At 41.5% G+C, this 288,358-nt stretch overlaps 1 protein-coding gene across 2 annotated transcripts; it reads left to right on the top strand.

The window, feature by feature from the left end:
- The first annotated feature begins 49,463 nt into the window (after positions 1-49,463).
- On the top strand, positions 49,464-198,409 carry OLFM3 (olfactomedin 3). Of its 2 annotated transcripts, none has more exons than XM_075936622.2 (6): positions 49,464-49,884; positions 161,373-161,519; positions 166,109-166,264; positions 171,674-171,893; positions 189,118-189,224; positions 193,582-198,409. In XM_075936622.2, exons 1-6 carry the CDS (start codon positions 49,816-49,818, stop codon positions 194,257-194,259), a joined length of 1,377 nt encoding a protein of 458 aa, XP_075792737.1. In that variant the 5' UTR covers positions 49,464-49,815; the 3' UTR covers positions 194,260-198,409. The 2 variants fall into 2 exon arrangements, with proteins under 2 accessions (XP_075792737.1, XP_006119861.2); XM_006119799.5 differs by lacking the exon at positions 49,464-49,884 and adding an exon at positions 154,287-154,489.
- Positions 198,410-288,358: the final 89,949 nt, after the last annotated feature.

Below are 288,358 nucleotides of genomic sequence, written 5' to 3'. Positions count from 1 at the left end.
CGGCAGCGCCCCCCCGCCCCGAGTGCCTCGGTTACCGGGGCTGGAGCTCCGGGCTCACGCGGCTAGACCCGGCCGGCGGCAGAGACGCGCTGAGCCCGCCCGCGAGCAGGAGGCACAAAGCCGTTTCTGGAAAGGCCCCGCCGCGCAGTCCATAACAATAACACCTCCTGACAGATACGACAACCTGGATGCCTTAGAACCTGACCAGCGTACTCACTTTCCTCAGTTCTCGAGACGCTGACTCGAGTATAAGCCGAGGGGGCATTTTTCAGCACAAAAAATGTGCTGAAAAAGTCGGTGTATACTCGAGTATATACGGTAGCCGGTCTAGTTAAGACAGCTAATTTGAACAGAGGGGCACTCTGGTCAATGCTGGTAGTCCTACTTCCACAAAGAATAAGGGGAATTCAAAAGCAAAGTGTTCTCCCCTAGACTTCCTGCAGTGCAGACAGTGCCAAAAGTCGAGTTAAACTACTTTGAGTTCAGCTACGCAATTAATGTAGTTGCAGTTGCATATCTTAATTTGACCTCGTCCCATAGTGTAGATGTACCCTTACAGATTAATTTTCCATGGCATGTCCCTGAAATGCATAACTTTATTAAATACTAGAAGGTTTACCTGGTGTTGCTTGGGTCCTTAACACAAATCATTTGTTTTTCTTTATTTAAATCATTGTTCTGGGTTGAGGCTGGGTATGAGGGGTTCCCATATGCAGTCTGCCCCAGGGAAGAGAGGACAACCCCAGCTCTCTGTCACCACAGCAGTTTGGAGACAGGTGAGAAGCACCTGTCCATGGCTGCTGCAGTGGTCAAAGCCTGGAGAGCGGTGAATGTCTCCTGTCCAGGGGACAGATACACAAACATATCATAAATAGCGGTCAGATTTTTGCATTGTCTGCTTCATATTTGAGAGAATGTATCTACCATATACAGTGTATACCATGGGAGCTTAATGCTTTTAAATGCCCTTTGTGCCTTTTCGAAATCTCCTCAAATATATAATGTGTTTACTCTTTCAGGGTATGTCTACACTACCCTCCTAGTTCGAACTAGGAGGGTAATGTAGGCATACCGCACTTTGCAAATGAAGCCCGGGAAATTCAAATCCCGGGCTTCATTTGCAAGTGCGGTATGCCTACTTTAACCCGCTAATTCGAACTAGGAGGGTAGTGTAGACATACCCTCATAGTTAACCAGTGGCATCAATTCTCATAGCCAAATAGCAATCATCACACAACATAATCCTTTGTTAGAAGAAATTAAATCAGGTCCTTTTTTGTATTTTTAATATTAATCTATATAGGGTTTGATCCAAAGCCTAGTGAAATCAATAGGAGCCTTCCCCTTGATTTCAAAGACTTTAGATCAGTTCAGTGATCTTGCTCTAGGATTTGTTCAAGATGAGGCTTGAATTGTTTCCTAAGTGTATATACAAGAAATCACATTATAAAAGTGTCTAAAGTGCCCCAAATAGGATTGCTACAATATTTGTATATTGATTGAAGATATTTACACTTAAATTGCAGGCCAAACGGTATGGAAAAATCCAGTAAATGTATCTCCTCCATGGGCTTCTTTAATATTGTATGAAATATGGTTGCTGCAATTCTTTCCTCCCCCTGACAAAATACATTTAAATTGGTATTTTAAAGATGGTATCAAAATCTGAATAAGTGTTTCAGTTTCTTGGTCTACATAATGGAGATGATACCGCTATAAAGGGCTTTGGGTAGACAGGAAAACGAGGGAGCTTTAAAATTAGGTATTTTAACATGCAATTATACACACTATTTGTTAGCAGTTGTTGGCGGTGTGCATGTTCTCTGTGTGCTGTACAGGCTCTGTGCAGATAGCTGGCTCAGCAGACCACATCGAAGTGCCCAAGAAAACCACAAACTCAGTTCATTGACAAAAGGTGCCTGACCAGGTTTATTGCCAATGAAGCATGGTAATATCACCCCCACAGACTCTACAGAGATACTAAGACTGTTACATTAGACTAGCTCAGTGACATTTCCTATTTTATAGACTTTAGTTCAGGCCTTAGGCCTTACAACAGGCTACTTATACTAGGCCTCATGTCTCTGGCTCTCTTTTTCCATTACATTATTCAACCCGATTTTATTTCTGATCAGGTTTCTTAGTTAACTGTAACCAGCTCCCTTACAGTTCCACTAGAATCAAAGTCTTTGTCTTAAGCCTCTATAGCTAAAAATAGCTCCATTTCACAAAGTAAAGTTTTTCAGGCACTTTATGATAATGGAAATTACATTCTCCCCTCCCCCCATCAAGAGCAAAACAGCCTCTTTATTACTTGGAATAAAACAGTGACTTTTGCTATGAATTTTAAATATGTCAAGTCATTTCCTTTTGAAAAGTGGCTCCTGCAGAGTGCCTATATTACAGGATCATTTTTAATGTGCTGCAAAAGGTGCAACTGACATGTTTAACTGAAATGACACCCAGCCTCAGGTGGCTCTTGATATGCCTATAGTAATAAAAAGAAACTACTCACTACTAATTCATTAGGCATGCCATAAATGTTGCCTTACTGAACACACCTCATGCAGTCCACAACTATGGGCAAAGTCACTACCAGGAAAAAAATGTTTCATAGTGACTTAATATGCAGAAAGGTGTAGTGCTGACTTTGCTAGTGGATGTTGATGTTGATTTTTATTAATGCTTTGCTACCTTTGCCTTAATCTGAGCAAAAGTAACTCTGAATCAGTATTAATTTCATTCTGGTGAACACTGAAAGTAATTCCAACTAGGTGAAAAATCAACGAAAAGTACAAATAATGTAAGTAAATTCAAAGTAGCTCTGAGAGATGCACTGAATATTCAACACTCAGCATTTATACATCCTAACAGCACACTTTTCAACCAGATTATTTTCAAATACCTGAAGTAATCTTGTGTTATGGGTTCTCCAATAAAATCTTTACCGCTTGCCTTTTCCAATAAATGTTTGCTGCATTGCTTAATATAAAGAATCCTGAGGTAAGTCAATAGGATAAACAAAGTACATATTTTAATGATCACACTACATGTAAGCTATAAAATATCCCTCTTGAGTACGAGTTTTAGATTCTGAGGAGTTTTGCATTCGTTTAACAAATGTACTCCCAACAAATTCGCTGAGGGCATAACACGCACCCATGTGAAGAATCTTGGCAAATGAGTAGAGTTGAAGGAAGTATCTTTGAATGGATTCTCTGGATGTGTGTAAGGAAACTAGGAAGAGCCCTCTATGTTGACTTCCTTATTCTCTATACCATCCTCAAACCATAGCAATGTTGTGCCTACCTTTTCTCACTTCATGCCTGAAATGAGGTTTGCGTTTGGAATTCTATAAAAGAAAAGGGGACCTCATACCCATTACGGATGAAATATCCTGGCCCTACTGAAGCTAATAGTATTTGCCATTAAACTTCAGTTAGGCCAAGATTACAGATGTAGATTATGAAACCTGTAAACAAATAAAGTGGCTACCTCCTTCTCTGATGTGCTGTCAATGACAAGATTAAATATAAAGAAGAATTCACTGTTCAGATTAGTCTCAATATTTTAAACATTTAAAACTATTTCAGTTAGTTAGCAATACAGAAGACCTCCTCCCATTTCCAAATCTAGTATCTCAAGTCGGAAAATTTAAATGAAGATACTTGTTGAAGGTGTCACTTCACTCAGAGAACCTCATTAATACTTTCTAGGATTATCCCAAGCTACAGAAGTTGGGGGGGTGAAGTTTCAGTTGCCTTCAGTAAAATTATGTGTGAGGGCAACATTTTGAGCCCTTCTTTGAGACTTCCAAAGCTCGTTTCCAGAGCTATTAGATTAGATTACACTTGGAGTTGATAAATATTGTCTGTGTATTCCAACAGAAGAAGAAACGTTCAATATGGGTTTAATCAGGCCACAACTTTATTATGCCAGGGACTATCTAGCAGATAACAGGAACGGTGGAGGTTATGCTCCGTTGTTTTCTCCCGTAATTAACCAGGATATTACAATCCCCAGAGGTGGGGGACTTCAACCAATTCCTCCCCTTTCCATCTATATCTTGAGCAACTCCATTGCTGGGATCTTACCAGCCAAGCTTTACATATGAGGAGCAAGGTAAATTATAATGATGGAGGGTGGCTCCATGAAGTACCAATCGTAGGAATCCCCAACTACCCCCAGCTTGCTCAGTTACCAAGCACCTCTCAATTAAGTCCTTTCCCCAAGACATTTACAAGTCACTGCATGGCTTCTTTTAGAGCGTCCCTGCACCGAACAGTTGCAACATTAGCTTGGCTGTCTTCTCCCCACACCTACCTGGGTTCTCAGACATCTCATGAGTCAGCCGCCACACTGGCCTCCTTTCCAGCAGTTTTAGGTCTCCCTTCCTCCTCCTAAACCAAGAAGGATTGCTCTTTCTGGCCAACCAGCCAAATAACCTCTCCCTCCCCCCCCCCCCCCCCCCCCCGCCCGCCTAAAATGCAAAGTGGTGATTCTATTAGAATGTGCACATAAATGAATACACAAAAAGGCTTCCTTTGGAGGAGTAGAGATTGAAATTGGGTTTTAGTGGCTGAGGACCCATTTCCCACTGAAGTAAGTGGAAGCTGCTCAATATTTAGTAACTCAAAAAATCAGGGCAAAAGTATATTTTAGAAGCTTGTCGTCATAATAGGCAGGCCTGTTGAACTAAAAGTGTCTCTGTACCAACAGAGTTTTGATTTCAAGTATAACACAGGCCAGACACAGTAGTATACATCTAAATGACATAATTCACATAAATGTTATTTGGGGAAAATCATGGAATAAGGAGATTTTTTCTAACCCTACCCCGTTTATATCATCTACTGTTCAGAGCAAATGTTGGTCTAATTTTGACTGCACATTATAAAAGGCTGAGTAAAGAACTAACTTGCTTATGCCAACCTACAGAGTTTGAAGTGTTATGTTTATAAGGGGAAAAGGAAGCTAAATTTGGAAATAAACTAAGATATAAATAATTGACTTCATTGAGACGATCCATGAATGATTCAAAGCCTAGTTCGCTGTTTGTAGACATCAATTAAAACATATTAAATGTGAGCATGTGCAGTTCTGACACTAGAAAGAGAATGGATTTAAAAATTAAAGGCTGATGATAGTTCTGTTATTAATTATAGAACTGGATGAATATTGCACACAAAAAATAAAGCCCATGAGAGGTCATGTGAGGCACAACAGCAGCTAAGCAATATCCCTGAGCACCTGGTTAAGTATTTTTAAAATCCACATTTTGGAGCCAAAGTTTTGTTCCTCAAATCAATTAAGTAAGAGAAATAAACTTTCTAAGACTCTAAGGAATATTTTCTGATGATTCAGACAGACAAGCCTGCTAGTTGGGTTATTGAAACTCTCAGCCCTGAAAGTGGAAGGTCAGGAAGACATTAATAAAAAAAAAAGATAGTGGAACCATGCACTTTGAGAAACAGTTCTCTGGCCACTAAGATCACACCAGAAGTTACAATTTACTAGAGAAATAAATATTAAGGGAAAGTTTTCAGAAGTGGTGTAGTTATAGCCCATCTAGTTGAAAGGGTAAATAGATTTTGAAAATACCCCAACAGCAGTGGATAAAGAATATAATCTGCAGTTCCTGGAAAATAAATTTAAACATGAACACACAAATATTCACGTGGAATTGAACATAAGAACATAAGAACGGCCATACTGGGTCAGACCAAAGGTCCATCTAGCCCAGTATCCTGTCTACCGACAGAGGCCAGCACCAGGTGCCCCAGAGAGGGTGGACCGAAGACAATGATCAAGCGATTTGTCTCCTGCCATCCCTCTCCAGCCTCTGACAAACAGAGGCCAAGGACACCATTTTATCCCCTGGCTAATAGCCTTTTATGGACCTAACCTCAATGAATTATCTAGCTTCTCTTTAAACTCTATTATAGTCCTAGCCTTCACAGCCTCCTGTGGCAAGGAGTTCCACAGGTTGACTACACGCTGTGTGAAGAAGAACTTTCTTTTATTAGTTTTAAACCTGCTCCCCATTAATTTCATTTGGTGTCCTCTAGTTCTTCTATTGTTTTCATATTCATCCAAATAGGGTATTAAAACACAAGGTATTGTTTAATCTCACTCAATACAACTAAGCAATACACCTCAAATTTTGAATATTAGACAAAAATATTTGAAAATATATTTAGGATTAATATTCTGTATGGAAAATTGAAAGGAATTTTAATCTTCCTGTGGATATTCCATGAGCAGTAGAATAAACTAAATTCATCACAAGTCATTTATTATGACTTTAGAGTCAGCTAGTTAATTATCCATCACAGATGCTGTCATCAGTCAGCGTTTTGGGGTTGTCCTGGTGAGTTCCTGACAGGTCCTCTACTCAGTCAGCAATGATAAACTTGTGTGTGTGTGTGTGTGTGTGTGTGTGTGTGTGTGCGCGCGCGCTCCCTCTATCTAAAGCGTTAAACTCCGTGCACTTGGGTCAACAAAGTAGACCTCTGAGAGCCCCCAGAAACAACAGATTCAGGCAAGGATGAAACCAGTCGAGCAGGTTTATTGCCAAATGTTATGCTTTAACAGTTGTTAGCAGAAAGTCTCAATGCTAAGCCACTGTGCATTCTGTAAGCCTTGGTAATGCCGCCACATAAAAAAGTGCATGAAGCACACCCTCCGCCCCCATGCAGTGTCAGTCAGCACTCACTTTTGTGGTGCCCTTTTATAGGCATATACAAACAAGTTACATCACTTCTTACATACCAGGTTGCCACCCTCTATTTCCTATGACCTTATAGAAGGGGGGCTTACTTACTATCCATCATGCTGTCAGCTTCGACCCGGTCCTGAACCTAGGTCAGTATGTCCATTAATTTTTTTTGAGGGGGGGGTCAGTTGGTACCAAGATATTTCTTACTGAGATGTTCTGCTACTCCTCTCTGGCTTACAATCCGTACCTAGTGCCTCCCTATGTTCTTCCATGCTCAACCTAATTTACACAATCATACAATTATCATTAGGGCCTCTTCCTTGGCTGTCGTGTTACTGAACCAAAATCTTGCTTACTAGATTCCAGGCCTGTTGCTCTTTTTATGTTACAGGACTTTATTCAGTCCTACTGACTCCATGTTACTGACCCTCAACTTACTACAGATGCTATTGTATTGCAGAAGACTTACGCTCCTTGCCATATATGGACCTTTTCTTAACCCACTCACCAGACCAGAACCTACCACAATGGATGACAATTGACTTCAGCATTGAACTCCACCCTGCCAGGCAGCTAGAAAAGATTCTACCCATTACTTGAGGTCCTCCAAGAAAATCTGTGACAACCAATTTTATATGGTAGACGGTCCTCTCTAGATGGCTCTGGTGAAGTAGGTGTAATTGATTCTCAGGAGTGAAATCACTGCACTCCTTTCATGACAATAAACTCAAGTTCTTGCTTCACTTTCTTCTGCATCCATTTGATATTCCTCACCAGAGGTAGCATGAAAGTATCTTCAAACAGACCAACCTAATACCAGGGACAGGTCTGAAAACTTTTCAACATACTTCTTTATCTTAATGAAGGAGCTAACCCTATTTAGTATGTATAAATGATCTTCTGTGGAGTGAGCAATGGAATGGAGTGGAGAATGGAAACAATCTTCCACATAGTAGATGGGGAGGTGGGGGAGGAAGGCAACCTAGTCCCATAGTATGCATTTCCTTCTATGCCTTCTCAGGCAATCACTGAATTAGGGATGACTGCCCCAGGTCCCCCATGCTTGCTAGATGTTTTTTCTTTACTCCAATGGGTAATATGCCAGACTACATGGAAGACTACATTTTAATATGCATGTCTTATGAGCCCTGTCCATCTCTCCGGTGTGAATGAGAATGACCTAGAATTCTGATTCACTTCAGGTTCTGCCGACATTGCTCTGTAGTCAATATTCTAATTCTAGAACATGGGGTCATAGGTGCACCCAGTTAAATTCTACATTGGACTGGTCTGATTGAGAAATTCAGGGAGTGGTTCCTCATTGTTTAATAGTTTAATGAAGATGTGACCTCCACATTTTACCATTCTCTAGAATGTGTTTCACTGCTTGTGTGCTGCATCTGTACGGAAATGGTATTCCATTCAGCATGTGAAAAGAAAGTCATCTATAATGGGGCCTGAGGCATTACCAGAATATTGGAGGAAGAGGTGTATGTTTGTTTTGGATACCTGCCCAAATCTCAAATTCCAGAGTAATCTAATTTAGTATTCAGCTGAGATAATCAGAACACACAATTCGAAACATCTTATTTTCAGCCCAAAGATCACTTACATTTTAGGTACATTTATTTTTAGCTACAACCATGCAGAGTAAAGTGCACTCTTATGTTGGCAGTTAAATTAAACAAGAGCTATATTGCATATACAAACTAATTAAATGATCAACACAGAATCAGATTTGCAAGGAAATAATGAGAAACACTCAAGAAAAAAGGGGCAAAGAACAGTCATTGCAAGACATCTTTCCTATCAGAAATGCTAATGATTTAGCAAGCACAGAAATAAGTACCCTATTATCCATCCTCCAGTACAGGAGTTAGGTATTTTGGCAGTGTTGGAGCAAGAAAAGGTGGGTGGCTGGACAAGGGAATAGACTGGTACAAAAGAGACTTCTGAGGGAGAATGGGACTGCCTGGGCCAGAAAATTGGGTTCAGTGGAAAGAAGAAAGACTGAGTAAAGATGAGGAGTGACTGGAACTGCTTGTACATGGAGACTCTGGAAACAAACTGTCACAAAGAAGTTTGAGAGGACACTGGGACTGACTGAATGGCGATCTTAAGCGGGATAGGGGATAGGGGTTTGACGAGCCTAAGGAAAGAGGCTATAGTCAGATTACTCTGATGGAAAAGTTTACACTTGTGTGATGCAGTTATACCCACCTAACCCTGGATACAAACAGTGATATATCGATAGAAGAGTTTCTCCTGTTGACATAGCTACCACCTCTCACAGGCTATGGCTACACTGCCTTTTTTTTGAAGAAGAGGATATGCAAATCATGCTCACATTTGCATATCTTCTGATTCTTTTTGCGGAAGAGGTTTTGCCAATAAAAAGCCCCATGTAGACGGGGCCATTTGTCAGGGAAAAAACCCTGTTTCGCAAGATCCTGTAAACCTTGATTTTTGAGGAATAAGGCATCTTGTGAAAGAGGGAGGGGGTTCCAACAAATGTCCTGGTCCACACGGGGGTTTTTATCATCAAAACTTCTTCCACAAAAAGAATTGGAAGATATGCAAATGAAAGCGATTTGCATTTTTTCTTCTGCAAAAAAAAACAAAAAAAACAGCAGTGTAGTCATAGTCACAGAGATGGATTAACTATGCCAACAGAAGGTGCTCTCCCTTCAGTATAGTAGCATCTTAACTGAAGTGCTGCAGCTGCACCACTGAAGCAATTTAAGTATAGACGTGCTCAGTCCACCCCATCCACCGCATGTACTGAATCCCATTGCGGGGGGGGGGGGGGTGAGTATGTGATTATGAAGTTAAAGAATATCGAATGCACAAGAGGACTAAATTAAATTTTCATAGGCCAATTTACTTCTAGTGTTTCCACTGGCATGCAAGACATTTACTTTCTTTCAACAGGTTTTTTTTTTCAATGTATATATACATACCTACTGCTAGCATTCTATTGTGAAAAGTTAAAACAAACAATAGGAAGAGCCCCAGAGAAAAGCAATAGTCTCATCAGCCTCTCATATAAAACTACATCTCTCCACAACACTTCTAACCACCAGCATTCCTGCAGGTGAAAGACTATATTCTGATGTAAAGAACTCACAGAGGAACTGCTAACACAAAGGATAACTCGGATCCGTGAGTGATGAGAATCATAGATTGATGGAGCTTTATACTCTGTAAGGTCCAGGAATCTTTTTTAAAATCTGTAAACTGTAGGATTGAAAATCTATTTAGTTCTGGGTTTGACCTATCACAATGGATCAGTGTTCCTGATGCTTTCCATCTTCTTACTCATTGTAAATTAGTGGGTTTGGCAATAATCTTTCTTACTCAATATCCAACTGCTATTGAGGCCTAGATATCCACTACAGAGTATGACCTGGAAGAAAACAACACCATGTTGATCATAGGGAAATAAGGTTGCAGAGAAGAGATTAGTAATGCTGCAGTTACCTCGCCTCACCACATTCTACCCTCACACACAAACTCTGCACAGACATCTCACATGGTGAAGCTGGTATGGCCAGAACAAAGGAGGGGAGAAGTCAGGATAGCTAGGGTAAGGGGCATGTTCCCAATCCAACATGGGGATCAGCTCTGGAGAGAGGGGGAAGGAAAGCTTGAATTAATGATATTTGAAGAAACTATCCCTATGCACTCAGCCTCAGCGCAGCACAAGTGTGAGAGGAGGGGAAGATAATGGTGCCAAGGCACCTGAACTAGTTTTGCAATCAGGTTAAAGCTTTTAATTAATTTTACCAAAATGTTGTCCTGTTTACCTAGCAGTTATTTCCAACCTGAACTATAAACTGAGCCACACTGCAACTAGGTTCCACTGTTTATCTGACAGTTTTCTGGTGAACTGATATGCTTAAATGTAATCAGTGTATTAACAAAAGCTTGAAAAGAGGCATCTAATGTTTTAAAATAGACTAGTCTATAATTATTGTGGAGAAGGCAAGTACAGTGTACAATGCTTTGCCTCTGAGCACAAAGATGATGAATCATTTTAAATGAAAAATTGAACAAAACTCAGTGAGAAAAAAAATAACACAGATTGATTCATTGTTCAAACATTTTACCTAATTCGATTCACTGTGGCACTTTTGCAATAGGAATTGCATTTTTCCTGAAATATAAACATAACACAGCTGACTGAAAAAAATAAGTCTCCAATTCAAGTGCAGAGTAGAGTGGAAGAATGACTTCTCGTCTCTTGCTCACAGCACTCCTTTTTAATGCATCTCAGAAGCATGTTTGCCTTTTTAGCTATTTAGTTTATGGTCCATTATGACGCCTGGATCCCTTTTAGCAGTACTCCTTCCTAGACAATCACTTCCCATTCGGTATGTGCTAAACTGATTTTTCCTTCCTAGGTGGAGTGCTTTGCATTTGTCCGTACTAAACTTTATCCTATTTACCTCACACCATTTCTCCAGTTTGTCCAGATCATTTTGGATTATGACCCTATCCTCCAAGGCACTTGATACCAAGCTGGGAGGAGTTGCATCTGCAAACTTAATAAGCATATTCTCTGTGCTATCATCTAAGTCATTGACAAAAGTATTGACCAGAACCAGCCCCAAAACAGATCCCTGAAGAACCCCAATTGTTATGCCCTTACAGCATGACTGTGAACCATTAATAACTACTCTCTGAGAATGGTTATCCAACCAGTTATGCACCCACCTTGTAGTAGCCCCATATACATTTTATTTCCCTAGTTTATTGATAACAAGATCATGTGAGACCATATCAAATGCTCTACTGAAGTCTATGTATATCACATCCACTGCTTTTCTCTTAACCACAAGACTTATTATCAAATAAAGCTATCAGATTGGTTTGACGTGATTTGTTCTTTACAAATCCATGTTGGCTGTTACCTATCACCTTAGTTACCACTTTGTCCACAACAGAGCTACAGGTCAGCTCTCATGTGCTCAGACACTGTCTGTTTGTGCCATCATGCAAGCCATAAAGTAGATGGCTTAAATAGTATACATAGCCATGTCTTCTTTTCCCTCTTCTCTACATACTCTGTGGTGAAGAGTCAGGCCCTAAAAGGAGATCCTAATATAAAAGGGCCTGTATACGCTACAGGAAGCTACTATTCATGGATCTTTATCTCCCTCCATGTTTTATATTCTCAGTAGTAAGTAACCCATCTTTTAACACTCAGGAGAACCACAAGACACAATCTTAGGTCATGTGAGCATCCATTCCAGAGAGATATTGGATAGAATGGATGTTGAATACCTCTTCAGCTGTCTTTGGTTTGGCCTGTTAAAATTTGAGGACTCTCACTGCAACAATGTTAAATGGCAAAGTAGCCATCCTAACACAATGGGAGAAGTGTATGCACGTGCATGCATGTAGCACAAATGTTTGTTGTTAACTAGAAATAATAATTTTAAAAACATTGGTGGCCATCAAAACGTCTGGATGTTTCATTTGTCAGTAATCTGTAACCAGAGCAGGCGTGGTTCCTCCTAAAGCAGAGAGTAAAAGGGAGGTGAAGTGTAGGAACTCTGGCTTTCACTTTGGAATGAAAAGCTTTCATGGGAAGCTGCTCATCTGGATAAAACAGTTCTCCCACAATGAAACTATTCTGATTTACATCAGTTGAGAATCTATCCCTAAGCATCCACATAATTTGGAGCCCACATGCTAGGTGGATTTCAGTCTTACAGAATTGTAAGCTGTAAAAAAGATTTCCAAGCATAGGAAACTGAATTACGCTAGGTAGGAAGTACATTAACATTCAGACCAATAAAATTTGGACATGAAAAGGATGCCAAACCATTGTATTGGTTCCCTCTCCAATACTCCCTTGACTTCACCTGATAAACACACTTATTGTAGTCACTGTTTACAATAATTAAGGAATCATTTGTACCTCTTATGGTAACTCTGATTACAGTGCCATTCAAGAGAGCCAGTTTAAGAATATCTAACTTATTTCTTCTCCTACACAACTGTAATTTCTCTCTCCTGAAGTGTCACACTAGGTTCAGTGCTCATCTAGAACATTCTTATACTTCAATACCCCCTATTTATTATAATGTAAGCATTATTATACCTTTATAGCAGTGAGTTATCTTGTTAGCTGAAATCTTTCAGATGGCATAGTCCTCCTGCCCAGTAATAATGGCTAATATAACTGCTCCAGAGTGCTTCTTTTCTATTTCTACCTGAAGAAATTCAAGTGGGGGTTGGGTGAGTCTGGAAGACGTCGGGGAGGAGTACAGAATGTGATTATATTAAAATCATTGCTTGTATAAAATATCTGGCAATGTTTTCATAAGTAGCACAAGAGGGATTTTCTGAATAATGAAGTTACTCAATTAAAAATAAATTAACGTACAGGATTAGCAGGGTGCTAGAAAAGACTGAAACAGTCACCTGGCAATCGATCAAGGACCTCGTCTTATAAAACAATACTAGCATAAAAATAGCACATAAATCTGAGAGGTTGATTACTAAAGCTGTTGTGGGAGCTTTAGTTTATAAAAGAATATTGAATTAATGAGAAATAAGGCTAGGGAGGTGAGTTTAATTATTCTGAATAGTAGGATTTTCATACTTAGCCTCTTAGGACAAGTATGATTATGTGGGTCACGTATCCAAAATGCTATTTGTGCATATTTCACTAAAAGCCCCAACTTTCCCTAAAGAATATTCAACAATAAATCTTATTCATAAAGCATCAACTCAATAGTGTATTAAAATGAAAATATTTCCTTTGTGAATATGCAACCATTAAGACAAACAGACAATAAACACAAAAAACAGATGATTTTTAAGTAATGTACTTCCCATACTAATAATATGGTGGTGTTTTGTTTCCTCTCCAATCTTCTTTTGAATTTATATTAACTATATTTTGGACAAGATTCAAAAAACCGTTTTTACCTTTGGCAGTTCACTGTCAATCTGCTGAGCTGTTAGGTAAGCCTTTTTAGACACATCCAATCAATGAGATTTACATACTGTGCTTATGTATAACATATTCAATAGGATCAAAGAGCAAATAAGCATGTAAGAAAAATATCTGTACTGGCATTGAACAGAGAGACCCTCTTTCCTTTGCACCTACTTTTTTGCTGTTTTAGATGGTAAACATTTATATAACTTCCTTTAGCATGTCTCTACTTCTTTACTTTTTAGTTAGGTTTCGGGTATGTTTTTCTCCATAATAATGAAACACTCCAATATAAATATGTATGTTTTCATTTTCCCCATAAAAATGCTATTTGATGGGTTAATTTTTACTGTAAGACTGAGTTAAATAAATTACTATACATTTTCTAACTGTTCTCTAGAAATGTTTAGGAGAAGATACTGGAGAATGATAGATTATAAATAGATTATAAATTTCAATAATATCTTATGGTGTACACTCACCACCAGAGAATCATCTGATCTCAGCATATTAAATTGCAGAAATGTTGGAGCATAAGCTTTTTGTCATGCATCTGATGAAGTGGGTCTTTGCCCACAAAAGCTTATGCTACAACACTTCAGTTAGTCTATAGGTGCCACAGGACTCCTTGCCACTTTTGCAGATTCAGACTAACACAGCTACCCCTCTGATAAATTGCAGGAGTTATTCATTTCTGACAGCTTCTCTTGATTCAACAACAGTAAGCCTCTTATGTGTCCTAACCCTCCAGCAAAGTTGCTCACAGTCCAGGACCCCTTCTCAGGTTAAGGAAAGAGTACCCCAGAAAAGGAAGAACTAGACTGCTGTGTCTAGACTGGCAAGTTTTTCCGCAAAATCATCTGCTTTTGCAGAAAAACTTGCCAGCTGTCTACACTGAACGCTTGAATTTCCGCAAAAGCGCTGACGATCTCATGTAAGATTGTCAGTGCTTTTGCGGAAATATTATGCTGCTCCCGTTTGGGCAAAAGTCTTTTTCCAAAAAACTTTTGCGCAAAAGTGCCAGTGTAGACAGCAGAGATTTCTTTTCCGCAAAAAAGCCCCAATCGCGAAAATGGCGATCGTGGCTTTTTTGTGGAAAAGCGCATCTAGATTGGCCACGGATGCTTTTCCGCAAAAAGTGCTTTTGCGGAAAAGCGTCCTGCCAATCTAGACGCGCTTTTCCGAAAATGCTTTTAACGGAAAACTTTTCCTTTAAAAGCATTTCCGGAAAATCATGCCAGTGTAGATGTAGCCGACATGTTTTGGTTTCCTGGGCTACTTCTATCTTTCCCTGCTTGTCAGCATTGTCCACAGATCTTTAAGCACTGCTTCTCTTGCCTTGGAGTTATGGCTGCTCATGGCTTTTCCCCCAGCTAGCTTCTGATGAGCTACCTCTAAGCTGGACTGTATTTCAGATAATCCCTCTGTCTCTGTCCTCCTAGAGCTGGGACTGTGATTCAGGTAGTTAGTAATACCCTCTTTTAAACAGAAGTTCCTTCAGCCCTTCTCCTCCAGGAAACAAGGCTGTGATTCAGGCAGGCTGTTTTCCCCTCCTTCAAAGAGTTGTTTACCTGGTTCTCCTCTGTGGAGCTCAGGGTATGGTGGGTTAAGTAGTTCACTCACACACCAGGACAGGAGCTGTGGTTCAATATTACAGTGACTCATGCCTCAGGATAAGTGTTCCCACAGCTTTTCTCCATCAAGGTGGTGCTTTGATTTAAGGTGGTGAAGGGCCTTAACTAACTCCACCTTTAGCTGGCCCCTTTTTCCCAGTCAGCCTTCCAGCTCAGAAGATCCTGTACACAATCCTCTTCTGCCTTTTGATGTGGGAAGAGGCTAAATATATGGTAGTCCCCTTATTGAATTCATTATAATTGGCTGGGAGATAGATCCTTGCCTTACCCACTCTGCAAGGCTTTTGATATCAGGCCCTTAAAGACATAGTAACCGAATTCCTGAAAAACACTTAGTAACCATTTCTTCTCTTCCAACATCTCACTTGATATATCACGTATCAGAGGGGTAGCCGTGTTAGTCTGAATCTGCAAAAGTGACGAGGAGTCCTGTGGCACCTTATAGACTAACCTTATGCTCCTACACTTCAGTTAGTCTATAAGGTGCCACAGGACTCCTCGTCACTTTTGATATATCACATCACTCAAAATCTTAAAAGGCCATGCAATAGGACAGGGATATTTTGACTTCTACCGATGACTACTCTTAAGGGGATGGATCACCCATCATTACCTAATGATTTTGTCCACGATCCTGTGAAGACTCTATATGCATGCTTAATTTTACACATGGTGAATAGTCCCATTCCAATCAAATCTGGGACCTCTGGATCTTTATGCATGTGTTTCTATTGCATCAGCTAAAAGACACATATCTCTTAATCATGGTTATAGCATGCTCATAAACCTCTAAGGCTACGTCTAGACTGCAAGCCTCTTTTGAAAGAGACTTTTTCAAAAGATACTTTCGAAAAAGCAAGCCGCTTTTTTGAAAGAAAGCACCCAGGCAGTCTGGATGCTCTCTTTCGAAAAAGCCCTGTTTGCATTCAAGAACGCCTTTTTTCGAAAGAGCACGTTCTTCCTCGTGAAATGAGGTTTTCCGCCACTGAAAGAAAAGCCGCGTTCTTTCGATTTAATTTCGAAAGAACGCGGCTGTAGTCTAGACACAGGAGAAGTTTTTTCGAAAAAAGGCTACTTTTTTCAAAATAAACCTTGAGTCTGGACACAGCCTAAGGGTGTGTCTAAACTGCAGGGTTTTTTCGGAAAAAAGTGGCCTTTAAAAAAAACAAAAACAAACAAACAAAAAAAACCATTTCCCCTGCATCTAGACTGCTGCCAGATTCTTTCAAAAGTAAATCAAAAGAACATGGCAGTTTTTTTGACCACAGAAAATCTCGTTTTACGAGGAATAACACCTTTTTTCAAAAGTGCTCTTTCAAAAAAAGGCGCTATGTAATGAAAACAGTGCTTCTTCAAAAAAGAGCATCCAGACTGCCTGAGTGCTCTCTTTCAAAAAAGCAGATTGCTTTTTCGAAAGTACTGGTTGAAGTCTAGACACTCTTTTTCAAAAGGGGCTTTTTTGAAAGTATCTTTCGAAAAAGCCTCTTTCGAAAGAGGCTTGCAGTCTAGACATAGACTAAGTGGCCTAACCACTGCAAGCAGGGGACAGACCAGTGTGCTACTCTGAGTAAGCAGAGGGTTACACATTTTGGCAGAATCAGAGCCTTTCTTGACTGGAGCTATACAAAATACAAACAGATATTATAAAACTTAATCCTCAGACTTGATCTCTCTTAACCCCCCAATGGAATGTATACACATTTTTCCTAAGGACTAGTTTAATAAAATTTTCATGCTAATTTTGCTTGTGAACTAAAACATCATCAACCTCAGATCTCCCTAGCTGAAAGCTTGTGTATTAGATTGCTCCACGACCTTGTCCACCTATGGTACTGATTAGTCTGTTACAACACAATACATTCATGTGATACCTTCTCTGAGATTTTTGTATTCCTTGTGCTTTTGTATAAATATAGAACCATAATATAAACTTAGATGTATTGCTAACAAACAAGCAAAAGTCTTATAATACGTGGAAAGAGACCTTAATACTGAGACAAAAGTGATATTCATAATATTATTGTAACTTCTTTTTAATATTAGTTGTTACAAACTATTTTGTGCCTTAATGTTGCAGACCAAGTGCATTGTATATTTTAGTTACTTATGTTATAAAATGTTTGAGAAGGTTAAAGAAATTTCAGGAGACTTTTACCTTGCCTCCCAAGGGCAAATAATCCTTCCTTAGCCATAAATTACTTAAACTTTGCCTTGCTTTAACCTTACGCTCTGTGTGTGTGTGTGTGTGTGTGTGTGTGTGTGTGTGTGTGTGTGTGTGTGTGTTATATATATATATATATATATATATATATATATATATATATATATATATATATATATATATATATAAGGTTTTCCTGATGCATGACAGATTGATGTCATCAGGTCTCTGGCCATGAAAGTGGTGGGGGAGGAGGGAAGAGATTGGTAAGTACAGGCAGTCCTCGGGTTACATGGATCCGACTTACATCGGATCCCTACTTACAAACGGGGTGAGGCAACTCCGCACTAGCTGCTTCCCCCCAGCAAACCAGGGAGATGCGAAGCTAGCACTCCCCCCAACAGACCAGGGAGATGCAGAGCGGCTTCTCTCAGCATACATCTCAGTTTGAGAATAAAGGACTGAGGGAAGTGAGGTGTGGGAGAATAAAACTGAGCTCTGGAGAAATGTTTGGCTAGAGTTTCCCCTACAATATGTACCAGTTCCGACTTACATACAAATTCAACTTAAGAACAAACCTACAGTCCCTATCTTGTACATAACCCAGGGACTGCCTGTATAGCAAGCAGAGAGCAGCCTCCTAGTGTGTTCTGTTCAAAGATAGATTGGCTATTGAAATTTGTGCTTTGTAAAAAAAATATAATAGAAGTTTAATTACTATAATAAACAGACTGTAATTCTAAGGATTTGGGATAAATAGACATATACTAAGAGGCTGTGTCTAAACTGGGCCACTTATTCCGGAAAATCAGCCGCTTTTCCGGAATAAGCTGTGAGCTGTCTACACTGGCCCTTGAATTTCCGGAAAAGCAATGATGCTCTACTGTACAAAATCAGCCGCTATTCCGGAAAAACTATTCTGCTCCTGCTCGGGCATAAGTCCTTTTTCCGGAACACTGTTCCAGAAAAGGGCCAGTGTAGACAGCCCAGTAGTCTTTTCCGGAAAAAAGCCCAGATCGCGAAAATGACGATCGGGGGCCCTTTCCCTGAAAAGCGCGTCTAAATTGGCCACAGATGCTTTTCCAGAAAAGGGGCTTTTCCGGAAAAGCAGCCTGCCAATGTAGACGCTCTTTTTCCGGAAATACTTATAACGAAAACTATTCTGTTTTAAGCATTTCCGGAAATTCATGCCAGTGTAGACACAGCCAGAGTGTCTTATCGAGACCAGGAAACCTCCCTTTAGTATAACTACCAGTTGGTATCAGCTCATATTTATACTGAATACAAATGAACTTAGGGTTCAATCTAGAAGTAAAATGGGCTACCCAGAAAAAATTTATGCAAATAATTCTACAGTTATTGTTGTTTAAATAAATTTTATTATTACTCCAAAAACTGCAGAGACGTTAAGGATGCCTCAGAAGGTAGTGGGTTCTCTTCAGATGGTAAGTAAGTAGTGTATTTGTTTTTCTAAACTAATTAGTTCAAACCTATAATAGACTTGACAGAATTTGATTCCATTTTTTTTGTAAATTTGACAGATAATGCCAATATTTATTTTTAAGCTTTTTCATTTATATCTATTTTAATTTTCACAGATGTGAGAAATGAGGGACATCAGACAATAATTATTTAAAAGCAGTAAAAGTTGAGAATCAAAAAGTTAAAAATGTGTAGCTTTTAGACTCTCATATTTGAAAGCCAGAAGGGACTATGATGATGATTTAGTCTGCTCTTCTTCACATTGCAGGCCACAGAGCCTCATCCACTCTATAATAAACGCACAGCCTGTAAGGCTACATTTACACTGCAGTGCTATTTCAGGATACTGGAGTATCCCAAAATAGCTATCCCACATCTTAACAGCAAACCCATTATTTTGCCTCACTATTCCAATGTCCTGTAAACCTCCTTCCACAATGAATAAGGGATGTTTCAGAATAGTGGGTTATTTTGAAATTTGGTGCTGTGTAGACAGCTCAAATTGCGTATCTTATTTCAAACTACAGTGCAGTGTAGACATTACCTAATTGAGTTACTGAAGTCCTCAAGTCACAATTTAAAGATTTACATGATTTACAGAAAGTGTAAACAGTGTATATCAAAATATATGAAGTATCTTTAAATCAAACTCTAATAAGTTCTCCAGAAGTACTTTGTTTCCCTATCCATAAATTTTGATTATTATTGGTATATATATTTTCCTCCAGTTTCTGTGAGTACAATGAAATTGACATTTACAGAGTTTTCAAATAAAAATCTAATCCTGTCAAACCTACCTATAAAGTTATAGCTTTAGGAGTATTTGAATGAATGAAATAAGACCTCATTGTGTCAGTGCCGCCAACAATCATGATTTTATTCCAACTTTTGCAATATTTGGTGTTTTTCTTATAGCTCTGTCTCTTCAAGTCCTGTTATTTGTGTGAGAATGTCAGCTTTCATTTTTAGAGGAAGTTTCTAGCCCTCAAGGTTGCAGAGAACACTTTGAAAACATGATCCCTAAAAACTCAAAAAATAGAACTCAAAATTCACTGATTTAAAATATCTCATGAAATGGGACTGGGGCAGGCTAACTCATTTTTGAAGGGTGGAGGTTTATAATACTGTTTTCTTAATAGTTTGCAAGACAGTTGTCTTAAAAGTCAATAGTTCTTTAATGCAGCCAACACCTCCTATGGTAATCCCATCTTGGCTTGAGATGCCAAGAGTCAAACACACCTTCTTTCACTTTCTATTTCCCACACCACCCTTTCTCAAATCATGTCCTGTGTTCCAGCTAGCCTGTAAGACCCATTACATTTTCCTCTCCATAAAGGATGCAATGTGTTTTAGTGTGGTTAACAAGAAAGAAAGAAAGAAAGAAAGAAAGAAAGAAAGAAAGAAAGAAAGAAAGAAAGAAAGAAAGAAAGAAAGAAAGAAAGAAAGAAAGAAAGAAAGAAAGAAAGAAAGAAAATCTCATGAGAGGGAGAATACAATGACTCATTCTGCTACATTCTCATAAATTGAAACATAAATTGCTAAATGACACTTGCTTACATAACAGGGATGCTTCTCCCATAAAAGTGCAATATGCAAAAAATAAATAAATAGAATCATCTTTCAGGAACACTGCTACATACACTATGGGTACGTTTACACTGGCGGCTTCTTGCGCAAGAACAGCTGTTCTTGTGCAAAAACTTGCCGGGTGTCTACACTGCACGCACGTTCTTGCACAACTAAATTTACAGTCTAGCATCGGAAAACAGGGCTTCTTCCATAAGAGTTATTCTTCTCCCCAAGAGGAATAAGCCCTTGCAAGAGCTCTTGCGCAAGAGGGCAGTATAGACAGGCAACATGAATTTCTTGTGCAAGAAACCCCTACGGCTAAAATGGCCATCAGAGCTTTCTTGCACAAGAGTGTGTCCATACTGCCATAGACACTCTTGCACAAAAGAACATCTCTTGCGCAAAAGCACATGCCAGTGTAGATGCGCTCTTGTGGAAGACTTTTTGCTCAAGAACTCTTCCTCAAAACAGTTCTTGCACAAGAAGCTGCCAGTGTAAACAGATGTAGCCCATCAGTTTCAATGACTGGAATGCCAACAGCTTCTTACCTGCAACCCCAAAATTCTAGACTCTGAATTAGAGTAGGCCAGAATTATTGATGTGCTATATTTTTCTTATAAAAAACAAAACAAAACATTTTTTCAGTTTTAAATTGCCAAAAACTGAAACATTTCTGCCAAAAAATTGTTAAAACCCAATTTTTTAAAAATAATTTTCATTTAGTTGCAAACCAAATTTTGTCAAAAAAAATTGCAAACATTTTCAACCAGGAATTAGGAGCAGGCGCAGAACCAGGACATCATCCATTCTTCTGTGTCTTCCATTCAGTTTTGCAACGAGTAACAGTGAGGGGCGATGTGATCAGGAACTACCACTGAAAAATGTGTTAAGGCAGAGGATGGTACTAACAGCACACAAGCAAAGCTGTTCCTAGAGCATTTCCCTGTGATGCACAGAGCCCTAGGCTGCCAACCTTCAAATGGTAGCACCAGTGTCACATAGTAGCAGCAGTGAGGAAAGGGTATATGTGTGTACATAGTGTTATACCTGGTGCTAGAATGGCATATGTGAACACAGTATGGCTATGGAAAGCGTACACAAAAATGTATGCAATCCAGTATTTGTGTGTGCAAGACTTAGAGTCATTAATACACATCTGGAAAACACTAGAAAGAGTTGTGAGGCCAGGGTGCTGAGGAGAGTGTACTTAATGGGAGGAAGGAAAGAACTTTATTCCTCACAAGTGATATTGTTCTGTAAGGTGTGTCTATGCCAGCAGTTATTTTAGGAGTCTCCATATGGTTCATGAAACTATACTTTGACACCAATGATACTGTGAGAAGTGAACTCATTTAAAAGCTCTGTAGCTATAGAGTGGCCATGGGATGTGAATTTGGTAGGCTGAAATCACATTTGTGCTTCCTGTGCACTCATCTGGATGTAATGTGGCTAAAGCACAGCATATAACTGTTGCCAGATACACATTGGCTACGTCTAGATTGCATCCCTTTTTCAGAAAAGGGATGCAAATTAGACGTATCGCAATTGCTAATGAAGCGGGGATTTAAATCTCCCCTGCTTCATTAGCATAAAAATGGCTGCCACTTTTTTTTGGCACGGAGCTTTGCCGGAAAAAAGCGCCAGTCTAGACGCAGATCTTTCAGAAAATAAAGCCTTTTCCTAAAGATCCCTTATCCCTCTTAAAATAAGGGATAAGGGATCTTTCGGAACTACCTACTCCATGCCGCGTGTAGCCGCGGGCACGGAGTCTGAACTACCAGGGATTTAAAAATGGCGCCGCCCAGCAAGGTGCAAATGAAGCCCGGGATATTTAAATCCCGGGCTTCATTTGCAACTTCGATTGACTACATTAACCACTCTAGTTCGAACTAGGGTGGTAGTATAGACATACCTTTAGATACTTGAAAGCTGCTCTCATGTCCCTTTTCGGTCTTCACTTTTCCAAGGTAAACAAGGTGGAGTTCTTCAGCCTTGCCTCATATCTCATGTTCTCTAGACCTTTCATCATTTGTGTTGATCTTCTCTGGACTTTCTCCAGTTTCTACACATTTCCTGAAATGTGGCACCCAGAACTGGACATGATACTTTATCTGGGGCCTAATGTAGATGGCTTATTCTCTGCCTAGGGGCTGTGAGACTGGGCGGGTTAATTTCCAATCCTTCTATTTATTCTTTTCCTAAGCCAGGAGGGCACAGTAGTTCTGATGGGGGCTCTGCAGGAAGGCAGCCTGCACTGCCCCCTTCCTGAAACCTTGTGCAGGTGTTAAACAGCTGTCCAGCCCAGGGTAGAGGTGACTGCATTTCAGCATGCCTGAAGCAACACTGCACCAACAATGTACAGGAGAATGGCTCCTGAGCATGGCTTGCTCATGACTGCTTCAGTCCCACTGATGGGCCTAAGCCTCCTTCCTTCCACTCCCCTGCTTTGCAATGGGGCTGTAGACTCTAGGGGAGGGGGGTGGAGGCAGGCAGAGGTGTCTCCCTGCAGCAGATATAGACACGTCTCTGTATTAATCATTCTCTCATTGAAGTTTTTAGCTTTGTAGTGAGTCCTTTTACATGGAAACTTTGTATTACATCTTGGTAGAACAGTCTCTAGGACAAGCGAGGCAAAGACTGTCCCTGTGGGGTGAATGAGGTGGGAATGTATAATGCAAAAGGTGAGCACCTCTGGGCAGTTGCAAAGGTTGGAGAGAGGATGGAAGCCAGATCCAAGATCAATGAGCCCTGGGAAGTGGGCCCATTGAAACGAAACTGGATATGTGGATGCCTTGGGAGTCTGCAGCAAGGGCCTGCTTTGGAAAGCCCCCTCTTTGGAAGTGAATGTGGCAGCTCTGAGACACCACCCAGAAGCAGGCACCACAGACACTAACTGCAGAGTCATGGGACGGCTCTCACAGATCTTGCACATGCATAAGATGATAGATCTGCAGGAGGGGGGGCATTGGCGTAGTGAGGGGGCCGGAGGGGTCAATTGTCCCTGGGAGAAAAATAATATACAATTTAGTTAAACATAGATGTCACACGTTTTTAAAAGGAATACCATATCTCCTGCCTTTTGTCTATTTTTGTCTCTTAGGCCCCCAGTTAAAATTTTCAAAAGCACTTGAGTGATTAAAGTCATTTTTGAAAATTGGATTTGGAAATCTAAGCTCAGATTTTCAAAGGTAATTAAGCTACTAAAGAGAAAGTTGCCAACTCGGATCTTCAAAGATATCTATCTGATCTTTACACACCTTTGAAAATCTGGTCATAAGTGTCCTAGTCAGTTCTGAACATGAGATGTAGGAGCCCAGTCCTAATTTCTTCAGGCTTTTTTTTTTTTTAAATTTGAACATTTATCTACACTAATTCCCCTCCTTTCTCTTTCACTATCCAATAAATCCATGGATCAAAATTATAGGTACTTTGTGAATATGCTGATTTGAGAGTGGAAAGATTTCCTATTGTCATGTATGATTCCTGGTAACCCATCTCAAATATGAAAAACTAGGTTGATATCTGTTTATATCAGGAGCAGTTGAATTCAGTGCACCATTTGCAGTATCTTATTAGGATGTTTAGTGGAGAAGATATTGTGGGGTTTTTTTATTATTTATACTGTGGGCAAAGCATGGGCTCACAAGAATTCCTCCATTGTTTTACCATGAGTCTCAAAATATTTGGTGTTTTTCTAAAGGCCAGAGTCAATTGATTATGTAGGAATCTCAGCTTTCTTTTAAAAAAAAGTTCTCTATACTTCTGGGCCTTACAGCTAAGGAGGAAAGCTTTAAAACATGAACCCTAAATACTCAAGAAACAAAAGGCCAATAAAAATCCAACATGTTTTATTTTTAAAAAAATCTTATGATTTGTAGACCAGTCTCATAACCTTGTGATGTTTGGGTTGACAATACTGCTCTTTGATTGGTGAATTTAGAGAGGTTTCTCCCTTCATTTTCCCTTTTCACCCTCCTATTTTGTCACAGGTCATCAGAGAATCAGAGACAATGGAGAGTAGGGTGAGCCCATGACTATGGTTAATGACTGGTCAGGGTGACTAACTATTATCAGCCAGTGGTCTGAATGAGCTATCTACAGCCATCTGTTAATCAACTGTAGGAAAAGGCTTCACGAGCAAACCTTATTTATATAGACAACCTACTTTGCCACAGTGATCAGTAGACACACTTACCGTGTCAAAGTGATCAATTTTGGCTCTTTTGGGTTGAAATTCACTTAAGACTTGGAGCTGAGAGAATGAAATGTTGTAATCCATATTGTATGATTAAAAGGTAAAAGACCTGAACTTAATATGACCTGTCTTATGGTCTACCATAACTTGAACACCAAGCAGAGGATAGTGAGTCACATCTAACTGAAAGTCACAGAAGATGGAAACAGGGGTTGCAGAGTCTATTTGGGAGTCCTCAATTATATCTGACACTTTACATCCAGTGTTTAAAGGCAGAGCTGACTAGAATCAATTGAGAGTCCTTGTCTTGTCTCAGTGATCGTTTGAGCAAAAATCATTGATAAAATCTTGTGTAGACTGACCTTGGACTCAACATGCAGGCAATATGTGTTGAAGGGCAGTACAAAGGAGGCAATGGTGGTGAGGTACCATGTTACCTAGTGAAATAAGTGGTGCTGAAATCACTAAAGACTGGAATTTGACCACAGAACTGACACTTTCTTAACAAAGACTCCATTTTTGCTATTTAAAAAGTAAATCAATGTAACAGAAAACTGCAACGCTCTCTGGTAACTTTTTAAAAATCAAACGTTAAACTTTATTGAAAAAATTGGATAGTTTGCAATTGAAAATATTTGACCTACACTTAAGGCAACTGATTTAATTTTGTGTAAAATTTTGCATAATAAAGGACAGCATTTTTTTTTGAAAATGTTCAACTATATTGATATACGTTTTGATCAGATCTACTTCTGATGTGATATTTGTGTGTGGTTGTGGTTTGTTGTGTGGGTGGTTTTGGGGTTTTTTTTTTTTTTTTTTTTTTTTTGACTCGACAACAAAAAATCCTGGTGGAGGGGGGGAGGGGAGAGGGCTCCGCCAAAACGGTTCGAATTGGGCCCCACACTTCCTAAAGCCGGCCCTGGTCATAGTCAATGTTAGCCTATTTCTCCTGAACAGCTCCACACCCTCTTTCTAGAGCAATGGTGGCAGCATAAGACTCACAGGCCTTTTGTGGTCCAACAGGGTTCTATGTGATGCATGTGAGACATTTTGTTTGCCTTTTCCCACACCCAGAGTTGCCAGATTCTGCTGGTTTCCTTCTGCATAGTTTTTTTCCTACTGGTGGTGACACCACATAAAGCAAGTGCCCATGAAGAGAAGTGCATTCAGATTGCACGCAACAGTGACTGTGAGAGCCATGCGCTCCTCTGCAACCAATCAAAGTGGTGCATGGATCAACTGGCACACACCACAAACTCTAGGTGCTCAAATGCAGTTAGCAAAACTGCTCTATCCCGGGAGACTGTTTTGCTTTTGACTGTCTTGTGGCTCACTAAAATAAAGGTAGACCTCTTATGAGGCCCACTCGCTAGCCCAGGTTGCCCATTGCTGCTCTAGAGTGTCTTTTTAACTATTTAATGTCCTTTGGATCTTTTGTCTCCCAGTATTGGCAAAACCATTTGGCTAGCTACCTAGAAGTAGCTAATAGCTCAAGCACCATTTCTTTATAATACCCTCACATGTTCACTGGAAAGTTGCTTATTATTAGCCACTGTATTGCCTTCTGCTTCCTTCCTAGCAGCCCTAACTTCTGAACTAAATTAACATATACATAAATATTCCAATAATCCAGTATAGCCAGACAACTGTAATCTCATCACTTACCGTACTGCTAAATGATTGCTGATCAGCCCCGTCTCTTTCACAAGCATGTCTTGGAATACTACCTAACTATAGATTATCCTTCTGTCTTTTTTATATTACATGTGTGTGAATACCATAACAATTTGGACCATCTTGACCATTCCTATACAGTATACAAGCTTCCATCTTAACTGTCTTACACCCAAACATTTCCTGCAATTATCAAAGCCAGTGTAAACAAAGGATACATTTGATTTCCTGTAACTCAGCATTAAGGGCAACTTTAATAGGATCAAACTGAAGGTTTACAGGGACTACAGAGATAGAGTTTCTGAATGCTTAGCTGTCGGCAAAACCTACATGCACACAGTAAGGATGTTGTTGTATGAAGGTAATTGTTCTTCTTTCAATTCTTCAGAAAGCTCATGCTGTATTAACATTCTGAGTTGTTGTTTTACATGTACCCTTTATTTTGTGAACAGCTCAAACACAGGAAAGTAAACATTTGCCTTGTCATTTTTGATGTACGTAGAAATATTTGTTCTGGCTCAGTAGAAGAAAACCAGAAGTGATTATGACAAGGGCTTTTTTCCCCTCTCCCCCGAGTATAGATTTTGTTAATAAAGTACACATGTATAAAAAGACAAGATCACTGATATGTGCATGGCACTCTCCCAATCCTGCTTAAAAAACAATTATTATATTAATTTGTTCTTAATTTTCCAAGGGGATTCTGCAGAGCTCACATTCTGCATTAATTGTACCAATCATAACAACATTCAATTAACTGAGATAATCATGAAGATTCTGGTTGTTAAGCCCTCAGTGGGCTGAGTAGAGAGGGGCTCTGTACCAGTTGTTGTCCCCAGGTGCTGGCAGAGTGGAGGCAGTGATACCTTAAACAGGGTGCAGCATGCATTCGTTCCCAGACTGGCATCATGCTACAAAAATGCAAGCTGTGGGGTCTTGGTCTTGCTCCTTTCCCCACTCATCCTTTCAGAACTGTAATGGTATTGTTAGACCCTGCTTGGACCTAGGGCAAAGATGAGTACTTTGGCAATCCCTTACACAGAGATGCAAAAGGAAAAGGTCAACTGTAATTTAGGCCTAAAAGTTGTAATTTTAGAATAACATATCTCACTTAAAACTAATCTATTTAATGTAAAACTCTGTCACTCTTGATTTGTAGCCCATCCCACATTACCTTTCTGAGAGAGGAATAGCATGTGAACTCAGCATTTATATTTTCATAGTACTTTACAAACATTAAATAATCCGAATACTTCATTTAACGGATTGGGAAAAATGAAGACCTCATAAGTTAAGTGACCTGCCCAAGGCTACTTAGTAAGTTGGTGGCAAAGTCAGAGTGAGTACTCAGGAGTTCCTGGCTGCCTGGTTTATAGAAATGTCTATAAAATATATCTGAAGAGACTCCTGCTATGTGGCTACTCAAATATAGCTGGTACATTAGACTAAATCAGCTGAATCCAAACATCCAAAAGAGATGTGATCAATAGGAAGATGACTCGGATAATTGCACTTATGAGGAGAAGGGACTGAACTAATTAGCATCTAGATGGCAATCAGAGATTATTTCAGAGAATAGAAATGGATACAGAGTGCACAGACAATCATTATGGCATAGTGGCTATAGTCAGAGGCATGCAGCGCATGAACCAAGCATGGAATGCATTTGTGTCAACCACCAAAGAGAAATTATCCATGAATAGCAGTAACAGCTCCAGTGTGGCCATATAGGGTTCAAGCTGTGTTGACAGGACTTTTCAAGGTGAAATGTAGCAACTAATACCGGAATGGAAATTAATCTTTCGATTCGAAGCCAAGAAATACTGATTGCCTAAGTTTCTACAACCCTGCTATGAAGCCAAGAAAACAGTATATGTACTACTTACAGAGGGCCAGATTTTCATTGTGGCCTCTAAAATTGCACCCAAAATCAAACAAAGATGCACATGCTAGATCCCCAACTTTGTCTGAGAAGTCTGTGGTTACAAACATCATTTGCTCCCATCAGTAAGTATGTTAGATGTTTGAACTCTGCCTTTTGACTGTATGTATATAATACCACAAATGCTCTAGAAGAATGTGTCTCTTGGTGAAGATAAAGATACTATTTTCATCGACAGTTAATGGCCAATATTACTGAGAATTTAAAGAATGTATGTGGAAATTCCTGTATAGCATTATTATTCTTTAATATTTGTATATGTCTACACTTGCAGCCTATTTCGGAATAGGGCTGCAAACGTAGGCATTCGGAATTGCAAATCAAGCCCGGGATTTAAATATCCCATCCTTGATTTGCATCTTTCCAGCCGGGCGCCATTTTTTGAAATTTACAAGCCCGGAATAACTGTCTGCGTCTACACACAGCAGTGAAACGGGCGTTTGAAATAAAGCCCTATTTTGAACTGCCTGTTATTCCTCCTGCAATGAGGTTTAACAGGTAATTCAAAATAGGGATTTATTTTGAATGCCCGTTTCACTGCTGTGTGTAGACGCGGGCAGTTATTTCAGGCTTGTAAATTTCAAAAAATGGCTCCCGGCCAGTAAGATGCAAATCAAGCGTAGGATATTTAAATCCCGGGCTTGATTTGCAATTCTGAATGCCTACATTTGCAGCCCTATTCCAAAATAGGCTGCAAGTATAGACATACCCTTTCAGTAGCACTGAAGATACCAGTCATGGACCAGCACCCCAATGTGATTGGTGCTATGGGCTACTATTACATTATCCCATTTTAGAAGTCAGTGTTTTCACTGGAATGTTAGTGAAGCCACCTAGTGGTTCAATGTATTTCTTTGGTGAATATTTGAATCTCTGTAGTGTTACTTTTAGAGCTGATCAAAGTGTAGGAAAGAAAAATTATAATTTCAGGAAATCCCAAAGCATTTTTCATCTCTTTCCTTTTTGTTACAGTGATTTTTCATTTTCAAGAGTTTCTTATAAACTCTTTTAAGATTAAAGTGTCATTTTCAAACAAAGACATTTTAGAATAAAATTGAGAAAAGAATCCCATCATGTATCTGAAATAACAATCAAAATTAGAAATATTATTAAAACATTTTGCTCAACGAACCACAGGATAATTTTAAACAGTTAACGAATTTTAAAATGTTTTCATGAATAAAATTCCATTTCAAAAAAAGGCCAAATTTAGATGAAAATATTTTCTTTCACTCTGCAGTGGGTATTTTAATCAAATGTAAGTAATATATCTCTAAAAAAACTTTAAAAAGAAAAAGTAGAATTTATAGCTCCTTATTATTTACTCTATCAGTCTGGCATTCATTGAGTTAGACTAAATTATTGGAGTAATCTTTCCACTATATTTAAAAGCTCTCCATGTCATCAAACTGGCCTCCTGCTGAAAATTATCATTAAAATGCCAGCCTCCACTAAGAAATGCAACAGTTCAATGCCGTGCAGGGGATATTAAAATACTAACAGGTATTTGTAATATGTATTTTGAACATTCCTTTAGAAAGTGGCTACCATTAAAATGTCAACATTTGCCATGTAATAGCAGCAACCTACAATATTTGTGAAAGGCTAGATTTTCCCAGCTCTCTGAGTCACCGTTCCTTCCTAGAGCTGCTCCTGGGTCAGCCCAGCTCCATGTCACCCCTTAATAAGAACTGATTGAAAAATTACAGTCTAGCCTTACTACTTTACTGAAATTACTGCATCATTACATCTGACAAGGCATTGCTCTCCTACCTGATCTTGTGGCTAAATCTTTGAATACTGATGGAAAACATTAAAAATGGGCACACATTACAATTTACAAGAGAGAACATGTCAAGATTACACACACAGTGGCTACATCTACACTAGCAGCTTCTTGCACAAGAACTCTTTTGTGGAAACTCTTCCACAAGAGAGCATCTACACTGGCATGTGCTTTTGCACAAGAACATCTCTTGCGCAAGAAAGCTCTGATGCCATTTTAACCATAGGGCTTTCTTCCGCAAGAAATTCATGTTACCTGTCTACACTGGCCTCTTGCACAAGAACAGTTGCGCAAAAGGGCTTATTCGTGAGCAGGAGCATCAGAGTTCTGGCGCAAGAAGCCCTGATTTTATACATTAGAACATCAGTTTACTTGCGCAAGAACACGTGGCCAGCATAGACAGGCAGCAAGTTTTTGCGCAAGAGCAGCTGCTTTTACGCAAGATCGCACCAGTGTAGACACAGCCACACAGTTTACAAATTAGGTTTATATCCTGCTCGCATTGACCACAGTATCATATCCACATGTTGTGTCATACATTTTGTAAACCAGTAACAATAAACCTTCAGTCAATTTTTCTGTGAAGCATGAATTTTTATTTTCAGTATTAAGAAAACTGAAACCTTTACTAGTATTTATTTCAAATGGGGGCTACTTCAATGTAACATAAGATTAATACTATACCAGGAGATCTAAAGAAATAGAAGCTGTTTGGGAAATGCTGTTTTTTCCACCCTTCACATTTATTAATGTTAAGATAGAGAATGAGATGTAAGTTTTAATTGCCCAGACAATATACGTTAATTCTGTAGTTGTAAGCTTCTGTTTTTATTGATAAATTCAGCTCACAAAAAAGCTCAGACTGAATTTGAAGCGTGGTCCTCTCATTAGCTTGACTGCATTTTTCATCTGTGAAATTCAATGCTTAAACTTCTGGAGAGAGCTGGTTGCCAATGCAAAAACAAAGCAAGTTGATATTTGTAAGTAAGAACATGATATGAGAGAGGCTTGTCCTTTTATGTCTGTGGAAAGAAGTTGGGATTCTGACGCTGGCAGAGTAGGTGCATTAGGCCTCAGCAGAGCTCTGACAAATTCACTCTTGGAAACCAGTCTGCTTCACCTATGTATTAGGTTAGGATGAGTACTGAACTTATAACAATGTGTTTAGACTTTATGAAATGGTTGTAAAATGCTGTGTGCATTAATTTCATATATGTAAGCTTTTGCTTTAAAGATGTAAAAAATGTTTACTCTAAATTGTAAACTCAGGAGGGATCATCTTCTAATCATCAAGAAAGCCTATTGAAACTAAATGGACCATTGTGAAACAGCACAATACAAAGATTTTGTCAATCACCCTTTCACACTCATGAAAAGGCTGCATACAAAACGGTTTATCCCATTAGCATGAAGTCTAGAAGAAGGAAATAAAAACAGCTGACTAAAACAGTTTTTTACCTCTCTTCTGCTCTTCGAACTCTCACAGGGTGATAGCTACAAAACAAAGCAGAGATCCCTAGGGTCAAACTGGCTTAGCCCCAAAAGATATTCAGAGCTGACCGATTAATATACTTCTGTTGCATTATGAAATAGGGATGCTAACTCAAGTGGTTACATATTTACACTAAACCACAAGATTTTTTAGTGGTTACACGTGGAGGGGCAGATGGAAGCCAGTGCTCTCAGAGAGCTAGCTCCCGCCTGCTCCTCCTCCCCCACTGCCTCTAATAAAGAAGCAGCAACGTGGGTGGAAGGCAGTTCCATGGGAGCTGACATGCATGGGAAGCCAGCTTGAAAGCCAGCTCCCCATATGTACCAGCTCCCACCTGCCTCCTGCTTCCTCCTTCTTCCAGACGCCTATATAAAAGCAGCAGGGGATTGTGCATGTAGTTGGGTAGGATTAACCGATAAAATCAAGCTTATCAGTTAATTGTTTAAATGACTATACGTTAACATCCCTATTATAAAACCACATACTGTAACTCATTTGTTTATATATGTTGACTTGCATTAACCCTATCATTTTTTCTATAATGAATCTTAGTTTATTACTGGATTAACTTCAAGCATTGTCTTTAATGAGAAACCTCAGGTATAAAGTGACCTAAGGTAAGTGACTGGTCTGGGACTGAAAGCATCTTGAATCTTTTGTGATTCTGATGTATAGCAACCAAGTATCAGTGAATCTATTATGCCTGGGTGGCAAGACAGACTGGAATGTCCACAGGGACTTTCTGTGACTCTGTGTTAAGACAGTTAGGCTACGTCTAGACTGGCATGATTTTCCGCAAATGCTTTTAACGGAAAAGTTTTTCCATTAAAAGTATTTGTGGAAAAGAGCGTCTAGATTGGCACGGACGCTTTTCTGCAAAAGCACTTTGGCACGGATGCTTTTCCACAAAATCTAGATGCGGTTTTGCGCAAGAAAGCCCCGATTGCCATTTTCGCGATCGGGGCTTTTTTGCGCAAAACAATACCGCATTGTCTACACTGGCCCTCTTGTGCAAAAGCATTTGCGCAAGAGGGCTTTTGCCCGAACGGGAGCAGCATAGCATTTCCGCAAGAACACTGACAATCTTACATAAGATCATCAGTGTTCTTGCAGAAATTCAAGCGGCCAGTGTAGACAGCTGGCAAGTTTTTCTGCAAAAGCAGCTGCCTTTGCAGAAAATCTTGCCAGTCTAGACTCAGCCTTAGAGTACTTCAAGAGTTCATCTCTGTTACTAGGTTGGTTTTGAAATCCAATTATAAATTAGACAGCTAGTTTGGGGTCTTTGCCCTCCTTCTCAACTGTCTCCCCAGAGGTTGGTACTCATGGTAATTCACCACTCCAGAGAGCATAACAAGGTGTAATATAAATGTAGAAGTGAATAAACGTCTAGTAGTCTGGGATTTGAAAATTATTGAAAAGTGTCCAGAAATTGCTTTTATGTTTTAAAACTATAAAACAATGGTTCTCAAAGTTGTTCACAAAACTGCTTTGAGAAACCTGATAACTGGTTATTCCAGTGTGTTTATTTACCATCTCCATGGCCACAGAGCCTCACGGTTCCCATTGGCACTGGTTTGCCATGTGCAGCTAAGGGGAGTCGCGGGAAGCAGCATGGTCTCCATGGCCATGGAGCAAGTAAATAAACACACTGGAGCAGCCCATTAGTAGGTTTTGCAAAGTGGTTTCATGTACCACTTTAAGAAGCACTGCTGTAAAGTGAAAGAGAAACTGAAATTATGTCATGTTGGGCTATTGACTATTGGGCTATGAGATCTCTCAATTAACAAAAATCAAGCCTTGAACCTTGGGAGAGTCCCACCAAAAAAAAAAAAAGGAAGCTCAGATCTTACAATTGCTTACAAACATTCTTAATGTTCTATGCAGAAGGTAGAGTCATGTAAGTTAATGAAAATACTCACAGACAAAACATCTATGGATTCAACAGGGCCAGGATTTTCCCCACCATGTGCACAATAAATGGAATGCATAAATCTTTGTAGGACCAGGACTGTAGGCTACTGCCATGAATAATTTATTCACAAATTACTCAGGTGATTTAGCACTTTCTTATATCACCAATTATCTGTAAACAGGTTGTGTCTACTATGAATTCAGGTTTGTTAGATAGTTTTTGCAGATAAAAAAAGGCCTATAGATTTCTTTTGAGGTATTCAAGTTTTGTATTCCTTACTGCATGCACTTACAATTTAATAGTTAAACTGCGTGATTGATTACCTAGGTCACATAGTAATGTTCCTCTTACCTGATTAGATTACCTAACCTTAATAGACTCCTTTCCAAAATATATTTCCTTTAATCAGGAAACCAATTTCATTTCATGTTTACACATATCTTGACTATGGGCCTAAAATTTGCCTTCTGCAAACATCCATACAAACAGAACTTTTTTGTATGAATATTCACAAAAACTAATTAAAAGGGAGTGGGTGAAAATTAAGAAGGTGCTGAACTGATTTTAAATTCCTGATTATCTACAATTATTAAAAATGCTTTGTTCTTCTTACACAAACAGGAGTATTCATTATCAAGTCCCAGGCAATATTCAGCATAAGTGAAAAAATATTTTCTCAGATGGAATTCTAAATTTTGTCTTTTATATCATGATTCTCTGTATCTGCAGGTCCTTTATGGATGTCAGGAAGAGAGTAGGGCAGCCAGTCATAAAACTTTTCCAAAGAAATTCATGAAATGAGTCCTTTATATGCTATATGAGAGTATTCCTCAGAAGCAGCATCTTCTGAGTGCTACTGTCAAGGCTACCCTAAGCTGGATGTGGTCAAAGAAAAGAGTCCAGAACATAATATTGATATCTCAGGATGCAGGGACATTAACAGGGAAACGGGCAGTGTTAGGGGTTTGCCCCTGTCTGCGGTTAGCCCCCTCTTTGGGGTTGATCCCTTCCCAGTCTTTGCAAACCCCCTGGTCACCTCAGTGTCCGTTTGTCCTGTGCTAACCCCTGGGTTGCTCAATGAGTCCTTGTGTCAGCCAGGAGGGAAGGGGGACTGTCCCTCTCTCCAGGTCCCAGCCCAGGACCCTAAGAACAGGTGTAACCTACAACCTGCTCAGCAAGGGGGGCAATGCCGCAACTCACCGACCCCTGGGTCCTCCTTGACCCCATCCTGGGATTCTTCCTTCCCTCAGGCCATCCTCCATCCTGGCCACTCTGATCAGCTTTCTCCCCTGGCTGCCTGGTGCCTCGCTGGTCTTGGCATCTCGGGGTCCCACAGCTTCTCAGTCCTCTGATCCCGGCTTTGCCGCCTCGCGGGTTCCTGCCGCCGACTCGACTCCTGCCCTCCTCCTCCTTGAGGACGGGTGTCCTCCTTTTTAAAACCGGCGCCCTCTTCCTGGGATGCCGGTGCATGCACTCCCCGGCCCCCCGGTGCATCGTCCAGATGAATCCCCCTGTGCCTGCACAGGCAGCGGTAGCCCAACAGGCTCGGCAGAGCCGCTTGCACCGCTCAGGTGCGGGGCTTACCCCTTCAGCCCCGGCCACCCCGTCACAGGCAGATATTGATGAAAAAGAAACTACCTATTGCCTGCATTCAAGAGACCAAATGGAAGGCAGCAAAGCCAAGAGATATTTGGGCAGGCTATTAGTGACTACAGGTTGAACCTCCAAAAACTGGCACTCTCTGGTCTGGCAACATCCATGGTCTGGCGCTACCACTGATATTCCTGGATCAGAGAGCCAGGTAGCCTAGTGTTAGGCAGGAGGGCTATCCAAAAGCGGGGCCAGGCTGAAGCAGCAGGACGGGACAGGGGTTTGGGCTAGTGGCAACCCTGAGCACCCTGCAGCAGTGAGGCTGGAGCCAACAGCAGCCCCCAGCCACCTGTGGCACTAAGACCAGGCCCAGAGCAGCACCCGCAGTTCAGGACTGGGCAGTCGACAGTCGGTGGCAGTGTGGGGCTGGAGCCAGAGCTATGGGCAGCCAGTGGGAACAGGGCCAGAGTGTGCGGGCTGCTGCAGGACAAGAGTTCAAGCCCTTGACAACGCATGGTAGCAGGGCCAGGGATGAGGCTGGCAGCAGCCCCAGCAATCTGTGGCAGTGTGGGCAAGGTCAGAGCCTCAGGCAGCCAGCAGAAGCATGGGGCCAGAGCCTGGGGGCTGCCACCGAGCCGGAGCCCAAGCCCTCAACAGCCCCTGGGAGCTCATGGCAGCAGGGCCAGGACAAGAGTCATCCCCAACCAGCTCAGCAGCAGAACCAGGGCTGGAGCCAGCAGCAGCCCCTGGCAACCCATGGCAATTATGCCAAGGTTGGACCCATAGCAGCACAGTGTGGGGCTGGAGCCAGAGCCTGTGACAGCTCATGACAATGTGGGTTGTTGGAACCCTCAGGCAGCAGCAGCAGGGCCAGCAGGGCTGAGAGTAGTGATGAGGCCCTCAGAGCTGTCAGTGCTAAGAGTCGAGAGCTGAGGGACTGTGGCAGAGACCCTTCCCTGGTCCAGCAAATTCCCTAATTCGGGGTCAATCAGGTCCTAAGAGTGCCAGATCAGGGAGGCCCAACCTTTATATTATGGCATTCTGGTTATAAGTAATGTCCTTGTTTCAGTTTTAGATAAAGAGATGTGAGAATGTGTAGTGGTTGTGGAAAAGAGACTAGATAATTTTTTTGTGAAGTTAGCACTGGAAAAGTGCTCCTGAATTGGGGTGGACTATAAGCAGCCTGGGGAGTAGATGCATTTTGCCAGAATTAGCCCCTTGCAAGCCACCAGATGCTTTATTTACCTGTGCATCTGCAGGTACGACCGCTCACCATTCCCATTGGCCGCAGATTGCTATTTCCAGTTGTCAGCCGATGGTCAGGGCAGTGTGAGTGTGTGTGTTACACCCAAGTCTTCAATTGCTGGGACGCAAGGTCCCATTGCAGTGGGCAGCCTAGGGAGGCTGATGAGTTTAACATCCATGTCTTTAACCACTAGGATCGGGATCCCTTCGCGGCGGGCAGCCAACAGGCTGACAGACACCCCAGAGTTTACAGGGAGAGCTTATTACACCTCAGACTTTGACTGCTAGGATACATGATCCCTTTGCAGCGGGCAGCCTAGGGAAGGCTGAGAGATGCCCCTACGGATCTGTCCTCTGGAAGCGACACAATCCAAATGCCCAGCTCTGCCTGTATCTGTCCCTTATGACCAGCTGGAGTTCTTTTAAATTGTGCTTGGTTCTGTTACAGCAACTGAAGGAGTCAGGTTAAAGCTTAAACAGTTACAGGTTTATTAAAGAAGCTTATAAATCATATGGTTACAATGGCTATTGCTCTATTTCTTAACTGCTAGCAAATATAGATCTTAAAAATGGTTACAAAGAAAATAAAGATAGAAAATAGAAATAATGGCACCAAGTGACAGCTTAATCTTTAAAGAGCTCTAAATCTATGTGTACACTTAAGACAAAGGACACATCCAGGTACAATTTTTACCCCCTTCTGTGCCTCTCGACTCCAGCGTATCAGGCGAGGGCCGGTCCCTCAATTCCTAAGAAAGACGAATTTGAGGTGGGTGTCCCCGTGGAACCTCGGGAGGCCAATCACCTAACTCGACCAGCAGATAGATGGTAGATTGACGCTCAGAGTAAGTGTCCTGCTGGACCCATCTTTATAGCCATAGGGGCCCGTATCCTCTTTCTTATCTAAGATGCCAAATTGTTTTGGTCCGTCTTTGTGATGCCAGTTCTTACAAGGGAGTTTCAACTTAATTTACACTTACAAGAGAGATAACTAAATTGTGAGTACTGGACATTTTTTTTACTGGGCGGGAGATTCCTCCACCCGGACAGTGTGTGTTCATATCAATATGGGTGCCATCCAAGGCAGTTCTCACAGCCTCGAGGTCAACAATTGGCATATCTCTGTTTACGGCCATCTAGGGTCACAGCAGCCAGCATATCTGGGCCTTCTGTTAAGGCTTCAAAGACTATGTTGATCTTACTGCTCTCTCTATGCCCTGTGTGCGCCAGGCAAGCAAAGATGGATGTTACAGGTGGGAGAGGGAAGGGGGTTCCTGTCTGGCTACACCAGTCAACAGCAGCTGCAAGAAACAATGTCCGCTTTCCACAGCCCACTATAGCTAGGAACGGTGACCTGTGTTTAATGGGAGCCACAAGTGGTCATATCTATGGATGCACAGGTAAATAAACTAGGCATCCAACTAGGGACTAACCTTGACAAACTACATCCAGCCTGTGTGCTGCTTATTACCCACCCCTACCTTAAACGTTATGGCTGTGTCTACACTGGCATCCCTTCCGGAAAAGGGATGCTAATGTAGCACATCGCAATTGCAAATTCCACGGGGGATTTAAATATCCCCCGTGGGATTTGCATTTACATGGCTGCCGCTTTTTTCCGGCTTGGGGAAAAGCTGGAGAAAAGCGCCAGTCTAGACGTTATTCTCTGGAAAATAAAGCCTTTTCCGGAGGATTTCTTATTCCTACTTTCAAGTAGGAATAAGAAAGTAGGAATAAGAAATCCTCCGGAAAAGGCTTTATTTTCCAGAGAATAACGTCTAGACTGGCACTTTTCTCCGGCTTTTCCCCAAGCCAGAAAAAAGCGGCAGCCATGTAAATGCAAATCCCGCGGGGGATATTTAAATCCCCCGCAGAATTTGCAATTGCGATGTGCTACATTAGCATCCCTTTTCCGGAAGAGATGCCAGTGTAGACACAGCCTGTATGTGTTGGTGGTATGTGGCAAGTAAGAAAAAGAAAATTTCTGAGGAAAATGCACATTGTGACCTTGAAGGTCATTTGGGGAGAGATGGTAAATGTTTCAAAAGAAACATAGCATCCTTGATTATGGACATAGAAACACGGAATAAGGAACGATCTTATAGTACTTTAAGACAAATGATTTGGTAGTTAATTTTTCGCTATGAAAGAAGAGCATCTGATTACCAAAAAAAAGTGGTAATAAGAAAGCACAGATAGATTCTTGTTACACCGTGCTGAGTAAAGAACATAAAAAAATTGTAAGATCTTCCCAAGAGAAAACTTTGCAACTCAGCCTAAAATGCTGCTTCTTGACAATGAATTTGTGTCACATATAAGAAGAAATAGTCCAAAGCCAAACAGGAAATCAAGTGGTGGATGCTTAATGAAGTTGGCAAGGAGTTTAAAATGGAAATGCTGGGAAAGATCTCTTCAGAGGGAGTAAGGGAAAATACAAATCAATGGTGGAATCATATTGCAGGCAAAAATCAAGAATGGGCAAAGAGCCTGTTTGATGCAACAAAAACAAAAGCCTTTTCCCCCCATGAGATCTGTTAATGGAATGAAAAAATTCAAGAGCCTGTCAAGGAAAAGGAAAAGTATTTTAAACTTTGGCAAGAGATGCTCCAACAGCAGGATTTTTCAGGAGTATAAAAACACCAAAGAGCTAGCAAAAAAGAAGAGGTGGTAGCTACTTCAGCTAAAGCCATTGAAGGTTTGATTGTACATCTTGAAATAACAGAGAGTGTGAAAGAAATATAAATAGTAGAGTAAATAGACCCCAGTGTTCCCTCTAAGATTTTCCATATAAAATAAGGGATGATTAACAGGGTGCATGACCCTGCACCCGCTCACCATGAAAACCATCCAGCTTGGCACTCAGTCTCACTCCCACCCAGGCTGGCTCCCACTGTTCCTGCACCTGTGGGTTCCCCATCACCTACACCTCCATCCTGTGCACCCTTTACCACTAGCCCTGCATTGTGCCCCCATTGCTACTAATTTCTGCACAGTGCCCCCTTCATCCCAGCCCCTAGACTTTCCTCCCAGTTGTAACTGCAACTCCTACCCTGCACTTCCAGCATGTCCTGTCACACTGCCCCAACCCCTGCCCAGTACCCTCAATCCCCTTTGCCCAGCAACATCCATGCCAAGTTGCCCCTCACCCTCTGGTTATGGCACCCTGGGCATGGGCCCAGTTTGCCTTGTGACAGGGCAGCCACCCACTATGTGGCTCTGGCTTTGTACAGCAGAGCTGCCACCACTGCCTGCCACATAGCTGCTCCAGCCCTGGTCACTGAAGGTGCTGCCACCACTCACCATGCCGGAAACCACCCTAAACTGTGGATAACAGATCTATCCAGCAGGGAAGGGCTCTTTCTTTTGTATGGCTGTTCAGTAGCACTAGCAAGAACATTGGACAGTGCATACAGCCCCAATTCTTATGTCTGACCTAGTTCAGACAAGCCATCCTACTTCACATATTCAACAGTCCTAGCTGTTTCACTTGGGTACCTGCTGCGTTGCTTCCCTTGACTCATGATTAGTGAGGCACTAGGCTTCTTCAGAAATGACAAAAGGAAAAAGCAAAGAGAAGTTACAGAACTGTTGTAAGTGTGTGTTTGTTGGATGCTGCAGGTGGTTAGAAAATCCTTCTCTCCCCTTTGTGCTAATATGCAAAGCCAGAATGCTGCCAAGCCATCTTAAAGTCTGCAAAAGCAATGGCTGAAGTGTGAGACGCTCGAATGGCAAAGTTGCTCTGCTGGAATGAGGTGCCCATGCTGCAGCAAGGAAACTGGGAACCTTCATCTTTGATAAATGAATTAGTTAAAGACAAGTGGGCAACTGCACATCTTGTAAGTCCTGTAGCAGCTGGAACCTGCATCTCTCACTCCCAACCCCAACCTCCAGATTAAAGAGCAAGCTGCGATTTTCCCTACCTTCGTACAAGAGATTTCTCTTCTCAGTGCTGCCCACCCCTAAGGGACCAGCTCCTCTTGTGACCCACTACTTGCTGCCAGGCAGGATGGGAAAGAGAGCTAACAACTACCTCCACAATCCCATTGCTTAATGCACTCAAGGGAAGCACTTTTACCTCTACCCAGCAGGGCAGCATTTGAACCCCATGCCAGAGGGAAAACTGAGGAAGGTTGAGAAGTACTAGGCAAGTTGGTAGCTTGAAGGTGAAAAACTGCAGCAAGTTGCTCCTGAAAGGTGAGTTTCTGGTGCATTTCAAGAACTTGATACATGAAAAGGGCTTAAGAAGGCAGGCTGAAGGATCCACTTGGCCAAATTTTCAAAGGTGACACAGGAGTGTCCTGATTTTCAGTGGTTCTGCTGCACCCCCCCAGACAGGGAGTGAGGGCTGGCCTGTGGGGGGAAAGTTGCGGGCTTGTATTTGGAGTGCTCCCCCTACAGAAACTTCCCAGTGTCACCACCACTGCCTCACCACCCATAGCGGCTTTTTCGCCACCTTACTCTGAGCAGCCACACCCACACGGCATCCTCTCGCTGCTCGATGCTGCAGCCGCAGCTGGCAGAGAGGCCACTTCTAGGGGACTGGAGAATCCAGGAGAGCTCCTCCTTGGGCACTGTGCTGCAGAGCGGTCCAGCCGGGACCTGTGGAGCCTATGCCGAGCTCAGCCTGTCCTGTGCGGGAAGCGTGGCTCAGTATTTCCCTAGCAGGGGCACGTCTGGGGCTCTGCCCAGCCACTGCCATTGGAACTGGGCTGGTCACATCCCTCATGGTGTTCTCCAAGCCTGTGACTAATGGGCATGATAGGAGCTGTCCTGGCCCCAGCTGGCTCTGCAGGAGGCTGGTTCAAGCCCCAGCTGCCCTGCCTGGCTCAGGTTGAGCCCAACACTGCCTTTCCACTAATGCAGCCTGGGTCAGGGCCACGCTCTGGCCCAACCATCCCAGTTCTGTCCCTACATGGGGACTCAAGCTGCACCAGGCAGAATTGAGCCCTGCCGCCAAAGCAACCACAGCTCCAGCCCTGGCAAAGGGATGAAGATAGAGCCAGGCCACATCTTGGCTGTCCAGATGCACCTAGGGGGCCAGCCACCCACCACATGGCCCTGCCCCAGATTAGATGAGCAGCCACTGCGCAGACTCTGATGAGGAGGTGGGCAGGACTCAAATTCTTGATGCACGCCTGTGCAGATGCACACCTTAGGGGGAACTATGGACAAAAGAACTAAAGATACTGATGAGATCCAAGTTATTAAAGTGGAAATATTTTAACCAATGAGACCGAGATAAGGATCAGTGAGAAATTAATTATGAGTGAAGACAATCCAAAATAACCATGCTATAGGATAAAACCAAACCAGGATCTGGTGGCATCAGAAGTAGCAGAATCATTGAGCAAGATGTAAAATAAGAATGCTCACAATGGCAGATTTGCAGAGGTATGAAAGTGGCTGGGCCAAACAGGCTGACCATAGTGACTAAACTGTGTAATTTCATCATGGGAATGGATATGATGCCTGATGGCTAGAGAAGGAACATATTTATGAGACTAGGAAATATATGACCAATAACTACCATAGCGTTAAACTTATCAGCCACATGACTATATATTATCATTCCTGCAACACCAATTTGAAACAGTAACATTCATCATTTATGTATCTCACTCTCAAACCAAATATCCAGTGCCAGATTGGCTTATGGACATTTACGGTGCCATGTCTTCGATGACCGTGACATCAAGATGCGGACCAAGATTGTTGTCTACAATGCCGTAGTCATCCCAACATTGTCATTGCTTTACCTAGATACTGAAGGCACAAGGATCTGTTTCCACACTTGTGTTTCTTCTGGCTTTCAACATACCACATGCTCATCTTTACCTTTACTTAACATTAGATACCTTGGTCCCAATTCACGTCTCATTTACACCAGTATAAATTAAGAGTCATTTCAAATGCATTAATGGAGTTACTTGGGTGTATAACTCATGTGACAAAAGAATCAGACCTTCTATGCCAAAATGAAATACTTCTATGTTGCCATTTTAAACCCAGCAATTTATACTAAATTTTATAAACAAGTATTTATTACAGATGGTCAGCTATGCCATTAAAAATGCAAGGGTTATTGTCTCAACTACTGAGTATTTTTGGTATGCTTCTTTTTCCTTTTTCCAAAGAAGGGATGTTTTGGAAATATTGTTCACTTACATAACAAAAATGTGCTAAACAATTTCTTTGATCATCTGAACCCACTCTATTAAATATTTTATCTGATAGATTTTAATTACACTGTCACTGAGAAATGAAACAAACAGTGTGTGCAGCAAACCGTTCTGGTGTCATGACGCAAAACACTACAACAAAGTTTCTTCACTTCCCCTGTAGCAGCAGTTAATTCATAATTATTGTGGTCATAGCAGTGCCAGTTCATCCAAACGAGGGAATGTCTACACTAGGAAATTATTTTGAAATAACTAAATTTGAAATAATAACTCCCAAAATAACAAAATCAAAAGAGTGTGTCCCCACTATGGGGGAGCCTTGAAATTAGTCCAAGACAGGCTCCGATATTGTGGACACACTACCTCGACTTAGAGTTCCAGGAAGCACTGGGAGTAATTACTTCAAATTACTCTGGGGAGTAGTTATTTCAAAATAGCAGTAGCGAAGTGTCAACACTAATGATATTTTGAAATAACTATTTTGAAATAAGTGTTGTTCCCTGAGGAGAGCAGGAGTACAGATTTCAAAATAACCAGCCTGTTATTTCAAAATAATGGGCTTGGTTGTGTGGACGTGCCTCTTATTATTTTGAAATAAGTGAGGTTATTTTGAAATAATTCCCTAATGTAAACCAGGGCCTAATCAGTTATGCTTCTGATGTGCTAGAAAAAGGCAATCATTAGGAATTAATCTTTTGTCTTAAACATCTTAAAAGGATATTACAACACAAGAAAGAAATAATTATATAACAAATAAATGATAATATGACCAAATTCTCAGGTGGTGTAAATAAGCTAGCACCATTGAAGTCTATGTACTGTACCAGTTTTCACCATCTGAAGAGCTGCCTCTGTCTTTAATTATCTTTATTTAGAAGAGAGAAAAATAAATTGTTTGTCTAAAAGCCATTGCAGGAGTTCTTGGAGTTATTTTTAATGGGCGCTACAATTTGAACAGCAGTTCCTTTCAGGATAAAGCTTGGCAGAACTGATTGCAAAGGGATTAAAAGGATTATTTGGTCATACACTATTTGATAATGGCAATTAGATACACCAGATTCACTTAGAAAAGACTTCCTTTTTAGAAACCAATAAACTGAAAACCCTGTTTAATGTGGCTTATCCTTTTGTTCTTAAAAATCTGCTTCTTGGCTTCCATTGATTTCAGAGAAAATATCAGTGTTATCTCTTGATCTTTCATCATTATTTAAAATTTAATAGACTTCAAGTTTAGGGACCAACCAGTATGGATCAACTTAAATTTTTCAGACCAATTATTCACTGGCAGCCAGGTGAAGATAAAGTTATATAACCTTAACAATTAACATGTTATTGTCATAACAGTACCTTAGTTATTATCTAAGGTTATATAAGTGTATCTCCAAGTTATATATTAAACTATACTTATTATGATTAATACAAAAGGGCTTTTAAGCCCAAAAATAATTAAAATTAAAATAATAAAAAAAATATTATAGAAAATATACCCTCCTTACAGGAACTCATTTCTCATTATAAGAAAACCTACGCAATCTCAGACTGAAGAAAGAACGACAGTCACATTACACTGAAGAGGAATGCTGGATACATTTCTTGGTGCATTTCTAGGAGGTACTCAGATATGATGATAAAGGGCAGAGTTAAAAAAATAGGCTATCAAGATGACTATCATTACACTAGAGGTGTCAAACTCAGTGTGTAGTGCATGGAACTATGTTTGTATACAATTAAATATATGTATCTTGTATATCAACACAAGTTTCTAACATACAGAATTGAATAACAGTCTATCTTCCTCCAACTGCTAGCAATATGCATTGCAATATGGTTTCCAAAACAAGTTACTCTAACTTTAGTATCACACAGAAAATCCCTCATTACCATTATTAAGCATATGGTTGAATATTTTGCTCAAGTCCTACTGAAGATCCTGGGAATTAAGCATGTGCTTAAAGGTAATGATTTAATGATTTACTTTAGCATTTTACTGAATCATAGCCCTCTTGTTGGTTACATGGCTAAGTTAGTCTGAATTTAATTTATTTTTCAGGCATATTTTGCACATCCAGAAGGGAAAAAAGCACCTCAAATAATAGTTTCTGTCCATTTTCACCAAATTATACACTTCAGCAGATTGCTTTTGGCTCATATGAATGTCTGATTGAGAAAAGTCCATTCTAAATATTATCTTTCTCCCCTACAGTGTGTGTCAATATCATTGGGAATGGGACTGAGACCTTTCTGTTATTCCAGATAATATTCAGAGTCATTATGCAGCTTCCTTTTGGCCAGATCCTTGCAAAATCCAGTTAGCTACCATTGCCTCAAACAAATGATTAGTTCCTGAGTCCAATTAAAATATCTGAGGAGTTCTGAAAATCTGAAGGTTTGTCTTTGTTAGGGGCAAAACAATTGGTCTTTTTATCTTACCTTGTTCTATTCAATATTTGATTAGTTTCAAAGACAGACATTCCAGCCAGCATGATGAAATTGTCAGAAAAATTTACAACTTTGATAAAGGTCTTTTGAAAAAAGTGTTATATGATTTACTTTAAAGTTCTTAAACTTTGCCAATTTTGCACATGATGGGTATGAAAAAGAGAGAAGAAGTGAGGATAAACTACAAAGGAAAGGAAAAGTATTAGCCAAGGATGTACTCTAGAAAGGGACTCTAAATGCTCTCATACTTGTCTTTGTAGTTTTGTAATCTGTATGGATTTTTTTCTATAAGAGGCAATTTCTATTGAAGACATTGTCCATTCTCTTTCCATTGCAGACTCTAAGATTTCCAGTGCTATAGTATTATTGCCTTGGTTATTATTAAACCTGTATTAATATATATGACTGTCCCTTTTGATCTTCTTATTCCTTTCCTATGCCTAATATACATTTTCCATAAGAAACTTTTAGATTCATTTCTTTCTGTTACACTTTGTAGAAGAAGATTCAACATGGACTCAATACTGGGCCAGATCCTGTTTCAACTGTAATCAGTGGAATGTCAGTGGGAGCCTCCTTTTGTATGCTTCATGAGATTGTATGACTTTTTTTATGTGAAAGGGCATCCTTTGGACATATGCTTTATATGGAAATTAAAGAGTTTACAGCCTAGTGAAAATAAATTGCTGACTGAAATGTATTTGTTTTAATAATGCTTCAGATTAACTTAAAGTATTCTTCATTCTAATTTTACCATTCAAAGAATTAGCAGTTCTTCAGACAACTACGAAAATTTCAAAGAGAATTTGAGATTTGGAAAATACAGTAAACTGCTACCCCAGAAATGGCATTCTTCATTCTATGGCATTCTTTCAGTGACCTGCAACTATCTTCCCTACACTGATGGTTTATCAGATTTCTCATATGATGCCTGTGGTATGTGTGGGGAGGGTCTGTTTTGTAATAGTTTTTATTAATCTTTCAGTGATACTGAGCAGAGCTCCTGATTGGTCAAGCACAAAGGTTATGGACTGGTGGGAAATAGTGGTTCGTAACCCCATACCACCACTCACCCCATCTTGTGGCAGCACCCAACTTACTTCCCAAAGAGGAGAATCAAAAAGACCACTTCCCAGTATCCATAACTGTATCCTTCCTCAGGCATAAAACAAAATAGTCTAACTGTGCTGCTTACCTACCCCTGTATCATGCAGCTTTTATAGCTATTGTGGTGTTATGTGCTTCTCCTGGTAGTGGGTGTGAGTGGTTTGAGTGAGAGGCTGGGAAATGGAAAATGAAAAAGTGTTTTTGTGAAATGTGACACCAGATCTTGTGAAAACAGATTGTGGTGCGAGAAGGCTCTGTCTCAATTAAAGTTTGTTAGACTTTTTGACTGCATGTCTTGCTTCAGCATCTACTAGTTCCTTACAAGGGAGGATCAGGTAGTTTGCAAGGCCAAACTCTGCTTCGTTTAGTGTACCAGCTGCTTTTGCTTTTTCTCTCTCCATACTCTCCCTCCAACCTCTCCTTTCAGGTGGAGATGGGGTAGCTCCAATTGAAATACCACTCACAGGCAGGACTTTAAGCATCAAGCCAGGCTTCTCCTTCAGGGGAGCCTTCTAGATACTACAAGCTACTCTCACAGCTTCCAAACAGACAGCCAAGATTTCCTGTCCCTTTCCTTCTCACTGCTCCCTCTCTGCAACTGAGTCACAGTGGAACAGGAAGAGAGGAGGTGGCCAGCTTAGTGGCCTCTTGACCCTGAACAACAGAACATTTTACTACCAGGTGGCAACCAACATGAGGAGAAAGGTTTACAAAGGGATATGCAAGATTTCTGGGCCTCATTAAATTAGATATATATTAAAGTATCTCATCAAGTCTAGCATGTAACTCATTCAAAGTGGCTACTATTTCTTGTTAAACTTAAAGGCTGTGTCTAGACTGCATCCCTTTTCCGTAAAAGGGAAGCAAATTAGACACATCGCAATTGCAAATGAAGCGGGAATTTAAATCCCCCCGCTTCATTTGCATAAACATGGCTGCCTCTTTTTTCTAGCTCAGACCTTTGACGGAAAAAAGGGCCAGTCTGGATGGGGATCTTTTGGAAAATAAAGCCTTTTCCGAAAGATCCCTTATTCCTCTTAAAAAAAGGAATAAGGGATCTTTTGGAAAAGGCTTTTTTTCCCCGAAAGATCTCAGTCTAGACTGGCGCTTTTTTTCCAGCAAAGATCCGAGCCGGAAAAAGGCAGCAGCCATGTTTATGCAAATGAAACGGGGGGGATTTAAATCCCCGCTTCATTTGCAATTGCGATGTGTCTAATTTGCATCCCTTTTATGGAAAAGGGATGCAGTCTAGACACAGCCAAAGACATTGAAGCCGTAAGCTGCCATTATCAAAGATGGCTGCCATTTCTTTGTAGCTTTCACATGTGAAATGAAGCTACCTCTAGGAAAGTCGACCACCATCTTTCATTGTATCCACTGGCACTGAAGCCATAATCTCCTTAAGCAGATGGCTTCTCTTCTATGCTCTAATGGTTTCAAAGTAGACAGACAACTGTAATGATAGAAAAGAATGTGGGGAGCAGAAGATAAGTTAGTGTATGTGGGGTCCAGCAAAGAGATTGAGCAATGTATTCAGAATTGTGGGATATAGGAAGTATTTTGAACATGCCTGGGTAGAGAGTGAAGATGGTGCAGAGGGAAAGAAGATGGCAAAAGGGAAAATGCAAAATGTGGAATATTGTTATAAACAGACAGCAAAAATATGGGGAAGGGAAGTGAAAACGGGGAACAAGTGCAGGAAAAGAGTTTGGATGGAACATGAAGGGTCTTTCTATGGGCTCAAAAACAGAATGCAAATTTCCCTGCCCCATCATAATATTTATTAATTATTATTATGATTGTTTATTTTATTTTCCTCTACATCATGGGGATTTTGCTAGATTTTGTTTTAAACCAATAGCCTTCAAAACATACAATCTTTAAGCTTATAAAGGGGAAGCTACTGTTTATAATGTATCCCCATGATTCACCAAAAAGACCTGATGACAAACTGATTCTATAGCTGTAGGTAGTCAGGCATTTTGTAAAATCTTCCACAGAATTCCAGCATTTTTAGATTTTCAAATGCATTTATTCTCCTTTGACTTTCTTTAAAATACTCATAGTGCTTAAGAACACTGTCTTCTAGAGGTCAGTGATTGTGATGTCTTGTACTCCTACCATGTTCTTGAGCTGCTCATTCATACCCCTAGGGATTGCTTCAAGTGCTCAAGCAATCACTCAGATTTTCTTTGTTCTAGTTTTCTGTAATGGTTCCGCTTCACAGAGCTCTTCATACTTTGCTCCCTCTACCCCTCTTTTTTAATGTTTCTGTCTATTGGCCATATCAATTAATCTGGACTTGTTTGTCTACAGTCTGCAACAATTATTATCCAACCTGTTTGCCGGAACCATTCAAATCCCATAAAATCTTAGCCTCTTCATTCTTTAGAGAGTTCTGAGTATAGTAGTCATACTATTGCATGCTGTGTTTAAATCCCAGGTTGTGTAATATTGGGATTATATGCCCTCTCCCCACAATCATTAGTCTCAATATTTGTGACATAACTTTGGGGGGTTGGCTAGAAGTGAGAAGTGGGAAACTGGATCATTGGAGGGAAGAAAAGCAGTGAAAAATGTGGAGAAAAGGGACCTGGCTGTGGGTAAAGAGAGAGACCCCTGTAAAGAGATAAAGAAATAGGGGAGAGTTTTGGATGAAGAGAGGGGAAAGGATCAATGAAAATTGCAGGTACTTTGCAACCCTGCTCCTTAATATATTCATCTTCACAATGGGGACCTAGGACTGACTTATGATCTACCTCCCAGGTAAGTGAAAGCCCCTTGAGATCCTCGGTGAAAGGATTAGAATTTGTGTATTATGCTTACATAGAAGGGAACAGGAGACACCCTCTCACTTCATGCTCTCACATCCACAAAATGTCCCTCAAGTTGCTTCTTAGAACTTAGAAGCTATGCAACTCCCTAACAATCCCCGCCCTTCCTAGAGTCCCCGTCGCCGGCCCTTGAACTCTTGGGTCTCAGCCGCTTAACTCCCTAGCTGGGAGAGGCTCCTGGCTGATGGGTAAGAGAAGGGAGTAAGTAGCACACAGGGCCAGTCCCTGATCCTCCTAATGTCCTGGCTGGTCACCACCTCTGTTGCTTTTCTACCGCCCTCATCATCCGTCTCCTGGCGCAAGGTTTCAAGCAGTCTCGGGTTAGGACTCGGATATCTAGCCGCCTCTAGAGCCGGTGCTCTCGGGGCGTGTGGGCTCCGGTGCCCTGCAGGCTCTCTCTACTGTCGCCTCTGCGCAGCTCAGCCTGCCCGCAAACCCGCCAAGTGCAGCGAGCCAGAGCCAGCCAGCCGGTCCTCGTTTGGTTAACCAATTCCCAGCGCCACAGCCCCGAGCCCCCCAGAGCTGTGCTGATGTCACATCCGTTGCCCGCGTCTCAGCCCCTCTGCCAGCAGCGAGGGCTCCCCTCTTTTCTTGGGTCAAAACTTTTGCGGTGGGTTGGTTGCGGGCGGAGGGAAGTTGTGGGGGGGGGGAGGTCCTGGAGGCGCTTCAGCACCACGGCCAGCGCCTTCCTCGCTTGCCTTCCCTGGGCTGGCGCTCCCCTCCCTCTCCGCGTTAAGGATGCCTGCGGAATGATTGTCCCTCGGGCGGCTGCTGCTGCTGCTGCTGCTTCCATTCGGCTCGGGCGGGCGGGCAGAAAGTGCAACTGACTAGCGTGGGCTCTGCAGCGGGAGTGGAGCGAATGCATGAGGAGTGAAAGCAGAGGAGCAACCCCTGGCTCAGAATGCAGGCGCTCTCCAGCATCCTCAACCTGCTGCTGCTGGCTTTGCTCGCCGGGCTCGATCCTTCAAAGGTAGGAAACGGTGGATGGTGGTTTGCATGAGACCCGCTGAAAGCTGCCCTCCTCCTATGCCCTATGCCCAAGTCTTCCCCCCACCCTCCAGCTTCCTCCTGCTCCTGGCGGATGACAAGTTCACCTACCGCAAGGTACATAAATAAATAAAAATACATGTTTTAGGAAGCAGACAATGCGCATCTCTCGCGGTTTGGCTTTGGGAGCGGAAAGGCTTTGGTGTGTCCTTTTGTTGTCCGATCAGCCACACTGGAGAGGAGGGGGTAGGATATGTTGTTGTCAAAGCTCATTGCGATGTCTGGTTCCATTGTTTAAAAAAGAGATGCCTCTTTTCACCCTCTCCCCCCCTTTCTTTGTGTGTGTGCTGGAAATTGGTCAATAATTCTAACAACGCAGACGTGCTGCAGTTTGTGTCCAAAACATTTAGGATGCCCGTACTACCGAAACCCCGAATAGAAAGGATTAACTCTTTCTGATCGCTGTTACTCGGAGCCCCCCTCCGGAGTTTACTTTGTCAGCCAAAAATAAAAGAAGCTGGTGATAGAAGCATTACCACGCTCAGACTAGGATGAAAACAATTATCTGTTGAACTCTGGAAGCTGTCCAGCTCTGGTTGAAATTAACAGTAGCCTACCTGAAGTATAAGTGAAGGAGATATTTATAGTGATCAATGACTATACATGGGCTATTATGAAACGTCTGGCCCTAGCATCAGTGTAGTAAGAAATGAAAATAAATGTACTTAGACTGAAAAGCTGAAGTGTCACAGGAAAGAAAGGGCTGGGTATTTTTTCACCTTGAGTACAATAGCCATGCTCTAGACTGCATTAGAGTTGTATTATTTTCAGGTGCATTCAGGTATCAAAAATATCAACTGTGAAATTGAATTATGAGTACTTAAAAGTAAGCAACATTTTATCGTATACAACCTGCCTTGTTTAGGGCATTAAAAATCCTATAATAATTTATTCAAAGTCAGCCTTGTCTGATACCATTTAGTAACACTGGTGACTGAAAACCTCTAGGCCTATAGATGTGTGCAGTAGAAACTTAGAATTTGTCTCATCTGTCTCAGTATTTGTTATGCACTCTTTGGATTCCTTGTAGGCTATATAAAAAGATAATGAGACACAGAACTTCTGTAGAGTATTACCAGGAGAAGACACGTTGTGTTGTTACTACTTATACAGTATGTATGTGAATGTCGTTTTAATTATGATGGTTAAGTACTAAACAAATTAATGAAACATTTTCAGCACTATTAAACAGCTTTTTTCTCTTGATAGATGTCAAAATTGCTCACATAAAAAGCAATATATATGTTTTCTACAAATACAGTAAACAATGTGCAGCTTGAAAATACACTGACAATTTTAAAGCTATATAAATGTAAATAGAATTTACATCTGTAGAAACAAGTTTGGCAGATTTTTAAAAATAATAAATCTAAGTGAAATTTACCTTACAAAAGCCATACAGAAGCTCAAATAGCTCTTAACATGTGTTATAAGCTTTGCTAATAAGTTGTATCAACAATTCTATTAAAGAATGTTTAGTAGCTATTGTATTCTATAAAGAGATATTCAATCAGATAGATGAGACTTTTACACATATATGAGCAGCAGCATGTGCTTGTTTTATATTAATGAAAGTCCATACATACATTTTATATTCTATACATACATTTTGTTCTACCTGCTTTTCTGTCCATGTGAGGGGCAATGTTATAGCCTAATCAGTTCTGTTAATGTCAAAGAGAGTAACTGCCTAGAAGCAACTATGGGCAGAATTTATTCCAATTTGTCTAAGTACAAAAGCGTAAAAAACCCTACTACAGCAACTGACATGAAGCTGACATACTTCCTCTAGCCCTGCCCGTCAGGTGTCAGCTAAGTCCCCCATCTTCATGATGGCAGAAACTCTCCATCATACATGTCTATATTCATTTAGAACTGAATAGCCACCTGGTATGGCATAAATTAACTTTTCAAACTTTGCTTCTAACCCTTTTGGTACTTATGCAGAGGGCATAAAAATGGCCTTTTATTCTACACTCTGTGTGACATTTTAGGGGGCATTAAAATGTTCATTGCAGCCTATTTTAATTTTGCAAAGGGGTCATGGACTGAAAAGCAAAAATGTCCTTAGGATAATGTAAAAAGAAGAGCCTCTAGTCAAACTTTGCTATTTAACAGTACTGAGTTGGGTTTTCATAGATCTAAACACTCAAGGCATACAGTTCTATCAGTGATATTTTTAACAGGTTAAGCATATTGAATATAGCAAATTATACATCTAATTATTCACATTTTCAGACTTTGAATAATGGCTTCAAATGTCTATGACAAACTGTATATATGCAAAACTCATCTAGTTTTATGATGGCTTGTTTTTTATTGCCTTTTAATATCTTTATTTCAGTTATTAATCATCTTCAGTAAATTAGCACACATAATGGATGAAAGGACTTCGCAAATAGCAATGGTACCAATGTATTCACTTATCTATTTAAAAAGAAATGAAGTAATAATTCTCTCCTTTTCATGTGTACCATTTGAAATTAGTTGGAGAGAGCAGGGAGTGTAAATATGACTTTTTTTCAAACAAGAATTATCTGTGATAACTTCTAGCAGCTTTTATGCTTATCCATTTTGGTGAGGGATAATTCAATTGGGGACATATGTGTGTACACACACACACACACACACACTTATGATTTTTTACACACATGCTGCATGTGCGCATTATCATAACAAATCACATTAGAAGTTTTTTAATAGATGATACAATATAGTTTTACTAATTTATTAGATAGTGTTATACATATACTTTGTAGACTGTAATATATATATCTGATAAGTTATTTTAATATAACAAATACATACATACATACATACCTTATACCTAGACTTATATAGCAGTTTTTGTCACTAGGTCTCAAGCCCTTTACAAAAGTGGTCAGTATCATTTTTCTCATTTTGCAGATTTCACAAAAATCAAAAGGTTCTCCAACAGAGAAGCCACTGTTAATTCTAGGAGGATCATATGATAGTCACACTCTTAGCAACTGCGACAAGCTTTCTGGGTTAGAACTTACTAGGTTATCTCCCAGTTTCAAAGTGTTTAAGTATCGCCACCTCATGGTAAGATATGTAACTAGAAAAAATGTATAGTTTAGTCTTTAATTTCTGAAATTCTAAAGAGTTGATATAAACTGAGTTTATTTAGTTTCTACACTGACATGTTTTCAGTGTTTCTTTAAAATATGACAGAATATTGATTGTGCATGGAAATTCTTTTTTCACTAAACAGAAAGCAGTTCACTCCAACTTATTGTACGTGTGTTTAATGCAGCTAACAAACTATCAATTGTAGTTCAAGAAAATGATTACAATGTTTTGTCTGTTAATTAAACTATATTCATAATATCTATGTACATGAAAAATTTAAAAAGTGCATAATGACATACTTCAGTAAAGTTTTATTTCCGTCTGAGTGGGTGCATAGTCAGCAAGAATCTTAGTTATAGTCAAAAGGTTTCAATTAAAATACAAAAGCTTCCCTCAGAATTATACATGGATCCAAGATTTTGAGAGAAGGAACTATTAAATATTTGGACATTCCTAAGAATTACTGCTAGATGGCATCTCTGTGCTGCTTTTCGAAAATGGTGGTGTTTTACAATGATCTTGACAGTATATAAAGCGGTCTTCCTTTCTAAGGACCACCTTAGGAAGACCATCATTACACAATAAACAAATAATCAGTGTAACAGAAGTAAGCATTTCAAAGCTGTTCAGCTCTGATCTATGAAGAAAATAACAGAGATGGTGGAAAGGACTATGTTCATTGTTGTTGGAAATATTTAGATTTAATTTTGAAATCCTATTACTTAAATAGGCCTGAAAAGCGGGTATGCATCATTCAAACACATTCAAAAATATCAACTCTGAAATTGAATTATGAGTACTTAAAAATAAGTACTTAAAAGTAACATTTTATCTTACACAACCTGCCTTGATTAGGGCATTTAAAAATCCTATAATAATTTATTCAAAATCAGCCTTGTCTGATACCATTTAATAACACTGGTGACTGAAAACTCTAGGCCTATAGATGTGTGCAGTAGAAACCTAGAATTTGTCTCATCTGTCTCCGTATTCGTTGTGTACTCTTTGGATTCCTTGTACATGTACATTATTTCTCTTAATTCCATAATTATTTTATGTTTCACATATGATTGGTTTTGATTTCTTGAAATTTATTAAAACTGAATGTTTCAGAAGAAGGCTGACTAATGTCATCAGAACAGGATCAAAAGTATAATATAGATGGGAAAATAGAGTAAGTTACATGTCTGCCTTTTATTAACATGATTTTGGAAAAATTCAAGAAACAAAAACATAGTTAAAATTCATCATTTGTTACTACAAAGTACATTCTGTATCTTCACTTTAGATCAGATTGTACCTGTAAATTTTCAAAATCCATAAATTATTCAGAAATTGTAACACTCTTCAAACTGTTTGCACAATTAGCAATTTTTTTCTTTAGTAGCAAGTAAAGGAAAAAAAGAGTTAAAGTTTTCTTCATGGGTATAACAAGTTAAGAAATCTCATAAAGGGAATGAATTAACAGTAATATTATATATGTATCACAACACATTTTTATTGAAAATGACTCAGTTTGATAATCCATTTGCAAGGTACATGTAAAATCTCATTCGCCACCATGAAATTAATTTAGCCTCTTTCTTCTAGTGTCAGTGGTTAGTTCATATGAAAATCTTCCATTAATCATCAAGCCTACATAGGACATTGTAGACTAACTACGTCTACACTGGCATGATTTTGTGCAAGAACTCTTCCAGAAGAGAGCGTCTACACTGGCATGTGCCTTTGCGCAAGAGATGTGCTTTTGGGCAAGAGCATCCTTGCCAGTGTAGACCTCTCTTGTGCAAGAAAGCTCTGATGGCCATTGTAACCATAGGGCTTTCTTGCACAAGAAATTTATGTTGCCTGTCTACACTGGCCTCTTGCGCAAGAACAGTTGCACAAAAGGGCTTATTCCTGAGCGGGAGCATCATAGATCTTGTGCAAGAAGCACTGATTTCATACATTAGAACGTCAGTGTTCTTGGGCAAGAACTCGTGGCCAGTGTAGACAGGCAGCAAGTTTTGGCACAAAAGCAGCTGCTTTTGCGCAAGATCGCACCAATGTAAACACAGCCTAAATTTACTTCTGGAAGAATGCTTGTGCGTTGTAGACAGCCAGCAAGTTTTTGCGGAAGAACGGCTGTTCTTCCGGAAGAAGCTGCCAGTGTAGACGTGAGTCTTGTCAACTACCCTGGTATCTGATATCCCATTTCTGAGCAAGGTAGGTTAGAATTCAGGAAAGAACTGTCTTCAGCTACATGTAACTTTGTCTCATCAATGAGTTAGCCATTAGTGGCTGTTCTAGTCCTATTTGTGAACAGGTCCAAATTCTGATATTCATACCACTAGTTCTTTCAGCAAAATTTAACACAGTTGATCATCAGACAGTATTTTATTTTTTTAACCTGAGAGACCTGGAAAGAGTAACTGGAAATTAATGAAGTTGGGTTATGTATTCCCTCCCCATTTCAACCCCAAAGAGCACCCCTTCCTTAGTGGGTGTGATGTCACACAAGGATCTCCCTTTTCTTCCATTTCATTTAAAAATAATACTATTGGGAAGGACTGTGGGAAAACAAGTGACACCTTACATAGCTGCCGTCTCTTGTTATTTTATCAAAAAGGTCATAATTTTAGAGATGGGGGAGAGATGTTAAGTTGTGAATTATATCAGGAGAAAAATAAGACTTTATCATGTGTTTTTAAGCGCTAACTAAAACTGACCATTGTTTCACATTTTCAATAAGACTGAAGCCACAAGTAGTTTTAGACAAGATGGCTACTGTTTCCCCATATGTACTGCAGGTGGAAGTTGAATGGCTATTGACTTCCAATATTTTCAGTGCAAAGACAGCTTCACAAATGTAGATTTAACTACAGTTATCGATGCATTGAAACCGCCAGGCCCGACTACTATCATTAGCTACATTAAGAAACTAGCTTGGAGACACTGAAGAAGCTACAGCTGACTCAGAACACAGCAGCCCCACTCAATAATGCAGTGAGGTATAAGTACATCAGTACAGAGCTCTGGATTCTATCTGTCTCCCCTCAAAATTATTATTAATTAGTGAATGCACAAGTGGGACAATGAAGATGAAAAATCAGAAATATAAAGAAGGAGCGTAACACAGATGTGCAAGTCAAACAGAAAAAAATGTCAGAAGTATCATAAAGGCTTAGGTAGGCATCATATATTTTAGCCATTCAGTTGCCTCAGGGCCAGCTGTGTGGAGACCAGAAAGTTCTCCTTATAGTCCAACATGAGATGAACAGCCATTCAGTAGATTCTCCACTGTATCACAACTACCCAGTTCTAGTCATTTGTCATACGCCTCAATACCCTGCATTTGAAAGAATTGAGCTTTCCTCAGAAATAGCCTGGCAGTTCAAAACTATGCAGACTTTCATTAGACTGAGGAATGAGGAGGGAGTTTCTTATAGAAGGTTCATCTCACTCCCATTCTGCTCACCACAGCATGACAGCATCTGCTATATAGATGTCCAGAAACATAGTCCAGCTTGGTCTTCTGCTGATGAGTCGGTGGAAAGCACTTCCCATATATCTTTGAAAATTGGCTGTTATAGAATCTACTGGATTTTGTCAAAAACATTATCAGGGCCATCGTGAATTCTGGTGCCCTATGGAGCCCAAGCACCTGCACTGCCACTGAGGGGGCAGCACTGTGGGTCGAGGGGGCTGTACTCATGGCTGTAGGGGGCAGGAACAAGACAGGAAGGCTGGAGCAGAGGCAGGAAGAATGGGACATGGTACAGCCTGACAGAGCTGCAAGCCAGGAGGAGGAGCAGGGGTCAGGGACTGGCAGAGCAGGCTAGTGGTAGACATATCAACATAGGCACTGATAAATGTGGGGCACAATGGTGCCTCAAATTTAGTGGTGCCCAACCCAATTGCACATTCTGCAGGGCTCTGGAAGTTCTTTGCTGCAATATAACACCTGATTTTAAGGATGCAGGATATTAGCAAGGTTTCTGATAGTCTCTAGGTTTCTATTGATCTCATAGTCCCTGTTATTATTCTCATCATTTGATTCAGGTGTCCATCAACAAGCTTTGTATGGGAAGTTTAACCGTACAGGCATAGTAGAGAGCTAGCACCAACCTGCACAATATTGTATGTTAGAGTGCCAAGTTGAGCCCTCAAGCTCACTTTTGGGGCCATTTCTGCTCCTACTCTTCTGAGCTACCTAAATGTAGGTAGATGTGTGAGCTAAAGTATACTGATTTGGGATCATGTAGTTACTATGACAACAAATATGGAATGTGCACCTTGAGACAGAGATAATATTTTATTTGCATATGTCAGTTAAATATGCTTCTAAAATCATGATGTATCAGGGATAAGTGTAAAAAGTTCAATGTGATATCTAATTAGAGCTATTAGTCCTGTACCTAATACAAATACTGAGATAATATACAGCAAGGAATATTCTAATTTAAAGAACTGTAGTGTTGTTAATGTTGTTGAGGTATAAAAATAAATAGTGACCCTACAAAATATTTAAGAGATTTCAAGAACTTGGAAATGAGGACCAATGAACTTAAAAGTCACAAGTTAAGGCAATAATATCCTATGTCTCACAAACAGAGTTGGCTGATATTTGTGCATCTCAGTGCTGCTGCAGAACAGAGCAGACTATTCTATAATAGCTTTCCAAACTGCAAAGAATAGCTTTCCCTCCTGCCCTAGCTCACAATCCAACCCCCTGCATCTCAGTCCAGTGCCCCAGGTCACAACAGCCTCCTTCACCCAAACTCCCTCCCTTACTCCAAGCTATCTTCTGCGCCTAACTTCTATCCCAGACCCCGCACCTCCTCCATTAATATCATGGAAGAGTATGGCCCTTGTCTGCTTTCCAAATTCTTGGAGTGACCCTCCCCCATCAAAAATTATTACCCTCCTCTGGTCTAGTCCTTTGGGACAGTCCAAAATTGATTCTCAGACCAGCCAATAGAAGCTTATTCACTGAGTCAATCTTATGAGGAGAAAGGTGCAGCTTCACTCATTTTGCAAGAATGTTTGCTCTAGTTTGTTTTCCTCCATCAGTTATTTTTGTTTTGTTCACATTCAGTAACAGTTACAGCCTTTGGGCTTTTATTTCCAATCAGATTGTGAGCATCCTTGACAATGCTGCAGAGTGAAGTCTTATTCACTGAACAGGTACAGCATAGGAAATGGTATTGCATGCTGCTCCACATAGCCTCGCTCACCTCAGGGATCACTTGCAGAAGTGAAAAACTAGTTCTGTTTCATGCCCACTCTGTGTGCATCTTTGCACAGCCAGCCAGCAAAGGTGCCTAATTAGTGTCAATGGAGGTGACAGGTTTTTGTGATATGGAAGTTTTTTCACTGGGAACTAGACTGAGACACCTAAACTCATTTTATATCGGTCAATAAGCAGCCGTACGATGGGAACTTCCAATTATTATCAAGCTAGGGTGAATTTGAACTGCTGGCCTAGGAGTAAATGGTATTATATCTCATTGACTCATTCCCTCTCTGCTTTTTATTTAGAGAACAGATGTTTCAGAACATGTCAATTCCATAAAAATAAAATTTTTACAAAATGTCTACTGGCGCTTTATAAAAGGATTTTATTGAGAGTGAGTCTACAGTATGGCAGGCCTAAAGTCTTTAGAGAGTGTGTCTTTAGACAGCAGGGCTAAAGTTGAATTAAGCTACAACAATTGCGTAGCTTAAGTCGAAATAGCTTACCTCAGCTTTTGGAGAACACTCTTCCTTTAACTTCCCTTACTCCTTGTAAAATGAGGGTTACCAGAAGTCAGAGTAACAAGTCCTCTAGCTCAACATTATTTGGAAATAATGGCTTGTAATGTAGACACGCTCTTTGTTATTTTGGAATAATATCAGTTATTCTGAAATAACGCTGCTGTGTAGACATAGCCTATGAAAAAATCATTTAATATTTTAGCCCTTTATGAGTCTCTTGGGGAGTATCTAATGGTTCATAACAGCTTTAGATGGCCCAAAATACAGTACTTTTTGTTTCTTCATTCCCCTTAGAAATGTTGATAATCAAGAAGAAAGCCATCAGACTCATTCCCTGATATTTATTCAAATTAATCCCAGTAAATCTGATTATAGCTGTAATCTCCAATTTACTATTACTTCACTTGAGAACATATTTCAGTTGGGGCAACCAGGATTTAGGTACATTCATCCCTCTGATTCCAGGGAGTAATACTATTTGCACCTTTCTGCAGCTGTGGGGGAAGTTGTGTTAGAGTAGTGGGGTGAAGGACGATCCCCTACAAAGGCAAGGAGCGGAATTCCTTTATAAATTTCCAATAGTTTAGGGAATTTGTTTGTGTTTATATAGCTGATGTGCCCTGATAGCTTTTGTATTTATTAATATATTTTGCCATATGTATGTATGGTTACAGGTTTCTTTAAGTACCCAAATTAAGGTCCTGATTCAGGACAGCACTTATACATACTTTAATCCATCCCCAGTCGGATGGTGCATAAGCACATGATTAATTTTTAAGCCTGAACTTCATAGGACTTGAGCACGTGTTTAAATCCTGTACTGAATAGGGTTTCTTTCCAGAATGAAGGCTGAAGGTAAATATGATGCAGCAATATTTGATCACATAGTTGTTATTTATTTACATGAACAGTCCCATTGCATATATTATAGGGTTTAGTTTCAATTGTTGTTTGTATTTATTTATTGCCTTTGGGAGTAATGTTTTTTAAATATGCCTTTACATGAGTCAGAAAAGTAATTTATTTAGTGTCCAAATAATCATTTACTCCTATATCATTTAAATAGTGGTTATTTATGTTTCAATTTAAAGGTAGTCTTTTGCGGCAGATTCCTTATTTTTCTTCTCTTTATTACAGTTATACTGATGCTGTGGTGTACAGGCGAACTTACATTCTTAACACAGTGTATTTCTGTATTTTTTTAAATAGATTTTCTGTTAAAGTCAGTGGAGAATAGAGCAGCTGAAATCTTGCATTGCTATAACAATGTCATATATCGTACATGGAACATTCAGTGACTGAGATTTACTATGCAGAAGTAGTTCAAAAGAATTGTATTGTTAAAAATAATCCATGCAGATCTTCATGAAATGTTAGTAATCCTAATGTATCATTTTCAAAGTAAAACTTCTTTCTTTTTAACACAATGTGAGCAGTTAGTGGTTTTTTAAAATGGTGAATCACTCTGGACCCAACAGAACTGATCCTCATCCTACTACATTCCATAGGAGCTTTGCTGCTTTCTGTAGTAGGAGCAGAAGCAAGCCCATTATCTGTAGTTTATAGCTCATTGGCTCCCCATTATTTTCCAATTAGATAGTGCTAGCTGAACATGTGGCTGTTCACTGGGACCCTCAGTCCAGCACATGTTGTGAAAGGACTGTGATGTATTCATTCCTTCTAAGGATTCTATTTCTGTACCACAGACACCTCATAAGTCATTTTCTTTCTTAGCTGTTTAAAACGGGGGGGGGGGGGGGGTTTCTAAAAGTTATTTTTAAAGGGAGAGCTAGAGAGAGAAAAACTGTTAATAGTGCATATATATATATATATATATATATATATATATATATATATATATATATATATATATATATCAATTATCATGCTCATAAATTATATTCATGGAGAGAAAGCACTTGAAATTAATACTGGCTGGGAAATAATTTTTGTTTCCATGAAGACATTTTTTGGCTTTCATTCAGATTTCTGGTAGAAACTTAATTTCAGTCATCTCTACTCAGAGACCCATTTAACATGTAGTGTTTTATTGCAGATTTTTGTCTTATTGTTCCTCCATGTGTTTCAGACTCAGTTGTTCTGTTTGGGTCCCTCTTTAATATCTAGCAAATTTTAAAGAGAAGTGAAATAGACTTACAGATAGAATTGATTAAATCATTCACATGAGTGGAACACATAGACAATGGCTTCGCCTGTAAGTTTATGAGCATCTTCTGAGAAGTATTGTGTGCACTCCTCTCCCAGCAGCTCTCCAGGAATTTGGGGCTTGGGCCTAATGAGATCTCAAACAAACCATACATACTATCAGTGTGTGTGTGTGTGTGTGTGTGTGTGTGTGTGTGTGTGTGTGTATTTTCACAAAGTGTTAAAAGGACTTGTATATGACAACCTACCAAATGTTAGAATATCCCTGTTCATTAAGAAATGAAGGGTATGGCTACACTTTGGGGGTTCATTTGCATATCTTCTTCTGATTCTTTTTCCCAAAGAGGCTTTTCTGATATTTGGCCTGTCTACACGGGGACAAATGTCAGAAAAACTGTGGACAGAAAAATGTATTTCCTGATTATAGAAACTGTCTTACTAAATTAACTTTTCCATGAGAATTTGTCCCTTAAATTATTTGTTGCAGTATGTCCTGCATTAATTGTATTAATGTTCACAATACATCAACATTTTTTATTTTTGTGATTTATGCCGAGCGGATTTCTACCTAATAGATTTAATCTAGCATTAGAATGCTTATGTCATGACAAGTTAAGCCAAACAATTACTTAAATGTGTATTTCAAACTGTTAGCATTACATTCAAGATAGTTGTTTTAAATTGCTTTTCCTACTGTGTCTGCGTCATTCAGGGTAAAGTATTTTCATTTTCTTTTGTGTTGTGCCCTGATACACCCTGATTATTTCCCAATCAGAAGCTGTTTTCTCCCTCCCTCTTTTTCTTTCTGTATATATGCCTTTACATGAGTCAGAAAAGTAATTTAAAAAAACATTTACAGAGAGAGAGAAATGAAAGACAGAGAAAGCAAATAAATTTTTTGGTGCAATGGCTTTTTTCTTTTTTAGTAACAAATGGTTTTCATCTGTTATTCCACATACTTCTAATTGCAATCAATTGAACAGTGTGAGTATGTGACAAAGACTTTCAGAATGAAATCTGAAGACAAGTGCCCCATAAATATATGGATGACAATGTGGGGAAATGACTGACTGATCTTCCACTAACTCACCTTATTTTTGGTGATTATTTATACATACATAAAAGAGGAGGGAACCAAGAGGAAGGATGGTTTTGTGGTTCAGGCACTGGACTGAGAGGCTATGTCTATAAAGCAACGTTATATCGGAATAACTAATGTTATTCTGAAATAACAAAATGCGCATCTACACTACAAGCCTTTATTGTGAAATAATGTCAAGCTGGAAGACTTCTTACTCTGATTTTACAAGGAGTAAGAGAAGTTGAAGGAAGAGTGTTTCTCTTCCTTTGACTTCCTGCTGTGTAGACACCACCTAAAGCCGAGGATAATATCCCCTCCCCATATGTCTATATTGGGTATTTGGACTGTAAACTCTTCAGGACTTGAGGACTGGATCTTGGCTGCATCTCCTCCAGGTGCATCCCTCATACCAATACAGACAGTCCCCGGGTTACATGGATCTGACTTACATCGGATCCCTACTTACAAATGGGGTGAGGCAACTCCGCACTAGCTGCTTCCCCCCAGCAGACCAGGGAGACGCGGAGCGGCTTTTCTCAGCAGACACCTCAGCTTGAGAATAAAGGACTGAGGGAAGTGAGGTGTGGGAGAACAAAACTGAGCTCTGGAGAAATGTTTGGCTAGAGTTTCCCCTACAATATGTACCAGTTCCGACTTGCATACAAATTCAACTTAAGAACAAACCTACAGTCCCTATCTTGTACGTAACCCGGGGACTGCCTGTACTAACGATTGTATTATTTCTAATGTAACCAAATGCATCTTTCACTCTAGTTATCTTATAAATGTAAAGCAATTGCTTATTAACAAACTCACCAATTTACACAAAAATAGCTCCTAGCTGTTGCTTAGTCCTGCAGCTTCCAGTTCTTGATCTGTCGTCTCTCATGTAGCTATCGAAAGCTGCTACTGACCTAAGACTATGGTTATCCACATTGTGAATGGTAGTGTGAGGGGGACAGAGAAGGAAGAGACCATCTACTAGTTTGGTCTTTCTTCCTTAATTTAAAACAAGTTCTATCAGGATAAGTTGGTTGAGATACTTTTTCTTTCTGATTCCATAAATTGTGAAAGGGAGCAAAATCAGAATATACTCCCTTTCACATCTAGAACTGGGGAGGGACATATTTGAAAAATCTATAGCCAGATTCATGGTTTTAGTTCTGGATTGGACCATCAACTGGAAAATATCTATTTTTGTTTGTTTTTGTTTTCAGTGATTTTACAGAAAGCAAATATAAAAGAACAACTCAGTGCACACACATCTAGGGAGCTGATATTCACAAACCACTGAAAATGCAAATACATCAAGCCAAAATGTATAGAGAAGGGAATTATATTAAATTACAATCATTCAATTCCAAAGTAATAAAAATTCTCTGGGAGCATTCACATATCACAAAGGCCTAGAGGTAAATAGTTGTAGTCAACAGTTCACAAACTACCTATGATCTGGAAGGTGTTCATCCTATTAATTATCTATAATTAATTCAGAAAGATGTATATATTATTCATGAGCTAGAATGAAAACCTACATTCACTGAATTTTTGTTTAATGCTGTTTTACTAGTTCTACTCTGTAGCTGATACATGTAGCGTCACACAAAAGCTAACAAGTTCATATAGATACGGCCATTTTTATTAAACCGAAAAAATAGTTATTTGTTATCATTTTCCTTCAGACTTATGTTCTCTATTCATTACATCTTTTTCCAAATCATTAAAAGAAGCTAGGCATCTGCGAAGACAGATACGTTTATGAACTTCATTCATAACAACTTCTGGAAAAAAAGATAAAATTACATTTTTGATAACGTGGTTTGTATGATATCTGGGCTATACTCTAACCATTTAAAAGACAATGTGAATAATAATGAGATGTCTGAAATATCCAGTCACGGTATTTCACTTATCTGTGACCATGAGCATAGGACCGAGGAACAGAAACAGAAGAAAAGTCTATTCCTGAAGCAGAGACCGATGCATTCAATTATACAAATAATGGATGAGTCCAAGTACAAACTATTTTTGCTGTGGTTTGTGTGCACTGTCATCTGTTCTAAAAATTTTCTTTCAAATATTTATTACATATAATAAAAAAAATGTCCAGTTCAATTGTACCAAAAAGAAATATTGGGTAGTTTACAAAATGATGGTTTAAGTACTTTGAGTCTTTTTCTTGATTTTCTACATGCCTACACCTTTGTCATAAATAATAGCAGACAACTGAGACTGTGAAGTTGTAATCTTATTTTTTCATTATCTTTCCTAAAGAACAGTTATTGATTTTTCCATATTGGAAGCTCCTCTTCTACAGACATGAAAAGATGACTGTATCTTTCCTAAAATAATTTCCCCCTTCTCAAGAGCGATAATCAGAGACTCTAATTTTGGTCAGTTGAGCAGTATCAAAGTTGAGAATTTCATGCATGTTAGGTACTTTTTCATAATAGCATATAAAATTCTATACCAATGCCATAAAAAGGTCCAACTAACTGAGTAACCCACCCTGATGGTGGCCCATTACCCATATGGTTGTTTTTTAAAAACTTACTAAACGATATCTAGTGATCATGAGTTTCACGGCTTATGTTAGGTAAGAAATATTTACTATAATCAGTTTTAAATTTTGGCCTTAGAATCTACTATAACATCCCTACATTCTTGTATTATAAGGGGCAAAAAGAAGTACCAATTTACCTTTACTAAATGATTTGTTATTTTTTATACTTTGCTTATGGCCTCTCTCATCTGTTTTCTCTCCATACTAAACAGTGCAATTTTTTTTTCAATTTCTCTGCATAAAGAAGTCTTCCCAGGCCTCTAATCATTTTATTGGCCATCTCTCAGTGAGTAGTTCTGCTCAATTCTTTGTGAGCCAGATTGACCAGAACTGAATATAATGATACAACTGAGGAAAACTAATTTGTCAAGTTTTATGTTTCTGGTTCTGAGAAGAACGCAGAATAATAATCAGAAGTGACTTTCAAGGAGTGTGTGTGTCAGCAGCAGGGTTCAACAAGAGAAATACAGAGCCTGATTCTCATCTGACTTCAGTTTTACACAGGTGTGGAACCTCATTGATTTCAGTGGAAATACTCTTGATTGATGCTGGTGTCCAGGAGAGCAGAATTTGGCCTGGTGTTCAAGTATTAAACAGAATCAATCTAATATGGATTAGATTATGCCTCTGAAACACAGCTCTCTTTGGGGACAGTGCAAAGCCACATTGCATGGGTAAAGCATCAGGGGCATTCTGACGGGAGCTAGATGGAGTATCAGAATAGCACAAAGCTTTTTTAAGGGGAGCATTGTGAGCCTTATATATGGTTGACCAGCTGTACTAGGAAGGAGCTAGGAGAGGAGAAAAGTCCTGGATCTGTCTATTCCTTCATTTGTGTACCAGACTCCCCCCTCAGGAAGCTACTCCAAGGGCAGAAAATACCATTCATATATTCCTGCTTTACTCATGCCCCCCCACCGTGTACACAAGCATAAGGGCTGGTCAGGATATAGCCCCGTGTAAATATGTCAACAATTAGGCTGAATCTACACTACCAGGTTATTTTGAAATAAAAACTCCCAAAATAACTATTTTCAAATAAGCTTATTCCTTTTCACAGCTGGGAGTTTTTATTTTGAAATAACAGGCGTGGTAGTGTGGACGCTCGCCTTGTTTTTTTGACATGAGGAGAGTTATTGTGAAATAACTCCCCAGGGTACACATGCCCATAGTGTAAACCACCAGGAAAGTACTATGTCAAGAATGTGCTCTATTAATCAAGACTGGCCTCAGCCATAAACAAATAAACTGATCTCTGAGGCTATGCTCTGTGAAGGCCCCACCTTCCATGCCAGCTCTTTGACCCTCAGCCTGACCCTATCTGCATGTCCACCCATCAGCTGGGGCCCCACAAATCTTGCTGGCCAAGCTTTTCATTTAAAGTAGTACTACCTGACACAGTTTGATTAGCTCAGCAAGCAGTGATTTACATACCTCTGTCAGTGACATACACTATTAAGCTGAGGGTTGGCAAATTCATCCTAGGGTGGTATCTGTGTGTATGCTAGAAGCTATCTTTTCCCACCAGTTTGCATACAATTGTCATGCAGTGCAACTATTCTTCTCCCTCAGACAAGTGTATCCAAACTGTAAAAGGTAGGAGGGATAAATGGTCCCATAATAAGAATTTGTATAATTAGCATGGTCAAAGCAAATTGTACATTTCACTCCACCACGTTGCAACATGTGGCTATCAGAGCAGCAGATTTAGGCCCCGTGGTTATATACCACCTGTCTCCATATTCTGTGGTAGCAACATCTAATTCATGAACCCCCTAGGCAGTTGTGACTTTCAGCGGGTTAAATAGCTGATTTGCATTCTAATCAGAGGGTTATAAAGACAATCCTTACAGATCTGTTGCTGTTCTAGTACTCTAGACACTGCTAAAATAAATATAGCTTTATTAGCTGATGGCTACAGAAATACTTCTCAACCCTGCTTTCCTTTAACACTTCCTGCAGTGTTCTGCGATCTACATAATACTATCCAAAGAACTCAAACTTCTGTGCTTTTGTCTTCATCTTCTGTTGATCTCTTTGCCCTCCGGAGTTATTTTCTCATTAGACCATGTATATATTACATCTAGTACATGTTCAGTCAGTGAATTTGAAGATCTGTATTTCAGCAATAGATGAAAATCACTGAATCTGAAGTAGTAGAGAAATTCCAATTATTGGACTTACATTTTCCTCAGTGGCCTTTAAACTATTCCCATCGTCTTCCTCTGCAGTGGCTATTGCTACAACTCTCAAAGCTATTTACAGCTATCCACAATTTAAACAGCCTTTAAACATTCATCAACCTCACAGCTGGAACACTAATTCAAGTCACTCTTACCAACTAAGTTTCTATTTAAGGCATTTCTATTTGCACTGTTCTGTTTCTCACAACACTAAGAAGAAATGTATAAAGCATAAAAATGGAGCTGGCTTAGTTCCACTATTGTCAACCCCGCTCCCCCCCCCCCCATTATGTATATTTCTCTTCTCTCTGTGTTTAGTATGAATAATGTCTTTCACACAGAAATATCCTCTTTTTTATGTGCCATTTTATTATTTATCTTTAACACTGAATGGAAAAAGAGTGTGTGTAATCTGCTAGATAAACATTGTGATAAAGAACAAAGTCCCCATCTGCAGAACAGGCATAGTAATGGGCAGTGATTTTTCCCAAACTACCCCATAAGGGCTGGTCAACATTTTCCACTTGAAATTATTCTTCAGAGAAAAGAGACATCTTTTGAAAATGAAAATATTGCTGATTTTTTTTCCAAAATTTCTGACCCTTTAATGGAAAAAAGCATTGTTTTGCTTTATTGCTCTCTCTCTCTTCTATTTGTCCTTTCCACCTTTTCTTTCTTTTTTACCTCTTTTTCATTTTCTACTATACCACTGTAAAATGAGGGAGGGAGAAAACAAGAGGGAAAATGAGGGAGAAAAACTATCGTCAGTCAGGCAGGGTTGTCCCGATGAGTTCCTGACAGGTCCTCTACTCCATCAAAGATGATAATCTTTAGGCTGCGTGCGTGTGTGCATGTGCTCCCCGTCTAACACGTTAACCATGGCAATTAGTCAACACAACAGACTCCCAAGAGAGTCCCCAGAGACCATAAATCAGATAAGGATTGAAAGCACCTCAGTAGGATTATTACCAAGCGACGTACAGTAATAGTTGTCAGCGAACATACTCGCTGCAGCGCCACTACACCTATGTAAGCCTAACACCCAACTAAACACTCTGGATTATAGCTTCCCCTTCTCGGTCTGCCACCCTCTGTTAGCTAGTTACCATCCTTTACCTAACAGAAGTGGGGGGGAGGGTTCCATTACTATCCATCATTCTGTCAATTTAGACCCTGTCCTGAAACTAGATTGGTACGATTGTTATTTGTGGGGTGCATGCTGGTATAAAGATGTTTCTTAATGAGGTGTTCTATTACAACCCCTCTGGAATGTGCTTACAGCCTATGCCTAGTACCTCTTATGTCTGAGTGTTTTTGTAACATCAGCCCTATTCCTGCAAATTTATGTGAGCAGGGCCTGCCTCTTGCTCACAGATTAACTTTTCTTTATATTAGCAAAGTCTTGTCCATTGTTGTCTAGACTTCACGCCTCACACCCAGCCTGGGATACATGAGCTTATGTTGCAGACCCTCATCTTGCTACAAAAACTAAGGGGAGACCCCCAAAAAAAGCTGAAAAAATAGGGTTTGAGGTTTTTACTTCAAACTTTTAATGAATGTCAATTTTTCTATTTGCATATCACTAGTCAACAATGAGCTCGAGCATCGACACCAATGTGGAGGAATTAAATCTAGGGATGAGGAAGCAATTAAATTTTTACTTTCTGCTGAGACTGGTTTCTAGAGTGTCAATTTTACTTGTTTTTATAGTGACGCTTGCACACGGTTTACTGACTGTCACTTAGGATGCTTATTGAGCCCTAGTCTACACTAGGGAATGATTTCAAAATAACCCCCCCTTATTTTGAAATAATAAGCAGCGCATCCACACTTCCAAGCCAGTTATTTTGAAATCTGTACTCTTGCTTTCCTTTGGGGAATAAGCTTATATAGAAATTATTTCAAGAGTTATTATTTCAAATTTAGTTATTTTGAAATAATTTCCTAGTGTAGACATGCCCTAAATGTCTATCAGCTCACTTTACCAAAGCCAATGATCAACCATTGGATAGTAATGACTTTTACTAAGTGTCTGATTCTGCTGCTGTGCAATTCAAAACTACCATTGACTTCTGCAATGCAGGGAAGAGCCCAAAATGTTAATATAATGATTTAAAGGAAATAAATGCTGTATCTGATTACAAATCCACTGAGCTATGCATGTCTCCAGTCTAATTTCTCAATAATCATTCTTCAAGAATAGTTAAACAAATTTCTTAGTTTAATGTTTAATTTTCTGTGCAAATATGAAGCATGTTTCAATTGAGTATTTCTTGCAAAAATTTAACTTCCATTTCAGCTATTGTCATCTCAAAAGCCTATGCCTGTTTTTTAGTCGGTGAGGGATTGCTGATATTTTTTATCCTTCTCAGTAAATCAAGCCCTTCACATTATAAAGCTGTTTTACCCAACAATGCATTATGGGAATTTCCTTGTACAGAAATTCAGTGACTGTATTTTTGTTGCGTATAGTATAAAATATTTGGCGATACTAAATCATATCAGTAATAAAGATAACATTATTGCCCTCTGCTGTGATATGGCAGCATCCAACAATAAAATTCAACAATAACACCAGAGCATTGTGGTATCTGTGCTCTCTTTCAGAATTTTCTTCAGATTCTTAATCCAGGGGAGAATGTAAGTGTTTATTTAAGAAACCAGTGCTCTCAGAATGTTCAATTTGTTCAGAACAAGGCTCTTTAAAATATTAAGCACTACACCCTCAACGGTGCTGTTACTCACTTCAGAGACTGAGAAGTGAGAAGCTGCTTTGAGAATGAAACATGTGGTCATGATTAAAAAGTAAACATTCGCTGACAGTTAACATGTCACTGAATCGAAGACACTCTCTATAGTAAGGGCTACAGGATGGTGTTTTGCTCTAGCTCTTAGCAGCAAGCACTGGCAAACCACACAGACTTGGGAGGCACAATCCTCCTTCCCCCAGCTGTCCAATTTTCAGAGCACTCTCTGTTGGGATTGTACAGCCTGATCCCTCTGAGACCCCAATATGGATGGGGTACAGGGCTAACTATCCATCAAATCCTATGTATTGTAGGTGAAGGGACAAAAAGAGGAGCATTCTCTAGGGCATAGGGACCATGATTCTCTCTCACAGATGGGGTGCAAAAGGAGAGAGGAATGCTCTTGTGGCCTCTGATCTCCGAGCATTGCACAAAAGCAGTGGATACTCTGGTTCTTGGAATAGTCTCTGCACTTGGCTACATTTTGCATATTTTTTTGAATATAAAAGTCATTTAAAGCTGTATTGGTGTGGCTGCTTCTGTCATCTCAGACCAATGACTCAAGTCAAAAGGACAAATACCCAATTTTAGCTGGTTTTAACCAGCGTCTCTTACAAGCTTTTGAAAATATTGGAGTTCTTCAGTTTCAGAATTGTGGGTGAGATCTAGGCATGTCCTACCTTGAAAAGAGCAAGTGGGCAGTGGTAGATTTAGAGCTAGTGGATCCCTGTGCACAGCTTCATTTTTGGGACTCTCCTTGGGACTTGGACACAGAGCAGCAGAGATGATCCCGGGCAATGGACAGCAAATGGGATTCCAGGCCTGGTGCAAAAGTAGAATCCACAGAGCCCTGGGCACAGGGAAGAAGCTGGAACCTGGACAGAGGGCAGCAGCAGAGTCAGGCGCAGGGCAGTATTGGAACCCTGGGTGCAAGGCAGCAGCAGAGCCCCACATAAAATGTGGGGATGCTGCAGCACACTCTGGCACCATTAGTTCCCATGCCTATATTTTGGGAGAGGGGGCCTGTTGCTGGGGGTCCTGTTCCACTGCAGGGTTTGTTTAATAGTAAATCTGCTCCTGTGAGTGAGGAGACACACTGAGTCTCTGTTTCATAGAGAATCTCAAGACCCTTTCTGAGGATAGTTAAAAGAGGAAGCTCTGGTTTGGCTCCTATGCCAGAAACCATCACTTGACAATCTTGTCAATTATCGGCCGGTTTCAAAGCTGGCATTTTTGGGAGGAGCTACAGTGACTCAGGGGGTGATGATGATGATGCACTTTTTTGCAGTCCTCAAGTAAGCCCTGTTTAAGACTTTGACACTGTAGCCTTGGCTCATAATCCCTAGCCATGGACAAGGAAAAATTATCCATGCCAATATTTTTAGTCTGCCAGATGCTTGTGTTTCAGGACCTAGCAGGAGGGGGATGGATTCAACTTGAAGTGGCCATGATGCTTTTAGGAATTGTATTATCTATGTATTTAGATGCAGGCTAGTGAAAGAGCTCCTCTCCATTTGTTCTAGACACCTTTGACATTACTCATCATGCAAATCTACCAAATTCCTTTTGCCATGAATCTCTCACTAACACTCCACCCCAATCAAAAAGTGAGTTAAATTAATGATATAAACAACTGAAATGTCATTCTTCCTGGACTCATTGGTTGCATTTCGGATGAAGTAATTTTGACATGCTCCAGTCCATGTGGCAAGCCAGGTCATTGAGCATTTAGAGAACAGAGTGAAGTCTCTTTTCTGCTTAGTTTCTCTCTGGGATTAGGATCTCAGACATAGCCCCTGTGTTCTTCTTAGTGCACATAGGTGAGATCCGTGCCCCTCCTTCACACTTGCTTTGTTCGAGACAAAATCTGGCCCATGATGAAACAGTTCTTTTTTTTCCCTAAAGTTGGCTATCATAGAAACTAGAGATGGATAAGATTTATTAGGTCATCTAATGCATCTTCCTGCAAAGGAGCATAATAGGTTAGTGTTTCTTCATATGATCCCACATAAATGTGGCTGCTATTGAGCAGTTTTCTGATGAACGTGAAGTGACCAGTTTTTCTGTTAGAAGCATTGGACACCTTTTTCTCCTCTAGGAACCTTCCTGAACCAAACATACTCAGGAAGATATTGGCTAACATTTCCTTTAGCATACTTTGGTATATGTTATTTGGATCTGGTGATTTGTATGTTTTAATAGAAGCTAACACTTTAACAGCTAAAGAGGTCATCCTTTCACGTCTTCATTAGTCAGACTCTTTCCCCAGAGAGTATTGGTTAAAGATAAAAAGAATAATTTTTGAATAAAAACAGACATGGAAAATATTACTGTTTTCTCATTTGCTGTCTTTAATTCTACCTAAGATTCTGGGAACAAAGTGTTTCTATTACATCATTTGTTTATTAGGTATTTACCATTTTGAAATAAGTAGATATAATATATGTTGAGAGCAAAAACAATGATAAGAGATTTAGAAAAAATTACCAATTAAAGAAAAGATTTCTTTGGGGGAAGTTTAATCAAGAGAAGAAAAGGCTGAGGTAGAACATGATGATAACCTTCAACTATGTACAAGGTTGTTCTAAAGAGGATGGTAATCAATTGTTGTCCATGTCCACTGAGGATAGGAGAAGAAGTAAACAGCTTTGCCGGTAGCAAGTAAAATTTAGGTTAGATATCAGGGAAAACTTTCTAACAATATAGTTAAACAGTGGACTAGGTTACCTACAGAGTTTGTGGAATCCTTGTAACTGAAGGCGTGTGACGTGACACAAAAATATGTGTGGCAGGGTGTAGGCACTGACTTAGGGGGATGTACTATCCACTTTATGGGTCTATAATGCTAGACTTTTATATACATATCCTCTTTTTTCTTCTATTTTGTCACTCTATATTGATTCTGCCCCATTCAGACATTTACTACTAAGGACCACTAGGTTTTCTTTCTCCCCAGTGGGATGCTAATTTTCTTTGTGCCACAAAGTACCTATCACTTTCCTACCTAGGAAATGCCTTCTGTCTATCCTTTACTTGATTAGCTAGTATTTGCCATTATCCCTTATCTTAAGAAGGTGACATCATTACTCAGAAGCCTTTTCAATCTCTCCATCCTGTCCTTGCCCCCTCCCCCACACATCTATCCACCCATTTTCAGCCTCATGCTTTGATCTATCAACTGTTGCTCATCAGCACTGATGAATTTTTGCTACTATCTCCAAAATATTTCAAATCTGCTATTAACTCCCAAGATCTTATGTGTTCTGTTTTAAGCACCACAGCTGTCTGATGTTCGTAGGAATAAGTCTAAAACAAACAGATCTGATAAGCTGCTCCTCAGGCTGAAAAGACTCTGGCAATCCCTGCAAGGGCTCGCATCCATACTCTGAAGTTGTTACTATACCAACGGTCAGTGTACCTAAAATAACCCATGACAGACACAACAGAAACATTGCCCCAAACTACCCTTCTTTATACATAGGTTGCTGTGGGGAGGTTGTCTTTTTTACAGTCTATGTCTGCTACTGTAATATACAGAACGTTAACCATAGTTGAAATACTTTATTATTAGCATATCTATCACAGCCAATTTAAACATGAGAATTACACTGGATTATTTTCAGATCAAAAAGTTCATGTCTTCAGATCAGACAGAGTTCATATTTTCAGACCAGCCAATATTACTTCAGAATAGATGCCCTCTGTGGCCTCACGATTTTTTAATGCAACCTCATGTTGAAAATCAATGGGTAAAATTCTACTAGAGAACTTTTGTGAATAGTGCAAACCCTGCCAACTGGGCTTTGGAATTCTGTTTCCATTGGAATCCCTTTCCACTGACCCTGACATTTGAGTGTGGATTAACTACATTCTATATCTATCCCAGTGTGAATTTATGGACAGATCTCACAGTTGTGCACTGCCTCTCAATTCATTCAATTTTTCAAATGCAAGCATATATTAGACTACTGAGAGCAACACACACAGAGAGACACACACACACACACACACACACACACACACACACACACTTAGGACTCACTTGTGAAGTATTTGTTTCGGTGAAGCTCCTTAACACACAACAGGAAAAGGGATTCTTGCCACAAAAACAGCTTAATATCTCCATGTCATTTGACTCGGCTGGCGTTTATTTGGGCATGAAACTAGAGTTACGACATAAGGCTGGATGAGGGCTAGCTGCCTGCAGTTTAACCCAAAGTAATATTGAAATCAATAATAGCTCAAGGTGATATTGACTGTGAAAAGGACATTTGTAGTTAGCTGCTCATGTAGGTATTTTACCTTAGGCACCTACATTTAATACTTGTTTTTGTTGAAGATTACCACATAAGGCAAATAAAGTCATATTTACTAGGTCACCCTCTTTCTCCTCCTTCTTAATTTGTATAATTGTCAGTTATATGTGCAGTTACTTGGAAACTGCAAGGCTGGTGACTAAATAAATCTAATCTGTAATTATATGTATGATTGAGGTTCCTTTGGAACACGTTTGGCAAAGATTTTTCACTGACTCCACACATATCCAGGTACCCTGGCCCTGGCTAGCCATAGGGCTACACCACTGGCATTAAACAAGAGCTGAAATTGAACAGTTGAAATTGCTCTCTATTGTTGATTCCTTCCAGAAGCCTGTTTTTTATTTATGGAAATCTCTTGGGATCAGTGTTTGGGGCATAAATGCCTCCAAGTACATTTTGGTATTATACTTCTAATATGCCACCCGCAAAATTAGCATTTGTTTCAATGTTTGGCATGTGGTACAATTTCTGCTATTTTAACCATTATGTGTTTCATAATTATATATTTGTTGTAGATGGAGATGTAAAACAGACTACAAATTAATACATCCTAATTTAGTTCGGGTTTTGGGTAGGAGGAGAGAGGACTGCTATTAGAAGTCTGCAGAATGTGATGTATCACGACAGCACTATTAAAAACCATGCTAACCATAATAAGCAGGAATAAAATGTATACATCAGATAAGAAAAAACAGAAGGAAGACCAAATGCTAAACAATTGCAGAAAGAAAAAAAATTACTGAGCACACAAGATAAACAGAAGCACTGGGAAAGGCATTACCAAATTCTGAGGACTATGTATGGTATTTAAGAAAGCTATTCAGCTATTATTGATAAAGCAAGCTATAGATCCTATAAGGTGCTCACTGTTAGGTGAATTGGGGCTGAATTTATTTCACTGATCCATCTGTCTCAGACTCCCAACTAAGTGAAAAAGGGAAAGTCTCCCAAGAAAAACGTAATGGTCACAGCAATTACAACAGTTTCTCTCTCACTGGTTCTGCAGTATCAATCAAATGTGAGTTAGGGGTATATTACCACCTCTGCTACTAAAATACAATAAGAGTCACCAGAACACCATCCATCAAAGACAATCTCTTAAAGGACAAGCACATCAGTGCTGACTGCTTGTGTGAGAAAAGTGATGATTGGAAAGACCTAGTAGGTGATTGAGTGCATTTGCTGTCCAAAGATACTGTTCTTAGTAGACATGAGTAAACAATGAAAAAAAGTCTTCCGCCAATGTACATTCGTATGTTTAAACAATTTACTTTGACCATTTGCATGTCCTTCCTCCATTTTCATTGCTTAATACTGAAGCAAGCAAGATTGCTGGCAAGCACATTTTCTGAAATAGTGAATTGTGAGTATTCATGGAAAGTTGATTTTCTTATTTGTAACTGAAATTGATTCTTTAAGTTTTGCTCATTTACCTAAGGAATAAAAGTATTTAATGTGACCTATTTATCAGATCAAAATAGTAACTTTCAAACGTGTGCAATGAAATGGCCAGGAATATTTTGGCAAAATGGTGAGACAATGACAATCTATTTGTGGACCACTGTCCAATAGAATAGAAGGCAGATATTATTAAATTGATTATGTAGCAGAAATTATTTGCTCAATGACACATGGGATGGTGCTTTAACCTTGCCCCTTTGTCAGGGACCTAACAAATTTCACTTTCTTCTGATATTATATCCAATCCAGCTTTCATTGAAGTACATGAAATAGTCTCCAAACACCTGGGCTTCTGCAGCCTCACTTAAATTGCCCTTATCTTAATTTTATATCTCCTTGCTATTATAACCCTCATCCTTCTCTTGTGTCTGTACTCTTCAAAAATTATAATGCTCATATCAGCCTTACTCACTTTTTGGAATCAGCCAAGGAGCCCTGAATTCACTATATAGAGTAAAGAGATGGAATGTGAAATAATGTAGTCAGTCAATGAGGCTTTGCAGAAAATTATCACACTATATTTCAGTGGCAGTGAATACAATGAGGAGTAAGACAGCCTGAAAAAATCAATTTTTTTCAGAATGGATGGCTGAGGAGTATGTCAGGAAGCAAACAATATAAGGAATAAGCTACAGTTTCCCTCAAGTATTGCCCTACAAAAAGTGAGTCACAGTTATCTTCAAGCTGCATCACTCTTCATAACCATCCAAATGGTTTCAATGAAGAGGTAACAAAAAGGGTGTTTTTTTTAAATCTGCATATGAAAAGCCTATTCCTAATATTATATTTTCGAGCATAGTATTTATTTATACACAACAAAATAAATACTGAAGTTACCAAAATTAGAGCAGAACAAAAATGTCTTTCTAGGGGTGGGATTGTTATCTATATACATATATCTTATCCATTTGTGAATCTGTCTGTCTGTCTTCAAGTCCATTTATTCAAGAACTCCTCCTAAACTGTAAAAGCTAGAACCGCCAGATCTGATTTGCATTTTCCTTTTATCCCAACCTAAAGCAAAGTCAGGGTTTGTTTGTGCCAAGAAAATGGGAAGTGCCAGGAATGGGACTGTTTTCTATAACATGGAAAGGGAGAGGCACAGAGGGGAGGCACATAATGCTGAGAGTGGTCACTGGGGACAGTGAGCCTGCAAGGGAGAGTCATACTGCAGAGAGTCTACTGTGGGCAGCTACATCAGCAAGAGAGTGTCCGGCAGGGCTGGGTCCCCACCACACCATCTTGCCTGCCACCAGACTAGGTAAGTAGCCTCCCTGCCCCAAACCTTTCCCCCGCAACTCTTGGAGTGGGGAGAGAAAAGGCCCCGGTAGCTGGAGGCAGCTAGAAGGCCCTCTCCAGCCAGGGCCGGCCCGAGCCATTTTGGCACCCTGTGCCCCAGGCGCACGACGCCACCCCCGGGGCGCGTGGCCCTGCCTCTGGGTGCACGGCGCATGCGCAGACCCACCCCTGGGGCGTGTGGGCAGACACACGGCGCATGCGCTGCCCAGTCGGCCCAGCCACCGCCGATGGCGCATGGCCCGGGGCCGTCCAGTGCGGGCTGCACCTGGCCATGCAGAGTCCTGTGGCTGCAGGGAGAAGCGCGCTGCTGGCCGGTGCTGTGGGGGTTAACATGGCTCCCACTCCAGGCGGCCGCTGCAGCCCGCCAGGACCGGGCGCCCCCCATAGGTTAGCACCCTGGGCAGCTGCCCGGCTAGCCAACCCTTATTCCAGCCCTGTCCCCAGCTGGGGGCCTGGGAGGAGACAGACGACCCTTGCCAGAAGGTAGGGCTGGGAGGAGAGAAAAGGCCCTAGAGGCTGGAGAGGCACGGGGGGAAACAGAAGGCCCCTGCTGGCCAGGGGTGCTGGGAGAAGGCAGAAAGCCTCTGGTAGGCAGGGAAGATGGGGGAAACAGAAGGCCCGCATTGGCTGGAGGACTGGGGGGAGAGGGAAAGAAGGCCCCTACTGGCTTTACGGGTTGGGGGGAGAAAAGATCCTACTGCCTGGGATGGGGAGAGAAAAGCCTGATGGATGGAAGCCGTCCCCCACCCCGAACCTCTCCTCATCCTCAATCCTCACTCACACACACCCCATGTCTCCAGCCTCCTGCCTTGCCCCTCCTCACATCCCCAAGGCCCTGCCCTGACTAATGTACACCCCCCACACCCACCAGCAGTACCCTGCCCTGAAGGACCCAAGCAATGTCAGGTAAATCTAATTAAAATATGACCATAGCCATTGTTGCTACCATTGTTGCTACCACTTTTATGTAATTTCAACAAATCTTATGCAGGCTAACTCAGTGGTTCCCAACCACCGGGCCACAGCAACTGCTGTACAGCCGCTCAGAGGGCTAATGCGTACCCAAGCCTTGGTCTCCAGAGCCATCGCGAACAGACGACTTCAGCTCCAGCAGCCATCCGCCACGTGCCAGCTGTCAGAGTTGCAGCCAGCTGCTGTGTGGCGGCTCTGGGGGCTGGAGCACATATTTTGGCGGACAGGTAATAATTTATTTGCATATTCGATATTTGCATAATGAATATGCGACTATGCAAATAAAATGATGCCAGTCCGCCAAAAGTTTGTGAATCAGTTTGCCAGTCCATGGTATAAAAAAGGTGGGGAACCTCTGGGCTAAATGACCCTGAGTCAATCTGTAGAGACATATTAGAAAAGTATGTAAATGGTAATTAAGGCCATTCAGTGCTAGCTAAGCTAGAACTTTGAAATGCAAACACGTTCCTCCTGTGATTCATAATGCTTTTAGAAAGTTAATTTCAAAGTCAGACCCTCACATTTTTGCAGAAAAATCATTTTAAATTCACAAGGATGAGTATTTTTACTGGAACAGAATGAATATGTGCGATTTATCTGACCAATCAAAATGAACCTGAATATTGGACCATGAATATTGAGTACTTGCAGCAAACTGCTCATGACTCTGGAGGATTTACACCTTCCCCCTGCAGCCTCTCCCCTGGGTCACTTGCAGGTTTAAACTAGTTTAAATGGTGGATTCTCTATAAATTGAAGTCTTTAAATCATCAGATTTACCACTCAGTGAGCAGCTAAGGGTCTATTATAGGAGCGGTCGGGTTAGATTCTGGGGCCAGCAACATGCAGCAAATCAGACTAGATGGTCCCTACAGACATTAAATTCTATGACAAAGACATGGGGATTGTTTTAAAAAAATGAAAATATCAAATACCAAAACTTACATACAGCAAATAAATTTGAAGAAATCAATCTAGTCACAGATATTCTGCGTCTGGAAAATGAAACTACATATATCAAATAAATCACGCGTTGCTAAAAATTCATCCCACTCCATACATCACCTTTCTGGCAAGTGACACGATCAGCAAAACAGTTCAGGAGTCTGTGTCCATGACAATCAAATAAACTGAGCTTCATAAGCTGTAAATACGAATATTACTGAGATGCTCAAGACGGCGTCCAGGAGTTCTCTGCTCTCCAGGAGCCACTTAGCAAATTGTAAGCCTTACCATAAATAAATAAGAAATAAAGAGCTGATAGAATGTATGGATTAGCTTTGCAGTGTGATGTTCAATAAATCTTTCATCATATTTATGGAAGTACCTGAGCTATCCTGCTCTGTTCCTGCCCAGTCATTTTTCTTTAGTGAAAACGATACAGTAGACAGGAGACTGATAGCTTCGCTGTAGCAGAGAAAGTGTACAAGATACATAATGAGATAGTTTTTACAAAGTGTTTATGTAGTTTTTACAAAGTGTTTATGTAACAGTTTTGAGGCCAAAAGTTTTCTTCTTCTTCTTCTTCTTCACCTGGAAAAGAGGCCTTTGTGGGCTTAGTTAGTTTGAGGTCTAATTAAAAGTCATTACACCTCCTACCCTTTCAATTCTACTTAAAGTTCAGTATAATTCGAGTCTTGAGATTGATTCATGACCAAAAAGCATCATGGATGGACTCCATCCACAAAAGAGAAGCAGGAGTCTGAGCTCTTCGGCAGTTTTTACTTCTTATTGCTACAAAGTTACAAAATCATCTTTTCAGTAAGAAAAATAGCATTCTATTGCATGCCACAGAAACTCCCAGGAGGAATCAATGGTTTTTAAAAATATATAAAACTTTGTACTTCCCTAAAAAATGAGAAGCTCTTGTAAGTTTTTAAACTCGGGGTTGGTTTTTTTTAGTTATTCTTTCCCCCTTATAAAGTTCCTGAAAGGACAGGTTCAATGCTAGCACTGAGCATTATAATCTCAAGTTGGCAGCTGCAATGAAGGGAGAATGAATACAAGATATTTTTTCTTTTTTAAAACACAAAGGCTGCATCTAGGCTGGCATGATTTTCCTCAAATGCTTTTAACGGAAAAGTTTTTCCGTTAAAAGCATTTGCAGAAAAGAGCATCTAGATTGGTACGGATGCTTTTGTGCAAAAGCACTTTTTGCAGAAAAGCATCCATGCCAATATAGACGCGGTTTTGCACAAGAAAGCCCCAATCGCCATTTTTGCCATCGGGGCTTTTTTGCACAAAACAGTCCTCCCCTGTCTACACTGGCCCTCTTGCGCAAATGTATTTGCGCAAGAGGGCTTATCCCTGAGCAGGAGCATCATAGTATTTGTGCAAGAATACTGACAATCTTACATTAAATTCAAGCGGCCAGTGTAGACAGCTGGCAAGTTTTTCCGCAAAGGTAAATGCTTTTGCGGAAAAACTTGCCAGTCTAGACGCAGCCAAAATCTTTGTCTCTTAAAAGGAGGAGTCAGCTAAAAGCAGATCAGGGCAGCTCATTTATTTCTTGGCTGATTCTGTGACCCTAGGAAGCCTGAGGGTTTTACCGCAGAGAAGAAGGGTAAAACTTAGTCAAGACTGCCAAAAACTATGTCTTTCCTGATTAGATATTTATTTTGTGATTTCCTTTCTGCTATTCAGGATGTGCGTGAATACAAATGACACAGTATTCCCTCATGTTCCTGCTTCATGTTAGAAATAGATGGGACAGATCCTCAGCTAGTTAAAACACCAATTTACACCAGCTAAGGATCTGGCTGTGACAATGTTCAATTCAGACCAGTGAGAGGTTACATCACCACCTGTCCTGCAGCTCTAATTGCCTCAGGTACTATACTACTGAGGCTCACAACCCTATCATCAACAGCTAGTCAATATGCTAAGGTTCCCAGAATGGCGAGTTACCGTGCTCACCCTGCCTCAACAAGTGAGAGATTTGAAGCTGCTAAGCTGTGTGACAATTCCCTGACACACAAACTTGTCTGCCTTGCTAGCAGGCTCCTCAGGACTCTGCCCATCCAAGCCTTGCTTTCAGGAAACAAAGCAAGAACACCGATTGCCGAGTTCCCCAGAAACATCTCCCTGACATGTCCAGCCTTCTGGAACACTCACACAGAAGTTAAGTTTGCTGCTCCTTTAAAGAGACAGTAAAAGCAAATTATTAATTTAATTTGTGTTAGAAATCACTCTGCTTTCAATCACAGCTCTGAACTGGTTTAATAGGACAAATGGATAAGAATAAAAGGACAAAGGATTGAGTGAAACCTAGTATAAGGAATAAAGATAGAAAGTGTTACAAGCAAACAAATGCCAAAAATAAATGTCTAAAACTAAAACTTACTGTCAGGAAGATACAATATTTGCCTAAGTAAGTTTCTCATCTAAACTTAATTCCCAAAAACTTCAACTCCAAAAGTGTTGCTGTATGATTTCAAGAGCTCTGGCCCTTTTAGGCTCTCTCTCACCCCCAAGTGCTGGATACCTATGAGATTCTCTTCCCTTCTTTAATAAATCCAGTAAATCTTTGCAATGTATTCTTTAAAAAGTAAGCACAGACCACGCTTCTCTCTTGCTGAGGTGTGTAGGTGCCAGGCTGTCTTCCCAAAGCTCCCTGTCTCTCTTCCAAGAGGAAGAAAGGCTTCCTTCTGTTCTTCCCTTGCTGTTGATTTCCCAACTCCCCTGCTGATTCATATGTAAATCGGGATTCTACTGTTTTCATTTCATACTATTTGGTATATCCTAGAGACATGTAGATAGTTACCTTTTCCCCGCGTTTGGTCGAAGGCTTGAAAGCATTATATTAGTGAGTACCCATAAATCTGTGCTGTTGATGCACATTTCATGTTATTAATCACCAGGGTATCACTAGCTTACTAGATAGACCGTTATAATACAGTAATTTTATATACAACCAGCTGATTCAATTTTGTATAATTTGTGGTTCAGACACCTCCCCCGTCCCCTGAATTTGATGGCTGTCTTTACCATCTATGTAAATGTCCTTCCATTGACTCTGCCTGATGACTAGGGCCCTCTAAAATTCACAGTCCCTTTTGGTCAATTTCAGAATCATAAGATTTTAAAAATAGTAAATTTCATTATTTCAATTAGTTAAATCTTGAATGCCATGGTATTGTAACTGTAGGGATCCTGAAACCCCCCCCCTCCCAAATTGGGTGTGTGTGTGTTATGAGGCACTTTCCAGCTGCCCAGCTCTGAAGGCAGTGCAGAAGTGAGGGTGGCAATACCATGACCCCCCTAAAATAATCTTGTGATTCCCCACCCCCACACACCACACACTTTTGGGTCCCTGATCTGAGAAACACTATCCCCAGTGTTCCCTGTAAGTTGTGCGCTTGTGTGGCTTCTCAGGAGAAATTCAAATGTCACCCAGCTGATTAGCACAATGCCCATAGCTAGGTTTTGTGCTTCTATTGTCGGTACACATTTACACATTCCTTGGTGCATATATAACATTTATTCTGCACTTGGATGGAAGAAATTAGAGGGAATATTGTTGGTCTCCCCCCATGAAACTTGTATAGTATAGGGTAAAAACATAAAAAGTCAAGAGTTCACGGGGAGACACCAGGTTTCTGTGATGCATTTTTATGGCCGTGAATTTGATAGGACCCTACTGACAACCAAGTTGGTCAAACAAACAAGACACATTCCTTTCTGTAAGGTAGGCTATGCTTATGTATTGTTTGCCAAACACATTTTAAGAATATAATTCTAGCACATATTTTAAATCTTTGTACACTACACATGCATATATCATTCAAGAATACTAATGATTAGTAAGATTATCCAGGGATATATTACATGCCACCTATTGGGTATATACAATAAAAACAGTGTGATAGGGAGTAGTCAGTGTCAGGCTTGCAAGAGTTGCTGATACACAATAGTGAACTGCTAATGTATCACACTGGACCAGCTGTTTTTTAAACATGCTGTATGTAAACAATACTTTATGCTGGTTACTGTTAACTGACAACCTCTGAACTCCATGGATTAGTTGTTTTCTGGGTGAACAGAAAGGAGGGGAAGTCATGGGGCTGTCCAGTTCTGGGGCTGATTTTATAGCATCTAACAGTGGCTCCCAAAAAGTTTTCCACCAGCTTGTGTTCACTGATGCATATGATCATCCCCTGGCACATCATGTACAGATATTGAACAATGTCCCCTCCCTCAAGTTCTTAGCCTGCTAGAGAGCCACCAAATACTGGAGGAATCCCAATCGGAGAATATCCACCAAGTTTTTGGTCCTGTTCTGTCACCAGAACAGCAGAAAAGACCCAGGTAGGGTCAGATAATCTGATCCAATTTACATACTGAAGACATCTCTGCATCCTCTACATGTGGTGAAACCCAGGATTACCATTTCATTTCTACTCGAGAGACTTTTAACAAAGGAAGTCATATTGCTGTTTACTCTCAATTCATCACTAAATAAATAAAACTGACACGCAAATATTGCCTTGATATTTGAATAAATCAAGACATTCTGACACACACTTTGTCTATTATTATGGGTTGCTCTGAGCTGACCAGGCATGTATAAAGATTTTTTTCCTTGACTATAAACAGTACTGTTACGCTTTGGCAAGGATAAATTGCCCCTAGTGTTTTCATTCTTTTTATCTGGTGACCCACTGAGCTATAGATAAAGCGAGAGACTAAAATTGGGCTGTCAGTTACACTGGTGTAAATACCAAGTGACTCTACTGACATCAGTCAAATTACTCCAGATTTTCACCAGAGCATCAGAGGACAGAAATTGTTCCTTTGTGTACAGAAGAGAAACACAACCTCGCAGAACTTCAGAGTAAATATTAAAAGATGCCACTTATGATCATCCTAAGGCAATCCAAGAACTACAATTAGAACATAGTGAAGTAATGGAGCTATGCTGAATAACCCCAATAGAGGACTAGCTCAAAATTTTGCTATTAGCTATCTGTAGATTCTTACTAATGATGGTTCAGAATCTATTAACATCAATGACTAAGAATCTGCGAAACATAAAGATGTTAATTTTTACTTCTTCTGAGCTATAGTGTCCTGATCTTTGATGTATATTCTGAGCATTGTACATGTGCAATACCATTGCATGAAAACTAGGATAGTTAGAGCTCTGCATGGATACAACATTTGTATTTGTATCTGCATCTGTATCTTCAATCCAGTTACAGACATCCCCATTGACATCTGCGGATGTGGATACCTGTGGATAAAAAGTAGATAGTGCAGATATCCACAAATTTGCAGGGTTCTAGATACACAATTTATATCTGCAGCCAAATCAATATCCACAAAAAATGAGCTGTCTGTATTCATACCCACAGATGTAAAGGGGTATCCACAAATTTGCAGGGCTCTGGGAACAAGCCTTATTTTTTCTCATTCACAATTTATTCATTCACATTCTCGTCTCATGAATGTTTGCAACCAGATACATCTGTTACTAAACAGACAATGTGAACTAAAGCCTGCAGTTCTTATTCACTCTAAAACCCTGAAGGACATTTTTGTCTGAATAAGAACATCAAGATTTGTCCCTATGAGGTAGAGCTTCATTGAAAAAATGATGATGTGTGTATCAACATCCTTGCCAGGCCCCTGGGCAAGTTTTGGCGGGGAGGGTGTTCCCATGTTTCCAAAAGTGGTGGGGCCTCAGGTGGAAGGTTTGGATCCCAGGACCACAAAGCACCCCTCCCCGCCCTCAGTGCTGTCTGGAGTGCACGCTGCCATGCCCCTGCAACCTAGGCAGCCCATAGAGCTGCCTGGAGCTTACCGTGTGGTATTCCAGAGGCGATTTAAAGGACCCAAAGCTCTAGGCACTGCCACTGCTGGGCCCTTTTAGAATATCAGGCCCCAGGGCAACTGACCCCTTTTCCCTTCCTTTTCTTACCCCCATCAGCAGGACTGGTATATATTCCTACATATAATAGCATTTCCTGTAAGCTGTGGTCTTGTGCGGCCCTGCAGGAGAGATTCCAATACCATCGAGCTGATTAGCAGAATGCTTACAACTAGATTTGTGTTTCTCCTGGTGGTGCACATTCATGCATGCCTTGGTGCCCATAACAGAATTATTCTGCACATGGATGGAAAAGGTTAGAGGGGAACACTGACACATAAGTTCACCTTTATTTGTCTATATATTGTGTGTACATATATCTACATTCCTCCATAATTATATATTTCCAATAAATCAAATAACTACTATAACGTCTCTATGCAATGTATATAAGTTGTAACAAAGATTTAATTTACTGGAAACTTACAGCTAAGGAGCCAAGGTGGTATACAAGGCATAAATCCATTCACGTTGCATCAACTTCTGCCAGTAGCGCATCTCCCTGGCGTTTAGGGACCACTGTGACAATCTAGTCTGACCATCTACATAAATCAGGGCATACAATATGATGTAGCTTTTGCTTAATGTGGTTGAGATGCTTAGATGACAGGCACGATACACATTTGAATCATTATTAGTAGAGAAAAATTATGGGATAATTTAAGGAGTGTAAGTATCTGATGTGGCTTTGTGGACTAAAGGAAAGCAGAGCCAATAGACTGTCAAAGCTGCTCAGGATTTAGACCTAAAGATTTAGACCACTTAAGCAAGGAAACCAGGAGTGGAGTAATAACTCACTATTGGGTATGGAGTTGCTCTGTGGAGCCCAGAAATATAGGGCATGGTCCGAGCATACAGGAGCACCCTCCATTACTGGGAGTTCTATGGAACTCATTTAGTAAAATGAATTTAGTCTGTCCTGGAAGAATCTCTAGGGGGTAAGGATGAAGATCCTCTCACTGCCTTTCTTCTTCCTAGGGCAAAGGTACCTTTTGGCACTGATGTCCCAACAAGCGAATTGGGAGATGAATCAAAACACTGACTTTAATGAAACAGTGTGGCAAAGTCTTAACGCTTTGAAGATTTAGGGTTCAGTACATCACCAGTTGATGTTAAATGTCTTTCCCTTGAGTGTAACTGGATCATGCCCTTGGAGGTTCTATAAACAGTCCATGCCTAGATTGTTTCTCTAGGATATAGCCCTCGGTAATGGACATTGCATTGCTGTGCTGTCTCACAAGCAGCACAAAGAAGAATTATGTTCCCTGTTGCTCTCGGGGGTATTAATTTGCTGCTAGTCTGTGCCTTGCTATCCCTGGTAAGCTGGCTCATTAGTACTAGAAGATATGTTAGGGGAATGGAAGCTAGGATCCATCAATTCCCTACCCTTCCTCACCTACAAAATTTGGATATCCCTTGAAGGGGAAAAAAGGAGTGATTCTTACTCTTCCTTACTCCCCTGTGCAGGCACAAAACATCTCATAATCTAACCCTTACTTCTGAGTGTGTTTATAGTATGGAAAGAGAAATTCCATTCAGACAGAGGTGGAAATACTTATAAATGTGTTTGTTGGGAAGAAAGGGAAAGGTGGTAGTTTGAGGAGTTTTATATAAAAAGAGAGTTTATAAAAAAAATAACTATCTCCTCTTTTTCCTGATGATATTTCCTTCATGTTATCTTACTTCAGTTTGGTAAAATATGCCTCAGTGGTTTCAAAGTCTGATTTAGTCTGTTATGAGCTCTGCATGATGTATTTTAGATTTGATTTTGTTGAACCCGCTATGCATTAGTAAATTGTTTTTAATTCATATGAGTTACCTGAATCTCGGAGCTCCATTAACTTTCATTATGCTGTCTTTACAGTTTACTGTGTGGCAAGATGCCAAATTTCTGAAATTTCTTGTGAGAGAATAAACTAGTAAAAATGGGAAAAAAATTAGTCTTACAGAGAAAGTGAAATGTGTTCAGGATTCTGCATTTTAAAAAGACAGGCAGCAGCTTAATTAACATATTTGGCAGATACGGTCATTTGTAGGACCTAGGGAGACATAGTTTAACGAAAGGTTTGAAGTTCAAAGACACCTATGCATCAAATTTGCAGCAGTGTGAGAGAGAGAGAGAGAGAGAGAGAGAGAGAGAGAGAGAGAGAGAGAGAGAGAGAAGGTATCCTGAAATTTTTTTCAACTATTTATAGACAAATAGCAGAGAAGACAGGGACATGATTCCTTGAGCATTATAAATATTAAGTCCAGCAATTATACTAATGCTGTCTTGGTTAGATTTTTTGGTTAAAAGGCAGTAAGTTCTGTATTGTCAAAGACATGCCATAAGTGAGGACAGATACAATAGGATTAAAGGAAAAGCAGGTCCTAACTTCATTAGCTCCTGCAACCCAATGAATAGTAGAACTTCTTCCAGAAGCAAAAGGCATTACCATGATCCTTAGCCACTTTTCAACAGGCCCAAAGAGCACAAGGCATGGCAGATGCCACCCATTGCTTTTTACCAAGCCCCTTCTGGAGGTTTTTCATTGAGCCATCAGTTCTGTCTTGTAAACATTACTTGATTCTTCAGTTTTTGTAAACTGTTCACTCTGTCCCACAGTTTCAGAAGTTGAAGCCCATTCCTTTAACACAGTGGTTTTCAAAGTATGGGTTGTGACCCAGTACTGGGTTGTGGACTGCCAGGCACTGAGTTGCTTTGCTGTAGGGCAGGGGTTCCCAACTTTTTGACACGGGGATCAGTAAATCCATTCACGAGCTTTTGGAGGACTGGTAATATTCATTTGCATATTCATTAAGCAAATTATGAATATTCAAATAAGTTGTTTCTGGTCCTCCCAAAGCCCCCAGTGACAGTGTTAGCAAAGCTTTTGATACAGTCACCCACAATATTCTTGCCAGCAAGTTAAGGGAACGTGGATTGGATAAATGTACTGTAGGATGGATAGAAAGCTGGATAGATCAGGGTTTCCCAAACTTTTTACTTTAGTTGGAACCCGTTTTTTTCCAGTACTGTTTTTTGCAGCCCAAAAATATAAACACACACATAAAAAAAGAATGAAAAATGAATACATTTTCAGTATTTCACCCAGCTGCATCCTCCACCCAGCCTGGGCCAGGGCTTGGGGGACCCAGCGCCACATGGGCATTCCAGGAGGCAGGAGCAGATTGGGGCTAGGGTATCTGGCTAGGAGGGAGGGTGCAAGGAGGGGTAGGGTTGCCAGGTGTCTAGTTTTGTACTGGACAGTCCAGTATTTGAGGGTTTTGTCTGGGAAACAAATTGAGAAATTACCAGACATATAAAATGTCTGATATTTTCTAATTAGGTAAGTTTTATTATAATTAGGTGTATCAGTCCATAGCTGGGAACTGCCTGGCTGGTAGATGTATTCACGCTGCCTGAGTGTGTCTACCTGCCAAGCAGTTCGCAACTACTCGAGGGAGGGTATGGGGGAGGGGGGACAAAATGGACTACCCGGCCAGACTCACTCGTCTGCAGGGTCTGTAGGGTCTGCATGTGCCCAGTCAGTCCCGCTCCCCCCCCCCCTCCCGATTTTCCCAATCCAACCCTGCTGCCCTGGTCCAACCTTGCTTCCAGCAGCTGGTTCCCCCCACCCATCTCCCCCGGCCAGCCCCGCCCCCTCCCCACCCGAAAACCTCCCAAACCAGCCCCGCTGCCCCCGTCCAGCCCTGCTTCCACTGCTACCCACCTGCCCGGATCTCCCCGGGACAGCCCTGCTACCCCTAGCCCTGCTTCGGCTGGCTGCCTGCCCGGATCTCCGCTGGACAGGCCCACTAACCCCAACTCTGCTTCCGCTGCCTGCCTGCCCAGATCACCGCCAGACAGCCCCGCTACCCCTAACCCTGCTTCCCGGCAGCTGGTTCCCCCTCACCACCTCCTCCCAGCCTGCTCCGCTCTGCCCCGCTCCCGGCAGCCACCAGGCATGCTGAGGCCCGGTATTTTTTTCCCCACGTCCCAGTATCGGGCCGCAGCCCATAGTTTGGGAAACGCTGCTGTAGGGTGACCAGGTGACTAGTGAGGGTTGCTACGGAAGGCTTCCTGCCTCTTCTGGCACCACGGATCACTCTGCACCCCAGAAGTGGTCAGCAGTGGGTCCAATTCCTAAGTGGGGGGCCACAGGGCTCCATGCACTTCTCTGCCCTGAGCACCACCTTCATGCTTCCACTGGGGAGGACAGTGCCTGTGTGTGAGAGCGATCTCCGCCTAGGACTCAGTCCTCCTACTGGCTGATTCCAGGGCACAGTAAGATGTGAGGTGCCAGACAGGTAGGAAGCCAGCTTTAGAATCCCCACTGCTCTGTGACCAAGTCACTGGAGGTAAATCCACACTCAACCCAGCATCCCAATCCCCTGCCTGCACCCCAAGCCCCTCATTCCCAGCCCCACCCCCAGAGCCCACACTCTAGTCAAAAGATATAATTATGTTGGGTCACAGGTATCAACAATTTTCTTCAACTGGTTCTTGAGAAAAAAAAAAGTTTGAAAACTACTGCCTTAATACACAACTATTTATTCAGGTTCACAATTAGACATCCATATTAATCTTAGCAAGGTATATTAGTCCTCACTAGCAGATTTTTCAAAGGCTATGTCTATACTACCAGGTTATTTCAAAATAAGTTATTTTAAAATAATAACTCCCAAAATAACTATTTCAAAATAAGTGTATTCCTCTTCACAAGCAGGAGTTATTATTTTAAAATAACCTGCCCTTATTTTGAAATAATGGGTTTGGCAGTGTTGACAGTCACCTTGTTATTTCAAAATATGGGGAGTTATTTCGAAATAACTCCTCAGTGTAGACATGCCAGAACAGGTCCGGATCCAAAGCCCACCAGGGTGAACAGGAATCTCACTGACTTCCGTAGCCTTTGATTTAATTTTTGATCCTACTCTTCACAAACGTTGTCTGGGTTTGCAGACAGATTTATATGACATTAGGGTTCATTTAATCACTATTGTAAAGGCCTTCAAGAGTGAAAGAAAAGTAGTAGTCATAATAAGAGATCATTAAGTACATGCAATTTTGGCTCAGAATTGAATAAGGCAATCTAAGAGGCAAAAAGTTCACCTTCACATACCCCTTATCTTCATGCAGCTTTTGGCTATGACTGGTCTCCCTGTACTGAGTAGCAGTTTTTATAGATACAAAATGTCACCAGTTTAACTAATTATGTGATTTTAAAGTGATTTAGGTAAACTGGTACAAAAGCAGTGTGGTGCTCCTAATAACTAATGTAACTCTTGTACTTAGACAAGATGATCTCAGATTATCACTGATGTTACTGTTATGTCAACTGAAAGCAGCTGCAATGAACTGAAACTAGAGTGAAATATCTGTGTGGAGACAGTGGTATCCCAGTCATGTCCATTTTCCTCTAGCACAGTAGAGAAAGTTGTCATGGCCAATGGAGGGGATGGCATAAAAGCTCCTACACCAGGCTTTACACCATATGGCTGTGTCTAGACTGGCAAGTTTTTCCGCAAAATCATCTGCTTTTGTGGAAAAACTTGCCAGCTGTCTACACTGGCCGCTTGAATTTCCGGAAAAGCACTGACGATCTCATGTAAGATCATCAGTGCTTTTCCGGAAATACTATGCTGCTCCCGTTCAGGCAAAAGTCTTTTTCCGAAAGACTTTTGCGAAAAAAGGGCCAGTGTAGACAGCACAGTACTGTTTTCCGCAAAAAAGCCCCGATCGCGAAAATGGTGATCGGGGCTTTTTTGCGGAAAACCGCGTCTAGATTGGCCACGGATGCTTTTCCGCAAAAAGTGCTTTTGCGGAAAAGCATCTTGCCAATCTAGATGTGCTTTTCCGAAAATGCTTTTAATGGAAAACTTTTCTGTTAAAAGCATTTTCGGAAAATCATGCCAGTGTAGATGTAGCCATAGGGTAACCCACTCTCAACCAATAAGTTTATCTGAATATAACCACAAAGCTATGTGGTGCAAAAATGTTGTACCACTCAGGAGGTTCTAGGCTTTTTCATACCTGAACAACATTTCTCTTTGTATATTTTTCTAACATATTTGTATTTAACATCAGTTCATATCATGATATCTGGTTTGCACAAACATAACTGAGTTCACAGACATAAAGATGGATACAGGACTATAAAGGACAATACAAAGATACAATTTTATCAAAGGAACTATCAAGAAGCATAGCTGGTACATATACACTTTAGATACACTTAGCCCTTAATAAAAGGCCACCATAGTTCTAATGAACCGATGACTAGATCTTGGATTGTGCCTTTCTAACTTTCAAAGCCCTGCCTCTGCCAGCTTCATCAGAGGAGCTCTATTCCTGTCACTCTTGTGCTTTTAAACCTAGTTTGGATAAATCTTATTTTACAATATAATTGTGGGGAGGACGTGTTTAGACCTCTTGCTAACAGAAGCCAAGGAACTTTCAAACAGTTGAGTTTCCTTCCCAAATCCTACCCTGCTCAGAATGACTCCTGCAACTTCAACCATCACTATGTCAAAGGCTGGAGGAACTAAAAGGAGACCCATCCAGGCAGCAGGGTAGAGGCCATTCAGTAGAGCTGGTAGAAAAGAGGTTTATTTTTCACCAGAAAAAAGCAAAGGCTGAAAAATGTTAGGTGACAGAAAATGGAAATCTGGAGTCTGGGGAGAATTAGATTTTTAGATTTTCATTTTCAAAAAAAAATTGAAAATTTTCTAAGAAAGCAGATACTTTCTGAACAAAAAAATTCTGTTAAAAATGTTGATGGAAAATTTACAACCATTCCTATTATTGAGCCTTTGGATCTTTAGAAACTTCAAGATCAAGCTCATAGAACCTCTATATTTCAATAAAACAGCTTTCATTAACAAAAAAATAAAATAGATACCATCTAAGAAAAATTATGCCTAAATTCTAAGGAGCACATTTTATAATAACCCATAAAGCCTATACTGTACTTGAAATGAATTATGTGAAAGCCCCTCCTAGTGAAATCCCCTCCTGGTTTTCACTGATGTCATGGGACCCGTTCTTTTAGATGAGAATGAACAAAAACTGCCTCAAGCTAATAACGATTTCAGCCTTTCCAGCTCTTGCCTGAGTCTCAGAAATCACCTTCCTGAATTTATCATCTCAGAATTACAAAGTTCTCATACAGTTGTCACCATGGCAAAAGACACTTCATGAAGGAGGCAACTGTGATTTAAACAGATTTACAATAGTGACACATGGAAATGGAATAAAGGCAGCAAAGCCAGATCTCTGAGAGCAGTAAACCTTATGTGGCCTGATGTTCAGTAGTGATTTCTTATGATCACTTTAAGCTGAACGAAAATCTAAACTTTGCTCCATTGGTTTATTTGTTTGTGCAACAAAATTGCTCAATTGCTACAAAAATAAAACTTGTAATGTGCTTTAGAAAAAAAAAAGCACATGAAGTAGCAGTGAATTATTTCCAGCTTCCTGTAATAGCCTTTTAGCTCTCATGTACTGATGCTGATGGAAGCCTATTTATTTTAAAATGTTTGACCATGGCCCCTTCTCACTGATAGATCCTCCATTCTGAGTCTCTCTGAAGGGCATGGAGCAGGGAGAAGAGAAAAGATTCTGCTCCATACAGATGTCTGACCCTATCGATGCCAGAAGAGGCAAACTTTCATACAGAGGATCCCCTCCATGCACTGATTTCAAAAAGACAATCAGGCACAGACATTTGAGTTTAGAGTTCATGAAGCTTATAGGTACGTTATTCCAAGTGCGAATGCACTCATTAATGAAAATAATGCATCACATCTTTAAATATTCAAATTCTATTCTTAATTGGTTGCCCTCCATAAAAGATGACAGTTATAAGTACAACTAGAAATGGAAAATATGGTAAGGATGGGAGACCCCAGGCAATAACACACCTTCCACCCTGTTTTGCAATTTATTTTTATCATCATGGCGACGCTGCTCCACAAATGCTGAATAATTGTTATTTTTTGTGCTGTATTATCAGGGAACCTAGTGTAGACAACAAGAGAGATTGCTCCCTGTCTTAGTTTCTCTAGTTGGAACAAGTTATTGAGCTAGAAGTGCTCCCAGGGGAGTGGGCATTGATGATGAATAAGTCTGATTTTTTCCAGTACACATTTTCCTAGAATTTTGTGTCATTCCAGGCAGACCAAAGGCACCCACTGGCTGGCAAGCATGGGTTTCTTGATTTCCTCACCCAGTGTATAAACAAATCCAAACAGTCCAGTAATGCTAAAGAACAGATCTCATTTAATAACAGTAAAACGAAGCACATAACAGAAACAAAACTTTCACCCCAACATCTCAGTTGGCTAACTGGGTCATTCTTAGTCCAAGGTCCCCTTCTTTCCCCCCGCTCTGAGTCCAGTACTCAACACTCCCCAGGCTCATTCCCAGCAGTTCTCTCTATCCCAGTCTCTACCCAGGGTGTTAGGCTTTTTTGCCCCTACTATCCTAAGTTTCTTTTCTGGAGTTAAGGGTCCAGGATGGTCCATCCACTGTGACTCTTCTCCAGGAACAGTGAATGAGCTTTATTAGGACAGGCTTCTAGCCAGTATCTGGGAGAACACAGCTAAGCCCAGGCCTTTTCAAATGTCTTCAGCTGCAAACTTTGATCTAGGCATCTCCTGTGACAGAGGAGGGGGAATACAAAGGGGGCAATTGCCCCAGGGCCTGGTGATTCTAAAGGCCCAAGGCTTCCAGCCACTACAGCTATCCCAGGCCCTTTAGAATTGTTGTGGGAGCACCATGCATGCACTATGCACTCCAGTCAGATCTAAGGGCCGTCGGCGGGCAGGGGAGAGGGTGCTGTGCCATCCAGACAGCACTGGGGGCTGGCTGCCCCCGCCTCACTCCTTCCACCCAATGCCCTACCCCTTCTGGGCATGCAGAGCCACACATCCCCACATTGCCCAGAGGCCCAGAAATCCTGTCAGCTCCCCTGAGTATCTCTTCTAGGTTCCTCAATTTGGAGGGGATCTTTCTAGGCTCCTTGTTCAGCCTTCCAGCTCAGGTGTCTGCTGGGGGCCCTCTTTGAAAAACTGCAAACTGTCTTCAGTTATTTTTCCTCTTAGTCTTGCTCACTATGGGATTTTACTTATCACTCCCCGAGTTTATTAAAATAGGCCTTCTTGGAATCTATTATCTTTATTTTGCTGTTCTCCCTCATACCATTCGTTAGGACCATGAACTCTACCATTTCATGATTGCTTTTACCCAAGCTGCCTTCCACTTTCAAATTCTCAACCAGTTCCTCCCTATTGGTTAAAATCAAATCTAGAACAGCCTCCCCTTAGCAGATTTCTCCACCTTCTAAAATAAAAAAATCATCTCCTACACATTCCAGAACTAATTTGTATCTTAGACTTTCTTCAAGTTCGTCACATGCCAACTGTGTGAATTCAATTACAAGATAATCAAGTCACCCTTCCTAGTCCATTCCTTCATGCCACTTTGAGAACTTGATTGGTATTTTCTGCCTTTTTCCTCACCAGCAACCTATTCATGATCTTTGATCTGAGGAAGTGGGTCTGGCCCACGAAAGCTCATCACCTAATAAACCATATTGTTAGTCTTGAAAGTGCTGCATAGTCCTGTCTTTTGTTTCAGCAAGACCAGACTAATATGGCTACATCTCTATTACTATTTTAGTGAAAATAGGATTTTGTACATTTTCTTTTAGAGGGATTATGACCTTTTGAGCAGAGCAGGTGTCTGGGAGTCAGGATTATTATGTGGTATTTCTGGCTCTTCCACTGACTTGCTATGTGGACTTGGGCAAGTCAGTTACCCTGTATGAGCTTCATTATTCTCATCTGTAAAATGGATGGGATTAAAATTGCCCACCTTACAGGCTTGTTGTAGAACTGAATGTGATATGTTAGATCTTTCAAATTCTCACATCAAAGGGTATGTACTGATGCAATGCATTCATATAGTAAATAACCCAAAATTAAGGTGAAACAATAAAGGTCTCATCAGTAGAATTCAGTGCAACATCTTTTAATTGCTCTCATTTTGCAGGCATTGCCCCCAGATCTCAGGAAGAGAGGGAGCATCATAGTAATCTCACCTTCAAAGAAACATCCTTTCTTATTTCTTGCCTCTGATAAGAACTTCTCATTTTCTAATACCAATGAAAGAGGCAATGAATTTTCAACCTGAATTCCTCCTTTCTTCCTGATCATCTCACTGGGTGTCTTCTCCACACAAAGCAGATCCTTTTTTATATAGATATTTAAGCCAAGTAATTAGAAATAATCTCTTTCCATAAATAGGATAACGATTGAGGAAACTTTCCAGCCAATCCATGCAAAAGCACTTGATTTAACCTGAATGTATCCAGTTTTTTCAAAAATCATTCCCCCGACTATATTTCATTTCCAGACATTTTATTTTTCAAGGTACATTAAAATGTTAGCTCAGTATCACAGTTCTAGTTAGTAGTGGGTTCTATTTTCTTCCACCAATGTTTTTTTTCTTTGCTATTTAGTGATGAAGATATTGCCCCAATAATTCTTTCTGGAAATGTTTCTGTTGATTGTAGCATATCCTGTCTAACCTTCTTTCTGGCAGGTAATTTAACACTGGAATTGCAGAACACAGAATTTGTGGCTCAATTCTGCCTCCCCCCCATAGTCACCTTTTGAAATCCCTTTAGGGAACTTGCATAAAGCTTTTGTCTTTCTAGCAAACTCCTGATTTTTATGCTTATTAAATGTATAGGCTTAGTTTCAGATATCAGCCTTCCATATTTCCACTCTGCCTCTCAGACCATATCCACATTTCTAAGCTTTCTGTAGCATATTTCACAGGAACTGGCTTTTAGTTTGTGGATAGTGTTTGTCAAAAAAGGTCTACTACTGAGAAAAAATACACATGTTTTGGAATTTAATAAATACCTGTTTATCCAAATGGGCTGTGTAGCTAACACAAGGACAGGCAATAATTTTTCATGGGGGTGGCACGCTCCACAAAGTTTGGTAAGTCAGCTCAGGTTGACCAACTAGAAATAACAATTTCTATTGTTTTAATGAAATTCTCTCACCATTTATTGTAAGAAGCCATGTTCCCTCTGAGGTGCCTGGCAGCCCCACTTCACAGGTGATTAATCAGCCCCACCCAGTCAGGGCTCAATGCACAAAGCTGACTGACTGGGCAGGGCTGATTAATCACCTGTGAAACTGTGCTGCAGGGCAGTTTAATGGGACCCCTGGTGAGAAGACCTTAATATGTTCTTTAAACAAAGTAATTACACTTACTAACAATTAGCTGAATGCAGAATTATCCAAAGTTTATCTTAGATTGCAATTTATACTGCAAACTGTTTCATGCACACTTATAAAATTTGTAATAACACTAATGCTGAACTTTTACTTACAACTTATGATAATTATTAAAGTTAAGTGTCAACGAAGCAATGAAAGTCACTCAATGTGAAGAAGAAAGTCTCTGATGGGTATTAAAAAGTGAGACAGACTTACTGGACTCCTAAGCACAGTGGGAGGTGCCTGGCTCCAGACCCTGGAAGGGGCAAAGCCTGGCCTTCCCAAGCCTTCCCTTCAGCACTGTCCAGCTTGCACTGCTCTGGGCTCTGGCAGTGATTTAAAGGGTCCAAATCTCTGATGGCTGCTGCCGCTGCTGCTGCCATGGTAGCAGTAGCCAGAGTAGCTTCTGCAATTGCTGGTGGTCATAAATTGAGATCAGGCCTACAGGCTTTATTTAACCTATCAGTAAACTAATGTAAGGCTGCATTACATCCTGCACTGAGTCCTGGTCACAAAGATTTTCAGGGTATTGAGATATCTGGAATTATAGGCTACGTCTACACTGGCCCCTTCTTCGGAAGAGGCATGCTAATTTCTAACTTTGGAATAGGGAAATCCACGGGGGATTTAAATATCCCCCGCGGGATTTAAATAAACATGCCCGCCGCTTTTTTTCCGGCTTGGGGAAAAGCCGGAAAAGAGCGTCCAGAAAGTAGGAATAAGAGATCCTCCGGAAAAGGGCTTTATTCCAGAGGATCGCGCCAGTCTGGACGCTCTTTTCCAGCTTTTCCCCAAGCCGGAAAAAAGCGGCGGCCATGTTTATTTAAATCCCACGGGGGAATATTTAAATCCCCCGCGGATTTCCCTATTCCAAAGTTAGAAATTAGCATGCCTCTTCCGAAGAAGGGGCCAGTGTAGACGTAGCCATACTGTATTTTAAATGTTCCTTTAAGACAAAATTTCTGGTGACATCTTCAGTAGTTGGTTGGCTCATCTTAAAACAAAGATTGACTGAACTAGACAAAAAACAGTCCCTTGAATGGCAGAAGAACAATAGGAACCATTTAGTGAAATAAAAAAGATCAGACATTTAGGAAAGAAATTGTTTATTGTGACCATCATAGTTTTGAGCAACAGCAATAAACACATTTCAGAGGAGCTGTTTTGTGGCTTCTTGGAGACTAACAAATAAATAACGGCACAAGCTTTCAAGGGATGAGTCAACTTTGTCATATGCATGAAGTGGAAACTTTATTTTGGCAGAGATCTAGACACATGCAAAGATGAGAGTGTGACATTACTGTGGGGAGGACCAGTGCTAATGAGGCCAATTCAGTCAGGGTGGATGTGGCTCACTCCCAACAGTTGATGAGGTGAGAAAATGAGGAAAAATACTTTTTGTAGTGAGCTAGCCACTCCCAGTTTTATTCAGACCTAGTCTGATAGTGCCAGGTTTGCATATCAATTCCAGCGCTACAGTTTCACATTTCAGTCTGTTTTGGTCAAAGATTGCAACGTTCAAGTCTGTTACTAAAGTGTCTATGGATACTGAAGTGCTACCATTGGAAATTAAATCTACCCTTGGGTAGGGATATTGAATTTTACCATTCCTTTGACGTCTGATTTCTGTCCATTTATTCTTTTATGTAGAGACTGTCCAGTTTTGGCCTCAGTGCTGGCTCATGATGGTCTATATCACATTAGTAAATGTGCAGGAGAATGAGCCCCTGATGGTAGGGCTGATGTGGTTAGGGCCTATGATGGTATTACTTGGGTAGGTGTATGGATGGAGGTGGGCTTGTTGCAGGAATTGGTTCCAGAGTTAGTGTTCCTGTTGTGTGGAGTGTAGTTGGAGGTGAGTATTTGATGCAGAATGAGGGGCTGCCTGTAAGATAGGATGGACCTGCCTTCCAATGTAGGTAAGACATTGTCATCTACAATAGGTTGTAGATCTTTGATGATGTGCTAGAGAGGTTTTAGCTAGATAATGATTCTGTAGATTTCTCTGTTGGTCTCTCCTATAATTAGTGACTTCTGGGTACCTACCTGGCTCTGTCAATCTATTTCTTCACTTTCCCAGGTGGGTATTGTAGTTTAAGGAATAATTGATAAAGATCTTGTAGGTTTTTGTCTCTGTGGGCTTTTCTATACTACAGAAAAGATCGAAGCAACTGCAGTCCATCTTCTGGGTTCAAATTAGTGGGTCTAGTGAAGACAAGCTAATTCAAACTCATAGGGTGCTCCTGTCGGTACCAATACTCCTGCTCTAATGAGGAGTAAAGGAAGTCAAAGGGAGAGTGTGCTTCCATAGACCTCCTGCTGAGTGGATAGCCTCAATACACGATTTAAGATACTTCAGCTTCAGCTATGTAATTAACATGGCTGGGGTTGCAGATCTTAATTCGAATTTATCCCCTAGTGTAGAACTAGCCTCAGGGATTAGAGCAAATGCAGTTTCTATCTTAGGGCTTGTATCTTAGGGCTTGGCACTTGGCACTGTAGTAGCACTGGTCCTCTGCATAGTAATATAGCACTCCCATCTTTGCATGTGTTTATATACCTGCCAAACTGAAGTTTCCACTTCATACATCTGATGACATGGGCTCCAGCCCATGAAGCTTATACTCAAATAGGTGCCACAGGGCTCCTCATTGTTTAAGCAATAAATACACTGCTTTAGTCCTTATTTGATTTCCAGCACATGGCACAGAAAATCAATATTTGCCATTTCAGTGCACTCTTGGATATCTTTGCCTCTCTTAAAAAAATCTCCATAAAATCTATGAAGACTAGATACATTGCTATTCATAATTGCAGTTACCGTTAGAGTACCTGAGGTTTGCGTTTTCTTAATTTATTAGGCTGTGTCTACACTGGCACGATCTTGCGCCAAAGCGGCCGCTCTTGCTCAAAAACTTGCTGCCTGTCTACACTGGCCGTGTGTTCTTGTGCAAGTAAACTGATGTTCTACTGTATGAAATCAGGGCTTCTTGTGCAAGAACTATGATGCTCCTGCTCAGGAATAAGCCCTTTTGTACAACTGTTCTTGCGCAAGAGGCCGGTGTAGACAGGCAACATGAATTTCTTGCGCAAGAAAGCCCTATCGTTTAAAAAGGCCATCAGAGCTTTCTTGCACAAGAGAGCATCTACACTGGCATGGATGCTCTTGCACAAAAGCACATCTCTGTGTGGACACACTCTTGCACAACTACTTTAACCCAAGAACTCTTGCACTAAAGAGTTTTTACGCAAGAGCATGCCAGTGTAGATGTAGCCTTAATGTTTGACAAATCTCCAGTGACTTTTTATAGCTCTGCTGATAAAACAAAGAGCTATTCAAAGAGAAAAGATGGAAAGTTATTTGGGGTGTCATATAAAGGCAAAAGTATTGTGACAATTTTGAAAGTCAAGAACAGGGGAGAAGCAGCTTATCTTCCATATTCTATTTATGCTACGTGCAAAAAAAGTAGAAAAACTCTTACAGATGCATAACAATGATTTTAAGATAGTATATTCTCTCTCACCAAAACATTTTCCAGGGGGTCATTTTGCATCCGTCTCATCTTGAAGTAAAAACACCTTCAGTCTATTCAATATATTAAAAATCCATCAACGGAATTATTAAAAAACCGAGTTTAGCTGAAATAGTAGAATTAGTAATATGCCCTCTTAGATGTTTTTAACCAAATTACCATAGGATTCTTAGAGCCTATTGATCTTCTCTCTGTCTTTCCAGAAAATATGAAGCACTTTTATTACACACTTTCTGTATGCCACGCAATTTCTCGCTTACAATAAAAAGGGTAAATGGAAAGCAATACCTGCTCCAAATTTGTAGATTCCTGTTCTCATAATTACAGTAGGTCAGATTAAGCCCTACAGTGGAAAAAGCTGCATAGAGTATGGAAAGATTCTAATTTTATCCTCACAGAATCCCTATGGCATCATTCCCTTGGAACTCCCAGTACATAAGATATACAAGGATGCCCAGATCAGCTGGTTTCAAGATCTGCAGGTGCGTGAGTCATTTCCATGGGACTCTAATGCCTTTTCATTGAATTCAAGATCATCCAGCCCTTTCAGGAGTCATGCTACTTCCAGATTTATGTTACCTCTGACCCAGGTGTGGGTTCCCTCACCAGGAAATCCCATAGGTACCACTATGACTGCAATCTCCCTCAAGTGGAGCTCCACATCGTTTGTATTAACACTTCAGTCACCTTTAACTTAGGGAGGGAAATCCCAATGGGGATGGGACAATACCACAGGGAATGGCTGCTGTCTTCTGCGCTGCTCCCTCCTACCTGCAAGTCTGCTCTAATGTTCTCCCTCTGCCACAGAATCTGACTTCCTCCATGTGTGGGTGAGGGGAAAGAGGGATAATACACAAAGTTCTTCTGTGCCTCTGCTCAATTCATTCATTCTTTTCATCTCCAGCCAAAGCAGAAAGGATCGTCTGATCTAAATTGAGTGTGTGGGTGAAGGGGGTGGAAGGTAAGATTACACAAATATGTTTCTGCACAGGGACATGGATTGAAAGGAGTAAGGGGAGGGCGGCACTGGGAAGTCGGAAAGGCCTTTAGAGTTAATATCTTCCTAAGCAATGCTTTTTCTACGCTATTGTCAATCTACTTTAATTTCTCTTCTCATCAGTCTTGACATCTGATGCAGCAACGCTCCTAAAATGCTCTGCTCCTTTCAAACACGAAATGGAGTGGTGCATCTCATCCTCTCTCTTCAATACAATTTCAGGCCAGAATATAGAACTGCCAAGATAAGTTTTAATGAATGTATTCTGTATGGTAACTTAAAAAAAAAAACTGTGCTAGGCAACAAAATGTTAGTTTATTAAAATCCATAAATACAAATCTGCAGCTTTAAACAGCCGCCAAACCATTTTGAACAGGTTGAATAAAAAGATACTTTTCTATTACCTGTAAGTAACTGGAGATGTTTAGAGCATTTCATGAGCAGATGCAGAACAGGTATTACACATTCTTGAAAGCATTCCCTTAATTCTCAGATTTTCACAAATTCGTATCACAGGCAGACAAAAGAATATTAGAAGAGAGCAATATTATGTTAAATAAATAATAAGAGGCTCTGTATGGTAGGAGAAATGTTTTTCTATAATAATTCATCTAATGAAATACAGTCAACTCATAGTAGGAATTTCTGCACTATTATTGATTGAAATTTAGTAGTTTTCACTGGGGACCAACTGTACGAACTTTCATTCATATTTAAATTCTATTGTGCCTCAATAAAAATGAAACCTCTATCAAGAAAGTATTTAATTTAATTCACATCTAGAACAGAAAACATCAGCATACACAAGGCCTTTTACTGCCATTTGTAATACTTACTGATAAGGAAAAAACACAGAAGAAACAGTAATATGACAATCTTCCTACTAGTGCATAAACCAGGAGTGGGCAATAATTTTTGATGGGGGGCACTCCAAGATTTCAGAAAGTGGTCAAGGGCCGCACTCTTCCATGATATTAATGGAGATGAGGGGTCTGGAATGGAGGTTGGGTGCAGAAGGGAGTTTGGGGTAAGGGACTGGGGTGCAGGAGGGAGACTAGAGTCTGGGAGGGAGTTGGGATGAAGCAGGCAGTTGTGACCTAGGGGCAAGGGAACAGGAGTGCAGAGGTTTGGGGTGTGACCTAGGTTAGGAGGGGACTGTGATCTGGGGCAGGAGATTGGGGTGCCAAATCTAGGAGAGGGAATGGTAGTAAGAGGGGGACAGAGGGTTTGGGTATGTTGAGTGGGGAAGGGGGCAGAGAGTTGGGACAGGAAGGGGCTGCGATGCCAGAAGCAGGCTGTGGCCAAGAGACTTACTTCTCAGCTGCCAAACTAGCCTTCCCACTTGTAGAGCTTAAAATGTTTCCCAGACAGCTAGCCTGCTTGCCTGACCATGTGCTTCATGAATAACTGAGCCCAGGAGAGGGGCTCTAACAAGCAGGGGTTGGGGGTGGGGCAGCTGCTAAAACTTCTCTCCTCCCTTCCAGTTTCAAAACAGAAATGAAGCCCTGCAGCCACGTTTCTGCATGGTGCACAGGGCAAGCAGAGGTGCCTGCCTTTGGCTTCCCGCTGCCTCTGTGGGCCACATCTGTTGGCTTGGCAGGCTGGATCTGACCCATGGGTTTTGCCCAAGCCTGGTGTAAACACTGCAAAGTGGCAAATGTTTTATGAATGCAAAAGATTCAAGCCATAGAAAATGTGATCTGAGCTCTGTAAAGGAGTGGAGAGGTAGGTCTAAAGTGATCATAAATAACCTTTTTCATGCCCAAACCCTGGGGCTGCTGGGGGCTTGCTCACAAAATAAATTAGGGCATTTTAATGCCTTTATGCCTGGCAAGGATTGCCAGAGAGCTCCAGGGACTAGAACAAGGTGGGAGGAGTGGCTCTATGGGTACGTCTACATTGCAGAGTTTTTCTGGAAAAATTGCCATTTTTCTGGAAAAACGACAACTGTGTTCTTTTCACAAAAAGTCAAAAGAACGCAGGGGTTTTTCTAACAGCGGTAAACCTCTTTCCACGAGGAAGAAGCCTTTTTCTGAAAGAGCTCATTTAAAAAAAAGGTGTGGACAGGGAAGACGGTTTTTTTTGAAAGAAGAGGCCCCCAGGAAAAAGCACAAGTGCTCTGGTGGCCACTCCATCCATAGTAATCACAACATAAATGCAAGATAGTATACATATTGACTGGACACTATCTTTCAAAAGATCGCTTTTTTGATACACTTTTGCTGTGTGGACACTCTCTTTTGAAATAATTTTTCTGGAAGATCTCTTCCAGAAAAGCTTCTTCTGAAAGAAGCCTGCAGTCTAGACATAGCCTTTACCATCCTATTTGGAAATACCTCCAGCCTTGGTATTCCAGACATATTTTTCTAGATTGTTATGTTAGTGGTAGGACTCACTTTTCAGTTATGCTACTGCTCTGTTTCTTTAATCTACTCCCACCTTGCAAGAGAACGTTATGCTGCATTTCTGACTGATTTTACCCTTCCGCTGCAACTCAGTTCCATCTGGTTTCATCTTTTTACTTGTTTTTATTTTTATAGCTGTAATTTCCCTGTCTTACATTGAACTTTATGATAATTCCCGAAAGTCTTATCTGCTGTATTTATGTTTCTATGATTTGGTTTGTTTGTTTCATTTTTGTATGAAACCAATGTAATCTATTGTGTCTTAATCCCTGGGGATTCCAATTACAATAAGAATATAGTGGTGAGTTTTCTGATATGCTTCACACTAGCTGAAAACTGATTGGCATGACATATTAGCATAGTGGAGCCCATTTAACTTTGAAAGTATCTTATCAGATCTCTTGCAGGTATAAATGTTTCTCTTATTTGATTTCTCATGTCTTATGTATCTTTGGCATTAGTAATGGGTAAGGTAGTTTGGAATTTGTTCCCTGCTCATCAGTACTTGATAGGTAACATAGCACTTGATAGGTTCTCCCATAGGGATATTTTTATTTGCCAAGATAGAGATCATTGCACAACCATCCTAGCTGTCAGTATCTTTAGCTCTCATTTCCCCTTAAAGAGTCTGCAATGTCTTTGACGCCAAACCATTTTCTCTGAGGCTTTTAACTGATCAGTCATCTGTCTCAATTTCTACTCTTTTATTGCAAAAAGCTGGACTTCTTCACTTACAAACTGTGATCTGTTCTCTATGTGTCTCTTTAGATCTCCCCTGCATTACTGGAGACTGCCTTTGTGTAACCAGGCAGGGACACTTTTGGTGCACTGGGGCCGTGCTATTTCAAATCTGTTCTATAAACACAAACAAAAACCTTATTTAATAAAACCTGAGACTCTACAATCATCTGTGGGCCAGACTGGACTGGACTTTTTGCTCAGGAAAGATTAATATGCAGATTAGAGAAACTTAACCCCATCTTCGGCAGGGAGAAAACAGACTGCCCTGCTGCAGTTTCTACCACTATCCCTCTGTGTGTTAGCTTATCTGCCAGCCTTTTTTTCAGAGCACCCTGCACAGTCTCTTCTAGTTCTCCCAAACATCTTCCTTTCCTAGTGTGTTTGAGGTTTAGAATCCTCTTTAATCCAGGCTTTAGCCTTGGAAAGTGTAATCCATTCGAACTTCCAAGGATAGGAAGCGTCTTCTCTATAAATGGTCCACAGATGTCTTATCTCTACCATCTTTTTCTTTCCTGTGGGTTCCCAACTTACAGTTTCCTTTGAGTTAACTCTATGCAGTCAGGCAAGATAATATTACCTAGATAAACTGATGTGAAGAGGATTATAAAAAAAACTAGAAGATTTACCCGGCATTGCCTGAGTTCTTCAGTGCAGGGGGCTGGCTGGCTGGGAGGCAGGGGACGATGCAAGAGTCAGGGGAGGGCCTTGGGGATGGAGGGCAGTGCAGGAGGGTGGAGGCTGTGGGCATGCAAGAGTGAAGGTTGAGGGGTGAGGAGGGCATTTGGCATAGGCCTTTTTTCTCCCCTAGCTACCGGTGTCATTCTCTCTCCCCTTGGCCACCAGGGGAAATTTTCTCCCCACAGAGTTCCCCCAGTTGCCAGGGGCCATTTTTCTTCCCCCTCTCCAGTGCTGCAAGGGCTGGGAGGGGGAAAAGGATTTGGGGCTGGGGTGCTCCTTACACAGGGTTCTGGCAAGCAAGATGGTGGAGCCTTAGCCCTTCTGGCTACTTCCTTGGTGGTATGGCTGCTCCTAGTGGAACTCTTCAGGATAGCTCTCCCCTGAAGGCTCGTTGCCCTCAGTGGCCACTCTGATGTTTTGTTAGTCTTTAAAGTGCTACCATGCTATTTGTTGTTTAAGTTTTTCACTCTGATAGTGTCCCTCTGAACAGCAGCCCCCCTCTTTGCATGTTTTGGAAAACAGTCCTTTTCAGAGGGCTTCCAGTTGTCTTGGTTACAAACCCTGACCTTGCTTTAAGTTAGAAGAGGAAGCTGTATGCCAAATTTAGTGGCTAATGCATTACAGATGAAGAGCCAAAATAGTGGTGGATACAGCACAAAGAGCTGAAGGGAAAAAGTTGTTGAGCCAAAAAAAAGTCCTGTCCACCGTTTAGTCAAGCAAAAAGAAAAAAAAATGTCTGCATCAGTGTCCCATGCAGACAAAAACATGTTGTCCCTTTCAGAGTCATGGATGCAGGTGCGGGAGCTGCAATTTTTTCTTTGAAGAGCCACATGTGGCTTGCAAGCCACAGGTTGGCCACCCCTGCCCTAGCTTTTACTATTTAGGAGGCACGCTTGACAGACAGACAGACAGTCAGAGAGAGAGAGAGAGAGAGAAAAAATGAACACACACTGCCTCATTTTCCACACAGGCTTTCTGTCCGAGCATGCATAGGGGCTATTCAGTCCATGTGTCTGTGGAACTGCACATCACCTCAAAGGAGAGGATATGGGGCAGTGGCAACCTCTCTGCACACATGGGATCTCAGGAAAGACCTGCCCCTTGGTGAGTTACAGCCCTTCCCTAAAGATTAATTTGGGACTGCGAGCCTCTGCATCCTGATTTTACTTGAGGCTGTGGCTGGCTTCCACAAATAATCTTTTATTTGCAAACAAGTAACTACATTTGGCCAAACTTCCTAACTGATTATCAAACTTTAAAGAAGTGGAGCTCAACAATTTGATTGTTACTCATGTATTTCTTAGGACAGATACGTCAAGCCACACAAGTTGGCAGAGACCCATATCTGAGATTTTGGACCAGTCTACAACAACGATACAGACTAGTCAGCAATGTTCAATTCTAGTTCTGGAGCCAAATCTGAATTTTTCAGAGTTCAGATGAAAGCAAAGTCAGGTCAAGGTGTTTGATTCATTAACTATTTTAAAAATAGAAAGTAATTATAATACCCTAAATATATGTTAGGGGAGGTATAACTATATAAAGGTAGTAAATAAGGTGCCAGTCCATGACATTCAAAACACATGTTCATGGATCCAATAAAACTCATTGTTATTCACTGAAAATTGCTTCCATCATTCTTCTCTTTACACAGAACTCGCAGAAATACACAAACATAAGAAACTGGTAGCATAAAAATCTGTGGTTAGATTTCAGGATCAAACAAAATAATATAATAATAATATATGGAGATATACCATCTCATAGAGCTGGAAGGGACCTTGAGAGGTCATCGAATTGAGTCCAGTCCTTTGCCCTCAAAGCAACACTAAGTACCATCCCTGACAGATTTGCCCCATTTCCCTAAATAGCCCCCTCAAGGATTGCACTCACAACACTGGGTTTAGCAGGCTAATGCTCAAACCACTGAGCTATCTCTCCCCTGTCTCCCGTTTCAGTCTGTGATTTACAGACAATTTTCAGAGGCCCTGAATCAGTTCAGTATTGACTCACATTTGATTTCAAAGTATGGCAATTTCCAAGGACTCAGCCCATTGGTCAACAGTTAGCTAAGCTTGTTCCATGTCATTAACATTACTCCAAAAATAATGAAGATGACTGAGCTGATATTATTCTAAACCTCTTAAATCAAGAATCTGTTTTTGTAGCCTGAAATATGCACTCTGATTACCAGTAAATATTTGCATGTATAAACACTATTCTGATTTGAAAGCCTTCTGAAGATCAAGAACTCATTTGCAACCTTAGGGCCTGTTATTTTTAAAATATATATAAAGTGTATTTTTCAAAATGTCTCCTTTTCTATGAAACCTGCATACAATATTTTCAGTAATAGTCTACTGGGAGTAAATATTCATCCCCATTCTTTGGTATGAAATCTGTTCTCAGAAGTCGCCAATGGCAATCTAGTTTTACCTTTGTCCATTTCTGACTTAATCTAGTTTTTGTTCCCACACTGGAAGATTCTTTTTAATTAGCCAGTGTAATTCTTCATCCATTTTCACACCAATATCTGTGACAATTTCATTAATGCTCATCACAAGAGCCAGACTTCTACAATGCTTTATTTCAAGGTTTTGAATTTATTTGTGCTACATAAAATCCAGGCATAACTGTTGCTACAGTGTCACCATGGTAACAGGCATTATCCTTTCCTTGGTTCTTTGAAATCCTTAATAGTTAAGAAGGATTTTGTTTTAAATTATTTAAATATTCTTGTATGTTATATTAAATATCCCCCTAAAATTTCATTTCACTTGTTTATTTTGAATGTAATCCTAATTTAATTAGTATCAGAGCCCATAGAAATTATACAGACACTGTCCCAGTAAACTATTCTTAATTTTCAATTTGTCTCTAACGGTGGTTGCCTTTTGTGCTTTGATGTTATTACATACATTGCAAAGTGGTTCCTAAAATTATTTAAAATGTTTTTTTCTCAATCCACAGAGGATATTGTTCAACCATATTGCAATTTTATGAAAGTTGTCATTTTCATTTTTTGTGGTGCACTTTTTAAGATAGAATTAAATAGCGACCATGCAATAATCAAGTGGTTTCATCAATTCACTGTAATAAGTGATATAAGTGATTTAGTAAGTGGCATTTTTTCCTCTCTTTCTAGATCAGTCCAGCATGAGTGATTTTCTACTATGGCTGCATTTTTTGTTACATTTGCTCAGATTAGACAAAAATCAAGTTACAGACTGCTGATCATTAAAAGCTATTGTACTTTTCGGAAGAGTAAATTCCCTTCTAGATAATTATGATCTTTTTACTCTGTTCCTTGTGCAATTTAAATGATCACAATTAACTTTTCCATTTCTTGTCCAAAATGTGTTGTATTAGTTATGTTTCACTGCATGGAATCGGGGTGGAATTGTTGGTAAGTGAGGTAATCTCCCTCTTGCACCCCACAGAAAAAACACTGACTGTAGTATCTAGCAGGTGATCCAAGGGCATTGCTGTTGAATTCAACACAAAGTTTGGGCATATATTTAGCTGTGCAGTAAGTATCAAATATTTTGAGTTTCTGCTTCTGTATTTAAAGTGAATTTTGAGTATTTGTGCAAATTGGTAGCTCTACAAGAATGTAAACAGAAGCCCAAAACAGCCACAATCCAGGTAATACTGGTCACTAACACAGGAAGATTGCCTCTCATTTTTAAAGGGATAGTCCCACATTTAAGCTCTCCTGCTCATGTCCTGACTTTCTTTAAAAACAAGCAAATTGTCCCATATTTTCTGTCTCTCCCTCACCCCATCAGTACTGGTGGGTCCTGCTGCTGGCTAGATCTTTGATTGCCAGCTGCCTTCCACCAGCAGCAAAGAGGGGTACAGTGGTTGATGATGGGGGTGAGTGTGCAAGTGTAAGGCACATACCTACTGGGTGTGGTACACTGTCCCATCTAGTAGCACCTAGATCAGTGTTTCTAAAAGTGTGTCACTAAATCACTTTGAGACACATTAACTGGTCACCCCTGTTTATCTACCGGCGCCATCATCACGGAGCTTCACAGCTCCCATTGGCTCCGTTTCATCCTTTGCAGCCAAAGGTAGTCACGGGAAGCGGCGTGGGCCACTAGGCCAGAAACACTAACCTAGACCACTCAGAGAGAGCTAATAAGGAGTCTGCTCTTCAGCCTTAGCTGAGTGCCAGCTGGCTTCTAGCTCATGCAGTAAAGGCTCATACATGAAACTCCTGAGATCCCAGGTTCTGTTCCACCTGTTGACGCTACATACGGGTATGTCTACACTACCCCGCTAGTTCAAACTAGCGGGGTAATGTAGGCATACCGCACTTGCAAATGAAGCCTGGGATTTGAATTTCCCGGGCTTCATTTGCATAAGCGGGGCGCCGCCATTTTTAAAAACCCGCTGGTTCGAACCCCGTGCAGCGCGGCTACACGGGGCTCGAACTAGGTAGTTCGGACTAGGATTCCTATTCTGAACTACCAGTACACCTCGTGGAACCATTGTTCGAGCCCCGTGTAGCCGCGCTGCACGGGGTTCGAACCAGCGGGTTTTTAAAAATGGCGGCGCCCCGCTTATGCAAATGAAGCCCGGGAAATTCAAATCCCGGGCTTCATTTGCAAGTGCGGTATGCCTACATTACCCTCCTAGTTCGAACTAGGAGGGTAGTGTAGACATACCCTACGGCTGGAAGCAGGACAAAGCTGCAGCATGCAGGGGCAACTGCTCCCCCTGCTGGTGTGTCAATGCAGTCTGTGCTGCATGCTGCCTCCAAGCTACCAGGGCCTCTATCCCATTTCCAGCCACCACTGGATGTTCACTGCAGTGGCTGGCAAGCGCAGGCAGGTTATGTGTCACCTCAGCTGTCCATCCATCAGCCTTTTATATGCTCCCCCTCCTCCTGATTTGTCCAATCATCATTCATTGCCCAGCCCTGCTGCTCCTCCATATCCCCCTGGTGAGGTGCATCCTGCTCCCAGTGCAGTGCAGAGAACCAGCCCGTGGTCTGAGTGCTCAGCTCACCAACAGCTTGGCAGGCAGGCTCCTTCCTTCTCCCATCAGGGTCATTGGCCAAGACCAGCCAAGCTGTGCATGGGACAAAGCCCCAAACAACACTGGCATGGGGAAGCTTCTCTGTCCCTCAGAGAGCAATGGATTGGTGGGGAGAGCAATTTCCAGCAAGTTCATGCCCTGACCAGGCAGGATCCACAGTAGTTCCCTGGTTAGGTGCATTTAGCACCTTCTTTGTATGCCCCCCACTCTAGGTCCGGCCCCCTGGGAGCACAGAGCTGCTCTGTCCCCTGCTCAGCAACCTCTCTGGCCAGGTTCACTGAAGCTCCTGCAATCAGGTTCACTGGGCCAGTGCATCCTTGGGGCTTACCCCCTTGCTGGGAGCAAAGAGTTATGCTGGGGGCCAGCAGCAATCCTGGAAGTATTTGCTGCCTTTTCATACTGTGCAGGCAGGCAGAGACAACTTGCTTCCAGCCACAAGAGTGTGGGGCTAGAAGGACAGATGAGCTCTGCAAAGATATAGATAGGCCAGGATATAGCTTCCCACTGCTCACCCTCACCCCACTTCCTTCTCTTCTGTGGCTAGAAGTAAGTCCTGTCCCTTCACTCCTGTACAGTGTTGAAACGCTGCAGCAGACCACATTGTGGTATGAACCCTGGCAGAAATCTGGGGCGGGAGGACTGTGACCCTGCATGCCTCGCACTAGACTTTAGAAAGGCATTTGTGATCGTCCTGCCTAACCTTCTCTTTAACAAAATAGATGGGTACGTAACGGATTGGATAATCATTCCCAGAGAGTAGTTATTAATTGCTCACAGTTCTGCTGGAAAGTCATGAGCAGGGCTCTGTTGGGATTAGTTCCAGGTATGGTCTGTTCAATATTTTTAATATTATTCTTTAGATAATGATAGAGACAGCACACTGTGGCAGACACTGTCCATGCCCCAATGGTGCTGTGCTTTTAAGCAGATATCATATGCCTCCGATTCTCGCTGCGACTTCCCAGCCCTTTACTAGAGGAAGAATCGCAGCTTACTGAGCCGTCCTCACCATGGGCATGTCCCAGGACTGGGGTGAAGTCCCTCCATAGTCCTGGTGTGTCCCCTCTGAAGTGGCGTGGGGGAGAACCCAGAACCACCCACTACTCCAGGTTCTGGCCCAGGAACCCTAAGGAAGTGGCAACAGGCAGTGTTTCAGTCTTGCAGCCTTTCCCTGGGCCACTTCCCTAAACACTTCTCCCCAGTACCTGAATGAATGTTTCCTGCTCCTGCACATCACATCCCTCTCCTTACCATCCTTAGCTCTCCAGCAGCACACCCCTTACTTTCAACTCCTGGTTTTTCTCCTCTCCCTTGCCTTTCCTGAGGGAAAGCCTTTTAAATTAGCCCCAGAAGGCCTTAATGGGTTGCAGGTACCCCGATTAACTTTCTGCTTCAGGCAAGCTCTTAATTGGCCCCAGGTGGCTGGCTGAATTGATTATGTGGCCAACTCACTCAGGCTATGTCTAGACTGCAAGCCTCTTTCGAAAGAGAGTGTCTAGACTGCACGCAGAACTTTCGAAAAAGCAAGCCGCTTTTTCGAAAGATAGCAGCAAGTGAGTCTGGATGCTCTCTTTCTAAAAAGCCCTGTTTGCTTTCAAGAACGCCTTTTTTCGAAAGAGCACTTTCGAAAAAAGGCATTCTTCCTCGTGGAATTAGGTTTACCACTGTCGAAAGAAAAGCTGCGTTCTTTCGATTTAATTTCGAAAGAATGCGGCTGCAGTCTAGACGCAGGTGACATTTTTTCAAAAAAACCCCTGAGTCTAGGCACAGCCTCAGGGAACAGAAAACTGTTTTCCCAGTTCCCTGTATATTTGCCAAACTTTTGTAGCCAGCTGCCCTGAGTCTGTCACAACACATATAAAGTTTGCCCAGGACCGCAAGAGGCGGGCACCCGCCTGGGCTAGCGTGGACATCGTGGACCTCGTCCACGATCTCCGCACTAGGCACAGGAAGTGGCCATCTAGGGCAGGAGATCTGCCAGCCTGGCCACCCAGGAGCAGGTGTGCAAGAGAATCAAGGGGGTCCACTGAGACCTCCGACCCTGAGCCCTGAATTTACAATGACTGTCCTGGGTCAGACCAAAGGTCCATCTAGCCCAGTAGCCTGTCTGCCGACAGAGGCCAACCCTAGGGACAATGGAGGGGATGGACCGAAGACAGTGACCAAGCCATTTGCCATCCCTCTCCAGCCTTCCACAAACCTTGGGCAGGGACACCACTCCTAGCCCCGGCTAATACCACTCCATGGACCCAACCTCCATGACTTGATCTCACTTCCCTTTAAACTCTGTTCCAGTTCTAGCCTTCACAGCCTCCTGCAGCAAGGAGTTCCACAGGTTGACTCTTTGCTTTGTGAAGAACAACTTTCTGGGTATGTCTATACTACCCTCCTAGTTCGAACTAGGAGGGTAATGTAGGCATACCGCACTTGCAAATGAATCCCGGGATTTGAATTTCCCGGGATTCATTTGCATAATCGGAGAGCTGCCATTTTTAAAACCCCGCTGGTTCGAACCCCGTGCAGCGCGGCTACACGGGGCTCGAACTAGGTAGTTCGGATTAGGATTCCTATTCCGGTAGTGTACCGGTAGTTTGGAATAGGAATCCTAGTCCGAACTACCTAGTTCGAGCCCTGTGTAGCCGCGCTGCACGGGGTTCGAACCAGCGGGGTTTTAAAAATGGCGGCTCCCCGCTTATGCAAATGAAGCCCAGGAAATTCAAATCCCGGGCTTCATTTGCAAGTGCGGTATGCCTACATTACCCCGCTAGTTCGAACTAGCAGGGTAGTGTAGACATACCCTCTGTTACTAGTTTGAAGCCTGCTACCCATTCCTTTTCTTTGGTGTCCTCTAGTCCTTCTTTATGGGAACTAATGAAGAACTTTTCTGTATGCACCCTCTCCACCCAACTGCTGCTTTTAGAGACCTCTATCCTGTCCCCCCTCCGTCTCCTCTTTTCTAAGCTGAAAAGTCCCAGTCTCTTTAGCCTCTCTTCATATAGGACCTGTTCCCAACCCCTGATCATTTTAGTTGCCCTCCCCTCTCCCAGCCTCTCTCTTCCCATCTCCCACCTCCTTTTCCCAGTGTCCCCCAGTTTTGTTCAATAAAGACAGATTCCATTTTGGAAGACACGTTATCTTTATTTTGTACATCAAGAAGAGGGGCTAGGGAGGGGTAAGTGGAAGGAGGTGAGGGAGGAATGGGGCACGAGCCCCCGATGGGGAGGACTGGGCTGGCTCTGCGGGCTTCTGGGGGTGGAAGCTCTCCTGCAGCCCCCCAATTGCTCCCTCTCCCCAGATGGCAGCCTGTGGCAAGTGCAGCCGGGCTGATGGCTGAGTGCTGTGATGTGCCCAGTGTGGGTACTCCGGGCACTCCAAGCCAGGACTGCTTTGCAAGCGGGGCACCCCTGAGAACTGTCTGTCCGGGGTGGGGGTCGGGACCCTTTAAGCACAGCCCTCGGCTAGCCTGAGACAGCATCTCCACACTCTAAGTCCTCCTCTGATGCCCTGCCGGCACTGATTCCGGCCATCCTTAAGCCCGGTTCAGGGTCCACTTAATGTGGACATGCTAGTTCGAATTAGCAAAACGCTAATTCAAACTAGTTTTTTAGTCTGGATCCGTTAGTTCGAATTAGCTTAGTTCGAATTAACTAATTTGAACTAAGTTAGTTCGAATTAACGTTGTAGTGTAGACATACCCTGAGACTGTTGCAAAAAAAAGCAAACATCATTCTGAGATGTATTAACAGGAAGGTTGTAAGCAAGACACAAGAAGTAAGTCTCCCATTCTACTTGGTGTTAATTAGCCTCAACTGGCATATTGTGTCCAATTCTGTGCGCCACATTTCAGGAAAGATGTGGACAATTTTTTAAAAAATTCAGAGAAGAGCAACAAAAAATTATTACAGGTCTAGAAAACATGACCTAAAAGGGACGATTGAAAGAAATGGACTTATTTAGTCTGGAAAAGAGAAGATTGAGAGGGGACATGATGACACCTGTCAAAGATGATTTAGATGGTGCTTGATCCTGCCATGAGTGTAGGGAACTTGACTTGGGGACATCTTGAGGTTCTTTCCAGTTCTATTATTATTCTATGATTCTGTGTTGCCTCAAGAAGACACACATGCAGCACCAGGGGGGTGAAAATTTAGAAAAATACAATCAACTGCCTTCCCAGAAATTGGAATAAACATCTTCCAAATCCCATAGTATTATATATAAAGTTCCAACTTGCTTGTTCAAATGTACAGTAGTTTAAGTCTGCTATGCTTACTGTTTATGACACAATCACTGAGCAAAGCTGACTTTTTTTTCCAAAGGATTTTCACAACTCCATACATATTTAAGAATTTGCCACAAATATTTTATCCATTTTAACCTCCTTTTCTGCTTATCTGTGAACAGACACCAGTGACCTAGAACAGTGGTCACCAACCAGTAGATTGGGATCTACTGGTAGATCTTGGAGCCTCGGACAGGTGATCCTGACTGGTTTAGCCAGGAAGATATCAAGCACTGGCACTTTAGTTGCCCCTCCACCCACTGTCATGCTACTTCTGTTCTCTGCCTTGAAGCTGCCCCCCAGGGAGCCTCCTGCTTGCTGTGTAGCGTGTGCAAGTGAGAAGGGGGTGAGGAGCTGATGTGTCGCTTCTCCCCCCACTCTTGTACCCTATCTCAACACAGAGAGAAGGGGATGGAGGGAGCTTGGCAATGCAACACATTGGGCTCGTCTACACTGGCCCCTTTTCCGGAAGGGGCATGTAAATTTCACCAGTCGTCGTAGGGAAATCCGCGGGGGATTTAAATATCCCCCGCGGCATTTAAATAAAAATGTCCGCCGCTTTTTTCCAGCTTTTAAAAAAGCCGGAAAAGAGCGTCTACACTGGCCCCGATCCTCCGGAAAAAGTGCCCTTTTCCGGAGGCTCTTATTCCTACTTCAAAGTGCCCTTTTCCGGAGGGTCTTATTCCTACTTTGAAGTAGGAATAAGACCCTCCGGAAAAGGGCACTTTTTCTGGAGGATCGGGGCCAGTGTAGACGCTCTTTTCCGGCTTTTTTAAAAGCTGGAAAAAAGCGGCAGACATTTTTATTTAAATGCCGCGGGGGATATTTAAATCCCCCGTGGATTTCCCTACGACGACTGGTGAAATTTACATGCCCCTTCCGGAAAAGGGGCCAGTGTAGACGTAGCCATTGTGTGTGTGTGTCTGTCATTCTCACAAACACATGCTGTCCATCACTCTCATCTCCCGATTCAACACATATGTGGGGAATTGTTACTTTTTTTACTACAGTACTTGCAAAATGTGTTAGTTTTGGTTTGTGACTGGTCTGTGCATTTCATAATTTTCATTTCTCTCTTACACTTAAATTTAATTCTTTGAGTGGTGAGTTCTAAAATGCCTAACCAGTCCCAACTGAAGTAATTATCCTGATGGTAACTGCTACTCCTGCACATGGCTGGGATGTCTCTGCAGCCCCTGAGAGAGGCAGAGCAGGGGGTCTCCACGTGCTGTCCTTGCTTGCAGACACCACTCCTGCAGCTCCCATTGATCAGTAATGGAGAACCGCAGCTAGTAGAAGCTGTGGGCTCAGTGCCTGTAGATGAGGGGCAGCACATAGAGCTATTGCTGTATATGTCAGCTGCTTTCAGGAGTGGTGCAGGGCCTTAACTCCACTGCTGCACCACTTGGAAGCTGTCTCAGTTAAGTAGTGCCAGCCAAAGCCTGCATCTTGAATCCCTGTTCCAATCCTGAAACGCCCCCCCTCCCCACACCCAACTTCCTGCCTCAGACATGAGTTCCCCTGCACCCAAACTCCTTCCTAGAGCTTGAACCCTGAACCCTCTCCTGGATCCCAGTCCCCCATCCTGGGCTAAGCCTTGAGCCCCTCCCACACTGTGAACCCTTTAGCCCAAGACCAGAGACTGCACTTCAACCCCCTACCCCAGCCCGGTGAAAATGAGTGAGGATGAGGGATGGAGCGAACAAGGTGAGGTCTCAGAGGAGGGGTGGAGCAAGGGCAGGGCCTCAAAGAAGGGGCAGGAAGGAAGTGGGGCAAAGGTATTTGGGTTTGAGGTAGATCTTACATTGCACTTAAATTGAAAAAGTGATCTTGTGGTTAAAAAGGTTGGAGACCACTGCCCTAGAATTATCCAGTTGAAAGTATTTGATGAATTTTTTGGACTCTCTTTTTAAATCTGTGCATTGATTACCAACATTTCCTTGTGATGCCTCTCTGTTTGCTTCTAGTAGTCATGGGTACATAAGTCACATGGTATTGTTTTTGTCTCCTGATTGAATAAATGCAATTAAGACTTGATTTAATGAATGTCTGTGGAAATAATCATATATGGGGCAGGAGAATAGTTAAAGCCAAGGTATTTAGAAGATGGGGTGAATGTTTTCACATTTTCCTTGCTCTGTATATCTAAAAAGCTTTTTTGTTGCATCTAGTACTGGGACATCCCATCTGGTTGGAGTTGACTACCATCCCAAAACATATGGCTGGGACAGGTACCATCCATAATTACCCTTCTATTCCCCGGTGAGAATCACACTGTTGGTACTGTGTACAAAAGGAAACAATGCAGTGCAGTGCAATTTGATGGTCTATGAATGTCTCACATGAAAGTTAACAGCAAGAAAATACATATCATTGAAATATGATCTCCCCATCGTCTCGGTTTTGACCTCTAAATTATTTCCTTCAGCTTCGTGGCATTTCAATACTTCTGTCAAATCATCTCTTCTTATGCAGGTTTTACATAATTTTAGAATGAGTATAAATCTGAAACTGACCTCCAGGGCTAATGATGATGGGAGTTATTTCTTTATATTGCTATTTAATGGCCTTAACAACATCAGTACTTTGACAAGCTGGCTAAGGTGTATTGATTTTTCCAGTTCACATTGATAGTCTTTGTTCTTAAGTCTTAAGTTCTCGGTGCCAGCAGACAGACACACTATAGTTATTGTTAATGATGTGTTCATGCCAGGATAGCTTAAATCTTGGATGTGATGGGGTTAATGAAAAATAGTAACTTAGAGTAGTATTCTTTGTATGGTCAGAACGGATTGCTGCAAAAAGGGGAAAAAACATACTGTGCCTGATTAGCATTATTCCTATCTTATAGCAGTGTAATTCCACTGATTTTTCCATTATACCAATTTAAAAATGAAGTGGTGAATAAGACCAAGTAATTACAGAAACACCTCCTTTACTAGTTGTAGTTTGTATGATTTTGATTAGGTTTAAAATTTATATTCTCTTGGATGGAAATATTCCCCCATTGTCATTAAACAACTGAAGTCACTTAGATTTCATGCCCCTTCTTTTTTTCCTGCTGTGTCCAATGGTTTGAATTCTGATCACATTGTTTCATGCATGATTTGTAATGGGAAAGTGACTCCTTGAATTCACTTATCCCTCTCATGATGTTGTGCTCAGAGCTGACTGACTTTAGGATGTCATATGAATTTAAAACTTAGCAAAACTAGTCAACTTTTGAAAATGTGTGTCCATTACATCAAACAGCAGTGGCTACAGATGTTAGTGATAGATGAGAATAATGGCACCTATAAAATTAATTACAGTAATAGGAATCTTCTTAACTACAGCCACAAAGAAAAACCTTCACAACTCAGTGGATCTCATCATGGATTATAATTTCTGTCTCCTGAAGACAAATTCAAGAAGCTCTTTGCTGAAAAAAACATGTAGGGATTGAGTATGCAAAGTGATGAGAATCCTGCTTCTAGCTCAGAAACATATTTAATGTGATGCCCCTCAGTCACTACTCTTGTGTTAATACTCGAAGACTTATTTCAGTGTTTCACTTGTTTGCAGCCAGTATATGATACTGTGTTCTTCAGCTATATTTTTTTGGTCCTGTTCTCCAATGCTTAATCCTATACCTAGCAACATATTTTAAATTAGTATTTCCTTTGTCTTCACCAAGAGTGCTTCCTGAGAAACCATTAGCAGTTGAGAGTTGCCTACATCATAATAATTCCTTGTAGGATGCAGGATTTATACTGCATATTCTTCACTCATTCTTTGAATCAAGTTTCCATTGTTGCCTATGGTGAATGTTTCTTTAAAAAATAAACCTTGCCCTGGAGTAGTTTGCAAATGTTGGGTGATAAATAAAGTATCCGTTTGGCCACTGTGATTCAGTTCTAAGACAGAAAATGTGGAAGATAAAATTACAGCTATGAAGCTAATAAAATTTCCAGGGAGGTACAGAATTTTAGATGGAGAGAAGCTTCTTAGAAATTCTTAGTACGGGTCTTATCAGAAATATTACATTCTTTAAAATCCTCTTTTCCACCAACTCTAAATTGAAACATTTTTACTGCTGTCCTGCCAGCAAGCCCAAGACTACCAAAACAATACAGTTTCACCCCATTAAGTAGCATGTCACACACAGTGTACATTATGCTTCTGTTGTGTTTGGCTATGTCTAGACTGCAGGCTTCTTTCGAAAGAGGCTCTTTCGAAAGCATCTTTCGAAAGAGCCTCTTTCGAAAGATCGCGTCTAGACTGCAGGCGGATCTTTCGAAAGAGCAATCCGCTTTTTCAAAAGAGAGCACCCAGCGAGTCTGGATGCTCTCTTTCGAGGAAGCCCTATTTACATTGAAGAACGCCTTCTTTCGAAAGAGGAACTTTCGAAATAAGGCGTTCATCCTCGTGAAACGAGGTTTACCGCCATCGAAAGAAAAGCCGCATTCTTTCGAAATAATTTCGAAAGAAAAGCCGCATTCTTTCGAAATAATTTCGAAAGAACGCGGCTTGAGTCTGGACGCAGGGGAAGTTTTTTCGGGAAAAGGCTACTTTTCCCGAAAAAACCCCTGAGTCTGGACACAGCCTTTATGTGCTCACTTCTAGTGGGTTTCCAGCTGAAAATTAAGATGTTTGTTTTCCTATGAAGACCAAAATGATGATAACTTGTCTAGTTTATAGATGATCTCTCCCTCTCTCTCTGATTAGCTGAGACAGGCAGTCTAACATCTGGTTTACATACTGGCAAGGGTGCCAGGTTGTTATAATTTTTGGTGGTGCCCAGAATGGGTCCAAGAAGAGCTGTCCCAGCCACAGGGAAGACAAGGACAAGCGCTTAGACCCCGAGCTTTGTGGGGAGGGAGCTGTGCTTCAGGGAGATGCAGGATTCAGAGCAGCCTTGGGGGTTAGCAAAGGGCCTGGCACTGGCAGCAGCGAGCAAAGTGGCCCCAGCCTGCCCCAACCGGCTCTGCCTCGCCAACTCAGGGCATCACTCAGGGGATGAGGCAGAAGCCAGAAAGAAGTGGGACAGTAGTGGGTGCTGTGACTGTACAGCCCAGTACGGCGTACCATCACCTATTTTCCCAGCACACAATAAATGGAATTTCCCCCCACGTGTACTGGCTCCTGTTTTTGTGACGCCGCTCATCTCCTGAGGAAGCCTGCTCGGGATGCGAGGCATTTTTTTTCCGGCTTCCAGTGCAGTGTTTTGGCCACAACCACATTTCTTACAAAAAAAAGCACTGCCCCTCCCCCCCAAAAGTGTGGGGCCTGTGTTGATTGCCTATGAATGGGATGTCTCTGAAAATATAAGCCCAAACACTTGTTGAGTCAGACACACGTTCCTGAATATTGGTGGAACCTGGGCACCACGGGCGCACATATCTTGCCACCTGTGCATAGTGGGTTGGGTGGTGGCACGGTGTTCTCTCTGAAAGGATTCAGCTCTGGAATTTATTCCCCAACTTGGTCAGACAGAGTCCAGATGTTTTGTCCTCCTGAACTTGTGATTTATAATATACTGGGGGGATGAATATTACTCATATTTATAACACTTAGGGTGTGTCTAGACTACATGCCTCCTTCGACGGAGGCATGTAGATTAGCCAGATCGGAAGAGGGAAATGAAGCCGCGATTAAAATAATCGCGGCTTCATTTAAATTTAAATGGCTGCCCCGATCTGCCGATCAGCTGTTTGTCGGCAGATCGGGGGAGTCTGGACGCGATGCCCCGACAAAGAAGCCTTTCTTCATCGACACAGGTAAACCTCGTGAAACCAGGTTTACCTGTGTTGATGAAGAAAGGCTTCTTTGTCGGGGCATCGCGTCCAGACTCCCCCGATCTGCCGACAAACAGCTGATCGGCAGATCGGGGCAGCCATTTAAATTTAAATGAAGCCGCGATTATTTTAATCGCGGCTTCATTTCCCTCTTCCGATCTGGCTAATCTACATGCCTCCGTCGAAGGAGGCATGTAGTCTAGACACACCCTTAGTGATAGGCTTTAGTGTGTTATATGTGCATGGTTACAGGAGTTTTCCTTTTGTTTAAGTGCTACAGCCTGTGCTTTTGGTGATGAAGTTCCCTGGGGTCAGTCCCTGTTGATAACCATGATATCAGTTGTCACAGCCCCCGCCCACCCCCACTCCCACCCCCACCGCCATCCCCCATTTTATGAAAATGGGCTTATTAATACAAATATGCATCCCTTGATGATGCTTTATGCAAAAACTGTCATGTAACAAATCAATTTTAATGTTACAATCTCTTGAATGTGTCTATCCTATTTTTGTACATGTATCATTCTTGTATGTAAAATTATAAATATGAAGTGTGGATCTGTTTATAATTCTAATGTGCTAATGAGGGCTAGTAAGGATGATCCAGAAACTTCACAACTTGGTACTCAAACCAACAACCTGTGAATAATCTTGTTTGTCCTGTAAGCCCAAACTGTAATTGGCCCTTGAAAGATATATGGCTGATGCTGTTACCCATATTGGATCTGGTACTTTTCCACTCACGGTGAGAAAAGTGTGACTAAGCACAAAGAATTCCCACCTTGGGCAAAGTCAATATCAAAAGGGGAAAAACAAACAATAGGGGCAATTGCCAGATGCCAAGAGGTTCCTCCCACTGCTTTTACTACCACAGGGTATGTCTACACAGCCGTTATTTTGAAATAACTTTACTAGCGTCTACACAGCCGAACCGCTATTTCAAAATTAATTTGAAATAGTGGAGCGCTTATTTCGAATTTGGTAAACCTCATTCCATGAGGAATAATGCCAAATTCAAAATAGCTATTTTGAAATAAGTGCTGTGTAGACATTTATTTCAAAATAGGGGGCATCCAGCCTTTCCAGGGTGCCCTGGTGGCCGCTCCAGCCTCAACCAAGAACACTCCTCTCCCTCCCTTCTCCCCGGAGCCCTTAAAGGGGTTGACTCTGGCCACAGAGCCTGTGCCAGCTCCAAGGCTACCAGCCAAGGGCCAGCAGTCACTGCCCCTGACCCAGAGGCCCCAAAACATGAGCCAGCAAGCCACTGGCAGCCAGCCCTCCACTGCTCCCCAGAACAAGTCTGCCAATTCTCGGGAGCCTGCCAGGGCCCGGAGAAGGCGGGCGCCTTCCTGGTCGAGGGTGGAGATCATGGACCTTATACAGGTTTGGGGGGGATGCCCCCAACGGCCATGGTCTCCACACTAGATGGAGAAACATGGCTGTGTATGGCAGGGTAGCTGCCACCCTGGCCACCAAAGGCCACATGCGAACCCAGGAGCAGGTTTGCCTGAAAATCAAGTTGGTCCAGCAAGACCCCTAACCCTGAGCCCTGAGCTTCCCCTCCTCCTTCTTCCCCTTGCTTCCCCCTTCCAGCTCCCTCCTCCCATGTTTCCCCCTCCCACCCTCTCTTCTCCCCTCTCCTGCCTCCTTTCCCCAGTCTCACCAAAGTTTCATTCCTCCCCTCCTCCCCCAGTTTTGTTAAACAAAGACAGTTTGTGTTCATGAAAATACATGTATTTTATTTGACATAAGGAAAGGGGGTTAAGGAGGAGTAAGTGGAAGCACATGAGGGAGGAATGAGGCACAAGACCCTAGTGGGGCAGAGTCGGGAGGCTCTGAGTGCTCCTCAAGGTGGAAGCTCTCCCGCAGGGCCTCCTGGATACTGACAGCCCCCTGATGGATATCCTGGATGGCAGCCTGCAGAAAGTGCAGCCAAGCTCGCAGCAACGTGTCCAAGAGAAGCACCAGAGTGCCCAGGGGCAGCTCTGACTACATTCTGCAGAGTACTGTGGTGTTCCAAGTGAGGGCAATTAGAGCACTCAGAGCCCTCATCGAGGTAGGCAAGCAAGCAGGGAAAGCTGAGAACCAGCTGTCCGGGGGCAGGGACGGGGCATCCCTTTAAGCACAGGCCTCAGATAGCCTCAGGCAGCAGCCACAGAAAGTAACTCCTGACCTGATGCCCTTCTGGACCTGGTTCCAGCCAGCCTTAAATGCGATTCAGTGTCCACTCAGCGTGGACATGCTATTTCAAAATAGCGAAGCGCTATTTCAAAATGCATTTTGTGTGTAGATGCGTTATTTCAAAATAACTTAATTCGAATTAACTATTTCGAAATAAGATATTTTGAAATAACGCTGTAGTGTAGACATACCCGCAGATGGCTGCTGGAACCATCTACAACTGAAGAGGGAGAAGGATTGGGCCTAAGCTAGGAGGCTGCTTAGTTTGTGAAAGACATGTTTGGAACAACTGTTAAGAGTAAGAATTTGCATGTAACATGCTTTTTAGTGATAGAGATGTAGCCACTTGCAGCCACTTAAATCCTGCTTTTGTACTTAATAAAAACACTTTTCTTTATTATCAGTTCTGTTGTAAATAATTGATAATGGGAGAAAGAGAGGAAACAACCACCGTGCATATCTTCCTTTCATTGATCAAGGGGGAGGACATTATGAGCTTTCTTAGTGTAAAACTTTTACACAGAGTAAGGAGGATTTATTTGGGGGTTTGGTCCCTTTTGGGGATTGGTTTCCGCGTGCTGAGCCCTGATAGCTGAGCCCTCCTGGAGATGAACTGGTTCAACATCTGTGTTGCTCTGTTGGGGGGCTTGCTAACCCCAATTCTGTATCTTTGCTGGGGAAGTTCAGGAGTTCTGGCCCAGCAGGGCAAGGTGGTGGGGAAATCAGAGAACAGGAAGGCAGATGTTAGCGGCCTGACCAGAACATTGAAGGGCGACTTCAAGAGGATTTCTGTGATCTAAACCATTATATCTGTATGTGCATCCAGCTACTGGAATGTTATAACTGGTTATATTCTCAAATATTTTTGATGAGATGAACTGATTGTGGGATGAGTGGATTGTGAACATGAAATTTTATTTCTTTGATGCATTGTGATCCTATTGATGACTGACCAGAATTTTGTATGCCTATTTTTCTTTTCTAATTATAAAGAAAGTATAATCCAAACAGCTGAACCAGTTAAAAAAGTATATTCTGTTCTCATATTTATGAAAAAAAATATGCTATGGTATATAAACATCATTTACCTGCAGTTTCAAAACAGGATTCAAGACAGGGTTGTCCCATTGAATTGAACTGAACTGAACTGAACAAAATTTTCTTTCCTTCTTCACACACACAGCTTTCCACTGAGATGAAGTAAACAACTTTCTTTACCTCCTCTTTCCAACTGCTGTGTATTATTTGATACCAAGAACTCTAAAATGACCCAGATGATATCACCCAGCACTTCAATATTCATAATCAACAGTTTTCATTGTAAATTTACAGAAGCTGTCAAACTTCTATAAAACTTCAACCATGCCATAAGGGGGATTGACTATTTTTCTTTACATGGTCATAAAAGTTATTAGGAATGAATGCCTTTAATATGACATGACATGTTTTGCATTTGAAAGCTGTGAGCCTTTTGTATGGAAAAAGTTATCCATCAGCTTCATGTCAGAACTGTTTACTATGACATAAAGGTTTTCTCTCCTCCACTACAATAGTATGTGGTATCACAGAATCAGACACTGGACTACAAAATAAGACAAAGCCTACTCACAATATTTCCAGAGCCTCTACAACTTGTGTAACAGCCTAGATTTGTAATAATAGAAGAGTTATTTATTATCAATTAGAGGGCCCAAGTCTCTGGCTCAAAAATTATTGTCTCATTCTAGCCTGGAACACACATAAAAGAATGATAATGCATTCTGTGGTGGGGAATCATAAGCATTCAGAAGATTAACTTCTCCCAAGGGCATTAGATATTCATGATGAAGAACTAATACACTCTGCTTTTGATGGTACAAGTCTCAAGAGTCATGGCCACTTCTGAACGTCAGGATGGAAATTATGTGAGAGACTGAACAAGACGTGCAAAATTACACATTTCATTGACAACTTAATAAGCAAAGTGCTTGCCAGCCCTCAACTTTAAATGTTTGCAGCCAGTAATTAACGCAGACAATTGTACATATGAGTATTTGAAATTTGGCATCATTTACATAACTCATATTAGCTGTAGTAGTTGAACATAATCTCTTTCAATCCATGGACATTCAAGATAATTCATCTTCCCAAACAAAGATATAAACAAGAGGGTATATCACATGTTATCATCTAGAAAAATATTATGTAAAGCAGCTGTAGCTGATCCTGTCATATGATTCCCCTTATGAAAAAGTAAATTCTTACTGTAGTACTTTTAATAAGTGTTGTCATGTAAACCAATAAGTTTGTATCTGTATTAAAACACAGAACATTTTCCATGAACACATGGTTTAGAAAATGCCACCAAACCTTCACGTTAATGTTCTTATATATTGCAGATCTACAAATTTTTTAGACTTTGTTCAAGTGTTTTCCCAGCTGCCTATATTTTCTGTGCTGTTTAAAGGTTATTCTCTTTTCCTTGTAGTGAATTTGTGTTTCTCTTTTCCATTCAAAAATATTGCTTTTCTTTTGTAGACATCGCTGATTTTTTCTGAGTATTGCATTATAAGTTGAAACTAGTAAAACAAATTGAAATCATGGTGTTTTATATGTTTTCCATGTCTTTTCACACTACCAATTTAAAAATACCTAAGCAAAGGAAAGGAAGTGATATTAGATATCTGAGGCTTAGAAGAACATTTGTTATTTTTCATAGTACAATGTGGTTATTTGTAATTGTTTTGACACCTTTTGAGTGTCAGTTAAAATGGTCTTGCCACAATTAAAAATGTTCCCAGCAATAAAAACAGTTTTGAATACTCAGGATTTTAACTAGCTTACTGGATTGCTGACTTTGTTTATGCAGGCAGTTCTTGGACTTACAACACAATTGGGTCTTGAAAACTGTATTGAAAGTCGAAATGTCATAACTCAGAACCACAATCCACTCCATTGTGTCATAAAATCAAAACCAGATGAATCAGAGTATAAATTCAGAAACATCATAAATATCATTCATCATAAGTCAAACATCATGAAGTCAAATTAGTGAAAATGACCCAAGTGCATGCACATTGCACGAATAAAAGCCATCAATTATGAATCAGTGGAATACAACAGTGATTTCTGTTGTCAGACTACAGAGTATTTCCCCAAATATTCACTCAAGTATTTACATAAATTTGCTTTGGCTGTGTTCATGCCTCTTCTGTGTTCCCTTTCTGCAAATTTACAGGCATGAATATTCATGGACTGAGAATTTCAAAGTGCAATGAGAGAGTAGCCATAGATCCAAATGTTAAATGTCTACATGCAAGTAGCTGGACTTGAAAAGCTTGTACATTCACCTAAGCTGATTCAAAGCTGATTGAAATCAATAGAAGGATATCCCCAAACTTCGATGGGTTTTGAAAGAAGCCCATCAGGAACAGACACCTGTGAATTTTGTTATCACTCCCAGAAAAACAACAGTGCTTGAATAGTGACCATCCAATATTTCCAGATAACTATTTGCCATGATTATGTTATTCCTGATTTCTTTTCAAGAGGGTCTGCCAAATCTCTTGGAAGCCTCATTAATAAATTCTTTGAGACAGATAGACACAGCATTTAGCAGATTTAATATGGGCAGCCCCACAATTGGGTGTTGAGTGTGAAGACAGTGGCTATGGAAGGAGTAGTGTTTTGCTTTGTATTTATATTAAGTCTATGAACAATGAATTGGATTTTCCTTTTCTCAGCACTCTTGCTCTTGCCACATTCTTAGGATATGTTCAGAGACAAGGCAATTCTTAAAGAGGAGCCCATTAGCATCAATATGTATTACTCCATTTTTTTCTTTTTTCTCGTTCCCTCTGTGTTATCTTCCCTTCCTCAGACACTCTCTACAAATGTCACTCATGAGGGTATGTCTATACTGCAGGCTTATTTCAAAATACAGCATCTAGGCTACAGGGAAGCCTCCAAATTAGTCCGAGGCAGGCTCCCCTAATGTGGATGTGCTACCTCAACTTAGAGTCCCAGGAGGCACTGGAAAGGAATAACTTAGAAAGGCCCTGGTGAGAAGATATTTTTGACATAGCAGCAGTGGCGCGTCCACACACACCCTCTTCTGAAAGAGCTTTTTCGGAAGACACATTATTCCTCAGAGAATGAGGTTTACCAATGTCAGAAAACTCCCTCTGTTATTTTGAATTTCTTTCAAAATAACTAGTATTGTTTTTCTGGAATAATGGCCATTATTCCAGAATAACAGTGAAGTGTAGATGTACTCTCAGATTCCTACTGATGGTCAAACTAATTCTTTCAATCTAACACTTCAGCTCTATGCAGAAATCATGATAATCCATATAAAACAATAATTCTGGCCCTTTGATTCCCATGAATATTGGTGAGCCTATGAAAATCAAACCATTTATTCACTTATTTAAGCAATATGATGAAATGGCACACATGGCGAAAATAGTTGGTCTTGACAGAATCTGCCACAGATTGGTATTTTTTTAGGCTTGTGTGTAGATTTTGTTCACTCTTGTGGGTTGCTGAAGTTCACTGGCAACAGACTAGTATCATCAGACAACAGACAAAGTTTAATAAATAATATGTTTACACAGACACACACACACACACATGCATGATCAGCGGGGAGCTGGGATTAGAAACTTGGTCCTTAATGCCTTGCTACCACATCCTTTTTCCTTTTGATCTTAAAGGAAAGAACTTTCACTAGCTGCTAATATGAAATCATTTAGCTTCTCTGAAGGCCACAAGAGGGCAATACCAATTATTCACTTCACCCAAACTAATACAATGCATTATGTCTAGTAGATGCTTTTCCTTTGTAGACCATACTAAGGCCAATAATACGCTATACAGCAAAATTCAACAAAAACACAAGCAATCAAATAATTTAAAATATAATATTTAAAATGGCATTTTATTTCTAATCAGTAAAAGAGAAATAGGAAATAAAAAATAATTCTGAAGTTAGCATACTGTGAGAGGTAACTGGAGTCTAGCAAGATTCATGGGTGAAATTATTTATTTTTCTGCTATTAAGAAACATTATGTTTTTATTCTCAAATAAACTTGCCTGGTTCTGTTTAGTGTTACTCTTAAAGCAAAATCCTAAACTAATATATAGAATCCTTAAAAAAATCAGAGATGTGCTTTGTATATGCTCACTAAATAAACATTATTTTCCATATGTAATGTTTTTCATTACAAACCAAAATACACAATTATATGGTACATAGGGATCATTTTGCCCACCACTGAATGGCAGCCATCTCAGAGGTGAAACTAACAGCACTATGCAGCAGTTTGGGACAGACTATAATATCCAACTGAAAGGACAGGGATCATTTGCTAGGCAGAATGTAATTAGCTAAATTATAATTTGGGACTCTCTACTGCAACAATTAATGCCATTGAGATTTCCCAGATAGCCACATACACTTATATCTTGTACTCTTTCACCATTGTTTAAAAGTAAAACAATTGCATCTGGAACAAGGCATGCATTTAAAAATAAATTGTCACCTACATGCAGACACCCCCTCAGAAAGTGATTTTGCAGAAAACACATATTGCATTTTCTGAAAAGTAACATCATTTGCCAGTTTTTGCCTTTATATCTGCTGAATGGTAACTCAAAATCCCAGAGGGAAAATGCTGTTGATGCTATTAGGGCTAGCAATTCATAATGGCAGATGTGCTCCAGCCTTTAACGCTGGAATTGCTGTCATACTAATTCAAGCCATGCACCAATTTGTGCTAGTAGATCTGGATATGTCAGGCAAAGGGACCTGATCAAACCTGCCAGACCATCTTGCTTACCCAGCCACCACTGAGACGAGCAGAGAGGATGATACCTAGAGAGCAGGAACAGGAAGTTCATGTTGAAAAGACAGAGGGATGCAAAGAAAAATCACAAGGCATGGGGGCAGAGAGATAAGCCATTCACATAATCACCATATTTCTACATAGCATTAGATCAGGGCTACTCAAAATGTGGCCCACGGGTAGGATCCTTTGAACATGGCCTCCACTGGGAACAGGCTCCACAATGGCGAGACGTCTCCCAGGTGGGGTGAGCACTGAAAGACACAAGCGGACGGCTGGAACAGACAGGTATAGGGTGTCGGTTTCCAGCCTCCAGGGAGGAGGTGCTAGGAGCACAGTGGCATTGTGGGAAGTGCTTTGTATTCATGCCCATCAGTATGAAAGAAGCTGTTTGCATATATATTTGCATGCACATGCAACTACACTTAAGCTTGGCATGTCTTGAGAGTATCATTGTGGCCCCTGGGGCTTCCGAAGTTGAGTAGCCCTGGGCTAGATCATTAAACTTACAGCAAGAACTGAACCACTACCAGTACTCCAGGAAGGATTGTTCCAGAGGACCAAAATCTTTAACCCCAATTGCCTGGCAAACCAGAAGACGCTCAAGTTATACTGGCCTTTGGGATGCATAGCAGGTCCATGACTCTAGCACATTCCAGTCTCATGCCCTTTAGGGCAGTTTGTGACAATGGGAACCATGCCTGCATTTTCTTGAGGGTAGAGGCTACGATTGTGCTTGAAGCCTACACACTCTGGAGGGCTCACTGACAGCCTGTGCACAAGGGCCAGGAACCATCTTTCCCTGATGCTTCTGGCCACGTAATAGATGGCTCCTCACATGATTCAGTGCAGTCTATTTTTGAATACCTGCAAGCTATTTGTAAATGTGGATCACCCCTGGGAGTAAAGACATTGGTTTGAAAAGGATGATACTACGAAGCTCATTCTAAAGTTATATTAGTCATTTAGTGCATTTGATTTAACAGACCTGCTGGCATAGGAAATAAAATGAGCAGTTTTATTGGAAATCTGTTGAAATCTTTAACAAAAATAGGAAACCGCAGGGATTAATTGAAAACAAAAGCTTGGTTTCACTTTGAGCAGTGAGTGCTCTGCCCTCCCCTCCTTTTTAAGTTATGTTTCCATTAGCTACAAGCTGTTCTAAACTACTCTGTCCTTCTTTTTGCAAGTCCTTGCCGGCGTATTTAATAAACTAATCCTATTACAGAGGCAGCACTCAATAGCAGCTCTGTACGTGCAGGAATCACAACTGGCCAGGCAGGAGAGGAGAGAGGGAAAAAAGATGCTGATATTCCCAACGAGGATTGACTTCTCCAGGGTGGAGGTTCTGCAAAAGTCCTTATGGACCATTTAAGTCGTAAAGTGAAGCTAAAGCAGTGCACAAGACCTTGTGCAACCCTTCTCCATTGGAAAGAATTCTGCTCTAATCTCATTATTAAGAACTAGGAGTGAATCTAATACAAAAATTGAAAATGCTCCCATGAAAGCATGAAAGCTTATGCCCTAATAACTCTGTTAGTCTCTAAAGCACCACCGGTCTCCTTATTTTTTTCTCCTGTGTAGTGCCACTGCGGTTGTGCTCAACAGAGGTGCTTGAGCTAAGAGTTCCCTATTTTAAACAGTGTGGTGGAAGGGGGGGGGGGGCTGATTGTGAAGTATACTTCAGTGCAGCTCCTTGATTATGTAACTCATTCTCCTCATTTTGGGGCCAAACACTGTCTGGCTTTTATTAGCACCATGTCACACTGTAAGGCTTAGGCGGCTGTCGAGCAGGGTGCTGGTCAGTGGATCCTCGGGTGTGGGAGGTTATTGGTTTCCTGAGTGTTATTTTTCTGATTTGGAATTGAACTGACTAGGCAAAGGGCTCCTTGCTTAGAAGTACACCCTTAGCTTTGTATATTCAAATGATTTTGCATATTTCTTGCATAGGTGTTCATTAAACCTGTTCGGAGAAATAAATAATAGCGTGCTAAGAAATGCTGATGTAATATGTTGACTCATGCATTATTTGAAACCCCTTTCTTGCGCTGTGTCTGGAACATATTCTAGAGATGGTGCCAGGCTTGTCATTTGGCTATGGTTTCAGGTAAAGAACCCTTCCTCATCAAGGGTGTTAATATTGAAAGTACCACTCTGGGGCTTTTCTCTAAAAGATATTAAGCAAATGAAACCTCTTTTGTCACAGGATTACAATAGATTCCATAAGAGATTGGAAATCCAACCATTCATAGTTCAGTTGATAAATGGACTTCCAAACCGAACAAACTTGTTTTGCTAGTCTAATAAAATCAGTTTTGCAGTATTTATCTAAATTTTGGCCATAAAAACTTTCATTTTGGTCACACCAGTCTGATTCTGAAATCTGGAAAAGTATGAGACTTGTCTCCCAGTCCTTTTACAGCTTCAGAGGGGTAGCCGAGTTAGTCTGTAACAGGAAAAACTTAAATAACAACAAATATTCTGGTAGTACTTTAAAGACTAACAAAAGAAGTCATCTCGTGACAACATCTACATGTTTTGTTAGTCTTTAATGTGCTTCCAGACTATTTGTTGTTTTTTAAGTTAGTCCTTTTATATACATTCTGTATGCTAATAGCTTGGTTACAAAATATCCCTTCCAGTCTCTAGTTACTGTTGTTTTGGCCTGGTTTCTCTTGGTTCCTCCTTGTCTAGTTATGGAGGATTGCATATATTAGTGAATGTATGTGTGTGTGTGTGTGTGTGTGTGTGTGTGTGTGTGTGTGCGTGTGTGTGTGTGTGTGTGTGTGTGTGTGTGTCACTCAACCGGATATTTTCTTTTTGATACTCTTACTATTATATTCAATTATTTTATAGTATAGTTTATTGTGGCTATATATCATTCATGATGGCCTACTTATTGAACAAGATTCTCATTTACATTATACTACCTGGCAGTGTAACAATGCCTTAAAGTAAATTACAAAGATTCTTAACAACAACAAAAATCACATGTGTTTTTATTTGATTAAAGTATTTCACAGCATCTTATACTTTCACGATGATGATTTGGGTTATATAGCTTTGAAACATCAATAGTCTGAGATCAGACTTTCCACTTGGAACATTTATAGAAGATATAAAAGAGGGATAACGTGAAAGAGGAACAGGTGACATCATCGGAGTGACCATCTCCCCCGCCTCTTTTAAAGCCCTCTCCGACACCATATTTTGCTATAATGCCAATTAATACATCACATGTTAAGGCAGAGTCCATACATAATTATTCTTTTTATTATATTCCTTTCATTTATAAGACAACAGTGGCTCTGTCTTCTTTATGTGTACAATACCTAACACATTGTAAGCACTAGCAGAATACAAATAATAAACAGGAATAAAAGCAGAAGCCTCATGCATTAACAAAGCTTTTTGTCAAGCTCAGGTTCATTAATATGAAATTGCCCTCTCATATCATGCAGGAAATCTTAATTCCTATATTTTACTATCCCATAGTGCTCAAAATCCAATATTGTAATGTCTGTTTTCTACATACCGCACTTTTGCATTTCTTAAGAACCCTGCCTCTCTTCAGAAGAAGTGGTCACTTTGTGCTTAGAATTGCTGCACTGTGTGCCCTCTCAGCAGAGCCAGACATTAACGTCAAGGGGGATTGAATCAGGATCACTTTGTTCTTTCTTATTGTTCTCCTTAACTTAAAATTAAGCAATTTTAACTGAAAGCGTATGTTTTGCTCTTAGCATGTGAAATCATGACAGACAGCAGTCTCATGTGTTATATGCAAAACAGAGAGAATTATATGATATTTAGGTATCAGATTGAGTTTGCAGTCATACTGCTGAAAAATATTTTTAATTTTAAAACTGAGCAAATTTAATGTGGTTGTTGGTGAGGGAAAACATGGAGCTCCCAGATCTCATTTTATAGCCATACTTTATAAAAGAACTAGATTTAACCCCAACCTGAAAGAGGCCTTTGAAGGCTATTTTCTATGGATGCTTGGATAGTAAAAAGAGAAAATCAAATTGTAATGTTTGGTTCTTAAATTTCATTTAAAAGTATACACAGTTGTGTTAATAAATCTAATTTTCTTTGAAAAAAACATATGCTTGGTGTGGCAAAGAAAAAGGCAATAATAGGAGCCAATTTTACCACATGGAGTACCAACAAGTTTTACTCTGTAGTTTGCTTCACATAATACGCAAAAAGTACCCTTGCATATCTCTATGAGGGGATTGGGTGTTTATTTTTATGTTAAGATAGAGCTTTTATATTTTTAATTGCATTTCATAGAAACAAACTACTAGAACTGGAAGGGACCTTGAAATCATAAATATCTTTCCCCTGCACCAATGACAGGACCAAGCATCATCTATATCATCCCTGGTAGATGTCTATCTAACCTGTTCTTAAATATTTCCAACTACAGCAAGTCCATAACCTCCCTAGGCAATTTATTCCAGTGATTAACCAGCATTAACCATTTTTGCTAATGTCCAACCTAAACCTCCTATGTCGCAATTTCAGTCTGTTGCTTCTTGTGCTATCACCAGAGGCGAAAGAGAACAATTTTTCTTCTTCCACCTTGTAATACCCTTTTAAGTGCTTGAAAGCTGTTATCATGTTCCCTGTCAGGCTTCTCTTTTTCATACTAAAAAAACCCAGTTCTTTCAATCTTCCTTCATAGGTCATGTTTTCTAGATCTTTAATCATTCTTGTTACTCTTCTCTGGATCTTCTCCAATTTTTCCACACCTTTCCTGAAATGTGGTGCCCAGAAGTCAACATAATACTACAGTTGATGCCCAATCAGCAGAGAGTAGAATGGAAGATTACTTCTCCACGTGGTCTATGCTACAGCAGAAGGTTAAAATTAGATACATTAACTATGTAGCTAGAGTTGATGTATCTTACATCGCTTCTCCACACCATCCAGACAGCAGGAGGCTGATGGATGCAAAAGCTCCCGTCGTCTTCCCTTATTCCTCACAAAAGAAGAAGTACAGAACGCTGGCCAGAGCATTCAATGTTCATATTTGATTCATTAAATTGGATGCCAGATGATTGACCTATGAGGTGTCAATCTTATGCATAGTGTAGACATGCCCCTCATGTTTTGCTTACACTGGAATAGTTAACAGAACACTTCAATGTGAATAATAATCAATACATGTTAATTATGATATTTTACAGCCCCTTCCCCATGTGCTTGAATTTATCAACTTTCCTGTTAATTCTCCCATGCAGTTTTTCTCTATCAGCAGATGCTGGGGGGGACACTGGCAAATGACCTGAGAATCCAGAGAATTAATGGAACTTTTTCCTTTCATACATGGTGACTGATTCTCCAGACTGATGCTGTAATTTTATATTCCAGTGATTGAATATGAATTACATCAGCATAAATCTGATGGAGCATAGTGTAGGATTAGGCCCAAGATATTTATACAATCAGAAATGTTAATATGAATGAAATCATAGTTGTTATTTATATGCTTTGACGTTTAATTAAACATATTGGCTATGTCTAGACTGCCATGATTTTGCGGAAATACTTTTAACGGAAAAGTTTTTCCGTTACAAGTATTTCTGCAAAAGAGCGTCTAGATTGGCAAGGATGCTTTTGCGCAAAAAGTGCTTTTGCACAAAAGCATCTGTGCCAATCTAGATGAGCTTTTGCGCAAGAAAGCTCTGATGGCCGTTTTAGACATCGGGCTTTCTTGCGCAAAAAATTAAGGTGCCTGTCTACACTGGCCCTCTTGCGCAAGTATTCTTGCACAAGAGGGCTTATCCCTGAGCAGGAGCGGGAAAGTATTTGCGCAAGAAGCACTGATTTTGTACATTACAAAGTCAGTGCTCTTGCGCAAATTCAAGCAGCCAGTCTAGACGCACCCAATTGTAATTCAACTTTAATCCAATTTACTCTTATTTTTCATATCCTTTACTTAATGTAAACCAGCTTTTAAAAAAGTAAATTATATTCTTAATACCATGCATACTTAATAAACAATATACAGTATGGCTTCATTAAGCAAGTCATTTCCTAAGACACTCCTGACTTATAACTGAGAAAAATGTCATTACACATTTTCCCAAGTAATAGACTATGTATGTATTAATTCTATTCATAAATATAAAACAGTAAGGGTACGTCTACACTACAGCGCTAATTCGAACTAGCTTAGTTCGAATTAGTTAATTCGAACTAAGCTAATTCGAACTAACGCGTCAAACTAAAAACTAGTTCGAATTAGCATTTTGCTAATTCGAACTAGCGCGTCCACACTGATTGGATGCAGGGGGGCATATAAGAGCAGCTGAAACCGGTTCTGGCAGGGCATCAGGTCAGTAGTTGCTTTGTGTGGCTGCTTTCTGAGGCTATCTGAGGCTGGAGCTTAAAGGGACCCCCCTGGACAGCCGGTTCTCAGCTTTTCCTGCTTGCTTGCCAACCTCGCCGAGGGACATCAAAGCGTTGGTCTCTGTGCCCGTCTGTGTCGGTGCTTCCCTTCGGGGGGGCCGCCGCAGGTGGCAACATGGAGCCACAGCTCGCCCTGCACCTTCTGGCGCACTTTCTGGACTTGCTGCTGCAAGCCTGCCAGCAATGGCTCGAGGCTGCCTGGCACCACCTGGTGCACGTCAGCCCCCTGCCTCTCCGCCTGGCCGCCCTGGGGGCCGTGGAGGAGCTGCGGCGGCGCCCCGGCACCGGCGTGCCCCGCTGCGTCTGGCGTCTGGACACCAGCACCGACTGGTGGGACCGCATCGTCCTGGAGCACTGGGAGGACCGACAGTGGACCCAGAACTTCAGGATGAGGAGGGACACCTTCCTGGAGCTCTGCGAGTGGCTCGCCCCTGCCCTGCACAGAAGGGACACTCTCATGAGGCCCGCCATCCCCCTCCAGAAGCGGGTGGCCATCGCCCTATGGAAGCTCTCCACGCCGGACAGCTACCGATCCGTCGGGAACCAGTTCGGCGTGGGGAGATCCACCGTCGGAGCGGTGCTCATGCAGGTATGGAACTCGTCGGCCACCGCGCCAGGGGGGGGGGGGGAGGGAGCTTCAAGGAGGGGATGGGCCGCCCCAGGGACAAAGGGGGGGCGGGAGGAGGCGAAAGCGCCCCGCACCGGAGGGGTTGGTCTGTCCTGGCCGTACTACACGCCGCCAGGGGGGTTGCTTCCGGGAGTGGGGCGCGGGGCACTGCCAGGGCACGAACGCTCCCAGCCACCCGGGCGCCCCACTGATTGGCACTTTGCTGTGTCTCTCTCCGCAGGTGGTCAAGGCCATCAACTGGGTGCTGCTCCGCAGGGTGGTCCGCCTCGCCGACCCGGACACCGTCATCCGGGGATTCGGCGCCCTCGGCTTCCGCAACTGAGGGGGGGCCATCGACGGGACGCACATCCCCATCCATGCCCCGGAACATCAGGCGTCCCGTTACGTGAACCACAAGGGGTACTTCTCCGTGATCCTGCAGGCTGTGTGTGACTACCGGGGACAGTTCACGGACATTAATGTGGGCTGGTCCGGCAAAGCACACGACGCCCAGGTGTACCGCAACTCCTCCATGTGCCAGTGGCTGCAGGACGGGACCTTCTTCCCCGACCGCCACATCAGGGTCGGGGACGTGGACATGCCCGTGTTCCTGGTGGGGGATGCCGCCTACTTACTGCAGCCGTGGCTGATGAAGCCGTACACGTGGCTGATGAAGCCGTACAATCCCTCCCGCCAGGCCTTCAATGCCAGGCTGACCAGGGCCCGCATCGTGGTGGAGGGGGCTTTCGGGCGACTGAAAGCCCACTTTCGATGCCTCCTCACCCGTCTGGACCTGGCCAAGCACAACATCCCTCCCGTGATGGCAGCATGTTGTGTGCTCCACAATTTGTGTGAGCGAAAGGGGGAGGCTTTCCTGCCTGCCTGGATGGCTGAGGCTGACCGCATGGCTGGACACTACGGTCAGCCCCGCACCGCCACCGTCCGGGAAGCCCAGCGGGGGGCTGTTCAGATCCGGGAAGCCCTGCGGGAGAGCTTCCAGGTGGAGGAGGAGGACTGACATCTCCCTTGCATGCCCCACTGGAGCCTTCTTCCACCCTACCCCCCTTTCCCTTTCCCCTCCCTACCTACTGTCAAATAAAGACAACTGTTTTTCAACCAAAAACGTCTGTTTATTTCACATAACTGGGGTTGGGGGAGGGAGGAATGAGGGTGGGAGAGGGGATGGGGAAACCTGGGATGAGGGAGCTGGAAGGGGAGGGAAGGGAGGAAGGGAAAGGAAAGCTCAGGGGTGGGAGTCCGGCTGCCTCTCCCGTCTCGCCACACTGCGGGTCCGGGGGCATCGGTGGGGAATGGTTGTGGAGGGTGGGGCAGGAGGGACGGGGGGTGTGGAGGAAGCAGGAGTGGGAGCAGGAGGGGGAGCTGGGGGATCAGAAGGAGCTGGGGGGTAGGGGGAGCAGCAGGAGGAGCAGGGGGAGCAGAGGGGCAGGGGGGCAGCAGGAGGAGCAGGGGGAGCAGCAGGGAGAGTAGGAGGGGGAGCAGGGGGAGCAGGAGCAGGAGGAATTGGGAAGAGGTCGAGCAGGCTCTGGAGGTGGCCTCGCATGGCATGGCCCTGCTCCTCCAGGACCTCCAAACTCCTCCGGCGCAGCCTCAGGTCCTCCTGGACCCAGTGGTCCTGGAGACGGAGCTGTTGCTCCAGGAACTGGAGGTGCCGCCTCTGGTAGTCCTCCTGGTTCCTGGCTCTCCTGCTGGCCCGGGCACGGGCAGCTGCTGCAGGCGGGGTGGTGCACCCTGCAGTCCCAGGTGCTGCGGCTGTGGTGCAACAAGACCAGCGGTCAATTACCCCAGGGGCCCAGGTATGTGAAACCCAGCTCCTCTCTGCAAGGCCAGGGCCCCTGCAGGATCCCCAGCTGCTGCTCTGTGGTGGGCAAGGCCCAGGCGCACGGTCCCGGGGCTCCCTCTCGCCCCAGCCCCCCTTACACATAAGGGGAGCACAATGGTACTCACAGGTGGATGCCTCCCCAGCCTCGGACGACACAGGCGAGCGGCTCCTTGGGGTGCCTCGGGGGTCCCAGGCAGGCTCCTGGCTCTCGGAGCCCTCCTCCTCCTCCTCCTCCGTCTCCTGGAGCGGTCCCTCTGCCCCGGGGTCTATCACGTCCTGGGGGGCAGGGACGGCATGAGCCCCCAGGAGGTGGTCCAGGGCGTGGAAGTGGGGGCACGCCTCCGGGTCGGCCCCTGGCAGGCAGGCCCGGGAGTAGGACTGCCGCAGGTCTTTGATCTTGCAGCGCACCTGCTCCCGGCTGCGCTGGTGGCCCCTGGCGGCCAGGCTGGCAGCCATGCGGCTGTAGACAGCTGCGTTCCTGTGGCTAGTGCGGAGATCGTGGACATTGGAGGCTTCCCCCCAAACCTCGATGAGGTCCACGATCTCCGCACTTGACCAAGTGGGTGCCCGCCTCTTGCATCCCCGGGCAGGCTCCTGGGAGCTGCCAGGCTGGTCCTGGGGAGCAGTGGAGGGCTGAGTGTCCTCGGATGGCTGGCTCATGTTGTGGCAGGTGCAGGGTCTGCTGGCTGGGTGGTGGCAGCCTTGCAACTGGCACAAACTGTGTAGCCAGCCTGTGGCCCTTTAAGGGCTCCGGGGCCGGGAGGGGGGCAAGAGAGTTTGCCTGGTGTTGGCCAGAGTGGCCAACAGGGCAAGCTGGGAAGGGCTAGCCTCCCACTAGTTCAAATTAAGGGTCTACACAGCCCTTAATTCGAACTAGCTAGTTCGAACTAGGCTTAATCCTCGTAAAATGAGGTTTACCTAGTTCAAACTAAGCGCTCCGTTAGTTCGAATTAAGTTCGAACTAACGGAGCGCTAGTGTAGCGCCTATGAAAGTTAGTTCGAACTAACGTCCATTAGTTCGAACTAACTTTGTAGTGTAGACATACCCTAAGAGATTTCATATAATTATCCTTCAGTTCATCTGGTCACATTTTCAGGAAATAAGTGAAAATATGTAAATTTTGTAAATATTGATAGATATTGATGATAGACAAATTATTTCAGTTTCTCGTTTGGAATGTTAACTGAAAAAACAGAAATCTTTGTTACTAGACTAAGGGCATGTGTACACTAGGAAATTATTTTGCAATAACTTATTTTGAAATAATAACTCCTGAAATAACTATTTCAAAATAGTGTGTCCACACTATGGGAAAGCCTCAAGATTAGTCTGAGGCACTCTCCCTTAATATGGACACTCTTCCTTGACTTAGAGCCCCAGAAGCACCAGGGAGTAATTATTCTGTATGACTCTGGGGAGTACTTTCAAAATAACCAGTCCCTTTTTTTGAAATAACGGGATTGGTAGTGTGGACATTCCAGATCAAAATAAGGGGAGCTATTTCAAAATAACTCCCTAGTGTAGACCATGGCTAGGAAACTTCAAATGGGATATGATTCTGTAGCAGGCAATATTTCTACTGATTGAAACAAGAGTTTAGACTTAGAAAGGACTATAGAATGGGAGTTAACTTTCAGAATATTACTATTCCTAAAATACAACTTAATAATATCACTTAAAATAAAAGTCTGAAATCTTTAATCTACTCAGTCCAAGAAAAATATTTTCTTTCTGTAGTGTCAAGTCCATTTGATCCTATGTTCTTGGTGGCAAAGAATACAAAGTAATAAATGTCTTTTTTAGGTTGATTAAAGGCTGCAGAGAAACTGAAGCATCTGGTAAGCACAGAAACTGTTTGTTGTGAGTACACCCCAAACTAATAATAGGAAAAAAAAGAAGAAAATATCATTTTTTTGCCTCATGAGTGTTTTCAAAATACTGTGTCGTGCCTCTCACAGAATTTCCAATTACCCTATTTAGGGTGCTGTCATTGCAAGCAAATAATTGATGAGGGGAAAGGTTTAAAATATACATGAGGTAGTATTTTTAGAACATGTGATTCTGTTTATTTGAGAGGGGATCTTTATTCCTCTTTTTATATCTTTGGGTATTAACTTCATTGTTTCAAATTCATTCAAATGGATGAGAATCTAGTCAACTGCTCATCAAATATCACCCCATCTTGTATTTGGATCTTGCCTTCTCTCACTTAGGCTATGTCTAAGACTGCAGGCTTCTTTCAGAAGAAGCTTTTCTGGAAGAGATCTTCCAGAAAAAACTTCTTTTGAAAGAAAGCGTCTATACAGCAAAAGTACAACAAAAAAGAGATCTGCTTTTTTGAAAGATAGCATCTATATTCATTGGATGCTATCTTGCATTTCAGTTGTGATTACTGTGGACGGAGTGGCCAGCAGGGCACCTATGCTTTTTCCTGGAGCCCTCTTCTTTCGAAAAAATACTCTTTTCTGTGTCCACACGTGCCGTTAAAAAATCAACCTTTTTTGGAAAAAGGCTTCTTCCTCATAGAAAGAAGTTTATGTCTGTCAGAAAAAACCCTGTGTTCTTTCGACTTTCTGTAGAAAGAATGCAATAGCAGTGTGGACGAAAGTGTAGTTTTTCCGGAAAAACAGCAGTGTAGACATATCCTTAGTGATCTAGATCTGGTAGAGAGACAAAAACTTTAGGCTGTAGCACAATGGTCCAAATTTTCAATGAGACTTTAATCTAGTTTCCATTTATGTGCATGACTATCAAACTTGCATGAGACATTTGTTCAAAAGCACTTGTCAAAATAAACAATAACATTTAGAAACACAAACACAGATTTTGCTCAACTTGCACTACTCCCTTGCAGCTTTTCTGTGTATTCAAGTTCTTTGCTTGAGTAAATGCTAGCTACCTGTTGCACATGCAAGCAGTAGTAAAAAAAAGTGCATACACTGCTGCAAGCACATGAATGACAGACATATTTTGGAAATTTGGCTCAACTAGTCTTCAGTAGCTCCAATAGGGGTGAAAACAGCCAGACACAATTGTAAAAACAAGTACAATTGAGATCTAACAGTCCTAAACAGAGTAAACTTATTATAGTTAATTAAAAATATACTAAGGAGAAACTTCTCTCTGTACGCACAGGTAAGAGTGTATGTTTCAGGGACCTGGGAATCCTGAAGAGAACACTGAACATGTCAAATATCCAGATTGAAATGGAGACAATAAACCCCCCCAAACAAGTATGAAGACATGTACAGGTTACCATAAGGACAAGGGAGAGCAATAGAACTTAAGGTCCTGTCAAGTTCTATTGCTCTCCCTTGTCCTTATGGAAACCTGTACATGTCTTCATACTTGTTTGGGGGGGGTTATTGTCTCCATTTCAATCTGGATATTCAATCTGGATATTCAAACCGACGGTCAGGGCAGTGAGTGGTGTGTGTGTTATACACCCGAGGGTATGTCTACACTACCACTCTAGTTCGAACTAGGGTGTTAATGTAGGCAACCGGAGTTGCAAATGAAGCTCGGGATTTGAATTTCCCGGGCTTCATTTGCATAAAGCCAGGCGCCGCCATTTGTAAATGTCCGCTAGTGCGGACTCTGTGCCGTGCGGCTACACACGGCACGGACTAGGCTTCCTAGTCCAAACTACCGTTACTCCTCGTTTCACATGTAATCCGTTTCACGGAGTCCGCACTAGCGGACATTTAAAAATGGCGGCACCCAGGTTTATGCAAATGAAGCCCGGGAAATTCAAATCCCGGGCTTCATTTGCAACTCCAGTTGCCTACATTACCACCCTAGTTCGAACTAGGGTGGTAGTGTAGACATACCCCGAGACTTCAACTGCTGAGACCGGGGTCCCTTTGCAGCGGGCAACCTGGAGGAGGTTGATGGGCGCCCCAACAAGTTTACAGGGAGTGCTTATTACACCTCAGATTTTTACTGCTAGGATACACGATCCCTTCGCAGCGGGCAGCCTGGGGAGGCTGAGAGATGCCCCAACGGATCTGTCCCCTGGAAGCGACACGATCCAACGCTCAAGCTCTCCCTATATCTGTCCCTTATGACCGCCTGAAGTTCTTTTAAATTGTGCTTGGTTCTGTTACAGCAACTGAAGGAGTCAGGTTAAAGCTTAAACAGTTACTATTTTATTGCTACAGGTAAACTTAGCTGTTAAATGCTACTGCTGTGTTACAGATAACACAGCCACTACAAAGGACAGGACAGAAATTACACTAAGAAGTCACTTACAGGTACCATGAAACCCTTTTGGTTCTCTGAGCTCTTATTAAATGCATGCAAAATAGACACCTAGCAGGTATATATATATTCTCACCCCTGCGTTCCAGACTTGGCGTGGCCAGCGTCTTTCTCTCAATCCCTCGGGAAGAAGTAGGGTGAGGTTGGGTGTCCCACAGACCTCGGGAGACAATCAATACCTGCCAGCAGGTGTAGATGATTGGAGCTCAAATGGGGTGGGCTACTAAAGCCCTCTTTATACCCCTTGGGTCACGTAGGCTTCTTCCTGGTCTCAAGTGGCCAATTAGGAAAAATGGCTTTGAACGCCAAGTTTCCCACGAAGGGTGCAAAGCATAATTCACACCTGGGAAAATGCAGACAATGGGCACCTCTGGTATGTGATAGGCGAAGATTCCTCTCCTGGGACAGTGCAGGTGTGTCAATTACTGGTACTAGCCATCAAGACGGCAGGAGGCCCCGTGTCGTCAGCTAGCCCATTTACTGTCTGATTTCTGTTTATGGTAGTCAGGGACATCAAAGGCTGACTGCCTTTCTTTTGCTCTCGGAGGGGGGGGGAACCAAGATGAGGTTCATGTCTGGCTACAGGTCCTCACCTGGAGCTGTATTCTTTCAGACTTTCCTTTTCTTGTGGAGAAGAAAAAAGTCTTAGTTGCATCTAGGTGTCAGATTATAAAAATCAAATTACTGAGGTATCAAAAGTAACACTTATTAGTAGAGAAAGGGCTATGCAAGGTTTATAGCTCCATGACCGGAGAAAAATCTACCTGCTCCTTTCCAGATGCTAGCACTTCCTAAATTCAATGCAAAAAAGAGTCTTTTCACCATAAATAAGGATTGCCATGGTCAATTTTATTCACCAGATTCTGTCAACAAATGATGCAGGGATCTGCCATCACCAGAAAAGGTCAATTAAATAGACAAAGTCAGGGTATGTCTACACTACAATTTTAGTTCGAACTAACGGACGTTAGTTCGAACTAACATTCATAGCCGCTACACTAGCGCTCCACTAGTTCGAATTTGAATCGAACTAGCGAAGCGCTTAGTTCGAACTAGGAAAACCTCATTTTACGAGGATTAAGCCTAGTTCGAACTTACTAGTTCGAATTAAGGGGTGTGTAGCACCTTAATTCGAACTAGTGGGAGGCTAGCCCTCCCCAGGTTTCCCTGGTGGCCACTCTGGCCAACACCAGGGAAACCCTATGCCCCCCTCCTGGCCCCGGACCCCTTAAAGGGGCATGGGCTGGCTATGGTGCCCGTGCCAGGTGCAAGCCTGCCAGCACCCAGCCAGCAGACCCTGCACCTGGCACGGCAAAGAGCCACCCACCCGATGTCCTCCAGCCCACCCCCTCTTCCCGGGACCAGGCTGGCGGCTCCCAGGGGCTTGCCCTGGACCGCAAGAGGTGGGCACCTTCCTGGGCTAGTGCGGACATCGTGGACCTTGTCTACGATCTCCGCACTAGGCACAGGAAAGTGGCCATCTAGGACAGGAGAGCTGCCAGCCTGGCCACCCAGGAGCAGGTGTGCATGAAAATCAAGGGGGTCCACTGAGACCCCCGACCCTGAGCCCTGAGCTTACAATGGCCGTCCTGGGTCAGACCAAAGGTCCATCTAGCCCAGTAGCCTGTCTGCCGACAGCGGCCAACCCTAGGGACCCTGGAGGGGATGGACCGAAGACAGTGACCAAGCCATTTGTCTCGTGCCATCCCTCTCCAGCCTTCCACAAACTTTGGGCAAGGACACCACTCCTACCCCCTGGCTAAGACTACTCCATGGACCCAACCTCCATGATTTGATCTCACTTCCCTTTAAACTCTGTTCTAGTTGTAGCCTTCACAGCCTCCTGCAGCAAGGAGTTCCACAGGTTAACTATTTCCTTTCTGAAGAAGAACAACTTTCTCTTACTAGTTTGAAGCCTGCTACCCATTCCTTTCCTTTGGTGTCCTCTAGTCCTTCTTTATGGGAACTCAGGAAGAACTTTTATGAATGCACCCTCTCCACCCAACCCCTGCTTTTAGAGACCTCTATCCTGTCCCCCCTCTGTCTCCTCTTTTCTAAGCTGAACAGTCCCAGTCTCTGTAGCCTCTCTTCATCTGGAACCTGTTCCCAACCCTTGATCATGTTAGTTGCCCTCCCCTCTCCCAGCCTTTCTCTTCCCCTCTCCCACCTCCTTTTCCCAGTCTCCCTCAGTTTTGTTCAATAAAGACAGAGTCAATGTTGGAAGAAACGTTATCTTTATTTTGTACATCAATAAGAAGGGCTAGGGAATGGTAAGTGGAAGGAGGTGAGGGAGGAATGGGGCATGAGCCCCCGATGGGGAGGACTGGGCTGACTGTGCGGGCTTCTGGGGGTGGAAGCTCTCCTGCAGCCCCCCAATTGCCCCCTCTCCCCAGATGGCAGCCTGCGGCAAGTGCAGCCAGGCTGATGGCCGAGTGGTGTGATGTGCCCAGTGTGGGTTGTCCGGGCAGTCCAAGCCAGGACTGCTTTGCAAGCGGGGCACCCCTTAGAACTGTCGGTCTGGGGTGGGGGTCGGGACTCTTTTAGTGCAGCCCTCGGCTAGCCTGAGACAGCATCTCCACGCTCTAAGTCCTCCTCTGATGCCCTGCTGGCACTGCTTCCGGCCATCCTTAAGCCCTGTTCAGGGTCCACTCAATGTGGACATGCTAGTTCGAATTAGCAAAACGCTAATTCGAACTAGTTTTTAGTTCTAGACGCGTTAGTTTGAATTAGCTTAGTTCGAATTAACTAATTCGAACTAAGTTAGTTCGAATTAGCGCTGTAGTGTAGACGTACCCTCAGAAAACTAACATGGCCTTATTCCACAATGTATTAAACTGAAATGTCATTCGAGGACAGTTGTGCAATGTAAATAGCAGATGAAAGATGATCTAGTGGAAGGCATTGATTTGAATGGTCATACTGGCTAGTTACTCTTCTCATTTTACATGGGTGTACATCTGGAGGTCCTCCACTTACATCTGACACTGAGCTGTGTTAGAATTGATTGGAAACATGAATCACATAGTCTTATTTCTGCTCTTTAAGGCTACGTCTACACTGCACATTTATTTCGGAATAAGCTATTTTGGAATTTTTTTTTTTGAAATAGCTTATTTCAAAATAGCACATCTGCACTGCAGGAAGTCTCAAAATTAGTCTGAGGCAGGCTTCCCTTATGTAGACGTGCTATCTTGATTTAGAGCCCCAGAGGAATAACTTAGAATGGCCCTGGTGAGGGGCTATTTCGAAATAGCAGAAGCAGAGCAACTACACACACCTTATTTCAAAATAGCTATTTCAGAAGAGGTATAATTCTTCATAGACTGAGGTTTACAGAAGCTGCAATAAGCTGTCCATTATTTCAAAATAATTTTGAAATAACAGAATTGCTGTATAGATGCTCACATAGTTATTTCGGAATAACACCCTGTATAGACTCACCCCAACTGGATGAGAGTAACTATTTGAATCCGATTTTTGGTGCAAATGCTTATATTTATTATTTCAAGCACTTGTGTCCTGCTAATATTTGCTTAAAATGCTCATTTCCATGATCATTCCTGTTATGTAAATAAGAGAGGTGCTAAAAAAAAGGCAAAGTGGTTTAAATATTTTATTCTTTCAAGTATTTCAAGTATTCTTTCAATATATTGCTTAGTTCTAAGGAAATGCACAAACAAATAATATTTCCAGTGTATAACTCCATTAATGGACCCAAATTCTGTTTTCAGGTGCACACATTTTCCTCACTGAAGTGTTCTGTGGCATAGTGATTTTGAAATACAAATGAATACATAAAATGACAGACATTCAGTACATACAGTATGGTCTAAGTGAAAATATTTCACAAGAACTTTTTATTTGAATGGAACAAAAAAGTTGTAATTTCTTTGTTTAGTTATTTAAATAATATATGCTTGAAATTTATGTAACAGATAATTTTTCAATACAGAATATAGTGTTTGCAGAATGAAACGTATTCTTTATTTAAAAGTCTGAATAAGGAGCTATCCTAGTTATACTACACATGTATACTGATGAAATATTTTTTCTCCATTACGCATACGTTTTCTTGAAATGCTGCAAATACTTTTTTGGTCCTGAGGGTCGTATTTCAGGGAAAACTTTCAACCCAAGACTTTCAAATGTAATTGCCTAAATTACTTAAAACTCAGTGTAGTCACTATGCTAAAGATTTTACAAAGACAATGAGAAAAGCAGTTTGAAATGGGATTTTGTTCAAAGGCAATTCAATAAAGGCAATGTCTGAGATTTTCAGCTTATGTAATTCAAAGAATGCATTTTTTTTTCAAATGTATCTAACCCAATGAATAAACATCACATGCATTATAATTCAGATTTTTGTCATGGTTTGATGTAATGGAGAGAAATCAGACTTTCAGAAATACATACACACACAGCATTACACAAATGCTTTGGATACACCACATGGGATGACTGGGATATACGTTAGAAGTAATGTTAGAAGTAATGTTTCCAAGGCATTGTCAGAGACTAAGGCCCATATCATATAATTAGCTGTGTATGGACAAATTCTGGCACCAGGTAAAACATTTCAGAAGTCAATAGAGCTGTGTTTGGGTGCATCTACATGGAGCTTTACATGCTCATCTACTCTACTGGATGGCTGCTTCAGATGCACCTTGCTTTAAAAATAATGAGTCTCGAAGCTAATTATGGATCAGTGAGTTTTGCTTCAGTACCTGCTAAATTTATTGAAAACATAATTAAATATAAAGTTATAAAACACCTAGAAGAGTATGCTATGACAAAGTTAAACCAATGTGCCATCTGTAAAGGAGAACCATGCCTCTCCATTAATTACTGTTCTGTGAAAACATTAATCTATAATGGATAAAGGACAACCAGATTTGACTCCTTCCCCAGAGACACTTAAGGAGCGAAGGAGTCAGAAGGAAACATGTAATGTTCAGCTATGGATGAGAAACTGGTTATGAGGTGAAAAACACAGAAGGAAGAAATAACTCATTTTCATGTGGAAGAAACTTATCAATGGCTTCCCCCAAAACAATTGTATTAAACACATTTATTTTAACTTCTAGAAGAGGTGACGAATTGTGATGTCATAAAATTGGTGAATGACAGAAAATTCATTAAGTCTACAGGGGATGCTAAAAACTAATAAAACTAGAAAGTTAGGCCATCCAGTTCAAATGAAAGATATTGACAGCAAACATCTGTATTCCTTACACATATTGATATATTGTAAACTAAGTGTAGCTAGTCAGCAAAAAGATTTTCAGTTCTGGATAGCTCAATTTAAAACATCAGTGATCAGGAATGGTCAAAATCAAAGAAGATGCAGGCCTGCATTAAGAAAGGCATAGAAAATAATAACAATTCAATGGAATGGTATTAATGATATACTTTCATCTGGAACAGCATATGGAATGTTGGTCCCCAGATCTCATTAAAGATATGCAAATATTAAAAAGTTCCAGAAAAGGGGGGAAAAAACCCAATGAAATGATTAGCAAGAGAAAAGGTTTTAAAAGGTTAGGACTGATGATGATTGGCAATCACTCATTGCTGAGTATGATAATTTTCAATGCAAGTTATAGACCCTCAGGCGGCTGATAAGGCCGATCCTTGAGCCATAAGTTCTATTACAGTGAGGACAGATGTTTCCAGGTACAGCAGGAGGCTGTTGACCATGACTAGAAGCCAGTGTCTCCTTCATCCTGTGCATCTTCTCCCCTTCAGCGTGCCAACAGCAAATTCAAAATGCAGGGAGCCATTATGTAGGACTTGTCTCCATTTTGAGTGATCCTGAGCGAGTGTCTCCCAAGTGTCAACGTCAATGTTGCACTTCTTTAAGTTATCCTTTAGCAAGTTCTTCTAATGTTTCCGTTGTCCTCTCATGTTATGGTATCCTTCTTTCAGCTGAGAAAACAGCCTATTTTGGGAGGTAATGCTCTGGTATCCGAACCAGTCCAGTGAAGTTGGTGATGGATGATCAGTCTCAATATTGTTGGTCTTTGCCTTTTTCAGCACACTGATGTTAGTGCACCTGTCTTCCCATTTGATCTTCAAGATCTTGTAGAGGCAAGGACTTTCAAGTGATGTCTGTAGGTTGTCCAGGTTTCAGACCCATACAATAGTGTTCAGAGAATAATGGCTTGATAAACAAGAAGTTTGGTGTCTTGTTGGTTTGTATACCTCATACAAACTGGGAGGGTCTCTGAGCTCATCCCTAGAAGGCCCTTGAGGAATTTTCTCAGGAACTTCATCTGCTACCATGGAAATGTGATTAAGAAGATCTTCAAAATGTTCTTTGCAGCAAAAATTAATGGCTTCATTGTCCTTCAAAAGTGTGGTTCTATCCTTTGAGCGAAGGGGGTTCATGCCCATGACAAGCTGGCCCATAAACAACCTTAATAGCACTAAATAAACCACATGTATTATGAGTATGCACAAAATGTTGGCGTTCTTGTGCTTTCTCACTCCACCATTTGTTTTTGAGTTCTCTGGTTTTACCTTGGACTTCCACTTTTGCCTTAGCAAGGGCTTCTCTCTTTGTATTGCAATTTATATCATTCTGCCAAGCACAAAATGCCATTCTCTTCTCACTGATGAGAAGCTCAATTTCAACATCATTCTCATCAAACCAGACCTGATGCTGTCTGGTGGGACAGCCAATGGTTTCCTCACAAGTGTTGATAATTGCTGCTCTCAGCTGGCTCCAGTGTTCCTCAATTTCTTCTGGAAATCCTGATGGAAACTTTTCTTCTAAGACTGCTTGCAAGTGGTCATGTGGTCATGATTACTGGGGTCCTTCAGATCTTGAACCGTCAGCTTGTGCCTTATCTGTTTCTTTTTCAGCCTCCATTTGGGGGTGAACTTAATTTTCATTGTGGATCAAATGAGGCGATGATCAGTCCAGCAGTCAGCAGCACTTGTCATTGCTCTTGTGAGAAGGACATCGCTATGATCTCGAGCACGAACTATGACATAGTCAAGACAATGCCAGTTCTTTGAACGTGGGTGTCTCCAAGATGTTTTGAATTTGTCCTTTTGACAAAAAAGAGTGTTTGTGATTATAAGTTCATGTTCAGCACAGTTGCTCAGGAACAGGATTCCATTTGAGTTGCTTTTGCCAACTCCTTCCTTCCTGATTTGTTCCTTTCCACAGATCTGAGTCTCATCCAACACGTGCATTGAAATCCTTCAGAAGAGTTATCTTATCTTCTTTAGGGCTGTGTCTACATTGGCATCCCTTTCCGGAAAAGGGATGCTAATGAGACACTTCGGAATTGCAAATCCGCAGGGGATTTAAATATCCCCCGCGGCATTTGCATTTACATGGCTGCCGCTTTTTCCGGCTCGGGGTTTTGCCGGAGAAAAGTGCCAGTCTAGATGCGATTCTCCGGAAAATAAGCCCTTTTCCGGAGGATCCCTTATTCCTACTTTCAAGGGATCCTCTGGAAAAGGGCTTATTTTCCGGAGAATCGCGTCTAGACTGGCACTTTTCTCCGGCAAAACCCCGAGCCTGAAAAAAGGGGCAGCCATGTAAATGCAAATGCCACGGGGGATATTTAAATCCCCCGCGGATTTGCAATTCCGAAGTGTCTCATTAGCATCCCTTTTCCGGAAAGGGATGCCAATGTAGACACAGCCTAGGTGTCTCTGATAAAATGGTTTCCAGCTGAGAGTAGAAATCTTCCTTTACATCCTGGCACATAGGCACTCACAATAGTTACCTGTTGGGTTTTGGTGAGCCTCAATTGGAGTGTCATAAACTGCTACTGGCAGCTCAGTGAGCTCCTTACAAACTTCTTCTGAATAGCAAAGCCTACTCCATACAATCAAGGTCCAGCTAAAGATTTTGCCTTCCAGAAGTTTGTGTATCCTCCTTTCTCCTTCCTCACCTATCCTTCATCAGCTCATCAGTTTCGTACAATGCAGTAATATCAATATTAAACCAATTCAATTTGTGAGCAATGATAGCTGAATGCTGCTCTGGTTGATCACTGTCTGAGTTGTCCATCAGGGTACGTATATGCCAGATTCCAAAGCTGAAAAGTTTCTTACATTTTCAACAACTGGGGTGGTAATCCTGCTGGATGAGGCTATCCAGCCAGGAGGAAAAGAGGCAAGACTATTTTTAGGGTACCTTTTCTAGCTCCCTCCCCATGTGCGGTAAGCAGAGTGGGTCCTAAAGAGGACTAATTATAACACAAGAACAGAGGGACACCCATTAAAATGAAAAGTCAACACTTGTAAAAATTGATAAATATATATTCTTCTTTACACAAATCAGAAGTGGAACTCACTGCCACAGCACAATATGGCATTAAAGATCCTACTGGGATGCCAAAAATGATACAATTCATTTCAGTTTCTGAGGGGGAACATGTATGTTTAGCAGGTAAAAGGTTAGGATTTTCTTTTAAAAAACACTGTTTTGTTTCCAGTCTCATCTAAGAATAATGATAGTGCTACTGTCTGTGTTCTCTACATTTTAATGACATTCAGTTTTCATTGGATAGCAATAACAGAGTCAATTGCTATGTGTCTGTACATTCCACACACCATAGGGGCCTAATTCTGGCCTCACTTACACTCTGCATTTTTGGACTGTTATCTATTTTGAATGTGCTGTTTCACTGTGTGTTTGACATCCAGTCTTTGATGCTTCACTGTAATGGATTTAACACAGCAAAGTGGAAGAATGCCCTGATTTACTTCCTGAGGGGACACAATTTTGGAAGCAGACCATTTTTCAGGAATCTTGAGGGTATATTATTCTCCTGGTGTTTTTCTTGTTGAATAATACGTTGTTCCTGTTACTATAAAATTCTAAACTTTTCCCTCTGCAAAGCACATCTGGGTTTTAAGTATTTACCATTTATGACTGAAACAGACTGGTATCCATAACTGTACTGGAAGCTGATTTGATTATTATTTCTCCCTTTTTTTTCTTTCCTACTAATTTACACTCGTCTACATTGCAGAGCTTTTCTGGAAAAACAGCTATTTTTCCAGGAAAACTACACTTACGTCTGCACGGCAATTGCGTTCTTCCAACAGAAAGTCGAAAAAACGCAGGGATAACAGATTTTTGGGCTGCTCTACAAGAGGACATTGGAAGATGTCTGGGAATTTGACTTGGTTGGCAGGGAGGCAGCCAAGCTAATAGCTGGTACCTCCTTGTGGCAGATATCCAGGGCAGGTACTTCATCGGGAAGGCTCCCAGTGACCAGATAAATGGCCTGATACAGGAGTTAAAAAGGAGGTGCTGGATAAGGATGTTAACTTGCAGTTATCTGGCTAACTGTGTAGTTGATACAATTATTCAATAAGGATCGCTATGCAGAGCCACAGCGGGGGTAGCTCCAGGACGCTGGCTCAAGTCGGGACTGACTAGTCCTGGCTCGTGCCAGCTCCGGGAGCTATCCCTACAATGGCTCTGCATTTTAAATGTAGTAAGAACCACTGAGCTCTTACTACATTTAAAATGCAGAGGTGTAGCATCCTGGACCAGCGCAAGCTGAGACTGCTCGGTCCCTGGCTCATGCTGAGTCTAGCAGCCCCTGTTCATGGTGTGCAGGGATGTCCACAGATAGGGGCTGCTCCAGCAGCAGCCCCTGGCCATGGCCAGCCCTGTCCACCATGAACAGGGGCTACTGCAAGATGCTGTTGGAGCAGCGTCTGTTTGTGGTGGTGTGGCCAGCAGCTGCTGCCAGAGCAGCCCTTCAGCGCGGCGAACCAGGGCTGCCATGAAGAGAGCTCCTGTCCACACAAGGGAGGGCGGGCAGGGCAGCAGCTCAAGAAATTGTTTCAGGTATAAACTTGTAGCCTTTTTCCAGTTGTGGAAGGAGAAATTGTAGCTGATTGATCAACTCTTTTGTGTGAAAATAGGCGCATGCTTCTTGTCCCTCGCTAGTTTGCAGAAGCATCAGCATAAGCAAAAAAGCCACCCCCTTTTGGACATCAACTGTGCAATATAAAGAATAGTACCAAGGCTTGGGCAGCACAAGCATCCAATGTGTGGCAAGCTAATCAACTCTTGTATCACAGATGATGAAATCATCCTCTTCCTAGCAGAATGTGGTGTAATCAGTATAATAAACCTTGAATCCACTTGTTGAACATTTCTTGATACACTCAAAAGGACCATAATTTGGTGAAAGATCCATTCCTATACACATTCTTCTATAAATGTAACTATAATAGACATGTCAGTGCCAGCTGGCTTTAGTTAAGACTCTTTGGAGTCCATCCACTGACACAAATGGGACTTAAAGCTGCCTTAAATAGGGAACTGAGCATCCCCGCCCTCCCCAACCCACTGCAGGTTGGCATACAGACCGTATTATAGAGGGCCTTTATAGCACATCCGTGCCTCCAGTCTTGATGTAGTAGCAGGCCTTCCAGAGTTATGTTAGAACCAGAGGGAAACCCTAAGGATGTTTAAATTACAGCAGCCTTCTAGGTGCTCTGTGTCTCCTCCTTAGCACATCCAACCCGTTAACATCAGTTTTCATATCCAAGGCAAAGCATTTGTTGAAATACAGAAAAACATGCAGAACAAATCAATATACAGTGATGACAGGTTTCAGTGAGGTAGAATCATAGAATCCTAGGACTGGAAGAGACCTCAGGAGGTCATTGAGTACAATCCCCTGCCCAAAGCAGGACCAACCCCAACTAAATCATCCCAGCCAGGGCTCTGTCAAGCCAGAATTTAAAAACCTCTAGGGGTGGAAATTCTACCACCTCCCTAGCTAACCCATTCCAGTGCTTCACCACCTTCCTAGACTACGTCTACACTGCACATTGTAGTGCAAGAAGATATGCAAATGAGATGTAGAGATGAATATCGCCACACCTCATTTACGTACTTAATGAGCCACCACTTTTGCGGAAGGGGCTTTTGTGCAAGAAGGAGCTGTGTACACTACTTCTTCTTGTGCAAAAAATCCCTCTTGTGCAGGAGCTGTTATTCCTGAAAATAAACAGCAGAACAGCTCTTGCACAAGAGGGGGTTTTTGCACAAGAAGGAACAGTGTAGACAGCTCCTTCTTGTGCAAAACCCCCTTGTGCAAAAATGGCGGCGCATTAGGTATACAAATGAGGCATGGTAATATTCTTCACCATGCCTCATTTGCCTATCTTCTTGCGTAACAATGGACAGTGTAGACGTAGCCCTAGTGAAATAGTTTTTCCTAATATCCACCCTAGACCTCCCCCGCAGTAACTTAAGACCATTGTTCCTTTTTCTGCCAGCCATCACTACTGAGAACAGCCTCTCTCCACCCTCTTTGGAACCTCCCTTCAGGAAGTTGAAGGCTGCTATCAAATCCCCCCTCACTCTTCTCTTCTGCAGACTAAATAAGCCCAAATCCCTCAGCCTCTCCTCGTAGGTCATGTGCTCCAGCCCCCTAATCATTCTGGTTGCCCTCCACTGGACTGTCTCAAATGCGTCCACATCCTTTCTATAGTGGGGGCCCAGAACTGGATGCAGTACTTCAGATGTGGCCTCTCCAGTGTCAAATAAAGGGGAATAATAACTTTTCTAGATCTGCTGGCAATGCTCCTCCTAATGCACGCTAATATGCCATTAGCCTTCTTGGCTACAAAGGAACACTGTTGACTCATGTCCAGCTTCTCATTCACTGTTATCCCCAGGTCCTTTTCCGTCGAAAAGGCTGCTTAGCCACTCTGTCCCCAGCCTGTAACGGTGCTTGGGATTTTTCTGTCCCGAGTGCAGGACTCTGCACTTGTCCTAGTTGAACCTCATCAGATTTCTTTTGGCCCAATCTTCCAATTTGTCTAGGTCACTCTGGACCCTATCCTTACCCTCCAACATATCTACCTCTCCCCCTAGCTTAGTGTCATCCACAGACTTGCTGAGGGTGCAATCCATCCCCTCATCCAAGTAATTAATAAAGATACTGAACAAAAGCAGCCCTAGAACTGATCCTTGGGGCACTCCACTTGAAATCGACCATCAAACAGATATTGAGCCATTGATCACTATTCTTTGGGCCTGACAATATAGCCAGTTTTCCATCCACCTTACATACCATTTATCCAATCCATATTTCCTTAACTTGCTGGCAAGAATACTGTTCCATTGACTTGAATATGGCCAAGATTTTACCCATTCTATTTATTGTATGTAAAAATACTATGATCATCTACCTAAAACCCAAATATAAACTCACAAATGGTATAATCCTTGTTGTAGTAATAATCCTTTAAACAGGGGACAGCAAAAAAGTCTTAATACTTAGAGCTTTTATTATCATGCCTAATAAACAATACAGAATAAAATTGCCAACATTCAATATTTTATCAATGGTATTGAAGTCACTCATAAATAAGTAAACCTACAATCTGCCTCTCATTTTAAACTATCTGTTCATTGTTGTTGATTTGCTGGACATGCATCTTTCAAAAGGATTTTTGCTTTGTGTGTTTTTGATGCGTTACTAAAAACCTCATGGATTTCCAAATGCATGCTTCAGTTAGTAACACTTTTTTCAATGTTTTGAAACATAACATTTTAGCTCAGTATGCAGTTCCATGGAAGAACTTAATATTTAGATGCATGCAATCTCTCTTGTATTTGCTGCTGAGCCTTTGTGCCGCAAGGTCCCTCATAAGATTATGTAGTAGCTCTCAATGTGCTTTTTCCTATATTTCTTGATTTTCAAAAGACAATGATTGATTTTCTCTACTTCCTAGTTAAGAAACGGGTTGGCTAAAATAATTTTAAAAGCATTTTGGGAGAGAAAAATCTAGCCTGAATTTGGAACACAAGCTCTACGACTTTCAAAAGCTTTTCTGGAGATTTAGAAAGCTTAATTGTAGTGAATGTATTCATGAGCTCCCACACTTCTATATAATTTTTTTTTCAGTTGCTTTGAGGATTTTTTCATATCACCTGCCAAAATTGTTTAAGAAAAATTTATTTCTGTGGAAGTTAATTTTGAAATAAACTCTAGCATTCACCTTATGAACAAATATACTACTCTGTTCCCTTCTAAACTTTTAAGCAAGCACTGTTTCGAGTAAATACTGATAAATACTTGCTCTACCTACCCTATTTAGAGACATATTCAAAATGCACATACTAGATATAACAATTACCCATATTGCATAATTTGTGGTGCAAGCTTTTCTTCTGTTATGTGTACATTATTTTATGACTTCCTCCAAATCTGTACAAACTGCTACTCAACTCAGAAATCATTGTATCACATTAGACAACAGAAGTTCCTGAAGCAGATTTAATGAATCAGCAACTCCCTTAACTCTTGTTTGAACCATACATAATTTATTTTCTGTTCCTCTTCTCAAAAGGAGCATAGCTATCTATTCTGTAGTCACTCTACTTCTGTACGTCTTGTGAATGAGTAATTACAAATTTTACAAATTGTGGACTTATTGATAATTTATGTGACTATTCCAAAATCAGTGGACTGCAGTTTTAGGGGAAAAATCTGAGAGTGACAGACTTTGTGTTTTCCTGGCATCTCCAATAATCCTTCCCACCATTATCTGAGATGAATACAGGTACAAAATACTATTATTAAAAATGTTCCACGTGCATATTTTTAATTAAGGATTGGGGGCTGTGAGGGAAAGGTGTGGGTAAGAACATCTGATTTTTGATTGGTTGGTTGGGTTGAATTTTTAGACAGGTCTTCACATCAGCCTGCAGAAGTTGAACTAACTAGATGCTAACTAATGCTGTAGCACCTTACAATTTTATTCCCTCTCTCCCATAAAAGCTGTAATAATTATTGACATCTAAAGAATAGCTTAATGGTCAGTACAAGAGAGTCTGTTGATGTATCTGTTGGTAGGAACAAAAGAACAGAAGCCGGGGTGGGAGGAGGAAGCTGAGTGTGTTTTTAATGGATGATTAAATCTGGGGAGGTTGATCTCCTTTCATGCTGTGGCTGTTGTGCTGCAGTCACGCCTCTCACTGCCAGCCCGCACTAGGCTGATAATCAGTCACTATGAAAACTCATTAGCTCCACAGCAATGAGTCCTCCACTACTCAAGCTTGGTGCTGTTCTTAGTACCATGGCAATGATCTCTAACTGGATGTCCCAAACTCTCCCATCTCTGGTAGGATTAAATATCACCAGACTGTCCACTTCAGATACTCTAGTAAGTAGCTCTGATGTGTTGTAAACCATCTTCATGCTGAACTCGTGTTTTAAGGGATCACAAAAGCTGTGGTTTAAATTGCCTCTTTGTAAACCTCTTTTTAAACTATTAATCTTTATTCTGTAACTTAATGTGTGCTTTTATCTGGACCCTTCAAACTAACTTCACAGTATTTGTGAGGATACTACAGACTTACTAAACAAGATAAACTTTTTTAAAATTGGCTTTTGAAGTATTTAAGATCAAAAGGCTTCATTTTTTAATAGAAAATGTTTAATATATCCAAGAAAATACTTGTTTCTTTAGCTTAGTTTTGTTTCCATAAAATGTATACTGTTATATTGGAGAACAAGATTACTGTACTGAAAAGTCTCTATCTTACTCTGCAGCATTGTCATTTAAAGTGTTTTTATGATAAAATTTTCTGAATTTGTGGAGCAGACAAGTAATGTCTTTTAAAAAGAAAAGAAAATGGGTATTTTTCAGGTTGGCCATAAGACTTTTATTCAGGCTAATTAGAAAATAATGAAGATGATGAATTATTAGTAAGAAATCTTGCAGTACTTGTATTTCATGTTCATATGTCAGAAAATTTTAACACAACAGCCTCTGTTTATGTGGAACTAGAGAAAAAGTGTTATTAACTCTTTCTATGGACTTCTACATGCAATCTAAAAATTAGATTCATATCTCAGTCAGCCAGGTGAACTGACAGACTTTTAAAAAAAGAGCAAATGAAGTTGGAACATAATGCATTCTACCAAACGTTTGAGAAATCCTGTTTAATTTCAGTGCAAATTAAATCAGATTAGAAGAGTTTACTATCCTCAAGATTTAATGTCAGTTGTAGCTAAAAGTGATCAACTGATCAATATTTAATTATTTGATTATACACAAAAAGGAAAAAAAGTTGCATGCCAAGTTTTTATATTGTTACTTTTTATTATTGCATTGTATTGTTATCCTAAAGACATACGTTTTATGACACCATGTTATGGGAGTCATGGAGAAATCCTTAATTTTTCTTAAAATATAACTAATTTTCACTTTGAACCATATGTGATACATCTCTAGTTCCTTCTGATACCCACAAGTGTGTGTGTGTGTGTGTGTGTGTGTGTGTGTACACACGCATGCACACAGATATGAATGAATAGGTCCTGAGCTAGTATAAATCAATATCTCCCTTGACTTCAGTGAAGTTCTGCTGATTTTAACCTACTGAGGCTCTGGATCATAGCATGTATGCTTTGTCATTACTGTACTGCTTGCTTTCATTAAGATGGAGGAACTATGCTTGCTTCATGCTTTAGTGAGCTGTGAGGTAATACAAGGGTCAATGACGCTAGCACACAGGGATAAAATCCTTATACATGAAGCAGAGCTCCTTTGTAATATTGGTATGGTGGGAAAAAATCAGATTCTGTAGAGGATTGTAGTCAAGAGGATATCATCTGATATAGCCACCTTTTTATTCCTATGGCATGTAATTTCTAAAATGCAGCACTATGAGGTAAGGGCCTATACATAGTGGATTCAGTACAAATACTGGATATGTTTTGCCAGCATATCCTCAGAAATCCACAAACATACATTTATGAGTAATTTGCAGTTCAAATTGAATCTTGCCATGTATAAAACTTTCTAAATATATTTTCCAGGCCACATGAAACTTGAACATTTGTATATTTTGTACAAGAAAGAAAAGAACAAAAAATCATCTCCTTTATATGTAACTATTGTACTTCTTTTCACCTGAGCTGGGAAAGACTTACAAAAAAGGGAATAGAAAGGGCTAGTTTATCTGCTGTAATAATTGTTGAAGTCAATGGAGTTATACCAGAAGAAAATTTGGCCCATCATATTTATTCACAACTAGTCACAGGAATTATATGTATTGTAGTGAAAAGCATTTGCCCAGGCAGTGGTGACAACGAACACAACTAAAATATTACTTTTGAAATATCTGATAGCCTAAAGGAAAAAGAAACCTTTTGAAGTTGCATACTGTAATACTCACAGCTGAGTACTTTTGAAGTTGAGCACTGTAATATACATGTAATATAGCTGCCTTCCAAGATAATCTTAAATATTAGCTTTTGCTGTGACTCCTTTCTCTTTCCATAAGATTCCTAAGAACTAGCAAGAATATTTTTGTTTCTCCTCTTTGTGGGCTTGGTTATTTATTTTCTTGTCCACTTACTAAGACCTGTCAGCAGTAAGCCTGCATTTGGGGTTTGCATTTAGCAGCTTTCATAAGATTTTGATGCCTTCTAGCTCCTTCCCTAGGAAGAAGAACAACTTCTCCTTGAGGCTGTGATTAAAATGGGAAAGGACAAAAAAAATGCAGGTATATGTCACACACACACACACACACACACACACACACACACACACACACACACACACACACACACACACACACACACACACACACACACACCGTCCAGACCCTCATGACAGCAACATTTTTCCTACTGAATGAAAGAATCGTGGAAAAAGAGAATACAATAAAGGAATGAAGTTCAAATTTAGAGTAATCTATCATCATTCATTTAAGCATGAATAACCAATCACAATGCACTTCTACTATGTGCCTGAGAGTTTCCTATTATGATAAATATAAAGCACAAGGGTAGAACAGTTCATTTAAAAAAGCTGAATGCTGAGTGCTTTTATGATAGTACAAGTGTCCCTTCATCTAACACCACATTGGAAGGAAATTTGTGCCTGGGTAAACTTCCTATTTTCAAGAAATGAGATAGAAAAGTATGGTTTCATCAGAACATATAAAGCACTGTTTGGATAATACATCCTTTTCATTACAGACTGGTCCTGATTTTGGTGTGTCATTCATTTTACATTGGTGAAACTTTGTTAACATGAATCAAGTTACTCCTGAGTTTTCCAGTATCAGCTCTCCATAAGGCCTGAAGATTGCAGTGTATCTCTTTGTATTAGGGATAAGTGTCCCTATGCCTCCAAAAGGATAAGAGCTAACATTGGGATCTACTGATTTCCTTAACCTTCGACATAAACTTGGTTTCACTATTACTACATTGATATTTGGGTATGAGGACTATAGAAAACCATAGAGGCACCAACCTAAAATTAGCTAACATTGTAAGGGTTAACTGTTTTGACAAGCCTGAATTGTTCAAGCTTACAATTTTACTTGCTATTCAAAACCAATTTAAATAGCCCCTGCAGCTGTAATTTTGTTTAGATTTTATTGTTCACCATCTCCTTTAAACTAGATTCTCTGTGCCCTAAAAACAAGGCTAGAAGAACATCATAATATGGGCATGATTTACCAATGAGCCTTAGATATGTCTTTCGAGAAAACTCTAAGGCAAGGTCAGCTGACCTCCATTTACAATCCCTTTAAATTATAGACTTATTTTCTTAGCAAAATAGGTGATTATTACAGTTTTGATCTTGCAATGAACTATACAGAAGGAGAGTCACTACCTTCTTCAGTGACCCCATCAGAAATCTCTGGAACGAAAAGAGGTGATATTCTTTTCTTGCATTAAGATGACATGCAGAGAAGGATCACCAAGGAAATACTCTTTCACCTTTTATTCTAAACTCATTCTAGCGAGAGACTGCATCTGCCCTGAAGTGATGAACTATGCAATAGCTGACTTTATGCTAGACCAGTAAGCATCAATATTAATGCTTACCAGTTTTAATAATTACTGTTTGTACTGTGCCAAAATGAAATTATTCTAGTGGCAGCCATTAGCATCTAAGATTTGAAATCAAGCAGCCAAAATTGTATTTGTTAGCATCTCATGTCTCAGGACTGTGTGGTCTAGTATCCATGTCTTTTACCACTTCACTCTAACAACCCCCTGTGGTTGGGATAGTGTGGCCCAATAGCCAGAGTCACTATAACCAACCCCCTGCAGTCCTGGTAGTGCAGCCCAATAGCCAATCACTTCATGGCAGGCAAAGCCACCATCCTTGGTTCTGACCTAGGCCCTACTGGTGGCAGATTCACTTGCTGCCAGCTTGGCAGGGATCCACCTGCTGAGCCTTTAGCCAGTTCTAACACTGTTTCACCTCTAAAACTCCCTGGGTCTCTTCCTATCCAAGTCTATAAAGTCTGTGGCATCTGTGCTTTGGCAGTCTCTGCAATCACCTCAGTGTCCCCTGTCTGGGGCTATGTCTAGACTACAGGGTGGTTTTTTTTTTTAAAGTGGCCTTTTTTCGAAAAAACTTCACCTGAGTCTAAATTAAATCAAAAGAATGCAGCAGTTTTTTCGACAGCAGTAAATCTCATTTTACAAGGAAGAATGCCTTTTTTCGAAAGAGCTCTTTTGAAAAGATATTCTTGACCGCAAATAGCCTGTGTGTTCTCTTTCGAAAAAGCGGATCACTTTTTCGAATAAAGTTGTGGCTGTTCTTCTTTCGAAAGAAGCGTGTAGTCTAGACATACCCTGGATGTCTAGATCTGGTCTTGTATGGCTGGCCTCCAAACCTTGGAGCACAAACAGTCCGCTTGCTGGAGCTCACAGTGCACCTTCTTTTCCTCCAGTTGTCAGCCCAGACCAGTGGAGCTGACAGCCACAGTGAGCCTTAGGGCAAGGTTGGGGGGCAGCACTGGAAGAGGTGAGGCCAAGGACAATCAGCCTTTAGCACTGACCAGACCACAGCACCATCCCACCAACCCGTAGAGCTGTGTGGACCATGGCAATTCAAAGGGGCCCAGGGCCTTTGACTCTCTGGGCTCTGGGGTAATTGTCCCTTCTGCCTTCTCTGCCCCATTCACAGTCCTGGCCAAGACTGAGCTCCTCAAAGGCCTTTTATATCCTGGTTCAAACTGGAACATGCCCAGCAGAGCAGGAGGAGCATGGCCTCCTTTACTAACAAAGATGAGTTAACTCTTGATGTGCCAATGTAGGACAGATACTCCCATCACAGTTATAAGGCTACATCTGGACTGCAAGCCTCTTTTGAAAGAGGCTTTTTAGAAAAAGAGCATCTAGACTACAACCAGTACTTTCAAAAAAGAGAGCCGCTTTTTTCAAGAGAGAGCACCCAGGCAGTCTGGATGCTCTCTTTCGAAAAAGCACAATTTGCATTACATAGCACCTTTTTTCGAAAGAACACTTTCGAAAAAAGGCATTATTCCTTGTAAAACGAGGTTTTCCGCAGTCAAAAAAACTGACATGTTTTTCGATTTACTTTAAAAAGAACGCAGCAGCAGTCTAGATGCAGGGGAAGTTTTTTTGAAAAAAGGCCAATTTTTCGAAAAAACCCTGTAGTCTAGACACATCCTTAGATATAAAAAGAAGAATGAAATTTAATCTTGACTAGTCATCTCTAAATCCAATACTCAAGAATATTACTTCTGCAAACAGATTTAATTCTACAATCTGAAACTCCTCCATCCTCAAGTTTTATTTGTTTCCTTCTTTCATCTTGATGTCTTTACATTTCAATATATCTTATTATATGTGTCAACCAATTATTTTAATCCATTATATAATATTTAGGAAACTAGGCAGAGCTTTGAGATGTTTGTCACCTCTTCATAAAATAAAATAAAATAAAATACTAGAAGTATTTGAGTTCTAGCATGACTGTGAAAAACAGGATGTGCTAGAAATTTCCTTTATCCATTACAGTATTAATGACTAAATTTGCTTCCTCTCATTTAAACTGAAGAGCTTCTTTGCTGTACTTCCCTGAGGCTACTTTGTTGTGGTTGGTGTTTATAGCTATGCAACTGCAAGTCTGTTTTTGGTATACTGCACCCTTAAAGTGCCCTCCCTCTAATTTGTCTTTAGGCTTGAGAGCTGGTCAGCATGGATGGTGTTACTGGACTTCTTTGCAGGGACTTTATATTTGTTCCATTCTATCTATGTTGTTTTCTTTAGTCTACCAGGATAGGGAACCTACATCCCATGGGTTGGATCCAGCCTCTGGCTTAATTTGATCTGGCCTGCACCCTCTCCCACATACACTTCCCACTGGGCTGGAGCACAAGCACCTGCTCACTCCACTGCAAGGGGAAGCCCCAAGCCTTCCAGTAAAATGAGGGAGTAGTGGTTGGGTTTATTGCCTTTTGTGTTTGTTTGGTTTTGTGTGTGTGTGGGGGGGGGGGGGTTCCTTCCTACCTTGAGAGCATTGGGAGTGAGTAGAGAATGGGGTGGGGTTTTTTTGTTTGGTTGGTTTGGTTAATTTTTTTTTGCTTCTCACTTCAGAGAAAGTGAGTTGTGAGGGCTGCTTTTTTTTCTAATTTTTCTGTAGGTCAGTGGCCCCTGGCTGAAAAAAAGATTCCCCACCCCGGTCTAAAGTAAAATCATCCATAAAGAAAGAACGTATTTGTTCTTTGTTCATGAAAAACTGCAACAACCCTCCGGAAGGAATGAAATCAATGAACTTTTGTTGAATCACAAGTAAAAAGCTGTTCTCTTCCAGTCTGAATATTGTGCTTATAATTAAGCTGGACTGTTAGACATTTCTGAAGAACTATTAACAAGGAATCAGATATAATGGAAAATTTTGGTACTTTTACATTTTTCTAATCATCCATTAAGGCAGGGGTTCTCAAACTTTGTGATACCGCGACCCCCCCTAAATTGCTGCAATCCCCCTCTAAGTTGCTCGTGACCCCTCAGAGGGTCGAGACCCACAGTTTGAGAAACGCGGCATTAAGGGGATAATAAAAGATAACTAAAATGAATGTTATTGTGAACACATATGGTATGTAACTGAGTAAGCGTATTTTCTTATGTTTAATTGCTTCCTTTCTCTGTATATAAATAGATAGATATTTTGTTATAAAGAGTTTGAAAAACCAAAAAGTCATTTATGAATATCAGCTATTTCACCCTTTTTGTTTTTGCTTATTATTGTTTTATTACTATAGACTCAAATTAGCCCCAAAGAAGGATGGCAAGTGTATAGTTCAGCCCAAGACCCAGATGGCCGATGCATTTGTACTGTAGTTGCACCAGAACAAAACTTATGTTCCAGAGATGCCAAAAGCAGGCAACTTAGACAACTGCTAGAGAAGGTAAGTCTCCCAAATTATTCCTTCTTTTTGACCATCAAGACTTCCATAGTGATCTGCTCCTTTGCCTCTTTAAAATAATAACTAATGCAGCATTCCATTTTTCGAGGAGTACAGGATCTGCCGGAAAAGCCCCCGCTGTCGGCAGAAACGCGGCAGAACCGCAGCTACACTTTACTTTCACTTTTGACACTGAGCCTGATCAGCACGGAGTCAGAACATGAGATGCAAATGAAGCCCGGGATATTTAAATCCCAGGCTCATTTGCACTTCTGAAGTGCTTGATTTGCATCCCTCTGTCAGCAGAGGGATGCAGTCTAGACGTAGCCTAACTAAGTTCTTGGGATGCCAAGTGGAAAGAAGGCTCAAAGGGAATCCCAACAGGAGCTACACAAGCAGCTGGAACAAGACTTGCACTGAACCTAGAACAACTGCCAAATCTAGACTAAGATCTGTCTCTCCACTCTGGACCTTACAACTGCACAGATGTGTTGCTGTATGTTCTTATGTGTAGCCACTCTTTGCCAGCAAGAGAGAACTCTCCTGCCAGCATTATTAAACCATCCCCAACAAGCTGAATTAGCTATGTTGGCAGGAGAGCCTGTTCCACTGACATAGTGCTGTCCACATAAGTACTTTTATTGATAAACTCTCTCAGTCAGGGTGTGGTTTTTTCATACTGCTGATTGACAAAACTTTGACCACCAAAAGGTATAGTGTAGCCAAAGCCTGATTCTTAACATTTCTATATGGATTCGCTTGTGTCTCAGGTCCCCAAACTGAAGTAAGTTAATAATTAAGTTCTTAAGTAATTTTCCAAAAGCAGACAAGCATCTGGTTTTGGTCTTTTTTTCCACAGTATAAATGACAAGTAACTCCATCCCAAGAGTCTATATGAGGCACTAGTCTAAAACCAGTTTAAATGAGATCAAAATCAGTCTGGTTGTCATTAAGCAGTGTTCATATTAACAACATATAGCTGCAAGCACTTTCAGCAGCTGGGTGGTCTCATTCCCAGAAGTTTCACAGCATTCACTGGCTGTGGTTTTGGAACAGATTAAAAAAAATTAAAGCCAGTCTCAAAAGAAAGGTCAAATCGTGGAGTCTCTCAGTGTTAGAAGCAGTCAGGATTAAGACACTGTGGTTCATTCTCCAGAGCTTTTATTCTAACATGATTCCCAAGCAGTAAAATAAGGATTTTTTTTTGAAGTCCACAGCACCAGCCCTGTCAGTGAATTTGGGGTCTTCTACATGAAGGCTTAATCTCTACAAATTGTTTTGTTTTCACTGAAATGATGGCAGATGTGGATACGTAGCATCAGTCTACTACATTAATAAAGCCACACAAGGCTGTTTATTACAGTTTGTGAGGGGAAATGGCTTCTGGCAAAGTGAAATGTTTCAAGTTCTCTCATAGCTCTGAAAGGATTTATTTTGTTGACTTCAATAATTAGAAGGAGAAAAAAAGATGGAAAATGTGGATTTATTTCATTAATAGTCCTCTCTAAACAATATGTATAGCTGATTATTGCTAGTTAATCAACACTGCTATCAACACTAAATGGTACATTAAATAAAATCAAATTATATCAGGTTCCCAATATGTGTAGCTCCTGTTCGAGATTCCCTCTGAGACCTCTTTCACTTGGCTTTCCAAGAACTCAGACTCCAGACTGTATCCTGATAGCAGCTTTCAAGTACCTAAAAGGGTGTTACAAGGAAGAGAGAAAAAATTATTCTCCTTTACCTCTGATGGTAGGACAAGAAGCAATGGACTTAAATTGCAGCAAAGAATGTATAGGTTGGACATTAGGAAAAACTTCCTAACTGTCGTGGTGGTTAAGCACTGAATAAAGTGCATAGGGAGGTTGTGGACTCTCCATCATTGGAGATATTTAAGAGCAGGTTAGACAAACATATGCTAGTAATGATCTGGATGGTGCGTGGTCCTGCCATGAGAGCAGTGGACTGGATTTGATGACCTCTTGAGGTTGCTTCCAGTTCTAGTATTCTATATTTCTCTGGCTCTACATTACAGTATCCTAATAACCAGATGCAGTGTGATATAATGGTCATCACACTTGGCTACTAATTGAAACTATGGATAATAGCTAAAGGTTATTTATAAGGAATATCACCCTTTTCTCCTACCTCCATTAAAATCGATGGACAAAACAGGTTTTGCCTGAGGCAGTTCTAAGTAAAATCTTTAAGATGTTCTCTAGTGGCACTTCCCTTCTTCTCCCTATCGCCATTTAGAGTGCATGAATTAAAGTGAATTTGGGCATAAAATTCTTGTACATGAAAAATTCAGTAAAAAGAACCACATAATTTTGTGCTTCAGCTTCATGTCTGGGAATGTGTCATCTACCCTCATATTTTATTTTCAGATAATTGTAAAGTGACCATTGATGAAAGATACATAAAGTGCACACAAATTAAGCTGTCCTTGTCTTAAAGAGGGAAATGAGCTAATTGTATCTTTTGTTCTGCAGATGCTTGGTCAGTTACTTGAAACTCATTTCTTTTAATCATTCTGGGGTTTTTTTCTATTAATGGTTTACAGTTGAATAGATTTATTTATTTTATTTCATCTTATAAAACTATAAACAATCATATATCCTACAGTCTGGCTACTTGTTATATTACTGAGTTGAATAATGAAATTTCAAATGCAATGCATTGCTTTCCACCCAACTGAATATATACTAGCTATTCAAATAATGCCTTCCACAGCAAACAACAAAATACTCTCCAATTTTCAACCTACCCCAGCTTCAAATGTCTGGAGGAAAAGTTGTACATTTCAACACACCCTGAACATAACAGATCTGGGACCTGGAAGTGATTTCCAAAGCTCACGAAGGATACCTTGCCAACAGTCTTCCTTTTATACTGAGAAGGCTCAGCATGCTGATCTTTGTTGATTCCATCTTCCACAATATGGCATTGAAAGAGACAAGTAGAATAATCCAAGCCATTTAGGGCTTAAAAGCCTTTAACTTGCTATGTACTGAGCCTGCTATGTACTGAAATAATGGCAAATGTGGATACATAGCATACACTGAGCACTCTGGCCCTGATCCAACAAAACATTTGAGCATATGCCCAATGCTAAGCACGATTCCAATGGGACTGCTAACATGCTTAAAACTGAGCCAATGCTTAAGTGCTTTGCTGGATGGAATCTATTATAAAGGCATCTAAGAATTCTACTTATATACCAGGATCCATTGTACTAGACACAGTAGAAAGCTCAGAATAAAGACAGGTCCTGTTCCAAAGAAGTTACGGTCTAAAGAATGTAACCAGTCACAAAGATGTAGATGTTAATTTAATAGATCTCATTATCTGTACCAGACTTAGGAAATATTTCTGAAGCATGCATAGATAACTTTGAGTAAAGGTAGGGCATAATGCTATAAAGAAAAGAGTTCAAAGCTTTTTTAACACACCGTAGCATTTTACAGGCTCAATCTTGCTTCCACTGAGGTCAGTCAGAATTTTGTCATTATCTTCCATAGGATCAGGATTAAGCCCTAAAAGAAGGTATTTTCCTGACTGGCCAAAAACAGTGGTGTAGTCCTCCTTAAAATTTAAAAATGTAGCTTGAGTAAATGTCACTCTGAAGCCTAAGACTGTGTTTTTCCAAAGCACTGACATTTAAACTAGTGCATCACCAGAGTGTAAAATATTGGGCTCTGCAAAACTTGTATTCATATTTATCAAAAACCCATGTTGTACTACATGTCCCTTAAAGGAGACCCACTGGCCTGGATCCTAATCTCACTTATGCTGATTTCACACTCATGTAACTCAGTTGACTTCAGCAGAATTATTCCTGATTTTCATGTATGTAAAGGACCAGAATCGTGCTTATTCTCTTTAATAGAGTAGTACAGTGTGCAGGGCTAAATGGCTGCTTCTTAGAGCCATATGCTATATGCCGAGCACTTGAAAAACCCCCAGCAAATGCTGTATATTATAGTACAAACTCTATCTGGGTGACAGCATGCATTTCATTTGTCAAGTATAATTTAGGTCCTTGATGAAGCTTAGACAAATTTAAATTCAAGATCATATCTTTACCCCATTCTTCTTCCACACCCCCAAATCATCTACAAATTGGTTTAAGTAGTGAAGTGGCATGGAATCATAAAAGGAACTCAGGTCAATATCCTATTTTCCTGAGTTGTTGAATACTTACATTCTTTTGTTTGGGAATGTTGATTCCCAGACCTCTTTTATGATTCCTTGTTCTGGAACAGTTCTTCCCCTTGCTGAATTGTCATAATCCTCAGTGCACAAGTTTCTTTTTGAGGTATTATATAATGGGCAAAAACATGGGGCCATATTCCTCTAATTTGTTATGGAACAATCCTGTTGATTTCAGAGGGATTACACTTGTGACCAAGACCAAAATGTGGCCCACTTTCTGTAGTGTGGCACAGTTGTGAATTCAAAGCTCCACTGGGGTAAAAAAAAGGGCTATCAATTCAAGGAGTGACAGATGCATGACATTTTATCACTTGACATTTAACTAAATGTACAAGAAAAAGAAAAACAGACCAGCCAGTGTTCTTCTTTAACAGGTTCAGAATATGTCCCAGTCTATTGAAGTTTTAAACCTACGGACTCAGAGGGATTTCCAGTATGTTTTAAAAATGGAAACACAAATGAAAGGGCTGAAGGCCAAGTTTCGGCAAATAGAAGATGATCGGAAGACATTAATGACAAAGCATTTTCAAGTAGGTTTTATTTTAATAGTAATTTTGAAAGCTTGCTGCAAGTGATGCACTAAAAAGCAATGCATGGACGTAGCTTGAAAAAGCTTATACAAAAGCAACATTGAAAAGGAACCGTAATATACACTCTTTTATTATGATAATCACTTTTTCTATTGAGTTTAACTGCAATAAGGAGTGACCATTAATTATTAAGACATTAGTTAAATGTCAGTGTAAACAGAATTCTATTTTATTGTATCAATATGCAGCTCATACTGAGAGATTTATATGCAGTCAAGCATTAGTGATAAATGAGGAAGCCATGGGAATTAATGGCAAATAACCAGAGGGTTTTGAACTTTTATAGATGTCTGACATTTCGTAGAACCGAAGAGATGAAAGTTCATAATGAGGGAAGTTATTGTAACTGGTACTTAATAGCATTAAGATTTTAAATTTTCTCATTAGAGGTTGGGGGTTTAGTTATATTGGTCTTGGGGTGTTCCTGCCTTTTAATCCACATGTGCCATAAGAAAAAAATGTTGCAATTCCTAGTAACTTTTCACTGACGGAAAATTTTAGCCACTCTATCTGCAACGAAGTCTAATTGGTAGACTGTTGGTTGCTGTTGTCTATTCCGGGGAAGCCATTTGGGTTTGACAAAGGAGACAAAGTTACATATAATATTGCAACCACAGAGCTTTAACAAGGAAGAGTTTTTGAGTGTGCAATGAATGCAAAATGGGGTCCATTAAATATATCCCTAGGATGAAAATTATGTTAACAGTATGTCTTTTGATATGCTCATGATCACTGGAACATGAACGCATAGGCTTACATTTTCGAAGTGAGTGGAACCTGAGCGGGATCTGATTTTTCACAGGTACTCAGCATCATCTCCCCTTGGTTTCAGCAATTATTTATACTATTAACTCATTTGCCAAGTGATTTATTTATTATTCTCTGTCCATCTGAAAGTAAGAGTATAAATCCTCTCAACCATTTTCAATTTGTAATAAAAGATTTCACCTTTACCCCTTTTAATGCTATTTGCCATAACACCACATTGTGTTGAGCCATTATGTATATTGTATTCTTGTTACATTTTTCCAGAGGAACAAAATACCAGAATTTGAATGTCCAATTTGGCTGTCAAAAGCTGAAATCTGCTATATTACTTCCCTTTTAAATATTCAGTATCTGTTTTGGCTGGACATTCAGGCTCAATTTAACAGTTTCCCATGAGGATAAAACAGATTGCCAGACAATCAAATTAAAGAGTAGTTTGAAATGTCAAAAATAATACTGCTGTCTTGCAAAATGTTGACCCGCTAAAATTTTGGTATTGTATCTTATTCCTGAGGCAAAAAAGTTTATCAGTTATCTTGACTTTGATAACCCCCTCATCACTCCTTTTAATACTGGTGGGAGCAAATCAAAGAGGAAATTAGCTCCTAAATGGTGCAATTTCCTGCTTGTAGTGAAATGTGAATTCATTCTTGTAACAATAGATTTAAATGGTATAAGTAGTACCAATGAAATAAAAACAATTATAATTACAGTGATGATAACACAATCTTCACTTCCTTTAGTGACATGAGAAGATACTAACTGCAATGTTAATATTAAAATGAATTAGCATAGTCCTGTAATTCTACCCACTGAAATTTTTTAGGGTTTAATTCCTGTTCTCATTGAAATCAGTGACAATGCTCCTATTTACTTCAATGGGGGCAAACCTGGGCTCACAAATTAAAAACTTTGGGACAAAGAACATTCGTAATGTGTGTTTTAAATTTCTTTAAATTTAGTGTTCTGTATGCTCAGTTTTTAATAATAAAAATAAACTCTCCACTCACTCCTCTTTATCATACTTTCATTTAAAAATTTCTGGACTTATACGGTTAATGCAAATTCCCTCAGGATTAAAAGCTATACATCAGAACAATAGAAGGGACACTGTTGCTCTCAGTTTGTAGTACAGGTTGAACCTCTCTGGTCTGGCAACATCTGTGGTCTGGACCAGAGAACTCTGAGAGGCTAGTGGTCAGGGCTGACCATGGAGCCAGGCTGAGCCTCAAGGCTTCAGAGTCCGATGGTGGCCCGGGGCAGCAAAGTCTGGCAGCCTGGGGCTGTCCATGGAACCTGGCGGCTGCGGGCCCGATAGCCAGAAGCAGGGAGCCCCGTGGCCCAGAGCTGGCCATGGATCCCAGTGACTGAGAACAGGGAGTCCATCGGGTGGGCCGGCGCAGATCCTGGTGGCAAGGAGGGGCTAGAATTGACCTCCTCGGTCCAACAAACTCCTTGGTTTGGGGAAGTCCAACCCACAATAACATTTTGCCATGTAATTTTAAAATGCAGTTTTCTAATAGTTAAGAAGGCAATGCATACACTACACTGACAACATCTTAGTGTTACAATGAGGGGGTGCATATTAATCTGCTATATATTTGAGAGAATTTGTGTGTCTGTCTGTCTGTGCGTCCATCTGTGAGTTTGTATTTTCAAGAACTCCTCCTAAACGGTAAGAGCTAGGACGATCACATCGTAAGGTATGCAGCTTCCTCTTACCCTAACTTAAAGCAAGGTAAGGGCTTGGTTGCGTCATGACAATGGGATATGCCTGGAATCTGATTGATCTGCATCAGTTGGAATGGGAGGGCTCTGATAGCAAGGACAATTATATTCCACAGTGACCACGGGGAATAACAAGAGGGAGGACAGTTATACCCCAGAAGGCCAGGGAGGACAGTTATACCCCATCCAGAGAAGCAGCCGCTGGCCAGGCAGCATGGTCCCCAGTGAGTAGCTGCCAACCATGCAGAGTGGCCCCAGGAACTTTGAACTAGTCCTGTGGATCAGCTGCTGGCCGCTCCCACCCTCTGCTCTGCACCCCTCCACTTCCCACCCCCTCCTCTGAGCCCATCCATTTCCAGACTCCTCTGCCCTTACTCCTGCCCCCCCTACATCCTGTCCTGACTCCTCAACCCCCACCCCACCCCCATACCTCCATCCCCCTGCCATGAAAGTCCCGAGCAATGCTGGGTCAACCTTCTAGCTTATAAAAAATATTATGCAAATACTATAACCAGTACAGAACATGCTTAAAAGGCAGGAAATTCAGAGGTAAATTCCCTCAAATAAAGTTAACTCTGGCCTTGTATCCCTGATCTATCTCCATCTCCTGAGCATACAGGTATATCATATAGACAGGATCACCAATACACCAACTTTAAAACTTTTTATGTTATTTATTGCGTCTTTTAATAAGAAAGAAAAGATAATAAATTATGCACATACACACACTCTTCAGCATATTTCAGTGTCTGTAATAACTCTGGTATCTCCGACTGCCAATCTCTCTGTTGCCTTTGACAATGTCACTTATCCACTTTCTCTTGCTTGGGCTTCCATTACACTCTACTCCAGCATCACCTTACTGGAGAGGCATAAGGATCTTGCACAAATAGGGGTTTTTGTGGAAGAAGGAAACATCCACCCTGCTTGTTTTTGCACAAAAACCCCTTGCACAAAAATGGCTTGAACAGATTATGCAAATGAAGTCAATAAAATGCTTATCAGTGCTTCATTTGCGTACTCTCTGCCAGCAAGAGCCGGCATTGTAGACATAGCTTCTATGTTTTCCCACAGGGTAATCTCTTCGGCTCCCAAGATCTGTTCCCTCTGTGGCTATGTCTACACTATAGAGGGTTGGGGTTTTTTTCAGAAAAACAGACATTTTTCTGAAAAAACTTCACTTATGTCCATACTGCATTTATGTTCTTTTGAAAGAAAATTAAAATAACAGAGGGATTTTTCCAACATTGGTAAACCTGTTTCTATGAGGAAGAAGCCTTTTTCCAAAAGAGTTCCTTCAGAAAAAGGCATGTGTGGATGGGGAAGACGGAGTTCTTTCGCAAGAAGAGGAAAGAGGAAAAAGCACAGCTGCTCTGGTGGCCACTCTGTCCATAGTAATCACAGCTTAAATACAAGATAGCATCCATTCAGTGTGGTCGCTATCTTTCGAAAAAGCAGATCACTTTTTCAGTGTGCTTTGGCAGTGTGGATACTCTCTTTTCAAAGAAGTTTTTTCAGAAGATCTCTTCTGGAAAAGCTTCTTCTGAAAGAAGCCTGTATGTAGTCTAGACATAGCCTGTGCTGGCAACCATTGAACCTATATCTCCACCGCTTTTTCTCCCTCTTTTGTCCATGTTTGTATCTTTTCCTTCTCTCTCTCACTCATGGAAGTCCTCTTGTTTCCTTCAGTTATCAATGAAACTATAAAACACCTACATGGATACTGAAAATGATAAACCCAATTACCTTCCATAAATGAAAAACCTAATAGGATTCTTTGAGGGTGTCCTCCTATCAATGGCTGAACAAGAACCTGTTGCCATAATGTAGTCAGACTTATTTTAAACAAACTCCCTGGCAAAAGGATATTAAGTGTATTATAGTTATGAGATGAGAGATAAATAGCAGTTAGGGATTAGAAACAGAGACAAACATTCAGCAAATAGAGTAAATGGTCTATTTTCAACATGGCAAAAATTAAAGGGTAGGATATCTGGGAAAGAGAAAGAATGATGAGGGTCCAAAATTTGCAGATTGCATAAAATAATTTGTTGGTTACAGCTAGAGAAGAATTTGAGAAGGGCAGAGAGATCTACCAAAACTAGTTGACTGGGCAACTGAAAATCCCTGAAGAAAAATGCACATTCGCCAATATAATTTGAATTGCTCATATCATTGTTGTGGTCTAAATTTAATTCTATCCACTTGGAAAAACAATGAGGAATCCTGTCTCCTTAAAGACTAACAAATTTATTTGGGCATAAGCTTTTGAGGGTAAAAATCATTTAATCAGGTGCATATATTTAGTCTTTAAGGTGCCACAGGACTTCTCATTATTTTTGCAGATATGGACTAACATGGCTACCTCTCTGAGACTTTTCACTTAGGAAAAAAAGACCTACATGTTTTTGTTGATAGATCTATGAAAATGTCTGCTCGGAGTACACAAACAGTCAAAAAATTAAACGAATATCAGTATTTATAAAATTAAATGGAAAATAAGTCAAAATATTATAATGTCACTGTTTCAATGCTGTCTCATCACCTAGAACTGAGTGGTCAGTCCTGGTCACCTTCTCTCAAGAAAAAACTCTCAGCAGGAGTTTTGTATCATGTGCTGGGAAAGATGGGTGTCAGGAGGTTTGTTTCCAATCTTTTAAAAATGAATTTTGTACTTTCAGTCGAAACTGACTATTTTCATTTACATTTATGTTGCTAGATTTTCACAATATGCTAATAATGTATCTGAAACTAAAACCAATAAGACTTTTTAAAGGAATTTTAATAATAAAGGATGTTAGGGGACTGAACTTCTTTAAGCTGCTCTAATGAACAATTGATTACTTTTTGCAGGAGTTGAAGGAGAAGATGGATGAGCTGTTGCCATTGATCCCAGTTCTGGAACAGTACAAAACTGATGCCAAGTTAATCACCCAGTTCAAGGAGGAAATTAGGAATTTGTCTGCAGTTCTCACTGGAATTCAGGAAGAAATTGGTGCCTATGACTATGAGGAACTACACCAGAGGGTGCTCAGTTTAGAAACCAGACTTCGAGACTGCATGAAAAAACTCAGTAAGTTAACTATTTCATGCCATATTTTTCCCTACATTTCGTGTTTTAGACCTTAGATGTAGAGACATAAAATACTCTGTTTTTCAATCCTTTGACACACTGGGACAGATTCCCATCTTTGTCACATTAATGTATATCAAAAGTGACTTCACTGAAGTCAAATGTTACTCTAGAATGGGATTTCCACCAGTATAATTTAGATGAGAATCTAACCCATTAATAATAGAAAGAGTTAAGATGCAGAATTATAAAGGAGGGCAACTTTGAAATCCTAAGGGCGGGAGCCTTCAAACTGAATTGTTTATGAGCTTGTTAATGGACTATAAAGATGTTTTCCCTTCTCATACTAGCTGTAATATAACTCAGAGTGGGTTTGCCATCAAGATGCTCTTTAGTAGCCCATGTGATATATTGTTGGTGGCCTCTGTCCAGCATCAATGGAGAATTATCCACGTCACAAAACCCACCAGCACAAATTAAATCTGGGCTTGAAATTTATCAGTGGTCAGTTCAGGAAATGGCTTCTCAGCCTGTATTACCTTTGGGCCTCTAGGTTAAGTGAGCAGCATAATGAAATTAACACTGTTACCTCCTACTTTAGTGGAAATAATATATTCATGAAAGCACAGTTGTGGGTTTCTTTCCATAGCCTTGTGATGTGACTTTGGGTAAGCTTCAGTTTTGGATGCCCAGCTGTTGGCTTTCATTTGAAGCTGTGGGTACTTAGAGAAATTAGGGTATGTCTACACTACCACCCTAGTTCTAACTAGGGTGGTAATGTAGTCAACCGGAGTTGCAAATGAAGCCCAGGATTTGAATTTCCCAGGCTTCATTTGCATATTGCCGGGCGCGGCCATTTTTAAATGTCCGCTAGTTCGGACTCCGTGCCCCGCAGCTACACGCGGCACAAACTAAGTAGTTCGGACTAGGCTTCCTATTCCGAACTACCGTTACTCCTCATTCCATGAGGTGTACCGGTAGTTTGGAATAGGAAGTCTAGTCCAAACTACCTAGTTCGTGCCGCGTGTAGCCGCGGGGCATGGAGTCCGAACTAGCGGACATTTAAAAATGGCGGCGCCCGGCAAGATGCAAATGAAGCCCGGGAAATTCAAATCCCGAGCTTCATTTGCAACTCCGGTTGACTACATTACCACCCTAGTTTGAACTAGGGTGGTAGTGTAGACATACCCTTAGGGACTAGTTGTCTAATATTGGGTACCCAAAATTAAAGGCTATTTTTTTTGAAAATGTCATCTGTAATGGGATAATAAATACTTCTCTACCTTAGGAATTAAAGTCCCTAGCCTGCTCCAATTAAAGTAGCTAACAGAACTCTTTGAGATACTTAGTTGGAAGGTATTGTATAAGGGCCAAGAATGATTATTTATTGTAAGTCTTTGCCTTCCACTTCTCTCAGTCTGACCCCTTTTATGAGAACTAACTTCACTATAAGCAAAAATTAAACACTAAAAAAATAGAACTTAGGCTTATGAGAAGTCTCTCAATTACCAAATATTGGGTGTGTACTTTTGTAGGCTGTGGGTGGCATCAGAAAAATGAAAGAGGTCCTGCCTGTTAGAAAAGATGTACATTTATTTAGAGTAATAGAAAAAGAGAGAGAAAGTAATCTAGACTGAGTTATCCTCATAAATTATTTATTTTTAGCTTCTTCTTTTTACACTGAATTAGCAACTCTAAGATGGGGGAAAAATACATGAAAGCATTCCTCTCACAGAAATCTCTTATGAGTCAATTCTCCCTCTCAATGCATATACATTACAGCATGCTGTTACACTGACAGACTGTCTACATGTGCAGGCAAGGAGAAATAGATGTTTTACTATGCAGCAACAAAACACATTTGGTTTCTTAATAGTTAACTTTCTCAAGAAAGAAAGGAGAAAAAAATTGATATTTCTCTATTTTTCAGTCATCTTGTTTTCATTTTCTATGGTGAATAACTGTAACATAAAACAATTAATTGACTGCACTATGGAGATAATTGCCTTTATTATAGTTGTGTAGTCTTTCCTATGGGTTCTTCTCACACCTTTTACTTTCCTTTCAAATATTGTGCTAGGTCAGATCCCTTCTCTTAACTCTCTTCCCAGGAGTTCTTCCTTGGCATACAATTTTTTCCTTCTTTCTTGGCCAATAAAACAATTGGGGGGCCTAAAATATTTTAAATTGTCAATTTAAGGCAGAGAAGTTCTAAAAAAATAAACTCATAAATACACATGCCATCACCACATTGAAATAAACATCGCATCCTGCTCCACATGTAGGTATACAAGTTGGATGAAACTGAATTACAGCATCAGAGAGCCTCCTCACATCCTTGCATGGTAATGCACTCTGTCTTTCTTGGAAATTCATCTCCAGATTGACTGTGAAATTAAACTCTGCAATTCAATCATCTCCATATATAGAAACAATTATATGCTTTCCCCAGGGCTCCTTTTCTTTCTCTTCACTTCCAGGATCCCACCTCTTCCTCTGCTTTTGAAGTTCTTTCTCATTTTCCTCTCCACCTCCCTGTCCTGGACCTATGTCTCTTCACCCCTGTCTTCAATAGCTTGTAACAATTACATAATCTCCTAGCCCACAGGCAACTGCAGTTTGAGCCTCAAGGGTATGACGATACCAGACAATAACACTAGTAATACTTTAGCATTCTAATATTTTCATATTCCAATTTGCTTCCATGCCTAAGGAGTTTAAAGGGGTTTCTGACTAGCTATTGAAAGGATTTAAGCTTTCTTAAATCCTAATGCAGAATTGCCTTTGCTCTTGGGGGGGTAATTCTCACAGAGCTAGATAGATTCATGGAGGTTAGGTCCATCAATGGCTATTAGCCAGGATGGGTAGGAATGGTGTCCCTAGCCTCTGTTTCTCTGGAGGTGGGTGACCGGGGAGGGATCACATGAGATTTACATGTTGTGATCCTTCCCCTGGGGCATCTGGTATCAGCCACTGTTGGCAGACAGGATATTGGGCTGGATGGACCTTTGGTCTGATTCAGTATGGCCATTCTTATGTTCTTATCCAGGTAATCAATAATTGATGAGAAATGCATAGCACGGCTCAGGTGGCTTTTATGCTCTCCTAATCCTAGACTGGCTGAGTTCCTGGCAAGTCCCATGTGCAATTTAGAGCAGCCTGAAATCGGCTTAAATTAATCTTGCTGTGTATAGCCCCAAGAGGCTGATACAGCATCTGGGGAATTAGGGACTATAAGGCAACTCCAGCTACCACCCATTTCACCTCAGCAATGACCACTGCATTGAAGGGCTGTGCCAGCTCTACACCACAACACTACAGTAACTTGACTGTGGCTGTCAATACTGTGTTTAGGGCCAGAATCCTATGGCCGTGCAGGACAGAACAGCAACACTGCACCAGGCATCTGGGCTTGAATGGTTACAATGTTACTGTTGAGTCTTGCAGAACAGCTAACTTAATGGCATCCCTTCCCCCCCACTTCTTTTCCCTCACAGGTATTTTCCAGTAATATAAATATATTATGCATTATTTATACCATTTTAGCCACCTCAAAGTATCCTCCATCTGCATTGGAATCCCTTTCAACATTCATTAACATATAGTGAGCAGCCATTTCACTTTCACAGAGATGTAGAGATAGCCACAGCCACTGTGGTGAGTAAAACTTTTTCTTCTCCTTAGAACAGGAAAATATCACTTTGCAGCAGTTGATAATTATGGCCTACATTTCAAAGGTGTGCATGCAATTTAGCATACTCAGGACTTGTGTGCATGAATGTGGTTATCTGCGTATAAAAGCAGGTGTGTATGTGCTTATCCATTTTTGTGTGCAAATCCTCAGCTAGAAATAGTCAGATATACACAAGAAAAAGCTGCCTTATTGCACTTCATATAATGTGCTATACATATGGTCAATTTTTACTGTAGTAATACACTGCTTTCCTATGATTTATCACCTTTCTTGAATCAGTTACTATGCATTAATGCTGTTAGTATTATTACTATTATTTAGTAGTGACAGAGTTTTTAAAATAATATGGTCATCTAGGAAATCAATATTCTCTCAGATAACTATGACCTATGAAATATGAAAGAAGCAATTAGACTAGATACATACTCAACTCATTTCTAGCTATCTTATATAGCCAGGTCCAGGCAAAATGTGGCATTGACAATTTTTGCTTAGGGCCTGGAAAGTAGAATGCCATATTCAACAAAGAGATGCCATCATATCAATGGCAAAAGAGATGCTAGCATCAGTAAGGGATACTTTTATTGATCGTGGTGATATTTCACACTACCATGGCACTATTAGCTGTCGATTCTGAAAAGCTTTACAAAAACTAAGCTGTGCACAGTTCTCTGAGGGTGGTAAGAATTATCATCCCCATTTTATAGATGAGGAAACCACTATTCAAAGAAGATAAGTGATCAGATGAAAGGTTACACAATAAGTAAGTGACAGAGCTCAAAATAGAATCCAGGAGTTTCAACTGCCAGTGAAACGCTTTTAACCACTAGGCGTATTTCTTGACCTTGGGCTAAGTAGGAAAATAGGGTACGTCTACACTACAGTGCTAATTCGAACTAATTTAGTTCGAATTAGTTAATTCGAACTAAGCTAATTCGAACTAACGCGTCTAGAACTAAAAACTAGTTCGAATTAGCGTTTTGCTAATTCGAACTAGCATGTCCACAGTAAGTGGACCCTGAACCGGGCTTAAGGATGGCCGGAAGCAGTGCCGGCAGGGCATCAGAGGAGGACTTAGAACGTGGAGATGCTGTCTCAGGCTAGCCGAGGGCTGTGCTTAAAGTGTCCTGACCCCCACCCCGGACAGACAATTCTCAGGCGTGCCCCGCTTGAAAACCAGTCCTGGCTTGGAGTGCCCGGAGTACCCACACTGGGAACATCACACCACTCGGCCATCAGCCCGGCTGCACTTGCCGCAGGCTGCCATCTGGGGAGAGAGGGCAATTGGGGGGCTGCAGGAGAGCTTCCACACCCAGAAGCCTGCAGAGCCAGCCCAGTCCTCCCCACTGGGGGCTCGTACCCCATTCCTCCCTCACCTCCTTCCACTTACCCTTCCCTAGCCCCTCTTCTTGATGTACAAAATAAAGGACAATTGTGTTCCAAAATGGAATCTGTCTTTATTGAACAAAACTGGGGGAGACTGGGAAAAGGTGGGAGAGGGGAAGACAGAGGCTGGGAGAGGGAAGGGCAACTAAAATGATCAGGGGTTTGGAACAGGTCCCATATGAAGAGAGGCTAAAGAGACTGGGACTTTTCAGTTTAGAAAAGAGGAGACTGAGGGGGGACAGGATAGAGGTCTCTAAAAGCAGGAGTTGGGTGGAGAGGGTGCATACAGAAAAGTTATTTATTAGTTCCCATAAAGAAGGACTAGAGGACACCAAAGGAAAGGAATGGGTAGCAGGCTTCAAACTAGTAAGAGAAAGTTGTTCTTCACAAAGCAAAGAGTCAACCTGTGGAACTCCTTGCTGCAGGAGGCTGTGAAGGCTAGAACTGGAACAGAGTTTAAAGGGAAGTGAGATCAAGTCATGGAGGTTGGGTCCATGGAGTGCTATTAGCCAGGGGGCAGGAGTGGTGTCCCTGCCCAAGGTTTGTGGAAGGCTGGAGAGGGACGGCATGAGACAAATGGCTTGGTCACTGTCTTCGGTCCATCCCCTCCAGGGTTCCTAGGGTTGGCCGCTGTCAGCAGACAGGCTACTGGGCTAGATGGACCTTTGGTCTGACCCAGTATGGACATTCTAAGCTCAGGGCTCAGGGTCGGGGGTCTCAGTGGACCCCCTTGATTTTCATGCACACCTGCTCCCGGGTGGCCAGGCTGGCAGCTCTCCTGCCCTAGCTGGCCACTTTCCTGTGCCTAGTGCGGAGATCGTGGACGAGGTCCACGATGTCCGCACTAGCCCAGGCGGGTGTCCGCCTCCTGCGGTCCTGGGCAAGCTCCCGGGAGCCGCCAGCCTGGTTCCGGGAAGAGGGGGAGGGCTGGGGGGCATCGGGTGGGTGCCTCAATCTGTTCCAGGTGCAGGGTCTGCTGGCTGGGTGCTGGCAGGCTTGCACCTGGCACGGGCACCATAGCCAGCCCGTGCCCCTTTAAGGGGTCCGGGGCCGGGAGGGGGGCAATAGAGTTTCCCTGGTGTTGGCCAGAGTGGCCACCAGGGAAACCTGGGGAGGGCTAGCCTCCCACTAGTTCGAATTAAGGGTCTACACACCCCTTAATTCGAACTAGTAAGTTCGAACTAGGCTTAATCCTCGTAAAATGAGGATTACCTAGTTCGAACTAAGCGCTCCGTTAGTTCGAATTAAGTTCGAACTAACGGATCGCTAGTGTAGCGCCTATGAAAGTTAGTTCAAACTAACATCCGTTAATTCGAACTAACTTTGTAGTGTAGACATACCCATAGAGACACGCATTCTAAGGGTGCATCTACACTACAGGGCTTAATGAAAAATAAGCAAGGCAAATTGAGCTACGTCAATTGCGTATCTTATTTTGAAAGAGCTTATTTCGAAATGGGGAGCATATACACAGCACTTATTTCGAAACAGAGCACTCTTCCTCTGACTTCCCTTATTCCTCATACAATGAGGGTTACAGGAGTCAGAGTAAGAAGTCCTCCAGCTTGACAGTATTTTGACACTATTTCGAATTAACTGCCTGCTGTGTAGACACAGACTAAGTTACTTCACAATAGCTCTAGTTATTTCGAAATAGGGTTGCAGTATAGATGTACCCTAAGTAACAAGTGAGTTCAGTCTATAACTTTTCATTTTACAATTGATTCCCATAACAAATGTTTATCCTAAGGAAGAATGTAAAAGAAATAAAGCATCTGGAAACTGCTTGTGCACACTTTGTAAAGTGGACTCACTTCTCTCTACGCTGTTTAGTATCCCATAATAATTATTACCCATAATAATTCAGGTCAGTGTTTAGTATTTAATAAATAAACATCTGACACACTATGCATATAAAAGCCTGATTGACTTCATTAGAGACAGAAAAAGGAAAATCCCATAATGGTTACTAGAAGATCTTAAGAGATAAATATTTTTTAATTTACCAGGAAAATTTCTATTCTGTCCTTGTTCTAAATTTATTCAACTCATTTTCTTTCCAGAATACATCTAAAATTAATCTAATGTAAAAAAGAAACTGTTTGTAGGATCATTATAGTGGGATTGTTTTTGTTTACAGTATAACTTTTAATCTTCAGGGCAAACAGTTGTCATCACAGAGGCTAAGTCTAGACTGCAGGCTTCTTGCACAAGAAGCTTTTATCAGAAGAGATCTTCTGCAAAAACTTCTTGCGTAAGAGCACATCCACACTGCCAAAGCGCATCAAAAAAGTGATGCGCTTTTGTGAAAGAGAGCATCCAGACTTCATGGATGCTCTCTCGAAAGTAAGCTCTGATTTCTATGCACAGACTAGCCACCAGGGCACCTGTGCTTTTTCCTCTTTCTTCTTTCCTCTTTTTGCACAAAAAAGCCCTCTTCCCTGTCCACACACCCCTTTTTGCGAAAGAGCTCTTTCACAAAAAGGTGTTCTTCCTTGTAGAATGAGGAATACCTATCCCGGAAAAACTCCTCTGTTCTTTCGAATATTTTTGCACAAAAACGCACTTGAGGTGTGGACGTTCCACAAGTTTTTCCGAAAAAACACTGTAATGTAGACATAACCAGAGACTGTGAGGATATAGTAGCATTGGCTATGCATTCCTATATGTACCCTCAAAATAGACATATGTCCTCTAGGTTCCCAACCTCCCCCACATGTTCTAGTGACATACAGAGAAGCTGCTAGCAGTGCCTCACTACTCATTGGAGAATTCTGAAATGCATTCTGCTTTCCAGCCTTTCCTAGCATCTGCTTCTACACTCCTTCGGGGGTGTCATAAGCTCCTCCTCCTGTACCCTGATCATCCTCTTAAATCAGAAATTGCCGTCAGTGCAGTGACATTAGTACAAGCAGGAAATCAAGCCACGCACATCCATGAGAAGGTGCACTAGACTCCTTACACTATCACATTTAGTGGGTAAATATTCAAAGTCTTGGCATTTCAGGTAGGATAAGCATTGGACTTTTCTAATGTGCTCCGCACTGGCCTTGCTACTTCCACCAAAATCAATGCATGTTTTTCCAGAGACTTCAGTGGAAGCAGATTTAGATCAATACAGGCAGTCCCCTACTTACGCGGATCCGACTTATGTCGGGTCCGCAGTTACAAACGGAGCTGCCCCGGAGGACACGGACTGCGGGACCTCGCAGTCCTGCCGCCCGTGTACTCCGGGGATTTCTCCGTGTCTCCCTGGTCTGCAGACCAGGAAGACACGGAGCAAAGCCGCAGCGGGGCAGCCCAGGCGCGCCTGGGCTGCCTCGCTGCCCGAGACCCCCCGCGGCTTTGCAAAGCCTTGGGGAAGCCGGCAGCGGAGCAGCCCAGATGCCCCGCGGCTGTCCTGCTGCTGGCATCCTCAGAGGCTTTGCTCCCTGTCTCCCTGGTCTGCTGGTCTCGGTCCGCCGCCCGCGTCTTCCTGGTCTGCTGGGGTGGGGCGGGGGAGCAGCTAGTACGCCCCCCTCCAGCAGACTAGGCTTTTCTCCAGACGCCTGTGGCAGAGCTGCTGGGGCGCTGCCGGTTGGTCCCGCAGCGCCGCTCTGGGCGCTACTGGACCAACCCGGCAGCACCTCAGCTGCTCTGCCCCAGGCGTCCCCAAGTTAGCTGCTGCTGAAACTGACCAGCACTGACTACAGTAAGCCCGAGGCAGAGTTGCTCTGCCCCGGGCTTCCTGGAATCAGCTGCTGATCAGTTTCAGCAGCAGCTGACTTGGGGACGCTTGGGGTTCTTAAGTTGATTCTGTATGTAAGTCGGAACTGGTGGTCAGTTTCAGCAGCGGCTGAATCTGGACGCCAGTTCCGACTTACATACAGATTCAACTTAAGAACAAACCTACAGTCCCTATCTTGTACGTAACCTGGGGACTGCCTGTACTACGTGCTTTTTTAGATCAATTTCTCCCGCCTTTAACATCTGCACTTTCACATCAAAAACAATGAATGGGACACATCCAGCCCACTTAATTAGTCTTATTAACAGAGGTCCCACAATTGACAGATACTTCTTTTACTGTTATACATATCCTAGTTTCTGTTATTTCCACTCGAATTCATCTGATGAAGTGGATTTTACTCATGAAAGCTCATGATTCTAGGTATTTCTTCTAGTCTCTAAGGTGCCACAGGACTGCTTGTTGTTTTTAAAATTATAGACTAACAAGGCTACTTCTCTGAGACTCTGTAGATCTCACCCTACAGATCTGTTATCTAAACTGATCTGAATCTCTGCAAATCTATCAAACAGGTTCTCATATGAATGTTCCAAAATTTCCTCTTCTTTGCTCAATGGAAGCATATAAGGGCCTTCCTTTCTATCTATCATCTGGTGTTTCTACTTCTGAGGAAAGTGAAAAGCTGAGGTGTACTACTGTCAAAAGATTATGTTCCAGGACAAGAGTTATTTCTACATTGCCAGACTTTTCTTCTGAGAAAAAGGAGCTCTTGGCTCTGAAAAATAATCTATGGGCAGTTTACATTTTTAGCTACCTCTACTGTTGTAAATAATTCATGTGGCAGATTGTTCCTTTGCCTCACTGATCTTTCCCATCTATATTTCTGAATTCATAACTATACCACAAATAGAGACCAACACTGGAGAAATCTGTGACGCAAACAAACCTGTACTCTTAAGGTACTACTGTCAGTCACTTACAAGTATTTCCAACTAACACCAAGATTCAGTAAAACAAAAATCAAGAGGTATAGTTGCTAAAGTCTGCTGCTCATTGCAGAGCTGTTGAAAGGACGTGCTAGGGGATAATTCTGTCATCTCCACTATTGTCGCTCTGCCGCCAGCATGTCTGCCTCCCAGGAATTAATTCACTTTCTATCTTGTTTCCAAAGGAAACAAAAAACCAACTATACAGAAAGCCTTTAAAGAGTTGGACCAAGAGCTTTTCTTTTCTAATTTATTTTCACCTCAAGGGAAGGAGAGCTCTGACATCTTTCTCATTCTGTGGGGCAGGGGTGGGGGGGAGCGGTTAACCAGCTTTTTTTTTTTTTTTAAACTTTCTTTTATCTGGTCACTTTCCAACTTAAAACAGGAGCTAGAAGTCTTACCAGCTGCTGTAATTCAAACTCCCATTTGGATTCATGGGGCCCAATCAGAGAAATCCAGTGGGATTCACACTCTGATCTACCTGGACTCCAAGAATAGCATTGCAGAAAGCACTTCTGAAAGCCATGAGAAGGTTAATGTAGCCTGAGCCGAAGCATGAACTAATCTTTTTGCAGCTCCTATCCAAAGAAGGAAATCCACTTTTAACGCAGGTTCTAGTAGAAGTTTCCACCTGAGAAGTCCTTGGCAGTTTGACTCCACAGATTCAAAAGGGAGAACTGAAACAATTAGCAGGCCCTGGTGTGATGGGTTCTGGGAAAGAACCTCTGTCCATTGCACAGGACAGCAATCTGCATCCTGCTCCTCTCCCCAATGAATGATTCCAGAAAAAAATCCAATAAGAAAAGTTCTTGGAGTTGTTGTTTTTTTCTCAGAATCTCTTCCTATTAAGAATCCATGGTTTTTGTACATCAGTCAGCTACAATATAGGACAGCCGTGTTTTATTTTCTTTGGAAAAAATGATGCTCACTGACATTTTATGGAGCTGATATTGAATATTCACTATCACCATTACCTCACAAACAACTTTAGCAACAAGAATAGTTCCCATACAGCCAAATGGACAATTATAGGAGTTTGCACTGGAGATGAGAACACCTGGATTAGAGCATTACAGTTTACAGTTAAGTAGATAAAAGGCATCAGTTTCCATTTTTTTGATCAGAACGGAAAATTGGAACGACTTGCCACTATGTAGCAAAACTCCTCTTACTTCATTTATAAATTGTTAAAAGGAGGCTGAGCTTTATGTCAAAATAATTCTCATTCTTCAGATGTCCATGTAGAATGCAGCACCACGCTGGAAATATAGGGGAAAGTTGCTACCATTTTAAAGTTAATATTTAATATTAATTTAACACTAAAATTGATCAATAACAATTAACCAATTTAATAACATTCTTTAATAACTTGTTATAAAGAATGCCATGAAATGCCTTGGGAATAAATTACTCAATAATAATTAACAACATTTTCATTAAAAACAACTAATACTTTAGCACAGACTGTGTGGTACTTTATAATGTACAAAAATACAGATTGCCTCAAGGTCCAATCTTGTGAAATCTTTACAGCTCCATTGTTGCATATGTGCAAATATATTTGTGGGATCAAATTCCACAAGACAGACATGGAGAAAATGAAGATATCCAGGCACAGCATTTCCCAGAGAAGAGGACCAGTGTCCTTTTTAAATTGTTTTAAATTCTATTCATCAGATTTCCTTTTCTTCCGATGTGCCATTGGTTGAACAGGCATTGCACATGATTTAGTGTTCGTGTCATTCATGGAAGTGAAAGGAGGCAGTGGGGCCTATATTTTCTCGGTTTCCTTCTCTGGTCTCACAATTCGTCTCTGCCCAATCAGTCAGCCCAGAGCCTCACTCTGTTCCCATGGTCAGTACTTAGCAAGCCAGCTGATTTGTGGCACTCTCAGAGGAATTCTCAACCATAAAGGTTATACACAGTGGCTCTAAGTAGTTCTAAATAGTACAAGCTTATCCATCAAGATCGTCACTCAAGTTGAGATGTGCTTTGGGGCCTCTGTTGTCGTTCTGAACAATTCCTTCTGAATTCAAATTACGCAGTGGTGCATATTGGATACTGATCTCGTGCTTGAGCAAAACTCTGACTGTCCATTGCATCCATCATCCTGATACAAAAATGGGAGTTGTAGTTTCTCTTTTCCCCTGCCCTCGATCACTCTGTGCCATCACCTCTCACCACAAAGCAATCTTGTTGAGAGGTGTGACCAGACTTTTGAAATGAGAACTGAAGATGCCTGTCTGAGTGCTGTCACTAAGGAGGGGTGCAGGCATACATGCAGTAGTGGGGGAATCCACTGTGATTTGAAAGGAGGGCAGAACTTCAGGCATATCTCACTACACTACATGTGTGAAAGTCTTAGCTGGGAGGAGGTTGTGCTACTAAAAGAGCTTGTCCTAAAGGACATAGGAGGACTGGGGCCATTAGTCATTTGAGGTAAGTGTTGGCTGCTTCTCCAGTGCCCCTCCAAATTACAGAGGGGAATACATTGGTTTACACTGTCCCTTAACCAGGACTCTCTGGCCTGGTAACATGCATGGTCCGGCATGACCATGGATATTCCTGGACCACAGGACCGAGGAACGGGGAGGTCTGGAAGTGGGGCAGGAGCATGGTAGGGGGAACCAGCAACTTAGTCCAGTGTGGGGAGTGAGGGGGCGCAGAATGGTGGGGAGTTCTAGCCCCAGCGGCCAGGGAGCTCTGGCCATGGACAAGGAGCTGCAATCCCAGCGGTGGTCATGAAGCTTCTGGGCCCATGGAGCTCCACTCACAGAGCCAAGAGGCTACAGAGCTCTGAAGCAGCTACAGAACTCATTCTATGCCAGTTAGGCCCTGGCAGCAGTGGGGCCAGCTTCATCTAGAAAGCCCCAGTGCTGGGGCAGCAGTGGGGCCAGGCTGTCCTAGTCTGGTGGCAGTGGGGGAGCACAGGCCATGAAGAGAGGGATCTCCCTTGGTTCAGCAAATCTCCTTGTTTAGGACCGGTTAGGTCCAAAGGTTGCTGGACAATGGAGGCCCAACCTGTAGTCTGAGAGCAGTTACGTTAGGAAGCCAACAGACCCGGATTATGCCAGATATAACTGACCTGGATCCAAAGTTACCTTTAGAGTGGAGATGGGATGGGATGAGGATAAGATGTGTTAGCCTTAATTAGTTCTAAATAACTCAAACAGATTCATCAAGTTCCCCACAGAGAGAGAGAGAGAGAGAGAGAGAGAGAGAGAGAGAGAGAGAGAGAGAGAAGCTTCGGGACTTTTGTAATGAACAAAAAGGAAAGGGAAAGCCAGGAACTGCAACAAAGACAGAGAAGAATGTGGAGGCAACATTCTCTTTTCTGAGGGTCTGTCCCTATATAAAACTAGAATTTTGTCTCTTTTTAAATATAATTTGCTAGTTAGTTAGCAAATTTCCCCTGCAGCAGTCTCCTCCTCTCACTACACCATCTTATGTGAGCCAAAATATTTGAGAGCCCAAATATACACTTGATCTATGGCCTGCTGACCAGTCAGCACTTGTAGTATAATGTACATTCATCGCTTTTCTTCTTCTTTAATTAGCCCACCATAGGTTTTGAAAGATAATTATCCAACAGTCATTTTGGAAATTCTAGAGCTAAATTTTAGGACTAATTTTTCACACATCTATATCTTCCTGAACTAAATATTCCTTTAAAAAATCCTTTGTTTTAGAATTCCAATTCTTTCAAAAATGGAAAGTGTCTTGTAATTCTAATTTTAACACAGTTCTTGAGTAATACTAATTATGTACTCTGGAAATTCTTACATTATTCACTTTGTATTTTCCATTAGTTAAAAAACAGCAAATGTAAATTAGTTGCGGTGATTAATTTCATTCTAATATCTTTCAGCACAGTGTATGTTTTCCATTAATTTGATTCTCAATTCATAATTGTTTTAGTACTTTCCAAATGGTTTATGATTTCACCACATACATATCCTTCACAACACTATTGTGCTGACATGCCATCTTAAATAAGGCTAAAACTTGGCATGACTAGACTATATTACTCAACTCCCCACAATGGAATTTTACAAATCATACTGGATTTGTAGCATTCAGGCAATGAATGACACTGGTAGCAGTTCTGTAAAAAATCTCTGATGAGACAATAAATACTATAAACTGAGCCAGGGGGACAGAATTTTTAAAAGTGGTGTCTTCTACATACTTAATAGCAGTATGTCTTCAAAAGATCCTGCAACTTCAGTCTGAGATACACAAATGTTTCCTTGTGTAAATCAACATTAACTAACTAATGAATTAGCTCCCTTCTAATGAAACTGCAAAAATACAACCTGTGCTATTCATGATATTGCCAGTGCATACTTAGATTATGTTAATTTCTGTTATATCCATTTCCCTAGCCCAGGACTGAATTCCTTTTGGTGATAATCAGTGTTCCCTCTAAATTGGGCGGCAGCACAGCTTCACAGGTGATTAATCAGCCCCGCCCAGTCAGAGGCTCAGGGCTCCATGCAGGGAGCTGACTGACTGGCAAGTGACCTGTGAAGCTATGCTGCCCCGCAGTTCAGAGTGAATACTAGTGATCAATCAGAAGCTCCCTGAGCAAAAGCCCCATTATAAATTACTGAAATAGATACATACAATGCAGTGCATTCTTTCTCTTACATAAATAACAGAATGAAATCATGTGATTTGCTCCTTTGAATGATATACCTTAGCTTTTAAAAGGATTCTATTTGTTGCTCACCTTATCCAGCTAGAAACTGTATTGTGTGCAATAGCAGTAATATCAGAATGAATTATATATTTGTATCTAAAATACTTTATAAAAATCATGAAATATTTCAATATTTATGTTAATCTGGATATTATTTTTCCAAACTTGCAAGGTTACTTATTCATTTATACCTTTCTATCTTATTAAGTCTTTTGGCATGTTATTAATGTCACTTAAAATACAGATTTTTTTGGATTATTAGGAAGGTCAGCATTCAAGATTGTATTGACTCTCATTATTTCCTCCCAGACAACCTAACAAGGGTCAATATAGTGGATTAGATGTCCACTGAGGAAGCAAAAGTTCCAGAATAATTCTTGTATTTGCTTTCTTCATTATGGTGTTTTTTTTCTGATTCCTTTGCACATAAATCTATGGTGGTTTTACACACTCGAGTCCACATCTGTAACTGTTATCTGTCATATATTAGATTTAATGATATGGTAACTTGGGGCATAGCTACTCTACAGCGTTATTTCGAAATAACAAGGCGAGCGTCCACACAGCAAGCCAGTTATTTCAAAATAATTCTGAAATAACTGGCTTCTTCTTTCAAACTAATAAACCCTCATTTCATGTGGATGCTCCACTGCTGCTATTTCGTAATAGCTCCTCGCCAGGGTCAGTCAGGGTGCTTCTACACTGCAGGCCTTACCTCGAAATAAGCTACGCAAATTGAGCTACTTCAATTACGTATCTTATTTCAAAATAGCTTATTTCGAAATAGGAAGCAACTACACAGCACTTATTTTGAAATAGTAGGGAATAGAGCACTCTTCCTCCGACTTCCCTTATTCCTCATACAATGAGGATTACAGGAGTCAGAGTAAGAAGTCCTCCAGCTTGACAGTATTTTAACATTATTTCGAAATAACTGCCTGCTGCGTAGATGCAGACTAAGTTATTTCGGAATAGCACTAGTTATTTCAAAACAGTGTTGCAGTGTAGACATACCCAGAGGCTACGTCTAGATTGCATCCCTTTTTCGTAAAAGGGATGCAAATTAGACGTATTGCAATTGCTAATGAAGCGGAGATTTAAATCTCCCCTGCTTCATTAACATAAAATGGCTGCCGCTTTTTTTCGGCACGGAGCTTTGCCGGAAAAAAGCGCCAGTCTAGACGCAAACCTTTTGGAAAATAAAGCCTTTTCCGAAAGATCCCTTATCCCTCTTAAAATAAGGGATCTTTCGGAAAAGGCTTTATTTTCCGAAAGATCCGCGTCTAGACTGGCGCTTTTTTCGGGCAAAGCTCCGTGCCAAAAAAAAGCAGCAGCCATTTTTATGCTAATGAAGCGGGGGAGATTTAAATCCCCACTTCATTAGCAATTGCGATACGTCTAATTTGCATCCCTTTTACAAAAAAGGGATGCAGTCTAGACGTAGCCTCAGTGTAATTATTCCCCAGTTCTTCCTGGAGCTCCAAATCGAGGTAGCATGCCCACATTAGGGGAGCCTTCCTTGGACTAATTTTGAGGCTTTCCTGTGGTGTGGATCTGCTATTTTGAAATAGTTATTTCAGGAGTTACTATTCCAAAATACTTCAGGGGGTCGCTGAGTTAGTCTGTTACAGGAAAAAAAACCAACAAATGGTCTGGTAGCACTTTATAGACTAACAAAACATGTAGATGGTATCATGAGTTTTCGAAAGCTCATGATACCATCTATATGTTTTGTTAGTCTATAAAGTGCTACCAGACCATTTGTTGGTTTTATTCCAAAATAGTTTATTTTGAAAAAAGCACATAGTGTAGACATAACCTTGGATTATTATTCCAGATGTGCCTGTGGAGTTAAATTGATTGTATGGAGAGAAATTAGAAAATAATGAGCTGTGAACTAAGTCTCATAAACTAATAGCAGAGATGAGTCAAGTCTTTCTATAGATGCAAGTAGATTGGATTTTAGATCTGCCATTTTCAGTTTTCTAAAAATGAAATCCATTCCCCTTGCCTGAATCTTGAGTTGTACAAGGTACTGGGGAGACTGAAAACAATAGGATTTATTCGTATTAGTAGACACTGATGCCAGTAATGTTTGCAGAGTAGAGCTGTTAGTGCTGATTCACCCAATGACAGAGGAGCTCAAACATAGCTTCTTCTGTAATCTTCACTGAGGTGTAAATTGGATATAATTTTGAAGAAAGTCAATTCAAAACCTTTAAGCATATGAATATTTGGATTATGCATACTGAGAATCTGCAATAGAAATGTCTAATTTCCCTTTTCTCCTTCTGACGTGTTAAGCTGTTAAGGAAGAGCTAGATCTCTCAAATCTATTTGGAGGTAACATTAGTTTCAGCCTTTTCTTATTACATGAATATGGGGGAGATATTTTAGTATATTTTATCTTATTTTGTTTGAACCCAGAAGATATAAAAGTGTTTCAGAAGAATCTTTATTGACTTTTCTATATATATAAAAAAGCCTGTCTCCTTTTTCAATCGAGAAAATTTAAACTACCGGTGTTCATACATCAAAGAAGAGGAGTCACTTTCAAACGCCGCATTCCCCCCGCCCTCCCACCCCCATATTCATCCTGAAACCATTCTGTAGTTTATAGCAATTAGTCTTTATCTCTAGACAACTCTTTGACATCAGTCAGAATATGGTCAGGTTATATTGGAACTATTTGCAGCTTTCATAGAGTACATTTGCTTTTCTGATTTCAGCATGTGGCAAATTGATGAAAATTACAGGCCCAATTACAGTCAAGACCTCTGGAACCCGATTTGGAGCCTGGATGACAGATCCTTTAGCATCAGAAAAGAATAACCGGGTATGTTGAGGCACTGAATAGCTTTCAGTTTTATCTGCATGTTTTAATCTTTACAATGAGTTCTTTTCCTACATGAGATTTTACCAGCTAGTGTTTATTTTTTGTATTCCCTGCATATTTGTATTCTATATTTTGAAATACTTCAGAAAAAATGTAAAACTGTCCTCCTAAACATAATCCAGCTATATTACAAATTTTAATTAGTCTTAAACTGCTTGTTTCAGAAGGGATGTATACTTGTCTGTATTCTGCCTACAATTACACATTATTTTCTTTCTTTTAATTATATTTTCTTCAATGGCCAGCTTCTAAGGGCCCAATCCCATAGACAGTTCTTTCCGAGTAACTTTGTTACAGTCCTGCCTGGACTACCCACATGAACAAAGGCAGGGAAAACGGGGCGCTCACCCCAGGCACATCATAATCAGGGGTGCAAAGATGCAACAAGTAAAAATAATAATGTTCAACTGTAAAGAGCACCATGTGTGCTAACCTAAGGAGAGGTGATGCATAATTAATATTTTATCTTGGGCACAAAAATACTTAGTTACAGCACTGAGTCCAGGAGAGCCAACAACCTTGCTGGGACCCTGGGCAAAGTAAGGGTCTCCACACTCCTGGAAAGGGCACTGCCTTGGGCAGAAGGGGTGGGACCAGAGCAGTCAACCCTCAGCACCTCCCAGACCATGGCACACTTCCCCTGTCCAGCTCTCAAAGCCACCCAGAGTGTGCCACACAGTGCTTTGAAAGTACCAGGGCTCCAGGTGCTTTTGAGTTGCTGGGCTCCAGGGCAATTGCCCCTCTTACCCTGCAACCGTGGGCCTGAGGTAGTCTCTCTGATGTCAATGTACACTAACACACATCCACGTAGAGTTAGGCCTTCAATGTGGTTCATCCAGGTCTTTATCTGATGAGGCCAATGCTGATACATCAGCACGGGTAAGTATGCTTGATTTCAGCCTGACCTACCTTGATGAAAAACAAAACAAAGAAGTCATTTCCAAGTTTCCTGTTATTGTTTCTCCCTATTCACTGAGCAATGGACCTACCCCATCCAGGGTCTTCCTCTTGCTCCTAATATACTTGTAGAACATCTTGTTTCCCTTTATGCCCCGGCTAGATTTAGCTTGTTTTGTGCCTTTGCCTTTCTAATCTTGCCCCTGCCAGTGTTGTTTGCCCATATTCATCCTTTGTAATTTGACCAACTTTCCACCTTTTATTCAACTCCTTTTTGATTTTTAGATCATATAAGATCTCCTGGTTGATCCAAGGTGATCTCCTGCCATACTTTCTATCTTTCCTACATAGTGGAATAGTTTGCTTTTGGGCCTTTAAAATGTCCCTTTACAAAACTGCCAACTCTCTTCACTTGTTTTTCCTCTTAGTCTTGCTTCCCACGAGACCTTACCTACTAGCTCTCTGAGGGTATGTCTACACTACAGCACTAATTCTAACTAACTTAATTTGAATTAGTTAATTCAAACTAAGCTAATTTGAATTAGTGCACCTAGACCTAAAAACTAGTTCGAATTAGCATTTTGCTAATTTGAACTAGCATGTCCACATTGAGTGGACCCTGAACCGAGGTTAAGGGTGGCTGGAAACAGTCCCGGCAGGGCATCAGATTAGGACTTGGAGCGTGGAGCTGCTATCTCAGACTAGCCAAAGGCTGTGCTTAAAGGGTCCCGACCTCCACCCCGGACAGACAGTTCTCAGGGGTTCCCCGCCTGCAAAGCAGTCCTGGCTTGGAGTGCCCTGAGTGCCCACGCTCGGCACATCACAGCACTCGGCCATCAGCCCGGCTGCACTTGCCGCAGGCTGCCATCCAGGCTGGGGAGTCAATCAGGGGGCTGCAGGAGAGCTTCCACCCCGAGGAGCCTGCAGAGCCACCCCAGTCTTCCCCGTCGGGGGCTTGTACCCCATTCCTCCCTCACCTCCTTCCACTTACCCCTCCCTAGCCCCCCTTCCTGATGTACAAAATAAAGGACACGTGTGTTCAAAAATAGAAACTCTCTTTATTGAACAAAATTGGGGGAGACATGGAAAAGGAGGTGGGAGAGGGGAAGAGAGAGGGTGGGAGAGGGGAGGGCAACTAAAATGATCAGGGGTTTGGAACAGGTCCCATACGAAGAGAGGCTAAAGAGACTGGGGGTATGTCTACACTACCCTCCTAGTTCGAACTAGGAGGGTAATGTATGCATACCGCACTTGCTAATGAAGCCCGGGATTTGAATTTCCCGGGCTTCATTAGCATAAGCGGGGAGCCGCCATTTTTAAATCCCCGCTGCTTCGAACCCCGTGTAGCGCGGCTACACGGGGCCCGAACTAGGTAGTTCGGACTAGGGTCCTATTCGGAACTACCGTTACTCCTCGTGAAACGGGAGCCACGCTACACGGGGTTCGAAGCAGCGGGGATTTAAAAATGGCGGCTCCCCGCTTATGCTAATGAAGCCCGGGAAATTCAAATCCCGGGCTTCATTAGCAAGTGCGGTATGCATACATTACCCCGCTAGTTCGAACTAGCGGGGTAGTGTAGACATACCCTGGGACTTTTCAGCTTAGAAAAGAGGAGACTGAGGGGGGATATGATAGAGGTCTATAAAAGCATGAGTGGTGTGGACAGGGTGCATAAAGAAAAGTTCTTCATTAGCTTCTATAATAGAAGGACTAGAGGACACCAAATGAAAAGAATGGGTAGCAGGCTTCAAACTAATAACAGAAAGTTGTTCTTCACAAAGCAAAGAGTCAGCCTGTGGAACTCCTTGCTGCAGGAGGCTGTGAAGGCTACAACTAGAACAGAGTTTAAAGAGAAGTGAGATAAAGTCATGGAAGTTGGGTCCATGGAGTGGTATTAGCCAGGGGGTAGAAATGGTGTCCCTGGCCTCTGTTTGTGGAAGGCTGGAGATGGATGGCACGAGACAAATGGCTTGGTCATTGTTTCGGTCCATCCCCTCCTGGGTCCCTAGTGTTGGCCGCTGTCGGCAGACAGGCTACTGGGCTAGATGGACCTCAGGGCTCAGGGTCGGGGGTCTCACTGGACCACCCTGATTTTCATGCAAACCTGCTCCTGGGTGGCCACTAGCTATCCTGCCCTAGATGGCCACTTTCCAGTGCCTAGTGCAGACGTCGTGGATGAGGTCCACAATGTCTGCACTAGACCAGACGGGTGCCCGCCTCTTGCGGACCCAGGCAGGCTCCCGGGAGCCACCAGCCTGGTCCCGGGAAAAGGCGGAGGGCTGGGTGGCAGCAGGTGGCTGGTTCATGCCATGCCAGGTGCAGGGTATGCTGGCTCGGTGCTGGCAGGCTTGCACCTGGCACGGACACCGTAGCCAGCCTGTGCCCCTTTAAGGGCTCCAGGGCCGACAGGGGGGCAGACGAGTTTCCCTGGTGGTGCCCAGAGTGGCCATCAGGGAAAGCTGGGGAGGGCTAGCCTCCCACTAGTTCGAATTAAGTGGCCACTCAGCCCTTAATTTGAACTGCTTAATTCGAACTAGGCGTTAGTCCTCATAGAATGAGGTTTACCTAGTTCGAATTAAGCACTCCGCTTGTTCGAATTAAGTTCGAACTAGCGGTTCGCATGTGTAGCGCCTATCAAAGTTACTTCGAACTAACATCTGTTAGTTCAAATTAACTTTGTAGTGTAGACATACCCTGAGTTTACTAAAGATAGTCTTTCTTTCTTCCTTGCTCCCTCCCTCCCTCCATACCTTAGCAGGTGCAAAAAGGGGAAAAGATGGGGAGTGAATGAAACAAAGGAATAAAGTGTGGAAGATAAAAATGGGAGAGAAAGTTGATGGGGAGCTACAAAGTGGAAAATTGGAAAGTTGCCACGAAAACTCCTCCACACATTTTCATGGAACATTCTCTTTCCTGAAAATAGGCCATTTCAGCTGAGAAATTCCAACCAGTTCTAACTCTGGGTATGACTCAAAGGTTGAAGTCACACTCAGTTTTCCTTCCACCTTTGGGAGTGTCACAATCTGGGTACAGAATGAACAACACAAATGACTCATGAAGCAGAAGCCCAACCTTTTAGAACACCTGGAAAGCAAACTTCTCTGATGCTGGCAGACATTGTGAAGGCAGCTTCAGAGAGGTTATTGAGTAGGTTTGAATCCAAAATGCTACAGTTACAAATGGCTTTGCAACAGATTAAATGTACAGACATATCCTGCACTTCTATAGGTTTTACAAGCAAGCCTAGTGACTTACAAATGGCCCTCCAGAAGACTTTACAAGCAGGTCTAGTAACTTATAATGGACTTCCAGAACATTTTTAAATATACTCGGAATAAAGCATGATACCCATAGAATTTTATTTCAGTAGCTCACAGACTATTCTTTGTTTTTCTTTTAGGTCTGGTACATGGACAGTTATACTAACAACAAAATTGTCCGTGAATACAAATCAATCACAGATTTTGTCAGTGGGGCTGAGTCAAGAACATACAATCTTCCTTTCAAATGGGCAGGAACCAATCATGTTGTGTACAATGGCTCCCTCTATTTCAACAAATATCAGAGTAACATCATCATCAAATACAGCTTTGACACAGGACGGGTGCTTGCGCAGCGTAGCCTGGAGTATGCTGGCTTTCACAACGTGTACCCCTATACTTGGGGTGGCTTCTCAGATATTGATCTGATGGCAGATGAAATTGGGCTGTGGGCCATATATGCTACCAACCAGAATGCAGGCAACATTGTTATCAGCCAGCTAAACCAGGACACGTTAGAAGTGATGAAGAGCTGGAGCACAGGCTACCCAAAGCGAAGTGCTGGGGAATCCTTCATGATCTGTGGAACTTTGTATGTTACCAACTCACATTTAACAGGAGCCAAGGTCTACTATTCTTATTCCACAAAAACCTCCACTTATGAGTATACAGACATTCCGTTCCATAATCAGTACTTTCATATATCCATGCTCGACTACAATGCAAGAGATAGAGCTCTCTATGCCTGGAACAATGGACATCAGGTCCTGTTCAATGTCACTCTTTTCCACATCATTAAGACTGAAGATGACACATAAATTTGTTCCCCCCACACACATACATACACGCACACTTCAAAAGTGTCATTTGTGATAAACTCTAAAACATCCTTCTGGATTTCTTTTAAGTTCTTTTTCATTACAAAACAAAAGCATTTTCTACTGTGCAATGTGTTCCAAATATGGCTGAACCCATCAAAAATGACCCATTGGAAATACAAGTATCTTAACTCTTGAAAACACAAGGCCTGCGATGACCTTGTCATGAAAAGCACTAAAGAGAATTTAAATGGCTAAAGACAGTTTTAAAAAGATTCTGATCTGCCTTATATTAGAGTCAGAGACAAATGGTGGCTTAAATGCATGAATGTCTTTTTTTACCTTATATCTTTTTTTAACCTGTCTATTGCTCAACATCAGGAAATATTTTGGTAGCAATCTGAAGCATAATGCACATTATTTATTAATAATTATTATTATTCCAAGTGAAAGATCTTAGGGATTTGATTTACTTTGAAAAAATGTATATGATTCATGTTGCCATCACACAATTTCTGATGCGGTGCTGTACAGTATGGTTTGAACTCTCTTGCAGTTTATGGAAGATATGTATTTCTACCATTGTAACCACCATCGTGCAATTGTATCTCTTCACTTCCGTGAAAGTAAACTAAGTACTATTTTTTATAAAATATATTGAAGTTTAATCACAGTTCTAAACATGGGTCAATTGAAAATGTTATCAAACATGTGACAGCAGGTCCCCAACCTTTAGCTGGTGGATGCCCCCCCCCCCCACACACACACACACATGGGGCATGGTAGCAAATCAGCACTATTCGCCTATCTCCACTTCTGCCAATCTCTGTTGATGCCATCAATTGGTTTGCACATTTTCTCTGTCCTGCCATTTTCTACCTTTTCTTCATCCCTAAATCATTTTCTTTTTTATGCATTTTTTCACTCTCTAATTTTGGGTATTATTTTGCTCTGCTGCTTTGTAGCTCTCCCTACGTTTAGCAAAAAGCTGCATGCTGCTTTCCGTGATCTGTCTATGGGGTCCTCCTTTGGGAGCAGGTTTTCAAGGCTTACATGAATACTGCAGGATTAGAGGAGAGAGATTTAGGACTGCATGCTGGCTACTTTCTCAACCGGCACTCCTACAGCTGCCCCTGTGATTGGCTGTTATAAAGGCCAATGTAGAAGCAGGGATGGAAGGTGGATAGCTTTCCTGGACTTACCAAATTCATTACTTACAACTACAGGAACCCATTTCCACTAAGGGAAGGCTTATCTGGGCATACAGTAGCTAAAAAAAGGAACAGAGAGTGGTCAGGCATGACATCTGATATCCATCACGATAGTTTCCTGAGAATGCCAACTCCAACACTAAGCATTGACACACCTGTTTCATATGTTATTTGATGCTCTCCTGGTTTATTGATTTAAATGGGAAATGAATTGCATGGCTAAACAAATTGCAACAGATACTTTGCAAAAAGTTCTAGATATTGACTGAAATATTATTGTTGCCTCTGGTAAAAATCAATTCTCCAGAAACAAGTTTTCAGTGAAATCTGTGATTTTTACTCATATTACCAGCTTCAAAACTATGAGGGACAGGAAGGGTCTGTTTTGAGGGGATTTATTTACTTAATTTGCAATTGATGTGGTATAAAAGAAGATGGTATATAACATCAAGAATGATACAGGATTTTATTATGTTGCCATGATGTATAACGCAGTTAATGAAAGCCACAAGTCTGCAGCACAGAATACAAAGGCTCTATTTCCCCAAGCTGTTGAGGTTTAGCATAAACACTTTTTCAAAACCTTTTACTGAGAAAATGGAAAATCTTTTTATGAACAATTTGTTCTTTTGTCAAGAAATTAAAAATGTGCTTTTTTACCAGCTCTATTTTGAAGCTATTTCACTTGTTAATTCTACCTCCATCATACCAAATGAGATCAGTTTATCTACTTCCAAATGTTAACTTCTTGAAGTATATTTGCTCTCAAAGTCTATCTGTTGTGCAATATATAGGCACACAAGGAAAGGAATAATAAACTTCTCATGCATGTTAAGAGTTAAAAAAAAATGTTTCCCAGTTGATGAAAAGGAAAGATTGCTGCCCAGCACCGTTTTCCCCCTCTCCTCTTGCAGGAAAAACAATGGTAACACTTCATATCAGTTACACTGAATGTTAGGACACTGGATCCATGTAAATACAAAATGCATAGCCACTGCCCTAACCCACCTCCATCAGGGCACATCCATACTTACGGGAAGATCAGCACTCCAAAGAGCGATCTTCTGGCCTTTGATTTAGTGGGTCTATGTGGGCCCATAAATCAAATGCTGAGAGCAGCTTCCACCAGTGTATGGTACTCCTTTTGAGAGGAGTAAGGGAAGCCAATGGGACCGTGTGTTCCCATCAGTCTCCTGCGATGTGGACTCAGCCAAGGCTCAGCTTAGGGTAGCTGACTCCCAATTATGCATTTTGCATAGCTGGAGTTGCATATTGCATACCAATATGGGAAATAACCATGCAAGAAAGATGCTGCTCCTTCCTGGTTGTACTATCACTGTTTTTTATTTTTTTATTTTTTTATTTCGCTGACACACCACCATTTATCTGGATTTCTTTCCCATATTGCCACCTCAAGTAATATTTTTAAAACTTAAAAAACACTGCCATTTAATACATCAGCACTATAATTCAAATTGTTCTCCAGATTCAATAGTTCAAATGGAAATTCTCCCTAATGTGGCAGAACACCCCTCCCCCCTCCACACACACACCCCTCAGCAGAAGCCCAGCTGGGAACATGGTCAAAACAAGTTTTATTCTCATAGTAAAGGACTAGATATACTGACAGATAGAGGTAGTGAGCAAAGTAATTTTAGAACATTTTAATATCTTTGGGGCTGATCATGAGCCCTTGATTCATTAAGGTAGAACATGCACTGACCACAACACTCCTGAACAGAAAGGTGCTTAATAATTCCCCTTGATGCCATGATGCTAGAGGAGAGGGAGACTTTAGGGACACAGACAGGTATCCCAGCCAATCCATGCAGATTCTAAGGAATGAGCAGGATGTAGGCAGTGGGACCCACAGCCTTTACACAGAATGGGACAGAAAAGATCAAGGATAATTCTCCACAGGGACACTTCCTTAAATCTTTCTGTTAATCTCCTCTAGCAAATTTTTCTTTTGGTAGGACCATCGGGAGCATTGTTATTCAGAAAGACTGTTCATCCAGTCCTATCTATCACAGCCTGTTAAGCAAACCAGAGAGACTAGTTGGGAGTCTATTTGGCACTGGAAGCACTAAAAGCAGACAATGGTAATCAATTAAAAAAAAAGTTGAGTGAGTTAGGATAATAGGATGCTTCAATCACTGACTGCTTATATCTGAGAATATTCATTTCCAGACAAGCCCAGAGGCACTAAATGTCACTCAGCTCAGTAGGCTGGATCCACAGCAAAATCCAGTTCATGGCATGATGTCTATTTCAAATAGACAACCACTGCTGGAATAAATCTGTTAGCTAATAATTTGTCATGATAATTGACTGCTCAAATGGGCTAGTTCTAGTGCTCAGCAAACAGTTAATAAGAAATTTTGTATCCATTGAACTTTATGCTATTCAAAAACTCCCTGTGAACAGACTTTGATTTGTACTAGTTTGTTTGTTGATGAGCATTTTAGGCAGCCTGTGAGTTGCTGCTGAATTCTTTGCTGCAAGTATTGCTATGAGTCCTTTGGAATCGGCAAGGGGATGTTGAGAATTTGGTAATCTAAATCACAATATGCTGACAAGTGCTACCTTTGAAGTTGTGGAACAGTCCAACTCAAGGTCTCTGTGCTGAAGTTCAAAACTTTCACTGCTTTGACTCTACTCAAGAAAGCATCTTTCCCTCATGACTCTGTTCTCCCTTGACAGCTACATTACACCAAACAATGAAACTCTAAAGAAACAAAAGGGCTGTGTCTAGTCTGGCAAGTTTTTCCACAAAAGCATCTGCTTTTGCGGAAAAACTTGCCAGCTGTCTACACTGGCCGCTTGAATTTCCGCACGAACACTGACTTCCCACTGTCTGAAATCAGTGCTTCTTGCGGAAATACTAAGCTGCTCCCATTCGGGCAAAAGTCCTTTGGCGCAAAGCTTTTGCTCAAAAGGGCCAGTGTAGACAGCTCAGATTTGTTTTGCACAAAAAAGCCCCGATCGCGAAAATGGCGATCGGGGCTTTTTTGCGCAAAAGCGCATCTAGATTGGCACGGACATTTTTCCGCAAAAAGTGCTTTTGCGGAAAAGCGTCCATGCCAATCTAGATGCTCTTTTTCGCAAATGCTTTTAATGGAAAACTTTTCCATTAAAAGCATTTGCGGAAAATCATGCCAGTCTAGACGTAGCCAAGGAGAACAGAGTGTGCAGAAGACAGAACTTCCAGAGCTGCCCATTAGAAGTGACAATTCCAAAGGTGTGACAAATACTATCCTGGATCTCAGACACTGCAAATATTGATGTACATGACATTTATCAGTATGAAGAACAGAAGTTCATGCATGTCATTTGTTTCCACGCTGACAATCTGGGAATTCCCATGGTTTTTCAGTGCAATCTCAAGTAGCTGTTCACTAAGACACTCATGCTGAGTTGCAGGCTGACCATAGTTACCTTTCTTGAAAACATATCAATAATGATTGGTATATCTGGTGTCAAACAAGCTGAGAAAACAAGGGGCGCATCCTCTCCTTGGTTATACATGTTCAGCTTCCATTGAAGTCCATGAGGGTTGCATGTTTGTGCTTAAGGGCAGAGATTTAATGTTTATGCCTTTTTCTACAACCACTATGTGCAAGAAACCTCTTTTTTAAAAATAAAAATGATGTTTATTGAGGGAGTTGAAGGAGCTTAGGATTTCCCCATGAGGTGCTCAACATCTTATAGGATCAGAGTTTTGTTTCTCTTTCTTAAAAAGAGAAAGAGATAGTAAAGTTCATATTTTCCTTAAAATTAGAAATATTTGTTTGGCTCATAAGCACCTTGACAGAACCTGTGGCGCTTTTCCTATATTTATTGCTAAAGATAAACAAATTAAAATACTTACATTGTTGGGACATGTAAGCAGCCCAAGTGAAACCAAACATGTTAATGGGTAAAAAGCACAGATTTTGGAGTTCAGCACAGTATGAATAGAGACTATGATTACATCAAATGAATTCTGCCTGCTATCCCTGGTTTAGTTCTGTGCAAATTCAGCCTTCCCTGAATACAGTGCAATTGCATGCCACAATTTCAGAGAAAAGTAAAGGATACAAATAAGAATGACGATTAGAAGGTCAAACCTGTATCCAAAATCAGTCCATTTTACTGGACTTGGCACATGCCATATTTAGTTCATGTTGACTTGGTACATTTTTCTTCTTTTTTACAGCCAGAGTCCAAGGCTATAAATACCATTTCAGTTTCAGCCTCCAGGGACACAGAGGAGCATTTTTATTGCACTATGCTGCAGGCTCTGTCTGGACCCGGAAAGGACATGCCTGACCTCTGGTCTCCAGCAGAGAGCACTGCCATCTGGCTGACTGTACCTTCATAAAGTGTTCATCAAACCCGGAGATAATATCCCACAGTGGTTACCTTTCTTTTATGTTAATGAAATCTTTCTTACTGAAATAACAGTTTCCTTCTTAGTTTTGATTAATATTTAGATCAATGCAGTCTAAAGTCCTGTCCATGCTGCAGTTGAAATTGTGATTCTAGGAGTCAATGATTTCTTTCCTATGATAGTCAAAGTGTGTTATGGTGTACACACCAAACACCCCCACAACCTTCCCAGTAATATATAGGACTGTCTTCAGAAATGGATAACAAAGTCTGCTTAGGGAATTGTTCTAGATGTGTGTTAGCAATGACTGTGTTTTAACTTCAGAGGAGTAACCAAGTTAGTCTGTAACTGGAAACACTTAAGAAACAACGAATAGTCTAGCAGCACCTTATAGACTAACAAAACATATAGATGGTATCATGAGCTTTCATGGGTACAACCCACTTCTTCAGATGACTGGACTATTAGAAGTCCAGATCCAAGAATAAATAAAGGAAGGTAGGAGTGGGGGGGGGGGGGTGTGAAAGAATGCCAGCAATGTCCTACTGCCATGTATATTGGCCAAACTGGACAGTCTTTATGGGAAAGAATTAATGGACACAAAACAGATATCAGAAAAGGCTACACACAGAAACCTGTTGGAGAACACTTTAACCTGCTCGGGCACTCATTAATGGATCTTAAAGTCACAGTGTTGTTTCAGGCCAATTCCACAAGCCAAATACACAAGGAAGCTTGGAACTTAACTTCATTTACAAGTCTGATTCTTATCAAAGACGAATGAATAAAGATATTGGCTGGCTCACACACTACTTTCCACATCCTAATGACTTAACCAACCAAACAAACAATGGTTGCTTATATAGATGCAAATTGTTCTTATCCGCCTCTTGTAACTTGAGCAATCCAATTCACTATTTTTTCTCTTTTTTTTCCTTTTCCTCCCTCCTTGTTTCCTCCCCCGCCTTCCCTTATTTATTCTTGGATCTGGACTTCTAATGCTCCAGTCATCTGAAGAAGTGGGTTGTACCCATGAAAGCTCATGACACCATCTACATGTTTTGTTAGTCTTTAAAGTGTTGCTAAACTATTTGTTGTTTTTGTGTTTTAACTACTGTTTAATTAACCCTGTTGACTTGAATTAGTAGGTACTGTGTGTATGGTACAGTGTCAGCCATAGAGTGTTCAGGAAGTTTACTTTTAAAAATAAGTTAATCTTCTTATCCAGGATATTGTAGCCAACTACATTTTAGGCCTGATCTACAGTTCAATGTTTTACCAGTACAACTATATTTATTAGTGATAGAAATGTAGCCGTGTTAGTCTGGGGTAGTTGAAGCAAAATGCAGGACAATATAGCACTTTAAAGACTAACAAGATGGTTTATTAGATGATGAGCTTTCGTGGGCCAGACCCACTTCCTCAGATCAAATAGTGGAAGAAAGTAGTCACAACCATATATACCAAAGGATAGAATTTAAAAAAATGAATTCATATTTGTTCATTTTTTTAAATTCTATCCTTTGGTATATATGGTTGTGACTACTTTCTTCCACTATTTGATCTGAGGAAGTGGGTCTGGCCCACGAAAGCTCATCATCTAATAAACCATCTTGTTAGTCTTTAAAGTGCTATATTGTCCTATATTTATTAGGGTTCTGAATTTTATTGACAGTTCTACTGGTAAAAGTTCTAGTAAAGATGCAATTATACCATTGTAAAAATGCCTTAAACAGGTACCCTTCACCTTTATCTTTGAATCAGAAAAAGTCATACCAGTATAAACCCTTAATACTTGTTTAAGTGTCCACACATGTTTTTTGTTGGGGGTGGTGATTTTTTTGGTTTTGTGTTTTTGGGAGAGTTGATGGTTATATCTGGGATTTTTTGTAATTCTAGTTAGACTGATTTGCAGTGTGGGGACATATCATCACAATCAACTAGATTGATGGAGAAGTGATCACATAGTATAGACACAATAAATTGACTGCTGATAACTTTCCCATTGATTCTGGTACTCCACCAGAATGAAAAGAGGAAGCGGAGTCGATGGCTGAGCTGACCGAAAAAACTCTCCATGGGGGTGGACCCCATAGTAAGTAGATCTAAGCTATATTGATTTGAGTTATGCTACTAATGTATTTCAAATTGTGTAGCTTATATCAACCTGTTCCTGTAGTTTAGACCTGCCCTAAAAGAGCCCTTAGTAGCCCAGCCAAAAGAAACTGAGTAGGTACCACTGAAGAACCCTTTGTATTGCACAAGTTTTATCTTTCAAATAATTAAATTCTACAATTTGATTTATTTCCCAAAGAATTACATTCCTCCTTTCCTTCACAATATTACCTTTCCTGAGCTCTTTTAGACAAAAGTATCTCTTGCTTATTAAAAGACGTGTGTGTATGTATAGCTTATCATAAATAAAAACAGGAGAGAATGGGAGCACTGAGTGAAATATAATATACACTGGGTGAAACGATATCATTGTGTGCCTCTGTATCATCTTCTTTTCCCAAGGATCTTTAAGAATTTTACAATCAATAAAGCCTCATAACATTTCAGTTAGGTAGATCTTACTGTGTATTCTTTTTACCAACAGCTATATTGAGGGGAAGAGTCATTAGTGTGGAGCCTTTAGCTAGTCACTTTAATTAGGAGAGCTGGGAATGAAATCAGGTATCTTGGCTTCCAGTACTGTATTTTAATCATTAGACTATGTTTCCTCTCTACAGAAAAAGAACATATATTTGCTGTGGCATCTTCATCAGTACTTCCATTTGGGGGTAAAGGAAGAGGCAATTTAATTACCTTAGGGAAATCAAATCAAATGCAATATCCATTTTCCAGGCAAGGTTCTTACTTTCTCCTAACCAACTATTCTGAGAGATGCATGGCCTGGATTGAGCACTGATATGTAACTCAGGATATGTGGGAGCTATTTGGGAATTTCCTACTGGCCTGCTGGGTTACCTTTACTGTGCCTCGAGTACCCCTTCTGTACAATTGAGGAATGATACTGGCCTCCTTTTGAAGGGTTTTTGGGATCTATTGATGAAAATAACTTTTAGTTGGGTGCTTATCCTACCACCCCCAGTGAGACTGTTAATACAGCCTGAAGCCAGTTAACCAGCTTGCTCACAGCTGAAGATTTAGCCAGGACGATTAGAAATAAAGTCCAACTGAGGGAGAACAAGACTTGTTCCCACAAAAAGCTGGAAGGGGCCAGTTGCAGAGGAAGTAAAGAGTTCCTTTTCCTGTGAAGAGGGCTGAGGAGAAAAAAACAGAGAGGCTACTTGAGGAGTGAGTTGGAACTCTGAGTAGAGATAGGGGATCTGAGGAGAAGTAGCCGTCCCCTGAGTAAAGGAAGGAATGTGCCAGCCCCTGGGTGATCGGTTTGAGGCACAGAAGCATGTGCTTTGACAGAGGGTCAGTTTAAAGCAGCTGAAGGTTTGATTTTTGTAGTCATTCCTTAGGACTGTAGTAAAAGGGTCTCTGTTCCAGAAGGGGCAAAACTCTATAATCTGATAGGAGGTGACAAAGGCTGGAGTAGGCCAAAGGAGAGTGAAGGGAAACTGAGGCACAGTGCTGCACTTTGTAGGGGCTATGTAAAAACTAGGTACTACTATTTTCTGCATTTATGCTATGAATTACTGTCTCCCCTCATTGCTATGCACACGATCTCCTTTTTGAGGAGGGGGCACTCTGCGAATTTTGGAAGTAGTCGCAGGCTGCCCCGGAAGGAGCGGGGCCTCGAGCAGAAGGGGCAGGGCCAGGAGACTTAGAGTGCTCCCCCATCCACAAACCCTGATTGGCCTGGTGTGAGGGAGCAAGTGAAGTCTTTGCGCCCTGCCAGGAGTGCCCAGCACCTAGAGAAAACCACCAGCTGTTTTGAACAGCTGAGGGTTCCCTCAAGGCACCATGCGTCCCTGCAATTGTGAGGAGACTTCCCGCGCTTCCTCTGTCCCCAGGCCAATGAGGTGTAGGGGGGAGGGAAGGAAGGAAAAAAAGAAGCATTGGGTGGGGGGGGCTGAAAGAAAGCTTTCCCTCTAGTTCAGGAGGTGCCTTGCCTCTCCTCCCTGCACCTCCCAGCCACTGCGAAGGGATTGGGAGCAGGGGAGTGGACATTGTCTCTGGCTCCCCTGCCCCGCCCCACAAGGGGGGCATGGTTCCCTCTGGTGCCGTGCACCCCTGGCAGGGGGACGAGACTTTGCGCATTCCCCTGCCCTCCAGGTCTTGATTGGCCTGGGGGTGAGGAGTGGCAGGGCAGCCACAAGATCTAGCCCGCAGAGGCCCCTTTGCCCACCCCGTCTTAGTTCCATGCAGTAGGCTACATTCTATCGGGTTCTACAACGGTCGCCAATCAGGGTAAGCTGGCTATGGGCCGCAAGACATTTTGCTGCTGTTGACCTTCTGCAGGCACCACCCCTTGCAGATCTCAGAGTATGTCTACACAGCAAAGTTATTTCAAAATAACTATCCTAGCGTCTACACAGCCATTCTGTTATTTCGAAATTAAATCGAAATAGCAGAGGGCTTTATTTCGAAATTGGCAAACCTCATTCCATGATAGCCTCAGGCAGCAGCCACAGAAACTAACTCCTGACCTGATGCCCTGCCAGACCTGGTTCCGGCTGGACTTAAATGTGATTCAGCATCCACTCAGTGTGGATGCTCTATTTCAAAATAGCAAAAAGCTATTTCGAAATGCATTTTGTGTGTAGATGCGTTATTTCAAAATAAGCTATTTTGAATTAACTATTTCAAAATAAGATATTTCAAAATAACACTGTAGTGTAGACATTCCCTCTGTGACTGCAGTTTAACATTCCCAGCCAATGGAGGCTGCCAGAAATGGTGGCCAGCACAACCCTGCAGCCCGCACTGCTTCCCAGAGCAACTGTTGGCCAGGAACGGGAACTGCAGTTGCAGAGGGCTGTGGACCATCAACATCAGCAGAGTATCTCATGATCTGCATTTGGCTTACCCTGATGAACAACCTGCAGCCCATGGGTTGCAAATGCCCCATGACTGGTCTATTTGCTTATATTCCTTTGTCATATCACTTCTGTGCTCCTTCTAAAACTTTTGGGAAGCCCTTCTTTAAAGGTGATAGGCCTCAAAGGGAGAATTTATGCAGCTAAAGCAAAATATGGCACTGGAACTACAATAGGAGGTGTACTACAATGGCTCCCTGGCAAGCGTGCCATTTTGGACACATAGGGGTGGCAGCCGCCCTGCGCTCCAGGGCACGGCTTGCTTTCCATCCTGTTCCCCGGATGCTAAGGGAGGGAGGGGAAAGTGCCCTCAACACAGTTAAAGGAGCTCAACAGCCAGGTGTGAGAGGAATGCACGAAATGCAAGCATTTTCCCCTTACTCCCTTAGGTACAAGTTGGAACTTACTTCAGCCATTTATTAGGCTAGCTACACTGCCCAAGTCCATGGGGGTATGTCTACACTACAGAGTTAGTTCGAACTAACTTAGTTCAAATTAGTTAATTCGAACTAAGCTAATTCGAACTAACGCATCTAGAACTAAAAACTAGTTCGAATTAGCATTTTGCTAATTCGAACCAGCATGTCCACATTGAGTGGACCCTGAACAGGGCTTAAAGATGGCCGGAAGCAGTGCCGGCAGGGCATCAGAGGAGGACTTAGAGCATGGAGATGCTGTCTCAGGCTAGCCGAGGGCTGCGCTTAAAGGATCCCGACCCCCACCCCGGACAGACAGTTCTCAGGGGTGCCCCGCTTGAAAACCAGTCCTGGCTTGGAGTGCCCGGAGTGCCCACACTTGGCACATCACACCACTCAGCCATCAGCCCGGCTGCACTTGCCGCAGGCTGCCATCTGGGGAGAGGGGGCAATTGGGGGGCTGCAGGAGAGCTTCCACCCCCAGAAGCCCACAGAGCCAGACCAGTCTTCCCCATCGGTGGCTCGTGCCCCATTCTTCCCTCACCTCCTTCCACTTAACCTTCCCTAGCCCCCATTCCTGATGTACAAAATAAAGATAACATTTCTTCCAACATTGACTCTGTCTTTATTGAACAAAACTGGGGGAGACTGGGAAAAGGAGGTAGGAGAGGGGAAGAGAAAGGCTGGGAGAGGGGAGGGCAACTAACATGATCAGGGGTTGGGAACAGGTCCCAGATGAAGAGAGGCTACAGAGACTGGGACTGTTCAGCTTAGAAAAGAGGAGACGGAGCGGGGACAGGATAGAGGTCTCTAAAAGCAGGGGTTGGGTGGAGAGGGTGCATTCATAAAAGTTCTTCCTGAGTTCCCATAAAGAAGGACTAGAGGACACCAAAGGAAAGGAATGGGTAGCAGGCTTGAAACTAGTAAGAGAAAGTTGTTCTTCTTGACAAAGCAAATAGTTAACCTGTGGAACTCCTTGCTGCAGGAGGCTGTGAAGGCTACAACTAGAACAGAGTTTAAAGGGAAGTGAGATCAAGTCATGGAGGTTGGGTCCATGGAGTAGTCTTAGCCAGGGGGTAGGAGTGGTGTCCCTGCCCAAAGTTTGTGGAAGACTGGAGAGGGATGGCACAAGACAAATGGCTTGGTCACTGTCTTTGGTCCATCCCCTCCAGGGTCCCTAGGGTTGGCCGCTGTCGGCAGACAGGATACTGGGCTAGATGGACCTTTGGTCTGACCCAGGACGGCCATTGTAAGCTCAGGGCTCAGGGTCGGGGGTCTCAGTGGACCCCCTTGATTATCATGCACACCTGCTCCTGGGTGGCCAGGCTGGCAGCTCTCCTGCCCTAGACGGCCACTTTCCTGTGCCTAGTGCGGAGATCGTGGATGAGGTCCACGATGTCCGCACTAGCCCAGGAAGGTGCCCGCCTCTTGCAGTCCCGGGCAAGCTCCCGGGAGCCGCCAGCCTGGTCCCGGGAAGAGGGGGTGGGCTGGGAGACATCGGGTGGATGGCTCTGTGCCGTGCCAGGTGCAGAGTCTGCTGGCTGGGTGCTGGCAGGCTTGCACCTGGCCTGGGCACCGTAGCCAGCCCGTGCCCCTTTAAGGGGCCCGGGGCCGGGAGGGGGGCAATAGAGTTTCCCTGGTGTTGGCCAGAGTGGCCACCAGGGAAACCTGGGGAGGGCTAGCCTCCCACTAGTTCGTATTAAGGGGCTACACAGCCCTTAATTCGAACTAGTAAGTTCGAACTAGGCTTAATCCTCGTAAAATGAGGTTTTCCTAGTTCGAACTAAGCACTCCGCTAGTTCGATTCAAATTCGAACTAGCGGAGCGCTAGTGTAGCGCCTATGAATGTTAGTTCGAACTAACGTCCATTAGTTCCAACTAACATTGTAGTGTAGACATACCCTGGGAGAGGGAGCAGAATCCAGAGAAATATGGAGACACATGATCCTGGTTCTCCCCTTTGACCCCACACTCAAAGAGTTGCAAAGAGAGGAGAGCTAATGCACCTGCAGAGGGGTTGGGGGATTTTACTTCTCTCTTCAGCTCCATCGGGGTCTGTCAATGTTCAGGCAGTAGTTTCAGGGGGGTAGCAGAGTCAGTCTTAACTGGAAAAACTCAAAAAATAACAAATAGTCTAGCAGCACCTTACAGACTAACAAAACATTTAGACAGTATCATGAGCTTCATGATACAAAGCTCATGATACCATCTAAAAGTTTTGTTACTCTTTGAGGTACTGCTAGACTATTCGTTGTTTTATAAGTTTCCCCAATCTAATACTATTACTTAGGTAATTAGGCAGAGTCTACCAGCCACAGACCTACAGTAGATTGTTTATACTCGTAGGTATCTATACGAGTTGCACTGAAGGAGATAGATTCTCATTTGTGTACTGAAACTTCTGATAAAAGAGCTTTCTAGGGTAAAAGTCATATTTGATAAAATCCTAAAGTCCTGATTTTCTTTACTTAAGGTCTCTCTACCCTGCCAGAGTGATGCAGTGAGGTATTGGCATAAGTAAAAATCAGACCTTGCAGATTTATTTTTATGGAGTGTCAGGTGGTACCCTACAAAATGAGAGCATGGACATAGTTTGGAAGTGGAAAATGAGTTTTTGGTGAAGCAAACTAATAAATGAATTGAAAGTAAATGTCACTATTTTATTAGCAGCAGGTTTGGTACACCGTCCCATTTACTAAATTTTGAATAAATTACTTTTTGTTTTGCCAGCATCACATCTCCCACACCCAAACCTTTCCGAATTCCTTTTTAGTGTTTTGGGTTTGGTTTTGTTTTTTAATCTTGATCACCAGCTTTGGCCTTGTTCATCTGCAGAATTAATTGTAATGCAGGGTTGTTTTGATGGAATTTGAAACTATAAAGGAGATTTATACTACAATGAATATCATCTGGAAAAGGCTTTAATTTATCTTCCCATTTATGTAAAATTTAGTTTTAGTGTGCCTGTACAAACTGCTGGGAAACATCACTGATTATATTTCATGGGCTGCTACAGGAGTGATTTAAAGCAGAAACGAGAGAGTTTTCTTTCCTTTTATTTATTTGGATATTTTAAGGAAATATTAAGATCCTTCTCAGCAGTGGTGAGAAATTAGATCAGAATCATCTTTCACAATAGCACATTAGGTATCATTTCCCCATTCTGAATCCTATCCTGCAGGTGGTGGACAACAATTTTGTCTTCAGGACTTCAGACATCATTGTAATTGAGTATGCATCCTGCCAAAGGTGTTTATGCCTTTCCTGTGAAGCCTCAGTTCAGTTTTACACAAGGTAAAGAAGCCATTTATTCAGATTTTCTTCATCTGGGCAAACTGTGATCTTGTCACTTGGGAGGACACTCTTGATTAATGTTTACTTGGAGCACTCTAGCACTCAAGACAAATGCCTTTTCAGAGAAAACCTTTAACATTTTACCTGTTATTGAGAAAAGAACATAAAGCAGTTGACACTTTGATATTACTTGCCCTTCAGGGATCTCTCAGTAAATTTACAAAGGCTAATTAATCAAATCTCACACTATATCTACCACAAAAGGAATTACAAACATCCCCATTTTACAGATGGAGAAACTGAGGCATGGAACAGTTTTATGTCCTATGTAGTCCCCATATATAGTCCATGTTTCTATTTCATTCTTTTTAGAGTAGTAGGCAGTAGGGATGTGAATGTGTACTCATGTATGTAGTTAACCGATACACGGTTACATGCATCTTCCCTCTCCGCCCTGCACTTCTGCTTCTGTATCAGAGTCAGCAGCCCTGGGGGAGGCAGGCCCCAGTGTACACGTGAGAAGCCAGATTTTAAGCTGGCTCCCCATGTATACTGGCAAGCAGCACAGGAGTGGGGCAAGTGGGAGCTAGTGCTCATGGGGAGCTGGCTTAAAAGTCAAAAAGCCAACTGCCCCTGAGCACCAGCTCCTGCTTGCCCCCACACTCTCATGTGTAAATGTCTAACCACTAAAAATTTCAGAGGTTACACGTATACAAAAATACACGCACTTCAACATCCGGCAGGCAAATACCGCGGCTTCTTGCAGTGAGAAGTTATTTTTTTACTTGGCAAACACATTGAGTGAGTGGTCAGGAAATTAATCCATGTACGTGTCTCATGGGGTAATTGCTTCTAAATGGTCTTGAAAGTTCACAGGTAATTGGTGACTGTTACTCTATTCTTGCCGGGGGCAGGATCAGAGAGGCAATGCTGGGTAACAAACTACTTCTGTGCAGCCCGTATTCTGTGGCTAGGAAAGAGCCTATCCAGTTTCTGCTGCAAGGTACTACAACCTCAGTCTGACTGCAACCTATAGGCATCCCCTATCCCTGGGAAACTGAGACTGCATCATAGTGCATTTGAGCTGAGCCCCTGACATGTCCCCAATCCAGCCTTAAATCAGGGATGGGAGCAACTCCATCACAGAGCCCTTTCGCTATGCTCTGTACTGCAGAGGATAACTGTAGGCAAGCAACTTTTCCCACTTTAGGGCCCATTTAAACTGTTCTCTCAAGGGGCCTTAGTGTAACTGAGAACCAAGCTCAAGACCTATCTCCCAGTTTAAGCCCTCAGACCAGAACTTTCATAAGAGGGATGTAAATTAGGCAGATTGAAAGTGCAAATGAAGCGGGGATTTAAATATCCCACGCTTCATTTGCATAATTGCGTCACAGCGTTCTTTCAAAAAAGGGTATTTCGAAAGTGAAACCGCTGTCTTGATGTGGTTCTTTAAAAACAAACAAACAAACAAACCCCTTTTTCAAAAGATCCTGTATTCCTCTTTCAGGGTCTTTTGAAAAAGGTGTTTGTTTTTTTCCCCGAAAGAACCGTGTCTAGACAGTGGTTTCACTTTTGAAATACACTTTTTTGAAAGAACACTGTGACGTGATTATGCAAATGAAGCATAGGATATTTAAATCTCCACTTCATTTGCATTTTCAATCTGCCTAATTTACATCCCTCTTTCAAAAGAGGGATGTAGTTTAGACTTGCCCCAAGTTATAGAAAATGTCTTATTTCCAAGGATTCATACAGAATTATAATTCTAGATACAAATCAACCATTCATGTCTTTTAAGAATCTGATCCACATAATGTAACAGCAAGCCCATCATTAAAATACCAACAAAAATAGATGAGGATGCATAAATAGCAGATCTTCATTTACAAGGGACAGCTAGCCCACTCCTATATTAGGTCTGCAACCAGCTACAAAAGTATCAGACTGCCCAATGGCAAATAGTTTCAACCTATAAAATATATAGGTTCTGCTACAGAGAAAACTGCTCCTTGGATGCCCTTTGAGTCTTTTTTGAAGTCTTTACAACGGTGGCAGACATAACTGTCTCTCCCTCACTTTGGGTGGAACCAAGTAGTTCAACCATTGTTAGGGAACGTCTACACTGCAAGCTTATTTTGGAAAAAGCTATTCCAGAAGATATCTTCCGGAATAGCTTATTTTGAAATAGTGCATCCATATTAGGGGAGCCTGCCTCAGACTAATTTTGAGGCTTCTCTGTAGTGTGGAAGGTCTATCTCAATTTAGAGCTCCAGGAGGCACTGGGGAGGAGTATCTTTAGAATGGCCCTGATCAGGAGCTATTTTGACAAAGCAGCAGTGGAGTGTCCACACCCTCTTCCAAAAAAGTTTTTTTCAGAAGAGGCCTTATTCCTCATGGAATTAGGTTTACCAACATCAGAAAAAGCCCTCTGTTATTTTGATTTTCTTTCAAGATAATGCAATTGCTGTATGGATTCGAAGGCATATTGTTTTTCTGAAATAATGACCATTATTCTGGAATAACGGTACAGGGTAGACACACCCTTAGATGTGATTGCTGGGTCACAGCTTCCCTGTTTCCTACCCACATTGACACCAGAGGTCCAACTCCATTTGCACCTATTAGCCCTTTCACTGTGGAGATAGTGATAGAAATGTAGCCGTGTTAGTCTGGTGTAGCTGAAACAAAATACAGGACTATGTAGCACTTTAAAGACTAACAAGATGGTTTATTAGATGATGAGCTTTTGTGGGCCAGACCCACTTCCTCAGATCAAATAGTGGAAGAAAATTGTCACAACCATATATACCAAAGGATACAATTAAAAAAATGAACACATATGAAAAGGACAAATCAAATTTCAGAACAAAAGGGGGATTGGGGGGGGGGGGGGGAAGGTAAATGTCTGTGATATTAGAGCTAATGATATTAGAGGTGATAATTGGGGAAGCTATCTTTGTAATGGGTAAGATAACTAGATCCTTTGTTGAGACTCAGGTGTAAAGTGTCGAATTTAAGCATGAATAACAGTTCAGAGGATTCTCTTTCAAGTGCAATCTTAAAAGGCTTTTGAAGCAGGATGCAGGTAATCAAGTTGTTGAGACAATGTCCTTTCTGGTTGAAATGGCAAGAAACTTTTTTCTTTGTGATCCTGTCTAATATCTGTTTTGTGGGCATTGATCCTTTGGCGAAGTATCTGAGATGTTTGTCCAATGTACATAGCAGACGGACACTTTCGGCACCTGATAGTATAAATTATATTTCTGGATGCGCAGGAATATGTGTTCTTGATCTTATAACTCACTTGGTTAGGTCCAATAATGGTATCAGCAGAGTGATGTGGAGATGTGCTTCTTCAGCACATTATCGATTCACCCAAATGTACAGAAATAATTAGAGCAAAGGGATAAAACAAAGGTCCACACACTTTCCCTTTACTTTAACCTAAATCTTTCTTTGCAATGTTAGGTACACTTCAGCCAGGCCAGTTCCCTCTGTCTCTGGATTGTAAGGAAATTGCCCCTGCATCTCTCTGTCTCCTCGCCAACCCATCACCTTTTGGTGACACTCCCAGGAGCATCCCCTTCTACCCAGTCCAGCATATTGTACGATCCACTTTGATTCTAGACTTAGTCTTATGAAAAGCAATCTATTCCAGCTGAGGCAGGGAGAATGCCTGCTATTCTGGCTCTATCACAGCTTCCCTATTGTGTCTTCAAAAACACTTGTCCAAGCCACTGTTTTCCTTGATTGGTTCCTTTGACTACTTCTTTAACTTTCAGGAAGTCTAATATCACATGTGTCCTAAGGAATCTTGGATATTTATTTTTAAAAAGTACTCCTCATAATGCCATCATTTTCCACAACATATAAAAAAAAGCACTTTATTTTCTGCTCAGAAAATAGAGAAATCAAACTTTTATAAATCTGGTTTAAAGTAGAAAAGGAAAGTATGTTATTGTGTATTTCTTTTAGGTTATAATGCCCTGCACTTGAGGGATAAGGCATTTGTCTTTAAATACTGTAAACTATAAGGTATCAAGTCCAATTACAGCATGACCAGGGTAATTTTGTCCAAAGCCACCTGGTGATTACATTGTCAGACCCAACGAGCAATTCCCATTACCACACAGTACAGAGCTCATCACTGACAGTCACCGCCAGTATGTTACAAGAGAAGGGGGAATGAAACAATTTTTAAATGGTTACACTGTGTTCTGAAAGCTGAAGTTAGACTTAGAATGTATATAGGCTTCATTCTGGGCCACTGTCTAGAAATCAATTTCACCCTGAAAGAGTAAATTGTATTCTTATTTCAATGTTAATCGGTTAGGGTATGTCTACACTACAGAGTTAGTTCGAACTAACTTAGTTCGAATTAGTTAATTCGAACTAAGCTAATTCGAACTAACGCATCTAGAACTAAAAACTAGTTCGAATTAGCGTTTTGCTAATTCGAACTAGCATGTCCACATTGAGTGGACCCTGAACAGGGCTTAAGGATGGCCGGAAGCAGTGCCGGCAGGGCATCAGAGGAGGACTTAGAGCGTGGAGATGCTGTCTCAGGCTAGCCGAGGGCTGCACTTAAAGGGACAGTTCTAAGGGGTGCCCCGCTTGAAAACCAGTCCTGGCTTGGAGTGCCCGGAGTGCCCACACTGGGCACATCACACCACTCGGCCATCAGCCCGGCTGCACTTGCTGCAGGCTGCCATCTGGGGAGAGGGGGCAATTGGGGGGCTGCAGGAGAGCTTCCACCCCCAGAAGCCCCCAGAGCCAGACCAGTCCTCCCCATCGGGGACTCGTACCCCATTCCTCCCTCACCTCCTTCCACTTACCCTTCCCTAGCCCCCCTTCCTGATGTACAAAATAAAGATAACGTTTCTTCCAACATTGACTCTGTCTTTACTGAACAAAACTGGGGGAGACTGGGAAAAGGAGGTGGGAGGGGGAAGAGAAAGGCTGGGAGAGGGGAGGGCAACTAACATGATCAGGGGTTGGGAACAGGTCCCAGATGAAGAGAGGCTACAGAGACTGGGACTGTTCAGCTTAGAAAAGAGGAGATGGAGCGGGGACAGGATAGAGGTCTCTAAAAGCAGGAGTTGGGAGGAGAGGGTGCATTCATAAAAGTTCTTCCTGAGTTCCCATAAAGGAGGACTAGAGGACACCAAAGGAAAGGAATGGGTAGCAGGCTTGAAACTAGTAAGAGAAAGTTGTTCTTCTTGACAAAGCAAATAGTTAACCTGTGGAACTCCTTGCTGCAGGAGGCTGTGAAGGCTACAACTAGAACAGAGTTTAAAGGGAAGTGAGATCAAGTCATGGAGGTTGGGTCCATGGAGTAGTCTTAGCCAGGGGGTAGGAGTGGTATCCCTGCCCAAAGTCTGTGGAAGACTGGAGAGGGATGGCACGAGACAAATGGCTTGGTCACTGTCTTCGGTTCATCCCCTCCAGGGTCCCTAGGGTTGGCCTCTGTCGGCAGACAGGATACTGGGCTAGATGGACCTTTGGTCTGACCCAGTATGGCCATTGTAAGCTCAGGGCTCAGGTTCGGGAGTCTCAGTGGACCCCCTTAATTTTCATGCACACCTGCTCCTGGGTGGCCAGGCTGGCAGCTCTCCTGCCCTAGACGGCCACTTTCCTGTGCCTAGTGCGGAGATCGTGGATGAGGTCCACGATGTCCGCACTAGCCCAGGAAGGTGCCCGCCTCTTGCGGTCCCGGGCAAGCTCCCGGGAGCCGCCAGCCTGGTCCCGGGAAGAGGGGGTGGGCTGGGGGACATCGGATGGGTGGCTCTGTGCCGTGCCAGGTGCAGGGTCTGCTGGCTGGGTGCTGGCAGGCTTGCACCTGGCACGGGCACCGTAGCCAGCCCGTGCCCCTTTAAGGGGTCCGGGGCCGGGAGGGGGGCAATAGAATTTCCCTGGTGTTGGCCAGAGTGGTCACCAGGGAAACCTGGGGAGGGCTAGCCTCCCACTAGTTCGAATTAAGGGGCTACACACCCCTTAATTCGAATTAGTAAGTTCGAACTAGGCTTAATCCTCGTAAAATGAGGTTTTCCTAGTTCGAACTAAGTGCTCTGCTAGTTCGATTTAAATTCGAACTAGCGGAGCGCTAGTGTAGCGCCTATGAATGTTAGTTCGAACTAACGTCCGTTAGTTCGAACTAACATTGTAGTGTAGACATACCCTTATTCTTCTAGCAGTAAAAAAATAACTATGCATAGCAACCTATACTTAAAGCATTCATTATATCCCTCCAATTGGAAAGAGAAGTAACATTGTAGTACAGTAATATACCATATTAATAAAATGAGCTTGGTTTGCTGTGTATTTTCCATTTTATCCAGGTTCTGTTATAAGTCTTTTGCTCTTTGTGAAAATATTGTCTAGCTTATTGAATAACCCTAAGCAGGTTTTATTAAAACATAAGTAGATAGTGACAAATTATTTTAGTGGTAATTACTGAATTTCGGTATTTATGATGTGTCGGGAGCTTTGTGAAATTGGATTTTCATATGAATATTTCTTATTTGTAATTAGAATGAGTTACAAAATATTAGAAAATTAATCATAACCAGGGAATGCGTTTACTCAGTGCATTGGGTTTTTAAAATACTTATCTGTAACTCAGCGCAAACATGCATTGCTACGTGACATGATCTCTATATTGAAGATGGAGGCATTGTTTGAAACTCATTGTGTCTAGCACTTTGAACATGTGTATACAGAAGATACGATATTAGATTTCAGACACAGATGTTTTCTGACTGTGCACAGTGCAAAGGAACTAAAGCACAAAATTAACTTGCATATTCAGCCTATAACAGAGACTGACCTTTCTGGTGGCAGTTATTTCACAGTGCCCCAGATGTTGCAGTCCATCTTTCAGTAGGTGGACTCAACCCTCCAGATAATTAGAGCCCTGCATATCCATAGATAGCTGCTTTATATCTGTAAGTATCCACATCTGCAGATATGAATACAGATATTGATGGCTAATTTTTGCAGATACAGAGGCAAATGAGAATACAAATTTTGTACAGATAACTCACCAGTTTAATTCACCCCTTTCTAGGTGAAGGAGTTCAAGAAAATATATACAGTCCAACATCCCCACGAAAGAAAGGGGTCTTCTGCCAAATCCAGGCTACTAGGGATGGTACACCCTCCGCTCGGGGCTTACAATGTCTATCTTCTTCCAGCTCACTGGGGAGAAGGAAAATAGGTTATGCCCCCTCCAGAAAAAGGGAAGTTGGAAGGGAAACCCAGATCCTCCCCCTCCACTAGGATTTGATCCAGGGTCTTGTGAGAGCCAGCAAGATCAAACATCCCAGAGTTCTTCAGGGCTGCCTCTCCACTGCTTGCTTCCCCATAAGGGCTCAAAGTCCTTCACTTATAGTCCAACAGAAAATAGCAAAACCAACTTAATCTTCATCCCATCTGGGCACAGCCACCAGTCTTCTTTGCAAGAGAGCTCCAGCTTCAAATGGGCCCACATTCTGGGATTTTACTCCCATCACTTGAGGCTGTCATGTTCTCCTTTTACCTAGAGTTTCAGGCAGCCTGCAGTCCCTGGTTAGTCCATTGCCAATGAGGCTTCCCTTTCAGAGCTCAGCTTTTCAGGATTTTTTCAGCCCTCTGCCCAGCAGAGAAATCTCCCAGCTACCTATCTTCATAGGTGGTTGGTAATGAAGGCTGGTGGAAGTTAAGCCTCTCCAGACCTCCACTAATGCTCCCTGCTGCAGCATGGGGAAGGCCATAGCAGGGTTCAGAGCTCCTCTGGGCAGCCCATGCCCAGGACTCTGCCATGACTGGTGGAGATTCCTCCAGACTGCTCTGGGTGAAAGTGGGCCAGGGCTTAGGGCTGTGAGAACATGGGAGCATGGCCTCTGGTGGAAGGGGCAGAGTGGGGAGGGGCCTCGAGCAGAAGTGGCAGGGACCTTCCCTCCATAAATGAGTGCACACATCATCCATGCCTCTACTCTGGGTCTCTTCTCTGCCCTTTTCTAAGGGCTGTCTGTAGCTGTTGCTTTTCAGCCCCTACCTTGCAATAAGGGCCCCTGCTGTATTCTTATTCAGGCACGCCTAATAGGTCTCTCTTTCTTTACTGCCTCCTTCCTATCTACCTCTCATGCTCCATTTCCAGCTGGAACAGGTTCTGCAGATGTCATGAGCCAGAGTCAGCTGGGCCCAGAACTGCTCCTTAACCCTTTGTCCTAGTGTCCCAATTCAGCAAGGTATTTATGCACACACCTTGGAGATGACTAGGGATGCCACTGGTAATTACTTAGGCCTCGAAAGGAGCAAAATCTAGAAACGTGTTGCCTCCTCAAAGCATATTTCCCTTGCTAACCAGAACAACTGACATCTAAAAGATTAGCCAACATTAGTACTGCCTAAGCAGCAGTATTTCATGCCACAAATGCCATCACTGTGATGGTGGTACAGGAACAGCCATTGCCATGAAGTCGCTATTCCAAAGAAGCTGCCTTTGCTGGCTGAGCAAGGGGGATTGCTGTAGGCGGGGATATCAGAAAAATAGTACAGAGTCAAAGGACTAAGTTTGTATAACCTCAGATCTCTGGGATAGTCTCTGTCCTATCCCATGGATCTCCAGCCTACTCAAGAAACGATAGCTTCCATCCCCTTTGCTCCTGTGGATAACAGCTATCAGAATATGCAGTTCTAGCAAAATGAAAATGCTTCACAAAATCAGGTTGGTTTTGCTAGAACTTTGTTTCAGGAGAAAACCAGGTGAAAAAAAAGGGTTATTAATGTTAAAATATCTGATTTCAACATTTTCAGAACTAAACATTCCAGTTTTTCATTTTTACATAATTTTTCAGTTTGAATGAATTTGTATTTATTTTTAAAATATCCAAATCAAAACAAAACATTTTAATCCACCCAGAAAAGCAAACAAACACAATTTAGAGTTTAATTTGCAGAGTATTTTGAAACATTCCATTTTCACTCCAGTTTGAAATGAAGTCAAATTTCAAAAACTCTAAATTCTTTGGGAAATAGAATGTCTACCCACTAGGCAATTCTAATGGTTACCAATAAACCACACAATTATGGAGATCAGTGCTCATCTCTTATGTAGTTTATCATGTGAAATGGTGCACAAAGCTTACACTCATCATTGTCCCCTTATCCCTTTAATGTGATGGATGCAATGAGGTGTAACAAAGAGGTGTAAGGACTTAGTTCAGATTAACTTCTGACTGCCACGTGTAGACGCTGGCCATCAGTTTGAACTAAGAGGATTTAAAAATGGCGCCCGCCTGGGAACATGCAAATGAAGCCCAGGATATTTAAATCCTGGGCTTCAGCAAATGAAGCCCAGGATATTTAAATCCTGGGCTTCAGCAAATGAAGCCCAGGATATTTAAATCCTGGGCTTCATTTGCAAGTTCGAATGCCTACATTAGCCACCCTAGTTCAAACTAGGGGGCTAGTGTAGACATACCCTAAGGTGCTACAGGACTCCTTGTCGCTTTTCTAGATTATTATTGTTGTTGATATTTAATATCTATCATAAAATCTTACAATGGGTTGTAGTACCGACAACCACTATATGGTTGCAAAATCAATATTCAATATTATGGTTGTTTTGGGGCAAACTTCTTGTGCATTATTGTTACTAGACATGGATAAATCAGATTGGTAAATAGAGGAAGCATTGAATCTTCATTCATTCCTAAATCAAATTTGAACCCAGCCTCAGATGAGACTCTGAAATATTTGAGTGTTTTGTTTTTCAACAGGGCCCAAAAGTAGTTCTGGTGGAGACGTAAAGAGAAAACCGGTTCTTTCAATTTTTCCAGACAAAGTGTGTAGGCTTCGGGAGTTTGGCTTATGGATAAAAGTTAGAAATATCCCAACTGTGAATACTTGCCCAAAGTCAAGCCAGTTTCTTCAACTGTCATCTCTTTCACTAGAACTGTCATCACTAAGGCATATATGAAACTGACAGGAATCAGTGGCATATGTGAGCTTCTACCACCACATCTGTCAAGACAACTCTTTTTGCTTGGGCTGGATTGGCAGCAGGAGCCAGGAGAAGTGAGAAATCCCTAACATAGTATAACTAGGGACAGTTTCTGAGACAATCAGCAGTCCTGTGATAGTGAGTTCAGCTAAGGATGGTTGAACTGATTATGGTCTGCATGGTGCTAACCTTTGCTCATTAACAATTTACCTCACATTAACTGAAATAGCAGAAACATAGAAGGGGTGGTACCACATGCAGGCCTCACATTTACTGCAGACATGGATCACTGAGAGAATATATTCATAAACCAAGTGCTGCAGGCTATGTCATTGTCCTCTTCCGCCTGCTCTTCAACGCAGCTAAGAAACAACATGCTTTCTCTTCTCAATGCTTTTCATTTTCCTCCAATATCTGGTTTAAGGGTGAGGGAGGGTGTTTGTTTGTTTCTTCCCCCCACCCTCCCTCATCACACTGTGCCAATGGTGCTGCATACTAATGAGAAAACATCAGGTGCATTCCTAACCAGTCATTTGTTTAATAATTTGTTTATGCACAAACATCTGAATTGCCTCTTTCTGGATGCTAGATAGCTGATAGGCATTAATTGATGAATGGTGCTCAGCTAGGTATGATATTTTTGCCTTGATAGATCTTTAAAGTCATATTGCTTAAAACTCAGTTAGACAACGATGTTCAGTAAGAAGACTAAGATCCTCCGGTAAGTACACTGATGTAGCTCAGATTTGTAACAAAGGAAGAAGGATGCAAGTGTCCCAGACGAAGGTTCTGAGATTTTTCTCTCCTCCCAAAAAGGTGAGTGAGTCCACAACAGCAGAAAATGTCTGCTGCTTTTTTATGTTTCCATTTTTGTTGGGTTTGGTTCTTCTTCCTTTTGGTAAGGAACTGAGAGGAAAACAGCCTATGAACACATTTACTTACCCCCAAAGAGGTGAATTTGAACAGCACCTACCACAATACAGTCCTGTTTCCTGACTCAGCCTCCTACAATAATACAAATTAATAATAAAGGTAAAATTCCATAGGGAAATAACGAAATCCCTTAGAGGAAAGCAAGAGTAAATGCATCCCTATTTTACATTTATAACTATTGTTCCTCCATTATCCATGAAACACAGTAGTGGAGAGCTTCTGTTCAGAAAAAAAATTCTCCTTTGTATGTCCTGCATGAATCCTGCTGTATGTATCCATTAGTTTAGGAGATAATTGGGAAGAGTGACTCTCACTTCAATAGCATTTAATGGCTCTAATCAGGTGAGTAAAGGAATAGGACTTACTGAGATGTTCATTTACTTATCCGTAAGTTTCTTTCTGGCACCAATCACCATATTATCTAATCATAAACGGACACAAAATTAATAGCTGAAGTTCTATCTGAAATCCCAAATTCAGATATTAACATAGAACATTAACTAAGGCTTAAAATGTGAAGCTGCAGAAGCCAGGAAATTCTTAGTTAAAGTTCATCCAGCAGTCATAATTCTCCACCCCCTACTCATGTGAATTATGATAGGCTCCTGTCCTGTGTTGCACTGGACAGGAGGCTAGATAGCAAAGTAAATCACAGACAGACTAAGACCAGGCAAGGACAGTTTCTGCCTCACAGGATTAACTGGTATTTGCCAAAATCTCTAGTGCAGGTGGTACAGCAGATTTCGTGAATGGGGTAAGAGTTTCAATGGTTGCCACCTGATTACGCAGCCTGTTAGCAAGAATGAGAGGCATAATTCAATGTGGAGAGTTTGATAAATGAGCCACTAGCTACAACAGGACCACAAAAAAAATCAGGATTTTGTACATTTTTTTCTATTTGTATTCTTTATTGATAACTTGCTCATCTGCCGCTGAATGGAGGCTCTCTCTGGCCAGCCAAATAGCCCTTTACATTTGCATATATTTACATATATTGACATACAAATTGGATATGTTTGAATCTGGTGGTGTTCATATCTAACTATTAGGAAAATTATTGTTCATGGCCAACAGTGAAGGTATCCAGCACCTGTGATGCTCAGTCTTAGGTCTCTCTACCTTACAGATATTTTTATGAAGGGATATTTTAACTGGAGTGTCTTCTTTGTTTTATGCTTTAAAATTGTTTTTCTTCCCCCTTGCAGACTTTTAAAAAGAGACTGAACTAGATATTTGGGAAATTTGTCTAGAAAAATATAAGATTTAAGCATTAAAAACTGTGTCCTCTAGATTCTTGCTACTACCTCTAACATCTGCTCATGATATCTGACTCATGAATTAGGTCATTCTTTGGGGAATATTTTATTAAGAGTCAGTTATGATTCTGTATGATTCAAAAGCTGATGTTGCAATTATTAGCGAAGGATTGTTTTATAGACTTTTGATGATGAATATAAGACTTCAATAATTAATTTACTTTTTCAACCATTTTTCCTTTATATATAAATCATTAGTAAATGACTGACGCATCCATAAAGCCTAATCAGCATATTTGGAATAATTAAAGGATGACTTTTGGCTTGTCAGTAACTCCTAGGGGCAAGCATGTCACCAAAGAGGATTATATTAGTGCAAATGTGGGACCTTTACTTTCATATGTGCAGCATCCATATGGAGGGAAGGATTTCATCTTAACATATTGGTGGTGCACACTGTTATTCCTAGATCGTTAGATCAAACTGCAGGGTAGTGCAAATATATTCTTAGTTTCAAGCATGGATCAGGATTCCAATCACAGTCACTTGGGAAACACAGAATACATGAGGATTAGTTAGCAACATTTCAAAAGACTAATTTGGTGGAAAAATGTCAAAGTCACAGAACTTAAAGCTCAGTCCCTCAGAAAGAATAAGCACCTCTCGAGGTGAGGCTGTCACAAACAAACACAGTTTTGGAGATCTCGATGTAGGGCTAATGCTAGATGTTATCTGGAAGTGAGTTCCACAACTGTAGATCAACGGTCAGAAAAGTTCTCATATCTAGGGTTGACATTAGATACACTGCTGCAATGGGTTATAGCAATTGTGGACAACTTGTCTCACAGGTGGCTTAGTTCATACTCAGGTGGCTTAGTTCTATCCTTTGAAAAGTGTAGGGTTCTGTATTCCACAGAGCCAATGGTGACTCTGGAGCCTCAGAGTGATGTATTACTCATTAAACAGGCTGCCACACTCTGAATGAAATGGAACTTTTCATTGGTCAACAGAATCAGTCCTAGGCTTGATTATTGCAGTTCGCCTAACAGTTTTTAAATGATGGTAAATTTCCAAGAAATGTATTGTAAAATCTGTGTAAAAGGTCACTCCTAATAGGCAACTTCCTGGCTTAATAAACCATCCCAAAGAAGCTCCAGACTTCCATGAAGTAATTGATTTGTGCTGGTCCCTTGACTCAATTGGTTTCACTGCTTTTAACTGGTTTCACTGCATTTAAATTCTACAACATTCCTCCCTGTTTCCAATTTTACAAAATTCCACATGTTCCATTCAGCCACTTGTAATAATTATTGAGTGATATTTTTAACCCACCATTTACCTAAGCATTCTCAGAGTAATTAAGAAGCTTGTCTCAGCCTAAGAATGCTTAAGGAGCGGCTAGAATAAAAACAGCCTGGTTGTTCAGTTTCAATAGAAAAAGACAGAGAACTGGACTGGTATGTTCTGGTGATGCAAAGCTCAGATAACCAATCCATTTACAGCCAGGTTTACAGCTGCTTTATGTCACCAGGATGAACCAGCCAGAGCATACCCATAACTTTTATAAGGGGAAGACATTCTCAGCAATATTATTAACATTAAGAAAACAATTTACAAAAGTAACATGCTGTATGAAGTTGATGACTTACAAATGCCCGATGCTTGACAGTTACTTCATCATTCTTGACTGCTGACCTAAGTAGTGGTTAATTATACTCTAGTTTTCTTGGTCCATCAATGGTAAATTCAAAGACTGTATTAAGCAAAGTCAATAAACAAGATTAAAGAGAGATACTTTAAATCCTCAAGAAGACTAAGCATACACTCTGTCTTTGTGAGATGGCATTCTACTTCCTATAAAGGCTGACATTACAATTAAATTGAGGAAGACTTATTTTTATCTACTTGGGAGTTAGACCTCTATTTTCTACACTTTTTAAATTTTAAGTTGTAATTTAAAATATCTTTGGACAAAAATTCCCATTGGGATTCTTGTATTAAGTTGAGCCTTTTTCCCTGAGAGTGTCACTAAATCCCACTTAATCCTATTTTCACTCAATCATCAGTAGCTCTGTGCATACATAGATAGAAATAATGCTATCAGGGATTATGCTTGTGAAAGAACCATAAACTATGCTCCTTGACTCATTCCTTAACAAAATAACTTGCTAATTCTAAAAAGTTAATTTTAAGCTACCCGAGTCAAGAGTATATTGAAGCTAGTTTAACGCTTTTGCAAAACTTCATGTAAAAACCCTTTAAAAGAACTACAGCAAGACCAAACCATGTGAAAAACTCTCAGTGATGAGTGCTCATTTTAGCATAATAGTACATTACTTCAGTAGAACAAAGGTAGGGAATATGTGATGAAGGATTATAAGCAAAATCTTCAAATACTATAAGAGTATTTATAGGAATTGAAGGCATCAATTAATGTTTACAAAGAAGTACCAAAAAGATGCTATTTATATTTGTGTTAGCATATTCGATACAGGTTTCTTGGATAGGGATGGACATTTTTCACCCACTTTTGAAAGCACGAGAAAGCAGATTTTAGGAAGCCTGATCAGTGCAACATATTCCAATGGTTTAAAAACAAATCCTCATAGCAAAAAGCAAGTCAGGTCAAAACTGATGAGCTTCTTTCACCCCAAATATTATTGCACGCAGAGGCAAATTACAGAATACTGTGTTCAGATTTTTAAAAACCTAGCAAAACTGAAAGATAAAGTCAATGGACTAGGATGTTGTCTTTAGATAATGATCTCCCACTGCTTCATAAATGCCATGGCAAAGCAGAGATATTCAAAGCAGGAAGAATCTGATCTTGTAATGATATTCCGTTACAAAGACTGATATACCAAATGAATGATGTAAATTTAATTATTTCAGACTGTGGATGTTGATGCAAGAAAATGAGTTACACATTGCGCCTCTGTGAATGAATTGCTACAATCTGATTGAAACTATGTGCCTCAGCCAATAGATCCTTGTTCAACCTTTTAAATGGAGGGCTAGAACCTCAGTTAATGTAAAACCACTGGTCCTTTTAAGCCACTGAAGCTACACTGATTTACATTAGATGGGAATCTAGCCCAGATTTAAGATTAATTGGTTCCTGACTTGCAGAAGTTGGTTTTTATAACTTTTATCAGTCAAATAAAGTCATTCATCCAACAATCTAATTGACTGACAGAGAGTCTATATGGCATAACCATAAATATCCCTAGTACCACATTGAAGGAGGCATCAGATGTCTAATGACAATGAAGATCTCACCTCTCTCCTGACTAAAGACAAAGGCTGGTCTCAGTGAGAGACAATCTCCCTGAGAATTGTTCCACCAATGGAAAGCTTGACGCTCTACCCTTCCACCATGAAGGATCCCCTGGAACCTACAACATGCTGCAAACATCCATTCTTAGCTGCTGGGCTTCTGCACTCTCTCACTATCGTTGGTCTTCTCCTGTCCATAAGTAGTGTGGGATCCATTCTTAGGGACCCCTGTGGGAATAGCTGATCTTGATAATACTATCTTAGATTGTATTTTCTTTACTGTGTAATCTCCACAGAGATAGAGAGGGTATAACATATATTCTATCTGGCACTCCACCCTCCACCCCTACTCACTGCCATCTTCAGAGCAGACCTTACTCCACCAGTGTACCCTCCACAAAGTGCAACAAAGAGGGAAAGAGCACCACATAGGCACCTTCTCCAACTTTTTTTTCCCCTAGAAAGGGGAGATGCAATCCACTATTGAGAAGCCAGTCCACTTATGCACAACATAAGATGTCAGGTTGTTTCCAAAAGATGAAGAGATCTAAAGTGAGGCTTTCTAAGACAACTGAAAGTTAAGAGCACAAATCTCATTAGCCCAGAATCTCCTAAGCCTCCTAGCCATTTTGCAAATCCCTCCTCCTACTCATCTACTCCATATTTTAAAAAGGACATCTATAGAACAGTGTTATTTTGGAATATATTTAAATTACTGTTATAGTCCGAAATGTGATTTCAGAATGACATTTTCTTAATCGATAATTTCACGTCTGATTACTTTTACTCTTGCTAGACCATCAGAGTCTACATAGCTGTGGGAAAGCAAACAGGAGTCTATTTTGAAACAGATAATGTCATTTGAATTGTTAGTGAAGTATCGATTTGCAGCTTCTTGATTACAATGAACGGGGTTGGGAAAGCCTATCTACTAGGGTAGTCTCACTGAATTAATTGAAGCTTCAGGGGGTAGCCGAGTTAGTCTGTACAGGATAAACTTAAAAAACAACAAATAGTCTGGTAGCACTTTATAGACTAACAAAACATGTAGATGGTATCATGAGCTTTCCTGGGCACAGCCCACTTCTTCAGATGACTGGATGTTACAAATGTTACAGAGTGAATCTCCAGTAAAGACTTTGTACTTGTGCTTTCTTTATTGTTTCCTTTAATGATGTACACTATAAAATGTTTGTTCATTTGCAATATAAGATCATAACTCTGATTATACACAGTGCTTTTTTTTGTGTAAAAAAAAAAAGTGCCGGTACTCCAGGGGAAAAGTTGTTGAGCAAAAATGCTGGTACTATTGCCCTTTTAAGAGTACAGCCCCTTTAATACATATGGCCCAGCCAACTGTCGGACATTTGCGTACAGAGATGCTGGTACGCTCCATTCTTTCAAGCTAAGCTCTGACTGGAGGTGCCGGTACTGTCACTAAAAAAGCACCGTTAAAGTGGAAAAGAACCTAGGCTGATGTCCAAATATGAGGGTGCATTTTTATGGCTGGAGTTTAGAAGAATCATCTTTGAAACGGAGAAATGTAGCCATGTACCTTTCTTGCCCACAGATATATAGATACAGAATAAATGTTGATATAACTGCAACACCTCTGGTGTAACTCTTCAGCCTCTTGAAAAATTGTTGGAGACATTCCTGCTATATCGCATTTCTCTTCAACCTTTGGCATTGCACATTTTGTTATATCGCTGTCTCTTTGAAATAGCTGGCTTTCAAAAGCTTCCTCCAACATATAACAGCAACCCCAGAAGCTCCATCATTTTTGCATGGTTATGTTTAGGCTTGGATAGGTTTCCTAAATTGTTTCACATTGTTACTAGTAAGAAGTCATTTCACTGTAAGTCTGATTTCTGGTTTTAAAGCAGTATCAATAGGATAGAAAGTGTTCTTCACTTTTCAAGGAATTCATGTTTTGGAATAAAAAAGCGAAAAGACCAATGGAAGGGAACATCACATACAGTACCAGTAACAAATCAAATTATTCAACCAACATAAATGCATCAAGCCTGAATTTACACCTACATTATTCGTTTAGCCTTGAAAATGTAATTCAATAATATGTGCTATGCTGCCTGCGCTAAAACCCTGAAGGACACACAGCTCCAGTCTCTCAAATACTAAATCAGAAATTAATCTGAAAAGTACCAGAATATGTGAATTCAAAAATAAATCCCTCTTGCTTGTCCTTGTAGTAGCCAGAATCTACCCTACACCTGTTTTTATCTTAGAATGCATAGTCAGCCTCCAAATGCAGAAAACTGGTACATGACTTTTGACTTTTGGAATGACAAGCCCATTATGTCCCACCAGATCATAAGTAAATATTTTTCTTAACCATGTTAACACTGTTCCTAATTTGAAAACTCAGATTTGATGTATATTGGATCTACTACAATGGCAGTATATGAACCAAGTTAACTAGAGATAAATCTATCAATGTAATTTGCACACAGGGTGTAAATTTAACAGATGATGAAAGTAATGGGGTGTAATGAGAGGATATTGCATGCTGCACTTGTCTGGCATAATTTACATGGTGAAATGTATTAGGGGCCACCAGAAGACAAAATGTCTCATTTAAGGATATAACTAAAAGCAGACTTTGCACTCCCTTAGCTGCAGCACAGTCTCATTGAAAACCTTACTTTTTAATCACGCTGTGTTCTATGAAGTTGGTAAAATCACAGTTTACCCTACCAGTACTCTAAAACTGTGGTGAACGAACAGCTCCTACTACAGTCCCTTCCTGTTCCACCACATATAAAGGCAACTAAAATTGTGACCAAGAGTAGTCTTAACTTAGAAGCTTGACTGGGACAGAGCCTGGCCTTGGGTAACCCCCTTTTGCCTCATTCCAGCAGCACAGAGGCACTCCATAGCTGCTTTAATCAGACAGCTAGGCTACGTCTACACTGCAGGCTTCTTGCGCAGGTCTTCTTCCTTCTTCCCCACAAGGAATAAGCCCACTTGTGCAAGAGCTCTTCCACAAAAAGGCAGTGTAGGCAGGCAACATGAATTTCTTGTGCAAGAAAGCCCTATGACTAAAATGGCCACCAGAGCTTTCTTGCACAAGAGAGCATCCACACTGCAATCAGTGTGGATGCGCTCTTGTGGAAGACCTTTTGCACAAGAACTCTTGCGCAAAACAGTTCTTGCGCAAGAAGCCTGCAGTGTAGATGTAGCCTTAAGGATTGTAACAGGCTAGAGACTCCTTAGCTGTATAAGGCAGGCAGAGCTCTCCCTCCTTCTTTCTGGTATGTCTTAGACTAGAACCAAATTATGAGGCACTCCATCTTTCCTGGGCTGGTGGAATGGGCTCTATGGGACTGTTCTACTTGATGTGAGTTACAGCACTGTTTCTATCCATTTTATTGATACCAGGGACTGGCTTGCTGCATTCCCAAGCTAATGGCATGGAGATCTCGGACTGGCACTGGTCCAGAGACTGATTGTTGAGCAACACTGAGTTAGAGCAACCATATGCCTCCTTTTAACTTGCGCCAGGAATTAGTTCAGTTTGCAGTTACCCTCAGGATTAATGAGGAATATATATTTCTTACAGCCACGTTCGCCTGCCACTTAGCTACACCAGGTCCAAGAGTTTAAAAAAAGGATTCCTGTGTTTATATAAATCAAAAGATTAAAGCTTCAAGTGACTTTGTCTTGGACCATCTTCAAGCCTAGTGCCACCTGGTCCTTACTGGATCCTCAGACTGCAGGGAACAGGATAGGGGCCTATTGGAGGGCTCTCATGTAGATCTTTTCAGGAGCAGAGGTCCTCACCACTGGAGGACTTTGGTAAAGTTCTGATCTGTCATGCTCCCTTCCCCAGCATGCTATCCTATGCATGGGGAGACAGAGGGCACAGAGGCTGGAGTGTGCAGATGAGCCAAAAGGCATTTCCTTGTTGATAGGAGAATTTTCTGTTGGGCAGCTGCAGCTGAATTTCAGCCCTTTGAAATACATGAGAGGTATTTAGATATCTGGCCCCAAGGGTGGAATTTATACATAGTTAGTAATTTATGAGCAAATCCTAGATCCACTTTTTCTGTAGTGCATTCTCAACCAGATTCCATTATAGACGCCACTAAACTGTACACTTTGGACTGATAGCTCTTACAGAGCACTCAATTGCATGGACTTTCTACTAATGCTCTGATTGCATAACCATTTAACACTCTGGGGCTGCGTCTAGACTGGCAAGATTTTGCGCAAAAACTTGCCAGCTGTCTCCACTGGCCACTTGAATTTGTGCAAGAGCACTGACTTCGTAATGTACAAAATCAGTGCTTCTTGCACAAATACTTTCACGCTCCCGCTCAGGAAAAAGCCCTCTTGTGCAAGAATACTTGCCAGGGAAGAACTGTTTTGCGCAAAAAAGCCCTGAGGGCTAAAATGGTGATCAGGGCTTTCTTGCGCAAAATCGCATCTAGACTGGTCACGGATGCTTTTGCGCAAAAGCACTTTTTGTGCAAAAGCATCCATGCCAATCTAGACGCGCTTTTGTGGAAATATTTAACAGAAAAACTTTTCCGTTAAAAGTATTTCCACAAAATCATGCCAATCTAGACGCAGCATCTGTGCCTATAGAAATAGAGATCTAGAGATCTAGCTTTCAGGCCACATAGCTAACATGAGTACTCTCAAGACACAGATGCATTAAAACATGAAATTATTTTGCAAGAATGTGTGTGTAAGGGCGTGGCATTATTTCCTGTAATGTTACATTGTGAGGCACAATTTTGGACACTAGGTTCTAAATTATGTACAATCTAGGAAATTGTACATTTTATCTGCAGCATCAACCACTACAATTACATAAGTGAATGCGCTAATCCACCCTTTTCACAGAGGCTGGGCCCTTGCTCCTGGACGCAATGTAAGGGTCTTCAACATAAGCACTCCCCCACTGCCATTTCCTGTAAATCTGGGTCTTCCACAGCCTGGCCCTCTGACCAGTCACTTAAACAACCTGTCCCTTTCTGTGGTAGCAAAAGTCCAACATTAAGTCCAAATAAATATTCAACCTATTAATTCTGCCTATGGGCTACATTGAATTTTTTGACTCTTTGCCTCTGCAGTTGTTCAATGGTGATTCCTCCCTGCAGGTTTCCCACTCCCTCAGTGCATCCCTCCCTTCCTCATGGTTTCCAGCTGCTTCCCTCAGGAATCTCTTTGCTCCTGAAAAGCTCTACATGAGAGCCCTCCCATAAGCCCCCATCCTGCTCCCTGCAGTCTCTTCTAGTCTAACTACCCCCAGGCCTTTTCCAAAGAGCAAACACCCCCTTTGTTCTTCTCCTAGGTCTCCTTTCCCTAAAGGGCAGGCACAGCTCTGTTTAAATAGTCTTTTCTCTGATTCCCTTGCAGCTGAGGTCAGTCATTATAATTAAGTCTCCATCACACACATCTGCAGGATAATTTGTTTAGTCACAGGCAAGTCTGAGCCTGGCTTCCCTGCAAGAGACTGCCAGCCTGTGACAGTGAACTAGTTATGGGTCTATTTGTAGGCACAAATACTTGATTTTCATGCAGAGTCATCATAAGTGAAACTGTAAATTAGGCACAACATATAATGCCCATTTTTCTGCATGGACCTCTGCTTCTGGCTCTTTGAAAATCGGCCCCTGTCTTTTGAAGTCATGACATTATGTACTATTAAAATGATGTTATTAAAATTGTGAAAACACAAACCTAATGATGATACTAGAGTAATAAAATTCAAGTTGGCAATCCATTGAAGCAATTAAAAATCACTACAAATTCCTTCATGCTCAACAGTGTAAAATGACTTAAGTTAAAACAAGTGTTGCATTTAAAATTATAGGTGGAATTAGCAATAAACATTTGAGGTTTCCTGTGGAAGCAGAAATATTAAATTGGAATTGGTTTCTTTTTGTGTTGTAAAGCAGATGGGCAAAAAGAAAACAATCCATGTAACCAGAACCCTGAATGGAAAGGATGCTAGTCTTTTAGAACAACAAGAAGTCAATGTGGCTTCTGCCTGGGGAAATAAGGCTGTATGGCAATTTACAGGAGAAAGAAGTTGCAAAGAGAATGAGTTTTGACTGATATGGGGCTTCATGTATGGAAACTTTGCTAATTGCCTTGCAGGATTCTCTATTTTTGAGCAAGCTAATACAATCATATTGAAAATAAAAATATACAAAGAAGATTGCCCAGAGTCAATGCCCATCATTTCCCAAGAAAATTACTCTTTCCATAAACCCAATCCTTTCTTGACTGCTTAAATGCAGTGTATTCTAGTTTAAAGCATAAGGCTTGAAGGTCCAGGTTTCTAAAGGTATTTAGGTGTTGGTCTGGTTAGCATTGCAGCAGCTGTCATAGCTTTGCCAGCCTTCCTGACTAAACTTACTAGACACCACTCGCAGCAATGGTGTCCAGTCGAGAAATTTAGCAACCCTACAACTCATCTTTAGAGTCTTAGGCACCTAAGTCAGTAAGTCATTGCAATCAGAAAGGAAGCAACACCTAAAAATCTTTAAATTTTAGGTCTGTGATGTATAAGGCTATGCTACGTGGGACAGATAGAAAAATAGACAGACTAGATTCTGCACTGCAGTGCCAGTCAAATAAATGAAAGAAATCCATTTAAACAAACTAATAGCAAAAATACCAATTCTGAAGCCTATTCAGGATTTCAATTCATTGTAAAACCATCGTCTGTGATTACATCAAAGTATTTTATTACCACAGCTAGTTTGTTTTGTATGGTACCTGGTTATTTGAAATTACTATATAAGAAGATATAATTGACAATGAAAAATATTTTTGACAGTACTACAGTAAACCTAGATTTCTTCTAAGCAGTATGCATATTTTAGTGAATAAATGGTTACAATTTTCCCATAAAAGTGAGACATTTTTCTATTGTATATTTTTATAAAACATTTATGACAATACAAACTAGGACAGCAGAACCGCACATACTGTATATTGTAAGAAGAGTCACACAGCATGAAGAAAAAATTAATTTACTAAGACTATCCAGAATAAAACCACCTACTGTATATCTCCACTTTTTTTCTTCTTTGAACTTAAAAAAGCTAGCAGCTGTATGCAGTTAATATATTAGGCTTTCTTTAGAGATTTCATGCACATTATTTTGGAAAGTCAGAGACCAGCATTAACTGTCATATTTCAGCTGGAAAAAGAATAAAAAATAGATTCACTATATCTACATAAGAGAGAAATGCTGCACTCTTTTTTCCTAACTATGTTTAATAATACTGAAACACAAAAGTTTTTCAGTTTTGCACTGTTTACCAACAGGCCATAAAATGGAAAGCTTCAGATTGTTAAAAGGAAGAAAATACTTGCAATATTTTGATTCCTTTGACTCTAAACCTGAATTACAGTGCTATATGTCAAAGAAAAACAGAGCGAATTCAGTTTTATGTGCTGTTTTATCTAATAAAATTAATTTCTAATTAACTAGATTTTCCTGTGCTCTAGATTGTCACTGCTTGTTTGTTTTCTTGCAATGAAAATGTCTGTTATTTTTTGCGGGAAGAGTAGTCCATTATTGGTCTCTGTTAATTATTATCTAAGCCTGGGTCTACAACAGCGCGTTATTTTGAAATAACAAGCAGAGCGTCCACACAACCAGGCCCTTTATTTTGAAATGAGGGGCTGGTTATTTCGAAATAATAACTCCAGTTTTCAACAAGGAATAACACTTATTTCAAAATAGTTATTTTGGAAGTTATTATTTCAAAGTAAATTATTTCAAAATAATTTCCTACTGTAGACATGCCCTATGTTATGAGAAATTGAAATAATTAAATATTAATTAAATATCTAAGCATCTAAGCCTCTAATTCCATGACTGGAAAATAAGTGACAAGACCTCAATCCTTTTGGTAATTTACCTTTATATGTCAGCAGACTGTATTTCAAGTTCACACAGCGAGTGATCTCTTCCCGATTTAAGTTGCTTGTTACACAGATCTATTTGTTCAGACATAGATTGTAAATTAATTTCCAGGTTTTCCAAACAATAAATAATGAATGTGATCATTACCATAAGCTCAATACTCACATGGTTCATACTTGAAAGATAATAGAAAAGCAGTCAATGTGAAATTAATAATTTAAAGCTTCAATACTTCCGCCTCCCCCCTCCACCCCATTTTAAAAGAAAACGAGTTGACTGAAGCATTATCAGGGGTATATTATTTACTGCTATTTACTGTGTCTTTTGGAAGCATCATCTACTATTACATGGCAGTGGATTCCCACAAATTCAGAGACATACACCTTGTGGAAAGGCTCCAACGTAGGAAACCTAGTCAGGTTCCCTACACAAGGGGTCCCAGCCTGCAGGGCTCTTCTCTCTCTTGTGTGCTGTGGACCAGTGCTCCAGCAGTTGTGTCTGCCTCACAACACAGAGGGGCTATGAAAGAGGGGAAAGGTTGCTCAAGAGAGTGGACAGCGAATCCATTACCATGAAAAATCACTAGCAAAAACCCAAGAGGAAGAGAAATTAAGAGATGTATCTTGGGAAGAGGATTACATTACTCGTGTGCAAAGTGCACACACTTTATCTTTCCACAGAAATCAGGACAGTCTGTTTTTCACTCATGGAATACATGGAATGAGGAGTACAGCTAGTTCGGATTAGGAAGCTAATCCGAACTAGCTACTCCGTGCCGCGTGTAGCCACGCGGCACGGGGTTCGAACTAGCCGGCATTTAAAAATGGCGCCAGCCGGCTTCATGCAAATGAAGCCCGGGAAATTCAAATCCCGGGCTTCATTTGCAAGTGCGGATGACTACATTACCCCCCCTAGTTCGAATTAGCGGGGTAGTGTAGACATACCCAGAGTGACTCTATGGCCCATTTCACTGTGAGGGCCTCCTGCTCTATTGTAGAGTATCTGGTCTCCCGTGGGAATAGCTTGTGGCTAAGGTACAGAATGGGGTGCTCCTCACCCTCTGTCACCTGGGATAATACCGCTCTTAGTCCTACTCGGGAGGCATCCATCTTCAAAATGAACAGTTTGCCAAAATCTGGTTGAACGAGCACCGGCCCCTGGACTAACCGCTTCTTCAAGGCCTGAAAGGCAGCTTCGCACTCAGAGATCCACTCTATGCGGTACACCCGGGGATTCTTAGTGAAGTCTGTAAGGGGTGCTGCGATGGTCGCAAACTTTGGTATAAAGTGGCAATAGTATCCCGCCAGCCCCAGGAACTGCCGTACTTGCCTCTTCGTGGTAGGCATAGGGCTCTCCTGCAGAGCCTGGACTTTGTCTATCGGGATTGGAGCTGCCCCTTCCCTACTGTATAACCTAGGTAGCTCACCTCAGGATATCCCCAGTGGCATTTGGCCGGGTTGGCCATGAGGCCGGCCTCAGCTAACGCCTGCAGCACTTGGGTCAGATGTCGGAGATGTTCTGTCCAACTCTGGCTGTATACCACAATATCGTCGATATACGCTGCTGTGTAGTCATTATGTGGACTTAGTACTTTATTAATGGAAGGTGGCTGCTGCCCTGTGAAGGCTGAAGGACATTGTTGTAAACTAGAAGAGTCCAAAAGGGGTTGGGAAGGCCGTTTTTTTATGAGATGCTGGTGTTAGGGGAATTTGCCAGTAGCCTTTAGTTAAATCAAGAGTGGATATGACTCTGGCACAACCCAACCGCTCCAACAGGTCATCCACCTCTGGCATCGGGTAGGCATCGAAATAGGAGATGGTGTTTACCTTCCTGAAGTCCACACAAAACCGGACCGACTCATCCGCTTTTAGCACCAGGACTATGGGGCTCCTCCAGTCGCTTTGGGACTTTTCTACCACTCCCAGAGCTAGCATTTGGTCCAATTCTCTTTGCACTGTGTCCCACAACTTCCTGGGGAGCAGATGATGATGGTTGTGCACCTTCTGCCTTGGGGGGATGGCTATGTGGTGGCTCAATAAGCTCATCTTGCCAGGTTTAGATGACAGGACCTGGAGAAAGCTGCTCAGCAGCCAGCAGAGCTGTTCCTGCTGTTCTGTATCGAGGTCAGGACTGATGTCCAGGCGTGCAAACGTGGAGTCTTCTGTGGATGGCCCCAACTCCGGCTCCATGGGGTACGGAGTGATCATCAGAGCCTCTCGCTCCTTCCACCCCTTAAGAAGGTTTATATGATATATCCACACCTCTTTCCTCTGCCCTGGCAGCCGTACTTCATAGTCCACCAGACCCACCTGTCTCTCCACCTCAAATGGGCCTTTGCCATTTTGCTAGCAGCTTGGATTCTGAGGAGGGGAGCAACAGTAGTACCCGGTCTCCTGGCTGGAAGGTCTGGTTCCTGGATTCTCGGTTGTAATGAGCTGCCTGGACCTCCTGGGCTTGACATAGATTCTCTTGTGCCAAGCACCCTAGTTCCCAAAGCCGATCCCACAGGCTCAGGATGTATTGCACGGAGCCTCGAGCTGGGGTCTTTTGTTCTTCCCAGGTCTCCCAGACAAAGTCTAGAATCCCTCGGTGCTGTCGTCCATACAGGAGCTCGAAGGGCAAGAATCCCATAGAGGCCTGAGACACGTCTTGCACTGCGAACATCAGTGCTGGGAGCATCTTATCCCAGTGACGGGCATCTTCCTTCACAAACTTGCGCAGCATTTTCAAGATGCGGTTGAAGGACTCTATCAACCCGTCCGTCTGCAGGTGGTAGACCGAGATCCTGAGTGCACGGATGTTCAGTAAATGACATGGCTCCGCCATGAGTCATGATATCAAGTTCGCCCCCTGATCTGTGAGGATCTCCTGGGGCAGACCCACCCAGAAGAATATCTCTAGCTACTTCCCAGCAATGAGGCAGGCGGTAGCCGTCCGCAACGGGACTGCCTCTGGGTACTGTGTAGCATAGTTCACTACAACTAGGATATATTTATGCCCCATCTGGATCCTTTCCAGAGGTCCCATGAAGTCCAGGCTAATGCACTCGAAGGGCATTCCCACTACAGGTAGAGGCACCAGAGGGCCCCGGGGAATGCTGGCGGGGTTAGCCTTCTGGCACTCAGGGCATGATTCACAGTACTCTCGCACTTCATGGTGTATTCCTGGCCAGAAGAACCACTTGCTGCAGTGTCTTCTCTCTGCCCATATGACCTGCCCAGGGGATCACGTGGGAAAACTATAACAGGCCCCGGCGGAAACGACGTGGGACTAACAGCTGGTGCATCTCATCCTGGGTCTGGGGGTCCCGTACTATGCAGTAGAGAAGGTCCTGCCATACCTCAAAGTGGGGCCCTTGGGGCTGGCCTGGATCCTGCTCCTCCCCTTCTAGTCAAATAACTGCTTGTTCCCAGGCTTGGCTAAGTGTGGGGTCGTTCCGTTGTTCTTCCAGAAAGTCCCCATCTAGCTCTAGGTCGATAGGTGGGGGAACCAGAAGGGATGCTGCCCATGCTCAATGCTGGTCTCTTGGGCGTATAGTCCTGCGAGGCCCCTTCCCCTGCCGCTGCCTCGAGGGGCAGGCTTATCCGGGACCAGCGAGCCTGCCACACTAGGACAATATTTGGCACTTCCTTCTTGCAGTAGTGTGGTAAACCCCAGCCAGTCCCGCCCAAGGATCACCAGATAGGGCAACTTTGGTGCTACCATGACTAGTCAGTGCACCCCACACTGCCCGTCTTCCAACCTTACCCAAGCTGTGGTGTAGGACCGTACATCTCCATGGATACACATCATCTATACTGGAGGTCCCAGCTGGTCCAACCCCACAGCCACCCCTGTCCGGACAATGGTTTGGCTACAGCCTGAGTCCACCAGGGCGGGGGTGGGGGTTCCATTCACCCACACGGGCACTACAATCTTGGCCTTGTCCCACCTCCGCGCCCTTTAGCTGGCCATCAGCATCTGCCAATAGTTACAGTTCTGGGGGCACTGCCTCTTTCTAAACTGCCCCATCTCTTATCTCTCCCTTTGCTTTCTCTTGTTTTTTCTTTTTTTGGCTAAGTGGGTCTCCTTACTTTCCCCTCATCGCAGAGGAAAAACGTGCCCACATTCTCCACCACATGTGGCGAGCCACTCCCGCCTGGCCCTCCTGCAGGACCTCTTAAGTCCAAGGCCCTCCAGCCTGAGTCCAAAACACAGTTTAAATCTGGCCCTTTAAGGCGAGGCCAAAGCCCCCTGACCCGAGTCCAATACACAGTTCAGGGTTGTAGCAGGGACGCACTCCAGGTAGAGGGACCCGGGCCCACCCTACTCTACCAGGACCCAGCCCAGGGCCCTGTGAGTGATCGGATAGCATGTCACTCCCTCGGTAGGGCAATCCGGCCGAAATGCACCAAAGTTCATGGGGCGGGAGAGGCGGTTCCCGCTCCTGCCCTGGGCCACTTCCTACCTGGTTCACTGCTTTTCCTTCCCATGTACTCGTCCAGCTTCCTGCACCCTCTGGGCCGGCGTCTCCTTGGTGGTCAGCCTGTGGGATGCACCACCTCGCCTCCGTGTCCCCACTGGCCTCTTCTGGAGTCTCTGGTGACAGCTGAGCGTGAGCTCCCTTCACAAGTCCTTCTCCTACGGCTGCCACCCCGATTGAGTCCTTCCCCAGGCTTTTATAGTGGAGCTACAGCCCGGGCATGCTCGGTAGGGCTGCGGGGGAGGGCCCTCTGCAGCCAGGTAACCCTGGCTGCACCCTGCAGGCTTAGTGCGGTGCTGCCTCACCCCATCACAATGCTCATATTGTTATTTTGGAATAACAGTCGTTATTCTGAAATAATGCTGTTATGTCGATGCATCCATAAAGTAATCTCATCTAGTAGAACATATGGGAATGCAGGAAATGAATTTCTTCAAGCACTTTTGCAACAGATCCTCAGGTGCTGGAAATCAACATTGCTCTACAGATGTCATTTGAGTGATTTCAATTTACACAAAGACTTTGAAACTTCTTAACAATGTTATACACTTGCCTTTAAAGGGCAGATTCTGATCAAAGTTATACGCCACTGAATGCATTGGGATTCCATGGGTGTGTCTAGACTACAGGGTTTTTTTGAAAAAACTTCCCCTGCGTCTAGACTGCCGCCGAGTTATTTCTAAATTAAATCAAAAGAACACGGTGGTTTTTTCCTCATTTTACAAGAAAGAACACCTTTTTTCAAAAGTGCTCTTTCAAAAAAAGGCATTCTTGAATGCAATCAGGGCTTTTTTGAACGAGAGCATCCAGACTGCCTGAGTGCTGTCTTTTGAAAAAGCAGCTCACTTTTTCGAAAAGTGGTTGCAGCCTAGACACTCTCTTTCTTTTGAAAGAGGCTTGTAGTCTAGACATAGCCATCATGAGTGTAAATGAGAATTTAAACTAGCCTAGTTTCCCCAATTTTATATTATGTTTTCAACTGAATTCAGAAACTTTCACCTTTCTACAGCAAGCCTGTCTATTGCACCCCCTACCTCCCTCCCTGTTCTTCATCTGGCTCACCTAGGCTATGTCTAGATTGCATCCCTTTTTCGTAAAAGAGATGCAAATTAGACGTATCGCAATTGCTAATGAAGCAGGGATTTAAATCTCCCCCGCTTCATTAGCATAAAATAAGGGATAAGGGATCTTTCAGAAAAGGCTTTATTTTCTGCAAGGTCCGCGTCTAGACTGGTGCTTTTTTCCGGCAAAGCTCCGTGCCGAAAAAAAGCGGCAGCCATTTTTATGCTAATGAAGTGGGGGAGATTTAAATCCCTGCTTCATTAGCAATTGCGATACGTCTAATTTGCATCCCTTTTATGAAAAAGGGATGCAATCTAGACGTAGCCCTATTGTACAACAGTTGAATCAAGGCAGAAAAACTTCAAGATTTCAAGTTCTCTTCGTTTAGCCATGTTTAATTAACTCTGAAATATTTAAGAATATCAAACACATAATACTTCAACAATGTGTATATGATGATGACTCCAGACCTGGGATGAGTATCAATATTTTCTTGCAAAGACAACAGTGAAATTGGAAACTCAAAATTGCCTCACACTTTCATTAATTTAAATATTTATTTTCTGTGGAAAAAATGTTTTAGCTGTAAAAAAAAAATGCAACAAATGCTTTTTAAAGGTTTACAAGTTTCAATAAACTTTGCTATTGAGCGGAATCTCAAGTTTGTATCTATTATGGATGCATACAGGCTAACAATGGTTTTAACAATTTGTGTCTCCCGCTTACCTGATATGATAACACAAAAAATCCATCTCATTCTTAGTCAGTGTTTATTTATTCCCTCTTTGTTTGCACAGACGAATGAAATGTTATACCCCATACAATGACAATTGTTCCAAATCTCAGGATAAATGTCTTGCCTTAAGAAAAGAGTAAAGTAGAATGTCTAATAGAGTGTTACAAAGATGTCTCATTTCTCGGGCATGATGCAGATAAAACTATTCTGTTTCTAAAACCTGTTAATTTTCCACATCCAAAGGCAACATCTATTTGATTGTTCATTACAGGAATTCACTTTAAATGTATATGTTTGATCCTGAGCTTGTGGCTTATAATGCCAGTGCTGCTGATTAGACCACAATTATATATAAGCACCGTCTCTGTCAATATACAGAAATTTGGGTAATTTTGGTGCTGTGCTTTACAGCTGCTCAGTATTCTGAGGCATGTCATGGCAGATGTAGAAGGATGAGTTAAGAAAGGACCATCGAATTAAATCCCAAGGCAAATCAAAGGAATAATCAGTTGCGCTATTTGATATTCCTAGGTTTAGTGAAATAAATAAAACATTTCTTCTAGACCCAACAAATTCAGTCACATGTTCCTCTGAAGGATATTACCAATCATGTATAGAGTTCCATTAAAATCCCTTCTGCTGCAGCTAACACCACAGATGGATTTGATACAGAATGGCTCACAGGTAACATTTTGTTATGGCTAATATATTCAAGTATCTACTGAAATCATCCTCTTGTTGACACAAGCCATGCAGGCAAATTTTAAATGAACTACAGTAATAATACCTGCAACACCAGTAATATTATAGGAGACACCTCAGTACTATGTGAAGTGAATTAGATATGCCGATCCCATCTTTGTGAATGTTAGTGCATGGTGTTGAAAATTAACTCCAGTGTTTCATCATCAAATTCAGTTTATAAAAGGTCATTTATAAGGCAGCATCCTTGATCAGTTACCTTTATGATGCCATAAGGCATATGTCTGGATACTGTACATCTAGAGCTCAAAAATTGTTTTAATAATAAAGAACCTTTTCTTACTCATCCCTCACCTAGGTGCACATGAAGGTATAGAATATATAAGAAATGGTCTAGGTATACTTTATCCTGCCTCTGCATTGGTGGATGGCCTGACCTCTTGACGTCCCTTTCAGCCCTGCATGTCAGTGATTCTGTGAATGTACTCCAAAACAGGGAATATTGCTAAATACCTCCAAGGTGCTCTTCAACAGAATTACAAGGCTTGCGGGTGAGGTAGAAATGGTAGATGTAGTGTATAGTAAACGTTTTGATACTGTCTTGCATGACCTCATAAACAAACTAGGGAAATACAACCTAGAAGGAGCTGCTATAAGGTGAGTCCATAACTGGTTGGAAAACTGTTCCCAGAGCACAGTTATCAGTGGTTCACAGCCAAGCTGCAAAGGCATATCAAGTGGAGTCCCATAAGGTTCAGTTCAGGAACTGGTTCTGGTCAATAACTTCATAAATGATTCAGATAATGGCATAGAGAGTACACTTATAAAGTTTGTGACTGATACCAAGCTAGGAGGGACTGCAAGTGCTGTGAATGATAGGATTAAAATTCAAAGTGATCTGGACAACCTGCAGAAATGGTCTGAAGTAAACAGGGTGAAATCCAATAAGGACAGGAGGGAACAATCAGTTGCACACATAACTAGACCTTTACTGCAGAAAGGGATTAGGGGGTCATAGCGGATCACAAGCTATTTGTGAAAATGTAACACTGTTGCAAAAAAAGAAAACGTCATTCTGGGATGTATTAGCAAGAGTATTGTAAGCAAGACACAAGAGGTAATTCTTCCACTCTATAGTATTCCTATTAGACATCAGCTGGAGTATTGTGTCTAGTTCTGGGCATCACATTTCAGGAAAGATGTGGACAAATTGGAGAAAGTCCAGAGGAGAACAACAAAAAATGATTAAAGGTCTAGAAAACATGACCTGTGAGGGAAGATTGAAAGAATTGGCTGTGTTTAGTCTAGAGAAGAGAACATTGAGAAGGGACAGGATGACAATTTTCAAGTACATAAAAGGTTGTAACAAGGAAAAGAGAGAAAAATTGTTCTCTGTAACCTCTGAGGACAAAACAAGAAGCAATGGGTTTAAATTGCAGCAAGGGCAGTTTAGGTTGGACATTAAGAAAATCTTCTTAACTGTCAGGATGTTTAAGCACTGAAATAAATTGCCTGGAGTAGCTGTGGAATCTCCATCATTAGAGATTTTTAAGAACAAGTTAGACAAACACCTAGCTAATACTTAGTCCTGCCACAAGTGCAGAGCATTGGATTAGGTGATCGCTTGAGGTCCCCTCCAGTCCTATAATTCTACCAAAGCTCTCCATAAACTGTTGCAGAGCCGGGGCATCTTCTCATTAAACTGACATGAGCCTGGAAATCTACAGTAGCAAATAAATGTTCCATCCTTACTGATATAAACTGAAAGGCATACACTTCTGGTTATTGTGGATTCTGCTTTGTCGTATTCTGTGGCCAATCCCACAAGTACAGCAAATATTGCAGAGAATTATACAAAGCACAGAAAGAGTGACTTACAATTGATTTGCCATCCAGTCCTGATGAAGACAATGAAGAGGATGACACCTGTTCATATGCAACCCAAAATATTTTAGATTAAAGTAACATACTCATTAAAGCATGTCAGGAAACATCAAACATGCTGTTTTGCTAGGTGAAGTCTCTCTCAATTGGAGTATTATAGTGTGAAAGAAAATTAATTTGCTGCTATTAATACCTTAAATTCATATTAAGGAATCTTAAAACTAAGCTCATGTTATTATCTAGTAAGCCAAATAAATACTTGAACAACTAACAGGAGGGTAAGTGCACTGTATTGATAATACTTACAAAACTCTCAACAGAACAATGATAATCTAACTTTCTCTTCCTTGTGCACTATACACCTGAGCTTAATAGCAATTGTCTTGGTTACTGTGACTTTACGCAATGAAGAAGTTCAAGCCAGATAGTTCAGGTGCTAGCTTATAAATATTCAGATAGCACCCAACCCTGGGGGGGTTGATTCAAAATGGAGACTCTGGGTTCTACCATAATATAAATAACAGCATTAATAGTTACAAATCTATTCAATGTCCTTCAAACTGACTTATCTATCTGTGAGATGGGACAGCCAGTAGTTTCAGACACTTGCAAGAAGAAAGACAAAGGCACCAGGAATGTGGCTTATCCAAACTGCAGCTCTATTGAGTAACACATCTGGCAACCCCTCAGCCAGTGCAGGTCTTTCTTCCTTTGCAATCTGTTCCCTATAGTGATGGGCTCTCATCAGCCCCAAGACCTATTAACCTGATCCTAGCACTGTTTCTGGGAGCCATTGTCCTCCTGTTGTACCAGGGCTGAATAGGCTGATAAGAAAGAGTTGTGTCTTCACTTAAGCAGCCACTAGCAGCTCCTGGCTGCATTTCCCATCTTCAGGAGATGTGTTCTCCTAATCCACTTCCAGTTCTAATTTACCAATGAAATAATCCTCCCCCGCCCCATCATTGCATGATTAGGGACTTGCCACCATAAGGCTCTAGCAATTTGCTTAGCTGCCTTTACACCAACCTTGTTAGACTCCTCCAGATTGTGAAACATTCCTTCCCTAACAGTGGCCAGAATCATAGACATTCCCCCATCAGAGAGGTGAACACATCTTCCTTGCGTAACTCCAGTACTGAATATGCAGTTTCATAATGGGCAACCATCAACCTTTCCCATTTGCATAATTTACCCACTGGCTGATTTACCGCTCTCCTGGCTTTGTCCATCCATTAAGGTCCATCCACTCCCCATCCATAGGAACTGTTAGTGCATAAGGTTGTACTGAAGAGACTGCACTTAAAGAGGGTTCCCTCCTCCCCCCATTTTGAAGGGTTCTATTTGTCTAAAAGATATTCCCTCGTGTTAAGAAGGAGAATGCTACTGGCATCAGTAATCTCTCTCAAAATCCGATACAATTTTATTCTACACAGTGTTAGTGATAGTTTGTGACTTGCCAAATTATTATCATTATGCCCATTATTTATATTACTGTCAATCCCAGAGACCCCAATCAAGATCAGGGCCCATTTGTGCTATGTGCTGGAATCCTCAGTGGGCAAAGAGACATCATAGAAGCATTGGTGGTGGAACTACGGGTGCTGGACATGTGGCAGCACTCCCCTGGCTTGAAGTGGTTTCCATCATATGCAGGGTGTGTAGTTTAGTTGAATGACTCTCAGGATCCCCACTATACAAATTGTTCCAACATCCCTGCATAGTAGCTCCTATGCCATTCTGTGTGTCTCCCTCCATGGGCACAGCAAAGGAAAGTGGGCATAGCATGCACATCTCTATACTCTAGTGATCCTCAGCCTCTTGTGGCCTTGGGGGTAATTTAGAGCAGTTTGGGAACTGAACTGGCATCCAGCAGCCCCAAAATCAGGGTATAGGAAAGATGGAACCTTTGCACAAAGCCAAAGCTGCATTGGTAAACCAAGGCACTTCCCAAAGATCTGGTCCACTGTTACTATTTCACATGCCTTACATCTAGTCAATGGGCAACTTCTGCTTCACAAACATTCCACTTGCACTGTTTTAAAGGACCAGGATGTCGAGGCTGACAAATTGCAACCCAGACTCTTTTCTCTCTGGCTCATCTCTAATTCTCTCAATGATATTTTATTTCAGAGTTGACTCTTAATTATGTGAGGAGGACAACCTTTGTTGAGTAGTGCACTGTATTCAGATACAAAGCAATTTTAGATTTCGGAAATGATTAGTAGATTGACAATCAGCCAGAAATAGGCTTTCCAAGCTGGCATGCTTTTAATGCTGAACAAACAAATTATCTTCTACCGAGATTAAAATATCTATAAAGTATCTCTGATGGTAATATACTCAGGTACTTATGGAGCTTAATGGGTATCAAAATAAAGTAGTATAATTTTATAAATTGTTTAATATAGAATTCACTGAATTGTGCAAAAAAGAGAGAGAGATTGTCCATTTTTGTGGAGCAAAAATCACAAGCACAAAATCACAAGCACAAAATCACATGAGTCTGATATGCTCAAACTATACAGCAGAGTGTGTGTGTGTGTTTATCTATCTGTCCATAGCTATATCTTTCTTCCAGTGTTTTTATATTTAAACAGTTCAATGTATTTATCATTATACCAGCCTCCTGGCTCTTTTAGATTCTGTGTACATTTTAAGGAAGTAAAAAGAGAAAAAATACCATAAGTGAAGTCCTGACCCCACAGAAGTCAGTCTCAAAATGCCTATTGACTTTAATGGGGTCAGGATTTCATCCCATATGAGGATGTATTGCTGACATCCTATTTGCATGTTCTTTCCTGGCTGCACATCTTTGGGGAAAAAAAAGAGGCAGCATGTAAAGCATTTTTACAGAGTAAACAGTCTCCACAGTGGAAATTAATATGAATAGTGGTAGATTCAGAGTTGTTTGGTTTTTACCCAGAGGTACAGGCAGGGTGTTCTGTGGTGACTGAAAAAATGGGATTAATTTTTCCTTAAAATCAGAACCACAACAGTGTTTTGAAATACATAAAAGGCTATTCCGTATTGTTTAATAGGTTTAATATTTTCAGACTCCTCTGTTAGTATTCTAAGCAATATATATCAGGACATTCAGGAAATATAAAGTATTAAATTGACAGTTTATGGTTTTTAAGGCCAATAACCATGGGTTTTTTCCTTTATGGTTCACCTTGCATAGTATCCATTTGTATTCAGTTTTCTTTAGTAGCCAAAAAAAAGCAATATCCTGGAAAGAACATTGCTGAGAACCATAATTGAAAGAATCAGCTCTGAAACTCAGCTCTATGCTGGTCTAGCAAATACCAGAACCTTAAAGAAAAATTGTCTCCACTTTGAAGCAATATCAACAGCAGTACTTTATAGATGAATGCAAAAACATAGGGTAAGCAAACCCCAAAATTTTGCAGCACCACTTTGTGATACAACTCTAGCGAGGACTCTATTAACATTTAACAATTTGAACCACAGTTTTGTAGGTTTACTATGTTGGCTATTTCAAATCAAACCAGGTTAAAAATTGGAATGTTGGGCATTGGTTAAAAACTGATAGGATTTTTAGTTGCAAAAATATTGTTTTCAGTTTTTTGTGAAATAAAGTTCTGAGAATAATCTAACTATGAAGTGACAAACTCTTTGGGGAAAAAATTGGAAAACCATAACTATATTTACACTTTCAGAGTGAAGATTAGTGTGTTACAGGAAATAGCTAAACAACCGAACAAAAACATGTAAAGCAAATTAGTATCACCTGTGAATCCATAAAGAATCTTGAGAAGTGGAGTATTGTCTCCCATTTTTAATAATGTCATATTTATAGTTTCAAAGTGAAGAAAGATGAGCTGATTTTCTTTAATTGCTCTTTTACTTTTTTGGTTTGTTTTCGTTTTATTTCATTGTCATGGTGGAAGTGCCAGCTAGCTCAATATGAAACACTTTGGCTCTGACTCCCTTTTTCACTTCCTTCACATGTGGCAATAGTATTGTGATAACTACAAGGGACTGTATTCAGGAAGGTGAGTAGCTGGAAGATAGAAGAGATTACTGGCCCTACCTTCCTTTTGTTAGTAAATTTTATGAGTCAACACAAGGCAACATGGTAACAGCTGTCACACTTCTACAAACAATTAGTTCCTTTATTTTTCAAGTTAACAGGGTTACCTGACTCTTTCTTCTTCAAACTTTCAGGCTGCATATACCCTGGAGCTCATACTCAGTTACTTGACCATGTATAAGCTCAAGCATGTTCCCATTACACACACACAGGCTACGTCTAGACTGCATCCCTCCGTCGTCAGAGGAATACAAATCAAGCAAGTTGAAATTGCTAATGAAGCAGGGATTTAAATATCCCGCACTTCATTAGCATAAAAATGGCTGCTGCTTTTTTTGAAACGGAGCTTTTTAAAAAAAACCCGCAGTCTAGACACAGATCTGTTGGAAATAAACCCTTTTTCGACAGATCCTGTATTCTTCAAAAAATGAGGTTTAGAGGATCTGTCGGAAAAGGGGTTATTTTTGACAGATCCGTGTCTAGACTGCCGGGTTTTTTTAAAAAGCACCATTTTGAAAAAAAGGGGAGGCCATGTTTATACTAATGAGGCATGGGATATTTAAATCCCGGCTTCATTAGAAATTTCAATGTGCCTAATCTACATGGGTACACTACAGCGCTAATTCGAACTAACTTAGTTCGAATTAGTTAATTCGAACTAAGCTAATTCGAACTAACGGATCCAGACTAAAAAACTAGTTTGAATTAGCATTTTGCTAATTCGAACTAGCATGTCCACATTAAGTGGACCCTGAACCGGGGTTAAGGATGGCTGGAAGCAGTGCCGGCAGGGCATCAGATGAGGACTTAGAGCGTGGAGCTGCTGCCTCAGGCTAGCCAAGGGCTGTGCTTAAAGAGACCCGACACCCACCCCGGACAGACAGTTCTCAGGGGTGCCCCGCTTGCAAATCAGTCCTGGCTTGGAGTGCCCTGAGTGCCCACACTGGGCACATCACACCACTCGGCCATCAGCCCGGCTGCACTTGCCGCAGGCTGCCATCTGGGGAGAGGGGGCAATTGGGGGGCTGCAGGAGAGCTTCCACCCCCAGAAGCCCACAGAGCCATCCCAGTCCTCCCCATCAGGGGTTTATACCCCATTCCTCCCTCACCTCCTTCCACTTACCCTTCCCTAGCCCCCCTTCCTCATGTACAAAATAAAGGACACGTGTGGTCAAAAATAGAATCTCTCTTTATTGAGCAAAACTGGGGGAGACTGGGAAAAGGAGGTGAGAGAGGGTGCGAGAGGGGAGGGCAACTACAATGATGAGGGGTTTGGAAGAGGTCCCATATGAAGAGAGGCCAAAGAGACTGGGACTTTTCAGCTTAGAAAAGAGGAGATGGAGGGGGAATATGATAGAGGTCTATAAAAGCATGAGTGGGGTGGAGAGGGTGCATACAGAAAAGTTCTTCATTAGTTCCCATAATAGAAGGACTAGAGGACACCAAAGGAAAGGAATGGGTAGCAGGCTTCAAACTAGTAACAGAAAGTTGTTCTTCACAAAGTAAAGAGTCAACCTATGGAACTCCTTGCTGCAGGAGGCTGTGAAGGCTACAACTAGAACAGAGTTTAAAGAGAAGTGAGATAAAGTCATGGAGGTTGGGTCCATAGAGTGGTATTAGCCAGGGGGTAGGAGTGGTGTCCCTGCTCAAAGTTTGTGGAAGGCTGGAGAGGGATGGCACAAGACAAATGGCTTGGTCACTGTCTTCGGTCCATCCCCTCCAGGGTCCCTAGGGTTGGCCGCTGTCGGCAGACAGGCTACTGGGCTAGATGGACCTTTGGTCTGACCCAGTACGGCCATTGTAAGATCAGCGCTCAGGGTCGGGGGTGTCAGTGGACCACCTTGATTTTCATGCACACCTGCTCCTACGTGGCCAGGCTGGCAGCTCCCATGCCCTAGACGGCCACTTTTCTGTGCTTAGTGTGAAGGTCATGGACGAGGTCCACGATGTCCGCACTAGACCAGGCGGGTGCCCGCCTCTTGTGGTCCCAGGAAAGCTCCCGGGAGCCGCCAGCCTGGTCCCGGGAAGAAGGGAAGGGCTGGGGAGCATCAGGTGGCTGTCTCGAGCCGTGCCAGGTGCAGGGTCTGCTGGATGGATGCTGGCAGGCTTGCACCTGGCACGGGCATGGTAGCCAGCCCATGCCCCTTTAATGGGTCCGGGGCTGGGAGGGGGGCATAGAGTTTCCCTGGTGTTGGCCGGAGTGGCCACCAGGGAAAGCTGGGGAGGGCTAGCCTCCCACTAGTTCGAATTAAGGGGCTACACACCCCTTAATTCGAACTAGTACGTTCGAACTAGGCTTAGTCCTCATAGAATGAGGTTTACCTAGTTCGAACTAAGCGCTCCGCTAGTTCAAATTAAGTTCGAACTAGCGGAGCGCTAGTGTAGCACCTATCAAAGTTAATTCGAACTAACGTCTGTTAGTTCGAATTATCTTTGTAGTGTAGACATACCCCTTCTCTCTGTTGACAGAGAGGTGTAGTCTAGACACACCCTGAGTAACTACATATGCTGTGCTGGACACAAATACAATACTGGTATATACCCATGCCCACACTGCTGCTATTGTTTGGTAATGTTGATACCACCGTTTCAGGGCTGGTATCCCAGGATTATATGCATCTCAGAGCGACATTCCAGGAACCACTTTGCAGTTTGTTGTTGGTCCTGTGTCCTGTCTTCATGCATTTGCTGATGGCAGTTCTTATTCATGTCTCCCTTCTGCCAAATTGAGTAGAGGACATGAAACAATTGCAGGGTGATCCCGTTCATCTCCCACTCCTTATTAAGGAACAAATGTCCATGCAGTGGAACAGGCAATCAAGCAAAATGCTGGATGAAATGTGGTAAGAATTTTTGATACAATAAAAATTGCTGACCTTGACGATCCCATGGTAAAGATGTGATGACCATCACTTTTAGATCCCATGGTGTAGCCAGACAGGAACCCCCCTGTAACACCCATTTTTGCTTGCCTGGAGCACACAGGGCACACAGAGCAGTAAGCCTTGAACAGAAGGCTCAGATATGCAAGCTGCTGCTGTGACCGTGAATGGCTGTAAACAGAGATACGTCAATTGCTGACCAAGAGGCTGCCAAGGAGTGCCTTTGACTGAAACCCATATTGATATGAACACACAGCTGTCCACGGGGGAAGGAATCTCTCGCCCAGTAAAAAAATGTCTACTACTCACAATTTAGTTATCTCTCTTGCAAGTATAAATTAAGTTGAAACTTGCTTGAAAGAACTGGTGTCACAAAGACAGACCAACACAATTTGGCATCTTAGATAAGGAAGAGAATATGGGCCCCTATGGGTATAAAGATGGGTCCAGCAGCACACTTACTTTGAGTGTCAATTTACCATCTATCTGCTGGTCAGGTTAGGTGTTTGACCTCCCGAGATTCCACGGGGACACTCACCTCGTATTCGTCTTTCCTAGGAATTGAGGGACCGGCCCTGGCTTGACCCACTGGAGTCGAGAGGCACAGAAGGGGGTAAAAATTGTACCTGGATGTGTCCTTTGTCTTAAGAGTACACATAGATTTGGAGCTCTTTAAAGATTAAGCTGTCACTTGGTACCATTATTTCTATTTTCTATCTTTATTTTCTTTGTAACCATTTTTAAGATCTATGTTTGCTAGCAGTTAAGAAATAGAGCAATAGCCATTGTAACCATATGATTGATAAGCTTCTTTAATAAACCTGTAACTGTTTAAGCTTTAACCTGACTCCTTCAGTTGCTGTAACAGAACCAAGCACAATTTAAAAGAACTTCAGCCAGTCATAAGGGACAGGTATAGGAAGAGCTTGGGCATTTTGGATCGTGTCCCTCCCAGGTGACAGATCCGTTGGGGCATCTCTCAGTCTTCCCTAGACTGCCCGCTGCGCAGGGATCCTGTATCCTAGCAGTTGAAATCTGAGATGTAATAAGCTCTCCCTATAAACTCTGGGGCATCTGTCAGCCTATTGGCTGCCCTCCGTGATGGGACCCCGGTCCTAGCGGTAAAGACACAGACGTTAAACCTTTCCTCGGTAACACACACACATACACTGCCCTGACCGTCGGCTGATACATGGTCCAGATGTGATGACTGTCACTTCTGATGCAGGAAAACAAGTAATATAGTGGGATCACTATAGTTTTGGAAACTTAGAATGACCAGTGAGAAGCTTGAACCAAACCTGTAGTGGCAGAACACTTGATTTGGGGAAGCCATACTGATGCAAAAGTAGGTGGTTATTGTCCTGTGAAAACTGACAAACTAGACTGCTACAAATTACTGCTGGGTTGGAAAATCTACTGTTGGAGTCATGGCGATAAAGGTTTGTGAGACAATTAACACCATGTTCTAACTATAGCAGGTTTCCATAAGAAAAGTTCCAGAAATAAAAGCTATATTTCAGGGAAGATGGTTTCAGAACTGGTGCAGGGCCCATCAATGGTATTTACATCCCATCACTTCACCCACCAGATGAGGTGAGTAACCATGTGAACTGAAAAGGTTATTTTTCACTCATTCTACAAGGCTTAGTGGACCACAGAGGCAGATTCATGAATGCCAACATGGGAAACTTTGGAAAGGTTCATGACAAAAGTGTGTTGAGAAGATCTGGAATGTACTTAAAGGGATAAGAAGTTACTTTATTCACCAGAAATGATGTGGTCCTGTACAGTGTGTCTCTGCCAAATGTTATTTTAAGTCACCATGCATACCTGCTCCTAACTTGCTTATGAAACCATATCCCAATGTCAATGATGCTGGAAAAAAGGAAATCAGTTACAAACTCAGTAGCTGAGCAATGGCTTTGGACTCACTGTTTAATAGGCTGAAATCTCATTCGTGTGGCTTTGTAACAGGTTCAGTCCTGTCAGCGAGTGCCCTTTAGCGGCTACAAGGGGTCTCACAACAATGACCTCACCCACTCGAGGTGAGATACAGTCCAATTGGCGGTCAAGGTCCAGGGTTCTCCCCTTGCCCAAGGTTCTTCCACGCCGCCACAGGCTAGCCTCCTGTTGCAGGATCTAGCCTTGGTTCATTGAAAAGATCCAACTCCCACTCAAGCTGGCCCAGGTGCTGATGCTCCCAGCCAGCCCAGAGTTCTGGCCAGGTTGAGCTCCAGGAAGGAAGTAACTGACCATCACTCAGCAGCTCCTTATATATCAGGCTGCGAACCCTGATAGACTTCAGAGCTGGCTGCCCTTCTGCCCTGCTTGGAGGTCCTCTCCACTGTCCCCGCTGCTGGCCAATGTGCTAAATGGCCTCCAGTGGAAGATGAGGCTCTGTCTGCCCCATCACAGGCTTACACACCTGTCTGAATACCAGTGCATCCAACACAGCTCACATAAACTCATATGCTGTGCACTCCATAACATTGTGAAGGCAAAGACCATACCTGAACATTTACACTGCAACTGTACAGCCCTATGACCCATGCCCTGTGAGCCTGAATGAGCTGACAGTTCAGCCACAGCTCTTTAATTTCAGTGTAGACTTTCTCTGTGAACTTGTTCAGCTACCAATTCTATCAGCCTTTTAGTAGGGAAAACCCTCATTCTCAAAGGCATGCCTCCTGCGTCACAAACTGATCCAGCAGTCTCTTCCTGCTAAAGAGCCCAGTTCTCCCAGGTCCTGAGCAGCTCAAACTGCTCTTATTTCCCCCTGTCCAGGCCAATGAGCAGGTCCTCAGGGTTCCTGCTTTCTCTGCCTTTGCTGTCTCTGGGATGCTGCTCCTGTCCTCTCAGTGGAATGGTTTCTCTCTTGGGAGCTGAGGATCCTGCCTGTTCAAAGTCAAGTGTAGCATTATTTTGTCCCTTGGAAAAAGCCAAGAAATTCCCCCATATAATATAACTTTGCATTGAAGGCCACAATTTTGATGCTTTTCAGACTTCCAAAAATGTAATTGTTACACTGTCCTTGGTTCTCAGACATATTGTCCAGCCCATGAAGAAGGAAAAAACGGCTATTAAAGGTTTACCTTTAATAGCCGTTTTTTCCTTCTTCATGGGCTGGACAATATGTCTGAGAACCAAGGACAGTGTAACAATTACATTTGTGTTAAAAAAATCATAGTCTTATCTTGAAGATCTTTAGAAACAAACGTATGTTTGATTCCCAATGTCCTATACTAACTGTATTATCATACGAACTCTAAATTTTATCTATCCCTGTAAAGTTGAAACTGTACTTCATTACTATATGATTGCAACCTCAAATTATTTCTGTATTACTGCACCCCATTCCAGAATATTAATTCATTTGATGCTAACAGATTTCTTTTTTGTTGTTGTTGTTGTTGTTGTTGCTTTCACACCTATAGTTTAAAAGAACTGACAGCTTTAGTTTGGATTGAATTCAAGTATCAAAGCCAAAGGCTACATAAAGTACAATAGTCATATCATTTTGAGAAATCACTTTGACAGATATAGCAATTTTCTACAGTATCCTTGAAAAACTTTATTGTATTAAGTTTATATATTTTCGTGGGCTGAAATTATATGTAACTTCTCTCTGGGGAGATGTGATGGATGTAAGAACTGAGAATTCAAAAACTATATTGAAAATGTGCTGGACAAGTATGGACTTTTGGAATAATACGTATTAAGGTGGATTTCCGGAGGATTCCACAAGGAGAGGTTAATGCAAATTACCCTATTCCGGTTATGCAAAAATCCATGCTTTTGAAGCTACACACTGAGAAGAGGGATTATTGTCTGGTGATTACTTATGAAAGGCCAAGATCAAAAGCCCAAACTAAATTTAAAAATTACTGATCTGTCCAGACTTCATTCTGATTCTGAATCTAAAATGAATATGAAATAATAACAGTGAGAAAAAGCCAGTTATGGGTGTAGAAGGACTGAAACCTACCAGAGCCGTAGGCTAGAATGAGGGATGATCTCTAGTAAGTTTTTTAGTATGTGTGCAGGTTCTTTTATTCCTTTAATTAGTTTTTTGGGTAATGCTTTTACCTTAAGACTAAATATGCTTGCTTAAAAGAAGCTATTTAATTAATTATGACTGTAGTTATAGCCTTTGGAGAGAAAACAGACACTGGCCTGTTTAGGTAGTCTTGCTTGCTGGAGTGTCATTCAAGTAGCTATGCAGCCTTAACAACCCTGGCCAGGAAGGAAGAGAAACATGGGTTTGAGCCCAGGAGAGGTGACCATTGTGAGCTGGAAATCTTTATGATAGTGCCTTTGGTGGAGGAAGAAAAGAGGTGCAATTACTGAGACTGTGACAACTACTTTACCAAAATATCTGAGGGCTGAGAAAGGTCGGACAAATAAGGATATAATGTAGCTTGTTGAAGTCTAGGCCAAATAGTAGAACAGTTGGTAATAATAAAGGTTTTCACCATAGTGCATTTATTGAGCAACTAAGTATCAGACTGTGAAATGAGAGCTTGAAGTTCTGGCACTGTCCATGGGGTTTGATATAACATTACAATAATCCATAAACCAGAACATATTACACATAAATTGAACTACCTGTCAGTAGGGTCTTGCACCGCCCACCCTCCGCCTTCCCCCAGACATTTTTTAACAAGGCAAAACAAAAAAGCAAATAATTCCAACTGAAAAAACATATGAAGTTACAGGTAAATAGCAGCTGTGAGAATTTCATAGCTGAACCTTGGAAAGATGCCAAGGACTTGCTATTCTATTTGTTCTCTCTGAAAAATATTTTGTCATTTATTTTTCTGCTGGCATTGTGTTCAGCATGTTTATCTTCAAGAATCCAGTGTTCTTCACAACAGAAGAAAGATACACTGTTTTTTTAAATGGTGTTTTTCATTTGCTTAGGCATGACCTTCCAAGCCTCATGACAGAGCAGAAAGTTTCGTAAAACTTGAGTAGACATCAAACAGCAAGTGACAGTAGATACAAAGGGGATCTCTTGCTAGTATCAGCTGTGCCATTCTTTCACATTCCTTCGCATGTATGCTCAAATTGGCAGATAACTAGTGATAGTGCATTTTATATTGTTTTCATCCAGAAGCAGAGAAACTAGAAGATAAAAAGTTTATTGGTTAATTTTGGCAGTTGGCATTAAAAAGGAAAAGGTAAATAACAACAATAATATAGACTGGATTATAAAACCATTAACTAACCTTTACAATCTCCCTGAAAGATAAGTAAATAAGAATCATTATCCCCTGTAACAGATGGTGAAATTGAAGGCCAGGAAAATTAAGTGACTTTCTTGTAGCCATGTGATGAGACTGTGGCAAAGCCTGTCTTAGAATATAGCATTAGGAATTTTGAGCTCCTAATTCAATACTCAGTCAATTCCACCAGGTCAGTCCTGGGTTTGGAATATCTTTTATTGTTGTTTTACTGTTCTGGACATATGTCAGATCATCTACAGCAGAAGCCAAAATCTTTTGCAAATGCAATGGTCTTCCTGCCAAGTCTAAAAGGAACTTCTAAATGAGTTAATGTTAGGCAATCCCATTGCCTATACAGGTCTCTAGTGAGTCTTTGCATAAAGGCGCTAATAGGAATCATAGGTTTTGAATCATGGACAGGGCCCATTTCATCAGTTAAGTTCACCAGCATTTTGGAATCCAAAGGACTGATCCTGCAACATTCCATGCATGTCCTGTGAGGTCCTGAATGTTGTCAAATCCAGTTGACTTCAATGAAAGATGAGGATGTTCAACCTGCCATAAGATGCGCTTGGCACCCTACAAGATACAGCCCTCCGTGACGCGTTGACCTCTGGGACTAGGCAGGTTTTCTGAAAACTTGTAAACATTTGGAGTCATTTATATTTAATCTAGTGCTGCTCATCAGAAAGTGCTAAAGTTCAAATATCATAAAAGAACTGTAAACAAAATGACCATGCAGCGCACTGCCACCTTGTGTGTCAAATAGAAAAAATAGATGAGCATGTGTTTGCAGGAATTAAATTGTCATGCTTTATAGTTGCTTCCAGTTCTTCATTAAACACCTTCAAGACAATGCTGAGAACCACCAACTTTCATTCCAGTCAGAAGCAGTGATGAGAGTTCTGCATCTCAAAGCAGGAGCCTGACACTTTGCAAGATCAGCCCCTTAATTTCCTAACTGTTGGTGTCATGCACTGTCAGAGAGATAATATTAAATTCATCAGTACAGATTGTGATTCCTTTATAAACACAGAATACACCCTTACTCTGAAAGTGACCCAATTGACCTCAGTAGGACTGCTCATGATGTTAAGTAGAATTTAACATGAGTAAGAAGACCATTATTTGGCCCAATAACAAAAGGCCACGGGACAGGGTAGAATGGCAACATTTCCATTAATTTAATACAACCTCTATGCCCCATAATGTAAATTCATACTAAGTAGTAATTTTCTTCTTGAGTCTTCTCATTGCTCAAGGAGTCAAGTACAGTTCTATGTAAATTAGTGTATCACAATCCAGTCCTAATTACTGGCCTGTAAGGAAAATGAAAATATCAACAAAACATATTAATTCAATGTTAACAGAAATCTGCACAAAGAACTGTGATATGCACTATGACCTTCATTACCCTTGAGAGTAAGGAGTAGACGGGTCTTAATATTGAATTGTACTAAGCACAAACAGTCTGATGCTGACAAAAATGGAACCGTTTAGTGCAGAAATCCTTCAGGATGTCTGCAGCTGTAATATTTTTAAAGGATTTAAATTTGAATTGCAAATACAGTCCTATCTCCTGCCCTTTGACTTTTTCTATTTTCATCCCTTTTATTGGCCCAACTCTCTGGAGATGACCCTGACAGCTCTACTCATGCAGGTAGTCCTTTCTCTTGCCTGCTGTCTCATTTTAAATTAATAGGACCACCCATGTGATTAAGCCTTATGGGACTGGGCTCTCTCTCAAAAAAAAAAAACCACCTTTGCTCACTTCAAAAGACATCTGACAAATCTCGGATGTATTTACCTTCATTTTCATAGTGGTATAATTAAGCATCAGTTGTAATCTGTTGTATTTTACACACAGCTCAAATAAACAGACGCAGCTAGAATTGTGCTTTCCAATAAAAATAATGTATCTGAGTGAAAAAGACATTGTATTTCAAGTGATCAGAAAGTGCCTTAGTTTAAAAACACTCCTGTTAGTGTCACAAAGAAACAAGACCAGGTTTTCAAGCGTTATTAGAGAGCTCATATGTTTCCACTTCTGGGGGACCCAACCTCAGACAGCCTAAAAAAAACTGTATCTTCAGAATGTGCTCATTCTAAGCCCTTTTGAGTGGGCACCCCAGGGTCCAAAATTACTACCGTAGTCTATCTTAAGAATCTTGGACATGTGAAATTGACAAGCAAAAAATTTTTTTTAAAGGGTTAGGTATTTAAATGGGCAAGTTAAACAAATCATATTTAGGGAGACATTGGTCCCCTTCCTAATGCTTAAAAATGCACAAAGAGAGCTTTGATTGGAAAGTAACTATAAGTTAGCCCTAATTGTTTCTTGTTTAGCTTTACTCTTTGAAAGAATCTATCTCCTCTCCTCCCCATGCACTTTTAATAATGCAATAATACGGCTGCATTTTTGACATCATAATCAGAAGGAAAACTTTTAACATTTGAGGGTGAAATAAAAGATTTCATGTTTTAGAACTACAAGTTAACTACATATTCATTTTTAAAGCTAGCATCAAAATAGGAGGGGGATTATGGTTTCTGGGACAGATTAATCAAAGAAAGCCCATAGACATGCATGCTACTATGTCCTAATGACGAGGTGTACCAACCCCATAGTGGATATGAAGAGATTAATGAGAACCTGTCGATTCAATCACCCTCACCCTGGTACACCTGCAGAAAGTGTCAGGCATGAAGGCAGGAGGTGAAAGGGCTGAATTTGGCTCAGGTAGGACCTGACTGGAAAAAGGAGCAAATCTCTTGGTTCTCTCTCAGTAAGAGAAACCTAACTGACATTAGGGAATTGTGTGGGATTGCTGACAGAGCCTCCATAAAGGAGAGTATGTGTGCAACCAAGAACCCAAGGCAGAAGGGAAGGAATAGCACAGACTGAGTCTACTCAGGACCAATCCCGTGAGTTTGTCCAGCCACTGAAGAGAAATTCCAGTATAGCCCCATTGATTAGCAAAGCAACCACAGCTAGGTTTGTGTTTCCACTGGTGATGCACATTCACAATTCCTCAGTGGCACAATAAAATTATTCTGCACATCCATGGAAAAGATTAGAGGAACATTGCTCAGGACTCTGTGTTCTAGTGTAAGGGCCTGCAGGGAGCAGGAAGATTCCTGTCCCATGGGAAACACTGTTTCTCAGCAAAACCAGGAAGAGCTAAGAAGCCTTGCAGTAAGTTGGCAGAAGTTTAGCTTTTGACTATACTGCCAATTTTGTCATTTGTGGGTCTTAGAAACACATACAAATACACATGCAACAAAAGACAAAAGTTTTGTCATGGCAAGTGGTAGTGTATATGACTCATTTTGTCAACAATGTGAACCTGCTTGTAGGGGGTGGAAGTATTTTGTCTGCAAAAGTGCCAATAAACAATGTTTACACTGCTCGACTTTTACCAACAAGATCATATCAATATGACTGTGCCACTAAAAGCTGTGTAGTATAGACAAAGTCTTCTTGAAGGTGCTGTCACAAACAAGGAAGAGGTTGTATCAAAGGCCAAAGACAGGGCAGTGTGGGAAGTGGTTAAGGGAGACAGCAATGGGCCTGTGTAGTCAGGCCTTTGCAGATTATTATTATTATTATTCAAGGGTCCCAAGACTGGATCCCAGTGGAGAGAACCTAGGTTCCCCAACCAGCCCAATGAAGAAGGCATAGTGGAACCTGGAGTAAGGACTACCAAACTCTTCTCTCCCTCTCTGGATGGAGGGTCCAATGTGAAGTTGAAGGATCAATAGTTGCTGAGCTACAGGTTTACCCAAGAAGGGGTGAGCCTATATGTGTCTTGGCTGAAGGGGTGAGTCTCAAGAAGAAGCAGACCACAGCAGGGCTAGACTGCCCATCAGAAAGGAACATGACAGAGGGCAAGCCTACCACATCTCACCAAGCCACCAAGGACTGAACCAGATGGTGAGTCTGTGGTGGGGCGGCCCCGCCCCCCCCCAAAAAATGCCTGCATCCCCATGGAGCCGGGGAAGCGGAGCCTGCACCACGCCGGTGCGAGAAGCCGCGGAAAGCCCCGGGCAGAGAGCGACAGTGCCCCGGAGGGGCAGCGACGTGGGGGAATGCACCCGCGGAGAGGGGAGGCTGGCCGGGAGGACGTCCACAGTGACGTCACTGGTGCGACGCCTGAGACCAGCGCAGGGTGATGGCGCCGGGGGGAGCGTCATCCCCCCGCGACCGGCGAGGACTTTAAAAATGGACTCCGGCCCGGAGGAAGGGACGGATCCCCAGGGAGCGGGAATGCCGCAGCAGGGACCAGACGGATCCGGACACTGGAGGCCCTGGGTGAGTTTTAACCCGGGGACCCCGGACTAGCGTGAGCTCGTGGCTGTGGAAGAAGTGGCCCAGGGCGGGGGCGTGGACCCCGAAAGCGGGGGAGTTTAGGGGTCTCGACCCCCTCCACTAGGTAAGGACACGCGTCCTGACCTTAGGGCCCTGGGTTGGGGTTCGGAGCGAGAGTGGGCCCGGACCCCCTTCCCCAGAGAGTGGAGGGCAACCGAGCACGCTGTGAACATTGTGAGTCTATGTAACTTAATAAACCATAAGACACCCAGCACGTCTGGAAGAGTGTATTGCCTGGGAGCTGGGGGCACGGACACGAGTGATCCCCCACAGAGTCACATGTTTATAGCCCTCAATGGCTTTGCCCTGAGGAAAGACAGGCAGTGGTGTTGCAGCCCCAACATCAAAAGCTGCTGTGGTGAAGTGCCAAAAAGCTTGTTCCTAGGTGTAAATTAGAGCAGTGTCAGTGCTGCTATACATTTTGCTGGGTTGTAACAACTAGAGGCCACTTTTTTGGCCAAGGATAACCCAAGTAGGTAGAGAGGATAGGTAGGATTGGGTTTAGGGGGTGGAGAGATTATTCACTAGCTTTTACCCCATCTGGAGATTTCCCAATATTGGAGCAACTTTTTGAGCTTCTTGTTTCTAATGCATTGAACAAGTGTTATTTAACAGTGACCACTGTGCATAGGAATCTCTTTGTCAATGATGTGAGGAAAGTTTGTGTGGAGAGCATCATTTTGTTTCTGGTTCCTTTTAAATAGCAGCTTTTATCTGAAAGACTGTCTGATTACCTGCTTTGGAATCATTTTTCAGCTCTGAACTGCAAACAGTCTTTATGAATACCCTGCCTCTGTGGATGACTGCGTCAGCCAGACCAGACAAAATGTTTCAAATATCCCACTTGCTGTTCTTTGAGGAAAGCATCTTTTAAAATATCTGCTGTAATTACCTCAAAGTTTATAGTACAAACAAGCTATAATGGTGTGAACAACTTCTGCAGCATTCTTCATAAAAAAAGGTAGGAAGAAAAGTTCTTGGCAATCCTTTTTTGTAACTCTGCTACTTCCTGGCCCCTCAAAAACAGAATAGGTCTTCTGCCAAAAAGAGATGGGAAATTAAATAACCATCACGCTTACTCTGCAAAGGCAGCAGCAGAAATGGGGGATCCCGAGGTCTGCTGAAATCTAAGAGTTAGGGCTTTAGAACAAAGAGGTGGGATAGGAAGCAGGGATCTTCACATAGTCCAGACCTTCAGGCAGGGTACACTGTAATACAATGGATCTGACAACGGCGGGTCTCTGAAATAAACGAGTCTGTGAAACTCAAAAATCTGTGAGCAGGATCCTGATCCCTTAACTCAGGTTGCTCAGTATCTTACTCTGCAATTGGCCTTTTAATTTCTATAGGCCTGTTTGTAGCTTTGGATACTGTACAGTCTGAGTAAGGGTATCAGAATCTAACCCTCAAAAAATACTTTGAGATGCTCATGAAACTTGAACCTGGGCCAGATTCACATACATTTACTGAGCTTGGGTAGTACCTTAGGGTATATCTACACTACAGAACTAATTCGAACTAACTTAATTCGAATTAGTTAATTCGAACTAAGCTAATTCGAACTAGTGCATCTAGACCTCAAAACTAGTTCGAAATAGCGTTTTGCTAATTCGAACTAGCATGTCCACATTGAGTGGACCCTGAACCAAAGTTAAGGCTGGACGGAAGCAGTGCCGGCAGGGCAACAGGTTAGGACTTAGAGCGTGGAGCTGCTGTCTCAGGCTAGCTGAGGGCTGTGCTTAAAGGGACCCGACCCCCCAACCCGGACAGAAAGTTCTCAGGGTTCCCCGCTTGCTTGTCGACCTCAATGAGGGACAGCAAAGCAGTCCTGGCTTGGAGTGCCCTTAGTGCCCACACTCGGCACATCACAGCACTCGGCCATCATCCTGGCTGCACTTGCCACAGGCTGCCATCCGGGGGGGTCAATCGGGGGGCTGTAGGAGAGTTTCTACCCCGAGAAGCTGGCAGAGCCACCCCAGTCCTCCCCATCGGAGGCTCGTACCCCATTCCTACCTCACCTCCTTCCACTTACCCCTCCCTAGCCCCCCTTCCTGATGTACAAAATAAGGGACACGTGTGTTCAAAAATAGAAACTCTCTTTATTTAACAAAACTGAGGGGGAGGGAGAGGATTAACCTCTGGGGAGACTGGGAAAAGGAGGTGGGAGAGGGGAAAAGAGAGGGTGGAAGAGGGGAGGGGGAAACCTGGGAGGAGGGAGCTGGAAGGGGGAAGCCAGAGGAAGAAGGAGGAGGGGAAGTATCAAACTATGGTACGCCATATCTTCAGTACTGTGTACAAATGTGATCTCCTCACCCCAGAAAAGATATTTTGGCCTTGGAAAGGATTCTGAAAAGGGCAACTAAAATGATCAGGGGTTTGGAACAGGTCCCATATGAAGAGAGGCTAAAGAGACTGGGACTTTTCAACTTAGAAAAGAGGAGACTGAGGGGGGATATGATAGAGGTCTATAAAAGCATGAGTGGTATGGAGAAGGTGCATAAAGAAAAGTGCTCCATTAGTTCCCATAATAGAAGGACTAGAGGACACCAAATGAAATGAATGGGTAGCAGGCTTCAAACTAATAACAGAAAGTTGTTCTTCACAAAGCAAATAGTCAACCTGTGGAACTCCTTGCCGCAGGAGGCTGTGAAGGCTAGAACTAGAACAGAGTTTAAAGAGAAGTTAGATAAATTCATGGAGGTTGGGTCCATGGAGTGGTATTAGCCAGGGGGTAGAAATGGTGTCCCTGGCCTCTGTTTGTGGAAGGATGGAGATGGATGACACGAGACAAATGGCTTGGTCATTGTTTTCGGTCCATCCCCTCCAGGGTACCTGGTGTTGGCCGCTGTCGGCAGACAGGCTACTGGGCTAGATGGACCTTTGATCTGACCCAGTACGGCCATTCTTATGTTCTTATGTTCTAAGCTCAGGGCTCAGGGTCGGGGGTCTCACTGGACCACCTTGATTTTTATGCAAACCTTCTCCTGGGTTTGCATGTGGCCTTTGGTGGCCAGGCTGGCAGCTATCCTGCCCTAGACGGCCACTTTCTTGTGCCTAGTGCAGAGGTCTTGGACGTTCGAGGCCTCCCCCCAAACCTCGATGAGATCCACGATCTCCGCACTAGACCAGGCGGGCGCCCGCCTCTTGTGGCCCCGGGCAGGCTCCTGGGAGCCGTCAGCCTGGTCCCGGGAAGAGGCAGAGGGCTGGGTGGCAGCGGTTGGCTGGCTCATGCCGTGCCAGGTGCAGGGTCTGCTGGCTGGGTGCTGGCAGGCTTGCACCTGGCACAGGCACCGTAGCCAGACCATGCCCCTTTAAGGGCTCCGGGGCCGGGAGGGGGGCAGACGAGTTTTCCTGATTGTGCCCAGAGTGGCCACCAGGGCAAGCTGGGAAGGGCTGGCCTCCCACTAGTTCGAATTAAGTAGCTACACAGCCCTTAATTCGAACTACTTAATTCGAGCTAGGCGTTACTCCTCGTAGAATGAAGTTTACCTAGTTCGAATTAAGTGCTCCGCTAGTTCGAATTAAGTTCGAACTAGCGGTTTGCCTGTGTAGCGCCTATGAAATTTAATTCGAACTAACGGCTGTTAGTTCAAATTAACTTTGTAGTGTAGACATATCCTTACTAAATAATTCTATTTCAATATTGGGACTCTTCATACTATAAGGTAGCACTCAGTAACAATCTGTTGTTTTTCTACACAGTCCAGCACAACTAACCTTATGCCTGATAGTCTGTTTCCAGCAGCAGTGCCTAACAAATATTTTTTCAGTTAAGCATTGTTGGCATTAAAATAACTGTGACTTATAAGATCATCAGGTCTTGAGAAGGTCACACCCTTTTATTACCAAAGTCAGAATTCTTGACAAGCTATGTTGCAGCTGCTACTACTGGATATGACTTATAAAATGTTCTGTGTGTACTTCCTGCTGGCAAATTAAATCCTTGAGATGTGTCAACAGATGAGAATTACTGCCATCATTTTGACAGTTTGCTAACTTATTAGTACTGAAAGTTCCATGCCCTTTGGTTATTTTGAAACCACATACAGGGATGAAACATGTTCTTTTCCCCATATTTACCAAAGAAAGGACTAACATTTGCACCAAGATAAAGGTAAAAACAATGACTGCCGTTGTTTTCTTATGGAACACACAGGAAATTCTAACCACACTAGACTACTGCCACATGGTGTGAAAAAACATGTTATGCCAGCTGGAAAAGTAGTTGTTGTTACTTTTTAACTTGTTTCTCCTGGGGTTATGTCTTATTTTACATGCTGTTTTATTTCATTTTCTCTATCTCTTCTGCTGATCAACTCTTCTGATATTTTTAGATTTCTTATGCAATAACAATGAAGAACTAGTGCAGTAGCCTTGGGGAAAATAATGCCTAGTCGGAGGAGGAGAAAAGAAGATGCTTAACCACTATGTAACTCATTCATTCTCAGGCCTGACGATGGGAAAGGAGCAACTGACCCAGGACCCAGTGATTTAAAAGGGTTTGAGGCATTCAGCATTGCCACTGCTGCAGCAGCAATAGCAGCAGATGGAGCACTGGGCCCTTTAAATTGATGCCAGAGCCCCAAGCATCACACAGGGGGCAGTGCTGAAGGGCTGGCTGGGCAAGGCTATTCCCCGAGCCCCGCTCCTCCATTCTGCCTAAGGCCATGCCCCTTCCTAGGGCACATCTAGGCTACATGGCTCCATCGACGGAGCCATGTAGATTAGGGTTGTAGGCAAAGGGAAATGAAGCGGCGATTTAAATAGTCGCAGCTGCATTTAAATTAAAATGTCTGTCGCGCTGAGCCAATCAGCGGTTTGGCGGCACAGCGCTGTAGTCTGGAGACTCCGCGGTCGACATCAAAGGCATTTGTCGACCTCCCCGGTAAACCTCGTCCCACGAGGCATAATGTGGAGGTCGACAAATGCCTTTGATGTCGACCACGGAGCGTCCAGACTACAGCGCTGTGCCGCCAAACAGCTGATCGGCACAGCGCGACAGCCATTTTAATTTAAATGAAGCGGCGATTATTTAAATCGCCGCTTCATTTCCCTTTGCCTACAACCCTAATCTACATGGGTCCGTCAACGGAGCCATGTAGTCTAGATGTGCCCCTAGAGCCCAGAGCTGACACTTTCCGCATGGCTCAGCGAAATCCGACAGCCACTCTGTTCCTTCTCATCTACATAGTTCTATTATTCTGTCACATTTAGCTTCTCACCATACAAAGTGTGGAGAGAGATCATCTCCATGATAACTTTTTTACATTTGATTTCTCTTTAAAATTATAAATTAGTCGTGTGTTTGTGAAAGCCACCTTGTTAACACAATAGCATGGAACGGCACTAGCTGTTTATTAACTTTATTAGCTGTAGCTAATACAATGCTCTCTGTTCTTTGAGAGTGCTGTTTCAAAAGAGCACAGCACCAATGATTGGGACTAGATACTTCAAAAATTGCTCTTTTGAAACACCTGGCCACATGTGTCATAATGGGAGCTTCTGAGTTCTGGGTAAAGTGCCTAAATGGAAGCTGATCTTTTTTGAAAATCTAACCCCAATTGCAGCTACCAAGCTCTTGAAAATCTGAGCTGCTTCTTCCCAACAAGAGTACTCTTGAAAACCTTATCATTCCTTTAGATGTGTGCATGGGATTCAAGCACTTGAAAATCTGCCACTCATCTTCTGAGAATTATTTTGTGAAAAGCATCACATTTTGTTTTCATAACATTTCTTTTCAGAAGAAAGCGTACGTCAAACAACTAACATCTATCCAAGACTTTGCAGAAAATTAATGGCTGTTGGGAACTCATCTGTGGGAGTATGTCTACGCTACGGGATAAGTTTGAATTAAGATATGCAACCTCAGCTATGTTCATTGTATAACTGAAGTTGAAGTATCTTAATGTGAATTGTGGCACTGTCCACACTGCAGGAAGTTGAAGGGAGCACACTCTTACTTCAACTTCCCTTACTCCTTATGGAAACAGGACTACCGCATTGACCGGAGTGCCCCTTTCAGTTTGAATTAGCTGTCTTCACTGGACCCGCTAATTCAAACCCTGGAAGATTGACTGCAGCTGTTTCTATCTTTTCCATAGTGTAGACATACTCTGGCTTTTTTTCATACTAGGGCACATTATGGTCACTTGTTAATGTCACCAGATTTTCTTGAGTTTCAAAGACCATAAAACTGCATTTTGGCTGGAATACTAGCTCAGTAAACAAATGCTCAACAGAATTTCCTGCTTTGGGATAACTCTACGGGTACTATATGGATATGTTATATCAAAGGTGATACTACAGTGAACAAATCATGTGTCAGCCTTACCATCACTGGAGTCTTTACGGAGTTAATTTAGGTACATATTATGCAAAACATTACATTAATGCAGCTGTGACTGAAATTTCAATTGTACAGCAGTCAAGATATTCCCTGGCACAAGACAGGTTCCTATAGCAACCTCAATTACACCACCCTATCTATATGCCTTATTGTCTTTTCTTACACAACACTGCATGTATAGAGTAATATCCTGGTACAGTGTTACAGATAGCTAAACTATTTCTGCATATCTGATTTGTCTGCTACTATGCATATGAATTTATTTCATTAAAACTAGGAACTATTGTCTTCAAATCCACATAGCCTAATTCTGATTTCAATTACCCCATTAGCTCCAATGATATCACTGGAGTTTAAATTTAGGAAACTGGTGTAACTGAAATCAAACCTAGTCTCATGTGACTTCTGTAGGCTCAGGACACTGGTTTGAGGGTGAGCAAAATCTTTTTCTCTGATCATCTATAGCTGATTTAAACAAGCTAACATGCAAAGGGTATTATTCTAGAGTTATTTAATCCCTTGAAAGCAAACAAAGCATGCATACGGACATTCTTCTTTGCATTCAGGAGTTCATTAGAGACAAAATGAACTAACATTGGAGCTGAATGAAAAATGGCTGAATGGGGGAATTGTGAATATTTTCTCGAAGAATCTGTACCTGTTTTTCATTTCAAAAACTTGCTGACAATATTTTGTGACACATGAAATCTGAACGATAGAAATTAGGCAAAATACCAATCAGCACTTTGAACTTTTCCATTACAAGGACAGTCTTCATTTTACTATATCACAATTTCAGAGGAGGAGGGGTCATGCGGTGCCAATAATGTTCAATACTGCATTATACGTTATGTATTCAGGATCACGTTAATATTCAAAGACCCTCGCTAAAGAAGTTTTCAGTTTGTTATAAGATGAATCTCTGTAATAGTTTCCTCCCAAAACAAATTAGTTTCTGACCACCTGATGCAAACTGGTCCCCTGACCCTGCAAACCCCTCCAGCAGAGTGCTTCCTTTATAGCAAAAATATAGTGGCGTTTAACTGGATGGAGACGGATACCATCTATTTAGCAATCAACTTATAAACTTTATTAGAGCCTCACAAATAGAAGATGTATGTTCCCTTTCCCATACCTATACAGAGATTCATTCAGAAAGATCACTTTTTGTTCTAATCCCTCTCCCCTCTTTTTATTTGAGTTGTTTTCTTAGTATCATCTTCATGTTCATGATTTTTATTTAACACATCCTGAAATGGATTTAGATACTATCAGAGGGAATTATCACAGCTGCTTTGGAGACAGGGAAAGTGAACTTGGACCTCACAAGAAGCTAAATCAGAAGCAGAGAGTATGTTCTGAGCATCAAAACGGAATAAATACATTTTAAAAACTGCAAGATATTCACACATGAAAAACGATTAATTTTGCTCAGGTTCACATCCTTCTGATGTTCTCAGGCCATTATAGCGAATGACTGTAGTAGCAAAAATGTCCATTATACATCATTTGCAGAACACAAATTTTGAGACTTGAGTATTTACACCTGATACTTGATTCTATGAGTTTCTCTCCTCCAGTCAAGTGGCACAAATTAATCAATTCAGAGGAAAGTTTGGATTTCACATGTAGAATACTCACAATCATTTGTTTGCAGACTATCTACAAACCAAGGACTATCCTCAGGAATTTTATGATAAATAACTAAATAATAATACATTTGAGAAAATCATAACTGCTCACTGACAATTTGAAAATATAAACAGTGGAAAAACTTTTCAGTGGATATTTAATATGCAATATTGTCTCATATTTAATGAGTAGTTGCAGTTCCCAAAATGTGTTATGGGATATGCAGATACAAAAATCTTATGAGGTACCAGAACTGATAAATAGCAAATATTTGAGATAAGATTTGTCCAATGGCCAAAGATCGGGAGTAAGAGCTAAATCTGGCTTCTTTTCCTAGCTCTGCCACAGATTTCTTGGGTGACTTCATTCAAGCCACAACATCCCTTTGGCTCCATTTTCCAGACTGTGAAATGAGTGAAATTATATTTATGTGAGTGGGTGTTGTGAAGCAAAAATCATTAGTATTTATTAAGCATAGACCTCCACTACAGAGGGGCCAGATATTTGTTTGGATACATTACGGATAATCTATTCTACATACATAGATTTTTATTTGTATTGCCTAGATGCACTCACTGAATAATGCTAGACACTGTACAGACATGACAGAGTTGGTCTCTATCCTGCAGAGCTTATTTTCAAATGAAGGACAAGTTTCCCTAAGAGAAAAGAACCCCAAATAAATCATGGGTTCTATATTAACCTCTCACACACTCATTAACAGATTTATCCTAATGCTGTACATTTAACCATCAAATATAGACTAAGTCTGAATTTTTAAAAACAAGCTGTATACAGAAAGCTATCAATCTCAGGCTCTAGCTAAAATTGCATGAACCTCAGCTGTCTCATTTCCAAGGTGTGCACTCATCACAAAACAGTCCTTCATCCTTTTCTCCCTTCTTTTGTGCATATGCCAAGTGCTAGCGTTAAGGCAACCCTAGGGGAATAGCATTTCAACACCAGAAAGTTAACATAAGGATGAGCATGTACCGTGCCCTTATTATGACAGCTTGTTGAGAAAAGAAAAGACAGGAGATGGGGAATGTTAGTTTTAGTTCCAAAAGCTAAACTATTGAGATGCAGAATGCTGATCATCTAAAAAATGCAACAAAACACTTCAGCCTGCTAAACACAAAAGTATGGTAAATGTGTAGTTTCTTCATCTGCAATAACCATCAATAATTAATCTCAGTACATAAGGTCTCTACAGGGCCTTCTGACATCTATCCTCCCCTGTCATGGAGCTCTGCTCCCTGACACACACCAAGGCCAGTCTCCATCGATGACACAACATCTCTCTCCTTTTAAACTATGGCTTGGGATGGAGACTAATGCAGGAGCCATTTCCACCAGCTTTCTGTCCTCAGAGAGTTTCTGCACAAGGGGATTCCATTAATAAGCTACATCTGTTAATTCTCTGCCATTTTGACTGGAGACTCTGGCCCAATATATTTAACAAACTCTGTGATTTTTTAAAAATAATTTTTCCCTCCATTATTTGCTCATCTGATAGAGCTGGTGAACACTTTGGTAATATGGGAAAGAAAACCCCAACTTTTTACAAACATTTTCAAATTAAAGATGAATTAAGAATTGTTTTCGTCATATGATCAACTCTATTCCTAAATTGTCCATTTCTTTCTTGAAATGTGCTAGTTTCCTCCATTCCTATAATGCCTGACTCCGTCACAGCTATTTTATTCATTCTTTCCCTCCTTGATAATTTTCCATTCATCTCATTATCCTCCAGTAATACCTGTTGTCTCTTTAATAGATTTCAATGAGATTTTTTTAAAATTTCCTTTCTACCTCCTAAATAATTAAATAGCAATCATATGATCCCAAGTACCCCTATCTCTTATTGTGCTGCTCAATAGCCTAAACAAAGGTGAAGGTACTTCTGTTATAAAAAAATTCTATTTATACTTTGCTTCTATGTATTTAGCATGGCTGGGCAATGAGACCAGGAATGGTTTACCAGAGTTAACCCTTTGTGGGCATCTAACACATTATTTACCTGAGTCTCCACAGGTATGGGGGCTTGCAGCTCCTATTGGCCACAGTGCAGACCGGGACACTGCTTCCTGCAGCTCCCATTGGCTGGGAACAAGTGCCTGTACCTGAAGAGACACAGATAATTACAGTGATGATGATCTGCCAGGGGCTAACCTTGGCGAACCGCATCCAGCCCACAAGTTTTCAAAATTAATAGATATGTAAATACAGTAGTCAACTCACCCAATTAAAGCTATTACCCAAATCCTACTGAATCCTACTGAAGCCTTTTGCAGGGGCTTTAAGTCAGACCATAAGTGAGTTTGGGTAACTTCCTTGCCTATGGGAATCTCAGAAAGGACACAGAACTGAGAACAAACTGGCTGTGCATTTCACCAAGTGTTGCTCCTTGGTGCCATGCAGTGTCCTATAAGTGCAAACTCCTTTGCTGAGTGGTGAGTGCAGACAAACTCACAGGTATGTGACAACAAAATGCTTTTTAATCTAACAAAATGCAGAGATAGGTTTAGAGGGAACAAAAGATTTCCAGAGATTCCAAAGGTATATCTTTAACTAACATATCCAGAAGGCTTAGTATATGTTCAACTTTGACCGTGTCACAAGATGACAGTTTCCTTAATGGTCTCCTGAGACAGATGTGTGCAGATATATCTAGGAAATAATTGGGTGAACCCTATTTTCACACCTTCTGTTGGTGTTAAGTGTATCTGTTGTTACACTTCTACTGTGTGCACATGTGGTCACTCCATGTCAAAAAGATGTATTGGAATTGGAAAATGTTTGGAAAAGGACAACAAATTATTAGAGGCATATGAGAAGAGATTAAGAACACTGTAAGAAAAAGAGTTAACTAAAGAGGTATATGATAGAGGTCTATACAATCATGCTTACTTAGTGTGGCAAAAGTAAATAAGGAAGTGTTATTTACTCTTTCTTATAACATAGGAACTAAAGGTAACCAAACAAAATTAATAGGCAACGAACAAAAGGAAGAATTTCTTCACACAACGCATAGTCAACCTGTGGACCTCTTTGCCAAAGGATGTTGTGAGGGCCAAGAATAATACAGGTCCAAAAAAGAACTAAATAATTCAGGGAGAATAGCTCCATCAATGGCTATTAGCCAGGATGGGTAGGAATGCTGTCCCTAGCCTCTGTTTGCCATAAGCTGGGAATGGGTGGCAGTGGATCACTTAGGGTGCATCTACACTGCACTTCTAGCATAAAATAAGCTACACAATTTGAACTACACAAATTGTGTAGCTTATTTCAATTCAATTTCAAAATAGCTTATTTCGTAATTTGGTTCTGTCTACACAGTGCCAAATTTTGAAGTAACCCACTATTCCGAAACATCCCTTCCTCCTTGTGGAATGAGGTTTACAGGGACATCAGAATAGTGAGCCTGTGATATCTAATATATAAAGGAGAATGTTTGTATGTTTGTGCTCTGATAACTTGGGCACTATGGGTATGTCTAGACTACATGCCTCTGGTGACAGAATTTGTCCTGAATTTGGTATTCTTAGTTGTAGCCCACAAAGGCACAGTTACAGGTATGTAAAAGCTGCTGGTAATGAAGAACTCGCCACCATTAATGCATGAGGATGACTCACCAGATTACTCACAAGTGGTAAGTCATGATATATGGGTGCTAGGTGAGCAACTGATTAATTGGAACCCCTAAAGAAGCCTGTGCCCTTTCAGACTCCTTCAGAGAAAAACCATCATAATCACAGCCTCTGCTCTGACTCCCTGCACAAACACCCCACTATCTGAACTGAATACCCCACCACCTGATATGATGGGAGATCTTATGCTGCATTAGAATGGGGAGAATCATTGCACACAGAAGCTTGGACTTCCGACCTAGGGGAGGCGTGTCATCAAATGTCTTGGCAAGTGGCCCCAGATTGTACTTACCCACTCCGGCTTCTTGATGAATGACTATCATTGAACCATATGGGTCAAACCTGCAGCTTGCAACTGATTTAGTTACTAAATGTGACCCAGATAACATTTTCCCTCTGTCTAACAATATCAGGTCTGTCTGCAAACCTGTAATAGGATGCTGAGTTCATGATGATATCAGTCAATCTAACAGTCAAATCACACAACATCTTTCATCTCTGGAGGCAAAAGTAGTTTTTTGACCTCCCAAAATATGGAAGTGATTATACTGAAAATCAAAATGGAGCAGGATAATAGCTCGTTCACAGTAAAATACGAACAATCATTGTCATAAGCCAGCTGCTAATATATAGAAAGAGATTAATATAGATATAGATCTATAGATATCACTAATGGAATGAGAAATGCTAATTGAGCTAGTACTCGATGCTGGGTTGTTGTTGTTGGGTTTTTTGGGGGGTTGGGTGATGTTTTTTGTTTGTTTTTGAATGAGTAAAAGAAGGAAATCCAGCGTTGACTAGTGTGTGTCCTGGCAGAGTTTTTATTATTTTATTTATTTATTTTTAACTGACTGAGCCAGTTGTAAATTAGCTGCTTTACATAACAGAAATCGTACCTTTTGCTCATTGCCCTTGCTCTAACTTTTTAAAATTATCTTTCTTTTCAGAAGACAATTTGCAGAACTCACTGCAATAGAACCACACTTGAAATGCAGCACAGGGGATCACTGTGCCAATGAAAAAGGGGTAGGATGTGCCTTTAAAATTCACTTTGTTTAAAAAAAACCCCAAACTCCAAGGTTTTCCACTAAACTTCTTAAGAGCTATCCTTTGAAGAAGATAGTATTAAAAAAATTAAGGAAATTATGCATACATTTGTTTCTTCTGCCCCTGGAGATTATAAACAACCCGAGGCAGCTCATTTTTGCAGAGTGTTTGCTGTCAAGAAGCAATGAAGTGCAAATGGAAGCCAATTGAACTTAGCAATTTGTTTACCCAGGAAGACAACAGCTGGAGAAAGAGTATTTTAATAATTAGCCAGTCACATTAGCTAAGGGACATATTGGTATATGATCTAGCATTATAATAAGGATGCTGCTGCTTTGGGATTATAAATAGCTAGTAATTAACCTCCTTCAAGATCAAGAAATTTGCCTCACTGGATCGAGGAATTGCTGAGGAGCTAAGCCAAATCCAGAATATCATTCTTTGCTTGTTTTCCCAAACCCTCAGGCAGTTCTTTTCTTCTTGTAGAAACATTACAGTTCTCAGTATTGATATCTGGAAACCTTTGATACATTCACAGATGCTTTCTTTCCTAAAAACAAAAGCTTCATGAACCAGAAAATACATTTTATATTGATTACATATCAGGTATCTGGAGAAATTATAACTCAGGTAATCATGCAAACGTGTATTTGGTTTGTGCTTCTGAATTATGTATGGGGGGATTCTTAATTTTGGGTAAATTTTTGAGACAGTGTTAGGTTGTTCTTGCCAAATGTAAACAGTAGTGAATTATTAATGGATGTGTCTATAGCCCTAATTTTTCGCTTCCCACTAGTACATACAGGGAGCAGAAAAAGGCACATTCTTCATTAAAATTTCTACACACACAGCACCTAATCCAGTGGATTAGATTTTTGATGTCACTGAGCTTTTCATCAACCCTTAATTTGCCCAAATTTTATATACAGAACACAAGACCAGAATCTTTTTTTTTTCCTGACAACTAGAACATATTTTTAGTGTCAAAATTCTATTGGGCTTGGATCTGTAAAATAGTGGTTTAATATACATTCTTTTAGTTGAGTGTCTTTCCTTGACATGAAAAATTAGCATTCCAGATGGCTCAAGGTTTTGGAATGTACGACATAAGACAAGAAGATGTAATATGAAAAACAGTACTAAAGGAAGTTTTTCCTTTATCCTGGAGGACATATGAAATGTATTTGAGTTAGTCTCACTAGTGTTGATCCCAGTGGCTAGCAACAGCTGATTGATACTTGCAGCTTACCTTTAGTTCAAGAGCTATAAGTCTGTGTTTCTGGAGACAAAGGAGCAGAATTCTAAGCTTGGTTTCTCATTTGCTCATGTGTGTGAGAGAGAGATTTCCCTATTAGTATCTGGTTCCAAACAACTCACCAAACTGAGGCCAAAGTCACTACTAGAGTACTGCGGGTCTTGCTTAGTTCAGTATTGACATAATGGTTAGACCATATGGGTGTGTCTAGACTACAGGGTTTTTTCGAAAAAAGTGGCCTTTTTTTGAAAAAACTTTCCCTACATCTAAATTGCTGCTGCATTCTTTTGAAAGTAAATCGAAAGAACGCAGCAGTTTTTTCAACCAAGGAAAACCTCGTTTTACGAGGAATAATGCCTTTTTTCAAAAGTGCTCTTTCAAAAAAAGGTGCTATGTAATGCGAACTGTGCTTTTTCGAAAGAGAGCATCCAGACTGCCTGGGTGCTCTCTTTCGAAAAAGCGGCTAGCTTTTTCGAAAGTACTGAGTAGTCTAGACACTCTTTTTCAAACGAGGCTTTTTTGAAAAAAAAAAAAGCCTATATTTCAGTTAGCTGTTCAACCTTCCTAGAATCCTGAATGTTTCTGGTCTCAGAGGTGCTGCACTCATTAGTACAAAAATGGTAATAGCATAATTTCAGTACCTAGGACTTTTCCAACAAAAATCCTCACCCTTTTATTTGACTTATAGAACACATGTCCAGTTTGCTTTCTTCCAATTTATGTTTAAAATATTATTTCAATTAAAATGTTCTCTGCTGCTGGTACTGCATCTTAACAATGGAAGTTTTACTACACATATGTTTTATGCAAAAATAATTGAAACCTCAAAACTGGAGCTCTGACACAAAAACAAGAAAATGTAATTTGTCTCTGAGCAGCATGCATTTCCTGTTGCCAACATGGCAGCTAGTGGCAAAAAAAAAGTCTTTTTGTAGAAGAGAAGCCAAAAAAGTACAGTTCTGCCAGTTGAGGGCAATTTTGTATGATCCACAATGTTAGGGCAATGCTTTTACACCTATTTCCCTTTTTGATTGTGATACACAATGTTTGACTCAACCAAGCAAAAACTGATTAATAGAAAAATTAAAATCTTTAAATCTTTAAATGACTAATAATTTTCCCATAAGCACATCCTCTTGGACTATGACTTTTCTCAAGTGTCTTGAGCAAAACAGGGTTGTACTATATTGATGCTTATGTAAGAGATCACTAGGCATGTCTTAGGGTAGCTCCAAAGGTCCTACCAAAGTGGAGCTTTATTGTGCTGGCACTATACAGATACCAAGTAGAAGATGGTCTCTGCCCCAATGAGCTTACAGTATAAATCAGTGATGGGCAACCTGCAGCCCGAAGCCACATATATTCCATTGGGATTTTATGTGTGGCCCACAAGACATTTTGTTTATCATTTCGATACAGAGGGTTGCCAGATTTTGCTGGTTTCTGTCTGTGCTTCTTTTTCTACCAATATTACAAAAGTGACATGCTGATTGCATACAACTTTGGCTGTGGGAGCCATGACCTCCCTCTGCATCCAGTCAAAGCACTGCTATGATTCAGTTGGCACACCCTGCAAATTCTAGATGTTCAAGCACAATTAGCAACACTGCCCTATTTTGAAAGACTGTCTTGATTTTAATAGTCTTGAGGACCACTGAGATGGAGAAGATCCATGCATGCAGCCACTCACTAGCCTAGACTGCCCACTGCTGATCTAAATAAACAAGACAGACACAGAGGTGGGAGAAGGGCTAGAACACAGAGGCAGCGTAAGTCTTGTGATGGAACTCACATGATGTTTCTCACCACCATTTTTTATTGACTCTGGTATTAATTAGGAGGGAATAAACTAAATGGGAAGGGGAAGAAAGTAAAAGAGGCAGGTATGGAATGAATCTGAGGTGAGGAGACTGAGAGAAGAATAGGGAAGGAAGAGCAAGAGACTTGCAGTCAACAGTTCATCCGCAGAAGGCAGAAAAACCCCTCTCCAAATTGTACAAAGTACTCTCAGTGTCCAGAGGTCCCTGCTTTGACTGCTTTTGTCCATACAAGCTGACTTCTCTGGCTGGCTCATCTCTACAGCTGTATCCCTGGCCCACACAGTGGGGAGGGGAAGAAACCACTTGGTCCCAGTGCCCTCAGGATGGTGTGGTCTCTCCTATACAGCTCTGGGTCCACAGATGCACTGTGGGAAAGAGTGACCCTGTGTGAACCCTGTTTTATCCCCATCACCTGGATGCAGTAGCCCCTGCTTTAGCTGCTTCTGCCCACTACCAGATACTTTTTTATTTCTGCATATCAGTTCCAATATGTAGAGTTGACTGGGATGCATGAAAATGGATGGACTGGGGGGGAAGTTTCAATGGATGGTTGAAAGTGATTTTTTTTTTAATTTTTCTAAAGAACATTTTGCAACTCAAGCTAGTTGAATTATTCATTGTGAATAATAATCCTTTTTTCTTATAGTCTTATTTTGTCTGAAAAATAACTACAATTTTCTGCTAACATTTTCATTATCTGCAAGTTTTTGCCAAATATTTTCTCAATAAATTTTGACTTGTGGGGGTGAGTCTGTGAAATTTGCAAATTAGTACTGTGCTCATTTGTTTCTGGTGTGATTCATCACTTAAGGTACATAACATTTCATTGGCACTCTGGATAGATAACAGACATTTTAAGCAAGGAACATCAAATTATGAACACCGAGTAGAAAATAAAACAAAAAAATCAAGGACAAGAAATCATTCATGAAAGTAGCATGGAAGAAGTACCCAGATGTATTTGTACTTCATTACTATCCCACTTTAGACACATGTTGGATCTCAGATCTCCTGTTTGCCTGCTTCCTCACTTTTATTGACTTGTGGATGGACTTAGGGCCAGATTTTGAAAGATCTTTAAGGCCTCAAGATGCAGATGGGCAACATAATAAAATCTCTGAAAGAGCCTACGTGCCTAACTCCCATTGATTAGGCATTCAGGGGGATTTTTTTAAGTATTTACTTGCCCCTTAAGGTGCCTAAATATCTATTGAAAATCTGGCCTTTGATGCCTACTCTTCATTCTAGTGCTCTCTTTCTTTAAAATTATTTATTTATGGTTGTATTAAGAAGGAAGTACACATTAGGAGAACTGGACTCTACAAAGCCTTATTCTAGGCTTAACATTTAACCCACTCTAATGCAAAGCAAAGTGCTTTCTTTTAGGCAAGAAGCATTGCCAAACTAGGTAAATATCTGTGTGTGACATAGGGATTGAACCAGCTACCAATTGACTATTAACATGGATAAGCAATTTCTTCATATTCAACTAATTTGCTACTAAGACTGCCACTGTCTTCTGTGGGGCCAGAATTTCAATCTGAATCTTCAGGGAAGGAAGACATATTTCTCGTATAATGTAAAAATCACGTAAGTGCAAACAAAAAAACTAAACCACAAGCTCTTTAGTCACATAGTACATCTTTGAATATTCAGCAAACTACATAGTTGGCTGGAAAATCAATTTGAATGTGTTTGATTTCAACAAATTTGACTACAACTACAATACACGTTCTCTAAGAAGATAAGAGTATTCTTTTTTCATCCAAGTATCTGCTATGCATATTTTGCCAATGCTGTGAGGAGTGTTGTTTGGGTTTTTTTTAATTAGATGCATGCTGCTTGCTATGAAGCAAGGTACATGTAGAATCTGAAAGCCCCACATACGGGCCCACATTTTCAAATATGGGTGCCTAGAGCTTAGAGACCTAAGTAATAGGGGCAGAGGTGGTTCCGTGATGTTGGGTACTTGCAGGTCCCACTAAAGTCAGAATTGTGAGTTCTCAACACCTCTAAAACTCATGTTATTTTTGTGTAGCAGCTTAAATACAGATTTACTTCCTTGGTTTAGGTCCCAGGTTTGAAAATAATGTACATACATTCTACATCCATCTTTGATAGTCATGCCTCAAAGCCAAGCACAATACCAATTTACCATCACAACTACTCAAGCTAAAATGATAGGCTTTACATCACTCCACGAAGGTCAATAGTGGAGCTAGTTGGAAAATGGAATTTCTGTTCCATGGGAAATTACAACCTTTCAAAACTTGTATTTAATCCAAATTGGAACAAAAGGCTGATATTTCAATATTTCTGTGATGGGGAGTACTCTCCCCGCACTGAACAGGAGGAGGTTAACACCATCTTGAGAGTGGAGGAGGCCACACCTCCTTTACCCTACTGGGCATGCTCGTGCTGCACTGCTATAAAAGACAGCCACTCTGCTCATTTGGGGCTGGCAGCCGGAAGGAGACGACATGCCTGGCTAACTCCCTGCAAGCCCCAGTGATGGCCCAAATGCCGAGATGCTACCACACAGGATTCAGGAGCAGTGGGAGTAACCAAATCCCAGAGGAAGGAGGGGAGATGGAGATTCACCAGTGCACAGAGACATTGGAAGCAGGAAGCAGTCCAGGGACAGTGATGGCCATAGGGTGAGTGAGCCACCTTTGGAGAGTCAGTGTGTTGTGTCAGGAATTTTCCGCTGACTCAGTGACTAGAGCAAACCACTAACAGGGCTCTGGTCTGGGGTCCATTGGAGTGGGAGGGCCTGGACCCCCTTACTGGGGGATGTAAAACTTTCCCCTATTTATTATCCTGTAAAACAGACTTGGATCATTGGGTTGTATTACAACTATGGACTTGTGCTGCTCTGCTACTTGCCCTCAAATAACGGGACTGCCTGTGTGGAAAGATAGGTATGAAAAAAGATCTCTGCTGAATGCCTTAGATACAGGAGTATCTATGATCAAATATGGTAACTGATACTTATACTGCTGCAGTGATGGACACTGTGCACTCAAATATTTGTAGATGAGACATCAGAATACGATAAGAGACTAGCAAAATGTTTCGTGAAATGCAAATGTTGCTAGAAGCATGTTTGAGTTTTGCTTTTGCTTTATACAGACGTTCTTATTATAATTTGTATGAACCACAAAATCTCAGAAGAACCTCTTGATCAGCAAAAGTAATACCAGAAAATATTGTAACATGGTCCATAGAAGATTACAATACTTGAAAACAAATATTTATCAAGAACCAGGAAGGCACCACCACACTTACCGATGATTTTATTGATTATGAATGCCTAAGAAATACAGCTACAATAGAGTTGATCAAATAACTTGATATGGTTGTGATGCTGTAAAAGATATCCATGAAATACAATGATGCCAGTCAAAAATTGTGCTTTAGACAGTTTCATAATGGGGAGATAAATTCTATTTAACCAAGAGTCATGCATAGTTCAAGAAAGGAAAGGAAATTGAACTGCCAGGAAAAGCAGCAGAGTGATATATGGAAATTATAAACTCTGGAGGGGTGGAGGGAGTACAAAAAGATAAGATTCACTGACAATAGTGAAGATGCACGGAAAATGACAAAGATATAAACATAACCAGTTGGAGGAAATATTGAAGCCCTCTGTGGAGGAGAAAACTGATAAAGATAAAACTTGAAATCGGAAAAAAATTCTATTGATTTCTATAATGCAGTAGAGAACTGAATGTTATTTCCAGTGGGACTTCAAAGGGTCAAATGAAAAATTAAAGGTTTTCTAAGGCCATCTGACTCCTCAGAAAGGATGGTGAACCATGGAACTGCCATGCTTCTTTGCAACCTAGTCCTAGCCCAAATTCTTAAAAATAAATAAGCCTGCCTCTTTCTCTTTTCCTTTATACTTATATAAATCCAGAACAGCTTAACTGCACTTACACTGGTGTAAATAAGGAGTAACTTCACTAATAAGGTTACATCAGTCTGATCTGGGTGTAATTTAGAAAAGAATCAGGACTGTATAAATTTGATTGGTGGGTGTTATGACTTGCATTATGTGCTCATGAGGCTGTGTATTTGACTGGATATATTCTTACCACAGGACTCTGTGGGTGCGTCTACACAGCACGCTTATTTCGAAATAAGCTATTTTGGGATTTTTTTCCAAAATAGCTTATTTTGAAATAGCATGGCTACATTACAGGGAAACATCAAAATTAGTCTGAGGCAGGCTTCTCTAATGTGGGCGCACTACCTTGATTTAGAGCCTTAGGAGGCACTAGGAGTAATTACTCTGAATGGCTCTGGGGAGGAGCTATTTCTCAATAACAGCAATGGAGTGCCCTCACTACTGCTATACCAAAATAGCTATTTCAGAATAAGTGTTATTCCTCATGGAATGAGGTTTACAGATTTCAAAATACGCCGTCTGTTATTTCTAAATTATTTCAAAATAACAGAATTGCTGTGTAGACACTCGCATTGTTATTTCAAAATAACTGTGCTCTGTCATAGATGCACCCTGTAAGGCTATGTCTACACTACCCCGCTAGTTCGAACTAGCGGGGTAATGTATGCATACCGCACTTGCTAATGAAGCCCGGGATTTGAATTTCCCGGGCTTCATTAGCATAAGCGGGGAGCCGCCATTTTTAAATCCCCGCTGCTTCGAACCCCGTGTAGCGCGGCTACACGGGGCTCGAACTAGGTAGTTCGGACTAGGGTCCTATTCCGAACTACCGGTACTCCTCGTGAAACGAGGTGTACCGGTAGTTCGGAATAGGCACCCTAGTCCGAACTACCTAGTTCGAGCCCCGTGTAGCCGCGCTACACGGGGTTCGAAGCAGCGGGGATTTAAAAATGGCGGCTCCCCGCTTATGCTAATGAAGCCCGGGAAATTCAAATCCCGGGCTTCATTAGCAAGTGCGGTATGCATACATTACCCTCCTAGTTCGAACTAGGAGGGTAGTGTAGACATACCCTAAGAAGGAAGGAAGGAAGAAAATACTACAGGTACCTTCACATGTTATACTCCTGGGCTACGTCTACACTTGCATGTATTTCCGAAAATGCTTTTAACGGAAAAGTTTTCCATTAAAAGCATTTTCGGAAAAGCGCATCTAGATTGGCAGGATGCTTTTCTGCAAAAGCCATTTTCGCGATCGGGGCTTTTTTGCGGAAAACAGTACTATGCTGTCTACACTGGCCCTTTTCGGCAAAAGTCTTTCGGAAAAAGACTTTTGCCCTAACGGGAGAAGCATAGTATTTCCAGAAAAGCACTGATGATTTTACATGAGAACGTCAGTGCTTTTCCAGAAATTCAAGTGGCCAATGTAGACTGGTATATCGTGTAGAAAAAAATGGTGTTTTATTGTACACCATTTCCCTACTCGATGTGAATGGATAGAACTTACATGATAATTTATGCATAATTTATGTTATCTTACATCATCTTCCATACATCTGTATGTTATTGGGTTAGAGAAGCTGCTGCTTCTGCGACTTGGGGCTCTCCACTGAAAAAATGTGTCATGTAAGAAATGATGGAATTTCATTTCCTGATTATGAATAGCTTTAGATCAAATTATGGGACTCTCCTCCCAATGTCTAGAAGTGTTACTGCCGTTTCTGCAGTCCTGTCACAAATCCCATCTTGGTGAACTTAATACCAAAGCTCAAAAAACTCTAGTTGCTCTAAATCAGTTCTGGATCATGGAATAGCAATTGTAGTTTCTTAGCCAATACACAGGTTTTCTTGGAGACATTCTCCATGCACCCAAATCATTAAATATATTTGCACTGAAATCATTTTTTCTGTCTTTAGGATTCTTGCAAGAATTAATAACTAAATTGTGCTATATCAGAAAACTGCCATATTGTATTTATTGGTTTTCATACAATATTATTGTGAATGTGCTAGACTTCTCCATCAGTCCTTCACATCAGAGCACTGTTGAAATGATCCATTTGACAAGAAGCTCAATTCAGTACCAAAAAAGGAAGAAAGTCATGTTTCACACAAGGCAAAGACTCAATAGTTTTAAGTCAATAGTGATTTTTTTTTCTCAAAATGCTCAGGTTCTTGAATGCAAAATTCCATTTAAAAAACATCTACAGTTATGAATTGGGATTATTAATAATAATAATAATAATAATAATAATAATACATTTTGTGCTTTTGATTTATTTTATTAGTGTTGTTTTCTTTTAATGCACCACTTCTGCGGTCTTCAGTCAGGCACAAATCCCACTACTATCAATGGACCTCTGAATTACCAGACTGAAAGTCTGGATACCTGATAATTGGATTAGTTGCTACCTCTTAAACACCAGGGCTACGTCTAGACTGGCATGATTTTCCAGAAATGCTTTTAACGGAAAAGTTTTCCATTAAAAGCATTTGCGGAAAAGAGCGTCTAGATTGGCACGGACACTTTTCCACAAAAGCACTTTTTGTGGAAAAGCATCCCTGGCCAATCTAGACGCGCTTTTCCACAAAAAAGCCCTGATCGCCATTTTCGCGATCGGGGCTTTTTGGCAGAAAACAAATCTCAGCTGTCTATACTGGCCCTTTTTCACAATAGTTTTGCACAAAAGGACTTTTGCCCGAACGGGAGCAGCATAGTATTTCAGCAAAAAGCACTGATTTCTTACAGTAGGTAGTCAGTGCTTTTGCGGAAATTCAAGCGGCCAGTGTAGACAGCTGGCAAGTTTTTCCGGAAAAGTGGCTGATTTTCCAGAAAAACTGGCCAGTCTAGACACAGCCCTTTTGTTTTTGTTTTGGGATTCCTTGTTAACTGTCTCTTATCCATTATACAATGTCAATGATAATTTATTTTTACCTTTCATAAACATTGCCTGACTTTACTTCCCTGGTGTATCTTGTAGGAAAAAAATGGTGTTTTATTGTACACCATTTCCCTACTCGATGGCTGTGTCTACACTGCACCCCTTTTCCGGAAAAGGGATGCAGATGAGTGTAGCCAGACAGGAACCCCCCTTGTAACATCCATTTTTGCTTGCCTGGAGCATGCAGGGCACACAGAGCAGAAGGCCCAGGCTGCTGTGACTGTGAATGGCTGTAAACAGAGATATTCCAATTGCTGACCAAGAGGCTGCCAAGGAGTGTCCTTGACTCAAACCCATATTGATACGAACACACAGCCGTCCACAGGGGGAGGAATCTCTCGCCCAGTAAAAGAATATCCGGCACTCCTAATTTAGCTATCTTCCTCTCTTGCAAGTGTAAATTAACTTGAAACTTGCTTGTAAGAACTGGCGCCACAAAACGGACCAGTACAATTTGGCCTCTTAGATAAGAAAGCGGATACGGGACCCCAGGGGTATAAAGATGGGTCCAGCAGTACATTTACTCTGAGTGTCAATCTACCATCTATCTGCTGGTCGGGTTAGGTGTTTGATCTCCAGAGGTTCCAAGGGGACGCCCACCTCGTATTTGTCTTTCCTAGGAATCGAGAGACCGGCCCTGGCCTGACACGCTGGAGTCGAGAGGCACACAAAGGGGTAAAAATTGTACCTGGATGTGGTCCTTTGTCTTAAGTGTACACATAGACTTAGAGCTCTTTAAAGATTAAGCTGTCACTTGGTACCATTATTTCTATTTTCTATCTTTATTTTCTTTGTAACTATTTTTTTAAAATCTATATTTGCTAGCAGTTAAGAAATAGGGCAATAGCCATTGTAACCATATGCTTTTATAAGTCTTTTTAATAAACCTGTAACTGTTTAAGCTTTAACCTGACTCCTTCAGTTGCTGTAACAGAACCAAGCACAATTTAAAAGAACTTCAGCCGTTCAAAAAGGACAGGCATAGGAAGAGCTTGGGCATTTGGATTTCTGTCAGTCCCAGGTGGCAGATCCGTTGGGGCACCTCTCAGTCTTTCCCAGGCTGCCCACTGCGAAGGAATCTTGCATTCTAGCAGCTAAAATCTGAGGTGTAATAAGCTCTTCCTATAAAGGGGCGTCTGTTGGCCTGCTGGCTACCCTCTGCGATGGGACCCCAGTCCTAGCAGTAAAGACACGGACGTTAAACCTTTTCTCGGAAACACACACACACACACTGCCCTGACCATTGGCTGACAATGAGACAAGTTGGAATTGCAAATGCAGCGTGGGATTTAAATATCCCCCACTTTATTTGTATAAACATGGCTGCCGCTTTTTTCTGGCTCGGGGCTTTGCCGGAGAAAAGCGCCAGTCTAGACGGGATCTTTTGGAAAATAAAGCCTTTTCCAAAAGGTCCCTTATTCCTCTTAAAATCAGGAATAAGGAACCTTTCGGAAAAGGCTTTATTTTCCGAAAGATCCCGTCTAGACTGGCGCTTTTCTCCGGCAAAGCCCAGAGCCGGAAAAAAGCGGCAGCCATGTTTATACAAATTAAGAAGGGGATATTTAAATCCCCCGCTTCATTTGCAATTCCGACTTGTCTCATCTGCATCCCTTTTCTGGAAAAGGGGTGCAGTGTAGACACAGCCAATGTGAATGAATAGCACTGATTTCTTACATGAGATCGTCAGTGTTCTTGCGGAAATTCAAGCAGCCAGTGTAGACAGCTGGCAAGTTTTTCCACAAAAGCAGCTGCTTTTGCTGAAAAACTTGCCAGTCTAGACACAGGCCAGTATGATGGAGTGGACCAGACCCTGAGGCCTCCATCAGAGACCCCACAGTCCTTCCACATCCTACTCCAGAGAAACCAGAGAGCAGTCCTCCAAGCTGCAAGAGTGGCAGTGAATGAAGCAGATAGTCAGAGGCCAGGAAGGCCTATAAAAGGAGCTTCTGGACCAGAAGCAGCTCAATGGTGCTGGGGATTTCCAGGAGTGAAAACGGGGTGGCTGACTGACTGAGGGAGAGCTCTGTGGGGAAAGCTATTGTGGATTATGTTAAACTGAGGTAAAGCCATGAGCTAGAGTCAAGGAACTGTCTCCAGGAAGGAAAGCCCTGAAAGTACCACTCTCTCTGAGTGGGGAACAAACTGAGAGACTCTATAGAGGACATCAAAATGGGCCACTGTTAAAGGTTTGTCCCAGAAGGGGGTTAAGTATTTCACACAGTATTTCACACTGCTGGAGTCCTGAGTTATCAAAGAGGCTTTTGGCTTCAAATAGGAGAGTGCAGGAACATGCACTTGGCCAGGCAGGGGCACTCATAGGAGGTGAATGCCATGCCATTACAACCACATTTGAAGATACTACCTACCTATACAACCAGGTCGCTTTACCACAATATTGTGTGTTTCGACTTCTACAAGCACCAAATCCCAGTTCAATATGCAAAACCAGTAACCTGATGGGCCTTACAGGTTTTGTGTTCATGGGAACATAGGAGAAGGAATTCTGCTCAACCTAGAAACAGGGAGCGGAACAAGTCCTTCATAGCCCCTAGTTAACTGCTGTCTATGACCCAGTATTCAGTCCATTCCTGTGCATTTTGACCAATAGTTTAAGTAGTTTCAGATCTGCTGATCATGTTCTCAGCCCTTCCAAGGGTTAATCTAAAACTAAGAAATGGGTATGAATGGTATTTCTTTGTATTTGCTGAAATATTTTCTTCTGCCCTCACGCTGCCCATTCACCTAGCCCAGTTTAGTCCTTCTGACTTTCCAAGGTTTTACATAGACTTAACAAGCAATTTTGTCAGCTGCAAACTATGCCAGTTCAGCATTCAATCTGCTTTTCAAGATCCACAATAAATGTACTGAACAGTAGTACCAGGACAGAAATAGATGATCACTCTTCTGTTAAACATTTAGCCATCTTGAAAATAGGCTGTTTATCCCTACTTTTTATCTTCTATCACTTAGTCAACTCCTACTCCATAACAATGCATCTACACTGCACCGTTATTTTGAGTTAACTAGCATTATTTTGAAATAACAATGGGAGCACTTACATAGCCATTCCATTATTTTGAAATAAATTTTAAATAATGGACGGCTTATTCCAAAATCTGTAAACCTCATTCTACAAGAAATAACACCTCTTCCAAAATAGCTATTTCGATATAAGGTGTGTGTAGATGCTCCACTGTGGCTATTTCAAAACAGCCCCTCACCAGGGCCATTCTAAGTTATTCCTCCCCAGTGCCTCCTGGTTCTAAATCAAGATACTGTGTCTACATTAGGGAAACTGAATTGGACTAATTTTGAGGCTTCCCTGCAGTGTAGATGTGCTATTTCTAAATAAGCTATTTTTGGAATAACTATTCCAGAATAGCTTATTTCAAAATAAGCATGCAATCAATGTAGGCATACCTTAACTGTATTTTGTGTGTCACCCCATGACTCCTTAATTTCCTTTTATAGCTTGAAAGAGCTTTCTCTGGGGAACATTCAGTTCAAATCAGAAGCATGCTCAATTTCTCAGAAGACAGAAATCATTTGACTATATTGAAAGTTGGAGGTCAACAATGGGAAACCTGAACTATGGATTGGATCAAAATTTGTATCCAAAACAAGAAAGAAGGTTCAGTCAACTATTTTCAACCTCCATGCATTGTGTATTGGCAGTCAACGGTTTCTTTCACAATATAATGTTAAGAAATTCTGTTCACTGATTTTAGCCCATAAATTTTAATGTTTTGTGCCTAGTCAACATTTTCTAAAATGAGAGGCTTGTTTCATAATATAATATGGTGTCCTATGATGAGTTTCTCTAATGCTGCTTGAATCAGAATATTTCTTAGCCAGAGCTTGACACAGACATGTCCAGAGCTGCACTGATTTAGTTACCACCTTCTACTCCAATTCCCAGTGGCCCCTGAACAACAAAGGAAGAAGCATAGCAATCTCAAAAAGTAATTTATGAGAAAGAAGAGAGATGAAAGCCACTAACGCTGAGCAACCAAGTATTAAAGGACCTTGTACATAATGAAACAAACAATGATTCCAGAATGACTCAAACAAAATGCCTGATTATTTGTTAGCTGTTTATGGGATTTTTATTTATGTACCTTTCGTAAGTCCTGACTGGTTTATTTCTCTTGTAGAAATACTCATTTGTTGATAGTGACAGCGTTTAAACAATCCTCAAAGTGTATCAGATAGAAATACAAGATAGAAGAGCTCAAACCCTCTGAAAATTGGCTTGTATTTTTTATTTCTGTGACACAGAGCTGCATTTTTCTCTTCTTCCGTGATGATTACTGCCCCATGTTCTTGTACCCTTTCCTTACTAGGTTCTGTGTTCCCAGTTTCCATCATCATCTTCTTTGACCAGCATGTGTGTCTATTTCATAAGTAAAGCCTGGACATATTCAGTTGCTTTGGGCAAAATCCTCCTTGCCTTATTCATCTAGCTAGGGGAACTGATATCAATGTGGCTACATGTACAAGTTAAAGAAGGATTTGGACCTCAGTCCTTAGTTTTTAAAAAGTGGGGAAGGATTAAACCCTATTAATGAGAAGTTCTTTATCTGCTAATATAGGCTCGATTACGACTTTACACAAGCTGATGTGAGTAAGGTTTGATGCATAGCTGATTATCCTAGGGGCACATCTGAAGATAGTTGTATCTTCAGGAAATAAATGTTCTAAACTCAGATTAGCCAACACATACCAGCTAAATTGAGTTCAAGTAGTAATTAAGATATGGCAACTCTGTTTTTAACTTTGGTTAGCAGCTCTAGTTAATACCTAAAACTGCTAAGCTAACCCGAGTTAAAAATGAGTTAACGTGTCTTCACAGCTATCTTAACCCAAATTAAGAACACACTTCCCGCCTCCCCTCCCCCCGTCAATGTAGACAAACCCTGCATCATAAACCTTTCACTCCCTGGTTGCTCTACAGACTTGGGTAAAGTTACTTCCTCACTTTTCCTGGGATGGTTTATCTCCCCTGGGACTCACTGGCTGGCAAGTGGTGTGAGAGAGCTGCCCTTCATCCTTCTCCACTATCTCCCATGCTATTTGTTTGCAGAAAAGAACAGCAAGGGGGTTTCCTCTGATCTACCTTCCTGCAGCTGCAGTCACAATGGGAAGATTGTGCAGAACCTCTTGCTTAAGGCTGTGCAAACACTGCCACACAATATTAGCCCTGACCTGCAGTGTGGCTCAGAAGGGTGAAGCCAGGAGGTAAATTACCTCCAGGCTTCCCCCTTCTTCTAGGGGAAGAGTAATTTACTTACCACAGAGAGTCCAGTAGCAAGTAAAAGGGGCAGAGCTGAGGCTCCTTCCTTTTATCCCCCTTTCTGCCACTTCCCAGGAAGACTTCCAGGTTGCTCCCAGGAAGACTATTGGGCAAATAGCCCCTGCCATGCAGGCCTTGCCAGGCCTCAGAGTTCAAGAGGTACAAAGATGGTGCCTAACAGAATAGTTGAGAAGGTGGGTCAAAGTGTTTAATCTGACGATGCTAGTATATTGCAACTTTTTACCTATAAAATCTGCTGGCGGTCATGGAATTCCACCAATATTTGTATTTTGATCAGTGCTGCTGTGCTAACCTATATTCACCAAATAATATACCTGGAGCTATGGTGAGAGTCTCTGCTGTGAAATTATAACATCTAGTGTCTATTTTTAAACTTCAAATAGCACAGCATGACCTACTTCTTTGTTATCTCGTAGTTTACAGGAAACAGAAACCCTGAGGTGGAGTTAGGGGGAAGGCAAGGTAATGTCCCCCCCCCCTTCCCTCTGATTTTTGCCTTCTATTTAGTATGGAAACTTTTTCGAAGCTGGCAGCTCCAATGTGGGAGCCACTCAGGCCCCTGCCTCTTCATGCTGTGGGAGCCAGGGCACTGGCTGGCAGCCTGACAGACCTTCCTGGGTTAGGCTGCCTTTGCAGGGTCAGGCACTCCCCAGACAGGGTAAGTAGCACAGCTCTACCATGTTGCACCCCTAACGTGTTCTTGTCTCTCACCCAAAGGAGCCTGACATTGGCAGGCAACACCCCCTGGAGCCAGCCCCTGCCTGAGGAACCTGGCTGCCATGAGATGCTCCTCAAGGTACCCATTCACTGCTGGCCTGGCTCCTCTGCCCTGCCCACTCAGAATATAGAGGTCATATGACACCTTTGCAGAATCCCCAAATTAATTAGTTTAAAACAAGCTCAATTCCCTGAAGTATGTAAGTAGAATAGCAGCTTCATTTTTTCCTTTTCTTGATGTTTTAAGCACACACTGAATTAACTGTGTAAGATAGGGTTGTTCATATTTGAGAATGCATTAGAGATGAATAGATGGCATTTACATATGGCTCAAGCAGAGTATTACTGTCTACCCATGAGTTTCCTCTGCTCCTAGGATTGAATCTGGATGATCAACACAGTACAGCCCTGCTGGCTAAAAATAATTGTGTACTATTTTAATTTTTTATCATGAACTCAGCAGCAGCATCTGGGCTAAATCATCAGAGTAAGAAGATAAGACATGGCACTGCAATGAAAAGTTAATGCAGCATATTTTAAAAGTTGTTCTCAATTCACAGAGCGCCTTTTACAATCAGCTCAAAACATGAAACCAGAAAGAGTCCCTTGTAAAAGTGTAAAGGTGGAAGTGGGAATGCTTGTACTTTTTGTACGATTAGCAATGATAGTTTCAGCAATGACTATAATTCCAATGTGAGTTAATTTAATTCCCAGGAAATATATTCTGCATTATAATGCGTTACCACAATCAGGATGGCTTACCCCAAAATGAAATAATCAGAATTTACAGAATTTGGATTTGAGATATTTCATTAGTGAGGATTATAAAAGTGTCACAATGGAATAACCTCCCCCCCTTTTTTAGAAGCTTTATGCCATTAAAATACTATACAAAACAATATATATGTAGGAATCATTTCTCCCAAGTCAAATAAGCAGCAATGATTTGGGTGGTTTTTACTATTGTGATGATAGACTGTAGTCTATGAACATTGTTTGAAAAATCAGAATGAGGTACGAGGCAGTATTGTATCAATACATTAACTTTTCAGCCAAGGAAATTTATGTCAAATCCTCTTTTAGGTCATTGATTAAAACTCTGCTTTGTGCATCAATATTAGTAGTGTAATAAATTGAATTAGTTACATTGCAGCAAATTTAATTTAGACAATGCCTAAGGAACATTGGAGAGAGTTTAATTACACAGCATAACGATATGGGTAAAGTATTCATGAGGGAAACTAGAAAAAAATACTAAAAATAGAAATAAAGTCAGGGAGGAAGAAACGGTTAATAACAATAGTTTGAAGAATTTTACTAAGTTAAAATATCTGAAGATAGGCAAAGCCCCAGCATCACAAAAAAACCCACCATCGAATCCACAAATAGGTGGCCGAATAATGTTTATCCATTTGCATTTTTTAGCAGTCTCTGGAGAGAAGCAAGCACAACTTCAATCTTTACAAAATGGATGATGGTGGAGCCAATAAATTATGCTCAGTGGTCAATAGTAGGCAAGATATTAAAGAAATTAATAGGGGATGAAATCACAAAGCATCTGGAGAAATATGAGGTGATAAAAACCAGTCAGCATGGTTTCATAAGAGAATAAATCTTGGCTGTGGAATCTGGTAGAATCTTTAAAATATAGCAGGGAGAATAGAAAGAGATAAAGGAGGAGACATAATCAGCTTAAGTCTCAAAAAGGCATTTGACACACTATCATAGAATAAAGTAGTACAAACTGCCAAGGCTTAAACTCTGTACTCATGTTAAATCCTGTTTCTCCCCCTTCTCCATTGGAAGTTTAACTTTAGTAGGGACTTGAGGTTTGGGCACATACAGCCATGAAGCATACACAATTCACTCTCCTTAAATGGGTTAAGAACTAGTCAATTGCACAAGGGCAGAGCATTCTGAGCCAAGAAGTGTGAAGATGATATATGAAGTACATAAGTATCTTTACTGAGGCCAACGTATTATTACTCTCTAGATTTTATATATAGGTCAATATGATTAGATTCTCTAAAACTCAGTACTGAACAGGGTGCCATTTAGGTAGCAGGGCCTGTAGACACACACACCCAACTCTGAACCCCTGAATTTCATACCTGAGGTCTGCTTAAAGCACATGCCAGAGCCCAGACACAGCTTTTAACTGCAATTGAGCTTGTGCTGCTCCCAGCTTTGCTTTTGGGACAAGGAATTTGTTTAGAAACAGAGGTAGGCAGAGTGATTAAGATAATATAAGCCTTGTCATTAAATTAACTGAAGGATCCTTAGATGGTCATGGAAACATTGCCAGGAACTCCACTTAAGATATAGGAAACAAATGGTAGGAATAAGTGTTGGTAGAATGGAGAGAGTTAAATAGTGGTGCGTTCCAGGGGTCTGGTTTGGGACAAGTGCTGTTCAACTTATTCATAAATGATCTGGAA

Source organism: Pelodiscus sinensis, chromosome 9, assembly GCF_052426305.1.
Source record: "Pelodiscus sinensis isolate ZL-2025 chromosome 9, ASM5242630v1, whole genome shotgun sequence".
NCBI classification, from domain to species: Eukaryota; Metazoa; Chordata; order Testudines; family Trionychidae; genus Pelodiscus; species Pelodiscus sinensis.
The sequence above is the reverse complement of the archived record's forward strand: the minus strand, read 5'-3'. Positions and strand labels throughout refer to the sequence as shown.

What these genes read in the sequence shown, in the direction of transcription:
- OLFM3 (XM_006119799.5), top strand. Translation starts at nt 154,361, where the DNA reads ATGAGTCCTCCACTACTCAAGCTTGGTGCTGTTCTTAGTACCATGGCA. An exon ending in TTAGACAACTGCTAGAGAAG is followed by an intron (nt 161,520 to 166,108) that starts GTAAGTCTCCCA and finishes CTTCTTTAACAG; the next exon opens with GTTCAGAATATGTCCCAGTC. An exon ending in CATCAGAAAAGAATAACCGG is followed by an intron (nt 189,225 to 193,581) that starts GTATGTTGAGGC and finishes TTTTTCTTTTAG; the next exon opens with GTCTGGTACATGGACAGTTA.